This window comes from Patella vulgata, chromosome 1, assembly GCF_932274485.2.
Source record: "Patella vulgata chromosome 1, xgPatVulg1.2, whole genome shotgun sequence".
Lineage (NCBI taxonomy): Eukaryota > Metazoa > Mollusca > Gastropoda > Patellidae > Patella > Patella vulgata.
Genome location: NC_065879.2, coordinates 74,213,326 through 74,457,226, shown reverse-complemented (window position 1 = coordinate 74,457,226; position 243,901 = coordinate 74,213,326). Strand labels below are relative to the sequence as shown.

The 243,901-nt window shown below is 34.8% G+C and overlaps 9 protein-coding genes and 1 long non-coding RNA gene across 22 annotated transcripts in view; 6 read left to right on the top strand and 4 right to left on the bottom strand.

The window, feature by feature from the left end:
* Window positions 1–4,699: 4,699 nt before the first annotated feature.
* LOC126811656 (uncharacterized) lies at window positions 4,700–19,322 on the top strand. Of its 2 annotated transcripts, none has more exons than XM_050537466.2 (8): window positions 4,700–4,809; window positions 7,168–7,458; window positions 8,899–9,125; window positions 9,318–9,484; window positions 10,535–10,785; window positions 15,848–16,266; window positions 17,636–18,106; window positions 18,657–19,322. In XM_050537466.2, exons 2-8 carry the CDS (start codon window positions 7,386–7,388, stop codon window positions 19,263–19,265), a joined length of 2,217 nt encoding a protein of 738 aa, XP_050393423.2. In that variant the 5' UTR covers window positions 4,700–4,809; window positions 7,168–7,385; the 3' UTR covers window positions 19,266–19,322. The 2 variants fall into 2 exon arrangements, with proteins under 2 accessions (XP_050393423.2, XP_050393432.2); XM_050537475.2 differs by lacking the exon at window positions 4,700–4,809 and adding an exon at window positions 7,016–7,063.
* A 5,314-nt stretch (window positions 19,323–24,636) lies between these two features.
* On the bottom strand, window positions 24,637–37,291 carry LOC126811701 (ankyrin repeat and SOCS box protein 3). Its single transcript, XM_050537543.2, has 2 exons — window positions 37,177–37,291; window positions 24,637–28,355 (listed from the first exon to the last, which is right to left on the bottom strand). The coding sequence occupies exons 1-2, from the start codon at window positions 37,204–37,206 to the stop codon at window positions 26,898–26,900; spliced, it is 1,488 nt and encodes a 495-aa protein (XP_050393500.1). The 5' UTR covers window positions 37,207–37,291; the 3' UTR covers window positions 24,637–26,897.
* LOC126811741 (uncharacterized) lies at window positions 35,880–59,340 on the top strand. Of its 2 annotated transcripts, XR_007675734.2 has the most exons (5): window positions 55,335–55,470; window positions 56,131–56,358; window positions 57,790–58,103; window positions 58,586–58,733; window positions 59,195–59,340. It is a non-coding gene; the product is annotated as an uncharacterized LOC126811741 (long non-coding RNA). The 2 variants fall into 2 exon arrangements; XR_007675735.2 differs by lacking the exons at window positions 55,335–55,470; window positions 56,131–56,358 and adding an exon at window positions 35,880–35,977.
* Window positions 59,341–77,920: 18,580 nt separating this feature from the next.
* On the bottom strand, window positions 77,921–130,953 carry LOC126811704 (uncharacterized). Of its 4 annotated transcripts, none has more exons than XM_050537566.2 (3): window positions 130,799–130,948; window positions 125,326–125,408; window positions 77,921–82,794 (listed from the first exon to the last, which is right to left on the bottom strand). In XM_050537566.2, exon 3 carries the CDS (start codon window positions 82,728–82,730, stop codon window positions 81,630–81,632), a length of 1,101 nt encoding a protein of 366 aa, XP_050393523.2. In that variant the 5' UTR covers window positions 82,731–82,794; window positions 125,326–125,408; window positions 130,799–130,948; the 3' UTR covers window positions 77,921–81,629. The 4 variants fall into 4 exon arrangements, with proteins under 4 accessions (XP_050393523.2, XP_050393530.2, XP_050393516.2 ...); XM_050537573.2 differs by lacking the exon at window positions 125,326–125,408 and adding an exon at window positions 89,718–89,856; XM_050537559.2 differs by lacking the exon at window positions 125,326–125,408 and having other exon boundaries at window positions 130,799–130,953.
* A 6,698-nt stretch (window positions 130,954–137,651) lies between these two features.
* LOC126811692 (outer dynein arm-docking complex subunit 3) lies at window positions 137,652–142,871 on the top strand. Its single transcript, XM_050537529.2, has 3 exons — window positions 137,652–138,185; window positions 139,852–140,317; window positions 141,159–142,871. The coding sequence occupies exons 1-3, from the start codon at window positions 137,778–137,780 to the stop codon at window positions 141,929–141,931; spliced, it is 1,647 nt and encodes a 548-aa protein (XP_050393486.1). The 5' UTR covers window positions 137,652–137,777; the 3' UTR covers window positions 141,932–142,871.
* Window positions 142,872–143,920: 1,049 nt separating this feature from the next.
* Window positions 143,921–170,559, bottom strand: LOC126811622 (mucin-2). Its single transcript, XM_050537415.2, has 19 exons — window positions 170,479–170,559; window positions 167,077–167,276; window positions 159,135–166,456; window positions 158,713–158,862; window positions 158,407–158,573; window positions 157,393–157,586; window positions 156,559–156,742; window positions 155,635–155,768; window positions 154,893–155,085; window positions 153,716–153,833; window positions 152,855–152,919; window positions 152,483–152,583; window positions 151,920–151,994; window positions 151,155–151,461; window positions 149,807–149,897; window positions 148,392–148,520; window positions 147,454–147,873; window positions 144,984–145,073; window positions 143,921–144,642 (listed from the first exon to the last, which is right to left on the bottom strand). The coding sequence occupies exons 2-19, from the start codon at window positions 167,264–167,266 to the stop codon at window positions 144,499–144,501; spliced, it is 10,074 nt and encodes a 3,357-aa protein (XP_050393372.1). The 5' UTR covers window positions 167,267–167,276; window positions 170,479–170,559; the 3' UTR covers window positions 143,921–144,498.
* A 96-nt stretch (window positions 170,560–170,655) lies between these two features.
* Window positions 170,656–177,219, top strand: LOC126811726 (mediator of RNA polymerase II transcription subunit 30). 2 transcript variants are annotated; one of them, XM_050537594.2, is made up of 5 exons: window positions 170,656–170,786; window positions 174,003–174,279; window positions 174,993–175,151; window positions 175,772–175,867; window positions 176,736–177,219. In XM_050537594.2, exons 2-5 carry the CDS (start codon window positions 174,016–174,018, stop codon window positions 176,832–176,834), a joined length of 618 nt encoding a protein of 205 aa, XP_050393551.1. In that variant the 5' UTR covers window positions 170,656–170,786; window positions 174,003–174,015; the 3' UTR covers window positions 176,835–177,219. The 2 variants fall into 2 exon arrangements, with proteins under 2 accessions (XP_050393551.1, XP_050393542.1); XM_050537585.2 differs by having other exon boundaries at window positions 170,656–170,789.
* Window positions 177,220–183,284: 6,065 nt separating this feature from the next.
* LOC126811629 (calmodulin-regulated spectrin-associated protein 1) lies at window positions 183,285–238,178 on the top strand. 6 transcript variants are annotated; one of them, XM_050537445.1, is made up of 19 exons: window positions 183,285–183,685; window positions 208,963–209,152; window positions 209,799–209,908; window positions 210,610–210,695; window positions 211,266–211,410; window positions 212,095–212,233; window positions 213,229–213,474; window positions 214,023–214,137; window positions 217,150–219,194; window positions 220,541–220,738; window positions 221,862–222,139; window positions 222,262–222,389; window positions 225,087–225,334; window positions 227,921–227,992; window positions 229,758–229,823; window positions 231,350–231,436; window positions 232,937–233,055; window positions 233,381–233,544; window positions 233,849–238,178. In XM_050537445.1, exons 1-19 carry the CDS (start codon window positions 183,602–183,604, stop codon window positions 233,973–233,975), a joined length of 4,647 nt encoding a protein of 1,548 aa, XP_050393402.1. In that variant the 5' UTR covers window positions 183,285–183,601; the 3' UTR covers window positions 233,976–238,178. The 6 variants fall into 6 exon arrangements, with proteins under 6 accessions (XP_050393402.1, XP_050393393.1, XP_050393383.1 ...); XM_050537436.2 differs by lacking the exon at window positions 183,285–183,685 and adding an exon at window positions 203,566–203,785 and having other exon boundaries at window positions 231,350–231,379; XM_050537426.2 differs by lacking the exon at window positions 183,285–183,685 and adding an exon at window positions 203,566–203,785 and having other exon boundaries at window positions 231,350–231,421.
* A 2,541-nt stretch (window positions 238,179–240,719) lies between these two features.
* On the bottom strand, window positions 240,720–243,380 carry LOC126811746 (zinc finger protein 600). Its single transcript, XM_050537629.2, has 2 exons — window positions 243,205–243,380; window positions 240,720–242,194 (listed from the first exon to the last, which is right to left on the bottom strand). Exon 2 carries the CDS (start codon window positions 242,137–242,139, stop codon window positions 240,745–240,747), a length of 1,395 nt encoding a protein of 464 aa, XP_050393586.1. The 5' UTR covers window positions 242,140–242,194; window positions 243,205–243,380; the 3' UTR covers window positions 240,720–240,744.
* A 308-nt stretch (window positions 243,381–243,688) lies between these two features.
* Window positions 243,689–243,901, top strand: part of LOC126811851 (zinc finger protein 239) — a 9,102-nt gene continuing 8,889 nt past the window's right edge. The window contains exon 1 of one of the 2 annotated variants that reach the window (XM_050537810.2): window positions 243,689–243,811. The gene's annotated coding sequence lies outside the window, so the exon portion shown is untranslated. The other variant, XM_050537799.2, reaches the window with a different exon arrangement.

Here is a 243,901-nt window from a genome sequence, read left to right as displayed (position 1 = left end):
CTCTTATGAAAATATTTTCTACGTTTCAAAAAGTCTTGAAGTTAAAATCTTGAAATGAAAATGTCCAGAAAAATATAATGAATTATCAACATTATTACAGCAGAGGGCGTTGGCGTATGTGTACAACTTTGATAAAGACTATAGATTAGAAATCAAAAGTAGATTTTTCCACTCGAAACACGTGTAGGTCTAATTTGCAAACACTATCCTTTAGTTATAGTTAATATGAAAAAGTAAACAAATAACAGTGAATAGATTCCATTTAAAACACAGCATTATCATCCATTTTTGCCATATTCGAAACACGTGTAGGTCTAATTTGTAAACATGAAAAAGTAAACAAATAACAGCGAATATGTAAGAAATTAAAGGCCTTTGTCCTAATTTTTCTAGCTGTTTAAATTATAGAAGTTATTTTTATTGTTATTATATCTCGAGCTTAATTTCCGTTTCATGCAACTAATTACGTGTACTGTAAACACAGCAAAGGCCCACTTCCACTCGTGGAAAAGTCTACTTTTGATTTCTAATCTATAGTCTGTATCAAAGTTGTACACATACGCTAACGCCCTCTGGTGTAATAATGTTGATAATTCATGATATTTTTCTGGACATTTTCATTTCAAGATTTTAACTTCAAGACTTTTTGAAACGAAGAAAATATTTTCATAAGAGTTCAAATTCCAGATTTTTTTTTAGATACTTTCAGAAACCAATGAATTGATTTCTTTGTCGTGTAAAATTAAGAAATTATTTTTTAATTTTAATATTTAATGATATATAAAAGTTACCGATAAAACGCAGAAAATGAAACATAAAGTCAATTTTTTGTTTAAAATGTTGATTTTGTGCATGAAATGTTGACATAAGAATGTAGAAACAAGAATCATTAGTTTAGAATGTTGCGTTCGTGTCTAAAATGTTCAAACTGGAATGTAGAGACAAGAACCATGAATATTGTCCCATTTGGTCTTCCATAATTTTTCATCCTTCTGTCCCTTTCCCTTTTTATACGCCCACATGGAAATGTGATCGTATATTGCCATCGGTCTACCGCCCACACTTTGTTGTGAAGACTGTACAGACTACATTTATCTTCTGGGAGGTTGGATGGTTAGCGCGTGCGCACCGTATCATAACGTCTGTCATTCAGACAACTGGCGTGGTTTCGATTCCCCGGTTGTACGTGACAAGGAGTAGGGTCGCCTGTCCAACCTCGTGGGTTTTCTCCGGGTAATCCTATTGAATTTCAGTAATAAAGTCTATTGAATTTCAGCAATTTCAATCAATTGCCTTTTGATTTGTGCCCTTTTTTTTACTTTGTTGAACATTGTGAACGCTCGAACGACAAAAGTGGCCATCCATTGGTATGCATTATTTGAATTAGTAAAAAGATGAAGGCTGTCGAATTTCAACTTGTATATTACTTCCAGAGTTAAGGCCTTTGTTAAGGACGAAAATTATAATCTATCTGTATGAAATTGTCTTGTAAATCCCCAGCATTATCTACAAAGGATTAAATATGCGACAACCCGTTGGCTGCCGGACGATTTAGCTGCTGTGGGCGTATGTTTTGTTGCCTGACAACCTATCTTTTAGATATGAAGACTTAATTCTGGAGGAAAATTTCTAACAGTAACAAAAATATCTTAATATTCAATTTTACCCTTTTCTACCTCGGATAGCTGAAGTGAACAGTATTGTAATTTCACAAATTTGTGTCTAAAAATCAGTAAAATTCATAGAAAATCTCCCGACCCTACCCCCCCCCCCCCCCATTTGATGAAGAAATCAAGCCTTTCAGGAGCCAAAATGTCTTTATTTTCATCCCTAATATATGACCAGGCGTAATGACCAGTAAGTATTAGATAGTAATTAATGTGTCATGGTTAAGATCAATCAGGGTAGAAGCTAATTAGTTAAAGTGGCATTATGGGAGATTAGATAAAGGGTTGCCAGTTATCGCTATAATAGTTAAAAAAAATGATAACGTAAAGAGAATATGCTGAAAATTTCAGTCAAATTGCTCCACCCTGAACCGAGATATTTCCGATTGATTTTTAGGCCTAGCCTTGATCATCATTACTAAAGTCGGTACGATAAAAAAAAACCAAAGTCTCGGTTATCCACTTTTACCTTTAATCATTTTTTTAAAAATGTATTCCAATCCATCCGCTAGCGATGGCATTGAGAGTTGATCATGACCTGAATGAGTTAATTAATGTGTAATTAATAATTTAGATAACATTTCAGGCCTAAGGAAAGACCTGTAATGGGCAGATTTTGCTCTTGCTTAATGAATGTCTTGTTTATTTATGTTAATGTCTCGAGTGATAATCTTGTATAGTATATATTTTGATGTCAATACTTGAGCTTATCCATTAATAGTTAGAATATGAAAAGGCTAATGTACATGCTGGTTCTTCTTTTCTTTTCAGGTAACTTTTATCTGGGAAGAGTCACATAAAAGAAAAAACTTTAATGGACTGTAAAATATAAATGATTTTGAACGCTGAAGTGGTGTACCGTTTTAAAGGACTTTTAAATAACTTTAAACTGTGTGGAACTAATTGGACGACCAGTTTTTAATATGTAATCCAAGGGTCCAGCTATGTGGTTTTTACCACGAGAACTTCGGTTTTCCACATAAAACAAGCGGATTGTTTTCCGGCGGGTATTTTTCCAATCCGCATTGATGACACCAAATCAGCTGGATCTCCTGTTTTAACTTGTTATCATTATGACAAAGGGGGGAGATGCCCCCCCCCCCCCCAGTCCCCACACTTCTCACGACAGCGATTTTTAAAATCTGTGTTTTAATGTGACTCTTTGACATACAAGAACTTTTTATACGCCCACAATTTCATGTTGACGAATTATGCCGTCGCCCATGTCCGTCCATCCACAATTTGTTTGTGGACACTCTACAGGTCACAATTCTTATCCGATATTGACGAAACATTAAATATAGGTTTATCTCCAAAAGATCTCGATTCCCTTCGATATTGGCATGTGTCGGGTCGAAACTTCATGGATTATGACCCCTGATTGTACGAAAAAATCACGTTCTTAGCTTGTGGATACCCCACAGATCTCGGTCCCATTCGATATTCGCGCATATCGGACCGCAACTTCCTGGATGATAGCCCCTGATTGTACGCAAAATCGCGTTTTTAGCTTGTGGTTCCACCAGAGGTCACAATTTTTATCCGATTTACAAAAACGTGTAAATATATCTCCGTTACACCCTAATGATGATTGAGTTCGAATTTCATAAATATCTGAAGGAAACTACCCGGCACAATGGCCGCTTCTTGTACGCAAATAGTGTAAAAGTATGTAATATCAAGATAATTTGAGAGCGACGAAGTTTCCACATTTCGAAATTGTCAACTGCTATCTTTTAGACCCTGAAACAGGCTATTGAAAAATGTAATGCTTTTCGGAATAGCTAAAGAACTTTCGAAGCTACGGACGACTTCCGGTTTTGGGAAATGGTTTTATCCTGTAGCAGTCATATGCCACTAAAAGTCAAAACCCCTGATCGATATCTCTTACAGTTTTCGAGATATAGGGGGTGAGGGTAAAGAATAATAATAATATAATGACTTTATTTAAAAACAAATAGAGTCTGAAAGCCTAATAACCTTAACAAAAACAATAAGCTTTCATATGAAATTTGAAAGCTTAATAATCCGAACAAAAACAAAAGTGTGAAACCTTAATAATCCAAAAAAATGACCAGTTTAACCCAACTTAAATCAAAGATAATTGATAATGCCGTATTATTGTCTATTTACTCATAATCGTATCAATTAAAAATCAAATTACAAAATGAAAAACAACAGGATACCCAGAATTCTCAACGACAATACCAATCGCAAACCATAAGTAAATCTGACTTTAGTCAGTTCATTAAAGATCAAGTTTATCGTTGTTAGCTTTTTTATTGGCGGGTATCGCGCGCCAATCTCATTTGTATGAACACTCGGTACTTCCTGTTAGGGACGAACCCAGGAATTTTTGCAGGAGGGGGTTTGAGAGGTTCCTGTTAAGGAAATTTGACAGTTGACAATGCATGATGCCATCATAGTCTCCAAATTACGTATTGATACACACACACTGGGCTTTTTAAAGAGAGAAATCCAAAACTCCGTTTGACGTCAATTTTTATTATGAATTAATAGGATCACATTGTGATTCAATTTCATTGATGCAAAGCTTTAATTGTGATATCACATAATATGTCTAATAATCATTATCTTGCGCTTTGAATGCCCATTCAATTCCTAAATCTGATGATAAAGGATAAAGCACACGACCCCCCACCCCCTGAATATGTTGTGACCCTGAATATGTTGTGAGATCTCATATGGCTACCGTGTGTCTAATTGACGATTATTCAGGATGTTTTATTTAACTAAAATAAAGATTTATAGTATAGTAACTAAGAACTAAGGAAACGGATACAGATACATAGTAATATCTAAGGAAATAGTTTAAGGTTGTAACACTATTGAAACAGTATTTTCTAGTCAAGTTTTTTTGAATTAGTAGTTTTTGTCTTTTTAGTGACGTATTTTCGTGGTCAGTTGTCCTGCAGAAATATATATGAAAAATGTGACGCCCATATGACATATATTTAATAAAACAGTAGTGTGTGAAATTCATTATGTAATTAAAATCATGTTCATTTCTGGAAAAACTACAGACGTTTATTTGTTTCCCTTGGACATAAAAGGAACTGCGACATAGTGTTTCAATCTAAAAGCCAGATGCTATCATTGAAAGAGGCGAGACCACTATGAGGTGAGATTATTTTAAACTGTTCATTTCTGTATAACACTAATCAAACAGAAATTGTGAGTTATGTAAACTCCTCAAGTGAGAAGTGGTATTAGGTGTTCATAGAAGAGTAAGCATACGTGCATCGTTCGCGATTCCAATCACTAGTTTTGACGGAAGGTACCCAAAAATATATTTGAATACAAAACATTACAAGAGAAATGTTTTAGCCGTGCGAGATGCATCAGGTGTTCCAGAAATAGTAAGCACAACACCAGTCCATACTTACAGCTAACTTTATATTCATGATAAGTGTCAAATTCCATCTAGTGCGAGTAACGTGTAGGAGTGGTTGGGTAGGGGAAAGTGGTACAAAATGGACCACTTAAAGTAGCTAAGTCTCTAACTCAATATCGTGCAAAACCCTCGACAATGAAAAAATGAATAATTTGTCAATTTTAATCAACATTGGTGTTGTACTGTTGTGATCTTACCGGGAAAAGATGGGCTTCTGATATCCAATATTTAAGACAAAATAAACATTTTACGATTGGTACACGAATCGTGTACCATAATGCGTTTCAGCGCAATTTGATACAAGCGACTCGGAAGAACGAGGTTAGACATATTCGGATTATTCCACAAGTCATGTGAAACGGTGACCCATATTCTTATCTGGAGAGCATGCGTAATAAATACTATCGGTGTAGACTGGAATAACCAGACGCTAGAGATTGCCATTCGATTGAGACTTCTGGCGTATTTCGCCAAACATAACTGCATTGAAATTAGAGTAAAAACGGAAACGATTGAATGTAAATCAGTTTATTACATTCATATTACATTATTATATACGTTGCGACCCATTTGTGTCAATTTGTAGGTCCCAAATATTAGCGATTTAGTTCCTTTAAGGTTTTGGCATGATTCACCTCACTAATGAGACGAATGTTTAATGTTCTGATGGATAAAGGTGCCCCATTAGTTGATAAACATCGTGGATTAGTGTACGAGTACGAAACTTCCATATTAATCTGAACAGATCGACAAATATAGATAGGGGTTTATAGAATTTGGTTCTGGTAGGTTTTTGGTTAACCAACACAATTTTGAATTTGATTTAACCTGTCAATATTCTGTACGAAATCCAACTGTACAGATACTTTATGTGTAAATTGGCTATGAAATTGTTTCTTGGCGAAAAAAATGGAGGTTGTTTCAGGACTAACAAGTGTTTAAATAATCAATAAATGGCTTACAAGCAGAGGCCTTTAGAAATGGGAAAACCACCCCACCCATCGGCCACCAAAACCCCACTGAATGTAAAAGACTATTTTTATTGCTTTTCATTATTCTTCTTGATTTTAGTTATGTCATGTCGTCTAGAATTATCGGTTCGTAGAGAAAATGCCGTGGTTTGTAAATTTGAGACAGATATGCCAATTCGTCACTGAACAATGTTTTGAGTCTACAGTTACTTTAGTTATGATATTATGTGAATTTAATTACATTTGCGTTTTTGTTATAATTTCTCTTTTAATATGTGGGGTTAGAGTAGTCGAACGGTCCGGACACCAGATTCTTGATTAACTTGTCTCAAGTATGAATCAACCAATCTCGGCCTTCAGCATTTCTCACATACCCTTGAAAGAAGGAACTGAAAGGCAAGTAAACGCCCCTAGTTTTGCATACGTAATCATAGTATAAAAAAAATTAACCGTATGTCAGTCACAACGTTAAAATGTGTCTCTTTTTTCCTCAAAGTAAATACTTTATTTCTTGGAGTATAACACTCATGGTTGGTGTTTTATCATCACGTGTAGTTTCAAAGCTTTGAGATATGAAAAGTTGGACAAATGTCCTATTTTTGATTACCCGAATTCCACATTGAATTAAGTCCGTTCCATTGATCGAACCCAAATATTTCCGCTTTTACTACAACGAATATTAGTCTCAGAGTGATCCGATGTGTGAATCCGAGCGTTTGTTTTTCCAAACACCAATCCAGGTCATGGATCTCTTAAACCCTGTTTTCATTTGGGATCAATGATGGCGATAGTTGAAAATTCAATCGAAACTGATGAAGAAGTGGTTCTTTGTGACGATGGTGTTACGACGGATGAACTATCAAACATGATGTGATAATTAACATCATTTATTATTTTGTCGAGATGAAATATTCGTTGATGGCGAAAATTGGGCTGGAGTGACAAAGTCTAGTATCGCGCGTGTATCATTTTCCAATCACAATATTGTGGGTTAGACGGAACTTCTAATTGTTAGTATTGTTTGCAGTACCTGTTAAATTACATTATTTACCTTTGGATGTTTTTTAAAATAATTTTATCGAGCTATTCAAAGAGATTTTGTTTTTTGTTACAGTTGCTAATGGAATAATTCGAGCAATCAAGTCGTTTACTAGGATCTTTCAGACAAGAGGTTTGAACATCAGAGGAATTGAGACAGCCACAATAAAATTTCACTTTTTCGAAAACAATTCCGGATAATGCTAGTTGAATAACTAGCAGAAGTGTCTTTTTAAATTCGAGACATCTGGTATTTTTTCTCTGTGTGTAAAAGAAGTGATCGAGCGTGGCGAGATGAAATCATTGGTAGTGATAATGGTGGTGGTGGCTATGTTTTTAACGGTATATACAGACGCTGAATACGACTGTAAGTAGGACTTTATATATTAATTTATAATTTACCACGTAAAGAAGTCAGAGTTTTTTTTATGTATCTTGACTATCAAACAAAGCAAAATTTTGCTGCAATTAAGAAATGGGTTGCTTAACGCAGTTTAAAATGTGGTACTAATATTGCTGAAATGAGTATGTGAACCGTGTACGATCCACGCCGTTTTTTCACAAAAATTAAATTATCAATTATACGTTGACTGAAACCGTTTATAACTAGGACGGACAGCTACATTTTCCAGAGAGGTATAAACCATCACAAATTTTGATGTTGCTTTAACTAACTGCCCCTTCCTTATAACGTCGTATTTTTAATTTGTGTATGTCAAATCAGACTAAGAATCGCCTGTCTTATTAAATTATCAAAAAAATATATACATTTTCTTCTCCTTAAAGTATCACAGTTAAAATAATTTAGACAGATTCGAAAATTCGCATACAACTATTTTTCCAGATAAAATAATTAATTTTCTTGTCCCGTTTTCATTTACATACGTTATGAAAACGCGCTGTAAATGTTGGGAAAACACGATACGTGAGGAGATAGATATGGGGTATATTAGACAATTTAATTATCCTATTTTTTATTTTGATAAAGTTAGAGCTAAATCGACTTTAATTAGGATTCGTGAATAATAAAACAGTAATAAAGCTGAACAATTATCTCTAAAAAAAGAAAGATTAAAAAGATTTAAAGTGTACGGACAGGTGTGTTTTTAAAAACAAATCATCAAAACGAAATATATAACAGAAAGAATTTAATCTTTGAAATAATTGTAAAGGTGACTAGATATGTTATGTAATAATATAAACACACGTAATCACGTGATAATCAATGTAGATGAGAACTGAAATAAAGTGATAAAGGTGGGGGGGGGGGGCAACTATTTGTGTGTTTAAGTAATAATATTGTTATTAATTCATCAACAAAAGCATGTTCAATTTTAGCAAGATACGGCTCACTGTATAATTAAATCTCAGTTTCGTAAATCAGTTGGTAAACAAAAATGGCTTGTTAATTACCATGAAGTAATTGAGATACCAAATTTTTTTATCGTGTTCTCATTTAAATAACTGATAGTTTGATAAAGTCTTAACCTTTTAAACTCACCATAGCTATTATACAAGTTGTATTATGTTAAGGTGGTGGTTATCTAGATTTTAAAAAATAATTATGAATTATCTGTACTTATCTAGATTTTGATAATATTTATGAATTATCTGTACTTATGAATTATCTCAATTTTGATCATATTTATGAATTATCTGTACTTATCTAGATTTTGATCATATTTATGAATTATCTGTATTTATCTAAATTATGATAATATTTATAAATTATCTGTATTTATCTAGATATTGTTAATATTTATGAATTATCTGTACTTGTTTAATTCGTATCTTTTATATCTTGTAGTTCCCAACTACGAAGATCATCCCTGTAAACGTGAATGTGATGACGGTGCGGAGGCTATGATATGCAATTATCATTTTACTTTAGAATATTATTATACGTTAAGTAAAGCTTGTTATGATTGTCCATTTAATATCAGTGATTGTAGTCGGCAGCATTGTATAGCTGGTGATGGAGTTTCTAGACCTGTTCTGGTAGCGAACAGAATGTTACCAGGTCCAGGTATACACGTAAGTATAGTCCATATTTAAAATTCGAGACCGGATAAGGAAACCGAGCCAGTTTTGTTTTAAAGGAGCTATACAGTACTGTAATTGGTTTATGAAAATTCGAGACCGGATAAGGAAACCGAGCCAGTTTTGTTTTAAAGGAGCTACAGTACTGTAATTGGTTTATGAAAAATGTATGTATGTGTCTTGCAGGTGTGTAAAAATGACACTATTGTTGTCAAAGTAACCAATAAACTAGCAGGGGCTGAAGCCACAACAATCCACTGGCATGGGGTTTTACAGAAAGAAACACCTTACATGGACGGTGTGTCTATGATAACACAATGTCCAATACCGGCTTATACTTCCTTTACCTATAGGTAAGACGGTCTAGTTTATGATCAGTAGTGGAATACCGCGTTTTATCAGTGAAATAAAAGTGTTATTCCACTGGCTAGTTGTTTTTACCTAAAATGATTGTAAAATCATAAAATAATCTGTGATAGCGACATTTACCAGGGCGTTTATTTACTTACGTTAACCACACTATGTTTTACAAGTAAAATGGTAGACCAGTATATAAATATTGTTATTAAATAGTTACCATACAGATAGTCAAATAAATACGTTATCATTGCTCTTAGAAATCATGACACCAACCCTATAAAATAACCCCGTCAACTCTGAAACAATAACAAACCTTATCTGGAATCCTGAGCTTGTTGCGTTAAAAGCTACGACGCGAAATGCGCCTCATGTCCCTGATTAAAAGACAATATTAGTGCCAGCCTTTATTACATACATTCCAAATATACACAAAAAATGGAAAACATGAGTTATCCTTTTTATAATACGGTAACTGACTGAAGGAACGGGCGATAACCGATACACGGTCGAATTCCAGCCCACTGATAATTCCGTTGAAGAAGAAAAGTTGTGATATGAGACTGCGAGAGGATATTCAATCGTGTATCTTTTATCGCTCGATACCTCAGTCAGTTATATATAAGATTAACTCATATTTTCCATTTTTGCGTCAGTTATATATAAGATTAACTCATATTTTCCATTTTTGCGTCACTTCCCGTTTCTTCAAATCTTCGTTACCGCATCTATCGTAGCAATGATCTCTGTGTAAAAATTATATTTGGAATGTGTTCAACCAGTTCTATCACATATATGATAATGGCTGACACCAACATTCTTTAATTATTTCTTACAATGTCCTTGATATTTTCACGAATGTCTTTATCCCTTTGATAGACCGAGTGGAATTAATTTACTTTCTTTTTAAGCTGGCGAACAAACCGAAAACGAACAAGTATGCGAAGTGGTCAGTTCCATGGCCACCCCCCGAACTTTTTAAAACAAGAAAACCACGCTCAAACATTCTACATCTTCACATATATGTATTTTAATTCTATGTATAGATTCAAAGCACAACAACCCGGAACTATGTTCTGGCATGCGCATTCTGGGGTTCAAAGATCAGATGGTGTATTCGGAGCCTTGATAATTCGTCAATCACGCCAAAGTGATCCACAGTCCCATCTCTATGACTACGACCTACCAGAGCATTCTATACTGGTCAACGATTGGCTGGTTGAATTGACGATTCAAAAATTCGCAGCTCATCACCATGACGACGGTGATAATAAACCAAGATCTGTTTTAATTAATGGTAAGTTAACAAAATATCCTACGTGAAAAGAAATGAAATCGGGATTAACGTCCTAGTTTTCTGTCCCATATTGGCTGAAGAAGACTGACATACGCCATGCAGTGTGCTATGAGGACATTTTGCCAGGGCATCGGCGCTACGGCCTACTCTTATTTATAATTCCAACTATCCACGGTTCTTGTACGTGCACGCCAACCCAGCCTATACACGGGACTTCGGTCTTTCGTACAATCCGAAGGACTAGATGCTGTTCCTTGTCCGTTCCTACGTGTCTGCTACCGTATATACATTTTTGCCTTGCGTTGTACACCAACTTGGGGTTTTGGTGACCTACTGATTTGCCATCTATGCAGCCCATTAGTTCGACCCACGATTTTACGGTATGTGAGTTCGACCCATAACTTTACTGGTATGAGTTTGACCCACGGTTTTACGTAACAAGAAGAAGAATCTCCTTTCTAAACGCGTCTAAAATTGTTGACACCTTGGAGTTCATATCTAAAGGATCAATTGCGTGATTTTTTCTTCTTACGATAGTAAATGAAATTCTTTGTGTCAATTGAATTTGTTTTAGTTTTTCCAAGTAATCAAAAATTACATTTGTTTTCAGGTTTATTTTGCAATTTCCTACATTAATCAGTCAGTTGTCTAAAATACAATTAGTTTTATTTTGATCATATCTTGACACAATTTGTCATTGAGCAATTTCCGTGTAAAGTTTTATTTAATAAATAATTAATTTGCATCACATCCATGTAACCGAACACAACCATGTAACCGAACACAATTATAGATACTGACATATTTCTAATTAATTAAAATCAGTTCTTTTCTCTTCCCTCTACGTGTCATAATTGAGCCTCAATAATAAAATTAACAAACAAAGGGATTAGTATTAATACTATTTAGGCCGGGTGGTAGTTGTCACGTAAAACTCCAGGAACGAACGAACGGTAAAATAAGATCAAGGTTTGGGTGGGTGTCAGTCTATTAAACGTGCCCTCTAACAAAAACATTTATTTTCTGCGATATCACTTCGGTGGAAGCGGGCGTTAAATAAAACTATTTCACACAAATGCACATTTGTCGTTAGTTATTGATTAAATTCACACAAAGCACAACGCAACGCACGCACCAAATATTATTAAAATCGATCAATCTTAATTAAAGATACATTAGTTAAGAGTTTAATAACGAGTTGGCCATTCTTGCTATAATAATTCAAAAATAGATGATGAAAAAAGAAAATATTGAAATTTTCAGTCAAATTACTTCCTTCTCAGCCACCTTATCATTGTTTGTGACAAGATGTGTGCGCAGTGGTAACCAGGGCACTGGTATAATCCGGACAGCTTAGTTTTCCCATTTTTAAATTAAATCTTTAAATGGCGAATCGTTTTAATCTAGTTAAAATCCCGAGTATCCGATGCCATCGAGTGTCGATTATGGTCTTGTTTTTTTAATAAATGTCTAATTAATAGTTTATATAACATTTCAGGCCTAAAGAAAGACCTGCAATAGGCAGATTTAGCTCTTGCATACGGCCATCTAAAGTTCAAAAATGCTATCTATTACTTTCAAGCCACCATATATATTGTTATTTCTCGGTAATCGTTTGTTTCAAGAACATCGAGACCAAGTAAATAACTTTTTTTGCTATAATCGACAAAAGTAGTATTAAATGAAAACTTAATTGACCTTATTTTTAAAATGTCTTATCGAAGAAAATGTTTGGCCTTCTGTCACATTACGCCCTTAATCAAAACTACAACAGGAGCACAACAAGAGAGAGAGAGAGAGAGAGAGAGGGAGAGAGAGAGAGAAATGGGGTTTAATGTCCACTCGACACAAACTAGGTCATTTCGGGACTAACATATGGTTTAATTTTATTTCAATAATTCGCTTGCACGTAGGGGTCTTTAGCAGTGGGAGGAAACCGGAGGACCCGGAGAAAACCCACAAAGTTGGACAGGCGACCCTACTCCTTGTCACGTACAACCGGGGATTCGAAACCACGCCAGTTGACTCAATGACAGGCCTTATGATACAGCACGCACGTGCTAACCATTCGGCCATCCATCCCCCGGGTGCATAACAAGCAATAATGCGATTGTATATAGTCGATCGCCGAAATAATCGTATAAAATCCAACAATTTCATTAGTTTTATATTTCATTTTGCAAAGATTCGTGAATAGTACCAATTTAATGTACTTTAGGCACGTGGGCTGCCCATCCCTTATGTATTTTATATATAAAAACTTCTATAATTAAAATTCTTTCGGAAAGATTAATTATGTTTTAGGCCGGAAAATAAATTCATAAACGTGAGTGAAATTCGTAGACAGTCTTTAATTTATTTGTTTATCATTTTCTTGTACTTTTTTGTTGCTAAAATGAAGGCTCTTATTTTCATAATCAATATCCTCGGTAAATAATCGCAAAAGTACAACAAAAATATTTGCTTCCTGGGCCACTCAAACACGAAAATACAACGAAAATAGTGTTAGCTACGTAAATTTTTAAAGAAATAAACGATTTTATATTCATTTAGGATACATTATTATCACATTGGATGCAAAAATTCCCACACCAAAATTAAGATTACCAGAATTCAGACATTAAAGTGTATGCACCCACTATCCATTTTTGGCATACGAGCAGTGCAGTTTAATAGTAAACTTACTCACAATCATATGGTTCGGTCTGAGAAGTTGTCTGGTGACCGAGACTATCTGAAAAGTTAAGATCCAAACTTTTGCTCCATCTGTTGCAGGTTATCAGGTTATACAAACTCATTTTAGAACGTTTGCATGACCCTTCTCGTGGAAGTTCACATAGTTACATCGAATATTTGTATTCCGGTACTTATTATAAAAGGTGATTCCACTGTTTTACTGGGGGGGGGGGGGTCACCAGTATTTTAATTTTTATTAGTCTCACTAATGTTTTTATACACTTTAGTTTTAAAACAACTGGAAGAAAACTGTCGTCACCTTCGTCCGCCCAGCTGTCCCCGGCTGTGGGTAGTCTTTTGGTCAAGAGTTCTTCACATCTTTTTTTTTCCAGATCGCGTTGATTGTTCATTGAGTGGTAAGGAGAGAGAGAGAGAGCTTAACGTCCACTCGACACAAACTAGGTCATTTTGGGACTAACACATGGTTCAATTTCATTAAAATAATTCGCTTGCGCGTAGGGGTCTTTAGCAGTGGGAGGAAACCGGGGGATCCGGAGAAAACCCACGAGGTTGGACAGGCGACCCTACTCCTTGTCACGTACAACCTTATGATACAGCGCGCACGCGCTAACCATTCGGCCATCCAACCGCCCTAAGGAAGTAGAACGTAATCAAAATTCAATATATTTCCATCAACGTCCAAATATATTAAATCTTGTGAAGGCGATACAAGTTCTCGATGGCATTTGGGTGAGATTGTTCATTAATAAAGCATAATGAATAGTCTTTTCGAATGTCAAACTTTTCAGATCGTTTCGAGGATTTAGCTTTCCGTTCCATTGTACTTTCGAAGTTTGGCGCAGAGTTTATAATGTTTGCATTTTTATAAGCCCACATTTTCATGTGGACGCATTATGCCGTCGCCCCTGTCTGTCCGGACGTCCGTCCGTCCGTCCACAATTGTTTGTGGACTCTCTACAGGTCACAATTCTTATCCGATTTCGACGAAACTTGAAATATAGGTTTATCCCCAAAAGATCTCGGCTGCTTTCGATATTGGCATGTATCGGATCGAAACTTCATGGATTATGGCCCCTGTTTGTACGAAAAATCACGTTTTTAGCTTGTGGACCCTATAGAGGTCACAATTTTTATCCGATTTTGTTGAAACTTGAAATGTAAGTTTATAACCCAAAGATCTCAGTTCCTTTCTATATCTGCGCATATCGGACTGTAACTTCCTGAATTATGGCCCCTGATTGTACGAAAAATCACGTTTTTAGCTTGTGGACCCTATAGAAGTCATAATTTTTATCCGATTTAAAAAACCGTTCTATTATATCACCGTTACACCCTAAGGATGACTGAGTTCGAATTTCGTGAAAATCGGCCCAAAATTGACAGACAAAATGGCCGCCGTTCGTTCCCAAATAGCGTAAGAATATGGTATATCAAGGTTGTGGACCCTATAGGGGTCACAATTTTTATCCGATTTTGTTGAAACTTAAAATGTAAGTTTATAACCCAAAGATCTCGGTTCCTTTCGATATTCGTGCATATCGGACCGTTACTTCCTGAATTATGACCCCCGATTGTACGAAAAATCACGTTTTTAGCTTGTGGACCCTATAGAAGTCATAATTTTATCCGATTTAAAAAACCGTTCAATTATATCACCGTTACACCCTAAGGATGACTGAGTTCGAATTTCGTGAAAATCGGCCCAAAATTGACAGACAAAATGGCCGCCATTCGTTCCCAAATAGCGTAAGAATATGGTATATCAAGGTTGTGGACCCTATAGGGGTCACAATTTTTATCCGATTTTGTTGAAACTTGAAATGTAAGTTTATAACCAAAAGATCTCGGTTCCTTTCGATATTCGTGCATATCGGACCGTAACTTCCTGAATTATGACCCCCGATTGTACGAAAAAAATTGACAGACAAAAATGGCCGCCGTTCGTTCTCAAATAGCGTAAAAATATGGTATATCAAGGTTGTGGACCCTATAGAGGTCACAATTGTTATCCGATTTTGTTGAAACTTGAAATGTAAGTTTATAACACAAAGATCTCAGTTCCTTTCGATATATGCGCATATCGAATTGTAATTTCCTGAATTATGGCCCTGATTGTACGAAAAATCATGTTAGCTTGTTCTCTATCCATCTCTCGAAAATGTGGGCGTATCCTGCCTGGCAGCCGCTGGTTTTCAAATTGCTCTGAGGGATTTGTTGACAACGATTTTAGAGCTGTACAAACGGTGCTGCTGATAGTGAACCTTTTAAGGGGCATGAAATTCCCCGGTCTAGGTTTTTGTTGGAATTCAGTGGTTGCAAACGAATTAAAACGAATCATTAATTTAAGGTTAAATGACTTTTTTAGGTAAAGGTGCTCTGGAGCCGTATCCTGACCCCGTAACACAAGTCAACCATTTTACACCATCAGAAGTATTTAAAGTGGAGAAAGGAAAAAGATATCGGTTCCGTGTGGCCAGCAATGGCATTTTAAATTGCCCTCTACAATTCTCCGTACAAGACCATCAACTCCAAATGATCGCTTCTGATGGCTACCCATTCCAATCCATAATTGTAGACTCTTTTAATATCTTCTCTGGAGAAAGATATGATTTCGTCCTTCACGCTGACCGAGACATTGATAATTACTTAATCCACGTCAGAGGATTGGCAGACTGTGGTGCATCATTCAAACAAGCCAAACAACATGCCATCTTGAAATATAGCGGAGCAGACCGTGATCTGGTAACGATGCCAGACTATAATGATGGGAGGAGAGCAGGTTTGGTAAGATGCCTTCCTTATAGGTATTTTCATATGTTTGATATTTAAATCGATTGTCTGACCAAACACTTATTGGGTAGAGGTTTGACTATAATTGGCCCTTTTTCATCAACGATATCCGTTTTTAGGACATAAGTTAATGACAAAGGACTGGTGTTAGAAAAGTGGGGTGCACAGAAAACTCGGGGGTCGCGGTGGCTCGGTGAGTAAGACGTTGGCTCGCTAAACCTGGAGATCCATTTTCGATCCCCGTGTTAGTCTTGAACATTTGAACGTTGGTAGAGATTATCCGGTATGGTTCCCCCTTGTCATGGTTAAACGTATAGTCGTTTAGCTGGGATGAAAACCCGAGGTCGCGTGTACACCTTGGCGTGCACTTAAACAAACCATAGCAGTTGGCAGTTGGAATTCGAAATAAGAGTAAAGCTGTCCAGACCAAATTGTCCTCAAAGCGCACTGTATGGTGTATGCCCGTCTTCATTGAACCAGTCGGTGCAGCAAAGTAGAAGGTTAAACTCCATTTCATTTCATGTTGTTTGGTAAAAGAGATAAAAGAAATGCATAATGTTGAAATATGCGTCCTTTGATAAATTGATGCCCAACAGAACAGTTAAAGGAGCTAAATTTATATTCTTTGGGATCTCGAAATGGACACAAATGGGCAGCAACGCATATAATAATCATAATGTAATATGCATTTATAAAAACTGATTTACATTCAATCTTTTATTGTAATTTCTAATCAGTTATGTTCGGCGAATTACGCAAAGAGTCCAAACTGAATGGCAGTCTTTGGGTTATTCCAGTCTACACCGGTAGTTTTCTTCCGTGGAATATGTTTAGCCTCGTTTATTGAGTTACTGCATTACAACTGGCGTTCGAAAGCATTCTGGCACGCAGTTCGTGTACCAATTTTCGTTTTTTATTATTGGATATCACAAGCTCATCTTTTCACGGTAAGATAATAACACCAATGTTGACCAATAAGTCGTGTTTGCAATGTCGAAGACTGTGGATGATATTGAGTTAATTACTTGACTCCCTTAAGTACAGGGAGCAGCGGCAGCCAAGTTAGTAATCCGCTTGCTCGCTAGCCTGGATCTCGCGGGTTCACTCCCGGTGTTGGCCGAGAACGGAGGGCCTGAAAAAGGCAGCTGCCAAGTCGTTCCGATGGGACGAAAAACCCACATCCCGTGAACACACAGTCGGTATTCGGTATAAGAGTAGGCCGCAGCGCACATTATCCCAGCGGGAGCAAAACATTTCATTTCATTTCACCTTTAAGTACACCGGTGCAGATGTCTTCTTTTGTACTTTCGTCACACTGCTAATACTATCAAAATGTAAGAACTTTTAACATCTCTCTTTTCAGAAACTGAACCCATGGAATCGTCGCGGTACACCGACGCTACTGCCAGTATCAACACTATATTCATTAGCCGAAGATGATATAGCTTTAAAACCAATACCCGACAGACAATTCTATATCGCAATGGACTTCAACGTCATCGATAACCATGATTTTCATCATCCTCGATTCTATTCTATATTTGATATGGTGAGGAGTAAGAAACTCTTGTCACCCCAGATGAATCACATTACGACAATTTTTCCACCCTCACCACCGCTGGGTCAGTGGTCGGATTTGTCAGAAGATATGTTCTGTAACAGTGAAACAGTCAGTATCAACTGTAGTGTAAAATACTGCCAGTGTGTACATCGACTACAGGTGGCACTAGGGGATGTCGTAGAGATTGCTCTTGTGGATGAGGCCATGGTTTTTAATGCCAATCACCCCATGCATTTACATGGCCACGCCTTCCGTGTGGTTGCCATGGACAGGGTAAGGTTTTATTTATTAAGATGTAATGACTGTTGTAATGACACGAGCGCTGGAACTAGTGGTCCACATGGAACACTTTCTTTTCGTAGATCATTTGACTCTCATACCAAGTTTGATCAGAATGATAATAGTGGACAATAATTGATCGAAACTGCACAAGTTTGTGATTTCATTGTAATGCTCCTCAGTCAATGGGGCTATATGTATGGCAGATTGTATCCATTCGTCAGTTTTGATAAGCGCAGAGTAATCTGATTATAACATCATCAACCCAAGCCTTGAGCGTGGTATGGTTTGTGGTGAAAAAATACATGACTGTATTATGGCTCACGGTAACAAACATTTGTCAGCGTTTTTTTTGTAAACAATATTTTATTTCATTTGAAAATGGATTGGGGAGCAGGCTAGGCCTATGTTGAGTACTTTCCAGGGTTATGAACAGAGTCATCAAATTTGGTTGGTGGGAATATAGATTTATCTGTAAATTGTTCAAACCCTTCAGACCGTAAAAACGTATTCAGTTAATGACTTTTATATTCTCTGTTTTCAGTTAGGCAATTCGACGTCGGTAGAGCAGGTGATGGAGTTGGATAGACAAGGGGGGATAATTAGGAAATTGCATGGTGCTGTTACTAAAGATAGTGTTACAGTTCCTGCTGGTGGCTATACTGTTCTTAGATTTCACGCTAATAATGTTGGTTTCTGGCTGTTCCATTGTCATGTAACGTTCCATATAGATATAGGCATGGGATTAGTAATACAAGTCGGTTCTTATCAACAGATGCCACGTCCTCCTCCAAATTTTCCACGCTGTGGCAACTGGGACGGTGGTGATCCTGCTACTGGAAGTGATCCTTTAACCGGAAGTGTAGACACGAATATTCAAGTGAATAAAAATTCCACAGCGCACATAGACTCGAACATACCAAATAAACCGCCACCCAGCACTCTTGAGAGTTCCAGAATAGCAAACACTGACACCGAGGATGATGATGAGGGAAATGAAATGGACGATAGTGATAATAAATGGGGCGAAAATATGGAAGACATTCTATCAGATGACAAATCAAGTGGAATAAGTGTTGTATATTTAGTTAAAGGTCGATTTTATTACTTATTTGTCGGGATAATGGTTACAGTTTTAGTTATGAATGTTTGATCACAAAATATTTTATCAGTTATTTTTTTATTTCCAAAAATTTCTTACTAAGTATGATTATGTATTTATGTTTTATGTTTTAAACGAAGACCGAATCTACCTCTAAATTTACACATTTGAACGTTGTTGTGGTGGAAGTGTTAGGGCTACAAAGGAATATAATGATACTTGTGTTTTAGAAATTGGTAGGTTTTCATTATTAGCAATTCGTCAGTATAATCCTATACAATTAAGTTGAATGCAAAAAGAATAGAACGTGATTTTACATCTCGCAAAAACAGTACATGTCAATGTGTATAAGGGTAGACCTTGGTTTTTCGACCCGTCCTAACGACTAGGCAAGCCCGTCGTTGGTCAGTGGCAACAGGAACATGGTATAGTTGACCTTGATTAAACAGCCGGCCCCAAAAATCACCAAAAACTAGCAAAAAATGCCACGCAACAGAGAGCAAATAAAGAGGTAGAACGGGAACCACAAACCAGTTGTAGCGGATTTAGAGTGTCTGACGCGATCACTAATCCAAGGGAGACAACTCTTGTGTGTTGTGGTATGGACTAGACAGTTTTAGTTTAATGGAACCTCAACAATAACGATATTTGTTAAATTGAGAAACATACATTGATTAAGATTTAGAAGCTCTTATAAACCTGTAACTGTAAATCTGGTTTGACCATTCCAGGTTTTTCTATGCCCGAAATAACTTGCGATCTGAAAGTTGGGGGTGGCCTTTGGGGTTTCTTCTTCTGGGGTGCTTTTCTTTCTTCAAGAAAACATGATGCAAGGTTATTCTTTCAAGGTGTAAAGGTTATTCTATACATTGACACCAGGGAGAGAAATGGGGTTTAACGTCAACTAGACACAAACTAGGTGACTTCGTGACTAACATGGTTCAATTCTATTTTAATAATTAGATTGTGCGTATGGGTCTTTGGCAGTGGGAGGAAACCGGAGAAACCCCAGAAGCGACTCTCGTTGTAACGTACAAGCTGGGAATCGATACCACACCACTTGACTCAATGACAGACCTTATGTTAAACCACCCAACCCCCATCTCAATTTAAAACTTAAGCATTTTTCACTTAAAAATTTGTACGTTAACCAAATTATTTTACGTGCACACCAATGTGTACACGGCACCTCGGGTGTTCAGCAAATACCTCTGATTTGCTCTTAGTTGGCCAGTGGGCCTATTAGGTCCATATCTTGAATACAATATTATACAAAGATAAATGAATCTATAGGCCTAACTAGTTTAGAACAAAGTACGAATAAATGTAATTATAAGCCTGAACCGTTATATCAGCAACGGAAAGGAAAGAACGGGCAAAGATGAAAGTTGTGGTTAAATTGCAACAAGTAGTAGTATTTTAAGGAATTGGATGAATGAAGAAACATAAATACAAACTACAGATCAATGAATGCTTATCGTAAAATATGTCTGAATTAAAAAAAAACAAGAGATAAAAAAATCAATGACGAATGACAATTATTATTTTCATACAAAAAAAGAAACACATATAAGCGGATATTTAATGAATTAAGTGAATAAAGACATGTCTCAATGGTACATAAAATAGACGCCTTCTCGTATTATCAGTGTCCGAATGAGTTGAGAAGATGCTGTAATTTTGCTGAGCCGGTCATGTGTCTTATGGTCATACCCAAAGCCAAGTGTTTTGGCATTAATTTCCTACCCTGGGATGCAAGATAGATAATATCTTGAGCCAATGATAGTATTTTCTTCTGACTTTCATTGCTTTCTATTTCTACAGTTTCAATGCTAAATTCATGACTGATTCCTGTACACCATGCCAGAAAATTTAACAGTATTGGTGGAACTACCTTTTTGCACTCTTGGATAGCAGAGTTCTCTGCACTTGGGGGCCAGTTTGAAACACTTTGTGAATTTGCAATTGCAGTCCGAATGATAACAGCTGCTCTAAACAGCTGTGCAAATTGCTGTTGCTCAGAATGATCTTCAGCTGATGGTCTTTCAATTTCTTCGTAATCAAATCCATGAGAATCACTGTCACTTTCTGTTTCACTGTCAGAACTATTGTTCTTTGATTCATATTCCCTGAAGTGAATTAAACTGTCATCATCGGTTTGGTGATACACAAATTCAGATGTTATTTTGTCCGGCTGTGTGTACTTGAGGTTTGGATATTTTTTGATTAATCTCTGTTTCAGCTGATAATTTCGGTACCCACTAATGTCAACACTATCAACTTCTTTTGCACATGTTATGAACAATTTTGTGAGCAAGTTCATTGGTAAGACTTCTTTGTTTGTAATTATCCTTTTCTCTATCACATTTGTGCATAATGTGTCAAAAGCATTGGATAAAGGGCGCCCTAATGCTGCCTTTTTATCATAAACACACTTAGTGTATTGTTTATAACACGAGGAGTGATATCTGACCTCAATACAAACTGGGTCCACGTCACCAATCTGCAACAAAATACGGCTGTCGCCTTTCAATTTAGCAGCCTGCAAAAGTTTTTCAGCATAAGTTTCACATGTGACTAATGCCTCCACATTTCTCTTCAATGTTCTTTTGTCAATAATAACCTTCCTCTTTTGGCATATAATGCATTCTTCTGGTAATACATGTTTTGAACGCCTCACAACAACTTTATCCCTGCCTAATGAGGATCTCAGGATGCATTTTAACTTTTTAGGGGAAGATGGAATTTTAGAGATATTGGTGTCGCTATCGGCAGGCCTTAAACACCCCTTATCTTTTCGTTTAACACCCTGTTCAATTCGTTTCTTATTTGTGAAACGTTGATAGCAAACTCTGTGAAAACCACTAGTGTCACGAGAAGTAGAATTGAATACACAAGCTATTTCTTTTTCCTTTCCGTCTAGAGAAGCCCACAAATTCATACACTCACATATCCTTCCCCAGGATACATCAGAAACAGGTAAAATTGGCTCATCTGTGCAGTCAGTGATATGACAACAACATTCAAGCATGGGCGCGGCCATCTTTGTTAGGCTCGGGCTCGACAGTTTTCAGGCCTGATGCTGCCTTCTGATTGGTTAAAATTAATATGGCATTTCTTCTTTTCGTCGTGAATTTTCTGGTGTAGTTCTAAACTTTTTGGAGAATCAAAGACACTGCACATATTGCACACTAATATGTAACAGGCCTTGCCTGAGTAGAGCGAAGCTGATGTGATTGTTTTCAAATAAAACCTTCATAATAAAGTTTCCCCAATTGAAAAAAGAACAAAAAGGTGTGAGGTTTTTCATTGACGTCAAAATTATCTGACGTCATTTATTCGACGCGTCATAGAAATATTTCTTAGAGACCCAAAATCTCGCTTGGGCGAGATTTGGTAAGTTGACATGCGCTGACATGCGCATTGACAGACATGCGCATTGCCTGTTTTCCCCAGTGTATCCGGTTCCTGTCTGAATTTTTTTTTAATCAACAGTCTGTGGGTGACATTTTCAATTACGCTCCTGTGTTACCGGAAAAGAGCTTTGCTCAAGCACCGCGCTTCGCGCGATGCTTTAGAGCTTCGCTCTATATCAGGGTCAAATTAGTAGCATAAAGGGGGAGGGGGCATACAATTTTCGCACAGCTACGGCAAGGAAACTAGGGGGCATACGCCGGAATATGCCCCCTTTTACAGATATAACAACAGAACGCAAATTTCAAACACATAATTCTCAATACTTAAATATATCAGATTCGTCGCTTCGCTAGAAGAGCGACGAAATATGCTCTTCTGTATGTCTCCAACATACAGTTATTGTGCATTATGCTGGTGACCTTAGTGTTAGAGGCAATATCATTACTACTGAAGTAAATAGGCATTCTCTCTAAACGGTCCATTTTCGGCCTACTTTGGACAGCTTTTGACCTAATGTTGGATTTGGCAATGCTTTATAAAATAAAATGAACTGACTAGTTGTAAGGAAATATTATTTAAAGATACTTTGTGTGCTATACATTATGCTATAATAGCTCAAAAATTGATAATGTAAAATGAAAATTTCATTCAAATTACTTCATTCTGAGGCAAGTTATCACTGTTTGTAGTTTTGACAAGATGTGTGCATAATGGTAACAAGGGCACTGGTATATTCGAGTCTTAGCCCCGCTTTCCCATTTTTAAATTAAATTTTTAAATGGCGAACAGTTCTAATCTGGTTAGCTCTTGCATAATGTATGTTTAAGTGATTCCCCCGTGTTATTATAGGAGAAATTCCAATTAGGGATTTAGATTTCCGATTAGGGATTGGAGATTAATGATACTCCTACCTTAGACCTGATACAATGACATTCATCCAGTATCAACTAAATTTCATTTTCATTTGGAGTGTCTCCCAGCTCACTGCGGTAGCGGCGTGTGTCGACTGGGGCCACTCCCAGGTCACTACGGAAACTGATCATGCCAATTGAAGCACGTTGTGAATTTAATTCACAAAATGATTCAGATGTTGAGACACAGATGGATACAGTATCGCCTGTTTATCAGATATGCAGTGAACCATTTGATAAGGATCTGCCCACCGTTATTTCGAAAATAATGGGTATTGGAGGATTTAATAAGACGGCTATGCTGAGAAATTATGGTCCTGATTGCAAGCTTGGTGAAAAATACCATGTGGAATATCGCAACTTTCACTATTGCACAATGTTGTAACGCTATTGAAGTGGAGGAGCCGCTGTCTTTTACATGGTCTGCAAGAAAGAATAGCAGACGGTCCATTACAACAGATTATGATCGTGACCGATTTTTTGGACATGCCAAGGTAGGACAATTGACGACTGGACATTAATCTGGTTGTATTTTTTTGTGATAATATACGTTTAGATTGGCCATAAACCGTGGTCGCCATTTCTATTGCAGCAACTGCCCAGAATAGTGCGAAATTGAGTTAAAGTGCCGAGACTAATTGGGGATTTTGGTCAAATGGCAGCCATTTTTTTTACGTCATAATTTGACCCAATTGCGGTGGCTCAATTTCGGCCAACTTTTGATACGTTGTTCTCTGGACCAAATACTATAAGAAAATGCGATAAAACGTTTTCTTGCAGTTTTTGGGGGGTTATTTTGCAATTTGACCTTATAAGTAAGCATGGAGCGGAGCGTCAGCACCGCTGGAGTCAGACCACTGATGATTTGGCCGTTACACTAGTAATCATGTAGATTTTCGTAGACAGAAAATTAAAGTATATACGCTTTACGTTTACTAGAGTATTCCAGTGGCTATGAAGGAATTAAACGTCCAACCCATGCAGAGTGATTTCACAGGGAGAATGCCATATCATCGCAAAGATTAGTATTAATATTTTAGGGATTCGATCGGGATTTATTAATACAGTTGGTTTATACAATAACAAAAAAAAGATACTTTAAAACGTTCAATTTATTTCTAAATATCACAAACTGGATATCACAAAAATTCCTGACAAAACTTCAATAAATACATAAATAGTATTATATATAAAAACACTGCGTATACAATACATATATATGCTGCTATGAACGTCAAAGTCATTACAGAACTTGAATAATATGGTAATATTTATTTTAAAATAATTTGCTTTCACGCAGGTTATTCTAGCAATGGGGAGCGGAGGGGGGGGGGGGGGGTGAGAGTCGAGGATGCACGATGTTGAACAGGAAAGCCCGGACCATACCGTACAATAGTGGGATTAAAACAATGAGAAATGAATCATTGACAAACGTTATGATCTAAAAAGCACGTGTTATACCACTAGGCTACAAATCCATAAACTTGAGAAGAAACTGTCCCATAGCTTAACTATAATTGGTGTAATGTGTGCTGATAGCACTTTTCATTTATTTTGGGAATTTGACATAACTAATAATGCGTTGTACTTTCCTAATGTCCAATCAAGGGGATCAATGCTTTAACGAAGATCTTATTATGGCGGCATTTTATAATACAGAAAGATAGATTCGTTCAATGTTAACATTATCTGTTTGTGTTACGAGAGTCGGATCAATAAAGTGAGTGACGAAGGCCTTCCCAACCATATAAAAATCAACGCTCCTAGTATTAGAATAAACCCAATATAAAAAGATGTTTAAACAGTTCTCATCTACAGGAACCTACTACATAAAATGTTAGTTTCGAGTGGTATTGAGTGTTCTGGAAAGAGCATTTCTTGCCTCGTACACGATGTCCATCACAATCTACAGCTATAAAGTCAAAACCTGTGAAATTAGCCTGTTATTCTATAGGTACAAAGCGGCATTTTTAAATAATATCAATACCATATGCTACCTGAATTTATGCTACTTAATATAAATACCAATAATACATTTATCTCATCTTAAAATATATTGCTGCTGAACCTTATTGACAATGATCAAGAAAGGCAGTGCGTATGTTCAGATTCATGCATACAAAAGTAATTGCATACAAAGGAATAACAAAAGAGTGTCAGCTGTGTGAACACCACAACTTATATTAGTATTTCAAAATTGTCTTTAGTTATATATGAAAATGTACAGTACTATCGACATTAAAGGGCAATAACATTAAATTCGATAAAAACAAAATTCCAAAAGAGTAGGCAGTAGAAGTAAAGGGGGAGGGGCATGTCAAAGCGATGCCGGAACCACGTGAAAGTACTATCAAGTGTTCAGAAACAACATTCATATAACGAACATCTGTCTTAAAGGGGCATGACCACCCCACCAATAAATATGATAATAAGCACTGCCTAAAACAAAACAAAAATTCTCACTATTCGTAAATTGTATATATAAATCTCAAATTTGGCACACAATCTAAATTGGATATCTACGGTGTAAGAGTATTGTTAAATTACTGCAAATGGAAAAGTATTTTTTTTATCAACCGACAAAAACTCCCTAAGCTCATGAAATTAATACGACGACTAATGTCTCTTTGATATGACAATTATGTAATATGGTTATAAGCAAAACAATCATTATAATTTGTAGGCTAAACAATTTTGGCAATAAATAGAAATAGTGTTAACTTAAAGATATGTTTCCTCTGTTCAATCCACAAAACTGAATTTTATCTTAAAATATGATATTTCTAATGACCGGGAAAATACATATTATAAACATAAATTATATACTAAGTCCACAATAAACTGGTTATTACAGACCAAATTGAATAAAGGTGCGCGCTATTAATGCGAAGCGAATAGCACCCATCGGACTCATCCAGGAGCACTCGTCCTCTCGTACCGTGTCATCCTCCTGGTAATTGCATCATCTAAAATGGGCTTGGCTTGGAATATCGCACAGGATACGGTGTTTTCGCAAAAAAATGTTTTCAATTGGTGGTTTTGCATTTAGACTTTCTGCCGTCGAGAAAATAATCTTTAGTTTACAAAGGCGATCGAATGCTATACCAAACTGATGTCAATTTCATTCTATTTTCTATATAACGAAATATTAATGATCCAGTAATAACACTGTTACTGTTGGCCTAGTTCTTGTTCTCAACACCCCAATAAGACTAGAGAATCATGAATGATGCTTTATAGAAGGGTTTACGCATGGCCCATATCCGTTAGCTCGGTTGGTGCAGAAAAGTAGTAAGTTAAACCTCATTTCATCCATTTATTCGTACACATGGCATGTAGTAGCCATGTCACCATTTCAATAATGTTCATATAATAAATATTGTTTAATAATGGACGGCACTGGAAGATCGTTGACTAGTTTAGGTATTTGTTGGAGGAACATCTGACGTATGGACTGACGAACCAGGTGTTTCAACGAACGAGGTGCTGACGACAAGGAGATCAACAGACGCCTCTGCCAGTCAAGCAGTCCTGAATAACGCTGTATTGCGGGAAGATCAAATAATTGAGCAGACACGGCTAATAAAGAAAATATATCGTCTTTATCTTTTAGATTCGACATGTAATGGAGAATTCCAAAAGGATCTTTTAATCTCGCTGGTGATGACTGACCCTTGAAATGAACTTTAGCGCCATGTTTGATTAAGAGATGAACCACGTCATACGTGATGGTTTCTCCGTCTTGGATACGCAGATATTCAGTAAGTGCCGACAAACATGGCGATGTGTAGGATACGATGCCTGCATGTTTATTTGGATCTGCTCCGTTATCCAACAATAATTCGATGATCTGTTTTCGTTGTGTTAGATTTGGTGTGGCACAGGCTAAAACCAACGGTGTCGTCCTGTCGTCAGAGAACTCGTTTACATCCGCATTCCATTTCAGAAACATTTCGCAGAAGTCGACTCGATCCTTTAAAACGGCAATATGAAGGGCCCCATAATTGTAATTATCCAGTTTACCTGGCTTTGCTCCATGGCGTAATAACGTGTGGGCGATTCCTGAATTTCCTACTTGAACACAGAAATGCAAAGCCGATTTTTGATCGAATCTTGGCGGCGACTGGAGGTTGACATCTGCTGCGTACGTGAGCAGAAGTCGAACCACGTCAAGTCGTTGCTGACGACAAGATTTCATTAACGGTGTGATACCGCATCTATTGCAAACATTCGGATCAGCGCCATATTGTAACAAGAGTTCCAGGCACTCCACGTGATCAATGGGTACCAAGTTGATTTCGTACCCCATGAAATATTTATGGTCCGGACGAGCTCCACTTTCTAGCAGAAGTCTTAAACAATCTACATTATTATTTTCCACGGCTAAATTTAACGGTTCTATAGTTAAATATCCCAAATCTCGAATATTCTCACTAATGGCCGGATTTTCCGCAAAGAAGTCCACAAAGGCTCCATTTTCTATCAACAGTCGCATAGATTTCAACGCTCCCTTTCGTGCACACACGTGCATCGGAGTGTAGCCTATGTCATCTGGTTGGTTGACGTCCGCACCTTTTTCAATGAGAAGACGCGCCCCTTCGACATAATCGACATAAACGGCATAATGCAAGGGCCGTAATCCACGTTTGACAGAACCGTTGACATTAGCACCACAGTTTATAATAAGCTCAATATCCTCTAGAGGGGATTTGAAGGTCAATGCATCGGATAACAATCTGAGTATATTCTTCTCCTTCAGTATAGAACGACCTTGGCAATCAGACGAATCATCACTGTCATCAGTCTCCTCCGTCTGAAATATAAGAACAATGCACTGTTTAAGTAAAATCTAAACTATTTTGTGTACATTCCCTATACATGAGAAGGATTATCTTGTGTTCGAAAGATAGGTTATCAGACAACGAAACATGCACCCACAGCAGCTAAGTTGTCCAAAGCAGTCCACAAAGGTATTCGAATATTTTTTGTAGGTAATGGTAGCATTATCGGAAATCGTGAAGAATCAATGGACATTTTCTAGCCAAGATCCAAAAGGTTCTTAATACTGCAGCCCGAATAGTAACAAGGACACATAAGTTTGATCACATCCAGAATGTGCTGGCTTCTTTACATTGGTTACCTGCTGAGGCGCGAGTCAAATACAAAATACTAACATTAGTGTATAAATGTCGCAATAATGCAGCTCCTCAATACTTATCTGAACTCTTATATGACTACAACCCTATTAGATCACTTCGCTCTCAAAATAAACAGTCACTAGTTGTTCCAAGATATAATTTGAAGTCATATGGGTATAGGTCTTTCAGTTCAGCTGGTCCTAGATTATGGAACGAACTTCCACAACAGATCAAGAATCAACAAACTTTTAATCAATTTAAATCCGCACTAAAGACTTTCCTGTTTCAACAGTTTTACCAGTAGAGCCATTACAAAAAGCGTTTTGAGCATGTGTCAACATGGAGAAGACGCTATATAAAACTTCATTATTATATTTATTATATTATTAAGACCAAATGGGACAATATTCATGATTCTTGTTTCTAGATTCCAGTTTGAACATTTTAGACATGAACGCAACATTCTAAACTAATGATTCTTGTTTCTACATTCTTATGTCAACATTTCATGCACAAAATCAACATTTTAAACAAAAAATTGACTTTATGTTTCATTTTCGGCGTTTTATCGGTAACTTTTGTATATCATTAAATATTAAAATTAAAAAAATAATTTCTTAATTTTACACGACAAAGAAATCAATTCATTGGTTTCTGAAAGTAACTAAAAAAAATCTGGAATTTGAGCTCTTATGAAAATATTTTCTACGTTTCAAAAAGTCTTAAAGTTAAAATCTTGAAATGAAAATGTCCAGAAAAATATCATGAATTATCAACATTATTACACCAGAGGGCGTTAGCGTATGTGTACAACTTTGATACAGACTATAGATTAGAAATCAAATGTAGACTTTTCCACGAGTGGAAGTGGGCCCCTGTTGTATTTACAGTACACGTAATTAGTTGCATGAAACAGAAATTAAGCTCGAGATATAATAACAATACACATAACTTTTATAATTTAAACAGCTAGAAAAATTAGGACAAAGGCCTTTCTTACATATTCGCTGTTATTTGTTTACTTTTTCATATGTTTACAAATAAGACCTACACGTGTTTCGAATATGGCAAAAATGGATGATAATGCTGTGTTTTAAATGGAATCTATTCACTGTTATTTGTTTACTTTTTCATATTAAGTATAACTAAAGGATAGTGTTTGCAAATTAGACCTACACGTGTTTCTAGTGGAAAAATCTACTTTTGATTTCTAATCTATAGTCTGTATCAAAGTTGTACACATACGCTAACGCCCTCTGGTGTAATAATGTTGATAATTCATTATATTTTTCTGAACATTTTCATTTCAAGATTTTAACTTCACGACTTTTTGAAACGTAGAAAATATTTTCATAAGAGTTCAAATTCCAGATTTTTTTTTGGATACTTTTAGAAAGCAATGGATTGATTTCTTTGTCGTGTAAAATTAAGAAATTATTTTTTAATTTTAATATTTAATGATATATAAAAGTTACCGATAAAACGCCAAAAATGAAACATAAAGTCAATTTTTTGTTTAAAATGTTGATTTTGTGCATGAAATGTTGACATAAGAATGTAGAAACAAGAATCATTAGTTTAGAATGTTGCGTTCGTGTCTAAAATGTTCAAACTGGAATGTAGAAACTAGAATCATGAATATTGTCCCATTTGGTCTTCCATAATTTTCGTCTTATCAACATAAACACTGTGTATAAATTCCAAATCAATCGGATAAAGTCTTTAGTCTCAACTGCTTATTGGCGACGGACATACAATATAAGACCACTTGGACGTAAATAAGTAGTAACTAAGTTCTAGCGCATAACAGTGTACATATAGATTTGAATATTTAATCGAATTTTGAATTAATCCTCCATCAGAACACTTTACTATCTCTATTGAAACTGGTTTAGTGTGTGTTTAAACCAAGGCGCTAACTTTCGTACAGTCTTCCAAGCGCCAAATAAAACATAATGAACTTATTAACATCCGTGATTTAATTAGACTGTTTCACTTATTAATATGACAATGGTGGGTCGCAATCTTACTTCAGTTAGATGTTATTTCCGTTCTATTTATTCGAGTTGTCACTCCATTAATACCTAAAGACATCTTTCAGAGTTCCCATGACAGCATAATAATACTTTTGACCTTGATTAACTAACCTACTGTATATAAGATTTCCCGGGTTTGTGTGATTTGTAGGTTGATCTATTGTCTACCAATCACAATCTGCGCTTTATTAAACGCATCCCGATAAAGAAACGTTTGGACAAGAACAAGTGGAATAAACAGGAGAAATATAAAACGGAACGAAATGTTGGCATAACTCGAATTAAATTGAATGAGCGACTGGATAATCAAGTCTTTCTTGATGAACGTAAAACCCAAACTTTCCCGGGTAAAACAAAACAACATATCTCATACCAAAGTATAAATAAAGATTTTTGAGTTAAGTTTATCTATAGATAAATATTATTTGCACGCTGACCTGATGTAGACAAGTTTATCGTTCTAACAAATGGCATTACATAACCTAATCTCATATGTCTGGGTGTCCGTTCTATTAAAATATCACCAGTTATTTAATATCTGTGTAGCCAGGGTCTCCACTGTTTCCTTTCTATTCTTACATATATATCTTCATGACGTAGAGTTTAATCTTGTACTCTTACCAGACAACACTTCATTTCCTGTCTTCTGTGTCTTTCGTGGACAGCAGTTTGATAACAACTTATTTTGTAGTAGTCGCATCCTAATTGCAATTAATGTGGGGATCTAACCTAACTGATACATTCGTGAAAGTGATATTACTTCATGAGTAATCCCGTCGTCGTTATGACTGACAATTAACCCCGTCAAAATTTCACACTAAAATTAATTGTTGAATTTCAAGTGATAAAAGGATGAATTAGAGGCATTAGTTAAGATTTTCAAGTCTAATTAACCCCTGTGATATCTCTATAATACACCTTCGCTCATTAATAATGAGTCATCACACGTCACCAGTCCTGTAAACACGTCAAATTGTATAATACGTCATCAGGGGTGACGGTGTATAGGGATGGAGGTAAACATCTAATAGTAAGTGCAGGGGGACTGCACCACACACATACAATTACACAAGAAAAAAAAAACACGGACATAACACAATTACGCAGTCATCGCAAACAAGCATATATATATATGGATCCGGGAGCCAGCCATAAGCGCCCACTGCGCTGTATAGTCCCGTACCTGTAATAATACAGACTTCACTTAAAATGAAAACAAACTAAGAGTAAGGAGGAACACTTCCCAAACGTTGTCTAATACTAGCACGACTCGTGATTTGCTATATGCCACATGAAATATCGATGTAGTTCATTGTCGAAATGACAAGTGTTTACAGTTTTACGTCATTAAAACCAAAATACGATCATTAACATCCACGAAAGAAAGAAAGAAAGAATTCCAAGAAAAATGTTAAATATTTTAGGCTACAATATCGATAAACACCCCATGTTTAGAATTTAGAGGACTGTTATTGTCCATTTGACACCGCCTAAATTTTTCATTGGAGTCCTCTAAATTCTAAACAGTCGGTTTTTATCTCCTAAACAACACCCAAAATAAACAGGGCGATAATCCAGATAAAGACAACGCTAGAAGGGTAAATTTAGGAACAGATAGGCATTATTCAGATGTGTAATTTCATAAAATATACTAAGTCACACACCCATAAGAAATGCAAACTAGGCATGTTGAAAAAATAGAGCCTTAAAAATGTATTTGAGTAAAAAAACGTATAATAAGGGCGATAATCCAGATAAAATTAGGAAACCGCTCAAATTGAAACATAATTATTAAATCATATCATTGCATAAAATGTAATCAGCTATATACTTACAAGAAATGTCAAACTTTCTTTTAAAATGCGTAATTGTGTTCCGCCCTTGGCAGTGCATTTAAAACAAAGAGAATTTATTCTAGACACGGTATATCTCACATAAGGTAGAATACCCGAGGTAATTACAGGGTATTGCACGTGTGTAGTATTAGGGTTAATTGGTCTATTACCAGTAATTAATAACGACTTTAACACGTTATTCTATAGGGCTGACACAACTGATTATGGAAGCCTATTGCGGCCATTTCATAATGATGATAACCAGTGTGATTTGAGTTAGAATATTAGTAGATTATTATGGATAAGGGTAGATTTGTGTATGGGTAGGTTTGGGTAAATTTTGCTATTGGTGCTATTAAGCGAACCTGCGTGCGGATTGAATTTCTGAGGAGAGAAAGCGCAAAAGCGAAAAGTCGAAGAAGCGAGAACGCGGGGATTTTCAAAGGCGAGAAAGCGAGAAGTCATTGTAGGCCTAACAATAATCTCGTGTTCGCGGGGCGAGATCGTCACATTCTCGCCCCGTTTCCTCCCGTTAGGCCACAATGGACTTTCATAGCTGATGACCCGAACGTATGATCTTACATACATTAAACAAACAACCATTAACATACTCATTGTACATATATTTATAATGTTTTCTTTAAGTGAATTTCTTCTCTTTCATTTCATACACCCCCTCATTCTTTCGTTTTCAAAGGGTGAATCTGGTCAGGGAAGTTTTAAATAAAATTACGATGTACCCCAACCTAATATTTTAGTGCATATAAATTAATTTGTCTTTTAAATTTGCAGGCTAGAGAACCCCAGAGGGTCTGACAAGGACAGTATCTAGTCGGTCGAATGGGGCGATAAACGGGGTCCCGTGTACATATTGGCGTGCACGTAAAATAACCCATGACATTCGGCTAATGAAGACGGGCATATGCCACACAGTGTGCTATGAGTGAAATTTTGCCCGGACAGCGGCACTATGGCCCATTCTTATACCGAATTCCAACTGTCAAGGGATATTTTACGTGCGCGCCAATGTATACACGAGACCTCGGTTTTTTGTCCCATCAGAACGACTAGACCGCTGTCCTTGTCAGACCCTCCATCCTGCACCTTCGTCTCATGACCTTAGACATTGTGTATAAATTTACAGTCAATCGGATATTAACTTTAGATTCTAGAGCGTCCACAAGATTTTTCAAAGTGACCAAGGGCCATAACTCTGGCAGTAATAATTGGAAATCGCTGAAAATCAATAGGCTTCTTCACCTCATGTGTATTAATTTAAACTCAATCGGATATTAATATTAGCCTCTAGAGCGCCCCACAAGCAATTGTGGACACCGGACCGACGGACGGCGGCAACGACATTATACGACCACATTTCAATGTGGGTGTATAAAAATGATTTTTTTCACCAAATAAAGAATTCCATACAAGTTTCCGTTTATATTTTATGTGTTACGGGAGTATGTGAACTCCTCAGTGACAAGAAGTTAAGTGTTATCAGATATTCTAGGAAGCATTATTGTCTGTATTATACTGATAGTATTGTGTACTCTGTCTGTGTTGTATTGTCCAGTTTTCCTACATTGTCTAATGAGAATTTTATTTGTTTATTTTGACGCATTGTCTGTCTATTTGTTTGGTTATAAGATATAAATAGGAAGAAAGAGGATGAAACGTTTATACGATTAACCTTCATGCTGGCTCAATCTCAAATATTACATAATCTAGAGCAGAAATATCTTCTATGTCAGGCAGTAGAGAATATTCTTCAGTGTGCTGACATTGAGATTTATTGCAAAAACACGTGGCACATCATTACTTAAATTAGAATAAGACAACGTTTGGGAAATATTCCCCCTTTTTTTTACGGAGATTGTGTCCCTTGTTGAGAGTAAGTTTTCATTATGACCAAAGCCTGTAACCCTCTTCAGGTCACAGATTGTACAGCGCAATGGATGCTTACGGCTGCTCACCGGTTTCATTCACTTGATTTGATATTACACTGGTGTTCTTGCAATGTCCGTTTAATATGTGCCTTGTCCACAGTTTTGTCTTACGGATATGTGTGTGTGTGTGTGTGGTGCGATCCACCAGCACATACTATTAGATGTGTTATAACAGGGAAGTATGGGTCGACGAAGAGGTTGGGGGTGGGGGGAGTAACGGGGAGATGTTATAAATGATTTTCTTTTCAGAAAATAAAACAATTTTGATTTTTTTATAATTTAAACTCAAGTGTGTTGAAGTAATGCTCTGAGAAAACTCGATAGTGAAATTCAGACAGTTTTCAGGGCTAATCAAACTGCTTGTTAGTTATCAGAATTGACCCAAAGGCGATCCATATATTGATCATTCTTTTAAAATTAAAACTTATTTCGGTCATTTGGTAATTGTCATTGATATGGTTAGATTGCCACTATAAATAAAAGTTATATAAGGAGGATGAAGATACATTTCATTGTATTACATGTTTTTAACGTTTGCGCTGATTCTCTGCCAAATACAGGTAATCACTTCAGACCTTTGTAGTTAAGAGTGAGTGAGACAGAGAGGTTGTTGGCATTATTTGGCAGGGAATCAGCGCAAACGTTGATAGAAACATAAAAAAACTCGCCTAGTTAAGTTTGTTTACATCTTTTACAGACTGGTGTTTCTGCGTTTTAGACAATTCTGAATATTTTCTTAGCTTATTTTCTCGTGATTTTTATATTCATGTTACTGTAACCATCTTGTTACGAAATAATACGACCTTGCTTTTTATTTATAACCACGGGTTATGTGCGCAGTTGCCCTGGCAGAATTCACCTGTCAAAAAATGTCATTCATTTTTTATTGATTTTTGGAGTAATCAAATTACCGAACACTTTTCATTAATTAATTCACTGTGTGATCTTTCCAAATTCTAAAATATATCTTTTAATATTGCGCCTTGTTCTCGAACAAAATATTTTGTACGTTACCATATATTCCCTGGATTTTTTTTTTTTTTAACCATGGCATGCAGTCCCGTCCCTACAACCCCGGAATTAAGCCGGTGTCTTTGCGTAGATACCAGACCTCCTGGTCTACAGCGATCGCGACACACCAATGCCAGTAACCCCCACCCCGACATTGACAACTCAAAATATTTAACTTAATTACTAGACCAAACCACCTATTTTACCAATAGATAACGATTGAAAAGGATTTGAGTAAACTTAAAACCCCGTGTTAATTAGAGGCGATATGTTAATTAAAGATACATTATGTAAGAGCTACATCGGGATATTGCAGGTCTTTATATTGGCTTCAAATGTTATAACTATTATTTATATAGCTATTCACATGACAACTCTAAAATCAACTCTCTCTTCGGATGGTGGACATTTAAACGGATTAAATCACGGTAGCCATTTAATGATTTAATTTAAAAATGGCGAATTGAGGGTAAGTACTGTACTGTTGTTACGATAATAAACAATCTATGACACATCTTGTCAAAACTTCAAAAGTGATAACTCCGTTCAAAATAAAGTAATATTAATTAAATATTTCAATATATTCAATTTACATTATCTATTTTCGAACTATTATAGAAAGAACGAGCAGCTAGTTATCTAAATCTTACATAATGCATCTTTAACGATAAGACGTTGTGTTAATAGGTAATTTTTTCCTATTTCCTATATATAACTGTTATCCTTTTAGATTGTCGGCATAGTACTGTTTGTTCTGGGTTTAGTTGGACAGTTATTCTAAATTATCTGTTAGATCATTAAGATTTATAGAACTATTTTGTCACTGGTCTTAATTGTATGAAAATTGGAATCTTCTTTATCTAGGTAATCATTTACAATAGATACACATAGTTTATATCAATTATAATGAAAGAAGAGGAATATGGATTACTGTTATTATTTTGACTAACACACCGAAATTTATATAATTACTTTGCAATAAACTAACACATGATTATTTGTATTGTCTTTAGGTATGTTGTCATGGTGAGGGTGGTGGTAGTATGTGTGTGTGTGTGTGTGGGGGGGGGGGGTGCTGCGCACGAATTACCTTGACAATATGATAGAAAAGTGCAAATTATAACAGAAAGTATGATGAAGTGTATAACATAAAGTGTAACATAACATAAAATGTAATATTCCACTGACAGGCAGCAATAATTTTCTCTATTTACGGCCGTTATTTAATTTTTCTTTAAATCTTTCTTTATTTTTAGGGATTTTTAACTTATAGATAAAATGCATAACCTTCATACAAGTCCTTAATATGTGTTTGGTTGAAAGAATCCGTGTGTATATATAGAATACAGCGAGCGTTAACATGTTTACCCACACGCATAATGTAATTATTGTATTTCCATCCAAGATCTAGGTCAGTTTCCACTCAAATCTAACACGCACATGTTTCTATCGTGTATACAGATTTTATATACCCTTCATTTACAAGGTGATATACTGTTCAACTCTTCCATCATCTACTCAATGGCTTTGTCGTCTGCATCAGAAACAAGCAGACGACAGTTTTAACAATGGACAATGGTGACAGATGTCGCAACATTACGTCACTATTTCTATTGTGGGGTTACTCTTTGTTGAAAGAAAAAAATATCAAAAAGAAGTGGAACATACCTTACTACATTCTGGTTCGTTTTCGCTCATTTTGCTCAGACGTTTGCTCCCGTTATGGCACGAGGCATCCTCTTTCAGTTAATATATACACGAGCGCGCGGACTGGTAGTAGCCACTATTATCCAGCGATCCATATAAAGCGGTCGTTATCATATACATCCTGACACCAAAGATTTTTTTATTTACATATATTAACTATTTTCAGTAGTGTCTCTATAACATGTGTCTTAACATATGATTGATTTTTTTATAATTTAAACTCAAGTGTGTTGAAGTAATGCTCTGAGAAAACTCGATAGCGAAATACTGACAGCTGGATAACCAAAGCTTATTTATATTTACATTATTATACGCACGATAATTTTACAAGCGCCCAATCTTTGTTTGGTCTGGTCACAGATCAGCAATATTCTTACACGAATGAAATGAATGGGGTTAAACGCCCGAATCTAGGAAAAAAAGTCACAGGTAAAAAAGTCACAGTAAAAAAAAAACACAGTAAAAAAAACACAGGTAAAAAAGTCACAACTTATATATATTGCATTGTAGAGTGAGTATATCTTTGATCTTTTAAGTTATTTGTCTTTGAGTTAATTAGGTTTGGTTAAATATTTTGTTTGTAGCAATGGTACTTTATCTGGTCTTTAAACCTTTACTTGGAGTTTGTATGTGTATTTTTCTTGCACTGAATAGTCCGATCTTCACATTGCTGTTTCCAAGACACTGTATCAGAATCCACAGGCCTACCTACATCCTATGATTAATAGGCAGAATGGAAAAGAGAAAACCCGAGATAGAGTGTCTCGCAATCACCCTGCAGATGAAGCACAGATCTCCTTGACCAAGGTGCGTCTGAGAATGAAGCAGCAGGCATCCGACACCAGAGACAATTTGAGATGTAATAAAAAAAACTGTGACTTTTTTTCATGTGTTTTTTTTACCTAGGCAAATTTGTGACTTTTTTACTGTGACTTTTTTTCCTGTGACTTTTTTTCCGCGCACCAAACGCCCTACTGTTCTGCTCCGAAATGCAGCTAACGAAGACGGACCCACGAAAACAATGACAAAGCTAGTTTTAGTCTTTCTCCCCCAGTCTCTCCCTCACCCCCTCCTTTTGCACGGAGAGCTTTGTTGACGTTTTGGTGTAGAATTGAACAAAAAGGTTTGAATATACATTTTCTACCAGGGTTTGGTGAATATTCATGATCTTGAGGCGGAAGGATACAAAAGTTAAAAGGTTGGTTGGGTTGAAATGTAGAGCAGAAAATAGCATATTTACTTGTCTCTACTTCCAGTTCGTGTATCTCAAGTTTTCCACGACGAATCTCATATGTGTTTTTGAGCAAAAGCTTGCTCCATCTGTGGTAGAAACTTTCTGCCCAACGAAAATTTGGGAAAAGTTTAGAGACGGTCTAAGAGACGAGAATTAATATTAAAGTCAATGGGGTAATCATTGGTGATCTGTGGTCGTCGAGTTTAACGGATATACATTATTGATTTTTGTTAAATGATGGTAATCTTTAGTTTCGTATCCCGCCCATGTAATAATCAAACTTGTTGTGTTAATTCGGCGAATCATATTTTTTTGTGTGGAAATTCAGACTTTACGTCAAATTTATGCGTAGTTTTTTTTTATTAGGCCCTACCTCTGATCCACTCAAAGAAGTCTAGTGATTTTATAAGCGAAATATAATTTGAGCCAAACTAACATAGGTCATATTTTGAATAAACGTTGGCGCAATTTACCCCAGTTCGATTGAATTAACATATTGTGGAACTAGCTATTCGTAGTCAGAACACTTGTGGAATGTATATGTATAATGCTATGAAACAAGTTTATATGTATAGTGTTATCTAAAAGACTCGCTGAGATCCAGACGTAACGCGGTTGGAACTGACCAGATATTTATCCCTAGGCAATTGGAATAAAATCGGTGGACAAATTTTCATCACATAGCCAAAGAAATAAAAACAAACCTATAAGTGTTATTAGTCATTGTGCAGTGCCCCCCATGCCTACCCCCATGTGACTGGCTTAAAATATTTTAAAAACATATGGATGTACTATTTATTCGAAACTAGTAGCCATGCCGTTTCTAAGATGCAGTTATCTCTGTTGATCGTGTTCCTTATCCATGACATATTACAATTCCAGTATTATGTCGATATTTAGAAACAATTATTATACCAAATCCCACCACCGCCACTAGCTCCATTTCGTCTTTAACATCGGTAATAACTGTAGAGCCCATTACTGGTCTTTGTCCAACAGTATATTGTGAGATAAATAAACGGAAAACCTGGGAGTACTATGTATAACGGTATAAAAAGTAAATTCATATGCATTAGGCTTCACAAACAAACAGGAAAACAAACAACTTAACTATAGAAAGGACTAAAGGGGGTCATTTTGTGCATCAATGGGGCAGAAAGGTAGGACGTTAAACTCAAATTCGTTCAATCATCAATCCGTTCAGTGATTACAAAGATGTATAACGAATTTGAGATCCTCTGCAGACGATATAAATGGTGTATTGCCAAAAACAAGCCAGCGCCACCTATAATATTCGCTAAAATCTTTTGATGAATTTCTCTTTCATCCGATTGAATTCAAGACGGGTGAAAACCTACCGTTGATATTGTAATTTATTTTTTTTTTAATTAAGTGTTAAACCAAGAACAATTGTGTGTAAAATAGTAATCACGATCAGCGGGTTTAACATTGTGTATAATATTATTCCTTCATCCACCCATCTCAAAATATTTCATATTATGCAAAACAAACATGACAGAAAAACAAAATTCAAACGCCTTCCATAATTCTAGTCTCAAAAATAACCGTAAATTTCAAGGAAATCAAGGACAAACGATTTTCTAATGAAAACAAAAATAGTGAATCTACATCATCTCTGGCTACTTTCCTGACCTTAATATAAAGCAGCACTGGAGCTGGATTGTACTGCCTGGACGTATTTTTTCTATGCATATTAATATTGAAATACAGTATAGCTTAAACATGATATTTTGAATGATTTAACACCACAGGCACTTGAAAGGATTAAAATCAAAATTCTTGCTACTGCATATTACAATAACAACAAAGTGCGTCACCCGCCATATTGTTTTGAATCCTTGAAGCGATTTCGTCTATCATCTCACAACATTCATTAAGTCTAACGTTTCCCTCTTCTTTATAGCACTATCACTTGTCGATTATCAACTTCGTGGGACCGGAAATAACACCAAATTAGGTCAATGACGTCGCGTTGGGGAAGCCCTTATTTTTGACTGGTCGAGGCGTGTTACTAAAACTAAAATTGACTTTTATAGCGGAAATCTCAGAATGACAGCTGAATACTCTCATTGGTATGTAACATACTTAGGAAAATTTAATTGATCTCTCAGACAAACAGGTAAAGTAATAAAAAATATATATAATATTTGCCATTTAGTTGGCAAAATGAGGTGCCCGAAACTTTAGGTGATTTTGTAGCACCATTGAGCCTTCTGTCAGACGTGGAGAGCGGACGCGGGAAAACCGGTCGTCACATCCTACGTACAACCCATGCATCTTTTCTTACTACATATCTTAGTAGCCTTGTGATCGTCTAGAATTTGTCTCTAGCTGTCTTTGCTTCTGCTTCACGTTGTGTATTTACTTCTTACTGTTTTCTTGAGACGGTCATCTTACCAGGAATAACAATGCAACAGTTCGTTTTTACATTTTATATATCATAGCTGCTTACATATGGATACAATGCATAATAGAATAAAGTCATTCTCTCAAACCTCATTCAGCCAGACTAGCTGGGCGAGTCTGCTGATAGAAATTGCTACATCTTTTCCCTTCCAGAATCTAGCTGTTGTCTGACAATCGCCCACCAATATGATAGTTTTGTAGCTTTGGGCTTTGGACCTCCAATTATCTAATTGGTCAAATATGATGTAAATATTTACAGAGATTGGTCAAACTAAACCAAATGATGCAATGGGTAAATTTCCAGTCACATGTTTTTTGACACAATCTATCCTTGAACTTAGACCCTCTTTCTTGTTATTCTCAAACTATTTCATAAACAATTAATTTGCGTTTTAAATAAACTCATACCATAGCTAATATACTGACAATAGAGAATAATTTGTAAAGATACAAATATTGTTTAAACCATCTTATATCTCTATTCCTTGTCTATAAATTTAAAAACAATGTCGCAACGACGATATTACTACAAATTCTCAATCCAAAAAAAACCCCAATGCGCATTGGTGTTCCACGGGCATGAAATAATCAATAACTTTATCAATTGGTTCATCACCTAACATAATAACATTCAGTTGTACTACTTCGAAGTATTTTACATTTTTCAGCCCAATCTAAGTCACATTGCTGTTTCATAATACATCCTATTTCTATCAGATTTGAGACACACAATTTGTCCTAATTCAGACAGATACTGGGCGTAAAATATCTAGTCTGTGTTTTGTGCAAAACTATTGTCAGCATTCATCAACCGACAATGTAAATATCGTGACAAGGTTATCCTCTCTGAGTGGTTATCATAGTATGTAGCAGTGCCTTTAAGAAACAATGTTGGGTAACACATGGCTTCGTTACTTTTTTCAGTTAATATCCTAACAGGACTGTTACCTTCAACAGGAGAAGTAGAAAATATACTATCAAAATGGGTGTCTAATGTTTAACATACAATGTCAAGAGATTGTAAACATGTAGCTAATTCTGGACAATTTGATTTCTCTTCTTCAATATCAATGATAGGTAACTCTTCGTCTTTTTCATTACCTGAATGGTCTGAAACCTTGCCTTCTTAAAACATAGTTATCTCCCTTGAACATCTCATCATCGTCTGAAATGTTAACCTATTCATCATTAAATTCTATCTGAATAATATTTGTTATTTTGTTTTAGATATTGTAAAGCAGCTTTCATTTTCTTCTCCTCTTACTTATATATTGATATATTGTTTATAAGGCATTTAGTGATAGGACTAACATTGAAAAAACACAACACAACTTTATGGGTAACAATCACTAGCAACTTTAATAGTGCAACGTTTCAACAAGTGTCCTCTTGTTATTATGATACAAAACCTGGGAGTAAGCATTTAAGTATAAAGATTTATATTGATATTGATAATAAACTTTTGGGGTTCTACAAATTTTAAATTTGATTCTGATAAGCTTAGTGTCACTTTCGATTCTGATTGTTTTGCTTATATTAGATGGTATACTACTGTAGCTGCAGAAACCTTAATTGAACTTTGATAAATTAACCATTTTTATGAAAGGAATATGAAGTCATGCCAAATAAGTTTCTAATGAAGCAAGTGCGTGTCCGCGAGAGCAACATATGCAGAGGGTGACAACCCTTGGGTCGGGGATTTGGACCAAATTTTTTCTGGAAAATGGGTTAGTACCCAGGTGTACCGCCACAAAATAATAGATTGATATAGTTGATACCGACCTGGCAAATTGGTAAAATATTTTTTAATAGAAAAAAACGGCAATAAATGGGGCTATTTTGGCACCAAATGATGGCATTAGTGGGACCACTTAGGCTCTTCCTACACATAGTGTTTTAAGTTTCTTCTGCCAATGCTATCTTGGTACTGTCCAGATACTCAACTCTCTCTGAACATTGAATTTAATGAAAACCAAAGTTTGAGAGGCTATAACTCGTTCTTAACAGGGACTAGAACCAAAGTTTAATGTTACCCACAACTAGCAACCTTCCCACGAACAAACTAAAAAAATAAAAATGGCCCGCACAGGCATAATAAAATCAGGAGAAATAAATTAAAAACATCAAATGTTCTGTATATCAATACCCCAGATTAAGTATATGTATGAATATCTTTACAAAATCAAAAGAATTCCATTTAAACGTAAGCAAGGATGATTGAGCTAGAATATTCAAACCTGGTGCAGGTGTTTATATATTAGGTGAATGCCTTGATGGAGTTCGAAGATAGGCAGAGATAAGCAATTTGATTGGTTGATGCTTTGGTGTGAGAGAGAGAGAGAGAGAGAGAGAGAGAGATGGGTTTTAACGTCCACTCGACACAAAGTATGTTATTTCGGGACTAACATATGGTTCAATTTGATTTCCACAATCGCTTGCGTTTAGGGATCTTTAGCAGTGGGAGGAAACCGGAGGACCCCGAGAAAACCCACGAGGTTGGACAGGCGACCCTACTCCTTATCAAGTACAACCGGAGAATCGAAAGCCTAATGATACAGCGCCCACGCACTAACCATTCCCCCCACCTACACACACACACCTTGATGCTATGGGACACGATAACTTTAGTTCTAATTAAGTGGGAGTGATAAAATTTGGTCTATAGTTTCATTACACCAATTTAAGCTTATGCCTTAAGGGAATGCTGCCAAATATTACAACTGTGTTTAGCAATGCAATACGCCTTGGATATAGGAGTTGACGTTGTTAGCTTTCAGTACACCATATCACATCGCAACATGGTTTTTATTCTTATTCCGTTTTAGTGTCTGCCTAAACGAGGTAATTAGTAAATTTGACGCCCGAAAATATAACCCTTATTATCCAAGTAAGGTATATATATTTTCAAACGCTGATGGCATAATTTGGCCATATAACAGTTTTATCCGTGTTCTGAATCGATGAGAATAATTGTCCGAGAGCATAATTGAATTATGTGAATTATGTGAACCTGGTAATTCAAACTGTGGATGCCCAGAATATGGTTGTAATCCGGGGGACATTTGTCTTTCGTGTTGTCCGGGAAGATATGGGGTATCGTGTGACTCATGTGTTGTACAGTAACTAACTGTGTGGTGAACTGTGATCAGGAGAGTGGAGTCAGTGGACAATAATTAATTGTCGCAGTAACTGCCAGGAGAGTACTGGACAATGTAGCTTATGTAATTCTGGTTGGTATGGTTCAAACTGTGAGCGTTGGTGTGCAGTAACTAACTGTGTCGGTAACTGTAACCAGAGTACTGAACAATGTAACTCCTGTAATTCTGGGTGGCACGGTACCAACTGTCAGAGTCAGTGTGCATTAACTAACTGTGTTGGTAACTGTCACAAGAGTACTGGACAGTGTACATCGTGTAACTCTGGTTGGTATGGTACAAACTGTCAACAGAGCTGCAATGCTGACTGTTTAGCTGGGAACAGTAGCTAATCGGGCGATGTCTGTACACTAGGATGTATTTATGGAAGATATTCATCAAACTGTGGATTGGTATGTAGTGTAACTAATTGTGTGGGTAACTGTAACAGGAGCACAGGGCAGTGTGAGCGTGTAAAAACAGTATTCATGAAAGCATTACTATAAGTAAGTGACCGCAAAATAATACAGAAAATTATTTGTAGTATTACCGAAAAAAATAAATAAAAAAATGACATATGAACATCTGGTTTTACGAAGCCTTAATTCAACTTTAAAGCATTTGGTTTAATTTTAACGCTTTAATATTCGTGTTTAATGACATTCCTAACTAACGTGAATTTTATCTCGTTGACATGTTCATCATCTTGCGCCGGTGATCGCCGCTGCCGACAAAGCGGCGCATTCGGGGTACGCCGCGGCCAAATTTTTGTCGACTTCCGGTTAAATCCAGTGACCTCGCCGGGGAAACTGCCGAACTGTGGTCAGCCGGTATGCGCCGGTATGGATAAATCAAACAGGGCCAGTATGTAATAGTCCGGTGGCTGAAGGGGGGGGGGGTCGCCACCCGAGCTGTGAATTTATGAGACAAAGTTTTTCTAGACCAGTTTTCTGCGTAGATTGCGGATATGGGTGGTTATCAGGCGTTTGGGAGGACGTTTTCGTGATGTGGGGGTCCATTGTCTACTTATCGGGGGTGGGGGGGATGGATATTAATAAAACATTCTAGTACTGTCCATCTTGAAATAAGTGATTTGTGGGGAGGTTGGGTGGGGGTAGCAGGTGTGCCTGTATGGAAGGGGGGGGGGGGGTATACGACCCATCACATATAACAGAATGTACAGAAAAGCCACAATCATGGAGCAACATTAAAGCATTCTTTATCAAATGAGCTTGTGTTTCACTGGTCATATGATTGGTTAGAAAATATCCGATTGGTTGTTTCCAATGGGTTTTTAATCCAACAACAAGTAGGACAAACACTTCTGTTGCTGAAGTGTCTGAAGAATCAACTTGAATATGTCCGTAATTGGCAGTTCCAGAATACTTCTTTTTTAAAAGCGTATGCAAGTTAAATATATTTAATAGCATCTGGTGTATCTTTTATTTCATTTTCTTATGAATTAGACTATATTCTTATAACAATAATATGCGCTTTTTGTTGTATAATTATAATAATAATAATAGTTTGTTCAGCTATACTTTTCGTTTAAAAAAAAAATGTATATTTTATCTATTTTTCGCGGAATTCTATGACATATCTATCTACATCCCTGTCGGGGACAGCCAACTTCGACACAACAGTATGAGAGGACATAAATAAGACAGTGAGTAGGTACAAACACTTAGGACCCAAGATGGCGTATTTGTACACTTGACGTCATGTGACGTCATATGAAATTTCTGGCTTCACATTTGTCACATCTTTATCTATTAGGCAAAGCCGTATAGATAAAGTTGCGACAACTGTGAAGCTAGACTGGATAACCTGCTCTAATACGTCAGACTCGCTCCTACGTCACTCCTTTTCTGACTTGCATAATATAGAGACAGCACTGGGCAAACCTCAGCAGATTCCAGTACCCTACTAGGCGGGTCAAACGATCCGGCTAAATGATGTCGTACGTAGAACAAATTGCAACAAAAGGTTTTTTGTTTTCTATTGACTCATTATAATGTCCTAATTAAGGAAAAGAAAGTTTACCAAAATCGGAGTCCAAATAAGGACAGGGGGCGTGGCGAAATCCAAGATGGCGACTGTCGATCAAAAATTGCAAATATCTCTAAAACTTTTGGATTTAGATACCATAAATGTATTGCGGACAGATAGGAGGTCGGTACCAGCGAGTTCAAAAATGGCGACGTTATGTCTCTACGACGTCATGATGTTACTGTGACGCCACAACGGCATATCAGACGTCGCATTTCTTCCAAAATTAGTCCATTTATGCATGTTAGCAGTAAAAACGAATGCTGATTCAGAGAAGAGGATTTGCCCATTATGGGTTGATAAACAAGAACAATGTGTTACAATAACGTAGAAGGAAGCTAAAAGTATATAAATATTGCTGCATGTCGAAAGGTGATACTATTACAGTAGCCGTAGGAACAGATTCATTTCAATTGTTGACAAAAATAGCCTACGTCAATAAAAAAAATGAAATGAAATGGGGTGATACATACGTCCTACTGTTCTGCTCCAACTGGGCTTCATCAGTATGCCATGAGGGGAACTTTGCCCTGCAGTGGCGCAAAAGCACTCTTACTGGAGAAGTGCATTAAAGGTTGAATGGGCGGGGCTGACCAATTTTCACATTTGGGCCACTCAGAAGTAGGTTAATCCCGAAAATCATCATAAGGATTCATATTTTGACACAGGTGTACTCGAGATGTGTTACAAAAAAACAAAAAACAATTTGGGCTGTAATGTGAAAAACGCCCCCTGGTAGTCAATACCACAGAGTTCAAAAAGATGAAAACTGGTCTATCCGATTTTTTACGTTTTAGCTGAAAGTCTGTTGGGATGTATTTTTCCTGATGAGCATGGCTAATGGTACTACTCCGAAGTCAAACACCAGGTTAAGTCGTGCGATGGAAATAAAGCAGGGCCCGTAAGAGAGGGAGGGGGGGCAACTGGGACACTTGTCCAGGGGCCCGGAGTCTAGAGGGTCCCGGAGGTATGCCGCGTAATGGTAATGTTTTAAAAAAACATTTGTTGGTATAAAGTAATTAAAAAATACACTGTTACTTGATCGTAAAGCAGAAGAAAACAGGTAACTTTGCTGAATGTGCATGGGTATCTAGTTCCATTGGTAAGATTAGAATCGGATTCTGTCAGTTCACCTTTTTTGGAAAAATTGGTAAATTTAAAACTATAAGTCACCTGCCAAGGCCTTAGTGCCGTGGAGCCCTGACCCGTTCTCGTTCCGTTTGATGCTATCGTCAACGTAAGGGTATCTAATCCAGCATCTGACTATGGTTCTGTAGGAAAGTTTGAGTAGGGAGAATTTTTTTTGAAGAAATGTTTAGTGGGTGCCGAAGTAAGTATTTTGAACTTGGGTGGACACTCACCACGTGGTAGGTTATTTCACAATGACGTCATCAAATATGGCCGCCGACATTATATCAATTTTATCCTACCCGCTCTAGTTTTTCGTCAATTGCTATGAAATAAAGGCCAGAATGAAGCTATTTATTTGAACGGATTTGAAGAACATATTTTTGGTAATTTTTTTTTATTAATTTTCAAGAAAACACATACCACATTTTTAAGCGAAAACGTGGAAAAAGTTTAAAAAAATATAAGAAAATTAGCACATTTACAATGCTACAACAATAAGAATACTTTAATAACACTCAAAATAGAAGTTCTGTCTTTTTATATGAAGAACTATCTGTGCATACTAATTAATGATGTCAAGCATAGTTACCGCAAGATGTGATGTCACAATACATAGTTTCCACAAGATGTAGTATCTTTTGACTGTGAAGAAATACATCGAGCGGAATCTGCCACACAAATTCAAAATGAAATTAGCAAACATATACCTAGCGTCAATAAAACCATTTTTTATATATATTTATATGTGTCACGATAATAATTGTTACCTTTATTATAGAAGCACTGTAAGACATGTTATTACCGTAAACATACTACTGTCTGTTCCAGGTAATACTACGACTCGAAAATTGCTTGTCATTTCTTCAAATTTGAATTAAAATGGTTAAAACTTCGTGAAATACCTCGAATGGTCACCCCATTGCTTTCTTTCTTGTGAGAACTAAGTTCAGGTCAAGTTTTATAGCCTTTCTCCTTTGTAAAATCGAAGTTTGTTGACATCTTACTACTGGAAACAGCCATGTTTGGCCTAGTTATCTGGGCGAGCCTAAATGGACAAGGGGTGCTGGGTTTGCTTCAAGTCGTTTCACCCTACTTGGATGTATTGGTGGTTGTTTCGGTCCAGTAGAATATAACTCTTTTCAAAGAGTTATTTACTGAATCCCAGACCACGGTTGTTTGTCCCACTAACTTGAATATTTAATTGCCCTCCGTCCGAAGGTTGTAATTTTTTGATATCGATATAAGCTGCATGCAAATTTTAACCCGCTACCGTGCTGACATGTGATATAATTGTGGAAGGAGGCTGCAAGACATACTCAAACGTAACTCGGTCCACAATGTCCATTGGTAATGGCGGTTTGCATTATTCAGTGGCTTAAAATTTGCCTTGAGAACTGTTGGAAATTTTAATCGTGACTGGCATGGTGATCAACTAATTTTCTATGTAGCGCAATTCCTAATGAAACCTACAACAAAAATACTACTACTATTATAAAAGATCATTTAGACAGTTATTAAATCAATAACATGACATATGTGACTGTTATCTAAAGATTAAGATAAAGAGCTGATAGTTTAAATATTATAGTTTAAAAACAGATAATGATAAAGGAATATATTGACACTTCAGTCAAATTACATAATTCTGAGCGAAGCTATAAATGTTGGGAGTTTTGATAAGAAAAGAGCAGTCTCGATTTCCATTGCTACCATTTTACGATAATAACAATATTCTCGATTATCCATTTCACTCCATTAAAATTCACGACCATCCGATACTTTAGAGGGTTGATTATGTAGGCCTACTGGTCATGAGAATAAATGTCTAATTAATAATTTAAATAACATTTAGGGCCTAAAGGAAGACATGCAATAGGCAAATGTGGCTCATACATAATGCATCTTTAAAAGAAATCCACTTACATACGGGCCATTACTGTGTAGATTGTGGATGGTCGCTAATTGGTCAGGTCAAATGTATCTAATTTTGGTAAACTGTTTTTAACCGTCCTTAATTTGCGACCCGGATTTGTAGAGCCCCGTACACAGAATTTACGTGTATATTTAGAACGTAGGCAATATTTTTTAAAAAACTTTTCATTGGTTTATAATTCACTGTATTATGTTTCTCAAATAACTACAGTAATATAATTGTTTGACACATTCCTTGACATATCGCGTAATTTTTATCTTGAAATTGTGCATAACAATATTCCATTATTTAAGGGGCTATATTTTCCTAACATTCGTTTGTTTTAGTATTCTTTTCTACCACAACATCAGAAACAAATATGTTGTGCCTAAATCTAAAGGTCTATATTTAAAGGAATACCGGTATGTGAAAATATTGTAAATCCAAAATTTTTTAAGATATCTTACAAATATTTTACACTTTATCCCAAAGGTTACTATTCCAATCCGATTAAAATACAAATCTATATTTCGTTTCGTTTTTTATACTTCCGATGGCCTACATTACTTGAAGATCTGACAAGTTATAGTGGAAGTTCACATCGGGGGTAAACAGTGCAGGGGCGGATCTAGGAATTTTAAAAAGGGGGGGGGGCGCAAAATGAGGGCACTGACCGAGGAGACGGGGCACGCCGCTGAGAGGGGTTTGGGGGGGGGGGTCCCCCAAGAAAATTATCCGTCATTTCCTTGTATCTGTAGCCACTCCAAGAGCTATTTGGCTGATATTTTTGTCTTAAGTAAACTACATCAAGTTGAACTCATGCGCGTCGGTGATGGGCATGGGTGTATACGCCGCCGATTCCACAAGATGCTATCATTGATGTCTGTCTATAGTCACTCTATAGGATTAGGGCAACGTCAGCTAAACAACAAGAATTCGTTGAAAGTGGAAGCATTAATTAGACCAGACTGATGTGTTTGAGTCGATGGTTTGAGCCATTTGGGATCCCTGCAACGGGTTGGGAACGGACATATTTGGGTCTGAGAAAAGCACTTTCAGCAGTAAAAATGGGCACTGTCAAAAATTAGGGGGGGGGGGGGCGAGGGGCCAACCCCTTGGATCCGCCTCTGCAGCGCGACTTTTGATCTTATGACATCGGACATTGATTAATCAATCAGTGTTAACGTTTATAGTGGTTTACCCACAGTTCCGTACATTAAAAGCCCAAGAACTCGCCGTAACGACCGTTTTAGTGGCTAATCCCTCACATCATCCAGAACACGTCAATAATAACAACTCTTCCAGATTCTAGAGTAGTAAAGACAATTAAAACGAAATTTTGAACTATAAAAACGAAACAAAATAGAATCTGTGTTTTAATCAGATTACCATTCAATCTGCTGCAATGCAATTCTATGAATATCGATAATGTAATGAACAATGGGGAATATTAAAACCTGTTGATGTATATATTCGCAAAAATATAATTTTTGCCAGAATGACGTCATTTTCAGTGACCAATTGGTTACATCTAAGGAATATTCACAGAATGCTGCAATTTTTTTTATGAAAATCAAACAACTATTTATTCCTTTATGGGCATAAAAAGTTGAAAAGTGATTCCCACAAAATTGCTTATTTCCTGGACATGTCAAAAATTTGAAATGATCTATGGATGTTCGTTTGCTCTTATATATGACTTATATATGCCTTTGAAAATAGTTGTGTTCCAGCCTTAAGATTTGAATTGCAGGAAAACGAAATTCTAAAATTGGTTTCAGTCTTGCTCTGCTTATTTACAACAGCAGGTAAATTTTAACCCCTAAAAGTGTTCCGAAAAGGTAAAAAAAAAATGCTCGTTTCTCTCAATCAGAGCTATAAAGTCCCAGAAAACAAAATTCGGAATCAATTTACCCGACATATTTATTCAAATTTAAATAAGGGCTAACCTTTTACAACAATTTACTTATTTCTGAGAGTTCGCATGGTTCTGACATGTGCCGACTTTTCAAAATAGCTTTAAGTCACTCAAAATTATCCAATGAGAATTTTTGTGCGAAATAAGCAGGGTGGAAACAGAAAAAAAACATATCAATCTGAACAAAAACAATATTGTTTCAAACAAGCTTCAAAGTGTGAAAACCTAATAAGTATTATTGTCGCGAAACAAACGGACGAATTCTCCTTCACTAGGCATTTCTAACCGAATGCACCAAATTTGTGAAGTACCTGTCTACCATAATGCGAAATGCAAGCGCCCCATTTAACGCATGCGTAGTCGAAATGTTTATGTTCTGAGAAAGTGACAATGTCGAAATATATGAAATTTACAAGAGAATACTGGATTTTATCGGACTTCTAGTCATTTACTCTAAGGGAAGAAATCAAAGGGATGACAATTCCAGGTATGTCACAAAGTTTTAGCCATTGTAATTAAAAAATGAAGGCATTTTTCGAGTCGGAGTATCAGCTGGAACCGACAGTAGATATTATCTACCACCTGTAGCACTTTCCCCTCAAACTAACAATATATTGTTTATTTGAATTTTCTATTAAACGGAAAGGTGCTTGTCGCTGTAAAATACTCGATCAATATACCAATTGTTAATTTATATAATAATTCAAAAGATACACTATTTAACACCATATCTTTCTGCATGAAATGACAATTTAATTGCTTTTTGAATAAAACGGAAACATACTTTTCTTTCGTTATTGTAGCTGTAAAATAATATACGAATTATTATTTTATATAGCGTATTTCTACTGATGATTAAAGTAATCAGGTATCGCAGAAATTTGCAACACGTTTTAACATCCGATCTTTCCCCTCCCTTTTTAGGGATGAGTTGAACAAGAGTATAGTAGTTTCAGGGCTCCCAAAACTAGTTTAGGTTCTTGCGTAATTTGGTGTACCCGTTTAATCATGAATTTATGTTGTTTTTGATGAATTGCTAAGGTTGCCGCAAGTTAAATGTGCAGAAGCTAGAAACACCAAGATATACTCTACAAAGCACAATTTACATTAAAAAAGAAACTGAAAGCGAAACTTACTTTCGTCTTCGTTTATTAGGCGCTAAAAATCTGAAAGTTTTTCGATATTTTTGGCAATTGCGGACCTTTTTCCAACCAATGTGCTTTAGCAAAGTGACCTCCAGTTACCCCAGATATACGCCAAGTGACGCTAGAGACTATGTGTCTTTCAAAACGTTTCGTCGAGTTGCTTGTCCGAGGGCCTGGATGTCGCTGTCGCGGGTCATGAAATAAAGTCCATCTAATGTGTTTTGATGGATTATATATCTTTAATATGTGCCGATTCAGAATCCGGATGATGCCAATACAAATTAGTATTCCTATATGACGACTTTATTCAAAATATGGCCACATTTGACGGGAAATTTCGATGTTAGCAATGTGATGGCATAATACGTCAAATAGTAGGTTTTCGGGGTAGGCAAATTAACATCTGAACCGCAAAATGTGCCATGACCGAACAAAACACCAATATGGTACTCAAATTTGACAAAATATCTATGTTCAGTAGACCATGGAAGAAAATATTACATTTCGCAGTTCATATATGAATTCGGCGACCTCGAAAACCTCCAGTTTAACGTATTACACCATCACATTACTACAATTAACATTGAAATGTCCCTCCGTCTTCATTATCCCAGTTGGGGCAAAACTATAGGATGTTAAACCCCATTTCATTTCGAAATGTCCCGCCAATCGTGACCACCAATGCGAATATAGTGGTCATATTGGAATACCTTTGGGTGGAACATATTTTATGTTAATACCTGAATAAGGAGACCACAAAAACTATACAGGGGACTTTATGATTTTCTCTCAAAAATGGGTCCCATTTTGAATTTGGCTTACTAGCGGAATTTGCCGTCACTTTTGGGGGCGGGGGGATGCCCAAGCTCTTTGGATTTAGCGAGTCGTATTCTTATAAAAACCAACCTTCAAACCGACGTCTGAGATAAATAACCAGAAAATGTATGGGGACAAATATTACAACTGCTTCAAAATGTGGCCTAACATAACTAGAATAAAGACGATATAATCAATTTTAAGGATGAAGCCGAATGAGAGCGATGATGTAGTGGCCAAATAGATAAAAAAAAAAAGCGACATTAAGGAGCCCAGCGACTCAATGTTTGACACCCATTTTGTGCTTGTAATGTGGAAGTGCATTGAATGTTACATGGATAGGGTCGACCGATTTTCACCTTTTTGGACTCTCTGGTATTTAGTTCCTATCCGTCCACATATGATCTGGACCCACAAAACGCCACTATAAAGTAATGCTTTTGTGGACACCACCAGGGGGTGCTGTTCAAATTACCGCGAAAGTTGGTTTTGTAACACATCTCGGGTACATCTTTCTGATGATTTTTGGGCCAAATGTCAAAATTGATCAGCAGCACCCATTCACCTTTTGATGCACTACTTCTCCAGTAAAAGACCTCTTGGCGGATGAAATTCGATATATGAGTAGGCTGTTGCGCCAATGCAGGGCAAATTTTCCCTCATATCACACTAAGGGAGCCAAATCGGAGCAGAACAATAGGATGTATAACCTCATTTTATTTCATTTCTTCAACATTGAAATGAATCCGTGTTCCTGCAGCTACTCTGATAGTATCACCTATCAGCAATGCAGCATTAGTTATACTTTTAGCCCCCCCCCCTCCGTAATTGTAACACATTGTTCTTCTTTATCAACCCAACATAATGGGCATGCACTCTTTTCTGCATCAGCATTCGTTTCTGCTGTTAAGATGTGTAAATGGACTAATTTTGGAAGAAATGCGACGTCTGATATGCCGTTGTGACGTCGCAGCGACCTCATGACGTCATAGAGACATAACGTCGGAGCGACCTCATGACGTCATAGAGACATAACGTCGCAATTTTTGGACTCGCTGATACCGACTTCCTATCTGTCCGCAATACATTTATGGTGTCTAAATCCATTAGTTTTAGAGATATTTGCAATTTTTTATCGAGAGCCGCCATCTTGGATTTGGCCACGCCCCCCGTCCTTATTTGGACTCCGATTTTGGTAAACTTTCTTTTCCTTACTTAGAACATCATAATGAGTCAATAGAAATCAAAAAAACCTTTTGTTGCAATTTGTTCTACGCTAAATGTTAGTTTGACCAGCATATACATCTAGCATGTAGAGTAACGGAATCTGCCGAGGTTTGCCGAGTGATAGAGACAGGTAGTGGGCAGCCATGTTTTGACGTAGTGTTACTAAAAATAGACGGGTATCCCTAATGATGGCGTTCAACGTTAAAATGAGTAAGCTAGAAGATTGTTAAGCTTTTCTTTAAATTCTAAGATTGCTCTAGCCAATTTAAACGTTGATCGTGCGACATCTTATTGTTATCTTAAACCGAAACAAAGCGACAGTTTAAAATCAGCTCTTATAATCAGATACAATCGTAGGCCTACCGGTTATGGCAAATCGCTCATATTTCATTTGATTTATTGCCGTATTTCTCAAATTCCAAAATATTAATTATTGTTCCGTTAAATTCCATTATTGAGAAAAAATTGCATAGTTTCGGCGCTAATCCACAAGCTAAACATAAACTACCGCTGCATTTAATTGGTGTTGACATCTTTATTGCATACTTCAGCGTCCGATCATGTTTTTGTTTACATTGGTAATGTGCGCAGAAAGAGATGCGCGCTGCCGGGAGAAATTCCTCCTGGCAAGATGGCTGCCCCCTACCTCACTCGGCAAACCTCAACAGATTTCAGTACCCTACATCTAATCTCGGCTGTATGACCAAGTCCGCCAATAGAACTACTTTCAAGTTCCCGGATTACAAGGCGTTGTCCATGACGACCAATGACGTCATTGATGACGACGTATTTGAAGAATGTTTTATCTTACAAAATTTTCAAAGTTTGAAGCTGTTTTTCTTTCAAGTTTATCCGATTTTCTTTAGACAAGGGCAAATTTGCACTGAAAATTCTACACACTCTTCGAACGACGCAATTTTGAGAACTTCTTTCTAAACGCGGGCAAGTTTCCCTTATAAGTAAACCGGTGCCGCATCGCAAATGTATAGGCGTAGGTACATATCACTTACTGTCATACAGCCGAGCCTAGATGTAGGGCACCGGAATCTGCCGAGGTTTGCCGAGTGCCCGCTACCTGTCTCTATCATTGACGTCATATAGATAGACCGCCTATTCGTTCAGGGAAGAAACCAATATGGCTGCTGTTTGTGCTGTGTCGTCTGCCCAATCATAATCCGTTAAAATGGTCAGGTCTTGCTGTTCCATAAACTGTGTTAATCGTGACATCCCAGAAATTAAAAAAAAGGAATAACTTTCCATAGGTATGATAGTAAATAGTATTAATCATTACAGGGATAATTAATCAGGTAGGCCTATAATGTTCAACCTCAACAGGGTGTAGCCGTAGCTAGGGTAGGCTAGACTAGAGACCGTACTTTTAACTTTAGGTTGTTTTTTTATCGACTTTGGCTGACTCTAGGCCTAATCTAGATTATATTTATTATAAACGAAAACAAAATCATGAATATGTCATTGTGAATAAACAATTTGACAATCACATCAGTATCGATCATAAGATTCTAACTAAGATGAGATTTTTATCATTTTATTGTATCAGTATCACGCCCATTTCATTTAATTCGGGTAGCCTACGCATGACATATTATTATTTATTAGAACATAACATAAATAGTAATTGTCAATAGATACAAGTTCGTGTATGACTGTATGAGCAACTTGGCGGCTACGTACAGTACTAATTAATGATAATAATAACAAAGTTTATCAGGGTTACTAGGGTAATAATAGGCCTATTAATAACTAGGCCTATCTAGCATATAGGCCACATCATGTGTACTCATACATATACTTTATTATTTCTGACCTGTCTGTCATAATTTACAGAGGCTTGATCACTGACTATACATGTATTAGTATTACAAAGATTAGCATTCACCTTTTTAATTTATCATCATGTGCAGTAGGCTATTCCAATAGCACCAGAGAGGCGACAGAAATGGCTCCATGCAATTAACAGAATTGAACCTACCACTAAAACATTATGGCAGCCAAAGAATAACTATGCAGTAATATGCTCCGAACATTTTAAACCAGAAGATTTTTCATTATCGAAACATGGTGCATATAGACTTCTTTCTCCAAACAGTGTACCATCAATATTTTCTTGGAAGAAAGAACCAACATCGCAGGTATAAAATCAATCTTAAGTTGTTGTTTTCTATTGTTAAAACATAGTCAGTTTAAGTAGGCCTACCAGTAATACATTTCATGAAAAGCATAGCCTGTATCAAATAAATAGATGACATTCATCGCCCAATATATGTATGTTGAATCAAATCGGCCCCACTTTGAGTCTTTTTTTGTATTAATTTTCATAAAATAAATGACATTTGAGTGAGTGTTCTACCTATAGAAATTTATATCCCAGAAATAGGGAAATTCATTGCCCAATATATGCATTTTAAATCAAATCGGCCCCACTTTGAGTCTTTTTGTTATTAATTTTTATAAAATAAATGATATTTGAGTGAGTGTTTTAAGAATATTAAAGATACATTATTGGAGATTCGATAACGAGTTGGCAGTTCTCCCTATAATAGTTAAAAACTAGATAACGTAAAGGCAATTTGCTGAAAATTTCATTCAAATTGATCCACTATGAACCGAAAACTAAGCGAATGAAATATCTGCCTATAGCCTCGGCCATCATTACTAAAGTCAGTACGATAAACAGCATAATCTCGATTATCCATTTAATCTTTTAATCGAGAAGGAAAGTTATGCAGTAAATCGGTTCACAATGCACTTATTATGGTCTGGATAAGTTAATTAATGTTTAATTAATAATTTAGATAACATTTCAGGCCTAAAGAAAGACCTGCAATAGACAGATTTAGCTCTTGCATAATGTATGTTTAATTTATATATCCCAGAAATAGGAAAATTCATCGCCCTATATCACATATATATGGAATTATTAGAATTCAATCGGCCTCGCTGTGCAGAGAGTCTTTTTCTTGTGTCTGAAAGATTTTGAAGTATTTATTTGAATTAATTTTCATAGCAAAATATGTGTAAAATGGCACAACGTGATGTCATTAAATGGGAAAACTGCCTTAATATGCCAAAAAGCTACGGTACCCAAGTTTCAGTTTAACTTAAGGTTAAAAAAAAATACCCCAAAATCTTTTCAAACATTAGAAAATGACTCACGACTGTACAGCGAAGCCGATTGGATTCTATGTAGGGAAATGGTGGTATGATAAATCTCTTTATAATAAAATCATTCAAATATTATGATACAAAATCTTTAAATCACAAGAGAAAGAATCAGACCTTATGATTTCATGCACTAGCCCCTCCCCCCTTGAATCAAAAGAATCAGGCACACTATACAGTGATGTACAACAAATATTTGGAGGAAGATCCAATTATAGCCAGTTTAATCTAAATATTAAGGCCACCTGAGGATTTTGTTAAGGTCACAAGATGTAAACAGTACTAACCCTCACCCTAACCCTAGCGAGTAGCCCATTATCCTCGACAAAAATCACTACATATACCCTTTTTATGATATTTAATGGTTATTAGTTCCATATTCCTGTATTTTTTTAATCAAGACAAGTACACGAGATTCCCACACCAGTAAAAAAAGCGTTAGAAAATGATGTAATTGTATCAGTCACAAGAACAACTCCTGACAGCAAGGTGAAGCAGAGTATAAAATCCGACCATTCATATACTTTAAGCACAGATGAATTACGAACGAAATACCAAGTTACGAAACATCAATTAGAAGAAACACAACAAGAACTACTCAACACAAAACTTCGCGAAAAAAGGGCAAAGACAGCAATAGGGAGCATACTAAGTCAGCTAACCGATGCAAGAAAATTATCAGAAAACAGTCAAAAAATGATTGATTTTTATAAAGGTATGGTGATCTTTTTGCACAAAAATATTCTATATTTGGAATAACAATCATATTTCAGACCGGATAACAATATGTTATTAAATGTACCGATAATTTTACTACAGTAGCTGATATATAGATGGGGGGGTTGGATGGCTGAATGGCTGAATGGTTAGCGTGCGCGCGCTGTATCATACAGTCTGTCATTGAGTCGACTGGCGTGGTTTCGAGTCCCCGGTTGTACGTGGCAAGGAGTAGGGTCGCCTGTCCAACCTCGTGGGTTTTCTCCGGGTCCTCAGGTTTCCTCCCACTGCTAAAGACCCCTACGCGCAAGCGAATTATGTAAATAAAATTAAACCATATGTTAGTCCCGAAATGACCTAGTTTGTGTCGAGTGGACGTTAAACCCCATTTCTCTCTCTCTCTGATATATAAATAGGTAACATTATAATACAGGCATCAAGTTATAAATTTACTGGTAATAGTTGTTGACTTTCTTTTAGATATTTCGGTTGATTTGTTTAGTAAACCAGCGTCTGAATTTTCGGATGATACAAAGACGTTTTCTACAACACTGTATTTTTATGGTCCAAAAGCATATAATTATTTTAGAGAAAATGTCAACTTACCACACCCATCAACTATTAGAAGGTACTATTAATTAAAATCATGTTTTGTTCATTCTTATATTGGTTAATATTTCTGAGTTTTTTAACTGTCAAGCTGGGAAATCAATTTTAACATTATCACATTGACAATTTAAACTACTTTTATTATTAATATTAATTAATTATTATTGTGCATAACCAAATTTTATTGACTTAGAATAAAAATAAGTATTTACACATCAATTTTTAAACAAATTTTAACATTTAATAAACTTAATCACATGTTTATTTTCATTGACAATAGAAACTTTCAATGCATGTTTAATTATTCTTAAATGGGAAAATAAATATTGCGATAAAACTAAAATGTAATTACTTTAATTGAATTCCTAGCTCTTCGGTTGTGACTTTACATCTTTGACAATTTGGTAAAGGAGTTATTAGGTTTAAAAAAAATTTGACAGTTGTCTATTTGTTATGCATTTTAATTACTTTTTGTTATAGGGTTTTAATAATGAACCGGATGACAAGTTGGGAAATATTTACACCGCTGATGGTATGGATATTGATTGCCTGGTCTAGACTTTGTATTACATACTGAAGTCAAAAGAATTGCTAACACCTGGGGATGTGTTACAACACGTCCTAAATGATTTTATTTTTCATTGTTAATTGTTACTCAATTTTCTGAAAATAAAACTTTGAAATAATTTTATAAAAATTTTCTGACTTATTATTGATTAGGGATATGTTTTGTTTAGTTTAGATACCACACCTTTATATTTTTTATTATTCATATGAGCCCCTTATGTCTGTATTTAGTTGATGTAATTGTAGCTATTAAGAGATAAACCCACATTATCATATGGTCGATCAAGAATCGACTTTAAAGGTAAACTTAAAACAGTAAACATTTTTATTTTTGTTAAAACTTTTTGTTAACAATATTTTTACATTATTACCTTTACAACTCTTTAAAGCATGAAATAAATATGGTACAACATCTTTTGTTACATGGAATCATATCTAAAAGTACTGCTTCATAATAAAATTATATAAAAATATCAAATTTTACAAATTCAAGTTGTGCAGTAAAATGATTTAAAAATATCAAATATTACAAATTTACAAGTAATATGGATGGTAATCAATTTTCTGTGAGAGCTTCTTGTTGCAGATGGCTCAGTAATATTTCAAGCAGACCAGGAATGTCTGGCCAAGTTATTAATATGCTCCAGAATAAGTTAAAGTTAGATCCATGGACCTACAAAAATTGTAGTATAATGGTAGACGATATATGTCAATTAGACGACATATAGCCTGAAATCCGCAAACAAACCAAATGGTAGGATTTGGGTACTGGTCCAGTTGAAAATGATGCTGTAGAAGCCAGGGAAGTTATTGTAATGTTAGCTGTTGGACTGCAGGGTCATTGGAAGGTACCCTTAGGGTATTGTCTTGTTGATGGCCTGTCAGCTGACATACAATCACAATTTATTTTGTCAGCAATTTCCACAAATTGGGATAAGGGCAACTTCTGTTGTTATGGATGGGCACCCAACAAATCAACGGATGGCAGGAATCCTTGTATGTTGTTTAGACCCAGATAATATTTCTGGTACGTTTAGCCATCCTTTAGATCCAAGTTTAAACGTTTATGTCTTTTTTGATGCCTGCCATCTGATGAAGATGCACTGCATGCACTGCGAGAACTCTCAGAACCATCCATTGGAACAGCTAAATGGTTAGACATAAAGCGACTCAAAGAATTGCAAAGATCTGGAGGATTACGAGCAGCAAACAAACTCACAAAAAAACACATTGAATTCACACAACAGAAAATGAATGTTAAGTTGGCTGTACAGGTGTTAAGCAATTCTGTTGCACAGTCTTTAAAATATGCCGCTGAAACAAAATGTTATGGTTTCGAAAATTGTCAAGGTACAATGGCTGGTCGCAAAGTTTGTGTTGGTAAACGTAAGATTTGTATAATTGGCTTTGCCTTGAATATTAATAGTATCTTAAATTTAGCACGTGAAATGTTGTTTGGTGTAAAACCCCACTTGCGTTATCTTTTAACATATAAATTATCCCAAGATCACTTGGAATTATTGTTTTCTGCTATCAGAAGATATGGGGGGTGGAATAATAATCCTTCTGCAATCCAGTTTTCAAGTGCTTTCAGAGCTCTGTTGAGTCATGTTGGAGTTACTAGAACAATACATCGCAACACTTCTTGTAGTCCCCAACATATTACTTCAATATTAGATGTAAATACCACCACAGAAACAGTAGGAACGCCATTTCTTACATTTAGATAAAGAGCTGACGGTTCGTGCTTTAACAGTTAAAGACTAGATAATGAAATGGTTAACCTTGGAAATTTCAGTCAAATTACTTTATTCTGAGCAATGTTGGGCTGTTTGAAGAATCTTGGAGTCTCCTCGATTGTCATTGATATTGTTGTTACGATGGTAAATAAAGTCTTGATTATCCATTTTTTTTAAAATTAAATCATTAACCGCCAATTGTGTTTAAATCAGTTGAAAATCAAGAGCATGCATTGGGACATTGAGAGTTGGTTATGGTCTGGGCAAGTTAATACATGTCTAAATTTATCTAACATTTAACACCTAAAGAAAGACATGCAATAGACAGATTTAGCTCTTGCATAATACATTTTTAAATATGTGTACAGAGTCATAATATTGAGATTTTTTTGTAAATAATTTTAATGGGTCAATTTGGTTTGAAAAGTCCAAATATGAAAAATATGTACATATATATAATATTGATTTAAAATAAAATAATTGAAAGATGTGTAATGAATCAAATTGGTTTAAAAAGCTCATTTTACATGTTGATAAATATGAATAAACATTATATTATTTACCAAACCCACATATGGATTATTACAGTAGTTTTTTCTATAAATAAATTGATAAAGATATATATATAACTTATGGTATATGTGCTGGGCAGAAGGTCTGGCAAGGACAGTATCTACATGTAGTTGTTCGGATGGAACGAAAAACTATGCTCTTAAAAATAATTAACCCTTATTGACAGTTGGATTTCAAAATACAGCCGAAATCTTACTCACATAGCACACTTCATTAGCCTCAAGGGAACAGTAAAGTTAAATCCCATTTCATTTAATTTTTATATCTTAGAGCTCACCTGCCTTTTCTTCAACCTGGATCCTGCCCCTGTCTTGCATGGAAGTCATTGAACTACACATTCACAAGTCACAATCAGGATGAATCGTGATTCAAAGGTTCGTACAATAAACAAAAAAAGCACATACGAGTTTACACCTGCACGTAGGCATATAATATATATTTAAAAAGAATCCCCAACCCTCCAAAATAATCTGTTCCAATCGTAAAGTTTCTTTTCCCCAGAATAGATCTGTGTTTACTTAATTTTAAAAATATAAATAATGAAGTAAAAAATATGGCCTTCATGCTTTTAATAACCATATACTTAGCAAAGTGTTACAGAATTTCCAGTAGGTATCCAATTACAACTATTACAAAAAAAATAATATTCATGGGCCGGCAATAACTTCAATTTTCTTTTTGCCCCAGAACACCTGCGTTCACAATAGTTTTAAAAATATAAATAATGAAGTAAAACATATGATCTTAGTGATTTTATTTATTTCACATATACATGTACTAATCTATAGAAAAGTTGTCGCAGAAATTCCAGTAGCTATCTTAATTAAAACCATATTACAAAATGGATTAAATATCGCTACAACATGAAAAGAATGGGTGTGGAAGTTTCAAAATTCTATTTAAAAAAAACTATTAACTCTAAAATTTCAAACTAAACATTTCTGTAAATGGTAGGACACGGTCTGTTAGAGCCCAAGTTTTAAAGCATTGGAATTCTTGTTTTCAATTTTAAATAATTGATTTAGCTCATTCGGAGGATACCTATACAGAGCTATCATGCAATGTATCGGGCCTATATTTTCCTATGAAAAAAATATTTAACGCTTTACAATCCTAATAAAACTACAGAAAAAATAAAGTCATGGTATCAATCAACTGAAACAATCAGCCAGGCTTGTTGACAAGGTCTAATTTCCTCCTAAAATTGATACACGTTCACCACTAGTTTCCGTTTGTTAACATTGGTTTTCGCGGCTTCTGTCCAGACGGGAAATCACGAGCTGAGTGTCATGGCGGCCCTGACCAATTATAAGGCGTGAGCGGGCTATCTATATATGACGTCAATGGTCGTAACTTTCCCTATACATTCGGCAAACCTCGTCAGATTCTACGCATCTAATCTCGGCTGTATGACGAATTCCGCCATATTGGAACTATTTTAACCCATTTTTGACGATAGCGTATCAGTTCGCACCTATCACTTGACGGTAGCGAATCAACTCGCGGACCCATCATACTTGGCAACGGCATTTGCGAACAAAAGCGCCAGATCAATCAACAGATTTCTATTGTTTTTATTTCATAAATTAACGGTGATTGATTTGAGTAATAAAAATAAAACACCAAATGAAAAGGAATGTTATATTCGCCAATTATCGAATAAAAAACATACGTTTCAACAAAGGATCTTTCAGTATTTACGTAATAGGTCAGAGGTGAAAATTAACAGCGTGTCAATGACTTTGGCATTATTCCAATATGTTCACGTTGTCACTTACGGCTAATAATTTTACGATATGAAGAGTGAAATGGAATCAGATTTTTTTATGATTTACTGCCAGACATATCGTAGAATATGACAATGTCGAAGAAATCAACTATTTGTTTACGTAATAGGTCAGAGGTAAAAAATTAACACCGTGTCAATGACTTTGGCATTATTCCAATATGTTCACGTTGTCACTTACGGCTAATAATTTTACGATATGAAGAGTGAAATGGAATCAGATTTTTTTATGATTTACTGCCAGACATATCGTAGAATATGATAATGTCGAAGAAATCAGCTATTTGTTATTTTTTTTTTTGACGTTATGATGCGAAAAATACGGATATTCGAGCTGAGATCAAGCGTGTCGCCGCCATCTTGGATACGGTGTGCTTTCAAACTGACATAACACAAAACTTACGGCTAATAATTCTAGACTTTGGAAAACTAAATTGAATCAAAACATTTGGGATTTAATACAAGCTACATAGAGGAATATTACATTGTCGAATATTTCAACTATATATTTTTATTTTCGACGCAATATAGCAAAGAAGACGACCATTCCCGTCATATATCCAAAGAAAGGCAGAAATGTTAAAATACCGATAGCAATGAAGTGACCGTCATTTGGGGTGATATTTCTTTTTAAAAGTTATATTTATATTTACTTTCAACACTGCTGCCAACGTGTGGGACTATATTTGATTTCTATTTAAAAAAATTATTAGGGGATACTTGTTCACGTTATTTTACTATTATGACAGAGAAAAGTCATAATTTTAGTGGAACTGACTTTTCAATGTTATTTATAGTAATATAATTTCTACTTTGTACAATTGAATACAGAGTATTTCTATGTATAGAAAATATTTTTTTAGTTATTTGCAATTTTGTAGAGGGTATTAGGATTAACAATAATCCACTAATTGGCTTAGGAAGATGGGCCCTGCTGATTTAATTGGGGTACTCCCACTGTGCCAGTTTTTAATCCCTGGTTTATCCTGGATTATCAGATTTCAATTAACAGCCTTAATTGGCTTAATCAAGTGGGCCAATTTTATGGTGTAGAGAACTGTGTTCAACAGATTATTCGTTCAGCATATGGCATGTAAACTGTGTTCATCTTATTTTATCATGATGATAAGCAATTTTTTGTTAAAACTTACTTAAGTGGTGAACTCCGTTCCGAGGACACTATGGAACCACTGTCATTTGTCAACAACATTGATCTGACAGATATCACAAGATGGCAAACGTTCAAGTAGATGTTAGTTTCATACCAAATGCTCAGGGTGGCCAAAATCTGGTGTATTGAGGGCATAAATTTAGAATTCGAACGAGGAAAGGGGGTAGGGTCCATTGGAGATGCTGTAAGACTACTTGTCCAATGGTTAATTTGATTGTCCGCAGAGCAGCAGCTCTTCCACTGGTACGACAAAGTGACATAGACGATTACTGGCTGAATGCTCTGGAAGTTTACCGATTACGTGACCGAGCAGTGGGTGGAAAGAGGTGAGCGAGATATGTGGAACCGTTTTCAGACAACTGGTCCACGCACAACAAACAACGTTGAAGGATGGCATTCGAAAATGAACAAACTGGTAACCAGCCACCCCAACATATTTCGTTTTATCCATCTAATCAAGCAAGAACAGACATTCGTCGCTGTAACTCTGAAACAGCATGCTGCTGGTGTCTCTAGCAAACCCAGAAAAAGGAAGTACCGGCAGTTGGAAGACAGACTTGTAACAGAAAAGCGGCGCCTCCATGAAGGGCATTAGACCGTCATCGAGTACGGGGATGCTGTCTCCCACTTAGTTGGATTGTAAGATGTATTTTGTTGAAGATGTATTATAAATAGGAAAATGTTTGATTAAATAAAATGATAACTTGTACATTATAATATGCTAAAATATTGTATTTTAGTATAATAATGTGTAAAAAAAGATTTAAAATGGAATAAAATGTTAAATTAAACTGTTAATCCTCTGGTAAACCCTTAATCCTAACTAATCCCCATTGTTGTATCGTTAATGTTTTGATTAATCCCTAAACAATAAAACTGGCACAGTGGGAGTAAATCATTTAATTAGCTTAGGGGTAGGGTAGCTAATCTTTTAATTGGCTCAGGGTTAAATGGGTTAAAGGTTCCGGGTGAAAAATGGCTGCGCCCATGGAGATTTCTGTGGAGAGTGTATTATACTATTCAAAAAAAGTAGGGGATATTTGATTTTTAAGTGTTATTAAAGTCACCTAATGAAACTGACGAAGAAACAAATGACAAAATGAAATGAAGTTCACATTCATCGATTTATTCCAAATGATCGTTAGACTAAGTAAGGCACAGACTGACCATTATAAGGGTAAAATGATACCCGGGGTCAAACAGCAAAGTTACCACAGCATCACAACCAAGTCAGTAACGGGTAAATCCTCCTCTGTTTGCCGAACAAGCATTGATCCGATGTGGCATACTCCTAATGAGACGTCTAAGGTCATTTTGGTCCAGATTGTCCCATTCCTGTTGCAACGCAGCAGCAAGTTCTTGGACATTGGCAGGACGTTGTTGACGTTGACGTAACCTCTGTCCAAGCATGTCCCAGACATGCTCGATGGGGGAGAGGTCGGGACTCAGTGCTGGCCAAGGTAATGTGGTGATGTTATGTTGTTGGAGGTAACCTGTAACGATCCTGGCCCTGTGACATCTTACGTTGTCATCCTGGGAGATGAAACGGCGGCCATGACGTCGTGCGAACGGCACAACATGGACTGCCAAGATGTTGTCCCGGTAGTACTGGCCTGTAACACGCCCTGCAACAACATGTAAAGCCGTTCTTCCAGCAACAGTGATGCCTCCCCACACCATAACAGAACCACCCCCAAATCGATCATGTCTGATGACGTTAACGTCTTGGAAGCGCTCGTTTCGACGACGCCACACCCTCCTACGTCTGTCCAAAAAATCAACAGTGAACCTTGACTCATCTGAAAACATCACATTGCTCCAGCGTCGATTATCCCAGTGTTGACGATCCCTACACCAACGACGTCTTGCCTGAATGTGATGATCTCTCAAACAAGGGATCACGCGAGGACGTCGGGCGCGAAGGTGACCCCTATGCAGTCGATTCCGAATCGTCTGGCCACTCACTCTCACACCAGTGTCTGTTTGAAGACGAGCGCTGATCTGATTTGCTGTGATGACACGATTTCTCAAGGCCAAGGTACGGATAAATCGATCCTGGGCTTGAGTTGTCGCCCTTGGTCGATCTGAGCGTGGTCTGTCCTATACAGATTGTGTATCACGGTATCTGGACCATAGCCTGCTTATGACAGACTGAGAAACATTCATCGTCCGCGCCACAACCGCCTGTGTTGTGCCGATCTGTAGCATGCCATGGGCACGTAACCTTTCATTTTGGGTAAGCCGACGCATATCAAAATTTGTTTTCTGGTCACCAAAACAATTAAACTGATGTTTCCACCCTGGAATTCAATGCCACAATGACTGTAACATTCAAAGTCAGAGTCGTGCAAATCTTGGGTTGGACCCCCATGATGATCCCAAGCATCACCTGCATTCCATGCGGTAGCTATTGGTGCGTTTGGGCGTCACATGTAACTGGAAATGTTTCTTCTGTTAGGTTCTATAGTGACTTTTTTCGTAGTCATTTGGATATTTTAGTATTATGCCCCCAAAATCAAATATCCCCTACTTTTTTTGAATAGTATATATCAACAAACGTCAAGTTTGGCATTGGGTTTGGGGAATTACCAGGGAATTATATCAAACCAGCAGCCTTGAGACAATATCTCTGCTCGTTTAGTTATATACACTCGACAAAAGACGCATAACAGTTCAAAGTCTTGGGAAATAGATTCTAACCAGCTGTCTTTCTAGGCCTACCTAAATAACGAACTGTTTCATATTGGCGAACAGCAATTTGAGATACTCTTGCGGGATCTCAATCTCTTTTAAGTCTAAATGTTGATCGCTAAAGGTCGCATGTAACTTATAAATGTGATTTTGCACCGACGAAATATTTCTGATGTGCGCAAAAATCGGGACGAACTGTAAAACATGCATTAGTAATTCTTCATAAATAAAACAGAATTGTTTCTCTTTAAAATAATTAATTTCTTTTTAAAATATAACTACGATGCATAAACAAACATACACAATTCTTCATAGAGAAAAATACATTTTAAATTATAATACAAAGTATGGGCCGGTGTTAAACCCACCAGTCCAAAAACATATAATATACATCTACGGTAGTTTTAAAGCTGGTGAGATTTCATCCGAATTGGAAACGATCTCGCGTTTGTCTTCCACAATAGATGACATTAAACATTGGATGCTTAGTAACCGGCTTAAAATGAATGATGATAAATCAGAATTTATATTTTTTGGTAGTAACAGAACTCTGCTGCAAAAATGTACAACAACATGTCACACGATCAAACGATGTTAAAATTCTCGGTGTCTCAATGGATAGAAATCTCAGTTTAAAAAAAACATATAGCAACTAGAACTGCGAAGCAGTAATGACGGGTTTCACCGGTGCCACGTTACCCTTGAACTTATGTCACTTCCGGTACCAATGAAACCGTTAAACAGGTTTCCACATAAGCATTGCACACATGAAATAGAATGGACGCAGAAACAACCAAATCCAGCAATCAATTCATTTGCTACATGTCAGTGATCCTGTCAAAATTACATTACTTCCGGTGATAATGAAAATGTTAAATTGGTTTATGAAATCAGAAATAGCATCATCACATGTTGAAAATTTTATGTAAATCCTATAATAATTGCCACCTTTATAGACCAAAAACCTTGAAAAATGACTTGTAGAAAATCGCCTATTTCTCTGCAACCGTACAAGTTAGAAACCATTTTGAGGTATCTGTATGATCGAATGAGTTCATTCTATTTGTTGATTGGAATCAAATATCATAATTTTAAAAACATTACAAATCTGATTCATTTGAATAAAATATCTGTTTTGAAGGCTAAAAATACAGTTTTTGCCAAAATGACGTTACTTCCGGTGATAATGAAAATCTTAAATTACTTGTATGATATCGTAAATGGCATTATGTATCACACAGTGAAAATTTCATGAAAATCGAATAATAATTGACACTTTTTTTGACAAAAAAACCTTAAAAAGTGACCTGTTGAAAATTGCCTATTTCTCCGCAACTGAACAAGTTAGAAACCATTTTGTGATATCTATATGATCGTAAGGGTTCATTGTATTAGTTGATTTGAATCAAATATCAAAATTTTAAACAAATAACAAATATGACTCATTTGAATAAATTACTGGTTTCGAAGGCTATAAATACAATTTTTGCCCAAATTACGTCATTTCCGGTGATATTGAAAATGTTAAATTGGTTTGACCTAGTTAAAATTGACATTACACATCAAATGGTGTCACTTTTATGAAAATCGAATAATAATTGACTCTTTTACAGGCAAACTAGCGTAAAAAGTGACTCATGCAAAAATGCCCATTTCTCGGCAACTGCGCATATTACAAATTAATTTTCACATACATTCTCTCCGTATAGATTATTGCTACGAGTTTATGAAAGTTACGAAGTAATATTTTAAAATATGAAAACGCTGAATGGGTTGTAAATAGCTTAATTTTACACCTTTTTTCACCTTTTAATCGAAATAGCCCGAAAACGGAATCGAAATTAAAAAAAATGGTCCCAACATTTTGTGCGCCTTTAAAGGGCGCACAATTTCAGTTATACCAGATTTGAAAAAAATAATATTTGCTTTCGAAAAATGGTACCTAACTGTCAAAATTGTAGTTTTTTGTCAATTTACGCCACTTCCGGTGCCGACAGATAACACTATTGGTAACAAAAAAAATGACAATTGAGACAACGGGGCATATGAACTTTGTTTTATACAAATCGAACAATAAATAATTAATCTAGGACTGAAAAACTGAATTAGCCAATGGGGGCCAAGGAAAATTACCGAGACAAAAAATTTTCACATTTTTGCCCAAGTCAGAGGACTCGTTATATTTGTGTAAAACACGATTAAAAAATATTTATAAATAAAAAAGTTTTTTGTAAAAATTTAAATTTTCTAAATTTAGCGCCTAATATCTGCGAAGATTTGCCGAAAATCAAAAATCAAAAGTAGCGTAGCTATGTGCCCCGTCTCCGGCTATGCCAAAATGCATCGAAAGTTAAAATCCAATGATTATTGTTAAAATTACTGCAATATTTCTAAAAACGATAGCTTCGGTGATTTCGGACATTTCGCATTGTCGCAGAACGTTCAAAATAGCTTTATCCTCTAAGTCACACCCACTTTTCCGATAAAACCGAAGAAATCGTAACGATCCGACAATCAGTTGCTGAGATCTACTCAAAACAAAAGAAGAACTAGAACTGCGAAGCAGTAATGACGGGTTTCACCGGTGCCACGTTACCCTTGAACTTATGTCACTTCCGGTACCAATGAAACCGTTAAACAGGTTTCCACATAAGCATTGCACACATGAAATAGAATGGACGCAGAAACAACCAAATCCAGCAATCAATTCATTTGCTACATGTCAGTGATCCTGTCAAAATTACATTACTTCCGGTGATAATGAAAATGTTAAATTGGTTTATGAAATCAGAAATAGCATCATCACATGTTGAAAATTTTATGTAAATCCTATAATAATTGCCACCTTTATAGACCAAAAACCTTGAAAAATGACTTGTAGAAAATCGCCTATTTCTCTGCAACCGTACAAGTTAGAAACCATTTTGAGGTATCTGTATGATCGAATGAGTTCATTCTATTTGTTGATTGGAATCAAATATCATAATTTTAAAAACATTACAAATCTGATTCATTTGAATAATATATCTGTTTTGAAGGCTAAAAATACAGTTTTTGCCAAAATGACGTTACTTCCGGTGATAATGAAAATCTTAAATTACTTGTATGATATCGTAAATGGCATTATGTATCACACAGTGAAAATTTCATGAAAATCGAATAATAATTGACACTTTTATTGACAAAAAAACCTTAAAAAGTGACCTGTTGAAAATTGCCTATTTCTCCGCAACTGAACAAGTTAGAAACCATTTTGTGATATCTATATGATCGTAAGGGTTCATTGTATTAGTTGATTTGAATCAAATATCAAAATTTTAAACAAATAACAAATATGACTCATTTGAATAAATTACTGGTTTCGAAGGCTATAAATACAATTTTTGCCTAAATTACGTCATTTCCGGTGATATTGAAAATGTTAAATTGGTTTGACCTAGTTAAAATTGACATTACACATCAAATGGTGTCACTTTTATGAAAATCGAATAATAATTGACTCTTTTACAGGCAAACTAGCGTAAAAAGTGACTCATGCAAAATTGCCCATTTCTCGGCAACTGCGCATATTACAAATTAATTTTCACATACATTCTCTCCGTATAGATTATTGCTACGAGTTTATGAAAGTTACGAAGTAATATTTTAAAATATGAAAACGCTGGATGGGTTGTAAATAGCTTAATTTTACACCTTTTTTCACCTTTTAATCGAAATAGCCCGAAAACGGAATCGAAATTAAAAAAAATGGTCCCAACATTTTGTGCGCCTTTAAAGGACGCACAATTTCAGTTATACCAGATTTGAAAAAAATAATATTTGCTTTCGAAAAATGGTACCTAACTGTCAAAATTGTAGTTTTTTGTCAATTTACGCCACTTCCGGTGCCGACAGATAACACTATTGGTAACAAAAAAAATGACAATTGAGACAACGGGGCATATGAACTTTGTTTTATACAAATCGAACAATAAATAATTAATCTAGGACTGAAAAACTGAATTAGCCAATGGGGGCCAAGGAAAATTACCGAGACAAAAAATTTTCACATTTTTGCCCAAGTCAGAGGACTCGTTATATTTGTGTAAAACACGATTAAAAAATATTCATAAATAAAAAAGTTTTTTGTAAAAATTTAAATTTTCTAAATTTACCGCCTAATATCTGCGAAGATTTGCCGAAAATCAAAAATCAAAAGTAGCGTAGCTATGTGCCCCGTCTCCGGCTATGCCAAAATGCATCGAAAGTTAAAATCCAATGATTATTGTTAAAATTACTGCAATATTTCTAAAAACGATAGCTTCGGTGATTTCGGACATTTCGCATTGTCGCAGAACGTTCAAAATAGCTTTATCCTCTAAGTCACACCCACTTTTCCGATAAAACCGAAGAAATCCTAACGATCCGACAATCAGTTGCTGAGATCTACTCAAAACAAAAGAAGAATAATAATAATAAGAATAATAATTTTAACAAAAACAATAGTGTTTCACACAAGCTACGCAGTGTGAAACCCTAATAATAATAATAAGAATAATAATTTTAACAAAAACAATAGTGTTTCACACAAGCTACGCAGTGTGAAACCCTAATAATAATTTTAACAAAAACAATAGTGTTTCACACAAGCTTCGCAGTGTGAAACCCTAATAATAATTTTAACAAAAACAATAGTGTTTCACACAAGCTTCGCAGTGTGAAACCCTAATAATAATTTTAACAAAAACAATAGTGTTTCACACAAGCTACGCAGTGTGAAACCCTAACTAGAACTGCGAAGCAGTAATGACGGGTTTCACCGGTGCCACGTTACCCTTGAACTTATGTCACTTCCGGTACCAATGAAACCGTTAAACAGGTTTCCACATAAGCATTGCACACATGAAATAAAATGGACGCAGAAACAACCAAATCCAGCAATCAATTCATTTGCTACATGTCAGTGATCCTGTCAAAATTACATTACTTCCGGTGATAATGAAAATGTTAAATTGGTTTATGAAATCAGAAATAGCATCATCACATGGTGAAAATTTTATGTAAATCCTATAATAATTGCCACCTTTATAGACCAAAAACCTTGAAAAATGACTTGTAGAAAATCGCCTATTTCTCTGCAACCGTACAAGTTAGAAACCATTTTGAGGTATCTGTATGATCGAATGAGTTCATTCTATTTGTTGATTGGAATCAAATATCATAATTTTAAAAACATTACAAATCTGATTCATTCGAATAAAATATCTGTTTTGAAGGCTAAAAATACAGTTTTTGCCAAAATGACGTTACTTCCGGTGATAATGAAAATCTTAAATTACTTGTATGAAATCGTAAATGGCATTATGTATCACACAGTGAAAATTTCATGAAAATCGAATAATAATTGACACTTTTATTGACAAAAAACCTTAAAAAGTGACCTGTTGAAAATTGCCTATTTCTCCGCAACTGAACAAGTTAGAAACCATTTTGTGATATCTATATGATCGTAAGGGTTCATTGTATTAGTTGATTTGAATCAAATATCAAAATTTTAAACAAATAACAAATATGACTCATTTGAATAAATTACTGGTTTCGAAGGCTATAAATACAATTTTTGCCCAAATTACGTCATTTCCGGTGATATTGAAAATGTTAAATTGGTTTGACCTAGTTAAAATTGACATTACACATCAAATGGTGTCACTTTTATGAAAATCGAATAATAATTGACTCTTTTACAGGCAAACTAGCGTAAAAAGTGACTCATGCATAATTGCCCATTTCTCGGCAACTGCGCATATTACAAATTAATTTTCAAATACATTCTCTTCGTATAGATTATTGCTACGAGTTTATGAAAGTTATGAAGTAATATTTTAAAATATGAAAACGCTGGATGGGTTGTAAATAGCTTAATTTTACACCTTTTTTCACCTTTTAATCGAAATAGCCCGAAAACGGAATCGAAATTAAAAAAACTGGTCCCAACATTTTGTGCGCCTTTAAAGGGCGCACAATTTCAGTTATACCAGATTTGAAAAAAATAATATTTGCTTTCGAAAAATGGTACCTAACTGTCAAAATTGTAGTTTTTTGTCAATTTACGCCACTTCCGGTGCCGACAGATAACACTATTGGTAACCAAAAAAATGACAATTGAGACAACGGAGCATATGAACTTTGTTTTATACAAATCGAACAATAAATAATTAATCTAGGACTGAAAAACTGAATTAGCCAATGGGGGCCAAGGAAAATTACCGAGACAAAAAATTTTCACATTTTTGCCCAAGTCAGAGGACTCGTTATATTTGTGTAAAACACGACTAAAAAATATTCATAAATAAAAAAGTTTTTTGTAAAAATTTAAATTTTCTAAATTTAGCGCCTAATATCTGCGAAGATTTGCCGAAAATCAAAAATCAAAAGTAGCGTAGCTATGTGCCCCGTCTCCGGCTATGCCAAAATGCATCGAAAGTTAAAATCCAATGATTATTGTTAAAATTACTGCAATATTTCTAAAAACGATAGCTTCGGTGATTTCGGACATTTCGCATTGTCGCAGAACGTTCAAAATAGCTTTATCCTCTAAGTCACACCCACTTTTCCGCTAAAACCGAAGAAATCGTAACGATCCGACAATCAGTTGCTGAGATCTACTCAAAACAAAAGAAGAATAATAATAATAAGAACTAGAACTGCGAAGCAGTAATGACGGGTTTCACCGGTGCCACGTTACCCTTGAACTTATGTCACTTCCGGTACCAATGAAACCGTTAAACAGGTTTCCACATAAGCATTGCACACATGAAATAAAATGGACGCAGAAACAACCAAATCCAGCAATCAATTCATTTGCTACATGTCAGTGATGCTGTCAAAATTACATTACTTCCGGTGATAATGAAAATGTTAAATTGGTTTATGAAATCAGAAATAGCATCATCACATGTTGAAAATTTTATGTAAATCCTATAATAATTGCCACCTTTATAGACCAAAAACCTTGAAAAATGACTTGTAGAAAATCGCCTATTTCTCTGCAACCGTACAAGTTAGAAACCATTTTGAGGTATCTGTATGATCGAATGAGTTCATTCTATTTGTTGATTGGAATCAAATATCATAATTTTAAAAACATTACAAATCTGATTCATTTGAATAAAATATCTGTTTTGAAGGCTAAAAATACAGTTTTTGCCAAAATGACGTTACTTCCGGTGATAATGAAAATCTTAAATTACTTGTATGATATCGTAAATGGCATTATGTATCACACAGTGAAAATTTCATGAAAATCGAATAATAATTGACACTTTTATTGACAAAAAAACCTTAAAAAGTGACCTGTTGAAAATTGCCTATTTCTCCGCAACTGAACAAGTTAGAAACCATTTTGTGATATCTATATGATCGTAAGGGTTCATTGTATTAGTTGATTTGAATCAAATATCAAAATTTTAAACAAATAACAAATATGACTCATTTGAATAAATTACTGGTTTCGAAGGCTATAAATACAATTTTTGCCCAAATTACGTCATTTCCGGTGATATTGAAAATGTTAAATTGGTTTGACCTAGTTAAAATTGACATTACACATCAAATGGTGTCACTTTTATGAAAATCGAATAATAATTGACTCTTTTACAGGCAAACTAGCGTAAAAAGTGACTCATGCAAAATTGCCCATTTCTCGGCAACTGCGCATATTACAAATTAATTTTCACATACATTCTCTCCGTATAGATTATTGCTACGAGTTTATGAAAGTTACGAAGTAATATTTTAAAATATGAAAACGCTGGATGGGTTGTAAATAGCTTAATTTTACACCTTTTTTCACCTTTTAATCGAAATAGCCCGAAAACGGAATCGAAATTAAAAAAAATGGTCCCAACATTTTGTGCGCCTTTAAAGGGCGCACAATTTCAGTTATACCAGATTTGAAAAAAATAATATTTGCTTTCGAAAAATGGTACCTAACTGTCAAAATTGTAGTTTTTTGTCAATTTACGCCACTTCCGGTGCCGACAGATAACACTATTGGTAACAAAAAAAATGACAATTGAGACAACGGGGCATATGAACTTTGTTTTATACAAATCGAACAATAAATAATTAATCTAGGACTGAAAAACTGAATTAGCCAATGGGGGCCAAGGAAAATTACCGAGACAAAAATTTTTCACATTTTTGCCCAAGTCAGAGGACTCGTTATATTTGTGTAAAACACGATTAAAAAATATTCATAAATAAAAAAGTTTTTTGTAAAAATTTAAATTTTCTAAATTTAGCGCCTAATATCTGCGAAGATTTGCCGAAAATCAAAAATCAAAAGTAGCGTAGCTATGTGCCCCGTCTCCGGCTATGCCAAAATGCATCGAAAGTTAAAATCCAATGATTATTGTTAAAATTACTGCAATATTTCTAAAAACGATAGCTTCGGTGATTTCGGACATTTCGCATTGTCGCAGAACGTTCAAAATAGCTTTATCCTCTAAGTCACACCCACTTTTCCGATAAAACCGAAGAAATCGTAACGATCCGACAATCAGTTGCTGAGATCTACTCAAAACAAAAGAAGAATAATAATAATAAGAACTAGAACTGCGAAGCAGTAATGACGGGTTTCACCGGTGCCACGTTACCCTTGAACTTATGTCACTTCCGGTACCAATGAAACCGTTAAACAGGTTTCCACATAAGCATTGCACACATGAAATAAAATGGACGCAGAAACAACCAAATCCAGCAATCAATTCATTTGCTACATGTCAGTGATCCTGTCAAAATTACATTACTTCCGGTGATAATGAAAATGTTAAATTGGTTTATGAAATCAGAAATAGCATCATCACATGTTGAAAATTTTATGTAAATCCTATAATAATTGCCACCTTTATAGACAAAAAACCTTGAAAAATGACTTGTAGAAAATCGCCTATTTCTCTGCAACCGTACAAGTTAGAAACCATTTTGAGGTATCTGTATGATCGAATGAGTTCATTCTATTTGTTGATTGGAATCAAATATCATAATTTTAAAAACATTACAAATCTGATTCATTTGAATAAAATATCTGTTTTGAAGGCTAAAAATACAGTTTTTGCCAAAATGACGTTACTTCCGGTGATAATGAAAATCTTAAATTACTTGTATGATATCGTAAATGGCATTATGTATCACACAGTGAAAATTTCATGAAAATCGAATAATAATTGACACTTTTTTTGACAAAAAAACCTTAAAAAGTGACCTGTTGAAAATTGCCTATTTCTCCGCAACTGAACAAGTTAGAAACCATTTTGTGATATCTATATGATCGTAAGGGTTCATTGTATTAGTTGATTTGAATCAAATATCAAAATTTTAAACAAATAACAAATATGACTCATTTGAATAAATTACTGGTTTCGAAGGCTATAAATACAATTTTTGCCCAAATTACGTCATTTCCGGTGATATTGAAAATGTTAAATTGGTTTGACCTAGTTAAAATTGACATTACACATCAAATGGTGTCACTTTTATGAAAATCGAATAATAATTGACTCTTTTACAGGCAAACTAGCGTAAAAAGTGACTCATGCAAAATTGCCCATTTCTCGGCAACTGCGCATATTACAAATTAATTTTCACATACATTCTCTCCGTATAGATTATTGCTACGAGTTTATGAAAGTTACGAAGTAATATTTTAAAATATGAAAACGCTGAATGGGTTGTAAATAGCTTAATTTTACACCTTTTTTCACCTTTTAATCGAAATAGCCCGAAAACGGAATCGAAATTAAAAAAAATGGTCCCAACATTTTGTGCGCCTTTAAAGGGCGCACAATTTCAGTTATACCAGATTTGAACAAAATAATATTTGCTTTCGAAAAATGGTACCTAACTGTCAAAATTGTAGTTTTTTGTCAATTTACGCCACTTCCGGTGCCGACAGATAACACTATTGGTAACAAAAAAAATGACAATTGAGACAACGGGGCATATGAACTTTGTTTTATACAAATCGAACAATAAATAATTAATCTAGGACTGAAAAACTGAATTAGCCAATGGGGGCCAAGGAAAATTACCGAGACAAAAAATTTTCACATTTTTGCCCAAGTCAGAGGACTCGTTATATTTGTGTAAAACACGATTAAAAAATATTCATAAATAAAAAAGTTTTTTGTAAAAATTTAAATTTTCTAAATTTAGCGCCTAATATCTGCGAAGATTTGCCGAAAATCAAAAATCAAAAGTAGCGTAGCTATGTGCCCCGTCTCCGGCTATGCCAAAATGCATCGAAAGTTAAAATCCAATGATTATTGTTAAAATTACTGCAATATTTCTAAAAACGATAGCTTCGGTGATTTCGGACATTTCGCATTGTCGCAGAACGTTCAAAATAGCTTTATCCTCTAAGTCACACCCACTTTTCCGATAAAACCGAAGAAATCGTAACGATCCGACAATCAGTTGCTGAGATCTACTCAAAACAAAAGAAGAATAATAATAATAAGAATAATAATTTTAACAAAAACAATAGTGTTTCACACAAGCTACGCAGTGTGAAACCCTAATAATAATTTTAACAAAAACAATAGTGTTTCACACAAGCTACGCAGTGTGAAACCCTAATAATAATTTTAACAAAAACAATAGTGTTTCACACAAGCTACGCAGTGTGAAACCCTAATAAAATCCCGAACCGCTAAAATAACACTATTCAATATCAAGAAAATAAACCGCAACCTTGATAGAAATTCTCGTTTAAAACTTGCTAATGCTCTGATTTTTTCACATCTGGACTACTGCAATATCCTCTACGTCCATCTGATAAAATATACTTTGTTACCGCGTCAAAGAATACAAAACCTCACAGCAAAAATGATCCCCGGACAGTCAAAATATTCAAGTTCAACAGATGCCATGAAAGAACTTCAAATTTTGCCTATACATGCCCGTGCAGAATATAAACTATTGCTTCTAGTATATAAGTGTTTAAATAACCTTGCCCCCAAGTACTTGATAGATTTACTTAAACCCAATCCCAGCCGATATTCGACACGATTTTTTCAAACAGTCAATCACTATACGTCCCAGCTACAAAAAGGAAAACATTTGCGGATATTTTTAAGAAATCACTAAAAACGTACCTTTTCCAAAGGACCTTCACTAATTAATTATTTAGTAATATACTATATTTATATTCATGTACATAATAAATTATTTATTTCAATTGTAAAGTGCCATTGAATGCATGTATTGCAGTAATGAGCGCTATATTAAATGTAATAAACTTAAACTTAAAATGATACATTTCAGCACTTATACTGAACTATTCTCCACTGATGAACGTGACATTGAATCAGTGACATTGAAAGAGTATTTATGTATTCATCTCATAGTTTAATTTAGTAATAATGTGCTTTTGTCAAAGGTTCGGAACCTCAGGCTTTCAGATCTTTAGCAACAAAACACGCCCACAGTAGCTGGTTCACCCCCATTTCGAATAGAAATTTTATTACCACAAAAATCCCGACCCCCAACTAATCAGCATTAAACTGTTCCCCTGATTAAGAGATGTAATTAATCTATTGATTATTGTTAAAATCGCTTATTCAATATATATTATATTTTTTTTTCTTCAAATTTATCGTCAAAAGATCAACTCGGAGTAAATTTCCTGTCTGTTTATGAAACCATTTTGAATCTGTTTGGCTCAGGACTAATCTAGAAGGTTTCCATTCGAGACTGAATAAAACAATACCACACAGTTATTATAACCTCTATAGATTTATTGACATAATTCGAAATGTTGAACGATCTAAATAGGCTCAATTGAACTTAGGAGCGACACCACCAAAACAAAGCAGGTATTGGATGCTAAAGGACAATATTATATTTGGACTACTAGTGCCATGTTAATATTATATTTGGACTACTAGTACTATGTTAATATTATATTTGGACTACTAGTACTATGTTGATATCCTATTTGGACTGCTAGTGCTATGTTAATATTATATTTGGACTACTAGTACTATGTTAATATTGTCGACTACTAGTGCCATGTTAATATAATATTTGGACTACTAGTGCTATGTTAATATTATATTTGTAACTATTGATATTCTATATGATTTCTATGTAAATTACTTTTACCTTTAAATCTGTGGGGTTTGTTTGTGTTTCTATATATAGATTGCTTTTTTTTGTTTTTATTTTGTCTTCTATCTATATGAATTACTTTAGTATTTTTTGGTGTTTTTATCTATATGTAAATTCCTTTTTATTTATTTTTTTGTTTTCTATGTGTATAAATTACTTTTTATTTATTTTGTTTTCTATCTATATAAATTACTTTTTTATTTTGGGTTTTTATCTATATGTAAATTACTTTTTCTTTATATATTTTGTTTTCTATCTGTATAAATTACTTTTTACTTATTTTATAAGGTTTCTATATAAATTACTTTCTTTGGGGTTCGATATTTTTTATGGAAGAATCTAGACCGTATATTGTTGTTATAAGCTATAGTCGAAGTGGGAAGTTTTTATAGAATAATCTATTTTAGTTATGGAGAGGGTTTATAAGTAGGGATAATAAAACCTCCAAACCATATAAATTATAATCTGTTGTTATAAATGAAATGAAATGAAATGGAGTTTAACGTCCTACTGTTCTGCTCCTAACCTGGGCTAATGAAGACGGGCATACGCCATACAGTGTGCTATGAGGGAAATTTTGCCCGGACAGCGGCACTACGACCTACTCTTATATCGAATTCCAACTGCCAAGGGATCTTTTACGTGCACGCCAATGTGTACACGGGACCTCGGTTTTTCGTCCCATCCGAACGACTAGACAGCTTTCCTTAAGGGAGAACCACGCCGGAAAATCTGGATGAACTTTCTCGGCCAATGCAGGGATCGAACACCCGACCTCCAGGCTAGCGAGCTAGCGTCTTACCCTCTAAGCCACGTGACCCCCCTGTTGTTATAAGCTGTAGTCGAGATGGAATGTAGTCGAAATGGGAGAGTACCCAGCTGCTAAGATGTCTGAGCAGTCCATAAAGATTGTCATAGGATCATAACTTTTGTCGCTAGTTATCACAAGGAGAAAAAGTGGCATAACTCTTTAAGTAATAAATAATAATTTAATAAGGTTATGCGTTTCGCCAATTTAAACAATTGAAATAAATTGAAGCCGATCGGACAATTTTGACAATGCATATTAATTGAAATCAGATCCCATCATCAATTTTATTGCTAGGGTGTTCACAAGATTTTAAGAAGTGAAGAAGGTCAATAAATAATTAATACGGTTCTCCATTTCACTAATTTGAACAGTGCATATAAAGTTCAAATAAGATTCTAGAAAAGTGATCAAGGGCAATGATAAGGAGTTTATTTTTAGAAATCGTCGAAATTTAAAAAGGTAAGATGATAAATATGATCTGTAGATTGTGGACGACAGACCAACGGACCGATAAATGGACGAGGCGACGAAAATATACGACAACATGTCTATGTGTGCCTATAAAAATGAATTTTTATAAGCACGGCTAGTTTTCAGATTGTTTAAATTTTCAGTTTCATTAGAAATTGAATTTCACCCAACTTAATATATAAATCTAAAGCATTATGCACTTTTTAAAAATATATTCATTTGGTTTTCATGGTTTCAGATTCCGATTCAGGTCAGCAGTACACGGTGCAATCTATAAAAGCCTCTAAAAATTATAAAGCATTCTCAAAGCCTTTAATTTAATAACTGCTTTATTGTGCTAGTGGGAAAACGAGTGAAAGAGTCTCCAGCATTCTCAAAGCCTTTAGTATATGCTTTATTATTAATGGGGAAATGCGGGAAAGAGTCTCCAGATAGGTGGTGCACATATTTAATATGCAGACACAGCCACCTAAAGAAATTAAAATAAAAATTTCTTACATCTTCAAAATGTTCAATGAACAGCTTTTAAACCCTTACCTTTAATTTTACAAACCGCAGTAATTTAGTTCAAAACTCAAAAAATTACATCAAGTTAATGAATCAGTCCCAACAGAGATCTTACATATTATCTTTAATATGTATGCGGGTAAAACTTTTAACCCGATTCATCAAAAACATTCCTGATTGTACAAATTCATCAACCTCCCAATTTCAATCTGTTAATATATTCAATAGTCTAAAATTGCAAATAAATTAATGAAACTGTATAAAAATAGGTACGGATTTGATAATGTCCATAACTAATATGCATAGTTCCAAGGCAATCTACAAACACCTGTAAGGCTTACCCGGGCGTTTAAAAAGTAAAGATGAATTAACAAATGATTGTTATACATACCGATAAAAAATAAAACCACAAATTAAAAGTAGTTCTCAATATTTCCAAATTTTATTGACTATGATTTCACCCAAAACACGTTAACCGGCCACTTGGCATAATTGTTAGTTTCCAAAATCTGCCCACCTGAAGTTTGGGGTTTAAAGCCTTGGGGAACTAAAAAATCTATGATGTCTTTTCCTGTGGTGCGTGTTTTATGTGTCGTCCACTCCATGGTCATGGCTAAAACATTCACCTTTTCAAAAAAAAATTTTCCACCAGCTAAAACTTTATTTTCAAACGACTCCACGTCTATTTTCATAACGGCTTTTTTAAATTTAAATATTTCCAATAAATCATCTAAAAGCACGGTATATGCCGTCTCTAAAGTTTCATCTTTTGGTTGCTTTTGGTCTGTCAACGCCTTTACGAAAGTGCCACCCACGTTTCCTTTGTACGTTCCCAACTGTACCGTACCGCGTGAATCGGATAAAGCGTTGTGAACCACGTTTACTCGTCCCTTGAACCCTTCACCGTCCATAATTGATCGACACAGTCTTTGAACATTCTTTCTTACTGGATCCACAGAAACAACATGGCGACCAAACATGGCGGCGGTCAAGGAAAACACGCCGATATTGGCACCAATATCCACAAAAACAGCTTCTTGGTCTTTTTCAAGTTGATTCAAAACCCAGCCAACTAAATCCCCCTCCCACTGCCCAGATCTCGCTACATTATCTGAGATATAGATGTCCTCTCCTACATTATAAATATAAATTGGAGTTTCCTTTCCTTTCATTTTTAACTTTGCAACTCTTAATTTTTCATTGGTGGTACACACATCGCTTTCGGTAACCCATTTACCGTTCAACCTTTGAACTACTATATCACGTGACAAATCCACGTCAGACATTGATTGTTGAACTTCCTTATCGTTAACTTCTTTGCTTAATTCTTTTAAAACATTACGGTCAACAGAACTTATGGATTGTTTTGAGGCATTTGCAAACATGTTAATAATTTTCTGTAAAGTAGCGTCGTTTATACAATCGGATTGCTTCCCGAATAATTCACTAAATTTTGAGGTCATGGATAGATGTGATCTGAGCATTATTATGAAAAGTATTGCTGGTATTACTACTCCCAACCACACATATTTTCTTCGAAGTTGTGTCATTGCACCGTAAACTATAGTTCTTGATTTAGTGATGCCTAAAGAGTTTGTACCAGTTCTCCACCTTCTGAAAATAAAGATATATAATTTATTTGTACATCCATGTAATACGTCAAAAACAACAGCAATTAATTATAATGATGACACACATTTTGGTGATTCTAGAAGGCCTACCTTTCACAATCATTGATGATTACAAACCTCTGCTCGAAATTAAAATAAACGAAACCAGTTAACATGTAGCAACACGTCTACACTTTAACTAACGCCGAAACTATACAGAACCAAGCCGACAAACAAATGTTTGTTGTCAACGAATTAATTTCATCTTGTGAAATACTCCACAACAACGATAAGTATATGTCTTCTGTGTCATATTTAATTAATACCGAGCAACAAATAATGGATGAAACTTTGTTATGTTTAATATTCATTAATCAAGTCTATACAGTAGATATATTTATAGCTACATGTATATCACATATTCGAACCTGAACAAAGGTACCATCAAGATCGATATTATTTCCATTGGCCAAGATGTCTGTGGCTTTTGTTTATGAACTATTCAACTCTTCAATAAAATATACCAGATATTAGTATTATCGACATCTGCTATCGATGAGATTGTTTTTTTGTTTATGCGCTCAAATAGAATTATTTTATCTGCAACAAAACAACGGACTTCAATGTAATCCCCGTTATCCCGAACATTAGTTTCGCGGACATTCGTTGGCCAAGAATATACCGAGAATTTGGAATGGTTGTACGAGACTAACTTCAATTGCGTTTGTTCACATGGGATAACTAAAAGTGACATGACATATTTGATTCTCGATTGTTTTTTTCTTATAAAAACAACTAAATTCATCGTTTATTTTCTTTCTCTATTTTATTTTTATTGGGTTCCGGGATCGTCTTTTGGGGAATGTATGCTTAGACTTAATAACAGTACTATATTATTTACGTTGAGGGTATTGTGAACGCACTTTAAATCTGGTGTGTTCTCCTTTTAATGGCGCGTAATCATTTGTTCTTCATCAGTGGTGTTTTCCTTTAATTTATCTCAACCATAACGACTGTTATGCAACTGAATCCAAAGATTGATAGCAGCGCAGGTTCGAGTCCGAATTTTTTTTCTCTTATTATTTTACTAACAGGATACCCGGCTTCGCTCGGGGGTCATAACTCCGAAACCGGAAGTGGTAGACTAACGCCACCTGGCCTATGTTACTCCCCGGTCCAAGCTTCCCCAATACCCCAAATTTGAGACTCGAGGCAGACCTAGTGTAGCCGTCAACCCCGAACAGACCGGCTTCGCTCGGGGGTCATAACTCCGAAATCGGAAGTGGTAAACTAACGCCACCTAGCCTATGTTACTCCCCGGTCCGAGCTACCCCTATACTCCAAATTTCAGACTCGGGGCAGACCTAGTGTAACCGCCAACCCCAAACAGACAGACTTCGCTCGGGGGTCATAACTCCAAAACCGGAAGTGGTAGACTAACGCCACCTGGCCTATGTTACTCCCCGGTCCGAGCTACCCCTATATCCCAAATTTCAGACTCGGGGCAGACCTAGTGTAGCCGCCAACCCCGAACAGACCGGCTTCGCTCGGGGGTCATGACTCCGAAACCGGAAGTGGTAGACTAACGCCACCTGGCCTATGTTACTCCCCGGTCCGAGCTACCCCTATACCCCAAATTTCAGACTCGGGGCAGATGTAGCCGCCAACCCCAAACAGACAGACTTCGCTCGGGGGTCATAACTCCGAAACCGGAAGTGGTAGACTAACGCCACCTGGCCTATGTCACTCCCCGGTCCGAGCTACCCCAATACCCCAAATTTCAGACTCGGGGCAGACCTACTGTAGCCGCCAACCCCGAACAGACCGGCTTCGCTCGGAGGTCATAACTCCGAAACCGGAAGAGGTAGACCAACGCCACCTGGCCTATGTTACTCCCCGGTCCGAGCTACCCTTATATCCCAAATTTCAGACTCGGGGCAGACCTAGTGTAGCCGCCAACCCCGAACAGACAGACAGACAGACAGACAGAGAGACAAAAGACAGTCACAAATATATATAAGCCAAAATGTCCCGCAATTGCTCACATGGAAGATTTCTATACAGTAATATGCGCGAATCTAGTCTCGCGATAGTCTATTTGAGTATTAGTCTAGTCAAAATACTGAAAGACCCGCCACAAATTCCTTTAGAAGGTCTTTTGGTACCAACTTGTAGATGATGACCTTTCCCTGTACACCATACTGAAAATCCACCGAAATCCACCGGTGTGGTTCTCCCTTGTCACTGGTGCAGGACAGAGGGCCTTGGGCAACGTATACTCATCGGATGAGGCGTAGAAGAATCCTTCGCAGTTGGAATTCGATATAAGAGTAGCATTTAGCACCGGTCCCCGGCACAAATCCCCTCATAGGACACAATATGACGTACGCCTGTCTTCATTAGCCCAGTCGGACGTTAAACACCATTTCAATTACGTTTAACTCAAAGAAATATATATTTTAATGTATTAAACCTAAGAAATGGAAAATATTGCCACCACCAAGACAAAAATCTACGAATATAAATAATATATAACATTTACACCCCACCCCCTCTCTTGCAATACAACTACAACCACTATCAGCAGTGCAATCGACAACACCACGACCGTCACCATACTCAAAGAAAATAAAATTAAATGAATATAATTAATTCACATATTATATTTTAAAAAATATTGTAAAGACCTGCACTACCAGTAGAAATCTCAGTTCTCAAACAATGCATCTTCTAAAATCTCCAAATGTTAACTTACAACTTGGAAAACGTGCTTTGTCCTGTGCTAGACCTTTTCTATGTCATCAACTTCCAAAGCCAATTATTGTCAAAACAATCGAGGGAGAGAGAAAAGAGAGAAAAAAAAGATAAATGGGATTTTACGCCCATTCGACACAGACTATAATTCGCTTGCACATATTGTTCTTTAGCTTTGGGGGGAAACCAGTGGACGAGGTTAGATGGCGACCCTATTCCTTGTCACGTACAAGCGGTGAATCGAAACCACGCCATTTGACTCAATGACAGACCTTACCCAAAGAACAATAAAATTAAATAAATACTAGTATTTGTTACATGGTGAATCACATAAACCCAGAACATCAGCTGACTATTGGGGCATTTGCTGTGACCGAAGGCTATGCATTTCTATTTTATATATATATAAAAAAAAACTTGGAAGACGACGGATGTATCGAATCGCTTGTTCTTTTATTTTGATATGTATGCTTGGTTTGATGAAGTATCAATTACAATCGCTTTCGCTTTGCCGTCTCTGAATTATTAAAATTCAAATATATCTATTGACGTATAACAGATGATTGTGTAAAGGTATCTTGTATTATTAATATAGCATGACATGGTGATCAACCAGGGAAAGTTAAAGATGCATTACGTAAGATTTAGATAAAGAGCTGACAGTTCTTGCAATAATAGTTTAAACAAACATTATGCAAGAGCTAAATCTGCCTATCGCAGGTCTTTCTGGGGCTGAAATGTTATATAAACTATTAATTAGACATTGATTAACAAAACAAGACCATAATCAACTCTCGATGGCATCAGATAGTCGAGATTTTAACTAGATTAGAATGGTTCGCCATTTAAAAGTCTAATTTAAAAAGGAAAGCGATGCTAAGTCTCGAATATACCAGTGCCCTGGTTACCACAATGCACACCACACTGATCAGCAGTGAATTTTCGCTAGGCCGCTACAATCACTGATAAGGATGACATCGATGCGACTTAATGAGCCCCAAATAATAACTTTTTTCTTCCGTCAAATTAAATTCTAAAACATTTTTTTCATTTATTAGAAAAATAAATAAAGACGTTTGAATTGTTTGTAGGTAAAAATCATTTCCTATTTAGTGTAAATGGTTATTAAAATAAGTAAAATTCACCATTTAGCCCGAATCAGTAACGTCTTATGTAAACAATGCACGCGCTATTGAGCCAATGATTGACGCCGCGTGATGTGACGTCACGTATCGAAACAGTCATCTGTAACAGAGATATTAAAAGATCTCTGTGAAACAGATTGAATGCACACATCTTGTCAAAACAACAAACAGGGATAACTTGACTCAGAATAAAGTAATCTGAATGAAATTTTCAATATTTTTGTTTTACATTATCTATTTTTGAGTTATTATAGCAAGAATGGTCAGCTCTTAAATCTAAATCTTACATAATGTATCTTTAAAAAATAGATAATGAAAAGTGAATATATTGAAAATGTCAGTCAAATTACTTCATTCTGAGAGTAGTTATCGTCGTTTACAGAACGGTGTATTCTCGGTTGTCATTTTTAAATTAAATCATAACTCTGTTGAAAATCAAAACCATCTGAAGTTCTAGAGAGTTGATTATGGGCCTGATATGCAAATAAATTATTTATAAAACATTTGAGGTCAAAAGAAAGATCTGCAATCGGTAAATTTAGCTCTTAAATGAATGAGAGAGATGGGGTTTAACGTCCACTCGACACAAACTAGATCATTTTGGGACTAACACATGGTTTAATTGATTTCAATCATTCGCTTGCGCGCAGGGGTCTTTAGCAGTGGGAGGAAACTGGAGGAGAAACCGACGAGGTTGGAAGGCGACCCTACTCCTTGTCACGTACAACCGGAACCATGCCAGTTGACTCAATGACAGACCTTATGATACTCGCAGGTGCTAACCATTCGGCCATCCACCCCCCAGCTCTTAAATATTGTATCTTAAACCAGCATAACATCCTTTATACTCAGTTATTATAAAATCTCAATAAATTTCACAACATTCAGCATGATTAAACATTAGCGATAAAATCTCAAAACGTTTCATCACTTTCAGCATGATTTAAATTTAGCAATAAACGATCAATGTGAATGGATGATAATTCGGCAGTCATTTGATTGTAACTAAAAAAATTTATTCAATGTCATGATATACATTTACACACACCCTTTCAAATGGTTCTGTCGCACAAATTAATAATTTATTATATATTTTGTTTGAAATGAAAGAAAGGTAATTTTACACCTACAAAAGAAATTGTGTTCGTTTTTTTTAAATGAAAGATGATGCTGGCATACGAATACAAAACACGCTGATATATGAATATTATATGACTTTAATTTATAGGGCCTATTGTTGCTATGTAGCCTATTATTATCCTAAATATCATATGACATACGAATACAAACCAAGCTTGTGTGAATATTTCATAGTTTGATTTTCTATTGTTGCTGTCGAAAAATGAAGTAACTATATATCAACATTGTTATGCATTCTGCCTCAGTTTTTTTTAAAAAGATAATGTCCCGCAATATGATCAAGGAAAGGTGGTCAGCCTAGTTATATGTAAGTTTGTTTTGAAGCCAGCCAGATTAGTTGCCTGAAGCCTTCCGGCTCATCTAATCTTTTAATACTTTTTAAATAACAAAGTTTGACTAATATCAACATAATCGTTTTGATAGACTCGACTGCCACTAAGTAGTAAGTAGCCTACAAATGTTTGGAAATGGCGGGATGTGGGATGGGGTGGGGGGTATACTATTACTATTACTAATGAAGCAAAAAGTTGCCTAAGATTCACACACCATAGGCCTACCCATAGCCTACATGATAGGACCATGTAAAAACCATAGTAGCTTTAAAGCCAAAAATTGTAGGCCTCTAGACGTTTACTTGGCTGCAGTAAAGGCATAGCATACTGCACATTATAACAGTTAGAAATGGTTCCACGACTGATGTCTTCCGTTTTGCTCCAGCAACAGTAGTGGATCATTCTAAGGCCTTCCTTTGAGCAAGTTTTGTAGTCATTTGACTACAAAAACGTTACTGGCCTATAACTCCCTTAATTTCCAATTACACTGACCTCAAACTGTAATGCACATAGGTGAACATATAATAAACCAATTCCCATTGAAATAAAGGTGAAACTTTACCGTATAATTATATGATTTGATAAAATCCAACTACTATGCGAAATTTCTGTCCATTTTAAAATGGCCGCCGAACCAGAATTAGTAAGATAAGATTCAGATTTCAGTGTTCCACTCTTCACTATTTGTAACATAATTACTTAGTTCCTTTATGAACTGTCTCCGATCGGACGATGCCCGCTGACAGTTACTATCCGTCCCTATATAGCTGCAATATGACAATACCAGCTCTCTCCCCACCTCTATTCCCAGGCTATAATATTTCACCGCGATTCTTTATTTTTCGCCAAAAGGAATCATTTCTAACCATATCTCACACAAATTTATAGCAATTCAACACTATTATCAAGTAGAATTTATTTTAGAGTATTTTACCGTATTTGTGCATGATACAAAGTCGCATCGTTTTATCTGTGATGTAAAGCCAAAGTTTTATCTGTGATATAAAGTCGACACTGCATTATCCGGGGTGAGTTACAAGTACAAGTCTCAATGTCGGCAACGTTGTCACAAAGTCAATAATAGTCTATCCATTACTAATCGATTCAATGTAAATTATTGACGTTTTAATAGACCTGGGTGTGTCATATTTTGTCATAAAATTATTGAATATAGTGTTGGTCACATATTTTCCCCATACGCTATTAAAATATTTAGTGCATAATTATATCCAATAGCAATGATGTTGTCCCAGCCGTAATAACAAGTTGTCTCAATTTTATTGTTTCTATGAAACAACTGCAATAGTTTTATCAGTAATGGTCTCAGAATTTATACATCTTTTTAAACCGTCAATCCATAAGGGATAGAACATGAACATGTATAACTCCGCATGTAAATATAGAAACAATTGAGATTAGCCATAAAGGCATAATTCGTCACGTTGCTGGTGAACCCTGGAATCTGCATATTTTTCAATTTTGAGTTTTTACCCCCAAAACGTATAATTTAGTGTTCTGTACTTTCTAGATAATACAAAAGATTAGACGAGACTTACCGGTAAGTTGAAGTCTGATCAGAATTCTATCAGCCAATCTTTACAGGTAAGTCTCGTCTAATTTTTTATATTCTATCAGCCAATCACGTGATTCGTGATTCTGTGAGACTTAAAGCCTGTCTGCACTCATGTTCATTCACTATCAGTAAAGTAAACAAGAAACAATGTTTAAAAAGAAAGAGTTCTCTTTTCTTTAAAATACAAAAAAATCACAATATAATAGTAACAATAATATTTCTACTTGAAATACTATTTAAAGTTATAACTTCAAAAGTTCAGTATCATAACATTCACTGTCAACGATTTGTTATATTATAATATTTTTCAAACGTTTTCTCCGATTTCTAGTCTGCTTTTTTTTTAAGTATTTCGGAAGTGGGAACATTTAATTGCCCAGCCGACGATGTTGATGCAGCTCTTACACTATGAGGCTTAAATTTTTTGATGTCTACCCCAGCTTTAATTAGACCAATTTGTGCCCATCTCGATATTGTGTCCAATAAACAACTTTGTTTCACCACTACGTAAGGAATGAATACGTTCTAAATATTCTTTTAATACTGTCACTACACATAATAGCCTATCGGGTGCCTACACTGTCACTGTAAGAGGCTTTCTACCTGGTTGAGATTGTTTCAAATGTTCACCAATGTGAAATTTATAAATGCCTTTAGTCTTATTTACTTCCATAAAGTCAATGTCAAATAATTTCAAAGTTTGACCTCTTTGGGCTGATATAATTAGCATAATTAACACAAGTTTGATTGTTAAATCTTTCAGTGACAATTCTTTCACTGGTGACAATTTTTGCAACAAATTTAAAGCTAATCGAATATCCCAAGGTTTATCATAACGAGGCAAGGCTGGTCTGCTGTAATGAATTCCTTTCATAAATTTGCAGATCAGTGGGTGTGTTTCTACTGAATGTCAATCAATAAAAATAAATGTCGACAACACGAGAGAGAGAGAGGGACAGAGAGAGAGAGAGAGAAATGGGGTTTAACGCCCACTCGACACAAACTAGGTCATTTCGGGACTAACATGGTTCAATTTTATTTCAATAATTCACATGTGCGTAGGGGTCTTTAGCACTGGGAGGAAACCAGAGGACCCGGAGAAAACCTACCAGGTTGGACAGGCGACCCTACTCCTTGTCACGTACAACCGGGGAATCGAAACCACGCCAGTTGACTCAATGACAGACGTTATGATACAGCGCGCACGTGCCAACCATTCAGCCATCCAACCCCCCTGTCGACAACGCACTTCGTGCCGTATTAAGAAGGCTATAACCGGATCCTTGGTTATAAATGTTCACAAGAAAATCTAAAATTTCGGATATAGATGGGTTGGAAAACCTTGTCTGTCTTTCACCAAAAAACAGTGTCCATTTTCAGAAAATAAATGAGTATTGCTTTCTTGTTGAAGACTTCCATGAGGAGATGATAATTTCAGCTGTCTGCTGAGAAATTCCTCTCTCTCTCTGAATAATTTCCGGACAACACGAAAGCTGTCAGGTGTAGTCTGTTCCACACTGAATGTGATTTGTCCATTATCTTGAGGAGATTCTTCCTCTGTGGTAACATAACTAGTATGAAACATATAATGTTGATAACCTGTAAAAACCAAGGCTGTGTTGGCCACATAGGAGTAATGATTATGCCTTTACATTGATCTTTTATGATTTTCTGAATACACCGGGATAGTAGACAGAATGGAGGGAAACAAAATATGATTTCTTGCTTCCAATCAAATGAAAAGACATTGATAATTGTTGTATGACTATGAGGGTCAACATGCCAGGAGGCGTAACGGTCTAGTATGTTTTAGTCTGCTTGCAAACAAGTCTATAGTAGGAGTGAGGTTGCAGTAATCTAAAATGTTTTGAAAAACTTTTTCGTCTAATGCCCATTCTGTCGTTTCAGAATAGTCACCTCTTGACGCTGCATCAGCCAAGTTGTTGTGTTTTCCAGCAATATGTGAAATTGAATGCCAGAGATTTCTGCTCTCACACCATGACCAGATCTCCTGTGCCAATTAATTGCACTGTACACATTTGGTTCCCCCATATTTTGGATGTAGCTAACAGCAGTCGAATTGTCGCACTGTATATGAATACTGGTGTTATGAAATTCATAATGGCCTTAGTTTCTAGTATATTAATATGTAATTGTCTTTCCTCCATAGACCAATTTCCGCAAACAGATACCCTAGAACAAATTGCACCCCAACTTAGACCACTCGAATCTGTTTGGATTATGAAGTAGTGTTCAGGCATAATAATAGGTTTCTCAGAACTGAGAAGATTTTTGTTTCACCATATGATCTCATTTTTAGATTGTTTATTAACTTTCATTTTGGAATCAAAATTCCAGTTATTGGGCCTAAGGTAACTTAGTTTGTTAAGTTCAAGATGTCTAAAATGTGTCTGTCCATATTTGACAGCTGACATTGCCAAATTGTAAAGTTGAATTAATTTCGCGTCATCTCTAATAGATGGTGCCTTATTGTTTAGAATTTTCTTCCCAAAATTTACTATGTCTACTGCTTTTTCTTGTGGCAATCGTATCGTCATAAGTTCAGAATTGATAATAAATCCTAAATATTTAATCTCCGTAGTTGGAGTAAGACATGACTTTTCATAATTTATAGTAAAAACCTAGATATTCGAGATCGGTAATACATGTAATTCTATGAGGGTGAGGTCAGTTGCACTGCTCCCCTATTTGAAAGATTTTTAATATCTTTGTTAATAATTCGGATTCAAAATCATTAAATGGAATTACTCTAGGTTCATCAAATTGAACCGTTTCATCAGTAAAATCAATTTCCAGACCCTCTAGTTTGTTATTTTCTTCCATTCTGGAATATAGTATCTCAATAAACCTGCATAACCCTTTTTATTATGATTGTTGGACTCACCTACTTTAGATGACCTGATTATGTTACATATGGTTTTATCAGAGATTTTCTTCTCATAATAATCTCTCTAAAGGCGTGAGCTTTTATAGCAATGGAGTCCCCTAATTTCTCTGTTAATTGTTTAGCCAAGTCTTTAGGAAGATCTTTTTTAGATTTTAGAATAAAATCTAAAAATTGAGTTACAGCGGTTAAAGATTTTACTACAGCTTTCTGAACTTTTTGAAACTTGCAGTCGTTAGATCTACACTCATCTCCGACTGAATCCCACATTAATTTGGAAATTTCTTGCGCTTGTAGGGCTGGACAGTTTTCCGGTCTCTCTATTTTTTCAATTTTTCCACCATTACGTCGGAATCCTGTTTGTTCGAGTAAGTGAAAGCTGTCGTGACGATAACTGCTAAATTGTCACCTACTTTGGTTCCGATTAGGTCATCTCTTGTAATGCTCGATTTTAAAGATGATAAAGCATCGTCTTTTGACAGTAAATTATCAATAAGTTTTGATGCCGGGTCCTCACTTCCGGTTTTGTTCTCGGTAACCTTGACCTTGAATTGTGGTGGTTCTATATAGTCCTAATCGTCCGACTCGTAGTCGTACTGAGGGCTAAGATGACTTGTCCCTGCGTATTCTTCAAGGCGAGCGAAAGAATTTTCTACCGAAGACTTTATTTCACTCATTGATGAACAAAGTTTCTTCAATTCTAGTAAAGTTTGGACGGCAATATAAAAATCATCCGTGGTTGGAGGGGCAAAGCTGGGGCAAAGTCCAAGGTTAAGGGTGCAAAGGCAGGAGCTTCAACTAGGGGTAAGGGAGGTCTCCTCCAGCCAATTTTGAAAAACAGGCTGCCGGAAATGCAGCCTGGCAGTATTTCAGGCACTGATCGTTAAGGTAAAGTGTCAAACTAACGTACTTACGAACCTCGACAAAGCCCAATCACTACCGCCAAATGGGAGACCTTCCTCAGAAAATTTTGAAAAATAGACTGTCGGAAATGCTGTCTGACAGTATTCAGTCAGGCACCGATCGTCCTGATAAATAGATCCGACCAGATACCGTCCGTCACCTGATCACTAGTTTATCCGACCAGAGAACAAAATGTCAAACGAACGGACTTGCGAACCCCAACAAGTCCCCTTGTGAGCGCCAAAGTAGCAAGTCCTTGTGGGGGTATTGGGGACCTCCCCAAGAAAATTTTGAAAAATAGACTGTCGGAAATGCTGTCTGACAGTATTAGTTCACCGATTGTAGAGATAAATAGAACTGATTAGATGCAGTCTGTCGCCTGATCGCTAGTCTATCCGACCCCAGAGAGGAAAGTGTCAAATGAACAGACTTGTCGGAAATGCAGTCTGGTAGTATTTCAGGCATTGGTCGTCGAGGTAAATAAAGCTTACCAGATACTGTTCGTCGCCAAATCACCAGCTTATCCGAATAGAGAGGGTGGTGTAAAACGAACGGAGTGAGTGTATCAATTGAATGCATATTCTCGCCGCGTTGACCTATACCCAAAAACTCTGAAGATCGTAAAAAGCACTTCCCAAGTGATTCACGTGTTATTGTTTATAGTAGGTTTACAGCAGGATGGGCTTTGTAAGAAATCACTCAGGCTCTACAACATGCAAGTCCATGACTGAGTGGGGAAGTGGCATTTAATCACTGTAGACGGTATTGATTGCCAAAACGTATCACAAATACTTTTTCTTTATTTTCCAAAATTATTGGGGGGGGGGGGCAAACAGAGGGCAGACCAGATTTATGGGGGCGCGGCCGCGGAGGCAGAGTTGGCGGTGTTGCCAGATGTAATAATACTAAGATATTATCTTTCGCCTTTGACTTTTCTACAGCAGACGATTTCTTCGAACTCTTTGACTTTTTAGTAGCGACTGTAGGAGATTTCCCGAGAGAATCATCTTTCATGCTTGTATTGTCATGTGGTTATATTTTATAAGTAATGGTACTGTCTACTTAGTAGTAGTAGAATAAAACTTCTAGTTTATTCATTTCGAATTATCGAAATTGATGCGCCAGTGATATTAATCACTATGTAGAGACAAGTAAAAGACAATTATGTCTTTAAAATAATTCGTATATTTAGACTGATAAAATGTGTCCTTATTCTTCGAGGACATGTATCGCACTGATTGGAGCATGCGTATTGCTATCTCACAGAATCACGAATCACGTGATTGGCTGATAGAATCTGCATTTATGGCGAGCAGCTAGATTTTCTACCTACTACACAGACGATCAGCTGACGAATAACAAAATGTCTGTACCATTGAGTTCTTGCAAAATGACGAATGTCGGCATTCACCACGTTGTCGGATTTTTAATTTTCAATTCGTGTATACATGTTGGCTCAAGTGGTGAATATGATGTTAGCAACAACTTACAAAGAGAATAGTTAAAGATACATTATGGGAGATAAGATAAAGAGATGGCAGTTCCCGCTATAATAGTTAAAAACTAGATAGTGTAAAGGTAATTTGCTGAAAATTTCAGTCAAATTTATCCACTATGAGCCGAGAAAGAAGCGGGTGAAATTTTTGCATAGTCTCGGTCATCATTACTAAAATCATTAATATAAACAGCATAGTCTCGATTATCCACTTTTTCTGATTTAATTATCAATGGCCGTTAGCGGCATATAGGAATCTAATCTAGCCTGGATAAGTTAATTAATGTCTAATTGATAATTTAGATAACATTTCAGGCCTAAAGAAAGACTTGTAATAAGCAGATTTTGCTCTTGCATAATGCATGTTTAAAGGAAAATATTGGTGCCAGTAATTATCATATGTGTTAGAGCTGGTTAAACACATTCCAAATATACTTTTAACACAGAGATCATTGCTACGATAGCTGAGTAATACAGGTTTCCCGTATCGGAAGTGACGAACGCCAAAGGAAAACACGAGTCACCGCTCAATATAACTGACTCAAGCGACGAGTGATAAGAAATATACGGCCGAATTTCTGCTCACTAATAATTCCTTTGAAGACCAACAGTTGTTGTGTGAGACTGTGATGGGGGGCGTTTTATTAATACACTGGAAGCGTTTAGGGTTTCTTCGGAATAGTTGACTCATGAATACTAATAAATTGCGTTTTAATAAACACAGTTTGATGAATTTAATTACTTACCTATGTGTGCTTAAGTTTATTTTGTTCATTGCGAATGGCAGTTCAAGGTAGTTTAGGGTAAATGTAGAAAATTCGAACACTTAGAATTCTCTTCCATTATTAAAAAGAACTATTTGTATCCACTGTTACCCTTTGAACTTGAAGCAGACGCTGGTCTAGCCTTCAATAATCAAAAATTTAGTTTGTGATAAAACGAAATGAGTGGAGGGTGGCTAGGGTTGGGTACTGTATATCTAAACTATTTTTAAGAACACAAATCAAAAATATCCAACCTTTTTAAACCTCGACATTTGAATTGTATCACTCAGAACAGAGATATCTCAAGTACAGATCGATCGATATGGAAATTTACACAGATTAATGGCAATTTTATAATCGCCACACGTCCTTGGGTATAACATGCATTTGCGCTCAGGATTAGGGTTACGATGGCCGACATTTAAATAGTTTCACTAAGAACAGTAATATGTCAATTACAGATCGATCGATATGGCAAATTCGCAGAAATTAAAATAATTGTAGCAGTCAATTATTGTGGCAATGTTATCATCGGCCCACACAGTTATTATATGAATTAAAGATCGATTGGTATGGAAAATTTACACCAAACAAGATAATTGCAGCAGCCAATTAATATTTGGTGGCAATTTTGTAATCGGCACACACCCTAAATGCGTAATATATGCATTTGCGCACTGGATTTTAGAGTTACGATGGCCTATATTTGAATTGTTTCGCTAAGTATAGATATATCAATATGGGAAATTCACACATATTCACTAAATCAGGCCAGCCAATCAATTAAAGAACTAAGAACATGGTAAATTCCGTCATATAATTATGTATTATATACGTTTGTGGGCGAGGAGACGTAATCCTCAAAGAGCCACGGTGGCTCACTTATCAGAGTATCCGATTCAGTTGATGACCGATAAAGTTTCTCGGGATTTTCCAGCGTGTTTTCCCCTTGTCTGTGATGCAGAACAGTGGTTAGTTGTACACGTTGGTGATCAAGTAAAAGCACCCTTGACTGACAGTTGAGTAGTAATTGAATAAGAGTAGGCCGTAGTAACGATATCCGGACAAAATTTCCCTCATAGCACACTGCATGTCGTGTGCTCGCCTTCATTATCCCCAGTTGGTACAGAAAAGCAGTACGTAGAACACCATTCCATTTTGTTATCCTCCCAACGTATATTTCGTTATCCCCAGTTGGTACAGAAATGTAGGACGTAAATCCCAATTTAATTTTGTAATCCCCCCAACGCATATTCCACAACCTTTTTGTGCGATCGATGTTACTGGTAGTTACATGTATGTCTGTCAGTCGACATGGAGAACCCGAAGAAAACCCACTAGGCTACTGGGTTAGTAGGAAAACCTGGGAATGAAACCATGCAACTTGATCTACAACCACCCCATTCCCTCCTGCTGATTGCAAACTTGACTCACGTTTATTAAAAGATATATTGCATGGCAACTAAACATGCACCCACAGCAGCTTAGTCTTCCCAGCAGTCCATATGCGTTGTCGCATATTTGTTGTTTTGTAGGTGGAAACAACTGAATTAGCCTGTAGAGAATTCACAAGATTTTTTGACGTGATCAAAGGCTATAACTCTGTCAGTAATTATCGGAAATCACTTAAAATGTGGGCGTATAAAAACTGACTTAATCATTTCACAATGTTTATTGAATAATGATTATGTTACATATGCATGAATTAAAACAAATATCACAGTCTAGATATTTCAAAATTAAAAAGCAATTATCACCATTTTGCACAATATATACAATATTTCAAAATATAAAATAAATTGTTACATGTATATACATTCAAAATTTGTAATAATGAAATAATAAGATCCAAAGATAGAAGTTCTTTATTGTTACATTATCATCAACTAAACTGTCTAAAAATAAACCGTGTATTGAAAGGCAATATTTTTTAGAATGCATTTTACTAAGCTCGATCCACAAATCTTGAAATTTCGCCAGCACCATTTTCCTTCTGGTATTCTAATCTCTAGATTTCATTATTCCCTACAATGATATCATATTTGATCAGATAATATAGTTCCGTCACCACATTATGTGATCAGCATGAATTATGATAATAATAATATAGATCACCTGAAAATCAACCAGGATGTTCTTCTCAAAGGGTCTAATGTTAATATAAATGGCATTAAAATCTAAAACTGACAACACAGGTGGAAGTGAATATAGACATGACCGTTCATGCAGCCGGAAATTTACCTATGTCAAGGTACTGTTAAAACTTTGCAAAGCTAAGATATATACTTATTATCTATTTAAGAACAAATTGTTGACATGTCTGATTGGAGGCAACGACCTATTTTCGAATAAGCATTATCTAAAATGGTCTTATCATGTTAGTTCAAACCAAACAGAAATTGCTATCCAAATTCTGAAAGCAGAATTGTGTGCAATTTTATTGGAAATTTTAAATATACAGCATCAAAGAGATGACACCATGACTTTGTGTTTTGAATTCAAACACACACTGTTTTGTGAAGGTAATACATGTCTCATAGTTTTACATTATAAGATAGTAGATACAATACAATTTACCTCTGCTTCTAACTGAGGTAGAATGTTTAAACTTGATGTAGATGTTCGTCTTATTTAGGGATTTCGGCGGGGGACATGAGCTTCACTGTTGGCTTGTTTTTCTTTCCTTTGGGGGTATCCAAACGTATAAAGACATATTATTTAGAGTTTTCAGCATATTTATCTTTCCAGGTTTCTGTTTCCCAACTAGATAGGCTAATCAATCGTAATGATCATAGAAATTGTTTGGGGAAACACGTATTGTTTCTGTAAGTGTTTTTATTATTATTTTTTTTTGGGGGGGGGGGGGAATTTAGTCAGTGTGTGCAGCCAAAACTGTACATGATGCAAACATTCTGCCAACGTATAATGTGGTTGGCCTCCGTGGATCTATTTATTTAATTAATAAAATTTGGGTCGTTTTTGACGAACAGGAAGTGTTTTACCGATGGGACAAAAATAATCTCGGATTGCCCATATCTCGGTTATTTCTCAACGGTTCTTCTTCGGATTTTCATTTTTGGATTCTTTGGACGAATTGCAGTTTTCTTCATTTTTTCGACATTCAAGATGGTAGGAATAAGGAACACATCGATGCGTTCAAAATGGCATATTCAAACATTTTGTGACCACTTCCGGAAACTTTCGGAATAGTTCTCTCCATTTTAAGAATAGTCCAAAAATGACACAAGGTGGTGTTAGCCCCAGATATTATCTTTCATTTTCAGAGACCTTGTTCCATAACATTTTCAACCGTTTGGCCGCCATATTGGATTTTACAAGCCGAATTTTGATTGCGATTTTCAAAATCTTTTTTTTTCTTTTGAACCTACTCTAAATGCCAATAATCCTTAGGGAGCCGATTTTTTAAATTATTTAACTTTGAATTGTCTTCGACGTTTCCACTTCTATCTGGTGACCTAACCTTTTAATGACCATTGACCTTTTCATATATGATGTCCCTCATGTCTACTAACAATTAATATCAAAATCGTCGGTCTTGAAGTATAACTTCCGGTTTTATTAAGACATGATGTACCGAAACATCTTGGTACTCTTGGAGTTCTAGTTTTAAATTCCAACTGTAAAAGGTTCTTTTAGTTACCGGTACGTGCATGCCAACGTGTACGAGGGAACTTGGTTTAGCGTATCATCTGAAAGACTAGTTCCTGTCAGAACTGTGTCTCATGGACAAAATTCTTTGACCATTCCTGTCCGTCCACATGAAGCTTCAATAAGAAATTACTGACCTATCCTACCTCAGTTTTGGATGTTTTACATTTAATTATTCGCCGTAATTTCTCATTACATCTGACACAAGTTTATATAATCCAATAATAATTTTAAATAGAATTTTGGGATTCAAAACACTTGAAAATGGTGATGGATTATTATCAACATATATCTTTATCTGTCATATGTAGTGGGAAATGATTATTTTTGGCAAATAAAAAAGTGCGGCGAAAATAGAAGGAAAGGACGTCAAGATAGCCTTAGAACCGAGATTGTGGTAATGATTAAAAAAGATGTATTTTCCTATTGCAGCTTAAATATACAATATGGGAGATTAGATAAAGAGCTGGCAGTTCTCACTATAATAGTTAAAAACTAGAAAGGAAATTTGCTGAAAATTTCAGTCAAATTGATCCACTATGAACCGAGATTTTAGCGATTGAATTTTCCGCCTAGCCTCGATCATCATTACTAAAGTCGGTATAATAAAAAACATAGTTTCGATTATCCATTTCATGATTAAATTATGAATGGAAGTCGAACAGCAAATCGGAACCTAATCCAATAAACATTCCAGGCTAGCGACGCCCTCGACAGTTGATTATGGTCTGGATGAGTAAATTGATGTCTAATTAATAATTTAGATAACATTTCATTCCTAAAGAAAGACCTGCAATAGGCAAATTTAGCTCTTGCATAATGTATGTTTAATATGGACGGACAGGAATTGTCTGGAGACTTCGTTCGTGAGAGACCGTTCCGAAAGAAACTATTGAATGCCTAGAGCAGACACTGTTCCTTGCCAGGCACTGTTTCATGCACCACTGACAAGGTGAAATCTCGCTGGGCCAATTTATTGGTCAACACCAGGATCAAACTGTTACTGTAACTAAAAGTGAGTCTGCACCCAGAATCACTGAGCCTGTTTTCATATTCAATCTATTTTGTAAAAATCGAAAAATGATATCTAATGTTGCTTCACTTGCTTCCTTTTCAGTAAGGGCATTTCTTCAACAATAATCAACCTAACATTGTTGTAACATGAAATCAGAAATTGGTCTAGTCTTCTAACCGCATCTGGCTGTGACTCAGTGTGAGAGGAAGTAGGCTTAGCGGGCGTGTCGAATTACCCAATAAGACCGGATAACTACCCCAAAACACGCACGCAATACCACCCAATAACTACACAATAACACCCAATAACTACACAATAACACCCAATAACTCCAAAATGCTGACTTTGGAAACACATTCTAGGTAAATTATTAATATCTTCAAAATTTGATTGTAGTCCAGATACACCTGTGGTAAGTGAATGTGGAGAAATAAATTGTAAGACCTGTAAAATAATAATCAAGGGCTCCTCAATCCAGATCGCTGATAACAAACGTTTTCGTATCAAGCAACCCATGAACTGTAAAACCATTTATGTCATATATGTGATTGTTTGTTCTAGCTGTAATAGACGGTACATTGGAAAAACTATAATTACGCTAAAGACAAGGATGAACCTCCATCGGCAACATAATACTCAATTCACAATATAGGATGATCCCACTTTGTAGACATATAGATGTTTGTGGTGGTTGCAAATTTAGCGTTTTTCCAATGTACAAGCTAATTTTATTGACAAATATCGGCCAGCTTTACATGCAAAATTGTAGTAGTTTCATTGCATATAGGCCTAGTTATTGTTGTCTGATATAATATTCTATTTATGTCTCTTATAGTACTACTGTGTTACATATAATAACTGCATCGCAATTACCAATTGCAATATCATCAAATAGCGCCATACCAGTATATTTACGGCAACATATCTGCGATATGAATTAACTATGATTTTCAGTTAGCCTTAGGTCGGGGACCTACTGAGACCTACTGATGCACAAGCCCCTAACTCGAGCGACGCAGCCACATAATTTTGCTTCAAATCCTTCTCAAAACATTGTATTCGTCAGGCATACGCCTGCTATAAAAAAAATCTACCAAAAGAGCTGTCATGTTTGTGTTACGTGACTTGGCTGACGGTGTACCTAGAGCAGCAATAGTTGCGAAGCCGGGGGAGATTCCATCTGCATATAAAACACGACTTTGTCTTTAATCGCTGATTATTTATCATCGATGTCCAATAAATTCTCGGATTATCCACTGCATAAGTCTATCCCAGAAACTGTTGTACCATCAAGTTTATCAACATATACATCAAGCTCTAACTAACGCTGGGAGATCAGACAATCTTCGCGTGCGACCTTTGACGTCATTCGAGCAGACATCCCTAATCGTCGGTATTTTTCTAGTAAGACTGGATGTTTCTACTTGCCATATATACCAAAATTGGCATACTTTTATTGAAAATAACCACCCGGTAAATACTTTTGTGGGAAAGTATCTTTAAGTTCAATAGATTCCCTTAACATTTAATAATTTAAAGATTTACGTATTTCTAAAACAAACTTACCCTTTCTTTTACCAATCCAAAAGATAAAACTATGCTTCCGATAACTTCTTATCAAGAATACAATATTTTGAAATATAAAAAATCCTAGTAACAAGCGCTTTCAATTTCTTAGACCAACATACTCATAACAGAATAAGAGGGAAATTAATTATACTGGATCTCACAGATCACAAGACATTCTACCAAAATCGTGAGGCATTTTAATTTCATCTCCTATGTCTTTGCACGATTTTAGCGGTATTAAGAATTATTTATGATATGTCCAGTTGTTAAGAATTTAGGTTCTCCTATTCGTTCAGAAATGGTATTGTGGTCCGTTTTTACACCAAAGACTCTATCCCCGGCAACCTTTATCGAATAGTCTAGATATGCTATTCATCAATCATTTTCGTCAGTGATGCATTTCACAACAAGTTGAAAGTTTAAAAAAGAATCGTTGCGAAGATGATTTGAAATGCATTTACGACTAGGAATCACAAAAGATTGAGAAAATAGACACACAGCATGCCCTTATATGTAGTGGATACTTGCATTCCCTAGACTTTGAGTAGGGTTCCTGGACATCCCTTATGAAAAAGTCCTATAATAGCCGGCGAGGTATAACGTTTTACCCAAAACAAATTGCAAAAGAAACCAATGCAGTTTGGTTCAATTATACATCATACTCAAATTCGGTCGAATTCGGCCAAGGCGAAATAACGTAATTAACATTAGTCAATATGACGGTCTTCAGGAAGTTTCCGTTAGCAATATATCGTAACCAGTGTCTTTTAGTGGTGGGAGAATAACTATTGTTTAAAACATTCTTTAAAAAAAAGTATTAATAGAGGCGAAATGTGCCGAAAAAACGAATTTGAAGAAAAAAAACCCAGAAAATTATTTTTCACATGGACTGCTAATGCCTGCCAAATTTGATAATTGAAAGGCTTTTCCTCATATAATCAGCGAGAATCTCGTATGATTTGGCCTTTACTGTGTCGTTTATATGATAAACATTGGTTCATTTCTGTCTGTTATTCATTTCACGACAAGTTATGCAATTGCCACGGTAATACTGTTTTTCGCCAGCAATGGAGACTAGACAGTACACATATGATACCTAAGACAAGCTTATCTTAGCTCCGTGAGGTGAACGACGGGGTTCTCTCCAACCAACTTCGAAATATCTTTTGAAAAAATTAACTGTAATGGTGCTTTCTAAAGTATATCCTGGTGTTTTAGCCTATGCATATATCTTAACAATTCATCAAAAACGACGTAAATTCATGACTGCGCAAGAACATTAACTAGTTTAGGGATCAACGAAACCACTCTACTCTTTTTCAGTCCATCCCTGGGGAGATAGGATATTAAAACGTGTTTCAAATTCCCACATTACTTGATTACTTTAATTATCAGTAAAATACGCCATATAAAATGATAATAAGTGTATTATTTTACAGTTATATAAAAAAAAATCCGTTTTATCCAATGAACAATTTATTGTTAGGTCGTGTAGAAAGATGTGTCAAAACGTGTTCCAAATTGCTGTATTTTATGGTAGACCTTATCTTATCATATATAAATTAATTGGTATATTATATTAGTTTACAGGTATAAAACTGTTTCCATTTTATCCAACGAACAATTTATTGTTCATTCGCGTAGAAAGATAATGTGTTAAATGTGTTACAAATTAACAAATGGTATAATGTCGGGTATTTTACAGCTACAAGAAAGTTTACGGTTAATCGAAAATTCTAATAAACAATTTATTTTTAAGTTGGAGAGGGAGTTCTACAGGTGGTAGACCATATTAAACTTTGTATGCAGATAGATTATGATACGGAAGGTCCGTCTGGATAGAAAAAAAGATTTTGTGTGAAACAGGTTTCCTGGAAACAAATTGGTTCACTAACATCAAATATCTGGTTCTTAAAATGGTATTTGTCCCTTCTAAGCTAATTCCTGTGCGTGACAAACCGTTCCGTTTCATCGAAAATTCCAATAAATAATTTATTTTTAGTTCGAGGGAAAAGTTCTACAGGTGGTAGGTCATATTTAAATAATGTTTAAATATGTATGTTCTTAAACGAACTTGTGGGTTACTATCTGTCTATAAGATACCAGAAGCGGACTATATAGGGGTACTGGTCCTTGCACCGTTAGGGGTTCCCACACTATGGCTGGGGGGGGGGGGCTCTCCAAACGGGTGCGAAATGTTTTTTAAAAATTGTATGTAAATGATACTTTCTATAGTATATCATGGTGTTTCTAGCTTATGCACATATTTAATGTGCGGCATTCTGAACTATTCGTCAAAAGAAATGTAAATTCATGACTAACAGGAGATCCTAAACTACGCAAAAACATTAGCCAGTTTAGAGACTCTTGAAACTACCATACCCCTTTGCATTTCATCCCTGGAATTGATACAAGGGCTTTAAACACGGATCCCTTAACGATTTCTGACCTAATATTAGGACGCAGATTCTTAACAACTAGATGTATCGAAACAACTTTTATCCCCGATGAAGATTGTGCAAAGACATACCAAATGAAGAAAATTGCACTAGAAAAGGGAACGCTAAACAGGTGTTTGGAAATCCCGAACCCAAAATAGAATTTAGTAGATATATTTTAAAAGCAATATCCACATGGAAAAAATCGCTAGTATGGATTCTATTTTGATAGCCATTTTAAATTTATACCATCTGGGTTATTCAAAATTAGATTTAAGAGTCAGAACTGAACCCAGTAACCTCGAAAACCATTTTAAGACATTACAAGTCATGCACAACGGAAGAAAAAGACGATTAATTAAAAATCCACCATTTTGGACTTCATTCTAGCAGCGATTTTGGATTTCGAAAACCACATAAAAGACATAGTAAAAGTAATATCTTACGAGATAGTGACTGGTTATATATGGGGACAGTGCCAGTGTGAAAAATATTTTTTTTAAAATTGGTTTGGTCAAACCTGTTAGTTTCGGAACATTTCGCCTCTATTTCGCCTCTTTTAATAAAAATATATTATTTTCCCAGCCCTGAATTGCACTAGTTAACGATATCACTCTCAGAAACTTCCCTGAGACCGCCATATTGCATTATATTAATTACGTCATTTCGCCTTGGCAGGCTTCTGTCCAATTTGAGTATTATGTTGTTTAAGATCAGTATGATTAAACCAAACTGCATTGGTTTCTTTTGCAATTTCTTTAGGGTCACTCCACTCTTGAGCTTTAGGCAGTCCTAGGATTTAATGGCATCATCATTGTCGCTGCTGAGGTCTGTATTTGCAATTGTCACAGTAATTCCAATGAGTTGGATGGCTGTGACATTGCATTAGCAAAAAGGAAATCGTGAGACATGACTTTTGGAATACCTAGTCGTAAATGTATTTCAAATTGTCTCTGTGATTATTATTTTTAAACTTAGAACGTGTTGTGAAAATAGAGAATCTCCTACCAGTCTTTTTTTGATATCAAAAAATATCAACACAAGTTGATAAAGTAACAAAAAACGAGGCTCTGCCGAGTTTTAGTTTACTTTATCAACGAGTGTTGATATTTTTTTTTATATCAAAAAAGACGAGTAGGAGATTTTATTTATCACCCAATTCCTTCTTACATGCACAAATAGATAAATATAATTCTTTGCTGTCGATTTCACTTTTACTGAAAATTACGGCGTAGTGATACATCTTTTTTTGACAGCAATTCAACCATTGCAAAGTCCTTTATATTGACCCAGTGTTTCCATCAAGGTCAATTGAATAACAATAGTTCATTTTTTTAAAAAAAAAAGTTACTTTTAATAAGAAATGAACTGTTCTTTGAAAATAAAAAAAAAGTAGTTCCTTTTCAACTGACCAATCAAATTCATGTAAAGGAGATATCGCAGTAGATTATGAAATATATCACACAAGCGATATCTACCGTAGAATGTATTATTGGGTGATAATACATATTACACGTTGAACTGTTATAATTGACAAAGGGTTGCCATGACAAAGGGTTGCCATGAATAATATTAAATTTTGTTTTTTGATCTGAAAGATCTAGTACAATTAATTTCATGTGTATCCAACATCTCCCCCCCCCCCCCAACCCCCCCCCCCCAAAAAAAAAACCACAACAAAAACGACACTTTTTTTTATAATAAGCCAATCCATGAGAAAGATTGTCCCGCTTTGTTCTTTCAACAATCATCTACGATATTAATTTTTTTTTTTTTTTTTTTTTGAGGTAATATTCAAGTTCAGTGATCCTGAAAACCTGATGAAGGCTATATTACAAGCCTCACAAAAGAGAAAAATGACGATTATCTGAAAAATCGTTCATTTTAGGGAAAGTCTTGCGGCCATCTTGGATTTTGAAAACTCTTATTTTAGGGGTTGTATTTAAGTTCTGTGACACCGAAAATCCTTTAAATGGCATATTACAAGGATTACAAGGTTTGCCAAACAGTAAAATGACGATTATCCGAAGCATCGAACATTTTAGTCAAATTTTGGCTTCCATTTTAAATTTCCGCCATCTTGGATTTGGGAGGAATTAATTTTAGAGATCAATTTTTAATTAAATGGCTACGAAAACCCTATATATGATATAGCACAAGCCTTACCTTGTCAAATTTGAACACTTCAGACACCAGACAAACTGAAAATCATTGTTCAATTTATTCATCAAATTGGTAATGATGCTCCTAAATCCGATGTCTGTTATATGGACCAGAGAAAAAAACCCTCCAACTCAATATTTTCCATAACATTCGAAATTAAAAAAACAAATTAGAATGCAATATGGGTCCATTTCAATTAGTATTGATGTTGTTATCTTGCCGTGAAAATATAGTAAAGGTTGGTTCAAAAACGACAAAATATTAATTTAAAAATGCAAAACGTGTAGAATCGACAAAGCAGGCGGAAACGACTGCCGTTCAATTTGGACACTTCAAGTATTTCAACTAACGTAATTGATTATAATTACAATATGAATTTAAATATTGAATATAAATCACTTCATATGCATTCATATTACATTAATATAATATACATTAAAATATGAGCTTCTAGTACCATTTTCGACTAGATGAGGGAAAAGGAGAAAAATAGAAAAAGTCCGTGCATTACCATGGTTTTTTTTTTTAGTAAACATACATTATGCAAGAGCTTAATCTGCCTATTGCGGGTCTTTCGTTAGACCTGAAATGTTTTCTAAATTATTAATTAAACATTAATTAACTTATCCAGGCAATAATCAACTCTAGATGGCATCGGATTTCTCCGATATTAAATAGATTAGATCAGTTCAGCCATATTTTGATTTAAGCTAAAAATGGGGGAGCGAGACTTAGCTTTGAACAACCAGTACGGTGGTTGAAATTATTGCACACGTCTTGTCAAACCTTCAAAGGCTATTATAGCAAGAATGACTAGCTCTTTATCTAAATCTTACATAATGTATCTTTAAGTATAGAATGAAGGGAATGTACGAACTATTTCTATTTTTCTCCTTTTCCCTCATCTAGTGGCATTCAATTGCTTTTTTGAAATATCAGTCTCACATAACAATTTTTGGTCTTCGAAGGAATTATTAGCAGAAATTCGCCCGTGTATCTGTTATCACTCGGCACTTCAGTCAGTTATATAGAAGGATAACTCGTGTTTTCCTTTTGCGTTCGTCACTTCCATTTATTGGAATCTTCATAAAGCGTCTATCGTAGGATTGATCTCTGTGTTAGTATTTTATCTGGAACGTGTTTAATCAGTTCTATCACGTATGTGATAGTGACGGACACCAATTGTAGCACTATGGGCCTTCTGTCAGACATGGAGGGCGGAAGCGGGAAAACCAGTCGCCACATCCTACGTACGACCCTTGCATCTTTTCTTAATACATATCTTAGTAGCCTTGTGATCTTTTCTTAATACATATCTTAGTAGCCTTGTGATCGTCTAGAATTTGCCTCTAGCTGTCGTTGCTTCTGCTTCACGTTGTGTATTTACTTCTTACTGTTTTCTTAAAACGTTTGTCTTCTCATTAGTTATAACAATGCAACTGTTCGCTTTTACATTTTATATATCAAGCTGGATACATATAAGCATAGTATAGATTACAATACTAAAGTGAATCTCAAACCCTAGCCAGCCAGACTCGATATGGGCGAGTCTGCTGATAGAAATGGGTACATCTTTTCCCTTCCAGAATCTGTCTGTTGTCTAACGAATTCTCACAAGTATAATAGTTTTGTAGTTGTGGGTTTTGGACGTTCAATTATCTAATTGGTCAAATATCATGTAAATAAGTATAGAGATTGGTCAAACAAGCCAAATGATGCAATCGTAATTTTCCGTCACATGTTTTTCTACACAATCTATCCTTGAACTCAGACCCTCTTTCCTATTATTCTCACACAATTACATAAACAATTAATTTGCGTTTTAAATAAACTCATACCATAGCTAATATACTGACAATAGAGAATAATTTGTAAAGATAAAAATGTTGTTTAAACCATCTTATTCCTATATTCCTTGTCTATAAATTTAAAACAATGTCGCAACGACGATATTGCTACACCCCCCCTCCCCTTTAAGAATATATATATATATATATATATAAAATATAGATATTCTAACTAATTATTCACGCATCAGGCAAATATAAATGATTACTATACTATAAAACACAGCTGTGAAAGAAAACACAAATAATCAAAAATCAAAAATCAAAAGTCGCATGCAAAAGCTCTCCAAAAAGTTCATATATACTTCAAAGTTCCATGAAAATTAGGGGGGTTGGATGGCCGAATGGTTAGCACGTGCGTGCTGTATCATAAGGTCTGTCATTGAGTCAACTGGCGTGGTTTCGAATCCCCGGTTGTACGTGACAAGGAGTAGGATCGCCTGCCCAGCCTCGTCGGTTTTCTCCGGGTCCGCCGGTTTCCTCCCACTGCTAAAGACCCCTACGCGCAAGCGAATTATTGAAATAAAAATTAAATCATAGGTTAGTCCCGAAATGACCTGGTTTGTGTCGAGTGGACGTTAAACCCCATCCCTCTCTCTCCCTCTCCCTATGAAAATTCACTAAGCCTAAACACAGAAAACACAAATTGTCTTTTTTAAATCTTCAAGTGTCCTAATTTCAAAACACTATAACACATCACTTAATATTTATAAAGTTAAGGTTTCACTGTAAATTCTGTCTCAGGATATCTCAATTTGGTAAACTTGTAAACCATTTCTTCTTCTTGGATTTCTAGTGGTAGAGTGGCCCACAGACTCAATTATCTCTACTATATAAACTGACCTGTTTTAACAGCATGTTGTCAGGCGGATCAAAACTCGTTTATGAGAAAAGTGCTCTCACGGGCTCGCTGGTGCACTGTAAGCAGCAAACATTCGCCCAAAATAGACATTCACGTGACAATATTCATTCACTTATTTATCAATGAAGCCATGTAAAAAATTATTCTTTACTCGTTGGACTTTTAAAAATAAGTAGTTAAGAACTAGATTAAAATTTTGGCTAAAACTCAGCAATTTAATTTCTAAGTTAGTTGATTGTAACCAATGACGTATATATTGTAACGGTTCTCGGTTCAGAGTCAACTCATGTAGTTTCGCCATTTTTCTATCTTTTAAATACACTCTCGTGGCAACATACCGACACTGCAAGACTGTCAAAAGTTACTTTTATTTAACCGTAAAACTCTGTTGTTTGTGGGCGCTTTAGTTACTTTAGAAGTTACATTGTTCCTAGCTCTAAATACGCAGAAAAAAATTGAGACTGGAAATTAATTGAACGAAATTATTTTCCCTAGTCTCGATTAACCAGACGTGTATGATTAAAATAAAATTACGGTACTGGGGCCTGTTTCACGATATTTTAACTAAGATAAAATCCAAATTTTAGTAATTTGATTTGATAATATTAGACTGATTGTAGTGCTTAGCCAATCAAAATTGAAGTATCTACTAAAATTTGGATTTTATCTTTAGTTAAAATTTCGTGAAACAGGGCCCTGGTCACAAGACTCGGATTCTAATCATTTTAGGGCGCTGCGAATTTGGCCTCCGGTTTTGTGTCAAATTTAATAGGAGGATGTGCCATTATGGCTGTGCCATTCGTGTTTAGTATCCTTATGCATTTGCCATTTCTAACATGGTGGTTACAAAACGTTTCAGTTATTATAAATCCAGCAACAACTCATTTTTCTAGAACTGAAATATAACCAAAAAGACACGCATTGACTGTTTCATAATTATTAAAAATATGAAAACGCGACACGATGCGTAAATTGTGCGTCTTACTTTCGAGAACAATAGCTATAAAACATAAATTTTCAGATTGTTACATAATACGACACAACCAACCATAAGTGGTAATTCAAACACAAAGGATATATTTAAACTTAAATTTCTCTAACATTTCACTAAAAGATCCCTATTGTAGAACTCCCAACTTATTATGTAGTCACTGTCATGCCGGTTGTTTTTAATAACAGAATTTTCCAGTCATATAACAGATCAAAGATTTTTTCGTCGACGCATTTTCACGTATCGACTTCCATTTTTGGATTATCTGGCGCCACAAATAGCCCAATCATATCAAAAAGCATGCAGTTCCACCTTGAAATGGGTTCAATTGATTTACGGTTTATTCTATAATTTATAACGCAGTTTAGAGGACAATGTGTAGGAGTCGTATTTTTGACTTCTATGTAGATTCTAATACGGAATTCCGGATGCAATGCTAGACATTTGGACCACTGCTGCCGAACCGATTTGAAAATGCTTAAGGCTTTTTTTCTTTGCGCATGTCGTGTGCTCCTCTGTTTTTGATGTGTATGATTTTTGTATTTGTGATAATTATTTGAAGCAAAATAGGGTTATCATAAAGGATATTTAACATCTACAATATGGGTACGGTAAGCACTCTCTACATACTGCGTTTGTAAACCACAAGATTCACCCCTTATTAGAAAGTTTTAACTATAGTCTATTGCATGTAAACGTTAAAAAAATCAGCTCAAAATCTCTCTCTCTCTCTCTCTCTCTCTCTAACTAAGGGCTGCGCACGCGTACAAATGTTAAATTCAATCGTTAATTGTACGTACGTAACAAAACGAAGAAAGCCGACTGCGGAAATTAAGAATTCGTTTTCCAGAGCAAAATTTGAAACTTTGATGTGACCAAGAAACATAACTCTTTTTAATGAAAAAATCTACCGCTGTAACGCTACTTGGGCGATCAACTTTTCCATATAATTAGAAAGTCCCATTCAAATGGCCAAATCACACAAATATCCAACTTAGCAATAGTTTAATTGTTAATGAATGATGATTTTAATGGTAAGTCTTATCATATTTGTTAAAATAAGCCCCAAATATAGGTCGTTTATTGGATTTTTGTTATTTGCACGAACCACTCTACTAGTGGTCTGTTGCAGCTACCATAGTGTCAAGTTGAAACCTTTTTTTCTTCTAAGTATGATTGGTTTGTGCAATTTTATCCGTCAATCAAACATGTCATTGCCATCAGACCAAGAACTAACTATTCCTAAATCTTTAAAACTTTATTTTGATGTTAGTCTAATATTATTATTAGTAACCCTTACTTTTAATTAAAATTAAACTTCATTTAATCATTAACAAACTTTGATGTGCCTCTTTAATTATAAATCTTGAAACTAACTTTGACCTGTTGACCTTATGTTAGTAATCTACAATTTTATAATTGCGTTTTTGTTTTATAATTCCGCCAAAACAATTACATTATTATTTTATATTTCACCGTCAGTAATGCGACCTTTTTGACCTAATCATATTAATCTACCATTTGGTATGTGAGCTAACACAAATACACCAATACACGAAACAGGTCGCGCGTTACCTATTCCATCATTAGTATTATATAAACATTATTTAGAATCATGTTTAAAGCAAGTGACGCGCACTTCACTCCCTCGGAACACAAGTCTATATTTTATAAACACGACAACCAGAATATACCTAGCTTTTAATTATACGTATAGTTTCATTCACTCACCACTGAAGTCACGTGACTTTCACGCACGTCAAATTTAACATAGTGTTTATACCTATTGTTTTGAATAACCAGACTAGTACAATGTGACATGTCAAATTACAGATTCTTAATCACCTCGCATGAACAATTTAAAGCAACATTAAATTAATGACAAAATAGCATTTAGCAAATATATATTCAAAGTTTATATTACGTTTCTAAAGCAAAATTTAATTGCACAAAATTATATACGGACAAAATCTACCGTATACCTCCACTTTTCTAAAAAGTGTCTTATTCTAATCTTAACCCCCTATTAAACTCGTATTAATGACTTTGCGATAATCTCACAATTTAACGAGCCTTTAATTTTAGTTTTCCCACGAAAAACCATTACCTACATCCCTAGATTTTAACCACATGGGATCTTAACATAACCTAATTTTTTATTCAAAAGCTAAATTATCATAACTTTGAAACCTGAACTAAGGATCTCAAAATTACATTAGCTGTACACATGGACGACACAAAAACACCAATAATAGCAATTCAACTTTTTATTCAAAAGCTAAATTACCCAATTTAGTCTAACTAAAACCAAAATCTTGAGACTTGGACTAGAGTCCCATAATTACATTACCTTTATATAGCTAATTAACCACATATACGAACGACACAAAAACACAAATTAACGAATCTCAGTAGAAACCACGGCCAACTTGAAAACTAGAGTTAATCACTCACAAACGTCATCCTTAGATCTGCCGTCTTTCTACTGCGATCCGGAGACAACATTAGTTCCTTATTGTATTCCCTATTCCGTTTCCTTATCATTATTATTCCTTAGTTATATCCAAAAAAAATTGGGGGGGGGGGGGAAACCTACTCCCTGGACTCCCTCTTTAACTTTAATTTTACTACAGGTCACGTTAACCCGATAATATTGTTTAATAAACCTATCAATCTCAACTTATGAATGATTATATTTTATTCTCTATATAGTTAAATTTCAAATATTTAGTTTCTAATCAGATTTTAACCTTAAACTAATATTATTTGATCTGATAAACAAATTCAATTTTCCAGAAAAAATGTATTAACCCAATTTTTCGAATATCTTCACCAGATTTCTTTTTTTCCACCAGAATGTTTTCTGTTGCTGGATTGTACAGGTTTTCTTCTTCCAAATTTCTTTCAGGGTACTCGATCTCGTAGTCACGTGCATCAAATCAAATATATATTCTTCTAGATTCCCTTGAAGGTCGAGTCTGGTCACGGAAACCAAATCTGGTATGTAGCACCATGGGCCTTAACTGTCAGACGTGGAGAGCTGACGCGGGAAACCGGTCGCCACATCCTACGTACAACCCTTGCATCATTTCTTACTACATATCTAGGAGATCACGTGGATAAGTGGGTAAGACGCTGGCTCGCTAGCCTGGAGGTCGGGTGTTCGATCCCTGCATTGGCCGAGAAAGTTCATCCAGATTTTCCGGCGTGGTTCGGATGAGACGAAAAACCGGGGTCCAGTGTATACATTGGAATGCACGTAAAAGATCCCTTGGCAGTTGGAATTCGATATAAGAGTAGGCGATAGTGCCGCTGCCCGGGCAAAATTTCCCTCATAGCACACTGTATGGCGTATGCCGGTCTTCATTAGCCCATCATAGGAGCAGAACAGTAGGACGTTAAACCCCATTCATTTCATTTCATTTACTACATATCTCAGTAGCCATGTGATCGTCTAGAATTTGCCTCCAGCTGTCTTTACTTCTGATTCACGTCGTGTACTTACTTCTTACTGTTTTCTTAAGACGTTTGTCTTCTAAGTAGTTATAACAATGCAACTGTTCGTTTTTACATTTTATATATCAAGCTGGATACATATAAGCATAGTATAGATTACAAAAATGAAGTCAATCTCAAACCCTAACCAGCCAGACTCGATATTGTCGAGTCTGCTGATAGAAATGGTTACATCGTTTCCCTTCCAGAATCTGTCAGTTGTCTAACGAATTCTCACAAGTATAATAGTTTTGCAGCTGTGGGTTTTGGACGTTCAATTATCTAATTGGTCAAATATCATGTAAATAAGTATAGAGATTGGTCAAACAAGCCAAATGATGCAATCGTAATTTTCCGTCACATGTTTTTCTACACAATCTATCCTTGAACTCAGACCCTCTTTCCTATTATTCTCACACAATTACATAAACAATTAATTTGCGTTTTAAATAAACGCATACCATAGCTAATATACTGACAATAGAGAATAATTTGTAAAGATAAAAATGTTGTTTAAACCATCTTATTCCTATATTCCTTGTCTATAAATTTAAAACAATGTCGCAACGACGATATTGCTTTTCAAATTCTCGAGAAACGTTAAGAATTATGCGCAGTTATACATAATTATGCAAATCGATCAAGGGCAAAAATACCAATAGTTACCTAGTTAGATCGCGATCGATTTTTTGTTTATGCACAGCCGGGGCTTTTATCTACACAATCTATAAAAAAAACATGCAGTAATTTAATACTTAGAATGGTATAAGTTACTAATGTGGTGTATTGTCGATACTGATTATACGGTAACGACTGTTGAAATATTGAACTTTTGCATAAGATATGAAATATTTTACCCTGGAATTGATCACCACGACAAAACTTAATTTAAAGGAGCAACACTGTCATAGTAGAAAATCAGTAGTATTTTTACTAAAACAAATATTGATCTTAAAATGCAAATCGGTCAATTCGAACTAATCCTTGTGTAATAGACGTTTTAGTGGGGATAATTAGCCTTGTCCACCAAAAGGATGTTGATATTTTTATTCAATTTTGTGTAGGGGGAGGTGATCAACTGCACCGGTCACTAGAGTAGTCGTTCGGGTGGCGTGCATGTAAAATACCCTTATTGCACACTGCCCAGTCGGTGCAGAACAGTAGGATAACAATAAAGATTATTGTGGCATTATTGAAACACGAAAGAGGATATACTTTAAATCAGATTTGTTTTTCATAAATTGGTGTTAAGCATTGGAGTCATGAGAGAACGAACTCTGTCGTTTCCACAACCTTCCGATCCAGGGCCCCTGCCCCGCTACATGATCCCAATTAAAAAAATTCTATGAACCCGATAGAAGCAATATTTTTTTAACAGATTTTTGTTACAAGTTTAGTAGTAACCATTAGGTTCATAAGCGTATGAACCCTATCGATTTTAAGTGTTCTGCGACTTGTAGTTCCAGAGAAACGAGGGGGGGGGGGGTTTGAGTGGTCTAGTGGTTTAACACGTGCACGTGAAACCATAAGGTCTGTCATTGAGTCAAGTGGCGTTATTTCAATTGCCCGCTTGTACGTGATGACAAGGAGTGGGATCGCCTGTCCAAAATTGAACGATATGTTAGACCCGAAATGACATAGTTTGTGTCGAGTGGACGTTAAACCCCATTTCTCTCTCTCGAACCCGACCGTGATTTATTTTCAAATTGGGAGTGTGAAGCATTGGGGCCATTAGTCGAAAGGTTAAATCGTAAATCGATTAATTCGTTTAAATGAAATAATTAATTATGGCGGCAAAAGTTAGCAAAATTTCGTTGAATATGCATTTATGTGTTGGATTAAGTCTGAAAAGTAATTAAGTCAATCTAGGCCAGCCTACTTGTATAGGGTACAATTTATTATTAGACGTAAAAGTTGAATCCAATGTTTAACTAGTGGTCCTTGACCTATATTACTTCAATAAACTTTTCTTACTCTACATAACAGTGTGTGTGTTACTAGTATTTACATCCCACTTCTACTCGTTGCCACTGGCAACCTTCGATAAAACTGTCCTGTTTAATTGCAGTACATGCAGAAAAGTATCCGTGTATCAGAAATGTTCAGAAAGAGTACTGTTCATTTCTGATACACGGATACTTTTATACCGTTTAAGATACCTATCAAGCAATAAGTAGCGGACGTTTAGTCCGACCCAGATCGCAATTATAACGACGGCTCTGTGTAATGTCCACGAAACGACTAGTCAAAATCATAGTAACAAAACAAAATGGGGGGGAACTACATGGCAGTTCAAAAACATATACAATGACATTAAATTAACATAACAACATATTACAAAAATCAATTATTATACATATCAATTGGCATCTATTTCATAATTTGGTTTGATGTATATTAATATGCAAAATATATAAATTAGAATTTTGAATAATTATTTTAATTAATTGTGATGATAGAAGGCGCAGTTCTGTTGCTTGACACTTCACAGGCATTGAAAATAAGCAGGATGAAAAAAAAAACGCCTAGAAAGTCATAAACTTTATTACAAATAAATTTCATCGGAAGAACCATCCGCCGATGCATACTTTCACCAGGAATGACCCACGTTTCGCATTTCCTTTACACTACATTTAATAATATCGCAGTCCTCTACGCCATAGACAAGTTTGTTTTGACGATGTGGTCTAAACAAACACGTGAATGTTTTACGCTCAGAGTATCATAGCAAGACGCACGTGTAAATACTACTCAGGTCGTCTCTCCACTGCGAAATCATTCTACCATGAAATGTAACGTGAGGCTCATAAAGGGATAAATAATGAAAGAGCAGAAAGTATTTGTCACTTTTCGGTTGAAACGACTCGATAATAAATACTATTTTTCACATTTTGCTTCACAATACTCGATAGAAATGTGATGTAAGTAACTTATTAGCACCTTTCCTCGGTGTATCGGTGAATATCAGGACAGTTTTGGTCGGGAGCCGCCTCGGCTGGGCCCCTCGACCAAAACTGTCCCGATATTCACCGATACACCTCGGAAAGGGTGCTAATAACTACTACATAATACAAGCGTATTTTACCAGTAACAAAAAAAAAACAAATTAAGAGAGGGAGAGGGAGAGGGGGAGGGAGAGAGCGAGATGGGTTTAACGTCCACTCGACACAAACTAGGTCATTTCAGGTTCAATTCTATTTCAATAATTCGCTTGCGCGTAGGGGTTTTTAGGAGTGGGAGGAAGCCGGAGGACCCGCAGAAAACCCACGAGGTTGGACAGGCGACCCTACTCCTTGTCATTTACAACCGGGGAATCGAAACCACGCCAGTTGAGTCAATGACAGACCTTGTGATACAGTGCGCACGTGCTAACCATTCGGCCATCCAACCCCCACTCTCCAGCGAGTCCGTAAAAAACGATATCTTCCAAATACAGGGGTAACTTTTAACCGTTTAATCGAATGTGACGAATATTGACCTACATGTTATTGAATTTAATTTCTTTTCTGTATTTTCTTGGTGTTGTAGTCTTAAGTACAGTAATCCAGTGTCAACCAGTCTTAATAAATATTTCTATAGGTTGATCGATATTTTTTAAGCCAAAGGTCACGATGAAAACAGAGTTGTTAGCAACGTCGACCTGTCACTACGGTCTGGAATTAAATTTAAATAATGGTTAAGTCATTTTAAAAAGTTGTTGTTCCTGGTCTCACAACCTTTCCGAAATCCCGCATAGGCCACTGTGTTGTTCCAGTATTGATTGAGGCCCGAAATGTTATTTTGTGTTATAACTATATTGATTGTGTTACACGCAAGGAAATCTACCTTTTATTATTTCCATAATATTAATTCAATTCTTTAAACATACATTATGCAAGAACTAAATCTGACTACTGCAGGTCTTTATTTAGGCCTGAAATGTTTTCTAAATTATTAATTAGACATTAATTAACTTATCCAGGCCAGGCCATAATCAACTCTCGATGGCTTCGGATTTCTCCGATATTAAATAGATTAGAATAGTTCAGCCATATTTTGATTTAAGCTAAAAATGGAGAAGCGAGACTTAGCTTCGAACAACCAGTACAGTGGTTGAAATTATTGCATACGTCTTTAAAGGCATAGAGTAATTTGAATGAAATTTTCAAATTATTCATTTTACATTATCTATTTTAGAATTAGTATAGCAAGAACGGCTAGCTCTTTATCTAAATCTTACATAATGTATCTTTAATATTCCAACATTTGCATTGTTAAAATATGTAATTATAATATATACAAATATATTCAAAATAAGGGTACAGGTGGACTGATCGCGGATCGATTTCCCGTATCTAGCTCTTCGGCCGAATATTTTACGCTCGTCTACCCGTGTCCAACGTATATTTTCGAGCGAACCATTTTCATAAGCCAATCGGAGATCTTAAAATGGCTGACGAAAGAAGAAGAACAATTGTTAATTCTTTGGTCAGAAAGGCCTTGCCTGTTTGACGTCACTATATATTCAAGAGTTTTGGGAGCAAATGAGTAGCAGCTACCACAGCAATATTATGTTTTCGGCGATTAGACATTTTGTACCAATTATGGCGAACGCTCTCGGGACGATCACCACGTGATCTCGTTCGTGATCGTCGCAATCACGCGAAAAAATACGCTCGTCTGCCCATATCATAAGGAATACAAAAAAGAACTTCCATTAGACTGCATGGAGTGGGGGGGATCAATAAAAGTATTACGTTAACTACATTGTATCTACTTCGTTCATTCTACCTCATAACAACTACATAAAAATATTTTATGTCCAGTATAAATAATATACTTCATAATTAAGTATTAGATTTTGCCGTATGTCAAAAAAACAACCCAGATAGAGCCATTTGATATCAAGGTAAAAAAAATTTAATCGCAGTCGAAATCGTCCAGTCGAAAAAAGCCATTAAATAACAATCTGATTAAACCAATTAGTAAGTTTAAAGATGCATTCGTAAGAGCTAAATCTGCCTATTACAGGGTTTTACTTTAGCTTCAATTTACTTTAGAGAATATATAAATTATTATTCATACGACATGCCTTTAATCAACCTTATATGTGTAAATAGATTAAAAAAACGATCGCTATTTAATGATTTAATTTAAAAATAGAGAAGCTAGTGAGACTGAGTCTAGATTAATAAGTATCGTTGCTGCAATAATAAACAATTTAAGTCAAAACGTCAAACAGTGAAAACGTCGGCCAAAATAAAATAATGTGAATGAAATTTTCAATATATTAATTGTGAATATCTATTTTGGAACTAGTATAGCAAGAACGACTAGTTCTTTATCTAAATCTTACAAAATACAGTCTCGAAATATAATATCATCTATTTTGTGACTAGTGGATTCAAAAGACCAAAATAATAGTCCGGTGGCTGAAGGGGGGGGGGAATCGCCACCCGAGCTGTGAATTTATGAGACCAAGTTTTTCTAGATCAGATTTTTGCGTAGATTCCGAATCTGGGTGGTGATCAGGCGTTTGAAGGTGCGTTTTCGAGATATAGGGGGTCAAATGTCTACAATGGGGGGGGGGGGGGGTTATGTCATTATGTTGACATAATATATTAATAAAACATAAATTTCTAGGACTGCCCATCTATAAATAAGTGTTTATGATGCCCCTGGACAACTGTTTTGATTTATGGGGAGGTGGGGTGGGGGTAGCAGGTTTGCGCATATGGAGGGGTTGGGTGGGGATAAAATTGGCGGGGAAATGAGTTCACGCTGATTTAAATGATGATTTTCTAAGAGCTTGATTAATAAAACATAAATTTCTAAGACTGCCCATCTATAAATAAGTGTTTATGATGCCCCTGGACAACTGTTTTGATTTATGGGGAGGTGAGGTGGGGGTAGCAGGTTTGCGCATATGGAGGGGTTGGGTGGGGATAAAATTGGCGGGGAAATGAGTTCACGCTGATTTAAATGATGATTTTCTAAGAGCTTGATGAAACATCTCTAAATATGTTTATAAGATTCCTATTGTATGGGGGTGGACGCCGGGGTGAGTGCCCGCCGGTGGGGGGGGGGGGCGTGCGGGTGATGGCGGGTGGCAACATGTATTTTGGGGGACAGAAATCATTTCGTTCATAATTGAGCTTAAAGTGGTATCTCGTTAGCGTTTTCATTCAAAATATTAAATTATAATGGTACTTTTCAAGAGATCTGGAAATGTAAATCAAAAACACATTAACTCAAAGATATGTTTAGTTGTTAGTTTATTCTTTGTCTTCATCAGAAGATTCAAAATCAAAAGTTCATATGAGCGAGATAAATATTTTCTTGGTTGCTGGCCAACAGCTCGCATATCCTTTGGATATGCTTCAGAAACCAATGCACATTGTAAATCTTCATTCCATCCATGCAGCAAAAGATCGCGTATACGGCAAGATGGTAATAAAGACAAGTCTGTTATTTTTTCACCCAGAAAATCTTTTTTCTAGCGTCATCTAGTGATGTAAGTCGTCTTTCGCGATATTTTCTACCTTTGCCCGTCTCATTATCGATCAAAATTTGTATATTTGGATCATCGTTTGCGAAGAGAATGATTGGGATGTCTATTTCGCCTGAGCAAGAACGCAGAATTCAATTTGTTTCGACACATCCATTAATTTGCAATGCGAAGAGGAGAAGGTAAGATATTTTGGTGTCCTCGGGGTTGGTTGTCAGTTCTAGAATATTCTCGACACTTTTAATACTAATCTTGATATTTTTTGATCCAATCAAGATTAGTATTGAAAGTGTCGAGAATATCTCGGCCTACGGTACATGCTTTCAGTGGTAATGACTATCTGTCTTTCTTTTTCAAGATAATCCCAACTTTCTAACAATTTTTAATGAGCTGGGATAGATAAATGATGTTTCTGATGAGGTAATTGCTGGTTTAGAAAAAATTGTTTGTACCTTGTATGGCGAAAACCGACTTACATCAGTAGATGACACTAGAAGAAGTATCTTCTGGAGAAATTTTAATTGTGATGAAAAATAACAAAACTTTCTTTCTTTATTACCATCTTGCCCGAGTAGTCTTTAGCTGCACATTAAACGCAATAATTATGTTGCAGCAATAAAGAGACAGGTTGCAAAATTAATGATCGAACAAGATGACTCTGCGATACAAGGCTGGAATGAAGATTTACAATGTGAATGGGTATCTGAAGCATATCCAAAGGATATACGCAGGGTGTTGATCAGCCACCAAGAAGATATCTATCCCGCACTTATTATAAGAATAAACTAATATCTAACCATGTGTTTTTTATGTACATTTCCAAATCCCTCGAAAAGTACCATTATAATTTAATATTAATAAAGACGATATTGGCACGGAACGAAAACTCGAAAAAACACTTTTCAGGTCAATTTTGAATCAAATGGTTTCTGTCCCCCAAAATACATTTACCCTCCACCATACAATGGTAATCGTATACACATATTTAGAGATGTGCAGTGGAATTAAAAAGTAATGTTTTTACCAAGCTCTACGAAAATCATCAACGTGAACTCACATCCCGCCAATTGTACCCCCCCCCCCCATCCATACACGCACACCTGCTACCCCCACCCCACCTCCCCACAAATCAAAATAGTTGTCCAGGGGCATCATAAACACTTATTTGTAGATGGGCAGTCTTAGAAATTTATGTTTTATTAAAATATTACGTCAACATAATGACATCTCCCCCCCCCCCCCCATTGTAGACATTTGACCCCCTATATCTCGAAAACGCCCTCTCAAACGCCTGATCACCACCCAGATTCGGAATCTACGCACAAAACTGGTCTAGAAAAACTTGGTCTCATAAATTCACAGCTCGGGTGGCGATTCCCCCCCCCCCCCTTATGGTGGCTGATAGTGGCCATGTTAAATCTCGCCCTTTTCATAACGCGACAACACGACATCACGACAGTATTGACGCAATCATACGACACTTCATTCTGTCGTATCATCGTGTTATTTTTATCGTAACGTCGAGATGTCGACTTATTGTCCTAGTCTCTTTCTACAAGTCACAAAAATACAGCTGTACTCATTACATCATTTATAGGCCTAAGTAGCAGATTTGATAAATATAAAAGAGATAGTAGGAAAACGTTGATTAATTATTTGTTTTCTCAAAATAATGAAACATTTTGTGCCCACAAGTGAATTATATTTGGTATTATATTAAAAAATCTAGAATTACAATAGCAGGACCAAAGTGAGTTAGCTAAGTTAATTCCTTGAAGAAAAAGTGGTGTCGGGAGGTATCGAACAAGTAAGCATTCATTGCCATGTGTACGACACCCACCAATATTTATAGATGACTGGAGCGATAGTTTAAAAGTGATATCAGAAGACAGGGTGGGAAGGTGATTGTAGAAAAACCAAATCGGGCCACATTCTTTAAAATCACAGCATTATTTTTATCATAGTGCAGCACGTCAGCCCAATAGTTGGAGGAGTTTTTTTGAATGAGATGGATAAAACGATTCGCAGCCTGTCATTGAGTCAACTGGCGTGGTTTCGAATCCCCGGTTGTACGTGACAAGGAGTAGGGTCGCCTGTCCATCCTCGTGGGTTTTCTCCGGGTCCTCCGGTTTCCTCCCACTGCTAAAGACCCCTACGCGCAAACGATTTATTGAAATGAAATTAAACCATGTTAGTCCCGAAATGACCTAATTTGTGTCGAGTGGACGTTAAACCCCATTTCTCTCTCTCCCTCTCTCTCTCTCTCTCTCTCTCTCCCGTTTGAAATCACTAATGGGATTGAGGCCTAGATGAGTAAAAATAGGCCCAGTAATATCTTCAACTATGAACACACTCTAAAAGCCTCATACCCCCCCCCCCCCCACGTCACCCCAATAGATGCAGGAGTTTTTTTTATGGGGTGGAGAAAACGAGTCGCAGCCGTTATTGACCTTATCGCATATAGGCTTGCATCCGTTTGACATCACTAATGGGATTGAGGCCTAGATGAGTAAAAATAGGCCCAGTAATATCTTCAACTATGAATACACTCTAAAAGCCTCATACCCCCCACCCCCACGTCTCTTATTTAGTTTTACAAATAATTCCAGAATCAATAAAATGGTATCAATGATGTTTGATACAACTGGAAAATAATATGTCAAAAATTGATTAAACAAAATGAGAAATATTACATATTGAATCCATATTAGTGATAACGTACATTTACTCAATACGTTCTTTCCAATAGATCATCATTTAACTTGAAACAAGGGAAACAGTCGATCGAAGAAAACAGATTTTTTAAAAAAAAAAAAGGTTTCAATGTGACAGTAGTGCTTCGGTCATGCATTTACCTCCGAGAGTGCCATCCTTTCTTTGAAAGTAATGATTGTGCCAAATTTGAACAAATTCCATCTAGATTCGCGGCCTGTAGGTAGAGTGTTGACAGATCAAATGTAAAAAAAAAAACAAAAACAAAAACCCCAGACCTATAAAAATATATTTTCTTAAACTCTTTTAACTTTGAAATTATATTGTTTTTACATGTGCTAAGTGTTTTAGCGAATATTTATAGAAGGGTCTTGTAGATAAAGAAAAGACTATAGCGCATGTGCAGTTTTAAACTTCCGAGACGACAAGTCGACAAGTCGATGATACGACAGTTTCGCTTTTTGTCGTGCCGTCGTATCATCGACTTGTCGTGGCGATAAGTCGATGATACGACGGCACGACAAAATCGGGTCGATGACACGACAAAATCACGCGATCTTACGACAGTTTGTTCTGTCGTAAGATCGCCCGATTTTATCGTAAGATCGTGTGATTTTGTCGTGCCGTCGTATCATCGACTTATCGCCACTGTAAGTCGATGATACGACGACACGACAAAATCACACGATCTTACGATAAAATCGGGCGATCTTACGACAGAACAAACTGTCGTAAGATCGCGTGATTTTGTCGTGTCATCGACCCGATTTTGTCGTGCCGTCGTATCATCGACTTATCGCCACGACAAGTCGATGATACGACGGCACGACAAAAAGCGAAACTGTCGTATCATCGACTTGTCGACTTGTCGTCTCGGAAGTTTAAAACTGCACAGTGCACATGCGCTATAGTCTTAATCTACAAGACAATTTCTATAACTATTCACTAAAACACTTAGCACATGTGAAAATAATATAATTTCAAAATTAAAATAGTTTTAGAAAATATATTTTTATAGGTCTGGTTTTTTTTTTTACGTTTTATCTGTCAACACTTTACCTACAGGCCGCGAATCTAGATGGACTTTGTTCAAATCTGGCACAATCATTACTTTCAAAGAAAGGATGACACCCACAGATGTAAATGCATGACCGAACCACTACTATCATATTGAAACTTGTTTTTTAAAATCTTTTTTTCTTCGATCGGCTGCTTCCCTTGTTTTCAAGTTAAATGGTGATCCATTGGAAGGAACATTTTGAGTAAATGTATCATTGATACGGATTCAAAATGTAATATTTACTACCCTAAATGTATCATTGATACGGATTCAAAATGTAATATTTACTACCCTATGTTGTTTAATCAATTTTAGACACATTAATTTCCAGTCGTGTCAAACATCATTGATAGGGACCTACCATTTTATTGATTCCGAAATTATTTGTTAAACAAAATAAGAGGGGGGGGGGGTGCGTAGGGGACTTTCGGAGTGTGTTCATAGCTGAAGGCAATACTGGGCCTATTTTTAATCATCTAGGCCCCGATCCCATTAGTGATGCCAAACGGATGAATATGCGATAAGGTCAATAACAGCTGCAAATCGCTTTCTTCACCTCATAAAAAACCTCCCCTGCACTTATTGGGATGGCGTGCTACACCAATGCGGTGATTTTATGTGGTCTGGTTTGAGGTTTTATATAATCCCCTTCCCACTCTAATAAAATAAATTGGAAATCTTCTGAAATCGCTTCTAAACTATCGCTTCAGTAATCTATAAGTATTGGTGGGTGTCGTACACGAGGCAATGCATACTTGTTCGATACCTACCGACACCACTTCTTATTCAAGGAATTAACATAGCTGACTCACTTTTGTCCTGCTATTATAATTCTAGATTTTTTGAATATAATACCAAATATAATTCAATTTTGGGCGCAAAATGTTTCATTTTTTTTTAGAAAACGAATCAACGTTTTCCTATTATCTCTTTTGACGAGTCTTATTTATATGTATCTATTTATATGTATCTGATGTAATGAGTACAGCTGTATTTTTGTGACTTGTAGAAAGAGACTAGGACAATAAGTCGACATCTCGACGTTACGATAAAAATAACACGATGATACGACAGAGTTAAGTGTCGTATGATTGCGTCAATACTGTCGTGATGTCGTGTTGTCGCGCTATGAAAAGGGCGAGATTTAACATGGCCACTATCAGCCACCATACCCCCTTCAGCCACCGGACTATAAATATATTATTAGGCGACTCACAATACACCTTTTCACTTTCCTTTCAATACCCCTCCAAATCGTACACTTGCGTATTATTATCTCTTGTGCAATCGCGGTTACACCTACAGATAAAATGATAAAGTTGAGGACAGTTATTATCTCAATTGATATTTAGATTTTCGATTTGCCTTCCCGTTTTCATGTAGTGCGAGATTTCCGCGTCCTTGGTATCATGTCCCTAGGCTCCGCCATTTTTTAAAATTTGAAATGACCCTCAGGGGTAGGAGCCGGGGGCGGCGGGGGCAGCTGCCCCCCCCCCCTAACTTTCGGTCAAACTGACTTTTCAGGCAGACGGGTAAAGTGAAAACAAAAATTGTTATTTCATCTAGTTAGCAAAATAAAGTGCCCGAAATCTAATAAAACACTAATTTTACTTCTCTTTTCATTAAATACCACGCATTTGTACTGAATTTACTATAGATTAAGACATTTTGTCTGGAACCACTCTACTGTGTTCGACATTTTTCGGGCATCGATTATTATTTGTGAATGCAAATGAAATGAAATGAAATGCAGCTGTCACCTAAGCTATATTGGACCACATTGAAGTTGCTGTATTCACGGGCTGGAATAGCAGGAAAACGCGTTTGCGGCAGTTAAATTTTCAAACATTCATCGAGCTCGCATGTCTATGCCTATATTTTATGTATAAGGGGGTTTGATGGCCAAATGGTTAGCACGTGAGCGCTGTATCATAAGGTCTGTTGTCAATGAGTCAGCTGGCTTGGTTTCGACTCCCCAGTTGTACGTGACAACAAAGATAATACCGTATGATTGCCGACTCGTCTTTAGCCCTTTACGTGATGTTGCGTTCTGGTTCGTGCGCATATTTTTTTGCGCAGGGGGGGGGTGTTTACTTCCGGTCTAGCTTTCGACAGTACGTACAATAGATATCTATGGTACGTACGCACAGTGACACGCGAAATTGACATTTTTGAAACTTACGTTTATGAAATTAATAAAATGAACACGTATATAAAAATTATATGAACAAAAAGAACAAGATATCTCCTTCCAAAATATTTTTAGAGTATTGCAAAAGATGAAATAGCTACTGTGTGACGTTAAGTTGAAAAAAGGTTACAAATGGGCAAAAAATGCCTTTCTTCATTTATGAATCATGTACCGTACCAATTTACACTAAAATTAGGAAATATTTTTGATATAGAGATAATACTTCAAACACCTTTATTTTTATTTTTCTAATACTTCAAATAAAAATGTTCTACAATTTAATTTGCAGAAGGAAAAAGGTTATATTGCGAGCTAACTAACCCGCACCTCTGTGCCACACACAGGCCTACGGTATAGGCCTATCTATAGTATGATTAATAAAATTAGATGTTGCATTTTATTATCAATTGCATGGTATATTAGAACAGTTTTAAAAATCTTGTTTATATTCAAATGTGCATTTTTTAAAATAAATTCAGCTTTGTTTGTATACTTTAGTTGATAAAGATGTAAATATCCCTACAAAATTCTTTTCCAATCTAGGCCTAATTAATAATTTTAGAAAATGGCCATTTATTTATTTTATGTCCCTCTGACGCTCTGTCATTTAATTTAGTTAATTTTATAAATGCAGACCCCCCCCCCCAAAAAAAAAAAAATATAAAAAAAATACACACATACTATTTTTTCAGCTTGCACAACTGGGAAAAAGTTTACTTATATAAATCCACCCCAATGTAAGCAATTATTTCATAGTCTTTTTGATCTAGGCTTTGTTGAGAAATTAAATTAGCTTCAGTAGATATAACAATTATATATAAGGAAAAAGAAAACACTATTAGTATTAAATAAAAAAGGAATTATTGCTTTAGTTATCAATGAAAAGGAATTTTTGTTCTAAAATAGATTCTTCCAGGAATCCTGTACATTAAAAGATTTACAAGAGTTGATAAAGGCAACTTCATCCTTGATATCTGATATTTCAATGTTGGCCACACCAATTTGATTTTCTGTTCTTCGGGCTTCGATATAAAAATAAATAGCTAATTAAATCATGTGAAAGATGTTTTGTTTAAAAATTTGGAACTATAAGCTTTTGAACAGTACAGCCAAGTACTTTTGGTGTTTAAATAGATGTATGTATTTTTCCAGAAGAACCAAATAAATAAATATAATGAACGTCCATTTCTATAGCGCAAAAATTCCGCAAAAATTGTGTTCATAGCGCTTGGCAAAACATACCTACACGAAGTCTTTAGCTCTAAGTTATCACTTGTTTGTAACAGATGAGTTTTTAAAAATTGTAAGGCACTACATTTATCTCATCATGTTGTTTATATGAATATATGATTACGGTATCCAATATCATTCATGTCATTAACATTTAACTTGTTTGCATACTAGACAAATTAGCCTATAGATCTAGTCAAATTTTTTTACAGAGTTACTTCGTGTAACCGGGGTAATTAACAAGACTGTTTTGTTAGGGTTTTTTTTAAAAAAAAAAAAAATTAAAACACGTCATCCAAGCGAGAACCAAAATATATTTCTTTATGTCCTAAATTAAAATAAAACAATAACAATAGACATAAATTTGAAGGGGAATTATGTAAGATTTAGATAAAGAGCTGGTCGTTCTCGTTATTAACTATAACATTTCAAAAATAGATAATGCAAATTGAATATATTGAAAATTTACCACCATACCGTTCTAATCTATTTAAAATCTGAGCAATCAGATGGCATCGAGAGTTGATTATGGTTTTTTCATGTTAATAAATGTCTAATTGATAATTTACATAACATTAAGGCCCAAAGAAAGACCTGCAATAAGCAGATTTAGCTCTTACATCATGCCTGTTTAACATTTAAAAACGCATCTTTAATTAACAATACTTTTATGATAAATTAATAAATGTATTATTAAATAAAGCGATCAGACAATGTTAATGTTACATAATTGGATGAATAATTATATAATTTATAGGCACCTTATTAGATTGAAATACCAACTCTTTCTTCCTCAACTGATAAGATTAAATTATTTAAATCAAAAAATGCAGTAGCCTAATATTATTGTTAAGATTAACTTATTTAATTGTAACAAAAATTGTAGGTTATATTTTTAATGATTAATTTAATTACATGGAACAGTAAACCAATATCCTTAAATATCGACCGGCAGCTATTTTTAAATATTAATTTTTCTCCAGAACCGTGTTATTTCCTGAAAAGCCATACATCTCAGCATTGTAACAAAACCAACCTTATCAATATCGGAGCAAAATTGACTGAATTCTGTAACACCAACTGGCAGATCCCTTTTTTGCGAAAATTGGTCATTTGGCTTCAATTCTCAACCTATTTAACCATCAACATAACCATACAAACACATAACACATAGCTTGAATGGTTTATTTTCTGATGTTTGAAATACATAAAATTAAATAATTATGCTTAATTCAACTATACAAAATTAAAATCAATAATGATATAATACAATCAAACAATTTAAACCAAATCCCTTGGTGAGTATTAAAATAAAACAAATAAAATAATGAAAATAATAATATCCCCCCTCCCCCCCCCAAAAAAAATGAAATAAAAAAAAAAAATATAAATAAATAGATACATAAAATAAAATACTTTATCAATATATTAATGTCTAGTGTCTCAATATTTATACACCCCCCCCCCCCACCCACACACGCACACACACAATATGAAAAGAAGTAAATAACATAAATAAAACATACAATTATTTATCAGTATCACAATAAATCAACATGAAATATATTTGCTTCACAAGCTGGCACTCCCCTAGGCCCCTAGGTAGCAAACAAAAGACGGGTACCAGTACGTTCTGCTGAAAATACAAAAGATTTTTAAAAAATTGTGTAATTAAAAGCTTATATATAGCCAACACAGCAATGTTATTATTCATACCAAACTGTATTTTATATATTTACGATTTATTAATGATCTGCAAGTATTATTTTACAAATTAATGAATTGAAAACTCTATTTTGCCGATTTTTAAAAGTAGGTCAAAGCTGTCAAACTTTGCCTTAACTGGACAACACACGTGTCGAGATTTTCATGAAATGTAATACTTATTTATAATACAATATAATATCAAAATTATAAGATATTCATTTTTATTCTTACCTCGAACATTGCTTCTATTTCTCGTTACCATTTAACCAGATGATGCCACATTTAATACTACAAGAAAGCGCTAAATAAAAATATCGCTACTGGGCCTATAGTAAACAAACAGCGAGAACAGAAGACCGGAAGTGATCAACCACCTTTCTCGCCGTTTCACGCGTTTCGCAACATAACATATCTATGGTGACAAGGAGTAGAGTCGCCTGTCCAATCTCTTGGATTTTCTCCGGATCCTCCGATTTCCTCCTGCTGCTAAAGAACCCTAAGCGCAAGCGAATTATTGAAATAAAGTTGAACCATGTGTTAGTCCCGAAATGACCTAGTTTGTGTCGAGTGGACGTTAAATCTCTACTATAGTATGTGTCCTACTATACGGTAAGCTCCGCAGAAATTTTTCGGGGATTTCAGGTTCTGCCCCCTTAAAATTCATCGAGCCCGTACGCCTATGCCCTTCATATCTTTAGACGAGCAAGGGAAATAACCATTAAACTGGCAACGTCTACTGGAACATTATATATGTGTTAGGGTTTCACTTACATCACTAAATATAATAATTATGTCGTATCAATTTTAAATACAGATTTTTAAATATTTAATTTAAACAAAGTAATGACGATCAAAGCTATCCTAAAATTAAATCTTTAATATCTCGGTCCGGATTGAAGAAATTTGACTGAAAGTTTGAGCATATGTTTTCATTTTCTATTTCTTAACTAATATAGCGAGAAAAGCTAGCTCTTTATCTAATCTTACCTAATGCCCCTTTAATGGGATAATTTATGGTTTTGTGCCAATTACAATTTCAATTCGTATGGCATGTTGACACAAAATACTATTAAAAGTAAAAGTTAGTGCAACCCGACGTCGTAAGGGTATAGGGTTATCGTACTGTCATACTTTTGAGCTATAGCTAAATTTATTTTTACAAATAAATCCTGCAATAAATTTTTTCCCTTTTTTAGAAAAAAAATATGTTTGTACAATTTCTATTATAATTGTATCATTATATATGTATACACAAGTCTATGTTTGGACATCGAATAGTAATAACATTAGTCGAGAATAGATGATTATTGACATAATGGCGAAAAACTCTTGAAATGTCAAGATGTATAATTTTGTGCAAACTTTGATTCTTTAACAGACATCCAACAATTCGCCTATTTTTGTCACTTATCTAAAGTACTATGTTAAAACACGTTTGTTTAATACTTTATAAAATATATAATATTATCGAGGATCTTATCTACAGCCTATAAATCTATGTAGTGGTTTGAAAGATGAATTTATTTGTAGAAACTACAAAATTTATAAATTACTAACTTACCTTTTATGTTTAATCCCACGGTAATCTTCAGGTAAAACTAAAATGGCGTTGTCAAACAAATATTATAATTTGTGACGACCCTTCTATCACGCGCTTATACAAATTTCAATTTTTCTCAGCGCGCAGATTATCAATAATATTGTAGGTCGTTTTGTGGCGATAGCTGTAATGTGACTGAAGAGAATCGTTATGTATGCGTACGCGTAACGATACTGTATTAAAGTAGCTAAGTCTCTAACTCAATATCATCCAAAATCTTCAACATTGAAAACACGATTTATTTGTCAAATTAAATCAACATTGATGTTGTGATCTTACCGGAAAAAGATGGGCTTTTGATATCCAATATTTAAGACAAAATAAACATTTTAAGCTTCTTTCTCTTTCAGCGAGTACGGCAAACTAGGATTGCCGAAAAAGACAAGTACGGCGAATGCTATTCGCCCGAAAAAGGAAAGACACTGACAGATTCAAGAACAAGTACGGCGAATGCTATTCGCCCGAAAAAGTCAAGACGCTTCCAGAGTACGGTGAACGCTGTTCACCCGAAAAAGGACAGTAATTAATAGAAATAAACGTTTTTAAGCTGTAAATACTGATATAAATATATTTTGAAAGTTTTTTTTGTTACATAAAGGTTTGAAAACTGAACGAGTCTGTTTTATTCCTACGGTGAAGCTCATTATAATTTTAGCAAAACACCGTTACTGACCACTTTTTAGCTGGTCCTTACACACCCTTCCGAAGTTCCGTTTACCGGTGGCTCGTGATCAGCCAGGAATTGATCACTGGTGGCAGAGATACCAAGCTCCCCATACCCCAAACGTCGTTTTCCCTTCAAGGAAACGTTACAAATGAATCGATTTACAAAATAATAATGTAATGACTGGTTTAAGTCGGGGACGGAATTACGTACCAAACCCTTTTGTTTACTATAGACTTATAGGCCTGTCAGGAATGTGAATGAATTTCAAAAAGTTGATTTAGTAATATTTCAGTGAGCACAACCATACTTCTAATTTTACAATATTGGGGAACTAATAAAATAAAAGTACAATATAATGAATACTGGTATTTTGTTTTTAAATTTAAATTATTTGATCTAATTCAAAGAAAAATGTACAAATGGAATTTTCCTTTTGAATATTATTTCTTTGTGAAAAAATACACATGATAATCAAGAAGAAAAGGATATCAGATTTGTGTCATTGAAGGAGTGGATTTGTATATAAATTAAGGCCTTGTTTGAGTAAAATTAAAAGAGCTATCAAGTGAATAATGCTGATTGAAGAAAGTTTTTCTTGTGCCAATTCCTATGGCATTACCTGAAATCGGTCGTACTTTCTTGGTATTGAGTCCGATTTGAATATAAACCCATCTGTAAAGTCTGACGCCAACTGCCTTTTTAATTTATGCATAAATTATATTAGTATAACTAAAACTGCATTTCTCTTTATTCAACTGTAAAATTTATTTGTAATTTGTAGACACAGAAATCCCTGAAGAAACTCTATTTTATGTTCAAACACACTACTACTAATAATTAATATGTATTTTTTTTTTTCAGACCAATAATACAAAAGCCATTGTATTTAATTTTATGAAGAACTTTCATTTGATGTGAACAAGGAATTTCTAACATGGAAGAAGGACAATAAAATATAATTCCTAAATAACCACCCGCACTGAGTGTTGATTCATCCCTAAATCCTAACTTTAAAATAGTTGTTGCACTGAATGAAAAGCAGGCTGTTATGCGAGTGCCTGAAAGACTTTGAAATATATTTCTTGTGAAAAATTGGAATAGACTCAGCTATCAACTGACTGTACATTATACACTTTCAGTTACACATTCTATTTTTTGGAAATAATTTTAATAAATATAATGAATGAAATCATTGGATTATTGTGAATATTTTGAAAATGTACTAGGGATAGAGACTGTCTATCTTGTCCACTCATTGAAATTATGAATTCTCCTCAATGTGTTTAAAGTCAATTTCTATTCAATTCATAAGATATGCAGCTCTTTTGTGTACAGGTGTATTCAGTAAACTGTAAAATTTACCTACTCCCTCCTCTATGATTACATAAAACCATTTATTGTAACTTTGACACACGGATCACAATTTACAATAGGGTGAATGAAAATATGCATAAATCTGGTAACTTTTCTCTCTGATCAAATGTGTGAAATTGTCATAAATTTATACAAATTTAAGGTTCAATGTGAATGCAACTATGGTATATTTTCTTGAGCAAATTTTCGAGATCCTAAAAGAATTAGCTTCACACAGTGTCACTTCACTATAAGCACAGTTCAGAATAGTAATGTCTTTACATTTTGTGGGTCTCTATTATATTGCAAATACACATATTATAAACGTTTAAATCCACAACTTTTCATATTTCAAATTTATTATTTCCTTTTAATAAAAAAAAAAAATATTTCATTCTGATCCACAGTACTTGGTGCCAATCCAAACTTAGTTTTGATATTTAATGCACTCCTTCATGCTTCCATAATACAGTATATGCAATGCTACCTGATGCACCACTGACAAAAAGGGAAAACAGGCAATTTTCTCAACAAACATCTGAATCCAAATCCAAATCTCCTTGATAGTGGGCAAACGCTTTCCTCCCTGTAAATGTCAATTTATTTTAATTTTATAAATCTTCATAACATGCTCAGAGAATTCAGTCTGATTTTGACTTTTTTTGACAGCTGATCACTGTTTTAGAAATAGGTAGGCCTATATAAAAATGAGGCCTAGTAGGCCTATATTATTTTAATTTTGCAAATCTTCACAAAATGCAATGAAATTTTCTACCTGCATATTTTGACCTTTTTTTTGACAGTGTTTTAGAAATAGGTAGGCCTATATAAAAATGAGGCCTAGTAGGCCTATATTATTTTAATTTTGCAAATCTTCAAAAAATGGAGTGAAATTTTCTGCCTGCTTATCATGACCTTTTTTTTGACAGCTGATCACCTTTTTTTTTAGAAATATGTAGGCCTATATTACAAGGCCTAGTATTATTTTAATTTTACAAATCTTCATAACATGCTAAGAGAATTCTGCCTGCATATTTTGACTTTTTTTTGACAGCTGATCACTGTTTTAGAAATAGGTAGGCCTATATAAAAAATGAGCCCTAGTAGGCCTATATTATTTTAATTTCGCAAATCTTCACAAAATGCAATGAAATTTTCTGCCTGCTTATCATGACTTTTTTTTGACAGTTGATCACCTTTTTTTAGAAATATGTAGGTCTATATTACAAGGCCTAGCATTTTTTTAATTTTACAAATCTTCCTTAAATGCTCAGAGAATTCTGCCAGAATATTGTGACTTTTTTTTTTGACAGCTTATGACTGTTTTTAGAAATAGACAGGGCATAATGAAGCCTAGTGGGTCTATATTATTTTAACTTTACAAATCTGCAAAAAATGCAGTGACATATTCTGCCTGCACATCACAATTATTATATATTTCTATGGTATTTAGTTCTATGATGTAGGCTAACGGAATCTGCCGAGGTTTGCCGGGTGTAACAGGTGACTGTTTCGACACGTGACGTCACATCACGCTCAATAGCGCGTGCATTGTTTACACAAGACGTTACTGATTCGGGCTAAATAGTGAATTTTACTTTTTATTTTTACCCATTTCATTTACACTAAAAAATAGGAAATGATTTTTACCTACAAATAATTTAAACGTCTTTATTTATTAAATTCTAAAACATTTTTTTTTTATGTATTAGAAAAATAAATAAAAACGTTTGACGTATTTGTTGGTAAAAATTATTTCCTGATTAGTTTAAATGGGTATTAAAACGAGTAAAAGGCTCCATTCCGCCCGAACCAGTAAGGTTTTATGTAAACAGTGCACGCGCAATTGAGCCTAATAATAATTGACGCCGCGTGATGAGACGTCACGTGTTGAATGTAGTCATCTTTTACAGAGATATTAGAAGACTTTCGTAATCCTCTGTGAAACAGATTGATACGATCTGTGCTGCAATCACAGAGTAAAAATAACTCTGTGCTGCAACTGATGGACTAAGACTAGTAATTATTTCCCCTTATTTCAGGATGGGTTGTAAATGTGTAACATTTTGTTCACAATGAAATCAAAACATGGTTAGGTCTAAATATTAAGGCCAACTCAACTCCAGATTTGGTCTAAAGTCACGAGATGTAAACAAGACTGACCCTAACCCCAACCCAAGACCCAGTCCTTACCCTAACCCTAACCCACAATCTTGTCAAAAAGCATGTAGCCTAGGCCTAAGCCAAGACCTAGTTCTGACCCTAGCCCAAACCCACAATTGTGTCAAAAAATCATGTGCCCTAACCCTATTTACATGTTGTGACCTTGAACCAAGTCTGCAGTTGGCCTTAACATTTAGACCTAATATGTTTTTGACATCATACAATGAAATGTTAACATGTACACTCCAAAATTCACACCTGTGTGACTTTTGACCAAACATGCAGTTGGCCTTAATATTTAAGCGAACCTCAAAACATGGCATCTACCTTTGAGATTGGTTTAGACTTATGTGACACTCAAGGTTTACTTTTTTACTGATTGTTAACTGGTTTCTTTTTGGAGGGCCAGTGACGGGCTGTTCGCGAGAAATAAAGAGGTTTATTTCTATTTCCAGTTGAAACCATATTTTTTTCTTATTTTCTCACTGTTTTTAATTGCATATTTATCCCCAGCCTCCTATCATTTCAGGTGCCAGGGCAATGTTTCATAGAGTGGAATGATTGACCTCAACATAAGTATTAAAAAAAAAGAAGCAAAACAGGTGAGATAAATGTGCATTTCATACACTTTAAGAAGTACATCCAACCTCATCCCCACTTCTGCTCACTAATAGTAATGGGCTGGAAATTTGGTACTGCACAGGCCTGTCTTCTCCCCTTGACATTTAACTGAATGACAGAATTCCACATTTTGACCATTTTCTGGATGTCAATGACCATTTCCCTGGATAGTATTCGCCCCAGAATTCTCATTCTCATCCAAATTTAACATTTCAGGTCTACATCTCAAAACCTGATCTCTTCCTGGACTGGCTTTAGGAGAACGATGATGCATATCAATTTCATCCCTGATCTCTATGACACCTGTGGTGGAAGTGGAGGGCAAATCGTAATCAGTTTGGGTTCCAGCCCCGAGGACCTCTGTAAACTTTGCTTTTTGGTGATGATTTAATTTCCGAGCTTGAAAAGGACGCTTGTGTGTTTATCATGGCCTCTCATATTGGAAGATAACATTAATGGCTTGTGTGTTGATCGACGGTTGTGCATATCTCTTGGTCAGGAAAGTTGTAGGCACCATCGCCATTGTAAATCATTTGACAGGCCCGAGTGAACGGGGCGACCTATGATTGGTCAGCAATGTATCAGATTCCATACCGGGGGGTGGGGATGAAAAAACTGTTGTAGTGTTACATAATCAGGTTATTTCAACTTACTTATCCTGTGGAAATACAGCTATATAGGAGATATTTTGAAATTCATAGGCACTGCATGTTTCAACATTTTAGATTTGACCACAATTTGGCACTTGAAACTATGTTAACAGAGAAAAACTGTGTGGTTTTCGATGAAAGTGTTAAAAGTCTAATATTGTATCATGATTACTGTTTTAAAGTATTTTCGTGTTTGATTTATATTGAATTCATCTCATCTTTTTGAAGAATGCATTTATGTTCAAAAATAAAAATGTTCTGTGGAATTCAAAATTCATGTGCTTTTAAATTATCAGATTCCAAACTGGGGGGTAGGGATGAAAAAGCTGTTGTAGTGTTACATAATCAGATTATTTCAACTTACTTATCCTATGGAAATACAGCTATATAGGAGATATTTTAAAATTGATAGGCACTGCATGTTTCAACATTTTAGATTTGACCACAATTTGGCACTTGAAACTACGTTAACAGAGAAAAACTGTGTGGTTTTCGATGAAAGTGTTAAAAAGTCTAATATTGCATCATGATTACTGTTTTAAAGTATTTTCGTGTTTGATTTATATTGAATTTATCTCATCTTTTTACAGAATGCATTTATGTTCAAAAATAAAAATGTTCTGTTTAATTCAAAATTCATGTGCTTTTAAATTTCTGTCTGAAATTCCGTAGTTTTCTGATGTATTATAGTGTTTGCAGAATGCCGCACAGCTCATCTGAAAATGCATAGATTTTCATATTCCTTGGCCAGGGAATTGCATATATGTTTGTTTATTAGATAACAACAGATTTGTTTAAACTGCAGAAACATGTGAGGTATATAGGACTAAGACTAGTAATTATTTCCCCTTATTTCATGAAGTAGTGCGAGTTATAAATAGACAATTTTTCCCTTAATTTTTTTCTCCCCTCTTCCTGCATTTGGGTTGACTTTTTGGTCTAGAATTGGAGAAAAGGGATCAAATTTGCAATTCCATAGCAGTTTTGGGTAATACTGATGATATTACAGCGGAGGGATAGGGGGTGTAAAGTGTCTTTCTGCAGAGCAATCATTGTGTCGGAAGTGAGATTTTCACCCCTGTCAACTTCAAATCCGTGTAGCAAAAAATCTAAACGGTCAACCCCCTACAAAATTATGATGAGGAGATTGCCAAATGTTGTCCCCATTGTGCCTATAAAGATTGGAACCAACGGAATGTTGAGCAAAAAGCTACAGCCTGTGATGTTACAGTCATTTAACATTGAAGTCAATGGGCAAATAATTGCTAGTCTGAGTCCTGATGAAATAGGTGAACAGCGAAAAAGTTTACTCGTGTAAAGGGAGATAACTATAGTAATTAATGGGGTTGTCTTCCCGGAAAGCGGCCATATTACGTGTGCCCATGGTTACGTTTGCCAACAAAATTGCTGTATTTTTGTTCGGTACAATAACTGTTGTTTGCACGTAGTTTTTTGACAGTCTTGGGAGAAACACGAGAATTTCAAGATGCCAGGTACCACGGCAATAGCACAGAGGCCAATGGCTGAACAGATTGAAGAGCTGAAGTCAAAAATAGCGTTGTTAGAGGGTGATCGAAAAGCATATTTTGAGTCTGCTTCGTACGCCATTAAACAAAATCGAGAAAATGTACAAGCTTTGAGAAAAGAAACTTGGGAATTAAGAAAGCGTCTAAGTGACAAACTAAAACAAGACGAACATGTTATTGGTAAGGCGTTTCACGACAGGCCAGTTGAAAGAGCAGCCCTGTCAAACAAAAGTGGAAAACAAGCCATCACTATTTTGGATCATAAAGTTTCTGACACTTCAAAACGTCTGAACTCATTACGTCACCAAACAGCTATAAAACAGAAGAAATTAGAAGAATACCAGACACAGATTAATCAGATGAAACAGGTTAGAAAAAATCAATTAATAATCAAATAATGTACAGCTGGGGATAGCTTAGTTCAGCTCCGAACGTAGGTCTCATTACACTCACCCTGTACATTCAGGGACTGTCCTATTGAATCCTTGTCGATAATCTAATCGCTTCCCACGGCCAGTCAATTTTACTGGGCAACTTTTTACTGAGAAAATAAGACCTTGCTTACCTCGCTAGAACCAGTATGAGGGACAGAATACGCTGTTAAAAACCAGTTCGAAATGATTGACTGATGACATCTGTTTATCCATCGAATAAACGAAGACAGTAATTTATTCAGGAATATTACTGATCTGAACTTCAAGTCATAGGCAGGGACAGAGTACAGCTGGGGATAGCTTAGTTCAGCTCCGAACGTAGGTCTCATTACACTCGCCCTGTACATTCAGGGACTGTCCTATTGAATCCTTGTCGATAATCTAATCGCTTCCCACGGCCAGTCAATTTTACTGGGCAACTTTTTACTGAGAAAATAAGACCTTGCTTACCTCGCTAGAACCAGTATGAGGGACAGAATACGCTGTTAAAAACCAATTCGAAATGATTGACTGATGACATCTGTTTATCCATCGAATAAACGAAGACAGTAATTTATTCAGGAATATTACTGATCTGAACTTCAAGTCATATCTTAGCCTATTCAGAATATGACATTCTCCATAACAAATTACCAAAAAATATTTTTGTTGAAGTCTGGTTATATGGAGCTTCTAATTACCCTATTTCCTACCGGGACCTCATTTGACCTAATTCTGGAGGGTTGGTTTCAAAATGAATTAAAATCCCAGTTCTTATCACAAATGCTAAAAAAAGCTCTCCCCAAGAGATTCAGGAGAGCTTTCTCAGAATGATTTACTCTTTTTCCAATTTCAGGAGAGCTTTTTTTGACTCTCCCAGAGTTTATTCACATGAAGGCCTGTAATACAATGGTGGCGTTGAGATTGAGGATATTTCTACAAACCAAGTCCGGGACTTGGTTGTTTAAAGCTTTAGAAACAACCAAGTCTCACTTGGTTAAAGCTAGAAACAACCAAGTCCTACAGCTTCCGCAATTATTTATCATAAGATAGCTAAGTCTCTCTGAAGTCTAATAAAACATATTTTTAACAAATAAAGATCTTCAGTTTGTAAATTGTATCAGATAAGCTTAAAGTTGCTAAGTCTCTAAACTCAATATCTTCCAAAGTCTGCAACATTGAAAACATGAAATATTTGTCAATTTAAATCAACATTGATGTTGTGATCTTACCTGTCCAATATTTAAGACAAAATAACATTTTACCACTGGTACACAAATCGTGTACCCTCAGTCATTTTTTTTTAAGGCAAGTGATTGCTCTCAAGCGTCTGCCACTCACATGAATGTCGACATAGGGGAGCTTTTCTCCCTTTCCTTAAAATTGAAAATCGATCTCCTTTACAAAGTCATGAGGGGTTTATTATCATTTATGAATCCATGAATGACCCCCTAACATGCAGTTATTGATCTTCAGAACCATTTCCCATACACACAACTAATCACTCTCCTTGATATCAGATCACTCTCCTTAATTTCTAAATTACTCTTCTTATCGAAACTGGGAGAGCTTTTTTAGGGGAGCGATTTTTTCAATTTGTTGATTTTTTTTTCTATTTTAGGATTCGGCCGATGCAGCAGCCATGGACAAAGGTGAATCACAAGAAGCTCAGATGATGCGCTACCTAGAAAATAGTTACGATAAAGTTGCCATGAAATGTGAAGAGGCCAAACAAGTACAGCGAGTCTATCTAGATATAAAATCCCGATTTGAACAAGAGGCCCAGAACTATCCAACAAAACTCGATGCAATTGAAGCTGAAATCAAGAAAACAAAACAAGAAGTAAACGATCTTAAAGTCATGCAGAATGACGCCATCCTCTCCAAAGAAGCGGCAGCAAAAGAATTGCAGCAACAAGAAGAATATATTTACAGTGAGAGAAAGAAAAGAGAAATAGAATTACAACGAATGAAGAAAGAAGCTGATGAGAAAAAGATGCAACATGAACGAACAGAGAAACGATTGGCACAGCGTGGATCTATTCAACAAGATGAAATGACAACACAAGAAAAAATGGCTTTGACAGGTAATTTGGAAAAATAATATAGTCACGCTTTTATTGCTGAAAGTTCGTTCCTGTAAGAAAACCCCTCAGACGATGATCCATAACTCTTTAAGTTGAATCCTGATGTTATCAGGCATTTCTTTTACCAACTGGAGAATTCCCCTACAATGAATCCCAAACAGCAACATAGCTTTTCTAAAATGCCCCCCCCCCCCCTCGGTCGATTGTTGTTTTTTTTGGTGGGGGGGGGGGGGCAGTAGCCTAATGGATCTGCTTCAGATTATCAGGTTTATCATTGATTCAAGTGTTATGGTTTTGACCCCATGCTTGTAATTGTATGTGATTATTAGAAGAGTCCTTAACCTGGTAGATTTTCTCCTGGTTCTCTAGTTTCCTCCCACTGCTAAAAAACCCTGAAAACAAATTATTGAAATTAATATTCATTGTACCATATTTTGTGTTGAGTGTTATGGTTTTGACCTCTACTTCTCTCTGATTTGGGTTAAGAATAAAATTTGTCCTTTGATTTGTATGGCAGTATCCTCATTCAAATTTAGGTCAGTAGTTAAATTCCATGCTGAGATATAATCAATTGAAATTTTTAGTACATGTTCCATAAAAAATGAAACATAAATCCTTCCAAATGAAATGTTAGCTATTCAAAGCTTGTCTTACCACTAATCAGAATAACACAACTCCATGCTTTATTTTAACCTAAATGAAAGTAATTAAAAGTGGTGGGGACCATCAGGACCAAGACCTTATCTTTATGACAACCAGTGCAAAAGTTCTTAAATAAAGTGCGAAACCAAAGCTTTTGTAATCTAGATGCAAAATATCAATCTTTTTTGTTTATTTTTAGGTGAGGAACAGCAGCAGAGAATTACAACGTATGAAGAAGCTTTCCGTCGAATAAAGGAAGCTACAGGAGTGTCCGACACTATGGAAGTCGTACGCCGATTCGAAAACCAGGACGACACAACCCGACACTTGGAAGACTTGAAAAAAGACAATGAAAAACAGATTTCAAGACTGAAGGAAGACAAAGAAAAGTTACAAGAAGAATTCGCCGAAATGAAATATTCTGGAGAAGCGAAATTATCAAGTGGAGAAATGATGTTGGAGCAATACGAAACACATTTACAAAAAGAGGAAGGCAGACGCGACGAAGCTGATGAGAAATTACAACGTTCCAGTAAAATTCTTGTATCAGTTAAAGCAGGCGTTGAACATCTAGCAGATAAATTACATCACTTAAAGGCTAACAAGGGTCATGTTCCAACAGCACAGATTCAGCCATCTTCGGATGAATATGTTCTCGATCAGTTATCAACCAGTGAAGAAAAGTTGTTGAAAGTGGTGGAAGAACTTGATGCCAGTGGTAACGATCTCAGTGACGTTATGAAACAAATGGAGGAAGAAGAATTCAGAGTGAATAATGAAAAACTACCGACCTTCAACACACGTATAAAATTACCCCAAACGCAGAGAGATTTGGTATATGACGATGAAGAAGACAGTGGAGACGATGACTTTGGCGTTCCTAATCGATCGTCTATCAAAAAGCAATCACAGTTTATCATTGACTCAAAAACAAAAAGACGAGTGGCCAAAAAGAAGAAGAAGACAAAATAAATAATGGCTAAATGGATAAAAGTATTATTTAGTTTTCATGATGTAAGTGTATAAAGTACTGACATAGTACCAGTATACAAGTTTTAACCTCATTAGACTGACTCCTGAATCAACATTTAATTTTGAGATCTGGGACTGTGAAAATGTATGATTTTCAGACACTGACATAATTATTTAAGTTATTCCGAGTTCACATGTAAATTATTTCATTATAAATTTCAATCAAAGTTTTAGTACAATCATTGATCAGTTCATTACAGAATTTGATATAAAGTTATTGTCTTGTAATTGCTGTTATATATTTCCTAAGGTCAATTTTTATTATTTTCTATAAAATAATAAGGATATAAGTTTGATTGATCTGTTACATAAATTGATCCAAATTATATTTAGCAAAAGATCAGTTTGATATTTTATTGATGGACATTATTATATTAAGGATGTGTTATGTAAGATTTCAATAAAGAACTGGAGGTTCTTCTATGAAATGAAAAATTAATATATTCAAAATTTCAGTCAAATTAAATTATTCTGAGTGAAGTTATAGGTGTTTGAAATTTTGACAAGATAATTTTGATTGTCAAGAATCATTGCTATGATAATAAACAAAGTCTTGATTATCCATTTTAACATTGAATTAGTAAATGGCATGGGTGTTCTAAACCATTCAATATCACGACCATGCATCATTAATGTCTTAAATGAAAGTTCAATACATATTGTTTTGTTATTAATTAAAAAGTAGAATGATGATTGTTTCTTGAAAAATTGATTAGAAAAAAATGAATTGAGATTACCAAAGTGATTGTCTGTGCTAATAATTTCGTGTAATTGTGTTTTTCGACCATGTAGCATGATCATATTATGTATATTTATTGTTGTTTTTTTTTCTATTTAAAGTCTTCTGTGATAATCAAGCATTAAATATTTGAAATGTCAATTAGTCTTTTTGTACAGGTCACAATTTTGTTGACTGAAATTTATTTCAATGTTAGACACATCTGCTAGTTCATTTTATGATGGGAAGCTATTCCAGATTGAGAGGGGGTGGGGGACACATTTGTTGAGTGATTCTGGGGTTGCGTTCTGCCATCCGAGAAGATGCCTGGCCTCCACTTGACAGTGATAATGCCTGCAGTACAGGCGAGTCAACTGTTACCGAGGTCAAAGTGTAAAAGAACCCTTGATTGCTGGTATTCTGTGGAAGATGCTGCAAAATTCTCCATTCTAGCAGTGCACACATGACTACAAATTTGAACTGTATCGTGTTGATCTCCATTTCATTTCTGTAATGTTTCCGGAGCAATTTCATATGTATTTTTACAACTGGACACTCCCACACACACACAAATGATGTGAACCACATTTTCAAGTTTTTGTAAAAAGACTATACTTTCATATTATGTGCCATACATCCATCAAAAACATTAATGGATCTTAAGTTCAGTAAAACACTAGTGTATTTCCAAATATATAGAGAGTCTCCTACCAGTCCTTTTTGATATCAAAAAATATCAACACAAGTTGATAAAGTAACAAAAAACAAGGCTCTGCTGAGTTTTTTTTTACTTTATCAAAGAGTGTTGATATTTTTTGATACCAAAAAAGACGAGTAGGAGATTTTATTTATCACCCAATCCCTTCTTACATGCACAAATAGATAAATATAATTCTTTGCTGTAGATTTCACTTATACTGAACATTACGGGGTAGTGATATATCATTTTTTGACAGCAATTCAACCATTGAAGTCCTTTATATTGACCCAGTGTTTCCATCAAGGTCAATTGAATAATAATAGTTCATTTTTAATAAAACAAAAAAGTTACTTTTAATAAGAAATGAACTGTTTTTTTTAAAATAAAAAAAAAAGTAGTTCCTTTTCAACTGACCAATCAAACTCATGTAAAGCGATATCCCCTAAGGAGATATTGCAGTAGATTATGAGATATAGAATGTATTATTGGGTGATAAAATAGAATCCATACATAATATATCAAAAATAATTTATTTAAAGTAGAGTGTGATTTAGTTAACAAATGATTTATATTTTACTTAAAATATATACATCATTAAACAATAATAATAAATTTACTTAAAAGATTTCATACAAATCCTTACAACTTCATTTAAAACAATATTTCTTTAAAACAATTAACAAATGAAATAAACAAGATGGTATGAGGAATGGATACACTATCAAACTAGGAGGCATATAAGTCCATGTTAGAAATGGGATTGAAAAATTGCAAAGGACTGGTTTTCAACCCTGATACCTAGAAGCATGATTTACACAAAACTACTAATAATTTTACACCAATCCTTTCATCAAAATTCTAAATGTAAATGTTGCTGGTTTTAAATAAATCAATTTCTATTAAAACTTAAAGATGTGGAACTAAAAACCAACATTCTTAGATAAATAAAGATAACATGGGTATAACATCGTAGGAGCTAAATATAAGGACATTATTCTTCAGCTAGATATCTTTATTACTCTATACTGATGTTACTGTAATATACCCGTATGAATTTGGCACAATGCGATTTTAAATAAGTCCACACTATCAAGATTCTTTTGGTGTTATCTGTGTAAAATAAGATTTAGCAGGTTTGGTCATGATTCCTGGTAAATTATGTAGTCGTAGCAACCCAGCTTCACCACCAGATAATATCCATGTTGAACCAAATACATTCTTATTGGCCGATACCTGTAAATATACACAGATAATTTAAATTATGTAAATAAAAGGAAATGGAGCATAACGGCCTTCTTTCCTGCAACAACCGGGTGGGAAAAGGGAGCATACCCTACCTCATACATGAAACCATCACTACTTACAGCTACTCTTCTAATAATATGTCTGTACTATGTCATTAATATAGAGCTATCAGAAAAATTGACAAAAGTCGCAACACAAATTTTGGCATAATTTACCTATATCTAGAACTTTCTGTGCTGAGGTATGTGTAATTTTATAATTAAATATTGTGAAGGAAAAGATGGAATTATTTAACCAATGAATGAAGATAACAAAAAAGCAATACTCACAGCACGAAGAGATTCTATTGGATAACAAGCTAGTCTTTTGCAATCCACCAGTAAGCCTGTTTTCTTCTTCCGACCAGCCAAAATATCAGACTGAAAATATAGGAGCGAAAAAACTTGTATAATACTACCTATCATTATGTTCTCTAATATATTAGGAGAGAGACAGAAATGGAGTTTAACGTCCACTCGACACAGACTAGGTCATTTCGGGACTATCATATGGTTTTAATTTTATTTCAATAATTCGCTTGTGCGTAGGGGTCTTTAGCAGTGTGAGAAAACTGGAGGACCCGGAGAAAACCCACGAGGTTGGACAGGCAACCCTACTCCTTGTCACATACAACCAATGATTCAAAACCATGTCAGTTGACTCAATGACAGGCCTTATGATACAGCGCGCGCTTGCTAACCATTCGGCCATCCAAACCCCCCAATATATTAGGGCTGGGTATTGCGACTACAGTCACAATACATGTGTTAGTTATAAATTTAACAAGAAACCTAACTTAGATACTGAATACCTTAATGTTTGTAATTTAATGTAAGTAGAAATTGAATATTTTGTTCATGTGAGTTTTTCAGTGAAGTGTATGTTGTTTTGTACCAGAAAACTGTAAAATATATAGAATAATTCATCATAAAACAGACGTGTCAAGTATCACGATTTACACCTTATGATTCGATACAGCGCATTGTGCAAAGGTGAATTGTGATACATCGATTTGATGATACATCGTGCCAGCAATAATGTACTATTAAAGGACAATGTTGGTATCAGCCATTATGAAAGAACTGGTTAAAAAAATTCCAAATATAATTTCAACACAGAGATCATGGCTACGATAGATGCGTAATGAAGATTTGAAGAAACGGGAAGTTACCCCAAAAATGGAAAACACGAGTTGCCCGTATATATAACTGACGTAACGAACGATAACAGATACATGGTCGAATTTCAGCTCAGTGTTTTCGAAGACGAAAACTTGTTATATGAGACAGTGAGAAGATATCTGACAAGAAAATTTCGTATTACTTGTCCTTAATACACTAGGATCTGGAAGAGTTGTGATGTAATCCACGTTCTGGTTGATGTGAGGGATTGGCCAATGAAACGGTCTGTTGCAACGGGTTATTGGCGTGCTATGCATGATACTGTTGGAATCCTACTAGAAACATCAATACTGATTGGTTAGTCAACTATTTGAGGTCATAGGTCAAAGGCTGCTCGTAGGACACCTGACACGACCTCCCACTACAACTGGTCAGATCTTCATGTAGTAGAGGCCATCAAAAGTATAGAAAAAACGATATAGACATTATTTATATAATCTAGATATATTCAAACCTGTAAATTTTCCTGCTATTGATAGACAATAAACAATGGAAAGATATAAAAAAGAAAAGGAGAGAAGATGATTAGTAATAGATATAAAACTGAGAGGACTAAACATAACAAGCTCTAGATATAGTGAGAGCATAACTGGTGTCATTACTTAGCATGCTGTTTGCTCCATGCAGTGTTTTCCTAAGGCATAGTTTTTGCATCTGTTGAAGGTACTGCTTTCACTGTACTGGCCAATCAAAATGTTTGCTTTCTTGTTAACCGATTGCAGTGACATTTTTAAAGATGCATCAGCACTTTGGAGATTCTGACTGACAGCTAAATAAATAATTTTCAATTTGCTGCAATTGCACTACACAGTTATCAACCTCTCAATGAGATGTATATGTTTTAAAATTCAGTAAGAGCTGTACATAGCAGTGGTTTTCAATACTTTGCTTCAAAATAGACATGTACATGTATCTTAGAGAGAGAGAGAGAAATGGGGTTTAACCTGTCCCCTCAACACAAACTTGGTCATTTCGGGTCTAACAGATTGTTCAATTTTATTTCAATAATTCGCTTCCGCGTAGTGGGAGGAAACCGAGGACGCAGAGAAAACCCACGAGGTTGGACAGACGACCCTACTCCTTGTCACGTACAACCGGGGAATCGAAACCACACTAGTTGACTCAATGACAGACCTTATGATACAGCGTGCATGTGCTAACCATTTGGCCATCCAACCCCTGTATCTTAGACTACTAAGTAAATCAATGCTTATTTTGAACATAATACTATATACAGTCGTGATGACATCATCATTCAAACATGCATGTGCATGCGTAATGAACATACTTCACATAACCTATCCATTGATACCTCATTTGTGAAAATCAGTCCTCAGGTGGCAGATATATGATCAAATGAATTTACATGTAAGAAATCCAACCATTTTCAAGCATGGTCCTATTCTTTTGGCCACGACTGTAAAATCAACTACATTGTTATGCCTATTTCAATTATCACTAAAACTCTGTAATCTGACACACATGTGGTTGACATGTTTCACAAACCCTTGTTTTAACACTGCACAGAAAAAAGAAATCCAGCATTTAGTGCCATAATTATCAAAATACATGTACCTACCCGTGGATTATCTGTAAATATTAAACAACATTTCTTCTGTGATTCACAAAAATTATTATAGTTATAAACTTCATCCAATTTCTTCTTCTTTTTCTTCTTAATTTTATTTTGTACGTTATTCACTGTTGTTGACTGGTTATCATCGTTCTCATGACTAGTATTAATTGCACTTGATTGGTTATTTTCAGTATTTTGATCTAAATTCTTTGTATTTGATTGGCTATTATCCATATTAATTGCACTTAATTGGTTACCGTCAGTCACATGATCCAAATTTATTGCATATGATTGGTTGTTATTAGTCACATGATTCTCATTAGATGTAATTGATTGGTTATTATCTGTCACATAATCACAATTTTCATCTGGTTCAATAGTTTCAGTTGGTCTTCTTGCTTTGATATCAGTAGAATAAATCGGCTGAAAGAACAAATCTTACTTTATGACTCATGACAAAGTAGCAATATTGTTATAAAGTTAAGCATTATGCAAGAGCTAGCTAAATCTGCCTATTGCAGGTCTTTCTTTGGGCCTGAAATGTTATCTAAATTATTAATTGGACATTAATTAACTTATCCAGACCATAATCAACTCTTGATGTCATCACTAGCCTGCGATATTTACTGGATTTGAATGCAATTTGTGATGGATAATTTAACGTAAAAATGGATAATCAAGACTTACCAACGTCAGTAATGACGACCGAGACTAGCCTAAATTACAATGGCTAATATCTTGGTTCAGAGTGAAGCAATTTGACTGAAGTTTTCAGCATATTCTATTTACGTTGTCTATTTTTTAAAACTATTATAGCAAGAACTGTCAGCTCTTTATATAATTTTACCTAATGCCCCTTTAATTTCTCATCAACACAATGTTATTATGAGATAAACATATTTGCATGAAATATCCAAAGAGTTTATTGTTATTTAACTTACAAATTCCCTGTGAGCTACTGCATGTAGATTTATATCGTCTGATGACATGTCACGTAACCTCGCTCCACGTAATGTACCAGTAGTATCACACGCCAGTAGAATATTATACCAATCTATAAAATCTATATCCTATAATATACAAACAGGAAATCAAAAGGATTATGGGTATTTCTAGATTAACTCAATTTAAAATTCTTTCAACCACATGATTAAATGATAAGGCCAAATAAACTTAGTTTTTTGCAGATTTATTTTTTTAATGCAAAGACTACAGAACCTGAAATTAATGACAAGCCAGATTTTTCACAACTATATCAAAATTCAAAAATATGTAGGCGTAGGATACTAATTGAATGTAAAGACTGTATATATTATAGTAAGTGCTGGAGAGAAACACACCACACATGAACAAACAGAAATCCAGATGACAAACCCACAGATAAGACACAACATACAGACGTCAGACATTGTACTGGTAAATAATAAAATTACTATTAAATCAAGCACATCTGAGATTTGACTATAAACTCCGGGACTAACATTGTTTCGATGGTATTTAGTAATTGAACTGGAATATACAGATCACAATTCTATGGAATACAACCAGTATAATCCAGTTCAATTACTAAATGCCATTGAAACAATTTATCAGACATCAGTATGGAGATGTGGCAGTCAAACTCATCAATCAAATATGAAAGACAGAATGTATATATGTGATGCAGGGATGCTAGTATAGTACCCAAGAGCCTACTCATCAAATAAGTTAGGTTTCCTTCAAGGTAATTAGAAGGGTGTCGCTGGTTGGTCAGCATTAACCAAGCATTCTTTTTTTATATGGATATATTGTCTTGTATTTTACAATTTACCATTGTTTGATAATGACTTAAGAAGCCTATTCGAAACGTCACTCAGTTATAAGCAGTAATTGTATAGAAATTTCAATAACTACCTTGCGCCTAGGGGACTTTAGCAGTGTGTGTATCATCTTAAACTCTTTTGGGATACTTGACTGAATGTTCCGGAATTAAATTATCTTAATTCCAAAAATAGTGAAATCGAGTGAAAAGGAAAATTTCGGAGTACAACGTATGAGACGACTGCATAAAAAATATCTCAACCAATTATGACAGCTGAAATATATTTGTTACTTAAAATACATCATGATTCTACTTACACCACCTCAGCTGTTGGGACTGGCAGAACTATGACAGGGCTGAATTCCATATCACTTGATTGCAATTCTGACAACGAGCACCCCCTATATTTAACCTATAATTCTGACATCTCAGGGCTTTAATGTGAGAAGGATATTAATAAATGAAAAGTGACCTAATGCCCTAATGCCAGCTAAATTAATATTAATACACATTTCTGTTCTGTAAAATGTCACACTAAATAATATAAAATAATACCCAAATAGAACCAATATGGTTAGTTGGAGTGTATTTAATATTTGTTGGCCTTAATCCACAATCTTGATATCCTGTTGAACATTTATCTAACCTGTAAAATACAAAGAAATGAAATGAAATAGACTGATTACTTGACATTTTGCAGTGTAATTTGGATATTAACCCATTTAACACTAGAGACAATTAACAGATTAGCTACCCTATCCCTAGAGCTCATTAAATCAGCAGGGCTGTTAATCCTAATAGCCTCTACAAAATTGCAAATAACTAAAAAAATATTTTCTATACAAAGAAATACTCTGTTACAAAAATGTACAGATTGTCTTGTTCTTACCAAATCATTTAAAATTGAATTGTATAAAGCAGCAATTATATTATTACTATAAATAATATTGAAAAGTCAGTTCCACTAAAATTATGACTTTTCTCTGTCATTATGGTAAAATAACGTGAACAAATAACCCCTAAGAATTTTTGTTTGTTTTAAAATAGAACACAAATATAGCCCCTCATGTTAGCAGCAGTGTTCAAAGTAAATATAACTTTTAACAAGAAATATCGCTCCATATGACCGTCACTTCATCGCTATCGGCATTTCTGCCTTTGGTCACATTGGATATTTGGCGGGACTTGTCGTCTTCTTTGCTTCATTGTGTCGAAAATAAAAATATATAGTTTAAATCTTCGACAATATAATATTCCTCTATGTAGCCTGTATTAAATCCTAACAGTTTTGATTCAATTTAGTTTTCCAAAGTCTAGAATTATTCACCGTAAGTTTTGTGGTATCGTCTATCTGAAAGCATGTCCAAGATGGCAGTCGACACGCTTGATCTCGGCTGGAGTATACTTATACTTCGCATCATAACGTAAAAAAATAAATAAATAGTTTATTATCATATTCCACGATATGACTGGCAGTAAATCATAACAAATCGGGTTCCATTTCACTTTCCATATCATAAAATTATTAGCCATAAGTGACATCGTGAAAATATTGGAATAATGCCAAAGTCATAGACACCTCTGATCTATTACGGTGTGAATTTTCACCTCTGACCTATTATGTAAATACCAGAAGATCCTTTGTTGAAATGTATGTTTTTTATTGGATGATTAGTGAATATAACATTCCTTTTCATTGGGTGTTTTATTTTTATCACTCAATCACCATTTATTTAAGAAATAAAAACAATAGAAATCAGTTGATTGATATGGTGCTTTTGTTCGCTAATGCTGATGCCCGGTATGATTGGTCGGCGAGTTGATTCACTACCATCTAATGACAGTGGGCGTACTGATTCGCTGTTTGCAAAAATGGGTTAAATTATATTGTACATTTACTTACAAGAATATATGGTCTTTTCCATAAACAACACCAGTTTCATTCAGCGGCCATTTTATACAAGTCACTGGAGTAAATACTGGCACATTGTCGTGTTCCTGGAAGAGGTTTTCCAAGTGCCAAAATTTTAACCTCTTATCATCACTACTGGTTACAAAAACAGACTCAAACTTCTGGTGCCATTCAAGACATCTTATTCGTCGACTGTGAGCAAGGAATGATCTGATTGGATGAATCATTTTCACACCAGAACCAGTTTCCGAAACCAGAAGTGGTGAAGTAGATGACATGTTCCAAATTCTTACTAAACCTGAATAAAAGGATTTCATTCTTAATTACAAATACATACTTTTTAATATCACAGACTTTATTTGTAGCATTAATATTTAAATCATTATTAAAAAGCTATCTGGAAATAAGAAGAGTCATATTAAAATGTAACATCATGTGACTGTAATTCATTAAATCATTGGTCGAGTTCACACACTATTATAATACCATGTCAAGTTTGAATTTTAATTCAGCTGCCCTGTACACTGCTACCTACATATGAAATTTGGTCGAACCACATGAGCGGTTTTGAAAGTTGAAAATGTAAATTGTTTATTTCAGATGGATAAAAGAGACAACATAAAAATTCTGCACACGCTATCAGCTGTAGACACCAATAAGACAGCAAATGTGTTAAATGAACCAGTCTGTATGTGTTTAGAAATGTTGCAATGAGAATTTGCGGAAATGCCAAATGAGTATTTAACATATACTAACCTTTGGCATAACCTGCCATAATTAGATTAGATACGCCAGTTGGTTGCCAGGAAACCACCAAACACCCTCCACTATCTATAAAACATTTTAAATAAAAATATACTGGTACCTCATTGAAGTCAGTACAAAAACTAACATAATTGCAAGGAAGGAGAGTTTTACTGTCTCAGTTGATCTTGAAACTAATGAAAATAACTAAATGAAATGAATAGGGTTTAACATCTATCTCATAAATACTTCACTGATCTACTGCAGAGCAACCAAGATAATGTTCTTCTAAGTATATGCATAAAATATAGTGAGGGGGATTTTGCCCAGGCAGCAACTGAACAATGAACAATGAACCCTGTTCTTTCCTCACAATAGAAAGTGAAGACACATTTTCCATACGGCAAATAACTGTTTTGAGTAGGTAACTGTTCAATTTTAATGAAATTCTCTTGGGTTGATCTGATAGTGACCACAAGAGCATGTTTAACTGCATCAGACTGAAATGGAGAAAATGTGTCAAGAAATTGTTATTTTCACTGATTTCCAATAGAAATGCAAATATTTGTTTTTACCTGATTGTTTTACATTCTTCAATATTAGACAAGGTTTTGGTTTAAACAGTATTGGATTGGTGAAGTTAGAATTTGGAGCAAATCTGTCAGGATGAGGTATACTGTAATAAAAAAATCAAACACCGTACAAAGAGATACAGAAATATCTCACCTGAAGAATCAAATTTTGGGTAAAAAGGATAATTTCGGTACAGTAGGACCAAATTCTATATCAGGTCCATGTTAGTCAAGCAGTCGGGGCAATGGACTTGGGTTTCATTAAATCTCAGGCTTACCAGGGTTAAAGCCTGTGGATCTAGTAAGGAAAGTTTGTCCAAGCATGTTGCTTGCTTGCTTAATTCCTTTTTTTTTCAATCTCAATGACATACCTACCTGTAAACTCGGACATGTCCATCTAAACTAGAAACAGCTAATAGACCTAACCTAGGCACAACATTCTGAAACATACATCATTTAAACATTAGTTTTTTATTTATGAGATTATTTCATCCTGTTGTTCTTGTTCCAGCACATTAAAAGTGATTGTAGAATATCATTAGTTGAACACACAGTTAGAAATAAGGTGTCTGGGCCATTCCCGTATTAATGCATGATTTATCACCCAAGCCACGAGTAAACATATCTTAATTGAGTGGGTGCTCTTGAGAATACCTGATTTAATCAGCTTAATAACTTCTGTAATGTAGTGCTGGGTAATACCACTGCAGTCACGATACGATACATATTGCGATTCAGTTGTTATAATACGATTCATAACCAGGTCAACATTTACCAAGAAAACAACAGGATAAATGAATAATTGATATTTTTAGTTCTGCTGATGTCGTAGAAATAAAGATGTGGATCAAAATAAGGACCAAAACAATTTAAGATTGTTTGTGTACCTATGGATAATGTGTGACAGGTATAATTAAGAGTGACAGGTTACTTACTGAAGTGACAAAAAAACATAATAAAACATTGTAAATAATTGATTTAGCGTCTTGCAATTCAATACACAAATCAAGAGAATCAAGAGAAGGTGAATCTCGATGCATCGATTCAATGAGTAAAATTACATAAAAGCCACAGGTTATCCAAATCTAGGGTAGTTCGAGTCAAAGCCTTATCAAAGACAATAAATAGCATGGACATTTTAGGTTAAAGACATAACATTGATATGCATCATAACACCCCAGCCATTGCTAAAAAAATATACAAGTTAACAAGCAATGAATAGAATTAAGATCATACCTGTTGTACTGTTTTATCAGGATGTTGCCATGCCCCCTGTGGACACCAACTAATAGATGTAACACATCCACCATCATGTAACATTATATAACATAATACAGGCTCTGGCATTGTTTTACTGGAAGTAAGTGAATCGAATAAACATAATATTGCCATGCAACAAATATACCCCACCAGCAGCATTTTGATGGGTGACATTCTAGTTTCTGTGGTCAGGAGCATTAACTATGTATAAAATTAATTAGCAAATCTGATTTCGATGGTATGCTTAGTTGATAAAGTTCTTAAAAAATATCTCAAATTAAAATAAATCTAAATTAATGTTAAGGTGACAGGGGCTATAACTCTGGAAAACAGTCTAACTTAGAACTAGCCAAACAATCCAAACAAATTTGAAAAAAAATTGTGACAAAGTGGATAAATGGTTTCTGTGATAGGGGCAGTAACTCTGAGAAAAATTGTAGCATGGCTCTTAATTGTTTGTTTTCCATTGGCTACAGATCTCTGAATAAGCTGAGTGATAAAATAATGGCATCATAAATAAATTTGCTTTTGGCTCAATCACAAAGAGTTGATATATAGAGAGAAATGTGATTTATTGTCCACTGACACAAACTAGGTCATTTTGGGACTAAGTTGATATAGAAGTTAATTAGTGTGTCAGGGGGGTTGGATGGCTGAATGGTTAGCGTGCGCGCACTGTACGTATCATAAAGTCTGTCATTGAGTCAACTGGCATGGTTTCGAATCCCTGGTTGTACGTGGCAAGGAGTAGGGTCGCCTGTCCAACCTTGTGGGTTTTCTCCGGGTCCTCCGGTTTCCTCCCACTGCTAAAGACCCCTACGCGCAAGCTAATTATTGAAATAAAATTAAATCATATGTTAGTCCCAAAATGACCTAGTTTGTGTCGAGTGGACGTTAAACCCCACTTCTCTCTCTCTCTCTAATTAGTGTGTCAGTCATACTTTTGCTGACTCATTCAAAGTAATCAGTATATTCATAACACGTCCACTAAGTATCCTACTGTTTTTCTAAATTGTTTTCAATAATCAAGGAAATGCAAATGGTGCCAATGTCGTTTGCCATCCCACAGTCGTAAAACTTTTTTTCATTCTAACATATACATTTAGTGAATATGGGAAAAAAGATTCAGTTATCAAAGATACAAATAAAATACCTTAATGGGTTTAAATCTCCAAACTTCCAAATCTGCACAACACTTTGACCGCTTGGTTCCCCTGTTACTTTGATTGGCTGATCTGAAGTCATGTTACACACCACTGCTGCATATTGATTGGCTGATTCAAATATGGGCAAGGGACACCACTCTACAGCAGTAATTGTAGCACCACAGTATGAGGTAACTTGGTCTGTAAAAATATGAAAATTTTAAACTGCATTTGAGATATATTCTTTGATTGGCATTTTGTAATTGGAGCATAATCATTTGAGATACAAATTGTCCAGCAAAGGTCAAGTGAAGTAAGAAAATTAGCCTTGTAAAATTTGTAATGAGAGACCAGATTCAGTGAAATGAAATGCAGTTTAATGTCTTACTTTTTAGCACCAACCAGGCTAATGAAGACGGGCATGTCATGCAGTGTGCTATGAGGTAAATTTTGCCCAGACAGGGGCATTTCAGCCTACAGTTTATCACAAAATTCTAACTGTCAAGGGTTATTTAACCTCTGAAAGCTGGGGTAATGACATGTAGTTGGGAAAATGAATGCCAGAACTGGATGCTAAACATTTAAGCTACCATTATTTTTTTAATATCTCAAACCAATAATTAAACTAGGTTAACATTATCATTTTCACGTGAAGATTAAAAAAACAGACTTGGTGACAATAGTTTAAATTCACCACAGAAAAATAAAATTTCACTTAACACATTCTCATATTTATTTCCTTTTAATTACCTTTAGTTGTAAAAGACTGGAAGATGTGTAATGTCTGTGGTGTAGATGTGATCGATGTTTTACAGTTAACCTTCATCTGTTTTATAACAAATTCATGACTATCTCCATTTCTAGCGAAGTAGTTCTTTATTAATCTGTGAAATAAACATCATATATTTCCTGTATGTATCTACCAATAAACAAATAATAAGAAGGGACAATGTGTTTTCGTGATTCTATACTTAATAGATTTGTTTTCACAATTAGAGCAGCAAGAGCTGTGTCCATTAGTCTTCAAACATGTTAACATTATAGAGGTGGTGGGGTACAAACATTAACTGATCCTTTAGTTGTCTTCTAAACATCCTTCTGTCTTTTACAAACCAATTTCTATACCGTTTTGCCTATACCGTTTTTTTAGGACTTCGAATTTTGTCTAATGGTTTGGATTGTTCGTACTTGGTTTTATTTTATTGACTTTTCTTCTAGGGGTCAAAACAGTAAAATTACACTGATTCGACTATAACAGGTATGAGAGATTACAGTGAAAGCAACATTAAAAATACCAAACAGATTGCAGTAGGTTAATTAAATAGTAGTAGGATCACATTAAAGTCTGGACTTAGGTGATAGACTGTAACATTCATAGTTTAGTTACTATGAAGATACATTCATTATTTACATCACAAGAAGTACAGTACTAACCAATCAGACTGTAGCATGTCAATTAAATATGTACAGATGGCATTGATGTTAATATTTATACATGAGATTTATAATTAAGGTCCAATCAAAAGCAACTACAAGTACAGTTATTTTGTGTTTCAAAGAACTGACCAATCAGATTGTAGCCGGCTTATTAAATAATTATGTGCAGATGGGATTGATGTTTAAACATAGGCAAGCAACTGTGATAAAGAAAAGATTCTTGATCATTTCACTTACTCTTCATTTAATTGTATCCAATCTTCACGAGTAGGAACTAAACCGGGATGTAAATCATCAGCCCTTGGATGAGTTTGATACCATGTAAGTACATCATCAAATTTATCATTGTCTGTAGGTAAGGCTGTTTCTCCGGTGAACTTTCTGTTACTATATTGATATGTTGATCTAAAGTACAGAGGGTCTTCAAAAAAAAATAAAATAAATAAATTGACAATTTGTTTTTAATTAGAGATTCAGTAAGAATACCCATAAAACTTATTGTCCAAAAGCTAATGGCCAACTTAATCTTGATAACAAGTATGCAAGAACTATTTCCTGACCAGTGTTCCTGGGAGTTTTGACTATTCCCTTTGATAAATGTCCACTCAAAAATTGCTGTACTAAGACATCATATATGAGTGGGTTAGAAACCATACACTCCCAAAATCTTAATATTTATCATTATCCAGTCAGAAAATTGAAACAGAATATAAAAATGATTATAGTGACTTTTAAACATCCTGCAGTGTTCATGACAAAGTCTTTATTCTCCAAATCAACTCCTAGTCAAGTCAGGAGTGAGCAAAGTGTTTGTTAGATTTTTTCTCTTATTCTTGATGTTCACATACATGTACTGACAGGAAAGTATGTAATTAGTGAATTCCATTTGTTCACATTCTACAGACTAATGACATTCCACATTTGTTTGGATTTTGATATACAAAATATATTTTCTTGCTATCTATAGCTCTACTTAATTATTTTTTGTATGTTATATTCAGGGATGTTGATTCATGAGGAAAGCATGGCATGTCCCCTTCATTTGGTTTGGAAAGCCCAACAGGTACATACCTTCATCAACTCCAGAAGAGCAGGACTCAGATTCAGACATACTTTCCTCCTCACCATGGCTATAATCCCCATCTTCATCACCATCCCCACCTTCCTCTCCATCACCTACTTTTACTTTATCCCCAACCTGTGAAGATGATGGAGCTTCTCCCTTTAATAGTTCTTTTACCATACAGTGCATTGTGGTTCTTGCTCTGAAAGTGAAGACCATACAATAAACATAGACAAGTTAGTTAACTATGTGACTTTCCCAAATAACTGAATGATATCACCAGGTACCTCTGATAAAGCTCATCTAATCCCTTACATCCTAATGTCATAAATCAGTGCCAGATTAAGACCTTTAGAGGCGTTAAGCACTGACAAGATTATGGTGCCCCCATATTAAAAATAATGAAACAATGCTAAACTTTTGTGGGTTCTTGTTCAGCTGCATCATTTGCACCAAATTAATCATTGGTAAAAAAAAACTCTGTGGTGCCCCCTTTTCCTTGATGCCTTAACATTTTCTTATTTTGCTCCATGGTTAATCCTAATGTTGTGAATACAAATAAAACAATTTATTTTATGATCAGTAGTGGAATACCGCGTTTTATCAGTGAAATAAAAGTGTTATTCCACTGGCTAGTTGTTTTTACCTAAAATGATTGTAAAATCATAAAATAAATAGAACATTTGTCGTTTTAGAGTGAAAACATATTTTATTTCATCTCTAAGCAAGAAAACGTTTATATTTTCACTCATGCTACGCATTCGTGAAAATATAAGTTTTCTTGCTTCTCGATGAAATAAAATATGTTATTCACTCTAAAACGACAAATATCCTCTATATCTGAAATATAAATAACAGATTCCAGGACAGCTTTTAGGTAAAACTCAATATGAGGAACGAACAAACAACATGCTCATTCCCTTTTATCAATATAATGCCAAAAATTCAAACATTCAAGTAATCTGAATTACTTCAAATTACGAAATAAGATCAAATCAGTCTTGATATAGTTGACAACATACCTAATAGCTGCTTTACGTTTTCCCTCTACAGGTGGAGCAACCGGTTTAGCTTTCTGTCTTTTTAACATTTCTAATTTCTCTTCCTTCAATCGGTGATCACGTTCATGTTGTGACATCCACATTGATTTTACAAACTTTCCACATAAATTACATTGTTCTTGTTCATTCTGAAACAAAAACATCAATATCTCAAATCTGGATACTGTTGGTAGAACTATAAATATCTTATTATACTTAAAGAATTTTTTTTCATAAATACTGAAACTGGGACAATTTATATTCTTCAATAAATTCTAGTATACTGACCTCTCTTCCACACCATTTGAGATGAAAATGATAATATGGAATAAATTTTAACAATTTTCCACAACCTTGACATGTTAAACTTCCAGTTGCCTTTAATATTTTTCTCAGCGAAGGTTGGTCATCTTTTCCTTCAGGACACACTCTACTCCACTGTAATGTAAACAGAGTTCTTTCAAATAAATCTTATAACAATAGTTTGATAATTAAAGAGACATTATCACTCTTTGTAAATGGGCTAAATAAGATTGATTTATATAATACCAGGGAATTATTCATTGTTTAATCAATCAGCTTTTTCAAACGGTGGCAGTTGGGTATAGTCAGTTGATAAAGAGCCTTGCAGGAGCTCTCCAAATTTACAAGACTTTTAAGCTTCATTCAGCTTCTGCAGCAAAAACATACTTTACAAATCATTGACCTACCACTTTAGTGTGATCTGACATCATGTGCTTCTTGAGTGCTGCTAGACCTAGGAATTGCTTCTCACAGTTTAAACATTTCTCTGGTGCCTGGCTATCCCCATCTTCTACTTCTGCTGGTTCATAGTTAGCTGGTTTTCTACCACGTCTTCCTGTTTTCTTTCTACTTCTGGCATTCAATGTTTTCGATGTCCTACTTTTCAATTTGCGGACAGAAACATTTGCCTCTTCTCCTTCCTCTTCTGTAATTTGACCTTGACCTTCTGTATCCTGACCTTGACGACTGACCCCTTGTACTTCTGTGTTATGACTTTCTATAAAAGATTCACCTTGACTTTCAAAACATACAAACTCACTGTTTTCTGTTTCTGCTTGGGAATCTTCTGTATTTGGTGCTTCATCATTTTGATTTTGGTTTGTGTTTCCATACCAAGGATCATCTTCTGAATCGGTTTCAATAATCAAACGTTTTTTAGCTGATAATAATTTTTTATGTGCCATAGAATCATTGTTGCTCTCTGTTTCAGGGCTCAGGTATTTCTGCTCGGACACAGCTGTCAAGATAGATAAATCCTTAGAAGACTTTCTTCTAGATTTTCTTGGTCTTTCCTCATCATCATCAGCATCTACACTAACTTCAGAGGTTGATCTGGGTCGTTTTAAACTATATGGTTGAAACTTGGCAGGGCTGGAATGTTCGGAACCTGTTCCAATATCATTTGCTTGGTCAATTTCACTTAATATGACAGAATGTTCTGGACTACTAGCATAATCACTTGGCTGGAACCCGCCTTGAAAATTTGTAATTTGTGTTCTTAGAGGTTGTTGTGAATTTGCTTTAGGCATTTTAGATGGCATGCTCAGGACACTTTCTACTGATTGTGAATTAGATCGAGTTGGGGAAGACAAAAGATTAATTTCTTTCGTTGTCAAACGGTTTAATAAAACTTTTGATGTTTTAGTAACCTTTGAAAGAGGACTGTCTTTGTTTTTTCCAGCATTCACATGAGGTGATGCACCAGGAACCTTTGTATTAACATTTTGAGTATTCACAGATGTAGCCTTAGAGCCCAATGAATTTTCGAAAACTTCAGTGCTAGTTGCCCCATCATTTGTAACATTAATCTGATTTATGATCGATCCAATATTGAAAGTGTTTGAGACTCCAATTGCATTATTCACTGAATTGTTTGTCGTAGCACTCAAATCAATTGCTGGCTGGATTGAGTAAATCACAGAACTATTCGCACTAGAGTTACTGTTCGATTGGATTGATAAATTCAGAGAACTGTTCACTTGTAGAGATGCAGGGTTTACAGCAGAAGGTTTTTGCACATTTTGTCCTGATCTCGTGGACGAAATATGTGAGACTTTCCAGGAGCTGAAATTTAACAATGATTGTCTCTTCTCAGGTCTGCTGGCAGATTTAACACTCCTTCTTCTTGCTGACATGTTAAAATCAAATAAAGTTTTCTGAACAAACTTGGGAAAATGTGGATCAGTCAGAGTGAAATGATCGTCAGTTTGTGTTTCTATTGTTCTTTGATGCGGAACATGCAAAGGCGAAGATGTTGAAGTGGAACTATTTATACGTTGGGGTGCTTCATGGAAACTTTGTGTTCCTTGATCACAGAACTGTCTTTCCCCAATTCCTGATCTATAGCTTGGTGGTGTTGTTTGCATGCATGTGGATGTTGATGAACTGATTGCTCGTCTTGGTGGTGTTCTTGGAGATAAAGTTGGTGATACTAAAGATGTGTTAGGATGTGCAGGTGCATCTAAAGTTGTTCTGGACTTTGTAGATAAATGAAGAGTTCTAGATTGTGAAGCTGAAGAATTTGAATGTGGTGAAGCATGGTCTTTTTTTGTCTGGACTAATTGGGGGGATTTAGATGGAGAAGACTTTGATGGTAAAGGATGTTTTTCTGCAATAGAATCAACTGATGCTTGTACTGATGAATTGCTAATGGATGCTGACCTAGTTTTTATTGGTGTTTTCTTACTTGGTTGTGAGTTGTTTACCATATTCGCTGCTGATGGTCTTCCAAATGGGGAGCTGCAGACCACTTGTTGCGTTGGTAGTAATGTGTCTATAGCAGACATTGTGGTTGCTTGTTCCAAAGAAGAAATTACTGGCAACTGCTTTGTTACCATTTGGGCTTTACTAGCGGTTCTCTTAACAGGTGATTTAGTGGGTGTAATTTCAACATTATCCGGAGATTTAGTTGGTGTTGATAAGATTCCTGTTCCTACAGCAGGTTTACTTGAACTTGATGTCGATAGGGATACTGTTTTTTCAGCCGAATTTACCTCTGATGCATAAGACGCTGAGGCTTTAGTAGATAAATCTGTTGTGGAGTTTGTTGATGTCTTATCTAACAGAGTGTTGACTGAAAGCACGGCTGGTTCCCGTTGTTTTGCTTTCTTCATAATCTGGTTTTTTTTTCTTTCTATGGCTTTTGGAGATGCTATATCTTTACATATTTGGGGAGGTATTTTTGTTGCAGGACTCGTTGATGCTTGTTCAGCTATCGGTGGTTTTGAGGTTGTTTCTGTAAATACCTTCTTTGGAGTTGGTTTTGTGGATTGAAAACTACTATTCTCTAAATTTTCTGAGTTATTTTTGTCAACCATGGAAATAATTGACATTTTGGTTGTTAATTGTTTTGACATGGGAAGTGATTTTGTGGATTGAACACCACTATTTCTTGATATTTCTGTGTTATTTTTCTCAACCATGGCACTAATTTCTATTTCTTTAGTTTGTTTATTTAGCAAAGTGGCCTCTTCTCTCGTTGCTTCTATTCTACTGGTTGGTAGTTGAATTGTTGGTGTTCTATTTGAAGTTAATTTGGTTGGAGATGTCTTATCACCTATTTTATTCTTTTCCGTCACACCTTTTCTATAATCTGAGATTACTTCATCTTCACCAACAGATTCAGTATCAGCTGTATGTGAGTTTTCCACCAATGGTACATCTAAGGAAGTTGCAGCTTGTTCTTCCTGGTCGTTTCCATCATTTACGTTTGAAATATCTTCCATCAAAGTATCTTCTGGTTCAGGAGTCACAACCATGCAGTTTACCAATAAATCATTTGCTTTCTGAAGCAAGTTAGTGATGAAATTATTACCTTTTTCTATTTTTTCTCCAGAATCATTCACTTGAACTTTGCGGAATAAACTTTCAAATTCTGTATTTAAAATCCATCTTTTTTTTCGCTTGTGAATTAATTCAGAGGAATCAATTCTTTCGTGTCTTATTTTGATCTCTGGCTTTGTGATTCTAGTTCTTGCAGCTGTTCCTGTTAATCTTTTGACTTGTGTTCGCTTAGTGATGCTTTTAGGTTCATTTAGACTTGGGTCAGTTTTTTTTGATGAGGTTTTTGTTTTTGTTTTGCTTGATTCTTTTGATGCAATTCCAGATCTGTCTAGTGATGTTTGTTTAGGAATGGACTGTGATTGCATCTCCGTGGGATTAGTTTTAGCACTAAAATTAGCATTAATGCTTCCAGCAAGATCTACTAAACAACTAGCATCTAGAAGACTTTCATCTATTAAAGAATTTGTTAAAATACTACTCTCATCTAGATTACCACTATACAACAAAGTATTTCCAGCAGCTTTTATCTCTTTAGCACTAGATTTACATGTATCTATAATACTGGTGAACTGGTTTTCATTCATCGATGTACTGGTCACATTTAATGTATCATCTAATGAAAGGTTTGATTCACTGAGACCAACATCACAATCAACAGCTTTGGTAATTTTATTTTTTTGAACCTTTGAAGCTTGCTTCCTAATATTCACATTCTTTGGCATTGCTTGACCTTTTGAATTATTAGCAGATTTCTCTTTTACAGTAGAGTCCTGCTTTTTGCTTTGATTTGATGGTTTGGGACTATAAGAAGAAGGTTTAAGAAGATTCTGAGTTTGCTGTGATGTACTGGAACAAACAGGTGTTTCCTCAGACTGCTTCTGGGAAGAAAGGTTGGGGCCAGGATGCTTATAAGCTATGTTTGATGCTTCTGGTAAGGTTGGGTGCTTCTGTGGTGAAGATCCTTGAATAGGACTTAAAGGTGCTGGCTCGTTGTTCTCAGTTAATGGTGCAGTATTAAATTCTGACTGTTCATTAGGTTGATCAGAAGACAGTACTTTTCTCCTGGGAAAAAGAACTTTTAATCTTTTTCTTGGATGTGAGGGTCCTTCCACTGGCATACCTGTCGACAATAGGGATTGGCTTTTCTGGGGCCCCAAATAAGTGCCCTTTGACAATGAGTTCATTATATCTTTAGAGGACTGAATTTGCTGTTTGAAAATTTCTTCTGGATCTAAGCTTTTTGTCAAATTGTTAGATTCCACAGCTCCTTCTTTAGTATTTGGATTCTCTTTGGAACAAATGTTCTTGGGCTGATTTTGTGATGTGACTTCCAAATAGTCTACACTCTTTGATAGTGGTATATTATCTGTGATGCTAGATATGTTATCATCCGTTGGTGTAGGTACTGACTTTATGATAATTTGAGGATATTCTGGTGATGAGAAAGTAACAGGTTGTGGGGAGGATGTTGATCCTACCCATTTTCTTGTGTTTCTTTCTTTTGGTGTACTGGTTGGAGCTTGCTCAATTGTATCGGAAGATATAAAATTTTGTTGGGCAGGTGAATGACCAGTTGTATTCAAGATTCTTTTTAAAGCTAATGTGGTTGATGGATTCACTTTTGTAATACTTTTGGACAACTGTGTTCTGCTGGTTAATGAGGCGTTCCCTTTTGAAACAGTACTTGATGCTTTTGAATGATCCTCTGGTTGACTAACTACTGCAGGAACTTGGATAGTTTCTTGCATAGTTTTATTTATTTGAGGACACGGTGGCCCTTTATCTGTATTGGTCGGTTCACCTGTTGATATCACTATTTTACTGATTGAATTACTTGGAGATCTGTGATGGGATTTATCAACATCCTCATTCCTATTTCCACTTGCATCACTAGCTGTGGGTGTATTATTGGTATCAGTAGAACTAGTAGTTACTGATTTACATGGACTATTTTCTACATGTTTGCTGGCAGAAGATTCAGATACTGAGTCTGGAAGCCCAATCTTTGGTTCATTCGTCTCAGATTTTGACAAAGCTTCTGAAATAGTTGACTGCACAGGTTTTTGTTTCTGAGTTATGGCTACCACTGTTGTGGGAAGGGGTAGAACAGGTTTTTGTGTTTGAGATATGGCTACCACTGTTGTGGAAAGGGGTAGAACTGGATTAAGTGGTTGAAAAATGTTTGAATTAACTGTTTTAGTATCTATAGACTGGAGTGGTTTGTTCTTATTTGGTGATGTCAGAACAGGTGGATCAGGTTTTCTTGGAGTGGTTTCAACAATTGATGTAGAGCATGGCTGAAAAGATTTTTCAGGAGATGACTTGGAAATGTTTGCAATTATGCTTGAAAAGACAGGTTTAATTGGATGGTCAGACCTAACTGGATGATTTGGCTCCTCAGGCTTTTGGGGTTGTAATGATGGCAAAACTGGTGGGGGGTTACTAGCTTGAAGAGTAGTTGATTGAACAGATCTATCTAATTGAGGTTTAGGAGAAGTCTTTTCTACTTTCAATGGAACCAAAATTTCAAATGTGGACGCTTGAAGTAGAGAAACATCTCTGTTTGTTGCTCTATCACTATCAGATGTTGTTCTTGGCACTGGTTGATCAAATGATTTTGCTTCCGTCAGCAAAGAGTCACTGGCTTCTTCCTTAATTGGAGTTGCTAACACCGAGGAATTGTTCATGTTCTCCATGGAGCTTTGATACTGAGACTCAGATAAACTGATCAGATCAGATTCAGAGAAAAAGTTTGATGTGTCCATGATTGCACTACAAGATCTGCTTAAAGAATTTTCTGAATCTTTAATTGAGTATTCAGAGGCAGCTCTCTGGTTCCCTGTAAATCCAGCTGGTGCTGTGGACAAATCTGCCACACAGGCATCTTTTGAAAATACTTGTGCTTTAAGACTCTGCTTAGGAGATTTGTTAATGAGTGATGTCTTGATAAAATCTTGAATAATGGCTGTATTTTGATATGCTTCAGCAAAGTCTGATGTCTCTGTTTTTACAATATCAAACACATCGGTCATTTTTTTAGTTTGTGAAGATTCATTTCCGGGCAGAGTATTCTCTGTAGTCTTTGCTGCAATATTCATGGCTTTGCCTTCCTGGTGACTTGGTGGAGTTTTAATCAGTAACTGATTCAGACTTGTATTAATTTTGTTTGGTGAATTCTGCTTATTCTCAGAGACCTTTCGAGATGGTGTAATGGTTCTTCCCCTGGATGACCTTGTGGCAACTGTCTGTGGATCACTTGTAGCTGTGATATGCGTTTCAGTTGAGTCAGATGACTTCTGGATATGTTCAACAGGTAGCAATCCCTTACCTTTATCCTTACTCTTTCCTGATTTAGCATTAAAATTTAGAGACTTCTGAATGTTAATTATTAATGTGTTCTTTTCTTTTACTTTTGTTTTTTTGTATTTTCCACTAGTACCATTTGGTGATGTAAGGATGGCATTTTGATGATCTGATGTATCCTTTCCTTTAGACTTTCTGTGTGTAGATTTAGTTGCAGGTGATTTCTGCCTATGATCCCTATGTGTTTGTTTACCCCTACTTTTACTCACAGGGGATTTAACACTAGAATTAAAAGATGCTTGACCAGTGTCCACTATTTTAATTGAGGTTTCTTTTTTCTTGGACTTTTTACATGTGGGCTTAGCTGTAGCTCTTGGTGACTTTAAAGCATCATTTACAGATTGAACAGGTGTTTCCTTTCCCTTAGATTCTTTTTGAAAGCTTGTTCTCTTTTTAGATAATAAACTGTCATCTGTTTTTACTCTTGATGACTTCTTTTTTGAAGACAATGATGTGGCAGCACTTTTTGACTTTTTATTTGATGGCACTGATGTGTCTGTTTTTTTAGACTCTGCACTTGGTGGAAGATTCACAGTAGATTTTTTCATGGACTTTCTTGCTGTTTGTTTGATGGCTGTTTTTAAACCAGATCTAGCCTCAATGAGCGAACCTTTAGCTATATCTGCACCGCAAACACTGCTAACATTAGTCTTTTGTGAGAATTTATCTTTAGTTGTAGACACATTTGATGTCTTTTCTTCTATCATGGACAAATCAGTTGTAAACAGGCCAGTGTCATTCAATGTAGCATCTCCTTTTTTTGCACATTTACTTGATGCTTCACTATCATTTGAATTGTTAAGTTTTCTCTTCCTGCTGGTTGAAGCTGTTATTGGTGTTGATGTTTTTAATACTGCACCATCTGGAATTAAATAGAAAATAGTTAGTTCTGAGTATTGTTAAATATTTATCCAAAATCACTTTTTCATATTCTGTATAGAATTAGAAATTTCTGTATAGAATTAGAAAGCATTTGGTACAACATAGATCTTCTGCACATACATGTACTATGTTATTTGGATTAGTGTTGATACTGTGCGCATTGTCACTTTGTGGTTTGTTTTCTGTTTTGGTGTTCCAAGTCAGACTGAGACATTAACACTTTTGGTAGACACTGTGTCTCACTTCTTAATAAGTGGTTGCCATGCAAAATACACACACATTTTGGAAGAGATGGAGAGAGAATGGGCTAAAAAAAAGTGATTTTTTGTACAATCAGTGGCCATAATCCAGGCAGTTGACTCAATGATTGACCTTATGGTACAACACCCACACGCTAACACAAACTCAGGAAAACATATAATGTATGGGGTTCAATTCATTTCACTGATTCACTTACGGGTAGGTGTCTTTAGCAGAAGAAAAAATGCTTTCTTATCAAACCAGTGTAAAGTAGAAATGTCCGAGAGCAGAGATTGCTAGGACCTACAGTTCTATCCGATCAAATGCAAGTCCTTATGGCAATCCCTTTATAAAGCTCACCTGTTCTTATTTTAGACAAACCACCAGGTAATCTAGTTGGTGTATTTTTCATGTTGGTACTCGTTGAACTTTTAGACAGCTTTGCTTTTTTTGTTCTCGTCCCAGCAGGGATGGGTGAGACAGTGATTTGTTGTGGCAATGAGACATCAGCACCATGCATAGTCTTACGAGCTTTACGAGATGGCTTCATTTCGTCACAACTGAAACAGAAAATCAGATGAACAATACATTAGTACATCCCATCTTATAAAACAGATCAAGATAGTACAGATTTAATCTAGAAATACATGTGTAGTGTACATCATGTACGTCGTAGTGTATACATAATGGACCAGTAAGCTTATAATTTATAAAGCACATCAATGTGTCCTGCAATAATACATAATGTATACATAATGGACCAGTAAGCTTATAATTTTTAAAGCACATCAATGTGTCCTGCAATAATAATAATGGCTATTTCTACCCTAGGTTGAAGATTATCATACATGTTCGTGTAGGTGAATGATAACTGTACATTATTGAATTCTAAGAAAACAAAAGAGTTTGGGGCAAAATAAACTACAGTACATGTATTTAGCCCACTTTACACATGGAAACAAGTCTTAAAAGAGAAGTCTCAGAAGCCCCTTATAACACCTCTCTTATTCCTAGTCCCTACAGCTATCTGAAGAAATATAAACATGATCTTATGTAAGTGCCTGAATAACCATATCTGTATTCTTATCGAAATTTTAGTGGTACTGGTAAGTAACTATCAAATCACTCATTCAGTTTAACTATGACATTCCTTAAATGCGTTATGTAAATCGAAAAGGAAGGTTTAATATCTTAATTTGACACTTTCACACAAGGTAAATAGACTATGTTTTCATGTTTTGACGACTCAATACAATCAGATTGCAGGTTAGTCGGTACAAAATGGAACCTGCCCACTAGTGCCATCCTGGGGCCTGTTTCACAAAATTTTAACTAAGATAAAATCCAAATTTTAGTAATTTGATTGGATAATATTAGATTGATTTTAGTGCTTAGCCAATCAAAATTAAAGTATCTACTAAAATTTGGATTTTATCTTTAGTTAAGATTTCGAGAAACAGGGCCCTGGTTTTATAATTGGGAGTCTATCAAGTCTGTGGAGTGTATAGGATTAGGCATAACGATAGGACCAAATCTCTAAGGGCCATAGGCCTATCACCGTAGTAAACAGTGAAACTCTTCTCTTCTCTACCCCCACACCATTAAACCTGCATGAACTTTTTTAGGGGCTGCTGCCAAGGGGTAAGACCAGTACTTAAAAGCTGCCCCAATTTTATTCTTTTGTATCTACTAAAATTTGGATTTTATCTTTAGTTAAGATTTCGAGAAACAGGGCCCTGGTTTTATAATTGGGAGTCTATCAAGTCTGTGGTGTGTAAAGGATTAGGCATAATGATAGGCCTATCACCGTAGTAAACAGTGAAACTCTTCTCTTCTCTACCCCCACACCATTAAACCTGCATGAACTTTTTTAGGGGCTGCTGCCAAGGGGTAAGACCAGTACTTAAAAGCTGCCCCAATTTTATTCTTTTGTATTGGAGTATTGGAGTGGATGATAACTTTCTCCCCTAAAGCAACCACAAGCATCTATAGACACCAAACCAATGGACAGACAAACAGGGGTGACAACAATATATATTACACACTGGACCCTTTGTTTTGACCTGTAATGTGTTGTTTTAGCACGTGCACAGGTGATCATTTGAGGAAAAGTAGGTGTTCATATAAATGAACACCCCAACATACTAACCCGGAGATTGTCAAAACAGACCATGCATTTTCGTGCGTGCACTGTATCATAAATAACAAGAAACACCGTGTTAGTTACAAAATATAAATACATGCAGTTAAAACAATAAATAAATATTTTTCAATGTAGATTGTGAAATAGTATCATTAGCTAGAAAACGCATCCAATAGTATAAGGAACAAATACACAAAACCTAGCGAACAAAACACACTGCCAGAGTTACTCAGGACTTTCTACAGCAGAACGGTGTCAACGTTATGCACTGGTCAGCCCTTAGTCCGGACTTAAACCCAATTGAACATCTTTGGGATGAAATTCAGAGGAGACTTAATAAAGTCGTACCGAGACCAAACACAGCCGATGGATTGCACCAGACTTTTCTGAGAGTGTGGTTCCAGGTGCCAATGGCGTTCATCAATCGTCTGGTCCACTCCATGTACAGACGCTGCGCTGCTGTTATTGACACTCACGGTGGACACACCAGATACTGATGTATAGACTGTGTACTGACTCTAAACCTTCTTGTAATGTCTTGGAATTGTGATGAATTAATCACTAATGTGTCAACATACTGTTCACAAAAAATTGCTTTAATCCATTTCTTGAGTCGTTTTCTAGAATGATTTGATAAAAGTGCCTCTCTGTTTTTGAAATCGTATTGACGGGTTTTTTTTGCTGTTTAGTATATTATGGTATTTAAGTCAGTACTTAATGTTGTCCAACTGAATATCTTGGAGGGATGGACATATTTCAGATACTAGTAGAGGTAAGATATTTCAGACTAAACAAAGCATCTAGAGATAACCCATGTCATTGTCTACAAACAGACTACATGTATATTATAATCTACATTATACTAGACTAAGAGGCTATTCATTGTGACATTGACTCCACCTGTCACAAGCAAAGTGTCAACAAACTGAAAATCTAGCCAAGATCAGTACCTTAGACTCAATAAAGACAGACATTACTGTGAAATCAAGACAAAATGTCTTGTATTTTAATTCTTCACAATTGATTGAGAACTGGATTTGAACTCACTACCCCTGGCTGTTCACTGAAAAATCTTCACACTATGTATATAATTTGACACCATTTTATCCCCTGTGCCAATGTGGCAAAGCTAATATCTGGGGATTTAACGGTTATTGTATACAATGTAAAAGATATAATCTTTGAATTTTAAAATAACACAAGAAATTATGTGAGACAAACAAGAGCAATATTGTCAAAATCTTATTAAGAATCAAGAAATTAGGTCAACAATCTTAATGTTTTTTTTGCTTTCAAATATTTCTTTCTGAATAAAGTACACAGTAATTTTCTGATTTGAAAGTGATCAAAAGCATTATATCATCATTAAGTTAAGAATAAAATTTCAACAAAACAAGAATTAAAAACGATTGTCTAAGGTACCACCAGACCAGAACCGCTCTGTCGTCTGTGTGTGTAAGTGGGGTGGGGATTCGGTGGATATTACCTCTTAACGGAAATCGAAATGAAACTTAGTTCAAATTTCCACGTCATTTCTATTTGACAAAATGCAAGTTAACTTCAATATGAAACAGAATCAAAAAGTAAAAATGTGTAAAATGGGAAATTTTATATCTTACAAATTGAACAACGGCAAACATTGGTCTCGAACTCGCAATATTTTTTAACACGCATCATAAAATGGATACTGTTATTTGAGTAGTCTTGGTTAAACAGTGATTTAGATGAAACAGCATAATGCTATGTGAACTAAATAAACGGGACTACGGGAACTCGAGCAAAATCCCGCTAAATCTCGAAATTTCACGTAATGGAGGGTGGGTGATTTGAAAACAAAATAGACGCTAGCCTACTAGCTTAATGAAAAAAGCATTGATATTTTGATATGCTCAGACACAGTATTATCATTTAGGAATAGTGATAATAGGTCGTAAGTGTAAACGGAAAGTAAATGCCGTGTTTTATATACTGCTTAATGAATACGACACGATGCAAGGAATGATTTGTTTGTTTGGGTTTCCGTTTGTTTCCTGCTTTCCAAAACACAAACAAGTGACAAAGACCAAGTCACTCCAACCAATGGTGTTACCATTGAATGTTTTAAGAAACCTTATCTCTCGACCCTGCGTGCCTCAAAATTAAAGATGGTATTAGGCCTATAAAGTTCTTTCTGGCAAAATACGATGCAAATCAGACAGTACTAGTACTTCAATAATAAGCAAAACTGTCATTCATTGTCAATTTTTTCTTCAAAAGAATGATTGATTAATTAGATTTATCATTTCTGCTACATCCATCTACAAGTACAATATAATTAATATAAAGCATAGAATCCTATCTGACAAGGGTACAAACCGGTGGTACTTTTTACCGCCGACCAAATGCTTTTTACTGCCGACCGTCGTGTAATTACCGACGACCAAATACTTTTTACCGCCGACCGCATTGTAATGACTTTCGACCGTAATACTAATATAATTACCGCCGACTAAATAGTTGTTACCGCCGACCAAATACTTAATGATTCCTTGTTACCGCCGGAAATTTTACGATTGTTTTTTTTATATAAAAAAGAATACAACAAGAATGTTAAGTTTTTATTTGAGGTGTAATCACGTACAACTGTACAACTACCGCCGACCAAATGCTTTTTACCACCGACCGTCGTGTAATTACCGCCGACCAAATACTTTTTACCGCCGGCCGCATTGCAATGACTTTCGACAGTAATATAATTACCGCCGACAAGGTTGTTTTATTCATAAATATATATATGATTGTTTCAAGGAAAGAGTTTGTACATTAAATTTGATTTTTAGCCTTAGATAACCTTTGAATAGCTTTCTCATATTCATATTGTTCATTCATATCGCATGAAAGACATGTCAGGCACTTAAACTTGTTCAACGCATTTTCTACAAATGGCACATGCTCTTCGTTAATTCCATTGCAGCCGTAATGGTACCAGACGTTGCAATCGTTACATTGGACTGAGTTGGTGGTACAATTCTCACGACAAACCCCACATGGGTAAAAGGCAGCACGTTTGGAATACACGATTTTTCTCTTGGAACGATACATAGCGAAGGAATAACATTAAACTATACTGATACAGTATACAATATTTCTGGACATGATATACCTACGGACGAGGGTTTGACAGTAAACAAAAAGGAACAGACACTCGCCAAGTAGTAGCCAGAACAATCTGAGTTAACACCTACCTGAATTCACACCTTAATCAAGAACGTAAAGAGATGTCCATGCATATTGCACATGGTCATTAATCTGTATATATGGCTAATTGACATTTGAAAATCACACCTTGCCATATTAAACAACATAGGCATATAGTTCCCATCCAAAGAATAATAATTAATATGATTTATATTGACCAGCAGAAGAGACGTGAGGCGGCAAAGAATCGACCTTTCACTGCACAGGGTGCAGTCAGTTGTCCTCTTTGTGGTCGTTTGTGTAAGATCTCATATGAGGTCCCACTAATTTGGTGCAAGGTTGGATATTATCGTATTAGATTGTCAACCATATTTATATATAATAAAATCTATATTTTTATCAAACTATGTGTATTTAACCAAATCTTTTTATTTGTCACTAATAATTTAATTAATTTTATATTACAGGAATCATTAAGCGTTTGGTCGGCGGTAACAAGTATTTGGTCGGCGGTAATTATATTACGGTCGAAAGTCATTACAATGCGGTCGGCGGTAAAAAGTATTTGGTCGGCGGTAATTTCACGACGGTCGGCGGTAAAAGTATCGGATGGCGGTAAAAAGTACCACCCGGTACAAACCATCCGTTTTATATCCAAGTGATAATATTGTAGCTGGCTTTGCCCAACATTTTAAAATGGAAGGCAGGGCTTAGTCATGTAGCCTACAACAGTCAATAAAAATACTGTGAAGTACGGTACAGAACATTTACGAGTTGTACACGACTAATGATGCACCGTAATTATGAATGTCTGTATCAATTTGGGTAAAAACACTGCTTGATTAACTTTACCGACAATATTTGCAGATAAACAAAAGTTGTTTCACTACATTGGGCTGGGTATATGTTTAGTCCTAATATAAAATTAACTTATTTTTAAGATTTTACATGCATAATTAATAAAGAAAGTAGGTTTGCCAGGTGAAACTAAAGGCATCCAATCATAGCAAGAAACAAACACAGCAGAATGTTTTTAGCTACGTTATCGTACATGTAGCTACATGTAGGGTTGAATGGTGAAGTAGGATGTAATGTAGGTCATAAGTTCTGCCATCACAATCACATGCAAGTAGTTATAACTAAAAGTTTTAGCTCATATATCCAAAGTACAAACAAAATTCGCACACTCTTAGAAACTCCTGGAAAAATGAAAATGTGATTTCCAGTACTGGAAAATCCTGGAAAAACAAGATAACTCCTTGAAACTCCTAGAAAATTAACATTTGTGGTTTCGCTATATATTTTAAGATATAAAACTCAACGTAGTCATTGAATGTTTCTTCAAAAGTTCACTTGTTCGTCGCTGTAAAATGTTCTTCAAGCATAAAAAAAAACTACATTATGATGTAGGAATTCTATACAGGGACTCCTGGAAAGCTCCTGGAATTTTAAGTGTTCTAAGATGTGCACACCCTGAGTGTCCCTTGACAAAACCCTTAATAAAAATTGTATTTACCAGGAATATTTAAACAATAATGTGTATAATAGTGCATTTTTCAGATGAGATCCAATTAAATTCTCTTCATTTAAAATATAAATTTCTTTTAAATAAAATCTTTTTAATATTTGGTATGATGAAATTAAATATAAATGAATAAATTGATGATGATTATAAAAATATGTGCAAGACTTAATATTACAGAAGCAGCAGCTCCTGTGAAACAGAATTACTCTGGTCCTCCTGAGACCTCAATTGTAGCCTGTTCCCGTCCCGAACGACCATATAAATTTACATGTAAATAGAACAGCCGTACAATCGAAGAAAAACGAAACTAGTAACTTTATGAGTTCAATTATTCAATCCAATACCCCTACTAGTATTATAAAATTTCAAAGAGTCTTCTCTTTGATAATAGTTAAAGACAGATAACTTATATTATAGGACATGTCCTTTTCCGTTTTTCAGGAACAGTATAAAAATGGCTGCCAAACAACCATCGGCAGCAGGTGGCAAACATTTTCCATTAACATCTCAAGTTTCTGCACCATCCAACTATCAATCATTACAAGTGGCAGCACAACCACAAGGCGTGGCTGGGGCACAGGGCACATCAACTATGTCACCAAATAAAATGGTGAATGCAGCAACATTTTGTAAAAGTGGACAAGAGATCATTTATGAATTGGTTCAGAAAGCATCAGATATTTTTGGTCAAGGTTTAGGAAAGCAAGGAACCATTCAAGTAATACATTTGACATTTTTCTTAATATAGATTTAAAAAAGAGATGTTATTCAGAGTGCTGTAGGAAATGCGTTAGTATCCCCTTTCTGAGAATTTGGCTTAAACAGTAGACTACATGGCAAACGTTTGAATCGTAGATGGTGTAAATGTTAAGGCCAAATCAAATACAATTATGTATGGTCACGCTATTTAAAAACATATTTGAAAAGAATCATAGCATTAGAATACACATATCATATAGGGACTGCAGTAGTCGAACAGTAGGGGCACTGGAATGTCGACAATGTCCTGGATTTGATTTTCATTATGAGCCTTGGTTGGGCATTAAACCACTGGTCAAGATTAGCTCCTGCGGGACTGAAAATTTAAGTTTTTGTGTAGTCTTTTGAATGGAATGAAAACAGAGATCTACCATGTACATGTTAAACTGCACTGTATGCATAAAAAAAAATTTGACGACAGTATGCCAAAATTCACTTCCCTAGTATTGCAAGTGATATAAAAAAAACCCTAATGTTAGTTATGTGTGTATAAGGCATCAATTTTGGTTCAATGACAGTACCCTGTTATTCAATAGGTAACCACCTCAGACACCCCCCGCCCGCCAGAAAGAGAGAGGTGTCTCTGGCTAGTACATTTTAAGACTATGAATATGCTGGAAATGCAGAATATGTAGTATATAACCTATAATCTTTACATGTCATGTATTTCAGTTACCCAATAACGTTAGTTATACAGCACAGAATCATCAAGAAAGAAAACAGAAATTAGAAGAGCAGCTTAAAACCCTGAGTTTAACCTTTAAAAAATTACGAGCTATTTATGACAAAGTTGAAGAAACTTGTAGTGAGATGGAAGAACCTACATATGAGGTAAATATATAGAAAATTTATGAGAAGCCAACGCTTGTCTTAATGCATCGTTTTAGCACTATATGAATTGTGAAAGATAAATCTCTAATAGGAATATCAGTCCATAAATTGTTCAATATTCCGTTTAGTATTTGCAAGAGATTTGGAACTTAATAAAATGTTCAATAATCAATCTGAGTGCATATTAATTAGCATGGATTAAGCCGTAAGAAATTCCATATTCTACTGAAAAATACAAATGACGCATCATTACTTATGTGTGAAAAAAAACCTGTGTCAGTGATGATATATTGATCATCCATTTCAGTTGACAGTTCAGTTTCTATATTCTAACAAAAGATAGATAATGATAACAGCTAGCCTACACTTCCCTTAATTAAAAAAATAGGTTTCAAGATGTTGTCAATACATTTAGTCAAGTAGTGAGATTTCTGTATTGTTTGTGTCGAAATTTACTGTGTTTCTATCTTTTCCATATGACAGTGGCTAATTCTGGTTCTGCCAGTGATGTCATGAAGAAGGCAATCTTTAGATTAAGTGTGGTGTTTGAATGATTTTTTTTTTTCTTTTAGACTCAGCTTGAAATCAGCTGGATAATTTATGTTATATGTTTATTTCAGCAACTGGTACCTATTGTTGGAAGAGATATAGAGAGTTTTCCTGTTAATTCTGAAGTCTATCCATATGTAGCAGATGAACACAGAGAGTTAGTAGAGGTATAATAAATGGCTATATATTATTTAAAACATAATTGGTATACATGTATAGTTAAAGGGACATTAGGTAAGATAAAGAGCTGACTGTTCTCGCTATAATAGTTAAAAAATAGATAATGAAAACAGAATATGCTTAAAATGTCACTCTGAACCGAGATATTAGTGATTCAATTTTAGGTTAGCCTCGATCATCATTACTAACGTGGGTATGATAATAAACAAAGTCTTGATTATCCATTTTTATGTTGAAGTATCCTTCACAAAATGTATTCAAATCCACTAAATATCGCAGGCTAATGATGGCATCAGAGTTGATTATGGTTTTGATAAGTTAATTAATGTCTAATTAATAATCTATATAACATTTCAGGTCTAAAGAAAGACCAATAGGCAGATTTAGCTCTTGCATAATGTATGTTTAAGTATGCAATAAAGTTGTATGTAACCCAAAGTATATGATCAAATGCATAGGCATTTTAGGTGTAGGGTGAAGGGAAGCTGTACATATCAAGAAACAAAAGCATAAAATATTGAATAATCTCCAAGGTTTCATCACTTAGTCCACACAGTCGCCTCTTTTAGTAAATTCTGTGTTATATCAGTTATATTTTATTGTTTTTGATCACTGTGTTTTTCCATGCGACTAGCACTTATTTCTGTTGAGTAATATTAGTCAGTTATTTCCGATGAGTAGAACTCCCTGTAATTGTCCAATCAAATGGGCCATGTTGAGACAATGTGTTGTACCGGGAATACACCCATGAAAGGAATCAGTGATCACAGATTCTGTGTAATGCTTCTGCATCTAGATCCATTTAATCTGTACCCGTATTTAATTCCTAAAACTATGTTTTCTTTCATTTTTCAGCAAGTACGAGTAAAAAATCAACAATTAAAGGAGATAATAGATCAGATACGTTCTATAAACTGGGAGATTAACACTATGATAACTATGAGAAAAAATTGATGAAATAAACGTTTACTTGAACATTTCACAGAAAATGTGCTAAAACAACTCCCAGGACTAGTACTGTAAAGGAATCTGGTGACAATTAACAAGTTTACAAAAAACAGTTTCATAAAATGGTTAATTCTGTGTGGTCAAGATATAAATTATTTTAGACATGTTATATGAAAACGTACATGTTGAGTTTAACTTTTTATATTGTGGAATATGTTATTTATATTCAGATAATTAGTTGACCAGAATGAAGCAGGCTTCTGTGTAAAGAAAAACAAAAGACAATGGAAGTAAAGCTTCTAAAAAAAATTACTGTGTACATTAAGGAATGTATATGTAACATAAACAAAGTCAGTATTGATTTTGTCAAATAAAAAAATTTAACAAACAATTGTCTAATAATGAGGAATCAACACAATAAAATAACAATGACACTCTTTCCACTGATTGGATGGAGGAATTTCATAGTTCTTCACATTATTATGGACAAATATATTATGGTCAATAATATATTATACAATGTATTCATATTACTTTGCTTCTGTATCTTGTATTGAAATAATTGGTGCAAATGAAAAGTTGAAATAATAAAAGAAAAAACAATTTAACAAAAAAAGTACAATATAAATTCTAAGCAATGTTAACTTGCTAAGTAAATAAGAAATGGTCTAAATTTGTAGGGAAGATACCATATCAAAGATATGGACTGTCATATTACATAAGTATCAGTTGTTTTAACAAACTCAATAGAAACCAACTAAGACTTCCAACAATGGAAGACAGGAAAGATTTGGTTATAAGATAAAAATAAATGCACTCCATCAAAAACCCAAATTTTGGCTCTAAGTACAGCTATGGCTAGAGAAATATTTCTGAGGCCATTGTTTCAGGAATATGCTACACACCATGTTGCACACATATCTCTGTTTATAGAGGTTCATTTAAAACTATTACAATCACCCCACTATTGTTTTTGGTTAAATTTGTAACTGTACAATAATTCATCAGTTGGTTTTCCTCTGCAGGAGGAATTAAAATGGGTTCATCTGTTTGCCTCTCCTTCACAATTTTTGGTACACAATAGCTCTGTTTCTTTTAGAGGTAAATGTTCATTACATGAATGTCTTTACTGAGTTCATTGATGAGTATTTTCTGCTAAGGCTAAGCAGAGATAAGGAATTGTTTCAATGATCTTTTGGAACACAATAACTTTGATTCTAACTGAGTTAAAGTGATGAACTTAAGATTATTTCATTGCATCGGTACCTTGAATGAGTCCGATAAAGAACATTTTCTGCTCAGTATAACCAGAGTGATAAGAAATTTTATTGCTTAAAGATGCATAATGTAAGATTTAGATAGAGCTGGCCGTTGTTGTTATAATCGTCCAAAAATAGATAATGCAAAATGAATATATTGAAAATTTCCTTCAAATTACTTTATTCTGAGCGAAGTTTTCACTGTTTGTAGTTTTGACATACATGTACATTTGTGTAGATGAAGCTGCATTGATTATTTATTAACGTAACCACAGTACTGGTTATTTGAGACTTAAGTCTCTCTTATCCAATTTTAGATTAAATTATTAAATGGCCGAACCGTTCTAATCTACTTAAATGGGAGCCATCTGATGGCCTAGGGAGTTGGTTATGGTCTTGTCATGTTAATAAATGTCTAATTAATAATTTATATAACTCATTCACGGCCCAAAGAAAATCAAGCAATGGTCCGATTTATCTCTTGAATTATGCATCTTCGATATTTTTTGAAAAAATAAATTTTCAATTAAAATCAATTTATTTCGGGATTGAGCAGGGGACACTAGCTTGTTGCAGTATTTCAATGATGGTAAATTTACCTTCTTGCTTAAAATAAATGAAAAACAGTTTTATACCTTCGCAAACAAAATGAATAGTCTGCCATGCATAACCAGCTTTATTTTGCTAATTGCTTGAATAATGAGCAGTCACCAGGCATGATAAGTAGTTTTCTTTTTTCACAGACTGGACCAGGGGAGCTGGAATCATACTTTCGAGGGAATTTTCCATATGACTGACATCTCAAATGCATCAATTATTGACGATACAAGTAGATTCAAAACAGAGAAAAAGACCATCTTCCTTAGAAACCACTTGAGCATAATACTGTATTTTATCAAAAATATTATGTTGATGTTCTATCTTTCAAAGCATAATGTCCTAAGCATAATATTCTTGGTTTTGCTAAAATTAGGTACCTGTAAATGTTATAACAAGAATGATATCCATGCCTTAGTAAACATTCTAGCAACCAAAATGCCATTTCTTTTTCAGCAGATATTATACCTCATTTTAATAAACGTGATTCTAGTGTATGTACATTTAGCATATACAACTAATACATGTATTAGGAACAACATATTACAGATCAGATGAGAATAATCAAAAGATTCTGTGATCCGAAATGATTGGTAACATCAATCCTAGGTATTAATAGTTTTAAGTCCCTCTTGGTGTTCCAATCTCGTGGTTTTTCTCCGGGTCCTCTGGTTTCCTCCCACTGCTAAAGACCCCTACGCGCAAGCGAATTATTGAAATAAAATTAAACCATGTGTTAGTCCCGAAATGACCTAGTTTGTGTCAAGTGGACGTTAACTCCATTTCTCTCTCTCTCCCTCTTGGTGTCCCATAGTGATTCTGTCAAGGTAAAGTGTCTAGTTGATCAGATGGTAATAAAAACCCGACGTGCAGGTAAAAGAACCCAAGAGTTAGTTCATAATGTTTCCTAATGACAGAATAAAATATATTTGTATACAAAAAGGTCTGGGTATGGAGTAGAAAAATAAAATTGTTTTAGGCGTCATATATATTCTTTTCCTGTCATATATTGTCGTGGGTAAGATGCTGGCTTGCTAGCCTGGAGGTCACGTGTTTCATTCCTGCATTGGCTGAGAAAGTTCATCAGGATTTTCTGACATAGTTTCTCTTGTCAGTGGTGCAGGACGGAGGGCCTGACAAGGACAGCTGTCTAGTCATTTGGATGGGATGAAAAACCGAAGTCCAATGTACACATTGACATGCATTTGAAAGATCCCTTTGCAATTTGAATTCGATATATAAGAGTAGGCCATAGTGCTACTGTCAGGGCAAAATTTCCCTCATAGCACACCGTGTGGCATTAGCCCAGTCGGAGCAGAACAGTAGGACGTTAAATCCCATTTCATTTCCTTTTCCTGTCCTGACAGAAAAACAAGTTCTCAAGCAGTAACCCAAATCACTGTCCAAGCCAACCTGCCCTTTCGACCCCGACCCAACCTTTCTAACACTACTGCAAGAGGATTAACTATTTGTGTTTTAAATGTAATTGCGCACCCACCCCATCTCTCAGGATTAAGACTGTATCCTCATCAATTTATTTGTCAATTCTTTATAAACTTGAATTATGCCCAATCTTCATTTATTTATCATTTTTATACGCCCACATTGTACGGTTGTACGTGACAAGGAGTAGGGTGGCCTGTCCAACCTCGTGGTTTTTCTCCGAGTCCTCCGGTTTCCTCCCACTGCTAAAGACCCCTACGCGCAAGTGAATTATTGAAATAAAATTAAAACCATATGTTAGTCCCGAAATGACCTAGTTTGTGTCGAGTGGACGTTAAACCCCGTTTCTCTCTCTCTCTCTCTAACTGATTAGTCAAAAGCAAAAACCTGATCCAATTGGTTGGATCAGATTTGGAATTTGGAATCTGGAATTTGGAATCTGGAATCTAGTAATTTGGAACGGTATTTATCCGGCCCAGATAGGTAAACTAGAAGTAATTAGTTGTGTAAAATTATCAGTTATATAAATTCTAATTTGTTTAATTGAGGGGGGCTGCCAATTTGCTATTTTATCGGTAAGACATGAATTTGGAATTTCGCATTTGGAATTTGGAATGTGCCTTCTGGGCTTTCGTAGATAAACTAGTGGTCAGGTGACTGTGGCATCTGGTTAGATCTATTTATCTGGATGATCAATGCCTAAAATACCACCTCACTGCATTTCTGTTTTTTTTTTTTTTTAAATATTTCTGAGGGGGAGGGGGAGGGGGTAGGAGGGGACATACCCCTGGTTGAAGCGCGTGCCTTTGACTTTGCCCCTTAACCTTGAACTTTTCCCTAGCTTTGCCCCTCCAACCACCGCGGCTCGCACTCTCCTTCATTCTAGTTCGTGCTTATGTTGGGACTGTTATGGATTGTAACTGAAGTAAATTCAAAGTTTGAAAGTATAATTACAGTACATCCCAATACATACGCACTTCAAGCCTCGGTGTTTCGAGCCAAGTGATGGTACTATAGTTCCATCTTGCAAAGCCCGCGGATGCAGATCAGATCGGGCTTTCAATAAGCAAACCTGGCAAACAACTACAATAAAGCATAATCTTATCTGACAGTGACACGGGTACAAACCACCTTCTTTAAATCGAAACGATAATAACTGGCTTTATCCGGCATTTAAAATTTGACATCTTACATTTATGTCGTGTAGAACAGCCATGTTCCTGAAGCAACGAACGCGAATTTTATAACAGAGATGCACGGAGGACTAATGCGCTGTACTGACAACGCCGATGCGTTTTATTGACAATATGTGTAGTTTTAATGGCCAGAGCGAGAAATTAAAGTAATATAATGATATTGTACAAATGCGATCGCACGAGTGCAATATCTGTATATTACGCAATGTCTTGAATTGCACGAGACCATTAAACAAGTTAAAATACAGACACTATCCAGCACGTGCATTTCAATGAAATACGCCACGCGCGTCAAATATTGCAACTAGTATAATAATGTACGCTTGGCACATTGCCCCGTACCATTATTTGAATTAATAAAAATACGCCAACATCAAAGGATAGCGTCGCATCTGTATTTTAATTGCAGATAAAGGAAAGTTGTTTTACTAAATTGCGCTTTGTATCTTTAATAAGTCCTATAGTATAAAATTAATTTATTTTTAAGATACGTTAAGTACATAAACGAAATCAGGTTTGCCAGTTCAAACTAAAGGCACCCAATCGCAGGGCCGTAACTAGACAACAAATCTTACCTCTCAACCCTCCGTCAAACACATCAGTATATCTCAACGTTTTTAGCTACGTTCTCGTTGCTAGGCCGTAACTAGCTTAGAGCAACGAGGGGGGGGGGGGGTGTTCTCAGGGGTGTTATTGACGGACAATGTATATCTAGTTACGGGCCTGCCCAATCGTAGCTAAAAAAAGGGCACACCAGTATACCTCAACGTTTTTAGCTACGTTCTCGTAGCTATTCTTGTGGGTGTTTCTGCTTAATTCGATACCTGGTTCGGCTCGGTATCTCATATCTTTTTTAGTTATCAAAAAAGTGACCGTAGCCAGTAAAAGCGTTACTCAACAGATTTAAGTAAATCTGATAATAATAAGTACAAAAGACAACTATCTAAACAAATACATGATGTTTCGTAGAGGCAATTTAAAAAAAGGATCCAGAAGCATCATAACAAATCAATTCTAGACTCTTATAAAGTAGAGTCCGTAATTCGGTAGATGTAGATATGAAAACAGGAAATCAAATATAGATACTTCGACTTCACTCGAATCCCTTTCACATTGAACTAAGTCAAGGGGGTACTTGGTAATTAAACCACGAGAAGTGTGAGTTTGGGGTGGGGTGCCTTTAAAAAAGAAAATACAAAAAAAACAACAAAAAAAACACACAACTAAATACGAGGCGAAAGTCGCTGTACATATTCATTCCGGTAGCACGATTTACCGAAATCATGCATGTATTACAGGTAAAGTCCATGAGCACCTTAATTATAATCAAAGAAAACTGAGAGAGAGAGAGAGAGAGAGAGAGAGAGAGAGAACTAGGTTTCACGTCCACTCCCACTCGACACAAACTAGGTCATTTGGGACTAACAAACGGTTCAATTTTAACGTCCACTCGACACAAACTAGGTCATTTTGGGACTAACAAATGGTTCATTTTTTTTTCAATAATTCGCTTGCGCGTAGTAGGGATCTTTAGCAGTGGGAGGAAACTGGGACCCGGAAAAACCCACGAGGTTGGACAGGCAACCCCACTACTTGTCACGTACAACCGGGGGAACGAAACCACGCCAGGTGACTCAATGACAGAGCTTAGGATACAACGCGCACTCGCTAACCAATCGCCACCCCAATCAAAGAAAAGGTAAAACGGTAATAGTGTTTGTTCGTAGCTCTAAACTCTTTGTAAAATATATGTTGCATCTGTTTATACGAACATTGGAAAATATTTCAGTTAAAACAATATAATTGACCATTTAAGTCAAAAGTTTTGTAACCGAAAAAATTTATTTGACAGTCTAAACACAACCCACGTGTGGCATGTTTACCGAGTACTAAAAATAGACACAAGCTAAACACTGATTGGATTAAATATCGGAAGTCCCTCATTATCACCGTCATGCGTAGAAAGATGAAAATGAAATAGATTCTCAAATATTCAGAGATGACTCAATTAAAGAGGAATTTTCTTTCAAATTCAACAATTGTAAACATTCAGGACTTTCATTAATGTTTGAATAAGACCGTCGACGTTTTGTACTAGGTGTTTTCAAAGCCGATTGACACTAAACTGTGGCAGTCGCAAGGAGTGGAATAGTTAATTGAGTCGGTGCAAGAATGTCTGATTTTTATTTATGAATGACTGACAAGAGAAATTGAAATGAAATAACATCGGTTTAATAATTGGGAATACACTTTATTAATTAACTATCCAGTAAGCATCATGGATACTTCACAAGATGCTGCTAGTTTGAGTGATAACGACATAATAGAAATTGTTCCGCTTGAAGAATATGATACTAAAACGGTAAGTAATAAATAAATAAAACACATCTTTGGACTGGAGAATTCATCGAATGATGATTGACATTCAGACATTGTTTCATAAAATTCATCATAATAATCTAGACTTCTGACAGTCTAAAATATTTAATTGAACCAATAACATTTTCTTTCTGAATTGACTTATATAAAAATGACTATAGTATTGTTATGTAAAGTAACATGTTGAAATGCATCAAATTGATCATTTCTAAATTCTATGATTTACCACAGTTTATTGCAAATAGTAAGCTTATATTTATTTAATAATTGGTATATATAGGTAAGTTTTAAATAAATGATGTTTGTTAGAGATACAATGTAATAAATTTGTATACATGTAGGCTACAGAAAGTACCGGTACTGTACATTCAACTACATTGTACATGTAGTCTGAGATGATTATTATTAATATAGAAAGTCAAAGATCAGATTATCCACTTGTGACATCACATAACATTATCAGTTGATATTGTACATGTACATGTATGTACCTGGTACCAAATGTAACAAACATTCCTTATCTATATCTATAGGTAGAACATCCATAGATAGGATGTCCAAATTAAGCTTAATCATTTTATTGCCTGACAGTGGATAATAGTAGTATAAGTAGTACCTTCTGTTCATTGATCTTCATCCATAAGCTTACTAATCTAATTAGTTTTATACACCGATAGTCTACATCACCAACACTGTGGATGTGGACAAGAGCAACACACCTGGTACATGTTGGTCTACCATACATTATGCATTTACATAATAGTTATGTCCACAACTAATACTTGACTCTTACACAACTAATGGTTAAGTTGTCCACAACCAATACTTGACTCATACACACTTCAATTGTATGGAAGAAATACATGCAGCTAGTACTTGTTGACTGTATTGTTAGTTGACATAAGATCGAATCACCAATGTTTTTGTATTAGAATTATTCGTATTGTTTGTTAATAACATGTATGTGGAAAAAATTAATTTTACGTCTTGATTGTTTTGATGTTAGATCGGCATTATGATTTTAGGTTTTTTTTTTTTAGTAGTCTGCATTACTGAAGTATAGGCTACATGTACTTGTATCGTTTGTTAATTGGCGTTATGATTTTAGCATTTTTAAAATATGGGAATTATATCAACTGGGGGAAATAAGTGTATTGGGACTTTTAAAGGATGTGGGTCGTTTGTTAGCTGTGTAGGAATGAATGTGTCTTGACAGGAAGTTAAAAAAAACCTTTCAATTTGTCATCATTTGACATTCACTATTTAGTTACTCTGTCATGTTCAAATTAAATTATGTAGACTGTACCAATATTGCAGAACCATATTATTATAAACATTACATGCAACTATCAGTGCTTGGGTCTTTGGTAATTCCATGTAGGAGAGTGAATTTCACTATGGATATGATATTCAAAATTTTGATAATGCCTCTAGTCTTTAAGGCACGATTACTAAAAACTCCCATACTGTTGACATGAGATTGCTAACTGACTGAAACCCTACCTACATGTACATGTACATACTACACGTACATGTATGCGATGTCTTATGTGGCAAAGTTGTGAAAACGATTTGAATTAGGGGAGGTACATTTGGGGCCCGGCACCTCTGAAATATTTTTCTGGAAGCTGGTTACATGTAAATGGACAAATTTTTATGACAAATGGTACAATTTAATAATTTAGTTTAGAAATGTCTCATTTGCCAAATTTATGCTGATATAGGTAGGATGATAGATTGATGAGCAATACTGGTTGTCAATTTGTATTTTAAAGCAATCTGATTAAAACACAGATCCTAACATGGCTAGGGTGACCCATGTACTCACAGAAATACAGTCCACCGCTGATAGTTCGAGACTACCACTGAAGCGTGCACATTCGCTGTGCCGAGACCAACTTTCTGACAGTATTATACTATAAATAGCCATGGTACGTGCAATTCTCTACAAATCTATCAACTATTACAGCCGTAAAAAAATTATTGTTGACGATTTTGAATAGCAGTAAAATTAAGCTTCTTGGTTATTACAGCAGATTTAGAAATTACGTTCGTTTCATTTTTTAAATCGCTTTATCATTAACTGTACCGTTAAGAGCGGCATCTTTTGGTTTAGTACAAATAATATCTCTGAATCACTCGGGTTAGACAGGAACATGATACTAGCAGTAGTTTCATTTTACTTTTACAAGCTTCTTAAAACGATTGTTGAGCTATCTAACATGCTTTTTTCTAAATTCAATTTCTTGTTCTAGCTTTCTGTTATGTTTCGTAAAAAAGTAGTCTTGATTATCCCGACCTGTCAATCAGACGTAGAAAGGTCGATAGACTGGTTAAGCGAGACTAATTTCAAAACAAGGGCACGTAACCTATCTTTTACTCAAAAGTGTCTGGATGTTATGGACGACTCTTGGAACCAGTTTTCAGTCTATTATTTATGTATTGTTTAATGGTCGAGAGCGAGACATTAAGTAATATATTGTAACAACATGAGGGCCGTAAACAACTTAAAATACAGACACTTGCACGTGCTTTGCAATGAAATACGTCACTCGAGTTCAATATTTTACCAAGTTACGCTTGGCACATTGCCCGTACGATTATTTGAAATAATGGTACTCCAACATCAAAGGATGACGTCACATCTGTATTTTAAACATGATTAATGGTCATAGCTTATTAAGTACAACATGATCGTTTATTTAGTGACTATAATTGTGTGAAACTGATTTGAGGCTTGGCATATATATAAATATTGTGGCGTAATTGTCGAGATATATGGAGATATTTATTTATGGTGGGTCACCCTAACATGGCAAGCTTACATGTATAATCCACTCTCTAGACCATCAGATGGCACAGATTTAAATAGGTTAAAATATGATTGCCATTTAATGATTTAATTTAAAAATGAAGAAGCAAGGCTGAGTCTTGATTAACAATTAACAGTGATAACATCGTTCAGAATTAAGTAATTTGTAGGAAAATTTCAATACATGTATATTAATTTTGAATTATCTATTTTGGAACTATTATGAAAGAACGGCCAGCTCTTTATCTGAATCTTACATAATGCATCTGTTACTTTAAAGTAGCTAAGTCTCTAACTCAATATCATCCAAATTCTTCGACATTGAAGACACAAATTATTTGTCTATTTAAATCAACATTGGTGTTGTGATCTTAGCGGAAAAAGGTGGGCTTCTGATATCCAATATTTAAGACAAAATAAACATTTTACCATTGGTACACGAATCGTGTACCATAATGCGTTTCAGCGTCATTTGTAACAAGGGGGTCGAAGAACGAGGCTAGACATATTCCATAAGTCATGTCAAACGGTGACGCTATATTCTTATCTGGAGAGCATGCGCAATAAATAATTTCGGTGTAGACTGGTATAACCAGACTCTGGAAATAGCCATTCGATTGAGATTTCTGGCGTATTGCGCTGAACTTAACTGATTAGAAATTACAGTACAAGTAAAAACAGAAACGATTGAATGTATATCAGTTTATATACATTCATATTACATTATATGCGTTGTGACGCATTTGTGTCAATTTCTAGGTCCCAAATATTAGCGACTTAGCTCCTTTAAGTTACCGGTACATGTTAAACAAGTTGACTCTATAGTAATAAGTATTAGTCTTCCCGATTGTTACTGAATACATTAGAAAAACTTGTACTTAATTATAAACATGTGTATGCTCCAACGAATATTCAAGTATTTTATTTAAACCCTTTCTTTTGGAATTTGGATAAACCAATGACAAACATGACCAAAATTATGTCAATTCAAATCAACATTGATGTTGTGATCTTACCGGGAAAAGGTAGGCTTCTAATATCCAATATTTAAGACAAATTAAACATTTTACCATTGGTACACGAATCGTGTACCATAGTGCGTTTCAGCGTCATTTGTAACAAGTGACCAGGAAAAACGAGGCTAGACATATTGCACAACTCATGTCAAACGGTGACGCCATATCTCATCTGGAGAGCATGCACAATAGACTGGAATAACCAGATGCTAAAAATTGCCAGTCGGTTGAGACTCATGCCGTATTTCACTGGACATAACTGATTTGAAATTAAAGTTAAAAGGGAAACAATTGAATGTTAATCAGTTTATATACAATCAGATTACATTATTATATGCGTTACGACCCATTTTGGTCAATTTCTAGGTCCCAAATATTAGCGACTTAGCTCCTTTAAGTTCTTTCAGTACTTTCAGTACTTAGTACTGGTTTGCGGTAGGAAATGTTCCATATTCTAAGTTTGTGGCAGGTAGACTGGGCAGGTGAAGAAACCAAAGTTAAGACCTGCTCAGTCCATGAAATTAAAAAAAATATATACATGTACATATACAAATGTACATGTATCTAAAATAATGCTATTGAAAATCAGGGATAAGAATATGATAAGTTAGATGTATACTTGTAAAGTATTTATTATTCATTGTTCTTTTAAAGAATTAGCCTGTACTTGATATTATGCATGATTAAGAGATGTTGCTACATGTAGTTCTAACTTTATTGATGTACACATACCATAACATACAAGTATTGGTACTTAAAAATGTGAATTGTGATAAAATCAATTAATTGATTGTGTTAGCTAAAGACTTGATAAAAGAATACAGCCTCAAATAGAAATACTCTATCCATAGGCTGCAAGAAAATTGATTATGTTTCACTGTGAATTTTCTCTAATGAATCTGTTGCTAAACATTATGATTGTCATCAGTGGAACCTACATGTACATGTCAGAGTGCTAAATGATTTTATAAGGCATTTCCTTTGAACTGAAAAAGCTTCTGATCTTTTTTAAGTACATGTAGTGTCTTTAGACTGTTATGTACATGTACATCTCCTTCCCATGGTTCATGTACATGTACCGGCATCGCAAACCTATCTACATTTATGTAACCCGTTGAAGTTAAATTTGTGTCCAAAATACATGTACAGGTAATACCATCTAGGACCTTTGAAGAGCTCTACATGAGAGTCAAGTTGGCCTACATCATATTTAATTCACTTGTTTATTTTAAAGTCTTATTGAACATTTGAAATTAAATGAAAGTTACCCTTACACGATAGTGTGATGTGGCCTTACTCACTGTATGATTTGCAATGAGAATATTGACTTGTACAGCTACAGCCAGTAGTAGACTGTATTATAGAGATGTCAGGTCGTTTACATTAATCAATATCTAAATAATATACATAATACATTGTATTGTATAGATATATAAATGGCACAGTTTGTTATACACTGGTGAAAAATCACTTATAATTTTATATTTAGGAATGTGAATAATGATGATAAACCTATATGCAGAGTCAATCAATCTTGATTCTGGATCGAAGTCTAGACATTACATAAAGTACATGTACATACATGTACATGTACCGGTAGTAAGGATGATAAAGTTTTTTCCACAACTAAAGGATGAAATAACTCCTGAAAGAAAGCTGAAAGTTATAAACATTTGAACAATATGGCCTGTACATGGGATCCCACAGATATGTACATATATATCTGTGAAAGAATTAAAAACAGATGATGAGATAGACCCCAGTTCAGAACCAAAAGAGTTTAGAATGACCCCAGTCTGATTGACATGGTTTATGTTATTGATTCAATGATTGCAGTGAAATCAAAACTGAAAAAACATAATTTTGACATTTATTTGTCATAATGATATATATTTTGGCTGTTGCATATACATGTATTTTTAACAATGTTATCTTGTCGGTTTAATATATTAAAGGGATTAAAACTTCTTACAGAGGTTTACAGCAGAGGGGTAAATCGAGTCTGACTTTTAAAGTCTTACCAATGACCCGACTTGAACTACATGTATTTATTGCGACCCGAGACTCAACTCGGCAGTTGTGGCGACTGTGCACTTGAGAGAGAGCTTAGGATTTGAGTCGTGACAAGGGAGCATAACTCATATTTAGCTTATTCGCCATGAATTGCTGACTCATTTGATGAACTGGCGACTTGAACTTTGCGAAGACTTGGGAATTGACTCAACTCAGTGCCAATGTCCGGCGGTTCGCGACTTGGTACTGGAGGGCCCAAGACTTGTTGTCACTTCTGGTTTACAGTTTATGTGACTGATATTTTACAACCTATATCCAGTTTATTCAACAAAGCATGGATAGAAGAATACAGTTGTAACACACCTCGTAGCATAGAGGGTATGGTTCGATCCACACCAGGCACATTAGTTCGATGTGTGGGTCGGGGGGGGGGGGCAAAAGAAGCACTTTTGGTTAACCGCATTGATTACAAGTCTTTAATTTGTTGGGGGACAACAAAAGGATACACGGAACATGAAACAATTTTATTTTTCCGACAAAGCAATAGCAACTGTTATCTTGTTTATGGGTAATTTTATGATTTTTTGTGTGGCAGGGCATAGCAGGTGGCTGATTGGTCTTAAAAGTCAGCTACATGTAAATGTACTGAAGAATAACTTGTCTAGTGATTTTTTTTATTTATATGTAATTGTTTAGGTGTGCATTCATGTATGTATAGTGCTGTCTAAAGAATATGGTTAGCCCTTATTTTAGTTAAAATTTAAATAAGGAACACTGCTACAAATGTACATGTATTAGACTTCTGGAACATTGAAGCTTTAATGTAGTTGAAGGGGAGTTGCGTATATTCTAACACTTTCAAGTGAATGTTTTGAGTTGTCAATGAAACTTGAGTTGAATGTGAGAATAAAAGTAAATATAGTTTAGAGATGGAGAGATGTGTAGAGAAAAAATAAACACTGTTCTAGAAAACTCTACTCTAGACATAGTTGTGATGTACATTCTACTTGTATAAAAACAGCGCTAGCCATGACCATGTTAGGTAATAGATATTACAAACATGTCTACCCTCAGTTTATTTTAACATATAAGCTTATATAAACAATATTCACTAGCCCTACTACCATGTTACATGTATGTGTTTAATATGATGTACCAGTTTTCATTTGTCCACATGGCGGGGTTCATGGGTTGGGTGGCCAAAAGGTTTAACATGGCCTGTCATTGAGTCAAGTGGGATGGTTTTGATATATTCCCTGCTTGTATGTGACAAGGAATAGGGTTTCCTGTCCAACCTCGTGGGTTTTTCTCAAGGTCGCCTAGTTTCCTCTCATAACTCAAGAGAATCGAATTATTGAAATAAAATTGAAGCATATGTTATTGTTTTTCTCTATAGTGCAGAACAGTAGGATGTTTGATTATTTTATAACATCAGAGATTTAGAATTGCATGGTGATGTTAGTGTAGGTGATAAGTGTTTTAAATAATCAGTCTTATCACCCATTTCAGAGAGGGGCATGGCCTCTGGTTTCTATTTTTGATATATACATGTAGTTATTATCACCATGATCATTATCAATACTTCATTCAAAATTAAACCATGAAGATAAATTTGTCAGTAATCACACAACATCCAAATTTTGTATTTGTTGTAGACTGTCAATATTGTGGTCTTGAGCTAAGTTTACCAATTGGAGAAATTCCACCGACTTCTAATATTATTACTTTGGCAATCGGGGATAGTGACTGCCAAAATATACACAGCTGATCACATGCATGTACTCCACTTTCATTTTTAAAAAAAATAATCTCTTTCACATTTTTATGCATCCATGAAACATTCATCTTATTTACATTAATCTGCCCCTCACATTAGCCTGGTTTGTCAAGAAAAGTACATGTAGGATTTTAGTGTAAACCTCATTTCATTTCCTTACATGTAGTAATGTTGTATTTATCAAATTTTACTGATATTTCAATCATTGATAGTAATAATAATTAATAATATCCCCAAACGTATCTAGAAACAATTTTATAGATTTGAATCTCTAGAGGATCAATGGTTGACTGATCACAATCATGCACAGAACTTAGTACCTGGTACCCAGAATGTAGTTCTATATGTACTGTACTAAAGATAGTATGTATAGTATTTTTGTAGTTATACTGAAAGTACTCATATCTGTTTACTGTGTTATTTACCTCACTATGTAAATAAAGCAACTATAAAGTGGTTGGGGAGTGATTTTGTTAGTTAATAGTTTGTAAGTTATTCACAGCTTGTCTTGTATCTTCAAGTGTGAAACCTCTATTCTCTTAATTACAGACTGTATCATAGATAGACATCTATAGAATGTTACTCAGGCTTAAAAAAAAAAAGGTCACCACAGAATTTTTATACGCCTACATTTCATGTGTAAAATTATCATCAACCATGTCCATGTCAGTTCGTCCACAGTTTTTGTAAGCTCTCCTAATGTTAAAGTTTTAAAGATTTGTTTTGAACTCACTGGGTATTGCATTGTTAAGCTAATAATTGTACCGGTATTAAGAAATGAAAAGTAAAAAGATAGTTATGTTAACAAAATAATAAATAGAACTCTTGTAACCTTTAAAAATTTGATTATGCAAATACATATGAAATAAGTATTATAATGCAATCAGGGGAGGTAACTCCTTATTGAATACTATATATTATTATATGGATGCAGACCACCAATTCAAATTTGTGTATCTCAAAATTTCAATGGTCAATCCCATACAAGCTTTGGAGCAAGACATGATGACCATACGTTGCTCTGTATGGTGGAGAGTTTTCATCCCCCAAAAAATTTGATGTTAGTTGGGGATAATTGGTGGTCTGCCTCCAGATTAAGGTTGTGTACCATGGTAATACGTAGTGTGCATCTCATATGTACATGAAAATAGATAATTCTTTTGTTGATAATTTTTGAAAAAATTTATAAATTACTTTCATTGACATTGCAGTGAAGAGCTGAAAAGAAGAAATACATGTATTAAAATTGCATGCCCGCTTTGACTTCGGTCAAAAACAAAATTGTCTAATTTTTTTTTATTGCCATTGGATTTTATATTTTGTTTTGTTTTGTGAGACCGAGATGACAATCTGTCTTTGTTAAAATAAATTTATGTCTATGGATTAACCCAATGTTCAGATATACATGTACATGATACCGGTTTTGTTTTCCACTATCCAACACCGTTAGCCCAAAATGAAATACATGTATTACTAATAAACAAGTTTACTTGTTTCTTCCAAATAACAATTTAATTGAATTGAGCTTGTCCTGTCACTAATTAAAATAATGCATCAGATCAGTCCATTAAATTTTGGTCTAACCAGACTGGTTTTAGCTCCTTTTAAGTATATTTTTAATGGGAATATCACTTTAAAAGATGAGATTCTGTTATATTTGGGTCATTGTAATGTAATAAAGGTGTTTCAGAACATACCTGTTTGTGTTGTTATAGTGTAAACATAAACTTTGATCAAAATATTATTGTAAATATTTATCTTTGTATTTTGTATTCTTTCATATATACTGGGTAGTCTTACCCAACTGTAACAACTTCTTTGATGATATTTCCTTTCATCTTTTTGTCAAGATGTCCAAACTTTCACTAACCATCAAACTAATGACATGTTAAAGTGACACAATAAGACAGATCTGACAAGAAGAGATGCTTCTCCTTTTTAGAAATACTATTTTCCATTATTGGTCATTTTAAGTTTAGAGGTCTTCTTCCAAAGTACAATTAATAATTAATACTCACTTTTAGCAAACTTCAAGAGCCGTAAATAGTAAATTTGTTAATTTCTTATATTAAACCATTTCAATAAATTTGCCTGGGACACTCCATATTGTTACATACTACTCTTAAATATCTTGGGTTCGAATCCTGGTATGAGTCAAGAACAGGCTTTGAGATTTTTAAAACTTGTTAACGGGAACTACATGTAACTACAGGTAGGAATAAGGGGCTAACATATTCATAGTTGAATAGATTGAACTAAAAACTTAAGATCTACATGAGGTCAGATAATGTTGTACATTGGTGAAAGACTTTTGTTTCTCCACTGTGAAAGAGTTTGAAGTGTAGAACAAGTATATTATTGTAAGAGATTTAACTTTTAAGTTGACGGTTCACTGATTTGATATAATGTATTTAGTACAACATTCAGAACATATCAGTCAGCAGTTTTTATATAACGATATTTCATTCATATTCACTCATCTCTAAATTCAGGCTAACCAAACAATAGAGCCACACGATCATAGAATTTTGTACTTGACTTCATTTTTGTTCAATAATTCTTTCGAAATGATTTCTAATGAATGATGTGCCTGAATTTTTTATTATTTTTTTGATTCAGAAAAGTGTGGTTTGAATAAGTCTTTATTATCTTCTGAATGGTGATAATAGTTAGTTTATTATTTTATAGCTATAAAAAGCACTGACAAAATGTCACCATTTTAGATAATAATATAATACATGTGCAAGCCAGAGTGATCACCTGTATACAAAAATATATATGTGCTATTTTTGAAACTGGTTTAAAGACTGTTCTTACTACAGTATGTAAATGCAATTAAGTAGGGTTGTAATAAGACAAAGCAGAATTTGGGGTAAAAAAAAAAATCTTCATTTGCATTGGATTTTATATGTTGATAATCTTCTTTGGAAATTTTACATCTTTTAATAATCTGAACATGTATACATAAATGTACAGTGGGCAAATTTTACAGACTGCACTGTAAGAAAACAGAAATTTGGAAATTTTACATCTTTTAATAATCTGAACATGTACATGTATACATAAATGTACAGTGGGGAAATTTTACAGACTGCACTGTAAGAAAACAGAAATTATCTCACTTCTCTGACATCACTTATTAAAGATGACTTCCCACGTACAAACTGTGATTTGGTAATATATTTGGACTAAAAACATATTCAAATCTAATTTATCTATCAAACGTTTGCTTAAATCACTCTCAAAGACTTTTAAACCAGCTCATGCCATAGAAATGTATTGTTTGTCATGTAACTTGATTGAGGAAGGGCCCATTTACTGTTTGTATTTTGACGTTACTTGTTGTCCATTTACCATACATATCGAAGCCTAAGTAAATTCTTGGATTATCTTCTGCCAACCTCTTTTCTGTTGTTTAATCGCAGAGTCGGATGTACGTGTAAACCCCTCACTGTTCCCACAATGGCTAACTATTCGATCAAGAAATAACAAGCGCTCCCGAAGTCAATCTAGCAGACAATAAGCCATTGGGTTGCCAGTTAGTGATACCCTGATATTTTTGCCCAGTGCTTGCCCCTGGGTGTTTTTCAGGGAATCCAATATTTTTATAGTAGATTGGGTGACTCTACTTTCCATACCCAATTTGCCATACTTATAATTTTATTGGAAATAACCACACAATAAATACTTTCGTGGGAATGTATCTTTAATAGTATTAGGAGTTAAAGTGGTATAATTCCCTCTTACATGTATACATACAGCATATTTGTTTGTCTTGTTATGAGATCAAAGGATGGTACCATACTCCATAAGCTTGTATTTAATATGTATACAGCGCATTATGTATTAATAAATGGTGTTATGATTATTAATACATTTAAGTATATTAATATTACACTATTTGTATTGCAAATTATTGTTTTAAACCTAGCTTAACCTGATCTGCTTTATATTATACACAAGTAACCAAGCTGATTGATATATTCATAAAAATACTGTTTTATAGACAGGTGACAATAACAGTATATATAACATATATAGTAGGGACTAGTTCTTCTTTTAATGTAAACAATAACCATCACTTTTCATACTCCATCATCCATCATACACTCTAACCTTTATTTACATCTTTATATCTACTCATGTATGACGACATGTCGTATAGAATTGTCAGTTGATGAACCTGTCTATACAGATGGCCTTTTAAAACCAGTTTAAGGAGATTGCCAGATGAAGATTATAAAGGGACTATTTAGTAGATAATCTTCAACCAGTAGATAAAAGTAGTGAACTTTGTGTATAAAAGGTTGTGTACCGGTAGCTTGTAGATAGAAGTCAGATGCAGTTGACAATGAAGGCTTCTTTAGAAAAATACAAACTTATGCAGAATTTAAGATGTAATAAGAGTACTAGTGTGTAGTCCCGTTTGTTTCATTTTTTAGATTATTATTTTGATAAATCTGCTGAATCTTAGTGAGAATGTTGTCATCCCGGAGGCCACTCCAGATAAATCTTACTCTTAGTGCACTGTAGATTAAAGTTGACAGGGGTGTGCCATTGTGATGCATTGACGTCCAATTATAAAGGAATAACAATCAACTTAATTGTAATAAAATGTATGTTGATGAAGAAACTACATGTCACCTAAGCAAAAGTGCTAATGTTATAAAGCTGTAAAGTCCTGTGGAATAAGAATTATTGAGTGTACTGTGTAAGTTCTAGGATATCATTTTGATCTACAAATATGCACATGTATAAACATACATTGAATATAGACTTCCAGCTATGAAAACTTGAAATGCAGTCAGGATTTATAATGTGACAAACTTTATATTGGATAATGTTTTATGTTGTCAGGATTTATAAGAAGTTGATTGAAGAAACTGTGTGGTTTAAAAATAGATTTTGAAAGTTTTGAGTATCAAAAGGATATTGTTAGAGAATGTGGTTGAGAAAATGGTGGATCATATAATAATGGTGGTTAATTTTTAACAAAAACATATCAAAATTTATGTAAGCTTAAATGTTAAAAGATGAGTAAGGTCTTTTAACACAAACGGATGACAATACGATATAAGACTCAGGCACAATATTCTTGACTAAAGGACAGATATAGACAGATGTAGTCCATACACATTCAAAAGTACATGCAGTCTTATCAAAAAGCATATTGGTTAAAAAAGTTTGAAACTTCTCAGACAGGGTATGACCTAGTGCTGGGTATTGCAACTGCAATCATGATACGATACATATTGCAATGCAGTTGCTACAATATGATTTGTATCATAATTCATGACCAGGTCAATACATGTATTAACCACGACAACAACAGCAAAATAAATAATTGATATTTTTATGGCGAGAATTTTTGTCCTGCCGAAGTCAAAGAAATAAAATTGCTTTTATCACAATATTCATATGGATCAAAATAAAGACCCAAAAACCCCAAAACATTCATTAATTCTGGAATAAAAAGTTAAAGATACATTATGGGAGATAAGATAAAGAGATGGCAGTTCTTGCTATAATTGTTAAAAACTAGATAGTGTAAAGGTAATTTGCTGAAAATTTCAGTCAAATTGATCCACTATGAGCCGAGAAAGAAGCGGGTGAAATTTTTGCATAGTCTCTGTCATCATTACTAAAATCCTTTATATAAACAGCATAGTCTCGATTATCCACTTTTTCTGATTTGATTATCAACGGCCGTTAGCGGCATATAGGAATATAATCCAGCCAACATCGAAGGCTAGCCTTGACATCGAGAGTTTATTATGGTCTGGATAAGTTAATTAATGTCTAATTGATAATTTAGATAACATTTCAGGCCTAAAGAAAGACATGTAATAAGCAGATTTTGCTCTTGCATAATGCATGTTTAACTCTTTTAGAAACATAAATTAGTATCACCAAAATAAACAATAAACAACTTTCTAGACAAAATACGTACGTTCTTATTTGATTCTTTTCTATTTGCCTAGGTATTAAAATTTGTTAAAATTGAAAATAAAACCACATCTCCAGGAAACAAATTATTATTTTGCTTGGGTTTATAAAAAAATGTGTTACATTTGTAAGTTTTCCGATACATGTAGGTCTTCCTAAACATGGTTTCATGTAGGAAATGTAGACGTGTAAAAAAGGAGTGTACAATGTTTATTTTGAAATACATTAACTGAATTTTAATGAAGGTTAAAAGATTTAAGGTTTAATTTACACTGAAGCTACAAAAAGTAAAATATTTGAATTTTTTTGATCGACTGCCTTGGTTTGTGTAACACATTACCAGGTAAACTAGATATTTTGCATAATTCACAGGTTGGTGAATCTAAATATAGATTACAACTATTAGATGTACTTATTTATATATTCAGTACGTTAGTAATCTATGTAAGGTATATGTTGATGATTAAGCTAATTTACGATCCATGGAATGAAATGGTTTAAATTTTTAAAACAAGGTTGAAACTAAAATGACAAGAATTTGTTGCAGTCTTAAGGCAGACTCTATGACCTCAAAAAAGGGCCATACAATTTCAAATTGTTAAAAATATAATATGATCTTGATTGTAGGAATTGTATTTGATATGCCTGTACAGAATATTAGGCTATATCTAGAGGTTAAAGATTATAAAAAACACTGAATGAAATGAAGATATGAATGAAAACAGTGTTTGTATTGAATAAAGTCTATGTAAATACATATATATAAAACATGAAACTATTGTTATTATATATGGACCACACTTATTCAATATCCTATTCTTGGGGATAGATTTATTCTTTTTGAGGTGCAGACTTGTCAGATGTCAACGAGTTCATGTACTTTTTCATTCAATGAAGCGTAAATAAGAGAATTATTTAATGTAAAGTAATGTTAACCCTTTATTATTTACTTTTAATACAGATGTAAATTACTATTACAGATTGATGTCTTAAATTAAATTCCTATGTATATTGTATAAACCTAGGTTATATCTGAACACATCCAATTATCAACAAAGGTAGATTGTCAACCCAAGTAAAATATATAAAATTCCATGAAATTGACAATTTAATTTTGACCCAAATCAAAGATATCTGGATATTTTAATTTTATTTCAGCTCATTACTTAAAAAAATTTGATAAACTTACCAGATACCAGGGGTATGAACTTTAGAAAATTGGTTATAATTTTAAAAATATTTAAGATTTTAGATTTGAATGTGGTTAAACATATAAATATACTATTCAAAAAAAGTAGGGGATATTTGATTTTGGGGGCATAATACTAAAATATGCAAATGACTACGAAAAAAGTCACTATAGAACCTAACAGAAGAAACATTTCCAGTTACATGTGACGCCCAAACGCACCAATAGCTACCGCATGGAATGCAGGTGATGCTTGGGATCATCATGGGGGTCCAACCCAAGATTTGCACGACTCTGACTTTGAATGTTACAGTCATTGTGGCATTGAATTCCAGGGTGGAAACATCAGTTGAATTGTTTTAGTGACCAGAAAACAAATTTTGATATGCGTCGGCTTACCCAAAATGAAAGGTTACGTGCCCTTGGCATGCTACAGATCGGCACAACACAGGCGGTTGTGGCGCGGACGATGAATGTTTCTCAGTCTGTCATAAGCAGGCTATGGTCCAGATACCGTGATACACAATCTGTACAGGACAGACCACGCTCAGGTCGACCAAGGGCGACAACTCAAGCCCAGGATCGATTTATCCGTACCTTGGCCTTGAGAAATCGTGTCATCACAGCAAATCAGATCAGCGCTCGTCTTCAAACAGACACTGGTGTGAGAGTGAGTGGCCAGACGATTCGGAATCGACTGCATAGGGGTCACCTTCGCGCCCGACGTCCTCGCGTGATCCCTTGTTTGAGAGATCATCACATTCAGGCAAGACGTCGTTGGTGTAGGGATCGTCAACACTGGGATAATCGACGCTGGAGCAATGTGATGTTTTCAGATGAGTCAAGGTTCACTGTTGATTTTTTGGACAGACGTAGGAGGGTGTGGCGTCGTCGAAACGAGCGCTTCCAAGACGTTAACGTCATCAGACATGATCGATTTGGGGGTGGTTCTGTTATGGTGTGGGGAGGCATCACTGTTGCTGGAAGAACGGCTTTACATGTTGTTGCAGGGCGTGTTACAGGCCAGTACTACCGGGACAACATCTTGGCAGTCCATGTTGTGCCGTTCGCACGACGTCATGGCCGCCGTTTCATCTTCCAGGATGACAACGCAAGATGTCACAGGGCCAGGATCGTAACAGGTTACCTCCAACAACAGAACATCACCACATTACCTTGGCCAGCACTGAGTCCCGACCTCTCCCCCATCGAGCATGTCTGGGACATGCTTGGACAGAGGTTACGTCAACGTCAACAACGTCCTGCCAATGTCCAAGAACTTGCTGCTGCGTTGCAACAGGAATGGGACAATCTGGACCAAAATGACCTTAGACGTCTCATTAGGAGTATGCCACGTCGGATCAATGCTTGTTTGGCAAACAGAGGAGGATTTACCCGTTACTGACTTGGTTGTGATGCTGTGGTAACTTTGCTGTTTGACCCCGGGTATCATTTTACCCTTATAATGGTCAGTCTGTGCCTTACTTAGTCTAACGATCATTTGGAATAAATCGATGAATGTGAACTTCATTTCATTTTGTCATTTGTTTCTTCGTCAGTTTCATTAGGTGACTTTAATAACACTTAAAAATCAAATATCCCCTACTTTTTTTGAATAGTATATGTCTTTTCTGCGAAATATTGAAGTGAGACCCATTCAAACAATTTTTTTTTAATTCATATCATGGTTTTCAGATCAGTAGAGTATCTGTTGAAAAAGAAACAAAGTCAAATCTAACTTATATCAACAAATTAGCAAGACATTTTCACTCATAAATCATGCTTAAATGCATCAAATAGTACAATATAACTTGCTTTTTGGAAAACACTGCACAATTTAACTTGCTTTTGGGAAAATATTGAAGGGAGAAGGGAAGAGGTCATGCTCCAGTTTTACCCCCTTAAGTATTTTCAAAGATTATTTTTTGTTTAGTATGTACACGGTCGTTGTAAATTATTAGGCACTCTGATCAGTTCTTACAATTCATATGTTTTTTATTCTTTATTTAGTTTTTATGTTCTTACTCAATATTGTATGTACATGGAGGACTGTATCTTTTGGGCAGTGGTGGTAATTACATGTACCGGTATATGTACCATCAAAATTTACTGACAGCAGGCATACTGAGCAAAATCTCTTTTTATTGGCTTGAATCAGCAAGTCAGATGTGATGCTAAACATTATAAAAATAGTCCTGTGAAGATCTGATTCCTTGTCAATAGTGCAGTATCATGAGATAGGTAGTATTTCTATAGACTGGAGGCCAGTGTAGATTAGTCTATGTATAACTTATTATAACTTAGATAGTAAGCTCATAGTGTAAGTTTGTGTAACATTGTTGTATAATAGATCATGTAAGCAAATTATGATAAATTGGATTGTTTAGATTATATTGTACTATGAAATAATAATCAACAACATTAAAGGCTCAATACCACTCTTGTTGTAACTGAATAATATGTCCCAATCTTTATTCTGGTCAACAAATTGTACTATTTTACAATATTTCAATTAATTGATGATACAAATTTCATCTTAACACACCTTATTTAAAAATTTTGAAAAATTCAACATAATGGTTTGAAACGTCTAACGTAAACCTTTTCAAATGAAACTTCGATTTAAAAATATTTTCGAACCCTCTGGACAAGTAAAATAGGATGTAATGGATAATTTACAGAACAGGTAGGACACTTAAACATCTAGTACTTAGATAGAGATGTTATTTATTTTCTGGAGCTTTCAAGCCAGCAAGAGTGTTATTGTCTCTTTAAAGTATTGATCGGTGTGTTTTTTAAGTCTTGAAGCAGTAGTTGACCCCAATATCAAAGATTTAAAAAAAACCAGTCTACATTTAAGTGAATTCATAATCGTTGTGTCAAGGTAATTAACACTTTTTCAGTCTTTAGATGACCCCAAAAATAAAAATTAAAAAGAAAAACCCCTAAACACCTAACGACTGATCTAGGTGCACTCAATGTTTTTGAGTTCAGGTAATAATCAGTCTTTCAAATTTGAATAGGACATTTTTTTAATTAAATCATTGATGAAAACAACTAGATTATGATTGATTGACAATATTACAATAGTTCACAGTAATTTAGCAGGGTAGTATACATATTCTAGGGTAAAGTAATAAGAGTAACAGAAGGATGAGGTGTACGAAATCAAATACTGAGCCAGAAAGGACTTATTTTGTTACTTTTAAACTTAATATAAATAAAATAGTGGTATGCACACTGGTTATATTGTATGTGGAAATTATAGTATATACTCTTCAAAAAAAAGTTGGGGATATTGAAATGCAAATACCTATGCAGGTTGTGATATGATAAATATTCATGGACACTTGACATGCGTTGAGAGTATGTTCACAGATGAAGAACTTATCGCCCCAACAGAACCACTGAGCTGCATGTGCGACAATCGACAACACTGCAAGAATTGGCCGTGGCACTGCAAGAGGGGTGGGTGGGTCAGATTGCCCAAAATCGTGATTGGACAGTTGATTAGGAGCATTTCACGACGAATTGTTGAATGTCTGAGGATTGGTGGAGCAATTACTCATTATTAAGACAAATCAAAAATGTCCATTTTCACTTTTGACAGTGTATGAACTGTTTATGTTTATGTGTAGGCAATTGGCCTGTTATTAACGTACACTGGTTACCTCTAATAAAAACAGCAGTGCATTTCCCCTACTTTTTTTGAAGAGTATATATACAATCATTTATATGCATATAGTGTAACCTGTAGTGTTCACAGCACCGTATATATAGGTCAGCGATTTGAAATTGATTTGGGTTAAATATGTCAGTAAATATACAGGTGTCTGCTTCATTTATTTTACTGGTTACAGAAATTTGATTTTACAAGTACACATGTACCGGGTAGACTACCTGTAATTCGAATATTGAAACATTTCTTACCTTAAAGATACGTTCCCCGCGTACAAACTGGGTGATTTGGTGATGTATTTGGACTAAAAACATATTCAGACTGATTATTCTATCAAACTTTTGCTTAAATCCTTCTCAAAACACTGTTTTCGCGAGGGAATACCCCTACTATAAAAAATCTATTAAAACAAGTCATGTTTATGTCACGTGACTTAGCTGACGCACTACCTAGCAAGAGGTGCGAAGCCGGAGGAGAATCCATAAGTCATAAATATCGAAGCCTAATTAAATTCTTGGATTATCTACTGTTTTTTTCTGTGGTTCTTATCTCAGAAAGTGTTGTACGTTTAACCCTTCATCAAGTTTATCAACATATACATCAAGCGCTCAATCTTTGCATGCTACCTTTGATGTGACGCAAACAGACATTCCTAATTGTCAGCTGCCGATTAGGGAAACCCTTGCATTTTTGGCCTGTATGCCTTCCATGGGTGTTTTTAAGGGAATCCAATATTTTTCTAGTAAGATTGGATATTTTTACTTTCCATATATACCAAAATTGCCATTCTTTTATTGGAAATAACCACCCGATAAATACTTTTCTGGGAAAGTATCTTTAAAAGATAACGGATATAATATCTTTGAAAATAACAACATGCATATGTTTTTTAGACTTAATGATAATATTATTGTATAATGACTGCTGTTGCATTAAAAAATATTGAACAGTTTTGCTATATAGTCAAAAATATGTGTGAGAAATAATATTCAAATACATGGAATCCCAAACCCCAATTCCCCTTTTATATTTACATACGAATGAATTATCATTGTCACCTGTTGAATGTTAATTTGGAGTTTTAATTAAAAAAGAAATTCAGGTAAAAATTGGATAAGCTTAATAAATTTTACAAAAAGAAACTATACCTTATTTTGTCAGATGTTTGATAACAACCCTTGCTTCTGGAAGATTGGAGTAGAATTGTCACCTGTTTGTAAACACGTATAACTAAATATGATAAACAAAATAGTTTTATTTTACAATAGAGGGAGAAAGAGAAAAGCAGACGAACAGAGAAGCCATATTGATTTTTAGATCTGACACTGTAATAAAATGCACATGGTGACCCAGCACAGAAGAAAAATGAAATAATTAAATTGTAAACAGCCTGCTGATACTATAGATTATTACAATAACCCAACACGCTGACTTTCAACCTCTGGTTGTCAATATGAATCCACAATTTGATTACGACTCATTTGAAAGTGAGGCTAGCTTTGAGCATGACAGTTTAAACGGAAGTGAGAATTGTTTCAACATGGGAGCCAATGGCTCAACAGAAGAAACGGGCGAATCACTAGAAAATGATGACAAAATTGTCGACAAAGATGAATCGTCTGATGGATTAATAATATTAGACGAGGATTTTGTGAGTTTTAGTTCTAAATTGAATGACTTGATTAATAAAGGCTTCATATAGTGTTTTAATATAGACTGTCTTATCCAGCAGGTGTTTGGGTTAATCACTGCAATACTAACAATTTTAAATTATTAATGATTCTACTAATTACCCTGTACATAATCACACCAGTTTTATTAAATTACAATTATACACCCTAATTTTACAATTCTTACGTCCTCAACTGCACATCATCGTAACCCGCTGTATGGTTGGTTATCTATCTGATCAAAGAGCATTATATAATTGTCCATTAAGAATGTAATGTTCATATGTACCAAATTTCTAAAGCTGATATGAACGACAATTGATTTGGAGTTTGATGAGATATTTTCTTTTCTATTGCATCAGTTAAAAGCAACATCTTAGTTTAATAATAGTAATACGTAATATTTGAAGTCTCGGGAGAAGCTTTGACACTGCTGTTGATTCTTTTCCTCTCTGTTTTGCTTCTTCATATCTTTGAATAGCTTTGAGATGTGTGTCAGTCATTTTACTCCAAAGTTATACATATTGTTGAGTTAATTATTGATTGATATCACCTTACATGTATAACTTAACCCTTAAGCCTTTAACTATTGCTTTTGGGTTAGTCATCAAAGTTGAATAAAGTATGACTTAAATCATATTTAATTTGCATCAGTAGAGATGAAGAGGTTTAAGGAATCTAAATTCATTGATTTAGGACAAAATAAAGTATTGATGTGAGGTGACTCAATATATAGTATTGTGTTTTTGGCTTGCTGATGAGCACAAAATTTGTTATATCCTCAATACTGGATTTATATATAGATGTAACATTTTCACTGAAGTCAGATTGTCATCCCATAAAACAAACCAATGTATAAAATCTGAAGATTTATTTTTAACCCAAATCATAGAGGAGAGTGTTATTTTAACATTTACAATTCACCTTCAGCATGGACATACTGTAATACACAGAATGAAATAGACATTGATTGGGTGTTTTTAAGGAACACGTCATTGTCATGAAAAATCTCATTTGCATTTCTCCTTCTGCTATACAGTTAAAAGAGCATGTAAAATATATTTTACTTTTAGTGAATATAACTGGATGCATAGCAGACAATAATTCTGTTTGGAAAGAAATACATATTTCTGGTTATTACATATTTTAGGCCCAAGATTTTGCTACATGCATTGTATAAGTGTTTAATTATCCTTGTGGTTAATATTGTTGTGATTATCAAGTCACATATACAAATGAACAATGGAAATCTACTGACTATTTCTGAAATGATCAAATATCAGATTTGTCATTTGATTTGCAAACTACTTGTATATTATGTGTCCTATGATAACTGGGACTGTCCCTTTAAAAGCCCTGTGAGCTTCTCCAGGGTACCACTCACCTACTGATAAGAAGCACTGTGTAGTTAATGAGTTTCTCAAAATACACATGTACCATGTCTTACAATAAGCCACTTGTATTGAATGAATGTTAAGTTGCATTTCTATCCCTTTTCTCTATAGACTTGGCAATTAAACTTGCTTGATGAATATAAAATATTCAGTATGAAGTCAAAATTTTTAAATTAATAATAAGGTATTTGTCACTTACAGTCAGTGTTCGACACAAATGTCTGTCTGTAGACCCGAGGCTGACTGATTTATTGGAGGACTCCTGCTTGCCTACTTCACTCGGGTCCACCGGACCCTCGCCTTGTTATCTTGCATAATTAGTGCCAACATACAACTGTCGTGTAGAGAAGAGAGATAGAGTATAACGTCCACTCGACACAAACTAGGTCATTTCGGGAGGAAACGGGAGGACCCAGAGAAAACCCATGAGGTTGGACAGGCGACCCAACTCCTTGTCACGTACAACCGGGGAATCGAAGCCACGCCAGTTGACTAAATGACAGACCTTATGATACATGCGCTAATCAATTGACCATCCACTAGTAGTAATGAGTCAGACTATGATGTTGTCCTGGGATCTGCTGACAGAAGCCATAATAATAAAAACTAAACAATGAAAATATGTATTTTTCTATTTTTGAATTAATAGAAACATCCTCTGCAGATACTATCTTTAATTGCACTTTTTGCATATGAATAAAATACCACCTTGGTTGGGCCTGCGTGTCGCCTGAAGGACCCACATGATTATCTTTCACACAGGTCCTGCAGGTGCTTGGCAAATTTTTGTTTCGAACCCTGATTGCGTAATTTCATGAATAATTTCTTACCATATGTAAAGATGTACATTTAAAGGGCCAATCCCGATAATATTTTGGAGAATAAAACTGCTTAATTTTATGTTAAAATCCCTTAAAATCCTCTTTATTTGGGTCGAGCAACTAACTTAATATATGTGATATGTTTTTCAACAACTTAAACCTGTCAGTCTTCATCTGGAAATGGAGATCGGTGTCCCAAGCTGTATTATGCGGTGACTGGATAAAATCAGTCTTTTATTTTATAAAAATAATGTGTAGGTGAAATGTACCTTTCGTTATCAAGTACAGCATATGGGTCATGCACTGTATAGACCTCTAAAGGGACAGGAATCGATTATCAGGCAACCCTACGAAAAAATTGACCCGAAATCTTAAAAGGATTACGTGTCCGGATAAGCAGTTCTGACGTTCACGTCCAAATGACTCAATATTTTGAGCTGAAATTTTGAGACAAGGTACCATTTCTCTATATTTTCATACGTACTCAGACATTTATTTTTGTGACTCTGTTCAAATCGGGATAGTCCCTTTAAATTAGAAAGCAAATTAAGAACAAATTTTAAAATCAGTTTTAGACTATATTATGCTTGAAGGTAAAAACTGGTATAATATTAATGAATGACTCATAGTTTATCAGTCATAAAAATTGTTACATACCTGTATTAGGTTTATTTTTACTATACCTATAAGACAGCCTACCTGTAGACTGATTACAATTATTGGTTTTTATAACTATGTGTCATCAAGGTGTTTTCTGGTATTTCAACATAGTTTATTATGATAAATTATACATCACTAATCATTCTGTCTGATTCATTTAGTTTACTTTATTTCTCTATTCAGTTCAGTTGTGTTCAACATTCTCCTCATAGGACTTTCAGAATTCAATGTTTAACTTTAAAGTATAATTTAAATAATTAACCCAAAATTTCAAGTTTAGAAAAAAGGAAGGAAATTTGTGATAAAAGTGTGAGAGAAACAAAAAACTATTTTTATATGTGAATATCAATTTGAGAGTTTGTAATAGACCGTATTGATTTTTAGTGCAGAATATTTTTGTATTTGTCTTTAAATGAAAGAGTGTTTGCTGTGTTATATAAGATGTGCATTAATATAATAGATGGTCGTTGTTTATGTCAGCCGTTAGAGAAGCGTTATAATTATTATTGTACTTTAGATGTAGAGGATTATTGTAAACAGGTTAGTATATATACATGTATGTTATATTGTTCTAGTAGTAGTGTCTATAGTGGTCATGTGGCTGTGACAGCGGTTGCCTGGATTTATATTCGTACATGTATTGATATAATCTAGGGTTCGAAAACCAAGATGTTAGTGATGATATACTCTTTCTTTTGTTTTATCTTACATGTACTTGGTACTCAGCTTTAAGCATGCCAACATGTAACATTTTATAATACTGTATTTGCAGACTACTGATCAGGATTTGATTTTGGATAATCAGTAATTACAAGATTGTTTTTTTCAATAAAATGTTTTGTCTTTCATGTTATAGAAGATTGTAGTCAGAGTTGGCTTCATTTCAATATTCCTCTTTTTGAATGCTTGAAGACAACTATGTTTCAATTTAGGCAATCAACTCCTATATTTGCTAGTTTTTACCTGGTCACCTTTACAAAGTTGTTAAACCTCGCCCAGTGATCACACCTGGTGTACCTTTAACATTTGATGTAGATGTACCAATAGTGGTCATCTTAGTAAACTATTTATATAGTTGTTTGTTAGTTATTTGCTCCTGACCATATAAAGACAACCTTAGTTAAAATTATAATTAAAGATACATTATGGGAGATTAGATAATGAGTTGGCAGTTTTCACTATAATAGTTAAAAACTAGATAATGTAAAGGCAATTTGCTGAAAATTTTATTCAAATTGATCCACTATGAACCAAGAATTAAGCAATTGAATTTGAGGTCTAGCCTCGATCATCATTACTAGAGTCGGTACGATAAAAAACATAGTCTCGATTATCTACTTTTTTATTTAATAATCAAAGAGCATTAAGCAGCAGATAGGATTCTAATCCAGAAAATATCCCAAGCTAGCGATGCCATTAAGAGTGGATTATGGTCTGGATAAGTTAATTAATGTCTAATTAATAATTTAGATAACATTTAAGGCCTAAAGAAAGATGTGCAATTGGCAGATTTAGCTCTTGCATAATGTATGTTTAACTTTTATATTTGATTTGGTAAATGGGTACATGTATGGTTTTGTGTCTATGATTATTTGTGCAGTTGTCTGGCATTGTATTTTAATAACAGGCTGTCGGTGTGTGTTAATACAGAAACTGTGTAATTGGTGTTGATACATACATGTACATGTTTAATAATTGATAGTATGTAAAGAATGTTTGTATGACTATTCTATCAAATATTTATTGATCTGATACAGTCAGTCTAATAACAATATCATACATTAATATAGTAACTTCACACTAGTCAGTGACATACTTAACTACGAACAACAATAATATGCTGTAAAAGAAAAGAAATAATTGTGAAAATGCTAATCTGATTCTGATGAACAGTTTATTTCACTGTTTTGATTCAACAAACAGGATTCACTCCATATATTAAATGCAAGGTCATCAAGTTCTATGGCCTAGAGTAACTATAATGCACTTTTCTTGAATACATTCTCATAATATTATACATGTTGTAATCTAAAAAATCTAGGTTTTGTGACTTTTAATAGGAGTGTATTACATGTATCTTTTTTTTATTTTAATCTTTACAATGTTTTTGATTAGTCAGCGATTTTCAGAAATTGATGATCTAGTCTTTATGTAAAGCCACATGTATATATGATGGTCTTAATGTAATTGTGCTTATGTCCTAGTCGATAGCCGCACAAAGCAATTTTAATTTACAGAGAACCAGTATTGTTTAGTATGAAAATATTTTTGTTATATTTTCAGGCCAAGTTAAGAGCTTCTTTGTCGTGGATACTACAGAAAGCCTACAAAAATAACATTCCATCTGATTTTAAAGATCCATTTTATGAAAAAGATGATGGTAACTGGGTACTCAAGCCTGTTATAATTAATGCTCTGTCATCCAGTGAACTATATTGTCAAGCTTGTAATAATATCTTCCCGGAATGGAAAGGTAAATTTATACCTCAATATTTTTTTGTTATATTGTTTGTGTCTTACTCATAGTCATCTCATGTAGCAACTAATCTTTAAGAATCAAGAAATGTTTTCTCAGACCTTGCTAGAATATTTTACTGCCACTCAGCAATACTGGCAGACAGAATGCTAATTATTTAAATTCTTAATTTTATAAGCAATCATGGAGGTGTTAAAATTGAAAAATTCAAGTTGCTACATATGGCCCAGGTTGCTCAGTCCATTTTCAAATGAACCTAGCTGAATTGTGTCACTATGGGTCATCCATACGCTTCCATGTACTATTTTATATTGATAATTTTAACCCAAAAATATTCATTGATAATTTGCTATGTACATTTATTCTGAATAATATTTATGATTATCACATACAAAAAAGTACCTATTCTCATTGATTCATTTTACTAAATATTTATATTCTAAAATATTAATATCAACCAGCAATCATGAAAGTATTAAAATTGAGAAATTCAAAGACAAGAACATACATTTTGTGTGCGAAATTTGTAGAAAGAAATCTTAAATAATGTTAAATTTTAGGAACTATACCGTACTGTATGCAAAGCTCCTTAACTGCTCAAGTGTATAATCTACATGTACATACGTACATATTCAATTTTCAGGACATGCCAGTGTAATTCAAGTTTTGTCGCGTAAAGGAATATATGTAACAGATAGCGATGATGTTGCTGTCACAGATACAGTTCTCTCTAAAACAGCTCCCTTTCACGTGGTGAGTTATTAAATGTTTCACATGATTTTGAAGTGGAAAAGCCTGCATGACAAACAATTCTAAATTCATTGTCATTGTTAGTATAACTTTTGACATGTAAAGCTTGTGTGCAGCGAGTCAGAACATATATGCAGCTAGTCTAGCAGGAGATACATGTTATGATTATAGTCATGAATATTCATGTGCATACATTTTCCTTAATTAGGGAGGTGTTCCTCCTATTCTTCTTTGCATTTAAAACATTCAAGGTTGTTTACTCTTAAAATAGCTGAAGGCAAACAATTAAAAATGTCTAATTTCAATGAATTAGATACAACAAAGTACTATGGTTCCTGGTTCAAAATTGATAGTGCACTTAGAAAAAATCACTTTGCAATGCATTTATTTTTAGTCCTTCATGTATTCAAAATAAAAACGAACAGTTTCGAAATGACAAGATGTTAAAATCCATTCAATTTATTTTCTGTTATGAGCGTATTATGTAGTTCACCACTCCATAAACTAGATTCTTCACCAGAATGTCCAATGTTCAAATCCTGCACACATAACTGCACGAATAGGCCATGTATTAGTTGGTCTCAAAATAACCAAAGTATTGTCTTGCCAACCCCATTCTATTTCTCTGTTATTCTATAAGATAGAACAACAGTAAAGGTGTGTAGCTTCTAGTCTAACTTTGTTTTAATTTATATTTTTTATAGAAAGGACATTTAGCATTAATATATGGGTTAATGATGGCATATGCTGCTGAAACAACAAATGTAGAACTGGTTGTCCAGGCGGTTAGGTAGGTATAGATATATGTTGAAGCACGTCTTTTATTAGTAGAATGTATACTTACAACTACTGGTAGTATCAATCATTCCAGTTAGCCAGAAACAACTTACTATTATTCATCACATCAAATTAGTGCCCTAACCCCTTGGGGCCCATTTCACAAGCACATGCAAGGGTTAAAGGAACAAGTATGTAAATGGAATGCCAAAATGTGACAAAATAGTGAATTTACCTTGCCTGAAATGTATATTAGCTTATAATGTTGTTAGGTAACTCATTTAAAGAATTTTATTGTTCAGTTACATGTACATGTATAGGAGTGACTTGATATTAGTATTACATTTATAACTTGGGCAAGTAAATGTAGAAATATAGACATGGATGTCCTGGTACTTGCAATGTGTGAAATTCACAGACTTTTAATATACAAAATGATGTCAATGTAATTTTGCTTGAACTTCATGAAATAATCACAATTTATTAGCATTTATATGCACGATTTTTGTCTTTTCAGTAAGTCTTTATTTCTGTATCAACTTCAGGCTTAATGTCAATTTTAATATTGTTGTTTTTCTTTAAGACGTTTTGCAACATTTAATGCCTCAAGTGAACTACCTACATCAGCAGAAGATACAGCTGTATTCTGGTTAAATAAAGTTTGTAGTGCTGCTCAATTCAAAGATACGTCTGCACAACAGTTACTACAAGGGGAGACAAATCAGAAGGTAACTTAAAACACTCAAGAGTCCAACTGGAATGAAGTTTTAAAAAAGTTAAAAAAATTTACAAAATGGATGTCTTTTCTTTATAAATGAAAGAATTTTTTTTTTACCTATCCATGCCTACTAATAAACATGTCAGTTGTGCCACTGGCAATTTTGATATAAAAAAGGTTGTGTATTTTTTGAGCTCAGTTAGTCTATGCCATCCAACATTTGGTACTTCAGTGTCTGAAAACAACAAGCTTTCTAGAAATAAAATGGAGTTTAATGTCTTGTTATACTGCATAAAACAGACTACTGAAGATGGGCATATGTCATGCAGTTTGCTATTTGGGAGTATTTATCCTGGAAGCGGTTCTTATTTCGATTTCCAGTGGGGGTTGGATGGCCAAATGGTAAGCATGTGCACGCTGTATCATAAGGTCTAGCGTGGTTTCGATTCTCCGGTTGTAGCGGAGAATTGAAATAAAATTGAACCATATGTTAGTCCCGAAATGACATAGTTTGTGTCAAGTGGACGTTAAACCCCATTTCTCTGTCTCTTTATTTTGATTTCCAATTGTCATAGTTATTGTTTGAAAAAAAGACCCTAGAGGAGACTGTACAATGTATTTATAAAAGTTTGATGTTTTGATGAAATTTTTTTTAATGAAATTTGATATATACATATTTTTGTTTTATTTTTAGGTACGAATAGTAAGTAGAACACCTGTTAAAGATGGTGTACATGTACCTGTTATACAGAATCTATGTGAAGATATTGGTGATGGTAGTTCATTAGCTGTTGTTATTAGTTTCTATTGTCCTCAACATCTTAAATATTCAGGTAAATATATCAAGTACCATTCTCAACAATCCTGTATTCATTAACTCAGTTGGTGCAGAAATTTACGATTTTAAACCTTATCTAATTTCCTTGGTAAGAAAAGAACTGTTATTCTTGTATTGAAGTTGTGACCCAACTTGATAATTAAATGGTCGCATGTCTTAAAGATACATTATGGGAGATTAAATAAAGAGCTGGCAGTTCTCACTATAATACTTAAAAACTTGATAATGTAAAGGGAATTTGCTGAAAATTTCAGTCAAATTGATCCACTCTGAACCGAGATTTCAGCGATTGAATTTTCGTCCTAGCTTCGATTATCACATAGTCTCGATTATCCATTTCATGATTAAATCATGAATGAAAGTTGAGCAGCAAAACCGATCCTAATCCAGTAAATATCGCAGGCTAGCATTGACTTTGGGAGTTGATTATGGTCTGGATAAGTTAATTGATGTCTAATTAATAATTTAGATAACATTTCAGGCCTAAAGAAAGACCTGCAATAGGCAGATTTAGCTCTTGTATGATGCATGTTTAAGTGTAAATTGTTATGATTGTCCGGTAATATGACAGTGATGGTTCTATCCTTACTAAGGGTAACTAAAATAGTAGCACCTCAATGGGTAATTCCAAGATGAAATATATATTTCACGCCTTTCATTTTGACTGTCTTTGTTTGTCATTAAACTGACTGGCAAGATAATATTTTCAGGGATATCAAAAATCATATTGAAAGTTGACATAGTACAAACCATCAACTATAACAGAGTTTGTTTGTGGCTAATAATTGTACCCATCTTTCAAAAGAAAGCAGGGGACTATAAATTATATTCTGTCTGCCTGTCACACTATAACCCTGCTTCTAATTGAGCTAGAATGTTCCAACTTGTGTAAATGTTCACTAAGTAAATGTTTTAACCTCACTGGCTTGCTTATATAATTATAAATATATATTTGTATGGATATTTAAAATACTTTTACTTTCCTTTCAGATATTTGTTTAAAAGAAAATCTTGGAATAGCTGATTCGTTATATAATTTACGTTTAGTGAGAACTTTCTGTGAAAATCATTTACCTCTATCATGTTTTCATTTTACGTACGAGGACTTGTTATACAGTAATAATAAAATGAAGGAGAATATTTTAGCATTTATTGCTGATTTATTTTATTGGTTTGAGATAAATCCAGCATCATGTGTACAAAGATCAACACAGAATGATCAAGAAATGTCTGATGGTAAGTATTTTAGGTTTATGAAGCAAGGGGGTAACAATGATTTGAAGATATGGTGTGTCCAAATTTTCCAATGCATTACACCTTTGATGAGATGTCGGTCATCTAAGCAAGTCATGGATTCAAACCTACAATTGTACATGACTAAGAATAGGTTTGTTTATATCCATCTTGAAGTGGAGACATCTAGCTCAGAGATGTCTTGAAGTCGTATCCTAACTGGGTTTTCCTCCCTTGTTTAGTTGTTTGTTGTTTATAAACGTGAATTCCAATTACCGTTACTAAATAGAGCATCAAATTAGTAAGACAGCACATCCCAAAAAATACATAAAAAGTGTTTTAGTGCTCACAGGACTAGAAGAAAGGTTTCTAAGAGCTTTTCACACAATACTGTGTGGGATGGCTCTCGGCAGAAGTGGATATATACTGCTGTCCAGACTACTGTTCATTTTACTCATTATAAACGTCACCTATTCTGTGCCGTGTGAAACAAGACCCTGTGGTGAATGCTGGAGACAGATTTTACAATACATATAACTTTTTATTTTCAGTTAAAAATGGAGGAACCCCTTCTGTCAGTAGTGCTACGAAAAAAAGTTTTCAGAAAACAGCAGATGAGAGTCGGCGTAGTGGCCAAGATATAAATAGAACAGCACCTAGTCCTACGTAAGATATTGTTGATTATTTATAAAGTAATTTTATAGAATTTACAAATGACAGGATAATAAAGTAACACAGTTGTATTTTGTCAGGAGTATAAAACATTTAAATAACTCTAAGTAAACTGTCTCGGCCATTTTGTTTGGTAATCATAAATCAGACAAGGGTAAACTATGTGTTCACTATTGAATAATCTTACTCCAGCAAATCTAATATCCCTAGAATAGTTTCCTCTTGAGGAGAAAATGGACGCTAAAGTGTAATATCAGCTTGATATATAGATGGGATTGAGAATATGAAAGCAAATTGCCTATAAGTTTGTAGATGACTGAAATAGTGATGTGTCAGATTTTTACCAAACGACATGGCTAAGACATTAGTAATTATTTATTACAACTTGGGCTTGGTACTACTAACTAAGAATTCAAAGTAAACATGAAATTTTGATACTGTCAATAATAAAGTTACTTTTGGGATCTGTTTTGTTGATTAAATGTATTTATGAAGTTATATTAAATCTAGTCTGCATACTGTATGTCAAAATTCAACTGTACCAAAAAGCAGTCTGATCAAATACAGATCCCGTGACTTTAATAATTCAAATTAAGATCTTGCTGTTTTCAGAGATTATTTTGAAATGGCTCCTGTATTTGAATCATTGCATCTAAGTTCAATCCAGAACAAAGCTATATAAATTTTCACAATAAATTTATACACAAAATCATTTCTTTTAAAGAGTGAAATTAAATCAAATGTTTATAAATGCATGATCGTTTAAATGTCGTAATTGAACAGCCCAGTCAGCATGCTGTGGCTAGAGATGTTGTCATTTACCCTACCTCCTGCCTGCTGTTTTCATTACTTTTTTTTACCAGTGACCAGCCAGCATCCGTTTCACTTATTTTGCTTAATTTATTTAAGTTGCCCAGGGTCATTAATTGGGTTGTTTGTGGTTTCATTGATGAATTCAAATGTAGATAAATTATGTATTAAGATCAAAACTATCTTTGAAAAACAACTTTGTGCATTATTGAATACTTATACAATCTTTTGTGCTAGTTTAATACATTATGTGATAGTGTTGGCTGTAACTTTTAATTGGAAATTTGGTATTAAAATAGTCTGACACAACTGAAGAATAGATTGTTTCAGTTGTCATGGTCCCAAAATCTGCCCATTCAGTGTGCTATTTATGTCATAAAACCTGTATCATAAAATGAATTATCTAATTTCTAAACAGAAGTGAAAGGGGCAGTCGCCTTCCTCTCTTACAAAGACGTCAATCCGTGGAGAAAACAAAACTTCCGAGATATTCTAAAGATGACGGGGCACATATACCGAGGCCGACATCCATACGAGGTTCTCGACGAGCTCAGTCATTGGCTGGACCTCGAGATAAGCAAGTCATTGAGGAATCGCTTTCGCTGCTAGCTTGGCAAGATTCTCCACATCAAAAGCCATCTACTACTAAACTACCTAGTTCTAAACAAAGGTTTAAAAATCATACACTAATCTCAACTTAAGTCTTTCTATTGTTTGGTTTATCTCCAAAAACTAGTAGTTTTTTAAATTTTCTATTTATTTTTTCTATCCTTTTATGCTGTGGAAGATATATATCCTGTCATTTTTTTCCTTCAATTAAAAAACTTTATTAGTAATAGTGTTTTTTTGTTTTTAAATATTATATTATTGTGCATTTTAGTTTACATGTAATTGATAAAATTTAATTTTGTATTAATTTTTTTTATAAAAGTATATTTTGTCGCTGCAGAGTCAAAAAGTCATATCTGGGTTTTGCAAATTGCTTAGCAGTCAGGAATTGTGATACCAAACAAAATTTTGTATTTTTATAGATTTTCTAAAATATTTTTATATTAAGCAGTGTACGTGTAGTAGTACAAATCAGGCTTAACATTCAGGGCTGAAATAAGGAGTGAAAATTAGTAATTTATAGTTTCATACAGTAAAGATGTATCTCGGTGATAGATTTACTGTTTTAATGGCTTAATTTCAACAGATATGTAACTAACCTTAAAACAATATTCACTACTTTCGGTTTGTAATACTTTTGGAAGTCATAAAGTTAGAAGCAAAAGTGTGAATTTTGTAAAATATTGACTCCCCACCGATGATATATATGAGTTTTGTGGTGTGGGGTGGGTGGGGAGATGCATGCTCTCTATCTTTATCTTCATGCATGTTTTAATGTTGTTTATCTTGTGTATGGTACTTGAGTGACTTTCACTTTCAGCTAAAATATGATCTATTATATGATCTATTATAGAATGAAATCAATCTTTTATTAAACAGTCATAATTATGACCAAGTAGGCTTCAGTCAAATTCTGAGTTTACTTCTAATTGCTCCTTTTAATAAGTGATATTTAATAAGTGATTGGAGTTATCTCCCGTGTTTCTAAAATACTGGTACACAGATTGAAATGGATTGGTAGCTTGAAATACATAATGTAGTGCAACAACCATTTTACTTATTTGATCTAGTCTTCAAATATTAGTGTGCAATACTTATTAAACAGCTACATGTACATCAGTACAGGTAATTAATGAGGTAAAGGGGCATTGTCACCCTTGCAAAATAAAACATTTTTTTAAAAAATAATATACTGAGGTTAAGATTTGTGCACCTAAGATTTTTCACGAGTGTTTAATAAAACTGTTTTAAAATTGACAGTCTAAATGTCTACAAATATATCTCAACTGTACTTAGTCTCAAATTATTTTAACAATTTAAATTAAAAATGTAAGTTCTAACGATGCAGTTAAATCATGGCAGATTTATTATTATTTTTATGCCAACGGTCACAGACCTCCAAGGACTTAAGATTGAGTAAGGCTGATTTATAACACCTGTCAGGTCCATTAATAGCTACACCTGTGTAGAAAAATTATATTAAAAATTAAAACAATTAAAAATGTTTTCTGTCCTATCCTTGATGATATATGGTTATATTCTTAGACTAGGGATATAATTTGTGTTTCATTGATTGATATTTTTCAGGTTTGCCAGTACTGATAGAGATAGTAGAGATAAAGCCTTGCTAGCTAATGTTTCTATAGACTCAGAAGTCCATGAAAGTTTTTCCGATACCTACATAGATTTAGGAGATTTGGATAAGAGTATGACGCCGAGACAGTCACGACAGCCAAACGTTATGGATCCAAGTCATCCGGATTATATGGAAATAGAAAGCGTAACATCCAACAGTTCACGATCACGAGTGTCCGTTCTCCCCTCAAATCCCAACAATCACCAAGAACCGTTAACACCCGCTCGATTAAAGACATCAAAAGAGAAAGTCAGTAATCACTCAAAAGCAGAAGAACGAGGACATGGTCGTAAAAAGGTAACATCTCCAACAAAACCGAAGAAAAAATCCCCATTCTCTTCTGTATCCCCAGCTGCAGAAGATATGCTAGTTACCCCCTTTCCAGATGATCAACTTTCATGGAAAAGTTCTGAGTCGAATGGGTCGGGCAAAAAGGAACCAGAATCTTTTTACATGAATTCCCAAGTTGCTGAAGAAGGGGAGGTTACTGCAAGTTATACAATACCAGGTCAAGTTCACACCCTTCATAGTGCTCGAGCTGCAGGAATTCCGGTTGTGGAGGGTTCTGAAGAATTTCGTCGTTTGGTGTCTCGTGAAGGCAGCGTGACTAGTAGTAGAAGTTCTGGAGACTTTTCTGACCATGAGTCTCACAAAATCCACTACGACCATAAAGCCAGGGAAGCTGTGGAGATGAAAAATGGGGATCAGTCTGGTTCGTCAACCTCAAGTTCACAATCGAAACCAGCACCAATTCTAATCACAGAAAAACTTCCTCCTCCAAACATGACGAGCATTATTGATCGATCAAAGAAACCCCATACAACAAATTTCGCGGAGATTAAACGGTTGAAAGAGACATATGGACAAGTGGATAACTCTGGGTTGGTGTATATGCAGCATGGTCAAGAAGCAAGTCCAACTCATTCTCCGTTGAAATCAGCCTTTCTCAACAAACAACAAGATGCTGCAAAAAAGACGTCCTTTGCTGCGTTACCTAATGAAACAACATGGCAACAGAGTGCTCAAAGATCAAGCAATCAGAATCAGAACAATTCCAGGGTGGAGGATATCGATAGCCCAAGTCAACCACTAGCAACAGAGTTAATGTCGCTGAAGATGAAGCTAGATGAAAAGAGAAAAGAAATCGAACGAAAGAAACATCGTACAGAGTTACAACATCAAAGACTGCGACAGAGAATGGGAAAAGCTGCGTTTCTTCAAGTTGTGTCCAAACATCTGCCGGATAAAGATGGTAGTATCCAAGAGGAAGAGCCGGAGCCTTCACACAGTCAACGTCTGGCTGCTGATGTCCGGGAACGCTTGGGACAAATGTCTCTGCCAGGTCAAAGGTCGTTGCTAGGTGAATCTAGTCCACAAACTGAACCTCATAGGCCGACAACTTTAGTCGATGTTCCAAATCCATCAGGTGCTGCTGCTGCTTCTAAAAATAATTTTTCACGTGATGATATTCAACACACTATTGACAACGTAAAGAAAAAATGGTTTAAAGATGATGAAATGTCAACATCATCACAGAGTTTACCAGAGAGGCGTGACAGTTATCCTAGTCGTAGAGATAGTCGTGAAGAGTCGCGCTCTTTAACCCAATCACCTGTTCCTCATAAAATTAATGCTATGGAGGGTTCAGATCATTCCTCCCAAGGAAAGGGGGATCATCAGTCATTTGAAGATTATGAAGGGTCTTTAGATAGGTTGAATTATAGTCTCACAGAGCTCCAAGGAGAAATTGCGAGGTTATCGCTGCAACATGAGCAGATAAAATCCGCAAAATCACCTCCTGATTCTCAACCCAGTTCTGTCCATCATCCACAAGCAGCCCATACCTTGCCTCATCCAGGACATACAAGTTCCAGACAATCAATACCAGATAGAACTTACCAGAGCCAGACATTACCCAGAAGTCAGTGGAAGGTTTCTGAAACATCTCGACAACCTACAGGATATACGTCTTCAAATCTAGCTGCGGCACTGGAAGGTAAGAGTCTACATGTAACTTGAATACTGTCTAATTTAGAAATGAAATTAGATATGAGAAAAAGATAAATATGTCAGTGTCCAGATCAGATAGCTTCTAGAAAATGACTGAATCATGCATAATCTCAGCAAATAATTATTAGAACGTTAAACTTTGAAACATCTAATTCACAAGAAATGTTTGGAGGAACCAAAAAAATTTTATTTGAGTTCGCAGGCAAGGGTTCCTCTTATTTCCTTCCACTGCTAATTAAAAACCACTACGCAAGTTAATTATTGAAATAATAATGTACTATATGTTAGTACCGAAATGACCCCATTAGTACTAAATGGATGTTAAAACCCATTTCATTTTCTCTTATTTTTCTCAATTAAATTGTTATTTGCTTTTAATACACACACATTTTCATGTGGATGTATTATGCCATTGCCCCTGTGACTCTACAGGTCACAATTTATATCCGATTTTGACGAAACTTGAAATATAAGTCAATCTCCCAAAGATCTTGGTTCCATTTGATATTGGCATATATCGGATAATAACTTCATGGTTTATGGCCCCTGGTTGTACGAAAAATGCCGTTTTTAGCTTGTGGACACCCTAGAGGTCACAATTTCACCTGATTTTGATGAAACTTGAAATGCATGTTTATAACACAAAGATCTTGGTTCTTTTCGATATTCGCGCATATTGGATCATAACTTCCTGAATTATGGCCCCTGATGTTACGAAAAATCACGTTTTTAGCTTGTCCCTCTAGAGGTCACAATTATAATCGGATTTAAAAACACGTTTGAATATATCACCATTCTTCCATAATGAAGGTTGAATTTGAATTTCAGGAAGATTGAAACAAAACTGCCTGACAAAATGACCCCCCATATAGTGTATTGTATATCAAGGTTGTGGACCTTCTAAAGGTCACAGTTTTGATCCGATTTTGATGAAAGTTTAGATTTATGTTTATATCACAAAGATCTTGGTTCCTTTTGATAATCGTGTATATCTGAATGTAATTTCCTGTATGGCCTCTGATTGTTGGAAAAATCACATTTTTAGCTTGTGGACCCACTAATCACTGTTACACATGAATGAAAGTTGAGTTCGAATTTCGTAAAAATCTATTCCAAACTGACGGACAAAATGGCCGCTCCTTGTATGCAAATAGTGTAAAATGATGTAATACCTTACCAAGGTTGTGAACCCTCTAGAAGTCACATTTTTTATCCGATTGTGATGAAACTTGAAATATATCTTTACATCCCAAATATCTCAGTATCTTGCCTGGCAACTGTTGGTTCTATGTCCTGAAGTTACAATTAATTTGATTGTTCGGTCTGTTTTAGGTTTACCTGATTGTTACAGTCAACAGGATGATTTCCCATCAGTAGCGCCCCCTATGTTAACAGAATATAATGGTGGACAAACAACACGTGATACATCTCTACCACGAGATCTTCCTGCTGATACAGCTATAGATTCACCTATTGGTTACGATACACCACCTAGATCAACTGATGGGGAAGAGGACGCAAATACGACAGGTATTGCTAATAAAAACCAATAATATAGTCACTTAAAGTAGCTAAGTCTCTAACTCAATATCATCCAAAATCTTCAACATTGAAAACACGATTTATTTGTCACATTAAATCAACATTCATGTTGTGATCTTACCGGAAAAAGATGGGCTTTTGATATCCAATATTTAAGACAAAATAAACATTTTACCATTGGTACACGAATCGTGTACCATAATGCCTCTTCGGTCAGAGTTGTATCAAGAGACTCAAGGGACGAGGCTAGACACATTGCACCAAATCAAACGGCGTATGTAGACTGGAATAACCAGACGCTAGAAATCTGCAGTCACTTGAGACTGCTGGCTTATTTCGCCGAACATAACTGATTTGAAATTGGAGTAAAAACGGAAACCATTGAATGTAAATCAGTTTATATACATTCATACTACAGTATTATATGCGTTGCGACCCACTTTTGTCAATTTCTAGGTCCCAAATGTTAGAGCGATTTAGCTCCTTTAAAGATTCATTATGTAAAGAGTTAAATCTGCCTATTGCAGGTCTTTAGTTTGATTTCATATGTTATATAATCTATTTATTATTCACATGACAAGCCTACTATAATTTACTCTCTAGATTATCGGATGGCCGAGATTCAAATGGATTGGAACACTCGCGCAAGATTTAAAAATTTAACAATAAAATGGACAATCAAGACTTAGACTGGATTTTTATGTACTGTTGCTAACTTGCTACAATAATGAACAATATCAAATATCAAAAGCATCCCAAATTTGGCCATCACTAAAATCTATTTTTGTAATTTAAATCATTTGACTATGCAGTTAAATCAACCTTGAATGTGCTCAATTTGCAGTTACATTCAAGAAAATCTTTAAACATTTCCTTTCATTTTACTGAACAAAAAAGGTTTATAACGCAAATGAAATTTAGTTCAAACTGGACACCACATGCTTGGTGAAGTCTCTTGTTCGTATGACCAAAACCTTCACTTCACTCTCAGTTTGAAAGGTCTTACATTTTGTCAAAGAGTGTAACTGTAATGCACAAATACTTCATCCCTTGGCGTTCAAAACTTACTTAAGTATGATGTGATATTATAGACATTTATTTCTATTTTTAGGTGAAAATGAAGGATTTTTTGTGTCATTCGGTGGAGAAACACCGAAACGATCAAAACCTAAATTAGGTAAAGAAAGATTAAAACGTGGGAAAGGCCGAGATGAATCGCCAGCACCTGCTACGCGCAAAGAACCATCACCAACTGTCGAACCTACACCACCTCAAGTTGAGCCCACGCGACCTCGAGCTGACCCTACTCCTGTTGCGCCTGTTGTACCAGTACCTAATCAAGTACATGATGCTCCAGATGGCTTTGTACTAGCTGATGATGTTGATTCAGTAAGTTGTTTCAGGATATATTTTTAATTTGAATAATGAAAACGACCTTAGATGAAGTTGTTCTCAGTGTTACATTTAGAGTGTTGATCATAGATTATATTATATCTACTTCTGTTTTATAGAAAGAACAACAAGAAATGCTGTTAAAACGAGAAAAATTACAACAGTTGCAGACTCGCAGACTGCAAGAAGCAGAGAAAAAGAGGCTTGAAAAAGAAGCCGAAAATGCTAGACGTAAAGAGAAAGAAAGGTAACAGTTAAAATTGTTTTATCAAATTTTCAAATTTTTCTATAGACTAAGAAAAATGTACATTTTTTTTTCTGTTCATTTTAAAGAGGTATTAGCATTTGGAAATCATCTTCATTAATTAACTTACACTGTAATTAAAGCCTATTGCCAAAGGAAATATATCTTATTGACTAAACGTGAGGTCAGATTGGGTCAGATGAACATAATAACCTTAAAGACAGTGTTAGACCATGCTGGAATGTAAATCTAAACAACATTAAAAATGTAAAAAACCAACAAAAGTTTGGTCTTATGTGGATTAAACATTGAGGGTTAATTTTAATACAATATTATGTAAAATTAATTATTTTACTTTTCTTGTTTAAAGTGATAATGCCTCTTTAAGAATTCTACATTTTACGATTTTTGATTATTTCTCTCCTTGTTAGATTTTTGCACTCTTTCTATTTGTATTGAGAATAAAAATAAGATTATATGATTATTACAATTCATATTATTTCCTTGATTTATTATTTTCTTTAAGATTATTTTTTAAACTTTATCCTTACTTTATTCTTGTTTTGTAGGATTATTTGGTAAAATTTTTAAAGTTTTTAATTATTTAAGATTAGTGACACGTCAAAGAATGGCTGCTCTATTAAAAATTGTAGACTGATTTGGTTGGAGGAACAATGGGGATCATCCATGTCTTTGACAGTCACTTTGCATTTTCTATTAACCCGTTGCACAGTTTATGGACCTCTGCCCAACAAAATTCTTTAAAGTATTATCATACTGTTAGTACAAGGAACCTCGTTAGTATAAAGCATGTAAATGTAGAAGTTTTGTAGTGCAGAGGTTACAAACAGTTTTATTAATAAAAAAGATTTATTATATTGAAAATATTTTATTTGATTGAAATTTTTAGCAAACAAATTTTGAAATTTTTAGCATATGAATTTTGAAATTTTTAGCAAATAAATTTTGAAATTTTTTTTTATTATTTATTGTTACTAATGTAATATGATTTGATGCCAAAGATTTAATTTTTATACTTTTACATCGATTAGCACGTCTATTGAATAAAGTAAATCATTATTATATTATAAATAATTCTTTAATATGAATGGAGATGTAGTTTTGACTGAACTGATATATTTTATTTTAAACTAATTGCATTGTCTTTCATAAAATCTAAAACCTGCACCAAAAAGATTTCATCAGAAAAACAACATTTAATTTCAGTAAATGAAGGAAATCTGTGTACATTAAGGCACAATATCCCAAATTCTCTGAGTTTTGTGTTATCCAGCGCCTGAACGATACTTATATCCACGATCATCAAGCACAAGATAGCCTCTAATACACGTCTTTGCTTTAATCATTTAGATTACTATCAAAAGAACAAGGATTATTGGCTGTCTGGCGCATTGCGGCTTTAAGTTTAAAGTTATATATTTTGTTGCACAATTACATTTTTGTTTTGTTAAATAAAATATTAAGATGATATAATAAACTGTTGATTTCTTGAATGATTATATATAAAGATTTAATTTAAATACAATGTGATCAAATCTAACAAGTATATGCCATTGCTTGAGACCTTATTTGTTAAAACTTCTTTAGTCCTTAGATATTCTTATCTGTTTTCAATTCATAAAAATACTGTTAACCCTTTATTATTGTCCAGATTTGGTTCTTTAGGTATCTTGTAGTTAGACTGGTTTCTTGCCAAAAATTCATAAATAAAAAATTTATGAATATAGCAAATCAGAAATGAAATATTTTAATATATAAGACACCTACCTACTACAATAGACTCAAAGAGCAAAATCTGTCAACTGTACAGTGTTAAGAGTACTTTTATCTGTAAGAATTTTCAACAGATAAAAGGTAAGGGATTTAAAAATATGCCCCTACTCTTTGACCAATTGCATTATGAATATTTATATCCTTGCATTTACTTGTAGAACACCAAAACCACAAGTTAGCTGCCTGAAATTATTTTTGGAATTTTGGCCCCAAGGCTGTAAAATGTTTCTCTTTTTTTTGTACTCAACATAAGCTTTAATCAAATTACCAACATTCTGGTAAAATATCATTTTAAATATTAAGCTTATAAATATTGACATTTTGTTAAACAAAGTTCATGGGAATTAAATTGTACCAAAATTTGAAAATAAGTGACCGATTGAATGTAGCTATTAAATGCGGAAACATATAATTTGGAAAGATACTGATTTATATTTGACAGAAATATTTTAGTTTGAACCAACTATAACTGCATAGTTTGACTGATCAATTTTGTTATCCATCTTGTTATAACCAATGACTGTGGTCAGTTGTATAAACTATTGTTATCTCTGCTTGAAGACACTGTATTGAAAGCTCTGACAATATTGATGACATCAATGCTGAGACATGCTTTGATTAAGTGTAGCACCTGCACTTCGAATTCATCTAAAAGTTGATACCAGGTGGTGCCATTGCTGTCTCTCGTTTGTTAGAATATGAAAATAGATGGACGATCTTCTTCTAGGACCATGGTTATACCAAGATGGAAATAATCCAACTTTGTTTACTTTCAGAAATAAATTATCATGTTTGTCACAATATAATAATGATGTTGTCATAGGTTGTCCATGTTGTTAGTCTCAATATAATAATTATGTTATCGTTGGTTGTCTATTTATATTTTTTCTGTATTCAATTATTCAGGTTAAAACAAGAGGAAGCAGAGAAAAAGAAGGCGGAGGAGAAGTTACGACGGGATCAGATATTTCAACAATATCTACAGAAAAAGAAAGAGAAGGAAGACGAACAGAATGGTGTCGTTTCTCGGCCAGCAAAGACACCAGCAAAAACACCCCGTGCTCGACCCAAGTCAATGTTTGTACGTCCGAAAGATGATTCCAGTTCTAAAAATAGCTCTCAAGAAGATCTGTCCACATCTGGGGAATCTGGAGGTAGGAATCAGAGTTGTGGCCCTTGTTTAACGTTTGGAAAATGGTTATCAATTCAGATACCCTTTTTGATTTGATTAGCCTGTGGTTTGTGTGAAATTTTAAAATTTTGGAGGGTGGAAGGGTTGGGATTCAATTTGTGATAAGCAAAAGATCGGTTGCTTGGTGTTTTCAACATAATTTCTGTAACTGGGGAGGTTAGCCCATTTATTTTCTTAATTTTCAACAAGATTTTTTGTTTTTTTAGGGGTGAAAGGGTTATTTTTAGTTTGGTCCCTGACCTTCAACTATTTTGCTAAATCTTGTTTTGTTTTTAATTTGCATATATATAAATATCATGTTTATTTAGATTTTAAACCCTGCATGTTTGACACTAAATTTAATTTCATTTATTTATAAGGTTTGGTTTTGTTAGAATTAGAATTATGATTTTTGCTATTAATTTTTTATTTTACAGCATCTTGGGTTGGGTGGTATAGAATTCCTACTACTATTAATCTGATTTTTGTGCATCTTTCAAAATGTGAACTATATTTGTAAATTATTAGAGGTTAAATTGGATTTCAAGAATTTTAAAACATATAACTTTTTAGAGGATGCTTGGAATGAGAAATTTTATGAAGAAAGTTTTCTCATCAAAAGATGCTTGCCGGTACTGGAATGTGTTTTTATTTTAAAAAAATGTATCAAATTTGATGCTACTTTCTAACTTAAATTTTTTTTAGCTTTCTGTAGTCTGGGAAAAAAATATCATTGATCCAATTCAGCTTTTATTCTTCCTTTATTCATCTTTCTTTAACCTTTTAACTCTTATTCAAACTGATCCAAGGGGGAGGGAATCCATAATTTGGGGCTGATTATATTATTTTTTATGTGAATCAACCGTACCTTATGGTCAGTTTGAAATTGTTACACTAGGCCTTTATTCATGAAAACTTAAACTAAGATACAATTGAAATTTTAAGAAATACTGCAATTCGATTGGCTGACCAATATGCAAATTGGATATATGCAAATTGATTTTACTGGTCAGCCAATCTAATTGCAGTATTTCTTAAAATTTCGATTGTATCTTAGTTTAAGTTTTCGTGAATAAGGGCCCTGGTTAGTGAACGTTTGCTTACCAAGATGCAAATGCTACAAGTCCTGCAAATGCTGTTATGTCTAGACATCACTAAGACATGAACTATGCTAATGGATTAAATTCTTATCTACATGTATGGTAGTGTCATAAGTTACCTTCATAACAATATGGAGGTACCTGAAGTTGAAGCTTAGATGAAACAATGCATTAGTACATTGTCACATTCATACTGTAGGATGGGAAGATCCATGTTTTGGGTGTGGTTTATTTCATCTCTCTACTTCAGATATAAATAGATTCACTCTATCATGTATATTAGTCTGTTTATCTGATGTTCAAACAACTCATATCTTCACTTTTATTATAAAACTATATCAAATAGTCTGATTCTCAGATACTGTTGAGTTTGCCCCCCCCCCAAAAACAAAACCAACAAAAAACAAAATAAAAACCCCAACAAAACATGATTGCCAGTGATCCAGACAATTGGGGTTTTATGTATGGTCTAATTAACATTATGTGTTTGTTTCATCCAACTTTTAATTTTGGTGACCTACAACTAACATTACAAACAAAAGTATGATCAAAATTTAATTAGACTTTAATTAAAACTGTACATAACAAGTGAAACTGTTGTTATTTGAACATCTTAATATAATAAACTTATTTCTTGGGCTACCAAAATAATGCTTTATTATTCTGAGAATCTTTTACACCCGTGGGTGATCAATTGAAAAATGTTTTCAAATGTTTTTAATACTAAGTATTCCTGAATACTGTGAACATCCTAAAAGCACATATTTGCAGGTATCTTTTAGGCCTAAAAAAAATTGCTATAATCTTCAAGGATGTAGAACAGAGCAATTTTTCAAATAAGATCTTGAGTTTTATCATAGATTTCTATGCTTGTAAAGTATAGAAACTGTGTTAGAAGATTCTCAGCAAAATAAATAGCTGTGGTTGTGGTCCCCTGATGAGTCGTAGAATTAGTGTAATATCAACACTATCTATATACCAACTGATTCTCTCTCTCATCTCACTAACTAATTATAAAAATATACCAACACATTCTATTGTTATTCATAACATATTTCTTTTAATTGTACATTGCAAAGTCTTGTGAACTTGAATTGAAAGTCTGTCGTATAATAATTTAAGTGCACTTAAAGAAGATGATAGGCTTTTGTCTCATTTACTCAAAGTTCAATGTTATTTTGATGAACTCAAAGTTCAATTTTAAAATTATTCAAATACTCAATTTAAAAGAGTATAAGTGAAATTAACTTAATTGTAGACATCCACATTCTTTTAACTTGATGTGAGTGCTTACACTATTCACCGGTAGTTTAGACTGTAATATTAATATGGTCGTTTTTAAAAACCTATTATTTCAAAGCAGAATGTGATTGGTATATTTTCTTTTTTCACTGCTTCATTGGCTATTTTTGATTTGCTTTCTTTTTTATTTTTTGATGATTTGGTTGCATTTTGTCTGGTTGTTTCAGTCCCGCCTACTTCACATCCTAGACCTTTACGACTACCTTCACGATTGCCTACTACTAAAATGCGTAAAGCAGGTTGGTATTTTAACAACAGGTGTGCCCAGTTATCTCCCCATTAGTCTAATAAGTCTGTTCTCAATTGTGTAAATAACCATTGTTTTAAACGTATTTAATAGAGATAAGATTCTTTGAGGATAATTCGACCATCCATCCCACTCTAAAACTTTGAACACTCTTATCTGAGGTCTTTTTTCATTTTATCAAATTTATGATTATGTCCCTTGTTGATGATATTTGGCACACCTTTTGTACTCTCAGCTGGAAAAAAAATACCTGTCCCAAAAAATAAAAGTCGATTTTTCAGTAATGTAGATTTTGAAAGTAGGCTTACCCTACAATTAGATGGGTGTTTTATTTTTGTGACAGGTAATTTTCTGCTAGCTTGAAACTGTGTTCAATGTCATGTTGAGATTTCTGTGGCTGTTACCATGTATAATTACATTTGTACATACATATAATACAGATGTCTTATACTTCGGCCATTTTGCTATTGCCTGATTCATGAAACATATGTAATGTTATGCACACATTATTTTTGATAGAGCTGTATAATAAAATGTTTGGGTTATATTTATGTAAGTTTAATTATTAGTGCTTTATGAAATTGGACCCAAAGCCATAAAACTCTCTCAGATGGTACCGTAAGTCAACTCAAAATAAAATTTATAACAACAATTACCTTAAAAAGATACATTATGTAAGATTTAGATAAAGAGATGGCCATTCGTGCTCTAATAGTTCAAAAATAGATAATGCAAAATGAATGTATTGAAAATTTCATTCAAATTACTTTATTTTGAGCCAATTTATCACTGTTTGTAGTTTTGACAAGATATGTGCATTGATCTTTTATTATCGTAAACACGGTACCGGTATATTTGAGTCTTAGCCTCACTTTTCCATTTTTTTATTAAATCTTTAAATGGTCGAACTGTTCTAATCTAGTTAAAATCTCGAGCATCCAGTGGCATCGAGAGTTGATCATGTTAATAAATATCTAAACAATAATTTATAAAACATTTATGGCCTAAAAATGACCTGCAATAGGTAAATTTAGCCCTTGAATAATGTATCTTGCGTCAACAAAATCCCAAAATCATACTCAAATATTTTAGACATACTGTGAGTTACAAATTTTAGTACCAGTAGTTGTAATTCTTGAGTTGAGAAACAATGTTATGGCCCTGTGCAATATGTATTGCTGTCTTATTTGGGAAATCAAACATGATCATTGACAGAAATTTGGCATGTCAGCATTCTGAGCATGAAAAAAAAAAATAACATGTATTGCATCTTGAATTTGTATGATTTGATTAGCTCTCTCATACTGTAATACCAGAATTCTATAAAAGTATCAAAACATACCTTCATGCTGTGATGGCATTGATTATAAAGATATTGAATTTTACATAAAGTTTCATGAAAAAATGATTAAATTTCAGTTTAGATCCAGTGTAGGATATTAAATCAAACTTCAAATGGCTTAGTTGCCTTCAGCTTAATGTGCGTTATTCAGCTTTTAGATGGGTTTTGGAAATGCTTTTATTTCAACATTAATTTTAAAATACTGTGATGGAACAAACTTTATTAACTTTGCTTTAAGCACTGTATGTTTCACTTGCTATATAAACATTCTAAACAATTTCAACTAGACATCATCAAATTTTGTTTTTATTGATGTTGAACAGAACTTTGAACATGTAGGAAAGGGAAGAGATGGTTTTAGAGATACAAAATGAACATAGAAAAATATATGTATGGTGTTTTTTCTGTTTTGTAGTTTCTTGTAATACATTAAATCAAAACGGACAAGGTGGTGCTACCTACAGACGACCCCCTTCACCAGGTAAATATGTTATTAAGATGGACTGGTAAACAAGACTATATGCAGTTGTAGAAGGACTACAGGAGGGCAGATCAGTTAACAATATTTGAACAAGCATAGTAGTTTTTACCTGTGTGTGCATATACAATTTATCACCCAATAATACATTCTACAGTGGATATCGCTTGTGTGATATATTTCATAATCTACTGCGATATCTCCTACTTTTTTATTTTCAAAGAACAGTTCATTTCTTATTAAAAGTAACTTTTTTTTATTATTAAAAATGAACTATTTTTATTTAATTGACCGTGATGGAAACACTGGGTCAATATAAAGGACTTTGCAATGGTTGAATTGCTGTCAAAAAATGATGTATCACTACGCCGTAATGTAATCAGGTTCAGTAAAAGTGAAATCTACAGCAAAGAATTATATTTGTGCATGTAAGAAAGGATTGGGTGATAAATAAAATCTCCAACTCGTCTTTTTTGATATCTAAAAATATCAACACTCATCGATAAAGTAAAAAAAAAAAAACTCGGCAGAGCCTCGTTTTTGTTACGTTATCGAATTGTGTTGATATTTTTTGATATCAAAAAAGACTCGTAGGAGATTCTCTATATCTCTTGGACTACAAATTATGTTTAAAGATATAAGGCTGTGATTATTAAATACATCCCTACATTTTTCTTCAACCCAAAGTCAGCATCTATAACTTTATTTCAAGAGAGAGAGAGCGTTTAACGTCCACTCGACACAAACTAGGTCATTTCGGGACTAACATATTGTTCAATTTTAATTTTAATAATTCGCTAGTGCGTAGGGGTCTTTAGAAGTGGGAGGAAACCAGAGGACCCAGAGGAAACCCACGAGGTTGAACAGGCGACCCTTCTCCTTGTCAACCGGGGAATTGACTTAATGACAGACTTTATAAGACAGAGCACACGCGCTAGCCATTCAGCCATCCAACCCCACTTTATTTCAAGCAAATGCTGTGTGGTAAAGAAAATAGACTACATTTCATAGAACTATTCCACCCTTGTAGATTATCTTAGTGATTTGCCTGCAAGTAGGCCTGATAATGTGCAGATTATCCAGTCCTAAAAAACCTATCCTGCCTTTTGAGTTATCCCTTCTATGTGGTTTAATGGTTGAGGGTGAGACATTGAGTGATATTTATATTGCATGAGGACGAAAGTCCAAGGGCTATATCTATATATTAACCAATGTCTTGAAATTGGCACATTAGTCCAACATCTAGTATAAATAATGTACGATTGTCACATTGCGCATATCTTTATTTGAAATAATCTTACCCCAACATCAAAGGATGACGTCACATCTGTATTTTAAGTCTGCATAATGTCCAGATATCAATTCAAACATGGTGGAAATTAGGAGAAACTATTGAAAAATGCTGATTGGCCCTGTCCTTGCTATCAACATAATATGGATATTCCATTCATTATTTATATAGAATATTTGTAATAATTTGCTATGATATATTTTATATAGAATATTATTTGTTATGATATATTTTTTAGATTTATTGAGGTTAAATCGTGGTAAAAGCGGTAAGAATTTTGAAGATGATTTAGGAGCGGGATCTACTACAGGTTCAGATTATTCTGGTAAAGCATGATAATATTACTAACACAATTAATATAACATATCTCATCCTTCTCACATAGTCAGACAAATACATTGTAAATACTATGAATCTTGAGCAAAAATATACTGTAACTTACAATAAGCAAATTGCAATCAGGGATACACTAACCATTGTGTTAATGACGCGGCTGCTCTACAGTCTATAATGCTTGAAGATCCTAGTTTACCATTTGTTGGAATCAAATGCTGCAATTTAGAATAGTTCCCTCACCAGAAATAAACTTCTAAGTAATTTGTATTTCAATTCCATGTGTTATTTAGCACATACGTAAAATATGTTTTAAAGAGACACTATGTCCAACTGGTCTTGTTCTCAATTAGAATGTGCCAGTTAGAATCTAGCTACCGTATTTAATTAGCTGTTAATATTGTCTTTTCTTTATATTCACTTTGAATTCAATTTAAGGATGAAATTTCGTGCCAAGGAGTTTGATTTGATGCTAATTAATTTCATTTAAATTCTTTAACTAATACTTGACCTTGACCTTGTGTGGTTGTTGGGTTTGATTTCGTGCCTTTTATTAGTTCTGACAAAATAACAGATTAGGATCAGTCCTGATCAACCAGTAATCGCTCAATTCCTTACCAAGGGTAACTAACATAGGGTGAGGCCAAAATACTGCTCTTTGAGAATGTTGCTATTGGTTTAGAAGCTGGTATAGTAACTATTGGTTTAGATTTTATGGTATTATAACTATTGGTTTAGATATATGGTATAACTATTGAATTAATTATTGTGTATACATTAAGTATCTTAGGTTGCATGTTATTTGGTGCTTTTGGTATATTACTGTTTTAGGTATAGATGTAATTTAGATATTAATTATTGGAACATTGTTTACATACTATACATGTACTTCTTATATATATATATATATATATATATCCATAAATTCATCAAGATTTTCTGGCATGATTTCCCCTTGACAGTGGTGCAGGACAGAGGGCCTGACAAGGACAGTTGTCTGGTCATTTGAATGGGATGAAAAACCAAGGCCCTGTGTACACATTGGCATGCACATAAAATATCCCTTGACAGTTGGAATTCGTTATAATAGTAGGCTGTAGCCCCACTGTCCAAACAAAATCATAGCACTCTGTATGTCGTATGCCCATCTTCATTAACCCAGTCGGAGCAGACATTAGGACGATAAACCCAATTTCATTTCATTATATATTCATCTGTAAATTTACATGCAATCTTGATCATGACATAGCTTTGGAATTGGTACCAAATGTCATGTTATTTATCCATACCAGTCAATCACTGTGATATCAGTGCTGAGGAAGAACATTTTTTTGAAAGTTGGTCTCAGAACAAAGGCAGATGATTATTGTAGTGTTAAACTAATTAAAATATAAGAATTATTTGCCCAAAATGTCATTGTTTTTGTAAAATAACTTATTTGCCCAAAATGTTATTGTTTTTTTGTAAAATTAACTTATGTTATATTTTTCAGGTCCCAAGTTATTTGTAAAACCCAGCCAAAAGTCTAATCGTAATTTGATATGTAATGCTATAAGTCACTGTTGTTTAGCTGGTATTGTAAATAATGATGTTAAAAATAGAGTCTTAGAGGTGAGCAACTAATCATTCTCAGACTTTCTGTTGATTTCTTGACATTTCTACCTTAACCAACTATTGAAGAATAACCCTCTTCTATCCATGAATATTGAAGTCAAGATGGCATCTTATAAGTGTTTTGATTCTAGTATCTAGATTACTATCTAAGGAATACTTTTCCGCCCGATTTTTTTAATTATGAAAATGAAGAATGGAGGCTTTAATCTTTTATTATCTAAAGATAACAAGTATCAACAGCAAGTGATATTTGTCACGCCGAATATGTTAAAAGCAGCTTACAGACACATCTAAATGTTTTTGTATTAAATTGTTCTTTCAGGAAATTAACCGATCGACAGCGAAACATTTTGTAATTTTATTTCGTGATGCTGGGTTACAGTATCGTGGTGTATATACGTATGAACCAGAAACAGAGGAAGTATTTAAATTGGTTGGATCTGGACCCAGATATATTAATAATAAATCATTAGAAAAATATTTTAAGTAAGTTAACTTTATATCTAGAATCAACAATAGATCCTACATTAGGCCACACAAAAAAAAATATTCTAGTTCTCAGATACTGACGCTTCATCAAAAATGGGCCACATCACATGTTTTTATTTTAAAGAAAATAGAAAAAAAGTCAATAATTTGCGCTTGTTCATAACTCTATTGAAGTGGAAACATAGATTCTTCTGTTCACACTCTGGGATTCGTACCTTGGACATTCTAGTCGATAGACAACAGGGACCCTATTCCTAATAGCAATAATAAACTAATAAATTGATTACTTTATGCTTTTCAGGTATAATTCTGGAAGTAAATGTTTTTCCGAAATAACGTCTACAAAGCATTTGTCAGTGTCTATAGATGCTATTGTACCAGTCAGTTCCGTGTGGAAATCATGTAAACCCACGGGAATGAGAAGATAGAAAAATAAAGATGTGTCATATTTTATACATTTCATATGAAATTGTTGTAAATTGTTAATTTAATTCATTTTCTCATTTACATTATATAATGAATCTATGGCTACCCTTCACTCACCAACATTCATTGCTTTACATCTATATCCCACAGTGCTTTTTAAGAGAGCTCTAAGCGTATTGAGCTTGTAAGAATAATACAACGTAGTTGAATTGAATAAATTTGTCGTTTGTATTTAAAGTTTCTGAATTGCTTGTGGCCTTATCAATTGTATTTATTAAAGCAGCAACATGCCAGATCATCTACAGATAACAAAATTGTCAAAAACATAAACAATAATAATTAGCCAGTAAAAAATATAATTTTTGGACTAATAATAATGGTATTTTAATAAGAATACGGTCTGGCATGTTGGAGCTTTAGTATAATAATAGTAATAAGTAGTAAAAGGACATTTTTGTGATCACATCTACATAGCTTTAGATTGCAACATCAATTAATATTTTTATACAGTAGTGTAATATTCATAGTGATTATTCTCAATCTTAAAAAGTTCACAAAAATACTGAGTGTCTGTGTATTAATTCTATAATATCAAGTCTCTTAATGCTGTGTTTTAAATAGTCTCAAAAAGATATTAATATATAAGTCATATTGTTCAAACAAGTTTTTTTTAACCAAAGATTTTAGAAAGCAATATAAGGCTGATGATCTAGTTATTAATACTTGTAATAGACTAGATATTAGAGCAACATAATAGGATAGGTATATAATTTATTTATTAATTCCATGGCATTTATTATTATATAATCTAGATGATATTCAAAATATATTAATTGTACTTAAGTTATTTACTGATAATTTTATTTCATATCAAAATATAGGATATTGATTAATCTTTTAACGAAGTACGTAAGAATGCAGATTTCACTAGAAAAGAACAGATTAGAACATAGGTGACATAGCAGCAAACTAACTTTAAGACTATACTTTTATAAACAACAGTTTTACAATAGGATCCCACTTAAGATTGAAATGCCTAGAACATGTAAAATAACAGCTTTATTCAGGAATATACAAAATACAGACAGTTGCTTCTCTACTGACACAGGCAGGATTTCAATCTTCTGGGGTCACTTGTTGGCTTGATTTCTTGCACATATTGAAGTGTATGATTGCCATTATTAAATAATCTGCTAAAATTCTTTTCCAATTTATTGTAAAATTTGATCTTTTATGTGTGTTACCTGATCTTGATCTCCAGACAAGTAAAAAATATTCAATATAATTATTTTTAGTGATAACATACTGGTAATTATTTATTATACTATGTTAGTGAACTGCTGGTTGTGCTACTCTTCAGTAAATGAAGTGTTTTATCTTTAAATACTTGATGGTAAAGATTCTTATTTATGATAGATGCAGTTAGTTGGTTGTTGTGCAGTTACAGATGCAAGATATAATATCAGAACTTGGCATGCAAAATGAAGTTATTGGACAGATAAACAGCTTTAGACATCTGTGAAATTTACTGCTGTTTCTTTTGTGATTATTCATATTATTAACTCCTCTTTCATAGGTTTTTGTCTCAAGGTGGCCAAAGAACAAATTTCTCTTAGAATTCTGTTGTTTATCATACCTAAGGAAGTCGTTTACTTTCAGGTGTGTATAGATAAAACACTGTCATTATCTGCTATTATTATATATTTATTTAACAATAATTTATTAGGAAATATAATTAACAATTCATATTTATTAGGACATTATAATCAATTTAATATTTAAATTTCACAAATATGTTTTTGTGTATTTATTAGGACATTAAAATTTCACATGTTTTTGTGAAACTTATAAGTACCTTTAGTTAAGTTGTCATTTTCACATAAATGATGCATTGATTTAGAGAATAATGATATAACAACTGTTTGGAGAAATGCTTGACTTTATACATGTACTACTCATTGTTCATACATTTAACCAGACATTGCGAATATCTACAGATACTCATAGTTGTGATGCTAAATTTGGTTGTCTTTTACAAATATCTGTCTCCCTAGCTTTTTGGCTTCATCTGTGCATTTATTGATACATTTGTTAAGAGTAGCTGGCTTGATGGTTGGAGTATACCTTCCAGCTGGATGCAATTTTACTGACCTTATACTAGAACAAGCTGCTCTACATAATGGTTTGGGGATCTGAACATGCCCGAAAGGTCATATCATCCAATCTTAGAAATCTGTCGTTTCTTGCTGTAATTAGACAGACTCTTGGGGGTTTATTCATTAGTGTTACTTCTGAATTTCAGAGATGTTTTGGTTGATATTTATAATAAAAGCAACAGAACATTGGATATTGGTCTCATTCAAATTTGAAAACAGTTACAAACATAAAAATAAATAAATTGAGATGAGAATCCTAGAGTTAATGTGTTGAAACGATGGATTTCAAAAAGTGCATATATATATCATCATTCATGTTCATGAAACTATATATATACCTAGATTATAATTCATATATACTATATAAGAATATTGATATAACTATATATTATAACTATTTGTATATATTGTAATACTTGAGCTCATAGCTTCTACTTAAAAAAACAGCTTTTTCTATTTCATTATAGAAGATATCATACTTTTATATTTCATACCACCATTGCTATATAATTCACTTATATTAATTGTACAGTACAATGTTGGTGGAGGGGTCAAACTCCACTCAGTTTAAGTGTCTGAAATAAAAATCATTTTACTGAATACTTCACTTAGCCTATGAGATGAATTTTTTTCATATAATGCTGCTATCATATATTTTGGTCCAAAATGTTAGGTTTATGATATGCTTCTATGTAACACAAAATCACATAAAAAATGATGTTCACGTACAAGTACTAAAATAGTTTATTGTTATATTATTACATGTATTGCATTTAGTGAAATTTGAGAACTTATTGTTATTGCATTAATAATGGTTACTGTACAGTTCACAAATCAACAGATAGCTTTTACATTCTAATTATTTGTAAAAATTATACATTTAAATAGTAAGTGCAGTTGTTATTATTTCTGCTATAACTTAAGAGAAAGTATAATAAAATTGTTGCTGTAACTGATATTGCTATGTTGAAATGTTACTATCATATTGCTATTTCTGCTGTCACCTTGAGAAAATGTACAACAATGTTAAACTTGCTATTATATGATGTAGTTATTATGAAACGCTCTACAATGTTGATAATATAATGTGGCTATCTCCGATACATGTATACCCATGATTAAATGTTCTACAATGCTATCTTTGAAAACATGTTGCTAGTTTTGATAATTGCTATCTATGATTAAAATTAAATGTACTGAATGTAGCCATTTTAAAATTAACTTTAACAAGGTGTACTACAATGTTATAACAATATGACCATTTCTGCTATGTATTCCAATATTAGTCAGTAGTGTTGTTCTACTTTGTGATGTAGTAATATTTGCTAAAACTATGATACAGGTTTGCTAAAATGTACAGCAATGTTTCTGTTACTGATAAACTGTTGTTGAGCTGGTATAACTTTGGTTGTATAGCTAGTTTCACTTTCTTCCAGAACTTCACAAAATACAGTGTGGAGAGTTTACTCTATGGATTAAATTCCTCTTAGTTTAAACAACAATCAAATTAAAATTATATCTTTATTTCATTCCAACTTGAATATAAAATCTAATTCTCTACTGATTGTCTGCTCTCTTGCAAGTCTGAGGAAGCCACTGTTTATTACCAAATGAAAAGCATCTTTTCATTGGGTAAATATAAGGGGTCAAGTTAGGTCAGATGAGCAGAAACGTTTTTGGGATGTTGTTAGACCTTACAAGAGTGTCAATATAAACATAAGAAATGAAAATAGAGTTTAATTCTGTTTAAACAATTTACTCTCTTTGTATATGCAATTGTTATATTATATATGGGTCTGCTTCGATTCTTTTAGCATAATGTAAATTAGTACATGTATGTCATATGTAATGGGCGTTGTTTTATTCTTAATTACATGTATTTAAAATACTATATTTTGATCGGCCCATATTATTATTATTATTATTATTATTTTTACCTGTGCTGTGAAGATGGTTGTTCGAGCAGGTTTATCATCTGCTATATGATGATGACCTTGGTGTTATGCTGTAAACTCTTTTACAAATAAACAGCCATTTTGCAGTTTTAAACTGTTTTGTTGTATGTCTGTCTATCTTCACATTGTCAAGGCCTAAAACATGTTGGGTACTTGGATGAGAAGTATTTTTAAAACATTTTAAGGCATGTCAGAGTTAAGAAAACATCAATAAGTTAGTCAAACATGTCAGCTTACATTGTCCTTCAAGGTTGCCCTTCATCCCTGTATTCCAGTTCACCCAGCTGTAAACATTTACCGGTAGGATGGCGTATGCAATTACCCAAACTAACCAGTTCCCTGGGTGGCATAAGTGGGGAATATTAAGATTTAAGGAGGTGAAATCAAAAGAAATGGGATTTTAAAATCCTTCTGTTCTGCACCTACTAGGTTAATGAGGATGGGCTTACATAACACAGTGTGCCATGAGAAATTTTGCCCTACTCTTGTTTTGAATTCCAACTGTCAAAGGATCTTTATGTATACATGGGACTTGGGTTTATCATCCTATCCGAACGACTATACATTGTCCCTTGCCAAGCTCCCCGTCCTGCACCCCTGAACTTTCTTGGTGAATACCGGGGATCTAACACAGGACCTCCAGGTTAGCGAGCCCTGTCTTACTAACTTAATTATTGCTTATTGATGAATGCTTGTATTGTGGAGTTCCATGTTAAGAAAGCGTGCAGCTAAAACTTTGAAATTATTTGTTTTATCACAAATAAACAAACACATCTAGTACGCTCAAGAAAAAAACTTACATACATACAGAAATGCTTAATGGGGCATCATGTAAGATTTAGATAAAGAGCTGGCCCTTCTCGCTATAATATTTCAAAAATAGATAATGCAAAAAAGTAAGGGAGCTAGGTTCAGGTTGTTTCGAAAATCTTGTACAAAATTCCTTACCATGTGTTTTTAAGTTAGTGTTATGGACCAATAGTTAAACTTTTAATGAAAAAATTTATGATGTACGCGGACTTCGAATAAACTCATCTCTAAGGGGGGTAGAGGGGGTATTCTCCAGGGAGCAAGGAAGGGTCGGGGGGGGGGGGGTCTTCTCAAGCAGTCTTTTTGGCGACATCCTAGGTTGGTCGACTTATGTACGAATTTTGATTGTACGCAAAAGTCGATTTAAACTCGAAATTTTGACGTTGTCAGACCCACCCCAATGGGAAGGGGACCTGCAACTTAAGAATCAAGGTTCAGAGTATCGGGCACCGCTGTCCACTCATCTAGCATGATAGAAATTTTGTACACCATTTTTGAAACTACCTGAACCTAGCTCCCTTACTAAAATGAATATTTTGAAAATTTCATTCAAATTACGTTATTTTGAGCGACGTTATGCATGGTTGTAGATATGACAAGATGTGTGCATTGATCGTAACTATTATATTGATCATTCGCGCTGGAGCCTCGCTTCTCCATTTTTAAATTAAACCATTAAATGGCTGAACCGTTTTAATCTACTTAAAATCGGAGCCAACCAATGGCACCGATAGTTGATTATGATCATTTGTTAATAAATGTCTCATTAATAATTTATATAACATTTAAGGCCCCAAAAAAGACATGCAACAAGCAAATTTAGCTCTTACATAATGCCTGTTCAATTTGGAACTGTGACTTGCACGTGGAAATTTCAAAAAGGGAAAAAAACTATTATTTTGAAATACGATTCAGTTGTAATTGTAATGTAAGTTATCAAGAATTTACAAAATGATTAATTAATGTATAAGATAAAAACAATAAATTACTCATCTACTTTAATATATTTGACAGTAGTTTGTTGAAAAAAAAACCCAAACAAACGTCGTCGGAAGTATTTTCACTTTAAAGAAGAAATACTTTATATATTTCAGTGAATGAAACTGGTTAATTCTGAGTGAAAGACCCTTAAAAATATTATTTACAGGTATCCTAGGCTTATATGATCATCTGAAGCTCTAGGAATCTCTTGAAGAAATATAAATGGGGTTGACCATAATTGCCTGGTTAACTCTGTCTATATATATATACACATGTCGAAGTTATAGTGCAAGGTGATTGTCACAATTGTCAAGTCCCTAATAAATACGAGGCTAGGCATATTCCACAAGTCGTGTCAAACGGTGACGCTATATTCTTATCTGGAGAGCATGCCCAATAAATACTATCGGCGTAGGCTGGAATAACCAGTCGCTACAGATTGAAATTCGATTGAGAATACTGGCGTATTTCGCCAAACCTTACTGATTAGAAATTACAGTAAAAACAGAAACGATTGAATGTAAATCAATTTATATACATTCATATTACATTATTGTATGCGTTGCGACCCATTTGTGTCAATTTCTAGGTCCCAAATATTAGCGACTTAGCTCCTTTAAGTTAAGAATTTAATCAACTTTTAATCACTGTTGATGTGAAATATTTTTGATCCAGATACACAAAACTTTGCACATAGTTTCTTATTAAAACAACACAAGTTTTATAAAGGGCTATATTTTAGTTAAAATAAGGCGAATGATTTTCAGTAAATTCTTAACTTAAATCTGAGAATGCTTTGTGAACTCGGGGCCTGATTTGGGTGGAAAAAAGAAATCAATACTACTATTTTTCCTTTGACTTTATATATTTCAGTTTATATTATATTTGTCTGAATCATACAAATTGATGTCATGAGTTATATCACCCCCCTCTACTACTATTTCTGGTAATTCAGGTAACGAATCTGGTGCTAGTGAGATGGGTAATAATTTGTTTTCTCCAAGACTAGATTGTGACTTATCAAAACTCTTAGTGGATTTATGTTGACGATTTTTGTGGGTCAAGATATGACTCTGAAGATTAACTTTTTGTACAAATGTTTTATGGCAAATATCACAACGGAATGATTTGTCACCATTGTGGATTTTCAAGTGAACATTGAGAGTGTCATTTCTCAAAAACATTTTGCTGCAAATTGGACATTTGTAATTGCGTTCTCCAGTGTGCGTTTTCTCATGTTTACGAAGTGAACTGCTGTCGGTGAAAGATTTTGGACACAATTGACAAGAAAATGGTTTCTCCCCCTTGTGCGTTCGAATATGAGTTTGAAGATTGAAATTTTCAGAGAAAGTCTTCCCGCAAAAATCACATTGGTGATGTTTTTCTCCACTGTGAGTTCGTAAATGGCGGTAAAGATGACTCGGCTTGATGAAACTTCGCGTACATAAATGACATTTATGCGGTTTCTCTCCAGTATGAATACGCATGTGGTAACTAAGGGAACTATTTACACTAAATGCCTGGTCACATACCAAACATTTGTAAGGTTTCGCCCCATTATGAGTCCTCATGTGAATTTCTAAATAGGATTTTCTATTGAATACTTTTGAACACACGTCACATTTGTTTAATTCTTGAATTTCATCTGAATGACTGAGGGTGGAATGTTCTTTTAAACTTTTTTTGGTTGTGTATGACTTTCCACAAATATTGCAATGGTGAATTTTTTCCCGTTTAACAACTGTCTGCATTTTTACTGGATTATCATTGGATGATGTTGCCACAGAAACTATCTGCTTGTCTTCCACACTTTCAATTAATGCAGAGTTTGCCTGAGAAATTGTCTGTGTGTCTTTCGCACTTTCAATTAATGCAGATTTTTCATCCCACAATCTCCCCTGTAGATCGATATTATTTATCTCTTCATTACTATGAACTAATATGTGTTTCTCAGTGGATGATCTAGAATCAGAAACTTTTTCTGCTTCTTCTGCATTTGGGATTAATGATAATATTTCACTGCATGATCTCTTCTCAAAATCAAAATTTGTTTCTTGAGCACTATTGATTAATATGGGTTGTTCACTGAACGATCCCACTTCTGATACAACATCAGTGTCATTAACACTTTGGATTAATGATGATTTATCATTGCATAGCTTGTCCTTGGACACCATATTTGTTTCTTGAGCACTATTGATTAATGACCCAGATGATAACATAGTTATTGTTGCTTCTCCACATGATTCTGATTTCACATCCATTTCAGTTACAACATTTTTTGCTTTTTTAACCTTTGTAGTTCCTTAGGTGTTTACTCTGAAATAAAAATTAATTTACATATAAAAGATATTGCATATAGAATACAGAAGTTAGCTATATAAGACTAAGAGTTGGATATGTAACTATGTGGCTGTGATATCAATTCACAGACTCAGTTCTTGTGTCCTTAAATATATCAACCGCAATTAAATGCCACATGCTACTAAAGGCAACACATTTTCAGCCTAGCCACACCATGGAGCTTATTATAAAGTAGCTAAGTCTCTTAACTCAATATCATCAAAAATCTTCGACATTGAAAACTCAAATTATTTGTCAATTCAAATCAACATTGGTCTTATGATCTTACAGGGAAAAGATGTGTTTCTGAAATCCAAGACAAAATAAACATTTTACCATTGGTACACGAATTGTGTACCATAATGCATTCAGCGCCATTTGGAACAAGGGACTCAAAGAACGCGGCTAGAAATATTCCACAAATCATGCCAAATGGTGACGCTATATTCTTATCTGGAGAGCATATGCGTAATAAATATCATAGGTGTAGACTGGAATAACCAGACGCTAAAGTCTGCCATTCAATTTCACCGAACATAACTGATTAGAAATTACAGTGAAAACAGAAACGGTTGAATGTAAATCAGTTTATATACATTCACATTACATTATTATATGCGTTGCGACCTATTTGTGTCAATTTCTAGGTCCCAAATATTAGCGCTTGAATGATGCTTACTTAGCCTAGGCCTGCTGTTATCTCACAGCCTGATTTAAACAATAGTCAATACCTGGCATAGGCCTAAACATGTGGATTAGGGTTAGCAAATATAACAAACAGAGGTGTGAAATATCCTCTGCCTTTAGCTTATACAATCATTACTGAGTTGGATAGAAACTTGATAGAATGGATTTTCCATCATTTCCTAACCAAATAGACAATATTATTGAATATATAAGAAGGGTGGATATGATTTAAAATAGGATGTAAAACAATAGGTGAATAGGTACGGTAGTTATATGAACCCTAATCATGTAATTTATACCTGTAGCCTATAATAATCCGACAAAACCGTATTGGTGTCAACAAAACTTTTAGAAGGGATACATTGGTGCTTTCTGAACAAGACTGACACTGCCGTAGGTAACATTATCGCCGAGTTCTGTTCCTCCAAAATGACATTATTATTCAGGATTTTGTTGCCAATAAACGCTGAAGTGGTCAAAGGGAACTAACTACGGTTTATTTCTTTTGTCGACATCTACCAGACACTCAGTTCAGATGTCGTGTACGTCAACGTGCAGACATCATCTTTTGTAATGTAAAGACGAACTCTGCAAGTAAGAGAGTTTATTTCTTGTTAGGCTTTAGGGCTGCGTAATTACAGCCCGTTGCCCACTCTAGGAAAATACATAAAACCCTATGCGAGGGTGTATCCAATGAAATGTTTATTATTTTATTTACTACTTTAGAGTTTGCTTCAAAAGATAAGTAATGTGAAAATTTGTGACTGGAAAAGGAAAGCTACACCAAGATGGCGTATTATTGTTTGAAGAATTTTTAATTGCATTAATTTTCTCCAATTTTATTCAGTGTATAAATTTTGATAACTTTTTAAGATACATTAAGTAATGAAGAAACTTTTAGCGGAGGTATAAGTCAAGTGTTTTGGGATTTTCGTAAGATATTAAAGCTTTGAATTAGCTCAAAAGCAGACGATTTTTTTTTTATTGAGTTTGATA

Excerpts from the sequence above, each read along its gene's own strand:
- LOC126811656 (XM_050537466.2), top strand. The coding sequence starts at position 7,386 with ATGAAATCATTGGTAGTGATAATGGTGGTGGTGGCTATGTTTTTAACG. Across the intron at positions 10,786-15,847 it reads AAGATCTGTTTTAATTAATG|GTAAAGGTGCTCTGGAGCCG; the intron begins GTAAGTTAACAA and ends TGACTTTTTTAG. Across the intron at positions 16,267-17,635 it reads ATGGGAGGAGAGCAGGTTTG|AAACTGAACCCATGGAATCG; the intron begins GTAAGATGCCTT and ends CTCTCTTTTCAG.
- LOC126811701 (XM_050537543.2), bottom strand. The coding sequence starts at position 37,206 with ATGAGCGAAAACGAACCAGAATGTAGTAAG. Across the intron at positions 28,356-37,176 it reads ACGAACCAGAATGTAGTAAG|ACGGAGGAGACTGATGACAG; the intron begins GTATGTTCCACT and ends CTTATATTTCAG.
- LOC126811704 (XM_050537559.2), bottom strand. The coding sequence starts at position 82,730 with ATGACACAACTTCGAAGAAAATATGTGTGGTTGGGAGTAGTAATACCA.
- LOC126811692 (XM_050537529.2), top strand. The coding sequence starts at position 137,778 with ATGCCAGGTACCACGGCAATAGCACAGAGGCCAATGGCTGAACAGATT. Across the intron at positions 138,186-139,851 it reads AGATTAATCAGATGAAACAG|GATTCGGCCGATGCAGCAGC; the intron begins GTTAGAAAAAAT and ends TTTCTATTTTAG. Across the intron at positions 140,318-141,158 it reads AGAAAAAATGGCTTTGACAG|GTGAGGAACAGCAGCAGAGA; the intron begins GTAATTTGGAAA and ends GTTTATTTTTAG.
- LOC126811622 (XM_050537415.2), bottom strand. The coding sequence starts at position 167,266 with ATGAAGCCATCTCGTAAAGCTCGTAAGACTATGCATGGTGCTGATGTC. Across the intron at positions 158,863-159,134 it reads TGTCAGATCACACTAAAGTG|TGGAGTAGAGTGTGTCCTGA; the intron begins GTAGGTCAATGA and ends TTTACATTACAG. Across the intron at positions 153,834-154,892 it reads GGAGATTTAAACCCATTAAG|TAAAACAATGCCAGAGCCTG; the intron begins GTATTTTATTTG and ends ACTTACTTCCAG.
- LOC126811726 (XM_050537594.2), top strand. The coding sequence starts at position 174,016 with ATGGCTGCCAAACAACCATCGGCAGCAGGTGGCAAACATTTTCCATTA. Across the intron at positions 175,152-175,771 it reads TGGAAGAACCTACATATGAG|CAACTGGTACCTATTGTTGG; the intron begins GTAAATATATAG and ends TGTTTATTTCAG. Across the intron at positions 175,868-176,735 it reads AACACAGAGAGTTAGTAGAG|CAAGTACGAGTAAAAAATCA; the intron begins GTATAATAAATG and ends TTCATTTTTCAG.
- LOC126811629 (XM_050537418.2), top strand. The coding sequence starts at position 203,588 with ATGAATCCACAATTTGATTACGACTCATTTGAAAGTGAGGCTAGCTTT. Across the intron at positions 210,696-211,265 it reads CTGGTTGTCCAGGCGGTTAG|ACGTTTTGCAACATTTAATG; the intron begins GTAGGTATAGAT and ends TTTTTCTTTAAG. Across the intron at positions 222,390-225,086 it reads AGACGTAAAGAGAAAGAAAG|GTTAAAACAAGAGGAAGCAG; the intron begins GTAACAGTTAAA and ends TCAATTATTCAG.
- LOC126811746 (XM_050537629.2), bottom strand. The coding sequence starts at position 242,139 with ATGGATGTGAAATCAGAATCATGTGGAGAAGCAACAATAACTATGTTA.